Source organism: Ornithorhynchus anatinus, chromosome 8, assembly GCF_004115215.2.
Source record: "Ornithorhynchus anatinus isolate Pmale09 chromosome 8, mOrnAna1.pri.v4, whole genome shotgun sequence".
Lineage (NCBI taxonomy): Eukaryota > Metazoa > Chordata > Mammalia > Monotremata > Ornithorhynchidae > Ornithorhynchus > Ornithorhynchus anatinus.
In genome coordinates, this window is record NC_041735.1 from 61,398,935 (window position 1) to 61,687,292 (window position 288,358).

General features: G+C 41.4%; 1 protein-coding gene and 1 non-coding gene across 7 annotated transcripts; one reads left to right on the plus strand and one right to left on the minus strand.

The window, feature by feature from the left end:
- Positions 1–33,887: 33,887 nt before the first annotated feature.
- On the minus strand, positions 33,888–204,299 carry HDAC9 (histone deacetylase 9). 6 transcript variants are annotated; one of them, XM_039912868.1, is made up of 14 exons: positions 204,021–204,299; positions 195,819–195,881; positions 120,423–120,664; positions 114,113–114,263; positions 112,949–113,075; positions 110,231–110,352; positions 82,412–82,543; positions 78,523–78,638; positions 63,836–63,913; positions 63,065–63,187; positions 57,303–57,513; positions 56,491–56,708; positions 36,265–36,534; positions 33,888–35,384 (listed from the first exon to the last, which is right to left on the minus strand). In XM_039912868.1, the coding sequence occupies exons 1-14, from the start codon at positions 204,061–204,063 to the stop codon at positions 35,367–35,369; spliced, it is 1,914 nt and encodes a 637-aa protein (XP_039768802.1). In that variant the 5' UTR covers positions 204,064–204,299; the 3' UTR covers positions 33,888–35,366. The 6 variants fall into 6 exon arrangements, with proteins under 6 accessions (XP_039768802.1, XP_016083871.1, XP_028926755.2 ...); XM_016228385.3 differs by having other exon boundaries at positions 33,888–36,534; XM_029070922.2 differs by having other exon boundaries at positions 33,888–36,534; positions 112,955–113,075; positions 204,021–204,297.
- Positions 164,965–165,102, plus strand: LOC114813938. The gene has a single exon (XR_003761682.1). It is a non-coding gene; the product is annotated as a small nucleolar RNA SNORA7 (small nucleolar RNA).
- Positions 204,300–288,358: the final 84,059 nt, after the last annotated feature.

The following is a 288,358-nucleotide window of genomic DNA, read 5'->3' on the forward strand; positions in this document are numbered from 1 at the left end:
TCACTCTTTCAGTGACACAGCCCTTTGATACTATGGAGCCATTTGGGCTAAGAGCTCTAAGGTCAGAAAGGCACGTAAAGATTGGTGATTAGAGAAATACTATATCAGCAAAGTGTGGCGAGCTATTAAAAGAAACTGTAGCTTTTATGATTGTGTGACTGAAGCTCCTCAGGGCTATTTGTATTAGATATTGAGTTAAGCATAACTTATTTAGCCCCGGCATTCCAGAAAACATTTTGATGTCAGCTACTGCAGGAAAGTAAACACAAAGCGAAGGAGGAAACAGTGCTGATCTCAAACAGATAAAAATGGTGTAATTTAATTTTCTGAACCCAGGCATTTTAGAGCATTAAGAATGAGGAATTTTATAAAGACCCTTTCAACTTAAAAAAAAAGTTTGTTTAGTCCCTTTTGGAGGGAAAAAAAAAACAAGGCATGCATTATCGACATGTTAAATGTCTACTAGATTCCGACAACAGCCGACTTTTGATATATTTAGGGAAATATGGCTTGTCAGGGATTTAATCGGCATTTCTGGTGCCATTCTAGGTTGTTGTTATCCTACTTGTACATACACACACACAAATATACACTCATATAGACATTTCATTTCAGTGCATCTTCTACACTGAACGAAGTTCTGACCGGTCTGTACCAGTCACAAAACTGATGCCATGCCCTGATCCGTGAGGAGAACACGAGATGATTGCACCCAACAAAAAAATTATTCTTTTGAGATCCCAACCTGGAACATCACAGTATTAACTATAAAATTCCTAGGCAGCTCCTGGACCTGAGGAACAAAAGGAAAAATTGCACAAAACAAATCATGTTCTTTTATGAGCACCAAAGACGTGCTACTTACACTCAATGGGCTCACACCTATATGCCCAGTGCTTCTGCTCCCTCTATTGCCGTTCCTGCTTGTCTGAAGGTTCAAAGGGCAAAGAGATCTTCCCTTATTAAGATGAAGAAAATCCATCTATGTCCAAAAGATTAAACAGTGCAGGTGGTATTCATACAGAGGGCCCCTTTGGAGGAGTAATTATTCAGAGCCACCGGAGTCTGAAGTGGAAAATAAACAGCTCAAAACTGCCCCCTGACACATGGGAAGCCCTAACAGATGGGGAAAGAAGAAGAATTGTCTTCATGCACAAGGCGGTTTGGGTGGGAAAAAAAAAGAAACACTTACGTGGAATCAAAAAGATTGCCATCTCTTTAGTTGGAGGAAGTTCTGACGAATGTACCATGGAAATTGCCCCCCATTGATGCAGATATTAAGGTGGCTCTTGCCACACTAAAAATGTCAGTGGATTCTGGGATTATCCCCAACAGGTGCTGCTAATGGCATTAATGGGATCTGGGCACACCTGGTCCAACCTTGCTTGTGAGAAGGTTTCCAAGGTTTCCTTGGGAAATTTTTTCTCAGTCTGTACTGAGGAATAGTCAAACCTACCCCACGGGCTTGGAAAAATTGCAAATCCTGTAAATTCCTTCTGAATGCCATCTTTAGTTTCAATTTTCTCTCTAAATTTTAGAAAAGAAAATAGATCTCATAGGCTTTAGTGTTTAGTGTTAAAATTACTTACACTGTAAACTCATTTGTCACAGAGAACCTGTCTACCAACTCTCTTGTATGGTAAACTCCCAAGAGCTTAATACATTGCTCTGCACATAGTTTAAGTGCTCAATAAATATGACTGATTTAAAAAGAAAATTGACACCATATCTTGAGAATTCATTTTTCTCTGTCAGATAAACAGTTAGAAATTTGGGGCATTTTTATAGAGTCAGAAGCAGCGTGCTCTAGTGGAAAATGCACTGGCCTGGGAGTCAGGAGGAACTGGGTTCTAATTCGGGATCTGCCACTTAATAATAACAATAATAAGAATAATGTAATTTGTCAAGTGTTTACTATGTGTCAGGCACTGTACTAAACCCTGGGGTGTATGCAAGTTAATCAGGTGGGACACAGTCCCTGTCTCTTGGGGGCCACACAGACTCAATCCCCATTTGACAGATGAGGTAACTAAGGCACATAAAAGTTAAGTGAGTTGCCCAAGGTCACACAGCACAAAAGTGACAGAGCTGGAATTAGAACCCATCCCTTCTGACTCCCAGGTCCATGCTCTCTTCACTATGCCTTGCTGCCTCTCTCCTATGTGATCTTAGGCAAATCCATTCATTTCTCTGTGCCTCAGTTGCTTCTTCTGTAAAATGGGGATTAAGACTGTGAACCCCATGTGAGACAGGGACTGTGTCCAATCTGATGAGTTTATACCTACCCCAAAGCTTAGTATAGGGCCTGGCACACAGTTAGAGCTTAATAAATACTATAAAAAATATAACGAAAGGAATCTTGAGTGATTGCTTAGCCCACCCCCTGCCTCTGTACGGGCAACAACTTGACTATTAGAGCAACTCATGAAGACTTACAGAGAAAAATATTTCCTTACAACCTCCCTTAGTAGCTTATTTCAGCATTTTATCACCTGGTTAGTCACTAAGGATCAACTGAAATCTCTTCTAACTTGATTGAATTCCATTTCTTCTGATTCAGTTCCGTGTTGTCATAGAAACAACTAGTCAGTGCCGTTCTCATAAATTCCCTTCACATACTTGATGGTTATTAGATAGCTACCACATTACCTTCCCTTCTCAAGTTAAAAGCCCAACTCTCTTTAAACCTTTTCTTAACCTGCTACGTGACATTGGGCAAGTCACTTGTTTTTCTGCCCCTCAGTTTCCTTCTGCTTTCCTTCCCCCCTATTAATTGTAGCCCTTGTTAAGCACTTACTATGTGCCAACCACTTAGCAGTGGGACAGATACAAGATCATCAGACTCATGAGTCCCTGCCCCACAATAAGCACTAAATAGAAGGGAGGACAGATATTTAATCTCCATTTCACAGATGAAGAAACTGAGGCTCACTAGAAGCAGTAAGAGTATTGAGTTTACTGTACTGTGTGTGCAAAGGACTGTACTAAGCACTGGGAGAGAATACATAGGTAGGAACTAGACAGGGTTCCTGACTCTCAGGAGGCTCACTATCATTTATTCAATAATATTTATTGAGCTCTTACTATGTGCAGAGCACTGGACTAAGCGCTTGGAATGTACAAATCAGTAAGAGATAGAGACAGTCCCTGCCCTTTGGCGGGCTTACAGTCTAATTGGGGGAGACAGGCAGACAAGAACAGTGGCAATAAATAGAATCCAGGGGAAGAACATCTCATTAAAACAATAGCAAATAAATAGAATCAGGGTGATGTACATCTCATTAACAAAATAAATAGGGTAACGAAGATATATACAGTTGAGCGGACAAGTACAGTGCTGAGGGGATGGGACGGGAGAGGGGGGAGGAGCGGAGGGAAAGGGGGGAGAAGAGGGTTTAGCTGCGGAGCCAAACAGTTATTTTTATTGAGCACTTATTCTGTGCAGAGCACTGTACTAGGTGGTTGGGAGAGAGAAGCAGTGTGGCTCTGTGGAAAGAGCCAGGGCTTGGGAGTGAGAGGTCTTGGGTTTGAATTCTGGCTCCACCACCTGTGAGCTGTGTGACTTTGGGCAAGTCACTTAAGTTCTCTGTGCCTCAGTTACCTCATCTGTAAAATGGGGATTAAGACTGTGAGCCCCGCGTGGGACAAGCTGATTACCTTGTATCCCCCATAGCACTTAGAACAGTGCTTGGCACATAGTAAGAGCTTAACAAATACTATCATTATTATTATTATTACAATATAACAGCATAGGTAGACACATTCCCTGCCTACATTAAGCTTACAGTTTAAAGAGGGAGTCAGCTATTAATATAAATAAATAAATAAATTGCGATACATGCTTAAATGCTGTGGGGCTGAGGGTGGGTTCAATAAAGGGAGCAAATTCAAGTGCAAGGATGATGCAGAAAGGAATGGGAGAAGAGGAAATGGGGACTTAGCTGGGGAGGCCCCTTGGAGGAGATGTGCTTTTATTAAGGCTTTGAAGTTGGAGAAATCCCCTCTCAGGGTTGCACCTGGAGAGTTTCCAGTACTCTATCAGTCACGACTATGGCAGGGAGGGTCAAGCAGAGGCATGCCCATTCCATTCCTAGCTTGGGCAGTGTCTGGTGAGTGGAAAGCATTCTGCTACAAGTCAATACTCGCTTGTGCTGTGCAGCAGCTGCATGTGACAGACTGCTGTGCGGAAGGAGGAGGTGGTAAACCATTTTAAATAGTTTCATACTATTGAATGATTGAACTGTATTTTTACCAAGCAAACTCTATGGTTACGCTTCAAGAGAGATTGCAGATGGAGGCGGGCCGTTCTGGGAGAGATCTGTCTGTGGCGTCACTATGGGTCGGACCCGACTCGACAGCATAAGACAACACCAACAAGAAGTTGGAGAGAGTGATCATCTTTTGGATATGAAAGGGGAGGGAGTTCCAGCCAGGAGGCAGGATGTGGATGAGGGGTTGGTGGTGAGATCGTAAGATCGAGTTAATGTGAGTAGGTTGGCATTAGAGGAGTAAAGGGCACGAGCTGGGTTGTCATAAACTATTGGCCCCTCTAGACTGTAAAGTCCTTGTGGGCAGGAAATATGTCTGTTTATTGTTATACTGTAGCAACCCAAACACTTAATACAGTGCTTTACACACGGTAAGCACTCAATAAATACGACCGAATGAATGAAATGAGTAGGAAATCACAGTGGAAGATTAAAAGTGGGGGGAAGGGACTCAAAACAGATACAATAGGAATGATGAAACAATGAAGCATAGCTAAATACACAAAATAAAAACAAAATTAGAAGCAAGCTGTGTCTAGAGGGGAAGGATTTCAGGTTCGTTATGGATCAGAGTCCAACTTATATCCCTAGCCACCAGGACCTCTCCAGCAGCCGCTAGTCTTCCCCAGGTTTTGTGGAGGCCTCATGCTGCGGATGCTGTGCTCTTTCTCATGGGGGTGGTGGAAGGCAAAGCTCAGCCTGAGAAAAACTCTGCCCTCCAGGAAACCGGACCATAATGAAATGAAATCCCGAAACGCTACCCCCACCGTTATTCAAATAAGATTTAAAAAAAAAACAAAAACAAGAGGAAATGGAACAAATATACCGCATTTCATTTCATTAATTCTTTTAAATAGCAAAGAGCTCTACTTTGAAGAGATAGGGTGCCTTTGAAGATAAGATTCCACCTCATTTGCATAAACTGGAAGGAGCTCTTTTAATGCAGCTTTCATTATCTCCTTTGCCCTGCTCCAAGTGACTGATGTCAAGATCAAGGGAGCCAATCACTATAGATACACTCCAGGACCCAACCAAGAAATAAATCAACCTCTCCCTCTCTACCCAGTTGCTGTTCAAGGTAGATATGTAACCAGATGACTGGGTTTGTAAATCTCTGTCCTGCTGGAAGAGGCCAAGTTTTCTCCACCTCCATCCACCTCAGAGGATCCCCTTTCTCTTTAAGCCGATGGGAAAGCCCAGAGTCGCTTATCAAATAGGTTAATGAAAGGTGGAGATAAACCAGTTCTTGACCATTTCTTCCCCCAGAACACTGCGGGAGGGGGAGGAAGGGGAGCCCCCACCCCCAATCGGCCTTTTATCTCATTAAAGTTAAAGAGAGGGAATTAATCCTGAAGAAAAGTAGATAACAGTTCCTTGGGTGTTGGGCCACTGTGGGATGGACAGGACTATCTCTCAGGCCCTTTGGCTTTCATCTGTTACCTGACAATTGACCTTTCCCCAACCCTGCTCCTTCACCTCCCGAGTTGTCTTGGCCAAAGGATACCTAGATTTATAGTCATTTTCCCTGGTGATTCCACTCCTTGCTTTTGGTTCCTCAAGTCCTAGTGGGTGTGGGGCAATTAAAAATGTCATCGTTTGGTCTCCATTTCACAAGCTTGACTTAGTGCTGTTTTCACTTGCAAAATACAAAAGTGAAAACTATAATTTATTACAGTACCAGCAATTCAAGATGTTTTACTTGGATCCACTGCTTGCCGTTGGTTACCAACATTCCAGGCTGTTTTGCTTTCGTTGGCTACTAGTTTATTACCCTCAATTTCATTCTCTAAATCTGTGTTTAAAAACAATTTAACAACACTTTGATTTCGTTTGGAAGAACAGTGGCTTGTTCCTTTCTCTAATGCATAGCAAATTTTGTAATGCGGTTTTTAAACTCCTCCATGATCTTGAAACACAATGGTCTTATTTTATAATCGCTTTGTTTTTCATCTGACGTTCAGATTAGGAGCCGGGTTGCTCCGGACTGAGTGGTCACGGTATTTCCATCACGGAGATCCAGGTTTAGAGTGGGCTTTGGATTCAGAACCCTTGATGGACCGGAAAAACTGGGGTAGAGTTTTGACTCTGCTGCTCGGCTGCTGGAGGCTCCATCAAAGTGTGCTGGTTCTGGGTTCACAAAGACTTGTTTCTCTGACCCCTGGGGAAGTACCACAAAGAGAAGTGAGAAGAAATAAAAAGAGACGTTCTACTTCTCGTGACCCAAACATATACTTTGGAATGTCAAACACATCCCTGCCATAATTGACTCAGATTCCTGTCTCTAAAACTAAATAATAAAAATTAATAATAATGGATTTGTTAAGCGCTTACCGTGAATATCTTGATAATGGAAGCTGCGCTAATGCTCATATTTATGGATATCTGTCCAAGAGTAACATTTTAGTGATAAGCGATTCCAGGTTCAATCATATACTCAAGACAAAAGACACATGGGGTAAATGAGCATGTGAAGAACTTGGAAGTTTCTTCCAGGTTCGGTCACGTGTAGGCAGGAATGGAGGAGGAGGTTGAAATGGCATTATGGTCTGGTCTGAAGGCACATGGGCAGTTGAGTTCTCAGCAAACTGAGGAAATCCTGAACCTGGGCTTTATCCACTAGGCCCCGCTCCTTCTTAAGATGGTTGTGGGCGGAGAAATGTGTCTATAAACTCTGTTATATTGTACTCTCCCAAGCGCTTAGTACAGTGCTCTGCCCACAGTAGGTACTCAAGAAATACCACTGACTGAAAATAATTATTGTAATATGCTGTACTAAGCGCAGGGATGGATACAAGCAAATCAGTTTGGACACAGTCCCTGTCCCATGTGGGCCTCACAGTCTCAATCTCCATTTTGCAAATGAGGTAACTGAGGCACAGAGAAATGAAGTGATTTGTCCAAGGTCACACAGCAGACAAGTGGTGAAGCTGGGGCCTCCTGACTCCCAGACCCGAGCTCTATCCACTAGGGCCTTGTGGCTTCCCAGCCTAGGGGGGCTCAGGACATCTCCTTGTGGCAAGAGCATGGGCTTGGGAGTCAGAGGATGTGGGTTCTAATCCCGGCTCCGCCACTTGTCTGCTGTGTGACCTTGGGCAAGTCACTTAACTTCTCTGTGCCTCAGTTACCTCATCTGTAAAATGGGGATTAAGACTGTGAGCCCAATATGGGACAACCTGATTACCTTGTATCTACCAGCACTTAGAACAGTGCATGGCAGGTAGTAACAGCTTATCAAATGCCATAATTATTATCTCTCCCGAGGCCAGACTCTATGTGAAGTTCAGTTTGCCAAGTTCAGTTTAAAATTTTAAATATCGATTCCTTTTTATGTGTTAATCTTCCTCTTTGATTGGCAGGTCCTTGAAGAGCACAGTTGGACTAATTATTATTGTAGTATTTATTAAAGGTTTACTCTGTGCAAATCACTGCACTGAGTGCTGGAGTAGATAGAGGATAAGCAGTACACTCGTGGCTCACAGTCTAAGAAGCAGGGAGAACAGGGATTTTACCCCCATTTGACAGATGAGGTGATTGAGGCACAGAGAACATAGGTGACATTAAATGCTGCATTTGTCAAGCACTTACTAGGTGCCAGACACTGTACTAAATTCTGGGTTGGGTACAAGCAAATTGGGTTGAACACAGTCTCTGTCCCACAGAGCAGCTCACAGTCTTTATTCTCATTTACAGATGAGGTAACTGAGGCACAGAGAAGTGAAGTGACTTGCCCAAGGTCACACAGCAGACAAGATGGGGAGCCAGGATTAGAACCGAGGTCCTTCTGACTCCCAGGCCTGTGCTCTAGCCACAGGGCCATGCTGCTTCTCAATTCTTTCTGTCTAATGCCTCATATGTGTCATACTGGGCTTGCAAATTAGTGCATGTCCAATAAATAATGCATAGGTTTCTAAAATATTTAGTTTCATTTCTGTCATTTTCATTTTGAATGAAATGGATATAGTATAAACTCTAGCATGGGTCGGTGCTCCAAAGAATATGATACATAGATGAAGAGTTATTCGTTGCTCGAGTTCCCCCAAACTAACTTGCTTTCATGAAGGCAAGTGATTCTAAACTACCTAGAACATAAAAATCACTTCATCAATTTAAGCATAAAGGTGACTGTGAAGGGATGACTCTTGTTGAGTATCTCCTGTTTTCACAAATTATGGTAGGTTTTAATCATCTGAGTATTTCTAATCCCTGCTGTTCTCCAGTGGTTTGGCACACAGTTTCTGAATAACTCTCCTATCATCTGTATTGACTACTATTTACCAAGGGACTTAGACATGTAAAATATTATTCCATTTTTCTGGTGGGGAAAATGAGGCTCAGAGAAGTTAAGTGACTTGCCCAGTGTCATAAAGGGGGCAAGTGGCAGAGAAAAGATTAAAACTCAGGACTCCTGACATCCAGGCCTTCGCTCTTTCCATTAGGGATTAGGCTTTAATGCTTCCCCCTGTATTAGACATAATTGATTAAGAAGGATCTTGAAGAGGAATTAGAGTTCTGGGCAACTCATTACTAACCTCAGTAATGCTGCTAATCTCCCTATTTCAGCCCGCCCAATTTTGATGTAATGTTTTTTATCCCACAGTGGAAAATCCTTACCATTATACCAGAAGTCTGCCCAGCTAGCGAAAATGACCACCTAATTGAGAATCACATTTGGAAGAGCACCCGATCTAATGAATTGTCATCCATCCCCTAGGCAGGAAATGACTAACATAGAAATATTCAACTGCTGGTGATAAATAAATTTGGAAATCACCAAAAATAATTTAGGTTAAACAGAAGTTGGAGGTCAGTCAGTCAGTATTCACTTTGGAGGTGGTCTAATTTTTTTCCCCTTTACCTACAAGCCAAATACCACTAAGCCAAAAACCACCAACCAGCAGTTTCACTGTAACAAGATATTAATAGCCCATGGAAAAATCAACATATAATTTTCTATCATGCTTCTCACTACAGTCTCTGCATTTTTCAGTTCTGAAGGGAGTATTAGACCGGTAAAGACGATACCCAGTGAATTACAAACTCACTGGACATTTTTAAATCGGAGAAACAGTGTGGCCTAGTGGAAAGAGCACAGGCTTGGGAATCAGAGAACCTGCGTTCTAATCCCGGCTCCACCACTTATCTGCTGTATGACCTTGGGCGAGTCACTTAACTCCTCTGTACCTCAGTTTCATCTTCTACAAAATGGAGATTAAATCCTATCCCCTCCTACACAGACTATGAGCCCCTTGTGAACAAGGATTGTATCTGACCTAATTATCGTGTATCTATGCTAGTCTTTACCACAGTGCATGGTACATAGTAAGTGCTTACCAAGGACCACGTTGCTAACGTATTTAAAAGGACTGAAATTTCTTCTCTGTATTAACAGAGGAATTCATCATCTCTTCCTAGATTACAGAGAGTTGCTGTCTTTTGTTAGAAAAGAAAATCCAACTCAAGTAGATGTAAGAAACAAGTTTGAGAGGCCCCAGAAAGATCTTGAGATTTTGCCCCAACTCCCAAACTTTGGTTCCCTAAGAGCAGACTAACTTTGCTTTTTCTCTTTCTAGTCCCTCTCACCCACACAGTTCCTTATGCCTGGAACTCATGTCTCCCTTCTCAGCCGCCATATCCTTACTCTCCAATCTTCAAAGCCCTTTTGAAATCACATCTCCTCCAGGAGGCCTTCCTGATTAATCTCTCTGCATGACTTAGTAGAAAAAGCACGGGCTTTTCCATTTATCATCTGTGTAACTTTGGGCCAGTCACTTAACTTCTCTGTGCCTGAGTTACCTCATCCATAAAATGAGAATTAAGACCTAGAGCCCCACATGGGACAACATGATTAACTTGTATCTCTACTCCAGTGCTTAGAACAGTACTTGGCACATAGTACATGTTTAACAAATACCATTATTATAATCTCCCCACCTATGTCCTTCCATAGACCCACTTCAGCATGGCCATATCACCTTTTTTTAAATGGTATTTGTTAAACCCTTACTCCGTGTGAGGCACTATACTAAGCACTGGCTAGTTACAAGATAATCGGGTTGGACACAGTTCCTGTCCCAAATGGGGCTCACAATCTTAACCCCCATTTTACAGATGAAGGAACTGAGGAACAGAGAAGTTAGGTGACTTGCCCGAGGTCACACAGCAGACAGGTGGAGGAGCCAGGATTAGAACCCAGGCATTCTGACTCCCATACAGCAGACATTAAAATAGACTAGGAATAAGGGAAATAAGAGTATAAGAACATTTATATAAGTTTCAGAATATTTACATACTGTCTTCTAGTGTCTAACTCTTATGGGCATTCTCCCGAGCACTTCTCATCCCAACTCTGAAAATTGCTTTTTTTGTGACTTTGGGCAAGTCACTTGCTTCTTTGCATCGGTTTCCTCATCCATAAAATGGGAACTACCTGCCTGTCTTCCCTTCTCCTGAGATTGGAAGCCCAATGCAAGACTAACACTTTGTCTAATCTGATTATTTTGTCTCGATCCCCGCACTTACCGCAAAGGCTAGCACAACATGAATACTTAATACCACAATTATGACAACGTAGGAAGAAGTAAGTTGGATGGGGATTGCATGGATGCTCCCCAGTTTCAAATAAAGTGACAGGAGGCCCCGAGAGAGTTCTAAGTGAGGAGGAGGAAATGCAGACGCAGACTCCCCCCTAGCAGGATAGAAGTCCAAAAAGGGAGTGTTCATTAAGCACATGATTTACAGGTTAAATAGTTACATTCATAACTTCAGTCTCAGGGGTGATCTGTGGGGAATCACAGTCAAAGTTCAAAGATACAGCCCTGGGTCAGCGAGAAATGAAAATGCCCCTATTATCCTCCCTTTGGTATAGTCCCCCTACCACAACATCTCTGGGCACTAGTGGGCCTTAAAGGGCAATCTTTCATTTTAACATCAATAAACCAGTTGCCATCTGAGCCTCTTGCCACCAGCAAACATTCTACCTTGCCTAGGTCTCGTTCTGAAGTTAAATCTTGTACTGGGGATCAAGCAGCAGTAAGAACCTCTGCAGTGTGGCCACGGCCAGGAGACTGGAAGGACTGACTGTCAAAGAGATTTAGAAATAAGCAACAGAATCCCTGTGCGAGCCAAACCAGCAGTGCTGTGTCAAAAGCTGGGAATTCTATTCCAAAGTTGCTGTCTCCACTTCAAGTTGCCTTCTTTCCCCAGCATTTCCGGTTAGTACTATCAAATGCCACGATTGGCAGTCAGTATATCTTTATTTAAGGTGACAAACCACAGTACTGCCCAACGAATCAGTCTGTCGTCCACACCAGGGAATTGGTCTCCAATTTTTTCCACATACCCAAGTGCTTCGTGTTATTCTCTTCTAAACTTGGAAGACTTAGCTTACTCCTTTTCCCCAGACAGTTATAGTTGGCCAGGGCATCAAAAGGTTTCTTTTAGCGAACTTCAGCCGCAGAACAAATATACCTCCTCCTAAACCAAAGACGCCCTTTTCAAAGCACAGACCCATTTGGCAGCCGATGTCTCTCATACCATTTCACCCAGGGCAAACCGGGAATCCTTCATCCTGAACACCACTGACATTTGCTACCTAAGTGCACAAGTTTTAGTAAAATAGTAGGCTTCAGGAAGAGGATTACTAATCCATTTCCTAGTCTTTCAAAGAAGTCTTTCAATTTTTTTTTTTGTATTTGTTTGTGCCTCCTTCTTCCCTTCACCTTTCCTTGAACATTCCAGTTCTGGTGACCTTTCACATCCTCTTTAGCAATTCTAATTGACCTCTGTGACATGGTTTATCAGTTGCACTCTATTAGTAAAACTGGGAGAAATTGTGATATTCTGGAAATAGTAGCTATTTGAGGCTACCCAAATGACCCTGTCTTTTGCTTCTGTACCTTTTAAAAGTCCTACTTTCTACAGGGTGTCAGAGGTATCCAGAGTGGAAACGGGCAAAGAGCATGGATTTCTCGTCAATAAGATTCTTTCTTATTGTATACCACGGCACGCGTGTCTCTAAGAATGGCCCTCGTTTTTCCCAGTTTCTTTGCACCCAACTGGTCCGGGTAGCTTGTCCTTCCCTCCAGCAAGTGACCTTTGCCATCTCCCCATTTATAGACAAATTGAGAGACACTGTCAATCATTTTCCCCGGACTGGTGCAGATTTGAGCCTTCAGTGGATCTGGGCAAACCTGAAAAACGTTATTCAAGATGGATGGTTATTTGCCCTATCACTGTGTGTTGAAGAATCAAAAGGGAGTGGAGATGTTGAAGAGGATTTTGGGAGCTAGTGGTAATCTACCAGGCATTGAAACTGAATCAGTAATCTAAGTAAGGAACAGGAAATCATGGGGAACAAATTAGGTATGAATTTCAGGGAGTGACGTTCCAGAGTAAAAAATTAAAACATATCTTGGAATTACATGTGAACTATCCCACTATGGTCAGACAATAGACTTACATGTGGATATAAGTATTTTATTTTAGGGAAAACAAATTGATTTGGGAAAAAAAACCCCTTTAGCTCTTCTTAAAGCTGTGTGAATTTTTTACCTTGATGTAGGCAAGGCGCAAAGACTTTTAAATACACTTGGCTTCAACATAATACAAAATTTCAGGAAGTACCTTCAGAGAGACCATGATTAGGAAATTATTATCATTATTATCAAATGTCATGGAGTCATTCCCAATTCATAGTGACTCTATGGATATATTTTTTTTCCAGAATGTCCTATCTTTCTCCATAATCCATAACCTTGCTACCGGTTCTTCCATTATCGATATTATGACTGGGTTCAGCTAGCTGTGTTATTAAATACATTTCTTGAGTGCACGAGTATAGCAGGAGCAAATTTTCCTTCACATGAGATTTTGCAAGAGTACAGCCCTTATGTTATAGGAGAATTGGGTGTACATTGCCAAGGGTTGCTCAGTAAGCCCTTGTAAGAGCTGGGAAAATACTGTTTAGATGATGAATAACAGTTTTCCCTAAGGCCTCCTGACTTCTATCTCCCATTCTGTCTCCTCATCTTCTTTCCATTCAAAGGATAGTTTTAGATGTTGTCTTTAAAATACTTTCTGTCTCCTTCCACTTACACAAGATAAACTCAAGGGATTTGGCAGTGGAGTAAACTGAATAAAATGAACGATGCCTAAGGAAGAGAACACCCAATACACTCCTTATAGGTCTAGTATCACACATTTTATATGGGCCAATTGGAGTTTTTTTAATTTTAGTTCATTTGGGAGAAATGGGACAATTACATTACAAGGCTTATGCTGGGAATGTCAAAATGTAATAGAATAATTACTCATTTACTGAGCACTTACTGTGTGCAGAGCACGGTACTAAACAGTTAGGAGAGTACAATGTAACAACAAATAAGACACATTCCCTGCCAACAATGAGCTTAAAATCTAGAGAACACCCAAGCCAGGCTCTGTGCAATATGGTGGTTAGAATATATTAGCCAATGCAGGCAGGTCACTGTCACGTGAGACATTTTCTTTTTACAGATAAAGGTTTATGGACTTCAGTCTCCCAAAAAGCTCTCATTTCTCGCCTCCCACATTCTTTGTTGGCATTACATTTACTTGTTCCTACAGAACACATCCTTGTGGACCTCCCAAAGATTTCTGCACTATTGCTAGAAGTAGACAAAAATGGTGATAGCCGTTTGATAGGTTAGAAGGTTCCCCTTTTCCTTTCAAGCTCATGTAGGGAAGTCTTGGGAAACTTTTCAAAGCCACTGCCCTTCTTTAACTCCCTCTTTCCTCTTCTCTTCTGGGTTAAGAAGAATAGGGAGGAGTAGGCACAATGCACCAGCACCGAAAATCTAAAAGAGAATGAAGAAATCTCTCCCAGGTTAAAGGGATACTTCATGCCTGAGCCTTGCTCCCAAGTTTGTGTGCTATCCAGCATCCATGACTTTATTTCTCAAGTTGGGAATTCTGGGAAAGCTTTAGATTCAAACTGGAGCACATGACCTAGGAATATTTTATTGCTTTATTTTTATGGTATTAATTAAGCACTTGCTATGCGCTGACTGCTGTGGTAGAAAGAAGAGAATTGAGATGGACACTGCTCTTATGGTCTCTGCCTTGATTCCTGGGTTAGGCCAAATGTCTCATAAGCCAAGATAATGCCTACATTGAGAACCTCCCAGCCCCTGGGGAGCAGAGTAGAAAGAGCAAGGGTCTGGGAGGCAGAGGACCTGGGTTCTAATCCCCAAATCATTCATAAATTCAATCATATTTATTGAGCACTTACTGTGTGCAGAGCACTGTACTAAACTCTTGGGAAAGTACAATACAACAATAAACAGTGACATTAACTGCCCGCAGCAGGCTCACAGTCTGGAGTGTTCACTGCCAGTTGCCAGCTCAGTGAGCTTGGATTAGTCACTTTTTTGTGCCTCATTTTCCTCATTTGAAAAAGAGGATATATCTGTTCTCCCTTCTATTTAGACAGTGAGCCTCATTTGGAAAAGGGACTAAGTGGGAGAGAGAACAGATAACATATCCCCATTTTTACAAATGAGGAAATTGAGGCAAAAAGAAATTAAATGATTTGCCCAAGATCACAGACAAAAGATAAACAGAGAAATTGGGATTACAGATTACAATCTAGGTTTTCTGACTCAGAGGTTTGTGCTCTTTTCACTAGACCACACTGCTCCTGTCTGACGTGTAGCTAAGTAGATATATCATGCCATACCATAACAGAAACCTGGCTGCTTAATCCATCAATTAGAGATTTGTAATTAAAAACTCATATTCAAGTTCTGGCTCTGATGGTGATTGATAGTTAAGCATTTGATGAGAAGCAGCGTGGCTTAGTGGAAAGAGTTCGGGCTTGGGAGTCAGAGGACGTGGGTTCTAATCCCGGATCCACCACTTGTCTGCTGTGTGACCTCGGGCAAGTCACTTAACTTCTCTGCACCTCAGTTACCTCATCTGTAAAATGGGGATTGAGACTGTGAGCCTCACATGGGACAACCTGATTACCCTATATCTACCCCAGATCTTAGAACAGTGCTTGGCACATAGTAGGCACTTAAATACCATAATAATAATAATTTAAATCTTTGCGTGTTTCCTTTCTTTTATTATCAGGAGGGGAATTTCAAAGTAGTTACATCAATTTACATGCTCTGCAATTTATGAAATAACTCATACATATAGACTTCTTCTTCCTCCTGTGTGTAAATTAATTCAGTGTCCATCTTCCCCTCCAGAGTGTAAACCTCTTGAGGTCAGTAATCATGACTATAACTTCCTGACCTCACCTAAGGTGTTAATTTAATGCTCAATAAACAGTACTGATTGATAGCACAAGATTTAGAGTTGTAAAGTGTGGCTACACGAAAAATCCCATAATGACCAAGTACTATAATCTAGCATGAAATTAAAGGTATTTAGAAAGTTTTCCAGAACTGTGAAATTTGCACCCAAGTAGGCAATATTGAAAATTCAACTTAAAGGCTATGCATTTTAGTTTCCATTTTACAGATGTGGAAACTGAGACACAGAGACGTTAAGTGGCTTGTACAAGGTCACAGTGCAGGTAGCAGCATTGTCTAGTGAAAAGAACATGGGCCTGGGATTTAGAGGACCTGGGTTTCTGCTGTGTGGCCTTGGGCTAATCACTTAACTTCTCTGTGCCTCAGTTTCCTCAACTGTGAAATGGGGATTCTATTCTCCCTCCTACTTAGTCTCTGAGCCCATGTGGGATGGAGACTTTGTCCAGCCTGATTATCTTGTATCTACTCCAGAGCTTAGAATCATTTTTGAAACATAGTAAGGCACTCCACCTTTACTATAACACTTCTACTGGCTTTGTTTCCTTTTATTTCCCTGGACTCTCAAGATACATTCCTCCTTGGATATATATGAAGGAATCTTTTCAAAGTATTGATGCTGCATGTATTAGAAAGTTTCTCTGAGTCTCTTTCTATACAGCCTGGAAGAAGTTGTATAAAATTGGGTCCTCTGACTCCCTGCCTCTTTGACTGAAACCTGGGAACCTTAAAAAGCAAAGCATTTTCCACAGACGGGAATGATGGGCTTGATCACTTAATCAATCAACGGCATTTATTGAGTACTTACTATGTGCAGAACACAATGCTAAACAGTTGGGAGAGTATAGTAAGTGCTCAATAAATACAAATGATTGATTGATTACAATATAACGGAATTAGCAGCCAGGTTCCTTGCCCCTAACTAGAAGTATCTTGCAAATGTTGTGATGCCTTCTAGGGAAAGGGGGACTGATGGTGGGTATTTAGAGCAACAATTACTGAAGCTGCTCTAAATATCAATTTATGTTGCTCGGTGTATGTGGTGGGAGACTTTAGAATGCAACAAAGAAACAAAGTAAATGATAATCATTGAGCATTAACGATGAGAAAATAACCATATAAATCAAGAAATTCAAAAGAGTACTACAGAAAAGTCTGCTTAACAGAGAAGTAGCATAGCTTAGTAGAAATATCACAGGACTGGGAGTCAGGGGACCTGGATTCTAATCCTGGCTCGGTCTCTTGTCTGCTGTGTCAACTTGGGCAAGTCACTTCACTTCTCTGTGCCTCAGTTACCCCATCTGAAAAGTGAAGATTAAATCCTCCTCCCTCTGATTTAGACCAAGAGCCTTGTGTGGGACAGGGACTGTGTTCAATCTAATTACCTTGTATCTACCCCAGCATTCATTCATTCATTCAATAGTATTTATTGAGCACTTACTATGTGCAGAGCACTGTACTAAGCGCTTGGAATGTACAATTTGGCAACAGAATTTAGACCAGTGCCCACCACAGAGTAAGTGCTTAACAAGTACAAAAACAAACAAAGAAGCAAACAGAAACTCTGCTGATAAAGGAATAATATTCTGGGATATAATTCATTAAAAAAGAAGAGAAAATGTGGCTGCAAGATCCAAGAAGGAAGGGAACATGAAGGGAACAACTATATTGAGTTTCTTAGTACAATGCCTGCACAAGTAAGTGCTCAATAAATAACATTGATCAATTAATTGATTGATTGATCTCCCTTGGCATTTCCTGACCCTGGAAAGTTTAGTTTTCTGAACTTAAATTTTCATTCATACAAGCTTTGGTCTTTACTACTTAACACATTTTTTTAAATATAGGTTGAAGCTGAGTAAAGATATGGAAGATTCAAAAATTTAAATGGAATGAAAATATTCTCAACTGAATATCTTTAATTTCTGAAGAGAAGCAGCATGGCTTAGTGGAGAAACCATGGTTCTGGGAGTCAGAAGGTCATGGGTTCTAATCAATCCTCACTCTGTCATTTGACTGCTGTATCATCTTGGGCAAGTCCCTTTGCTTCTCTGTGCCTCAGTTACCTCATCTGTAAAGTGGTCATTAAGAACTGTGAACTCAATGTGGGACAGGGGCTGGATCCAAACCTATTTGCTTGTATTCCCCCAAGTCCTTAGTACAGTGCCTGGCATATAGTAGGTGCTTAACAAATACCATTATTATTTATTATTATTTTAAATATTTCTCTTTTGTACTCCCACACACAAATGTTTTGAGGAAAAAATGCTATTGTCTTCTTATTTCAATTGATTTTTCATCTACCCACTCTGTTATATTGTAGTCAGCCCATTAGTCAATCATATCTATTAAGCTTATGGTGTGCAGAACACTGGACTAAGCACTTGGGAGAGTATAATATGACAGTATAACAGGCACCTTCCCTGCTCTCAGTGAGCTTACCACCTAGAGGGGGAGACAGATATTAACGTAAATAAATAAATTACAGCTATAATAAATAAATTACAGATGTGTATTCTCCCAAGCTCTTAGTACAGTGCTTGGCACAAGGTAAAAACACAATTAAAACAAGTGATTGATTGATTGAGTTAATTTAAAGAGCATATGGACATCGTTCATTCTGAAAGCTTAATGATTTTTACTTGCCTTTTGTAAGACTCTAGACTGTAAGCTCATTATGGGCAGGGAACATTTCCGCTAACTAATCGTGTTGTATTCTCTCAAGTGCTTAGAAGCAGCGTGGCTCAGTGGAAAGAGCCTGGGCTTGGGAGTCAGAGATCATGGGTTCAAATCCTGGCTCTGCCACTTGTCAGCTGTGTGACTGTGGGCAAGTCACTTCACTTCTCTGTGCCTCAGTTACCTCATCTGTAAAATGGGGATGAAGACTGTGAGCCTCACGTGGGACAACCTGATTATCCTGTATCTACCCCAGTGCTTAGAACAGTGCTCTGCACATAGTAAGCGCTTAACAAATACCAACATTATTATTATTATTATTATAGTGCTCTGCACATAGCAAGTGCTCTGTAAATATGATTGAGTGAAGAGCAGGAGAGGGATCATGCTTTTACCAATATATGATTGGTAATAATGAATGTTTCAGTATCTATTTTGGCAAATAAATTCAGCTCTGGGGTCAGACAAAACATATGGCATTCTAAAATGGAGAGGGATTTTGAGTCATTATTTATTGCTTGAAGACCTTTTGTAAAGGAACATTTAAAATATGGATAGACTGCCAGCATCTTCTTTTGGGGCTGATCATAGAAAATAATACCGAGGCTTAATTTTAAACATTACAAAGGTAATTATGCAAAATTCACGGAGGGAGAAATTAGGGGAAATCAATGAAATCTGAGCACAAAGGAACTATAGAGCAAACTCGTGAAAATATTTGCTTACCATATTTGTCTCCCTCAGAGATATATTACAACTGTGAGTCCCATGTAGGCCCTGGACTGTGTCTGATCTGAGTGTACTGAGTCTATTCCACTATTGGCTTGGCCCAGTGAATAGCACAGAATAAGCACATAATACATACTATTTTATTATTATATGCTCAGCCAGGTTCCACAGATGATTCAGAAGGGTAAAAGCAGATAAGGAATTATTTTGGTTATACACACAGTGTAGCCAGGTACCCCGCCCATTCACAAGTTCCTTTATAAGCACATTTTCTCTAAAGTTTGATGGTTTCGGTGTTGGCGGTTTGCTGTAGCCATGATGACTTTATTTCAGCACAATCCAGCTAACCTTTCTAGAGGTTGTGGTAAGCCACAGAGAGGGTGGAGATCTGTTTGTCATCCATAAATTATCTTCAAAGCAAAGATTCAATCACATTCTATTAGACAACAGAAAAGTTGTAGGAACTCTGGGAAAGAAAGCAGCAAGAAAAAGAAACCACATAAAACAATGCAGAAGAAACAGTCCCAGAAGAAACCAATTAAAAAATAAATTACAAATGAAAATACATGAAAACTTAGTGCAGAACCATCTAAAGCTAGAGCACTAACATGCTGGACCTCTACCTTTAGGACCTCGTTTTTCTGCTCCAAATTTAACATGGAATCGTCAAAACTCTGGACATTTTGCTCTCAATCAATAAAGACACGACAAATACTACTGTATTTTGTGGTTGTTCTCTGCTGAAAGAATTGACTGGCCAAGACAGATCAGCTGTGTTAACTGGTTTTACAGCACTCGATCAGCTTCAATATGGATGAAAGGACAGAGCTCCTTAACTTCTCAGTGCCTCAGTTGCCCCATCTGTAAAATGGGGATTAAATACTACTCTCCTTCCTACTTAGACTGTGAACCCCACATGGGACAGGAACTGTGTCAGTCTGATTCATTTGAATCTACCCCCGCAGCACTTAGTGTTTGGCAAATAGTAAGCCCGCAATGAGTACCATAATCATTATTATTATTATTCAAACAATCTCTTCTAAAGCAAACACCATGAAACGGAAAGAGTAGAACTCAAAGCTACTACAGAGTATTTCTCAGGGTTGCCCAGAAAATACCTTACATTTAGCATATTCTTTGTGGAGGCATGTCAATTTGAAAATAGTATGTTAACCAGAATGTAACCTAAATCACTCCTTAACTACACCCTGAAGTAGTTACTTTTGCCCAACAGAGGTCTCAGCAATACAAGTGGCAAACTTCAGATCACATAGATTTAGGAAATTGTTTTGCTCGTTTCATGAAGTGGCATTTTAAAAAAGGTACCATTTAGAAGCAGTGTGGCTCAGTGGAAAGAGCATGGGCTTAGGAGTCAGAGGTCATGGGTTCGAATCCCTGCTATGCCACTTGTCAGCTGTGTGACTGTGGGCAAGTCACTTCACTTTCTGTGCCTCAGTTTCCTCATCTGTAAAACAGGGATTAAGACTGTGAGCCTCACATGGGACAACCTGATGACCCTGTATCTCCCCCAGCACTAAGAACAGTGATCTGCACATAGTAAGTGCTTAACAAATACCAACATTATTATTGTTATTATTATTATTAGAAGGATTGCTTATTTATTTATTTATTTATTTATTTATTTATTTATTTATTTATTTATTTATTTATTTATTTATTTGTTTGTTTGTTTGTTTGTTTGTTTGTTTATTGTTAAGAATTACTGATGTTCTATAGACTGCTCCCTACAGATTTTCCTAAAACTTTCAAAAGATGCCAAGGCATTTTGGAGTCTGTAAGCTCCTTTTGGGCAGGGATCATATCTACTATTTTATTCGTGGCAGTCTCCCAAGCCCTTAGTACAGTTCTCTGCATGTAGTAAGCATTCAACAAATACCATGGATTCACTGATTAATAGTAGCAGTATTTACTGGAGCAATGTGGCTCAGTGGAAAGAGCATGGGCTAGGGAGTGGGTCATGGGTTCTAATCCCAACTCCGCCACTTGTCAGCTGTTTGCTTTGGGCAAGTCAGTTAACTTCTCTGGGCCTCAATTACTTCATCTGTAAAATGGGGATTAAGACTGTGAGCCCCACATGGGACAACCTGATTACTTTGTATCCTCCTCAGCGCTTAGAACAGTGCTTTGCTCATAGTAAGTGCTTAACAGATAGAGTCATTATTATTATTATTATTACTCAGTGCTCATTTGTTGCTGTACTGACTGGGAAGTACATGCTCCCTGCCACGAGGAGCATATAGGGTAACAACAAACACTGGGAAGCAGTGTGGCCTAGTGGAAGGAAGACAGGCCTGGAACCAGAGGACCTGGGTTCTAATTCCGCTCTGCCATTTGACCTTGGGCAAATCATTTAATTTCACTGTGCCTCAGTTCCCCCACCTGCAAAATGGGGATTGAATACCCGCTCTTCCCCCTACTATGAGTCTCATGTGGGACCTAATCATCTTACAATAATAATGATGGCATTTGTTAAGTGCTTACTATGTGCCAAGCACTTTTCTAGGCACCGATGTTCATTCAAATCATTGGATCATATTTACTGAGTACTTACTGTGAGCTATAGTATATCTACCCCAGTGCTTAATACCATGCTTGGCATATCGGAAGCGCTTGACAAATACCACAATTATCAGAATCAAATTCATTTGCTTTTCCAAATCATAAATTTTAATCTTCTCAGGATTTTGGTAGTTTCCTTAGCATGCAACATGGAAGATTACCAAACCAAAGTCAGCTATGAATCCAATATGCTGAATGACAAAAACAATTCAAAGGTGGCATAACTCTTCAAATGCTTACTGCAAAGGATAGGACTTATTCTCTGAAGCAGTAAAAAAATTTCCTCCCAAATTTCAATTGATACTTTCAAAAGAAAATCACACAGGTAAATCACTTAGTCCTAAACAGTTTTATTATTCTAGAGATATCTTTAAACTCAGGAATATATTTCTGTTTCTCATTTAGAATCTGCTGAAAGGACTGATGAATTAATGAATTTTCTTCCAGATTCAATAGTGAAAAATAATCTCTCCTTCCTTTTTATTACTTTCATTCTTTCACATTATGGAAAGGTACTTAAATTATGGTCGCTGATATATTTTTATTAATAAACATGTCTCTCATATATCACCTCAAGGATAGAGTTTAAAACATCAACCTACTCATTATTGAATTGTTTGAAAAATCTCTGGCTGCAATCTACAAATATGGATTTGTATTTATACTCTGTTCAAAAATCCTTTCACACCTTCACATATTCATTCATTCATTCATTCAATCTTATTTATTGAGTGCTTACTGTGTGCAGAGCACTTTACTAAGCATTTGGAAAGTACAATTCGGCAACAAATTGAGACAATCCCTACCTAACAATGGGCTCACAGTTTAGATGACCATGTAGGCTTTCATACACAAACATGTGTAGGAGATTTATCATAGGGATTCAAATGCAAATGTGTATATTTCCAAAGTAATTAAAAACACAAAATCAACACGAGTTGTAAGAGAACGTATTAATGCACCAAAACCCCAAAGACAAAGGTATGTAAATGAGCATATGTTCTATAAACATACACGCATATACAGCATTCACATCACATATCCCCACAGTGAAAGGTTAGGATGGAAAGCCCCAAAGGCTAGGAAAAAAAAAAGAAGAAAAAAACAAGATCTTCAAAGGTATAGAATGCTTCAGGTTGAAGGCATTATTGTTCACCAGAGATAACTCCTTCCATACTATATTAAACCTGCAGTTTAGATGTTTTATTGTATTGAGTCTGGTTTCTCTTATAAATCCTGCAGAATGTAAAAACTTTGGTTTGGTTTCAGGGGGTCCTCTCCACCAACTTTAGGATTTTTGCACAAATAGAAGCAGCCATTTTGCAACTGAGGTAAACGAAGGTTTCATTCCATTTCAAAACCCTCTCCAATTCAGGTCAGTTAAAACAAAAGTTGAACATAATGGAAACATTTTAGGCTTATGGGAATTTAAAACAAATTATAATCATTTTCATTGTTTTCACTCTTCTTTTCTCAAGAAATATGCTTTATAGCATGTAATGAGGCAACTCCAGCAACTTGTCCTTTTGAGTTCTTCCACCTTCGGAATTAATTGGATGCTTATTAAAGGCAAGCACTGAGCTGAGCACTGTGACGGCCCAAAAGAAGCAAAAGACACACTCCCTTTTATGCAGGGCTTATTTTGTTGTTGAAAGGAAGATGCCTCCTCAAGGAGAAAAAACTTGAAATTGTCCTGCCCATCTATGCCCTAAATACTTCTTGTCTAGAAAGAAAATGGGTTAAAGTTCCATATATTGTACCTCTTTCCACAAATCCTGGGGCACTAAAAGCAACAGCCAGAAGCTGAAATCTCAAAAAGTGGTGCTTACCAGTGAAGATCACTGTTCTAAGTGCTTTGGAAAATACAGTACAATAGCACCAGTAAGCATAGTATCTGCCTTTAAGGGGCTTACTATAGTCTATTACAATCTAGCCTCTCTATTATTAACCCTAAACACTAATTCTGTGGAAAAGTAGGGCCCAAACACACAAAATGTTCTCAATAAAGTGACTGATTAGTAATGCTATAACTACTAATAACAACAATGATGATGATTTTGATGATGATGGTAACAATTATAATAATAACAAAATGGTATTTGTTAAATGTTTACTATGTTCCAGGTGACTGTATTAAGTACTGGGACAGATTGAAGATAATTATCTTGGGCACAGTCCCCGCCCAACATGGGCCTCACAGTCTTAATCCCTATTTTACAGATGAGGTCACCGAGGCACAGACAAGTGACTTGCTTAAGGTCACACAGCAGATAAGTGGTGGAGCTGGGATTAGAACCCACGTCCTCTGACTCCCTGGTCTGTGCTCTTTCTACTAATCCATGCTGCCAAATTTACCATATGACAAGACTGTATTAAGAGCTGATGTAGATACAAGATAATCTGGTCAGACACAGTCTCTGATCCATATGGGGAAGGAAGAATAAGTATTGAATCCCCATTTTCCATATGAGGAAACAGAAGCACAGAGAAGTTAAGTGATTCGCCCAGGTCACACAGCAGGTAAGGAGTAGAGCCAGAATTATAATGCAGGTCTTCTGAATCTCAGGCCCATGCTCTGTCCATTGAGTTACACTGTTTCCTGATAGTTTAAAACCTGACAAAGCACAACTACTTTAAACTGTAGAGAAAGAGAGTCTGACATTTGAATAGTCAAGATACTTACCTCCATATCATTCTAGGAACACACACACACACACACACACACACACACACACACACTCCCACGGGTAAATGCATACCATGATCTGCCAAGCCCATGTGCACATATGTAAACATTAAGCAGTAAATACAAACCATCAGTTGGGTTTCTGGTAAGAAGGGTTTTGCATCTGGTGTGTGTGACCTTATACAAATAACTCTGACCCAAGTTCGCTTTGCCAAGTCAGCTGGAAACTCGGGAGAAAGTGCTCACTGGAAATTAGGTGGGTCATCTGGTCCAGGCTTTCTTTGGCAATAAGTCCAGTCCCAAATGTTCTTGGCTACATATACACTATTAACAGGTACTTTAAAGGGAATGCTGTTTTTTTAAGTTGCTGAGAAAACTACAAGGTATCTAGGAGCCCATTCCACTTCAAGTTTTTAAAAAAATAGATTCCCAGAATTCTCCATCCAACTTACCCACAAAGCTAAAACTCTGAAGAGCGGCTACTTCAGAAGACAGCTACAGATGTTAACGAGAGTCCTTCTCTTAAAACACTTAACAGAATAGTCATAATTCCCATCTTGAGCACCTAAGAAATATTTAGTTTCCTCATCTATTCTTCTGGGGTGATTTATCAAACACACCTATTCAAGAGGAAGGCAGACAAAATTTATGACAATTTCAAGTAACTTTTTTTGTTGTCTCATAACAAGGGATAAATCTGGAATAATTAACCGACTTTGATCTTGAGTCGTCTCCTCACAAAGCTTATTTCTGATCGAAAGCAGTCGTGGTCTATTTTCCCTATACTAAACCCAACAAGCCAAAGTTCTTCTCCATAACCCTAATATTTCCTTTGCAGCTCACCGAGGCCAAAATGTCATCGCTTTTGTAAAACAAAAATCAAAGCCAAATGGTAAAAATGCAAAGTTTTGGTTAAACAAACAGTCCGTATTTCAGTGGTTTTATCTGCAGCTTGCAGAGCAACTCAACAAAGCCAAGATATTGTCCATCTCTTTGACAGACAAAGAGCCTCAGAGGTCCAGAATGACATGCCCGAGGCTGACACGTGATTGGAGTAATTAAATTAAATAGCAGGAAACATGTTTTCCATATGCCATTGCCTGGCCACACACAAACTGTAACAGTAAATCTTTTATACTATATTGGTTCAAGGAAATGGATACCCATTTGAAAATATGCTGGTACCCACAAAATACAAAAAAAATGATAAAAGTGAGGATAGCAGCAGTGGGTACTGCTCATCTATGTTCACTTCGGTCAAACATGTAACTTCATCAATTAAGCTAAGGGGCTCACCCTAACTATCAAGACAATTTTGGAAGAAACGAAAGCACCAAAAAAGTTCTCTGAAAGTCTAAACTGAAAGCTATTTTCAGATTCCTTTAGAAAAAACCAATATCCTTACCAAAGATAATCAAAATTTTGGGTGTTCACTGAACCAAGTCAAAACCTATTTGTTTTCCAATGTTTATCTAACATGGATTAAAAAAAAAACAGTTGAAGCCCAAAGGAACAATTGGAATGGCTAAATTTTTTTGATTTCCAGTGTTGTTCATTTTCCTTTATCTTTAGCAGGTGTGAATTCATCAAAACTTTTCTTTCAAGGTAATTTGTATCAATGGCATCTCCACAATGTTAATTTTTTCAGAAAGATAAACATCGGGGTTGAATCTTATGTGGCCATCATGGTTTCACTTAGTCCTGGAAATTGGGATCCTATTTGGAATCTAGCATTTCAACAACCCCCAAGTGGGACAGGGACTGAGAACCTTATGTCTCCCCCAGTAGCAAGTGCATAACAAATACCATTAAAAATAAAAATCCCCTCGCCCCCATTATCCCCCCAAAAACACACACGCACAAAAACTGGCTTTTTCATTTTGGAGGGTGCTAGGTTAAATAATGATGCATTTATTCAGCACTTAACTCTGTGGCAAGCACAAAGATGGGTAAAAAATTAAATCAGAATAATTTTTATATTTACAGGGGCATGAGGGTATTTTTTATTATCGTTTCACACAACAGGCCAGGATTGAAAAGCACCAATCAAATGGTAATGGTCACTTTGGTCAAGGGTTCAAATTCATTCATTCGTTCAATCGCATCTATTGACTGCTTACTGTGTGTAAAGCACACCCTGAGGGATTCAGGAGACAATTAAGTGAGGAAATGGATATACTTGTATTTCAAAGTTACAAAAGGGGTTTAAAAATGTAAGAATGAAAGGAATATTAAAAAAAGGTGAAACAAATTGGCCATACCAAACATTTCTGTTATAATAGATCGTGATTGATCGAAGAGACACAGGAATGTATGCAGGAGTTTATTTGGCAGCTGGAGCTTCTTGGGAGTCTATCCATCAGTGATTGCACATATTTTTCTTCCCTCTTTAGCTCTGAGTCCACAGACTTATGATTCTGATTCGGCACGGCTTTGTGGTTGGACACTCTTCTAAGCAGCAAGGTTGAATAAGGGAATGATACAGTGAAATTAGTGTCCTTCCAGCTGCAACAATATATTTTCTAGGCTTCAGTGTTTTTCAGAAGGAACAGTATCTCTCATCTATTCAAGTCGAACCTTGTCTCTCCACATCCAAACAAAAAGTGGATTCAAAATCAACACAGCAGGGAGATCCTAGGAGAATTCCCCCACTATTACTTCTGAATTCTCGTGACCCCGAATATTAAATGACTCCTGGATGACAACTCATCTTCATGGGCCATGAACTGTGTCCAACCTGATTTGCTTGTATCTACTCCAGTGCTTATGAGAGTGCCTAGCACAGAGTAAGTGTTTAAAAAATAGCATAATAAATGAGCATAAAAAATGTGTTTGTGGTGATCACTGAAATGAGCGAGAACCAATCATTAAACATTACAAAGTAAGATTTGATGAATAATTAGAAACTCTTTATTCATTCAGGCATATTTATTGAGTGCTTAGTGTGTGCAGAGCCCTGTATTAAGTGCTTGGGATAGTACAATACAACAGTAAGCAGGCATATTCCCTGCCTACAATGAGTTTATCTTTTTCAGAAGTATATCACTTATATCACTAGGTCATGCTGCTTCCCAGCATGACCTAGTAGAAAAAAAACACAGGCCTGGAAGTCATAGGACCAAGGTTCTAATTCTCACTCCACCACTTATCTGCTGTGCAATCTTGGGCAAGCCACTCGCCTTCTCTGTGCTTCAGTTTCTTTATCTACAAAATGGAGATTCAATACCCATTCTTCTTCCTATTTACTCTGTGGGCCTAATGTATATGACTTGATTATGCTGTATCTATTCCTGTATTTACTACAGTGCTTGGCACACAGTAAGTGCTTAACAAATACCATAATTTGTGAGAAGCAGCGTGGCTCAGTGGAAAGAGCCTGGGCTTTGGAGTAAGAGGTCATGAGTTCGACTCCTGGCTCTGCTACTTGTCAGCTGTGTGACTGTGGGCAAGTCACTTCACTTCTCTGTGCCTCAGTTACCTCATCTGTAAAATGGGGATTAACTCTGAGCCTCACGTGGGACAACCTGATTACCCTGTATCTACCCCAGCGCTTAGAACAGTGCTCTGTACATAGTAAGCGCTTAACAAATACCAACATTATTATTATAATTTCTATCATTATAATTAGTAGTAGCATTAGTAACAAACTAGAACCATTTGTATTATATATATATGTATCTCAAGTAATGTCAAATCATTTCAGATTCATAGTGACTTTATGGACATATTTTCTCCAGAACACCCTATCTTCTGCCATAATCCATAATCTTGCTAAATGTTCTTAGTCTAGATAGATGCTCTGTGTAACTATTCAGTAACTGAAGTTGCTGAATTGTACATTCCAAGCGCTTAGTACAGTGCTCTGCACATAGTAAGCACTCAATAAATACTATTGAATGAATGAAGTGAAGTCATTTCTACTGCCTTTCACATTGCAGCTGTGACTGTACAACATATTAGGGACAACCTACTAGGAGTTAACATATTGACATTTGGACTAAAGATGCATAGTTAAAATGGTTTGGAAAAGCAAATTTTGGCTAGAAGTAAGGAGATGAATATAAGGACTTCTATAGTCAGTGCAATCACTTTTGGCATTTAACTCCAGAAGTGGTGTCAGAATAATGATCTAAATATTTGGTGTGATAGATTATTTACTGATAAATTTAGATAAAAATAACAAAGAAATCAATCAATGATAAATATTGAGTGCTTCCTATGTGCAGAGCTGTGTACTAAACATTTGGGAGAGCACAGTATGACAGACTTAATAGACATATTCCTTGCCTATAGTGAGTTTACAGTTTAGAGTGGGAGGAGGCCAGTGCCTATGAAAACGATGATGATATTTGTTAAACGCTTACTAGGTGTCAAGTACTGCTCTAAATGCTGGGGTAGACACAAGGTAATCTGGTTGGACTCATTTCCTGTAGCACACGGAGCTCATGGTCTTAATCTCCATTTTACAGATGAGGGAACTGAGGCCCAGAGAAGTGAAATGACTTGACCAAGGTCATCAAATCTGCAAATGACTAAATTGGGTGTTGTGCCTAAGACTCTGGTCTATGGGAATAAAATACAAAATGGCAGACAGATTGGGAAAAATGGAGCTTCAAAATCAGGATGAGATTCAGTAGGGACAAGTGCCAGATCATGCATTTGAGGATCACAAAAATATCCACATAAATTCCAGATGGGGAAAGATGAATTAGGTACAAGGTCTGTAGCCCGGGCATTATAATTAAATAGAGGTGAGTCAGTAATGCACCGTCATCATTGAAAAACCCTGCATGTATAGAAATGCATCAACACAAATAAGACATGCAAGAGTCCAGAGGAAATCCTTCTGTTATATTATGTGCTGGCCAAAATCATACCAGCAGCATGGCTCAGTGGAAAGAGCATGGGCTTTGGAGTCAGGGCTCATGAGTTCGAATCCCAGCTCTGCCACTTGTCAGCTGTGTGACTGTGGGCAAGTCACTTAACTTCTCTGTGCCTCAGTTCCCTCATCTGTAAAATGGGGATTAAGACTGTGAGCCCCACGTGGGACAACCTGATTCCCCTATGTCTACCCCAGTGCTTAGAACAGTGCTCAGCACATAGTAAGCTCTTAACAAATACCAACATTATTATTATTATTATACCAGTGTGATGTGCTCAGTTTTGGTCACTATCATGTAAAGAGGATAGAGAGCAATTGAACAGAGTCCATAGAAAAAAAAGGAAAAATGAGTAAGAGGTGGAAAATAGGTCTTCTGAGAATAGGTTAAAGGCATTGGTGTTGCTTAGCCTTTGTAATAGAAGAATAAGGAGTAATTTTATATAGCCCTTGAAGTATATGAAGGGTTTCCTATAAGAGGAAATAGATTTAAATTAAAGCGGGGAAAGATTTTATTGGATAAGGAAGACCTTGATGATCAGATAGACAGTTAGAATAAACCATTTAGAATGGTGGCTAGGGAAATGCCATCCTCAGTGATGTGTTTAGGGAAACTACCTGGTCTAGTCAGTCACTTGTATTCATTGTGCACTTACTGTGTGCAGAGCACTGTACTAAGATCTTGGGAGAGTACAACATAACAATAAACAGACACATTCTACCTAGACTACGGAACCATTTTCCTGTGTAGGAACAGGAGCTGGAGAACCCAGTCTCTTGAGATCCCATCCAGCATTGGGAGTCCCTGCTTTTACTGATCTTGAGTTACAAAGAAAACAATGAAAGCATCTTAAGGACATTTTTCTTAGATGAATTAGTTTCTTGAGGTACAGAAACCAATAAATCAGCCCAATGAAAATGAAATACTGCAACTAAGAACGAGGACTACCATAGTACACACACCTTTGAACAGTCACCTTTACTGTCAGACCCCATCCTCTAAATGAATGAGACGAAAGACACAATTGAGAACATTACACAAAATATCTTCTCACTAGAGGCTCCCTACAGAGCATCTTCTTCAGAATAAACTGAAGAGAAAAAAAGAGCAGCATGAAGCAAGGAGAACCATTTCAGCTAATCAGACAGACATGCCTTTCTTAAAGGTCTGACAGAAATGAGTTCAGCAGATCAACTCAGGACATCAAAGGGTATTAAAATGATGGTCAGAATGTCTTTATTATGGCTCAGCTCCATTGTTCTATACAATGGTATCACTGCTTGATCAGAAGACAGAAATCAAGGTCAAGTGTAATAGAATAAGGTGAAAATGTTTATCCTTATCAATCATTCAATGGTATTTATTGAGTGCTAACTGCCCCAAGAACAACATACTAAGCCTTTGAGAAAGTCTAATAGCCCTAAACTGCAAGCCAGTGAAGATTCAGCAAGGATCAACAATGCAAAATAGGTCCAAAAATAAGAAGGAGAAAATGTCGGGGAGGTTTCGATGGCTGAATTTGATGAAAATCCAAGACAAGTCATCTTTGCAGATTTGGGAGATTTGTGGAATGGGATTTATATAAATGAATTAAAGATGCTGGGGAAATAATAACTTTAAATTGGCACAAGGTCGTGAGAGAAACATTAAGACAGTGAGTTGTGAGACTGAAAATGGGTGTATTTCATTTCGAGAGATAGGTGGAAACTACTAGTTAAAAAAGACCAATAGAAAGTGACAGACAAGGAGGAAATCAGAAAAAACAACCAACAGGGGCAGAAGGAAAAGTGGTTAGAGAGTAGACAGAGGACAATTTGCACAAAGATACCATTGTTAAGAGTAACAATGAACTCTTTCTTGAAGAGATCAAAAACAACGTGTAAAAATCAACTTTGCCCAACCTAGGCCCAATGAGTGAAAAAATTAAGACAAAATCAGACAATGAAGGCAGAACCAAGGGTATTTTCTACCATGTACAAGAAGGAGAATTACTGAGGTATATCAAAGCAAGTAAAGGCCAATATTTACACACTCTCATGCTAGGTTAAAAAAAATAAACTGCCAAAATTCAAATCTCTAGACATCTGGTAAATGATTATTGGGTGTCCTCCAGACTGTTACATGATGTAAACTAAAGATTTCTAAAGTAATTATAGTAATGACTATGGTATTTGTTAAGCGCTTGATATGTGCCAAGCACTGTTCTAAGCACTGGGTTAGATACAAGGTAATCAGGTTGTCCCCTGGGGGCTCACAGTCTTAATCCCCATTTTGCAGATGATGGAACTGAATTACGGAGAAGTTAAGTGGCTTGCCCAAGGTCACACAGCAGACAAGTGGCAGAGCCGGGATTAGAACCCATGACCCCTGACTTCAAAGCCTGTGCTCTTTCCACTAAGCCATGCTGCTTCTAGATCACAATGGCTCAACTGGAGACTGTACAGTACTAAATATAACAAACTGCTTCTGGAGGAATGTGGAAAAGAGAGAACAACTCTGATGAAGAAGGTCCAGATTTAGGATTCTCGGGGCAAAGGAGCTGTGTCTGCTCAACAGTCTGGTGGAAACCATCAGTGTCCCAGATTGTGAAGAAGCAATTTGGATTCTGGGTTTAAGCATCGAAGGAATATGAGAAATCCAGCCTTGCTGAAAAAACACTACTCATCAGCAATGATCCTGCTTTTAAAACTAGAAAACTAGTCTGTCTCTCCAGCGATATCAAAGGATGGATTTCATACCTATAATATAAATGTGTGGAACTACTCCAGTGACAGTCTGCATGTTTGGAACTGTGATATTATTATCAAAATAGGTTTTAATTGCCGTTGAAAGAGTCTATGCTGAAAGCGATTTTTTCTGTGTTGGTAAAATCCCCACGTATGTGTTCAATGAAGTGTTTCCCCTACATGACCTCAGTAATATGAAATCTAATTTCCACTTCAAAAGCAAATAAATCCGAGTTGAACACACAGATTTCCTTTTAGCGATAAGAAGAAATGCCTTATTGGCTTGAAGAAAAGGTGCCTTCTATACTAGAAAAAACAGCAATGGCTTTGCTTCTGCTCCAAGCTTTTTTCTGTCACTGCCTTAAACACTTGATCGGTATCTTTTCTATGAAGCTGGACATGAGGGGACTGATTTTTCTAACCAAATCTGCAATGTAAGTGGTGTGCTATTGTCATAAAGGAGAGCCTCCTAATAAATGGCAGAAGGTTTCATCCATTGGTAAGAGGCAGAGAGCAAGCTTTTCATGCTAAAGTATTATCCTTCCACAGTCAGTGTTGGGAGCAAAGCACCCCATCTGCAGAGATTATTATTTTTATTACTATTTTTTAGTGGTATTCGTTAAGGCCTCACTATGTGCTAGGCACTGTATACTAAGTGATGAGATAAATATGGTAGACATAGGATCATCAGAGCCACACGGGGCTCAGAGTTTTAATCCCCATTTTGCAGATGAGGTAACTGAGGCACAAATAAGTTAAGTGACTAGCCCAAGGTCATATTTGTCTGCAGACAGGCCATGCTCCTTCTCAAGATTGTTGTGGGTGGGGAACACATCTATCAACTCTGTTATATTGCACTTTCCCAAGTGCTTAGTACAGTGTTCTACCCACAGGTAAGCACTCAAGAAATACCATTGATTAATTGATACTAATAATAATTATGATATCTGTTAAGTGATTACTATGTGCCAGGCACTGTTCTAGGGCTGGAGTGGTTACAAACAAATCAGTTTGGACACATTACCTGTCCCATGTGGGGCTCACAGTCTCAATCCCCATTTTACAGATGAGGTAACTGAGGCACAGGGGAAGTGAAATGACTTGCCCAAGGTCACACAGCACACAAGTGGAGTCAGGATTAGAACTCATGACCCTCTGACTTCCAGGCCCATGCTGTATCCACTATACGATGCTGCTGCTCACTGATTGACTGAATTGACTGACTGAAACCATGGCCACTAAGCGACTTCTCTGAATTTGGTCACAACTGCCAGTGGTTTCTTCCCTCTAACCGCGGCCTGGATAAAGAGAAGCAGTGAAATAGCACTGCTCTAAGCAGTGGCAGCAAAAGCAGGAGAACTGAACCGTTCTGGAGGAGATGGGCTTTTAGTAGGACTTTGAAGATGGAGAGAATGTCGACTGTATAGGGAAAGGGAGGGCATGAGTAAGGGCTGGATGGTGGCACAGACCAGAGTGAGGGATGGTGAGGAGGTGATTAACCCCACTGTACTGTGCAAAGAGACCACCTTGCCCAGTTCAGTAGCCCTGCCAGGGAAGTCATATTGAAGGAGCTCACGCTACACTCCCGCCATTACAGATGAGGAAATTTGTTAAGCGCTTCCTATGTGCCAGGCACTGTACTAAGCACTAGGGTGTATACAAGCCAATTGGGTTGGACACAGTTCCTGTCCCATGTGGGGCTCACAGTCTCAATCACCCATTTTCCAGATGAGGTAACTGAGGCATAGAGAAGTGAAGCGACTTGCCTACAGTCGCACAGCAGACAAGTGGTGGAGCCAGGATTAGAACTCATGACCTACTGACTCCCAGGTCCATGCTCTATCCACCTCATCACGCTGCTCTTCTACTGGGCCGAGTCAAGCAGACACTGATTTATACTGAGGAGAACAGGGCAGTGAATCTGCTCCTAATGTCCCTAATTGATTACTGTACAAAATATCACACCAATATTTAGGGACAGTAGTTGGTGGGAAAGTTTTGACTAATGATATCAAGTTTACACAAAGCCAAATATATGAAAGGGGTTCCTTTAAAAAAAAAACTTTATTTGAGAAAGGAATAGACTTATAACAGAAGGCAAAAAAGGGAACATACAAACAGAATATATTTACAACACAAAACAAGATACCACCACTTAGGATGGAAATTATAATAAATACAGTAGATGTTTTTCATTAAATGTAAGAGACAATTACCGGTTAGAAATATGATTGAAGTCCAGTATTTCTTTGCACTGGTCCAAGTATCTTCTTGATTAAATTCAGAGACTACCGAATGCGAACAAAATTAAAGTCTACTGACTGTACTGATGAAGCTTTTCCAAATGACGTTATAAAAAATATTTTTTTGTGGTTTGTGGTTACACACCTTTGAAGTCATATTATACAAAAGTCTGCTTGCCAATAGCGCCCTCCCCAAATGAAATGTATTTTTAAAGATGCACTATCCCTTTTTCTGAGAATAAACGGAAGCTTCGAAGAAAACATATACAGGACGGAACAACATGCACTCATCTGTTGATGCTTCACAATTTTGAATGCAAGACTTCTCTCCCTGCAGGAAAAACAGGCAAGTCTTCCTCTTAGTATAATTACCCAAACTGTTTCAGTAATGACATGTAAATAACACTTTCAGAAGGCCTCTTTTACATAGATAAGACAAAGGGCTCAATTTTCTAGCTTCTGTTTTGTTTAAATTTGAATGAAGCCTTTTTTTTTTTAAGAAAAAGGATAATGTATCTTTATCAGTTGCCACATTTTAAATATTTTTAAATGTCTGAGCAAAATGTAAACAACACATGCTAACAACATACATTAGAACAACACTTACATTTGGCAAAGCAGCTATCTTTTTTTGAAACAGGATACTGCACCTTAAAATACCTTGGATTTAGAAATATAAATATTTCAATAGAAAGAACTGACAAGAGTTCCTGGTCAGTTTGGGATTATCCACATTAAAGGGGGCTTAATACAATGAACCTTTAACTAGCTTAACAAAAGTAAACCTATAAAACAAGGTAAACATATCAAGAGAGAAAATGAAGGAAATATTTCGCTGAAAAGCTTCCTCAACCATTTCCCTACTTGCATTATTTTCTTAGACAATAAATCGATTCATAGAGTGCCCTTTAAAAACAGAGTAAAACACTCTCCTCCGTTTTTTTTCCTACATTCCTCAGGACATGAATCACTTGGACTTCCTGTTTCCATAAAGCATTTCCTGTGCAGTCTTATAGAATCACTTTTCTTTCAGAGAACAGCAGGAACCTGATACAGAATGGACTTAAGTAAACAGCATCTTCCCCTGCAACTCAGACTCATTCAGGTTTTAGAGTCTCAGAGACCGCTATCCTGATGAAGATGCCCAATGTACAAGTGCATTTCTCTTAGTCCTGAATTTCCTCATTTTAGAACACTTTCACAATTCTGCATTTCCATTTGCCATGGTGGCATGATGCATTCCTTAGCAGGGTGGAAATGATGAAACCAGAGTCATCATGATCATAGAACTTTTTCTTCCTAAAATAAATACATGAGTGAATATCAGTTAAGAACGATACTGTCCTGTTTTACAGCAGTAACAGATATAGCGTAATATCTGATTGGAACAGAATGCTGCATATCATTCCTTGCCAATATCTGCATCTGCTTCATTTGATCTTGTCTCTACTACAGACAACATCATCAAATAACACCTAATAAAAATAATCTCAGCAGTGCAGTGAGAGAGACAGTGCACTTTGGAAAATAGTGCCTGGCCTTGGATTGACTTTTTACACCCACCTGAATTCCCAACGGCGATCAATTATAATCTACCCCAAATCTCGGACCACTGGTATTCATCCAGTACCTTTCTACTAAATGAAAACAACAACAACAAAAAAAGGGAAAAAAGGACTTCCTTTAACAGTGTTCAAGACTGCAGTATGATACACTATATACAGAGAGGTGAAAATCAAAGTCAGGACGTGTCAGAAAAATCAAAAATTGATAGAGAGGGTTTCACTGATCGGACCTGGAATCTACACGTCCAGCGATCCCGGATCTGAACAGACGAGTGAACGCCAACGGTAAATTCCTTTTTTCCAGAAGTAACTGATGTGACTGAGTCCAGGGCTAAGATAGTTTATATCGTGAACCCGAGATTTCTAGAACCCGATTTTAGTGCAACAGGTGGGGATTTTCCCATCAGTGGCCTTTCAGATGAGCCCGGCTAGGTTTAGAACGTGCCTCCGGAAAACCACCCGCCTCAGGGAGATTCCGAGCCCGTGGGAAACGAAATGACCTAAACCCACAAACTGATAGGGAGCGAGAGTCTCTTCCCCGGGTCTAGAGATGCTTCGGATGCTCAGATGATGACTTTGATTACAAATCCTGGTGCTAAATCTTTTCCTATTACCTGTGGCATAAAAGCAGCCTGCTCCCCAGATTCCGTTTGCTGGGCCTGAGCATCGTCGGCACTGTCTAGCGGTTCCTCCTTGACTTTCACGGTCCCTGCTGGGTATCCGAGTCTCTCGTCCGCATCGGCTCCGATGCCTTCGTTCCTAATGCTGTGGTCACTAGAGGGAGCTCGGTCTTCCAGCATAGGATGATCTCCATGCAGCTCTTCTTCGGCTTCCTCTAGATGACTGCCCGGTTGTTTGAGTTGCTCGATAGACTTCGAAAGGATCTGGAAGACAAAGAGCAGACGGTTGGCACTGGATCCTCACAGGCTAACCCGCAAGCGTGAGACGCAAATGCAACCTGTCAAGGGACTCCATCCCCAATGGAGCTTCCTTCTGGTACTCTTGCTAGATTGTTACATAAGCGCCGGCACCAAAGACACATCGTTTCGTTGCACGGCTACTAACGGGGCTTCAAACAGAACCCCTCCTGCTCCTTAAAAGACCTTCTCTTTGGAAAAACTGGAGAAACAGAGTGAGAAGAGTGAGGTTGAGGTTCCAGGGGCTAACGAGACCTGCACAAATATTGGCTTTATTGAACAATTTTAATGTAAACAAGCCCCGTCGCGAAATAGGAAAAGGGTAATGAAATGCTTCCTTACATGTTCCCCCTCGCTTCTCATTTTGTGCCAAGAACTGCAAGAATCCCGAAACCTGGGGGAAGGCTGCTAGAGTATCTGCAAAGGCTGGAAGCCCAAAGGTTAACAAGCACTTCCTGCTTATCTAATTTAGCCTGAACTATGTGACTATGTTAAAGAATAAACATCTCCCCCAACTGCCTTGGAAAGCATGGAAAGAGACACTTTTGTTCAATTCAGAACATTTTAGGCAGTTTTTAAGTCCCTATTTTATGTGTGAATTTACCTAACCACTTGGAGAAACTTCTTTTAAGGCATAATCAAAATGCCTAAATCTTTAGAAGATTATTTAGTCCTTCAAATAGCAGCTTGCATTCTACAAAGTAACATATCTTCATTTTCCAAAGCACTTACGCTTAGAGGATCATAAAAATAATTACTGAGAATTGAAAAGGTGACTCCTTTATAGATAACAGGAAAATAATGGGTTTCTCTAATGTATTCAGCCACTAAAAATATCTCATCGACTACGCCGATATTGTGCTCTCAGACGATTTTGCCATATTAAGAAACCTCTTTCCAGTGTGCAACATAAATATGTTATATAGACTGGTTGTCAGCCTTAACTGTTCCAGAAGGCATGAGGGAAATGTTGTGTTTCCTGGTGTTACAAGGGGAATACCTGAGGCTCGAATCCCCGCTGTAATCTGCCTTCCTGGCAGACAGTCACCTTGGCTGCATTTCTGACTAGGTGGTGAGGGGAGACAGGAGTCAACCTACTCTGCATTGGCCCAGGCCAGGCCTGTGTTCCTGATTTGGAACCTTGGCACACTCTTAAATCCTGGCCCAGTTTCACTAAACTGTTTCAGATAATAATAGAGGTACATGTTAAGCCCTTACTATGTGGCAAGCACTGTTCTAAGCGCCAGGGTAGACACAAGTAGATCAGGTTGGACACAGTCTCAGTCCCACATGGGACTCGCACTCTTAATCCCCGTTTTACAGATGAGGTAACTGAAGGCCAGTGAAGTGACTTGCCCAAGGTCACACAGCAGATATGTGGCAGAGACAGGATTAGAACCCAGGTCCTTCTAACTCCCAGGCCCATGCTCTATCCACTAAGCAACTCTGCTTCTCTCCATCTAGGGTCTTCTGAAACTGATTTCAACCAAAGCCCCCAAGGTGACCTGCTGGCCTCCACTGCTGGAGCCTCTGTGGAGGCTGGAGGTCTACTGCAATAATAGCAACAACAGCAACAATATTATTATTATTTCAATAATAATATTGAAAATCACAATTAACAATTGTGGTATTTGTTAAGCCCTTACTATGTGCTGAGCACTGTTCGAAACTAATCAGATTGGACACAGTCCCTGTCCCACATGGGACTCACAGTCTTAATCCCCATTTTGCAGATGAGGTAACTGAGGCACAGAGTAGTGAAGTGACTTGTCCAAGGTCACAGAGCAGACGTGTGGCAGAGCCGGGATCACAACCCACATTCTGTGACTCCCAGGCCCGTGCTCTCTTCACTAGACCCTGCTGCTTTGCTAATAATAATGATAATACTACTAGAGAGTTAAGCTTTTACTCCAGGCTAAGCACTCTGCTAAGTGCTGGAATAGATACAATCAGTTAGGTACAGCTTCTGTCACACATGGGACTAAGAAAGAGGGATAACAGGTATTGAACCCCCCATTTTTTAGATGAGGAAACTGAAGCACAGATTATTATTACTGTGGTATTTTTAAGTGTTTATGATGGGTCAAGCTCTGTTCTAAGCATTGGGTAGATGCAGATTCATTAGGTTGGACACACTCCCTGTCCCACATGGGGCTCACCATCTAAGAAGAGGGGAGAACAGGTATTGAATCCCCATTTTACAATCGAGGAAATCGAAGCATAGAGAAGTTAACTGACTTATCCAAGGTCACACAGGAAGCGACAGAGCTGAGATTAAAACCCAGGTCGTCTGCCTGGTTCATTTTCTTTCCACTAGGCCATGCTGCTTCTGGGCACAAAGAAGTAAATGCCTCGCCCAAGGTCACACAGCAGGAAAGTGGTGGGGTGACCCAAGCCAACCTGACGCTCTGGATCTCTGGGCCCTGGACCTCACCGGCAGCAATAATCTAAAGTGGCTGGCATGGACTGTGCCCAGTGCATAAACAGGGAAGGCCGTCACACTGGGATCACTTCAGTATCACTGTAATGCAGCCCTATCACCCCGTCATATTACCTTCAAGTGGAAAGCCCCAGTCTAACCAAAGTCTACTCAGTAGTTTCACATTCACTCTAAACAAAATCAGGCTTTTTTTTTATGATAACACCATTCATACTTGTAGTCTCAAAGGTTTTCAGGTCTGCAAGAATACTCACTAGTCTGAAAATAGCATAACCCTGGATTCTGGCCTAATAGCCCTTTTTTGATCATTCTCACAGCTCCTCAGGAGTCTCCTAGCCCCAAGACACAAGCTCCTGCTTTCAGTATTCTCCATCACACATGCATCTCCATGGAAACCAAGAAAAACAGAGAGTGCCTGATTTCTTCTTGCCCCTTCTTGTAGAGGGATGGCACACACGACCTTGGTTTACTATACAAATTCTGCTGTGATGTGGGAGAAGACCACATACTTGCACAGATGGGTTCAGGAGACCAGAAACCTTCCTTGACATAGGAGGGTGGGGAGGGAAATGACGGGGAGAAATTCTTAGCAGCCAGAGATGATGGTCTCAGTGTATTATCCCTGTGAGGAAGAATATTCCAAGTGTGTTCATGTAAACACTACCCACTGCCAAGCAGACAAGTTGCATTATTTGCACCATGGGATGCCATTTCATATTTTACCCCAAAGAGAACCCTTGGGAAAGTCTTGCCCTTCATTCCTATAGGGCTTTGGAGTCTATCCCATGAGTTTCACCTTGTCTGGAAGATCCCACAACTACTTCATGGTGGAAAAAAAAATTAACAGAGGAGCCTCCTGAAATCACATATGATGTTCAATAATTCAACATCGCACCATTTCAAAAATATCCCTGAGCACCTTCATTATTATATGGAACCTTTAGGCTCACGGATGTACACCAAAATACCTTCCTGCTCGGAAACTTCATAACAGGAACACCGGTAAGGTAGGGAAAAACACTGCTAGGGCTGGGATTTTATTTTTGTCTTGGGTGCGTGCTGGAGTGCTTAGTACCTTAAGCTATACTCAATTTGTGCATAATAGCAATAATTATCATTATAATTATTATTGTGATATTTGCTAAATACTACTATGTGCCAAGCACTATGCACAATAAATCAGAACAGACACAGTTCCTGTCCCACACGGGGCTCAAACACTAAGAGGGATGAAGAATACAAACTTGATCTTCATTTTACAGAAGAAGAAACTGAGAGAGAGAGAAGATAAGTGAGCCACCAAAAGCCATAGAGTAGGGAGGATAATCTAATTTTTAGGCATTTAGTACACTGCCAAGCACTTAGTACAGTGCCATGCACACAATTCTCGCTCAAAAATACCATTGATTGATTCATTTTTACAGGCCCCACAGAATCTTGGGAAATCCTGGTATGAACACATGGGTTGAGAGGAAAGAGAGGGAGAGATAGGGAGAAGGAAATGGAGAGAGAGAAAGGGAGTGGGAGAGAGAGGTGGAGGGTGGAGAGGGAGAGAGAGACAACCGAGGTCTTCGATTCCCAGGCCCGTGCTCTTTCCAGTAGCCCACGCTGCTTCTCTAGGCTTCTGTGTGTCAAATTGTTTACAATTTGTCAGGGATGCAGTTCATCGCCTAGAACGTTTGGCTGCTCCAACCAATAGCTCAGCACACCAAGTAAATAAAACAGAGATATCCTCCCTTAATAGAATGACAGAAAACTCAGAACATGAACACAGTGCATTTTGTGGGCATTGAGACCAAAGTACGAAGTATTTTCTAAAATGTGATGAACTGTTAATGTGTTTCTGAGAAAGTTACAAAACAGCACTACCCAGAAATCTTGCTACTTTAAATTCAGCCTTCCCTGACACATCAACTAACTCCACTTGATCATCTGAAATAGTCATCACCAAAATTAATGTGGCGACACCACCAACCCATTCCACTTAAGTCCTTGGGCAATATCTGTGCTTCTAGTTTACCAAAAGGGATATAAACTCAAGACCCAAAAGGATAATACCCCAGTCATGATGCGGAAAAATTGACCCATCTATGCCAAGAAGTCTAACAGACTGTCTTGCTCCAATTCCAGAATCTTTGAATTGTCTGCCAAATAATCTTTCCTGATCCCATTTGAAGTATATCTCATGGGCAAAAATGACCGTGAATACTCAGATTTTATAAACTAAGAGGAGAAACCAATGAACCACTTTCCATTATCGTCTTCCGAAGACTCGATTCATTGTTTGAGGCAAGTTATTTTCCCACAAATTCAGAAGAGAGAGGAGACAGTACTGATTAGTGGGAACAGCTTGAACAATCACAGAAAAGAGTCAACACACCCTTGTTCTCCTGCGATGGGGAGGCTTTGCTAAATAACCAGAGAAACAGCGTGGGTTAGTGGAGAGAGCATGGACTGAGAATTAGAGGACCTGGGTCCTCCACTTGTCTTCTGGAAAGTTACTTAACTTCTCTGGGCCTCAGTTTCCTCATCTGAAAAAAGAGAATCCAATACTCCAATCATATTGATTACTTACTGTATGCAGAGCACTGTACTGAACACTTGGGATAATACAATGCAACAGAGTTGATAAATACATTCCCTGCCTATGACGAGCTTACAGTCTTGTTCTCCCCCCACCTAGACTGTAACCCCCCTTTGGGGCAAGGACTACGTCTGACCCAACTAACTTGTATCTACCTCAGTGTTTAGTACAGTGCTTGATACACAGTAAGTGCTTAAGCGATAATATAATTATTACCACAATTATTATACCCTAAGAAAGTGTCTCGATAATTTTGCATAAAGGAAAAGTCTGTGTCAGGAAGAGCAATTAGTTCTCACCCACACCTAAATTACTAAACATCTTCATTGCCATTTTCACCTTAAATAGAAAACTCTTCAACTATCAATCCATCAGTGGCATTTATTGAGTGCTTACTGTGTACATATTACTGTAACTAAGCGCTTGGGAGAGTACTGAATGTGCTTTGGTTTGAGGTAGAGAATGTATAGTGCCTCATTATTTTCAAGATTACAATGGTGGAATTTTGTCTTAAATCATACGATTCATCTAACTTTTACTTCCTGCTCCACTGCCAAGACAGGAGTGGAGAGGATTCTATTTGTTCACAGTGGGGTAAACTAGCCTCTCTCTCTTTTTGCTTAACATCTGGAGGTGATCCCTTAGAACAAGTCTGGCCGTCGGCTTGCAGGCTAGAAAACACAAGCTTCAACATCTGTGTGACAGATAAATGTGTAAAACTCTTCAAGGCCGTGATGCTGGCCCATATGTAACACATACCGTCCTCCAGTTGTTTGACGTCAGGTGTGCTATCTGGTGGGGAATCCCGCTGTGATTAAAGGAAGGTCTGAAACATCATTAGGAAGCATCTTTTTTTTCCTTAATGCTCTCCTTTTATCTGTGTACTCCCTCATCCAGCTGTAGACTCTTTTTTCTTCCTGCTATCCCTCTGCTATGGCAATGAATGTCAATTATACTCCAAGCAACCCATATCACGCTCAGGAACGTGCCATGGTAAATCACTCATCTATCTTATCTACCCATCTAGACAGCTACCTGTGTATCTATCAATCTATGTATCTATTTATAATTACGGTATTTGTTAAGTGCTTACTATGTGCCAGTCACTATACTATGCACTGGGGTGGTTACAAGTTAATAGATGTGGACACAGTCCCTGATCCACGTGAGGCTCACAGTCTCAATCCCCATTTTACAGATGAGGTAACTGAGTCATAGAGAAGTGACCTGCTCAAGATCACAGAACAGACAAGTGGAGGAGCTTGGATTAGAACTCATGACCTTCTGACTTCCAGGTCTGTGCTCTATCCACTGCGCCATGCTGCTTCTCAATCTATTACCTCTCTATCTATAATAATAATAATGATGGTATTTGTTAAGGGCTTACTATGTCCCAAGCACTGTATGTATCCATCTATCTAGCCATCTATCTACCCATTCATTCATGCATTCAATCGTATTTATTGAGCACTTACTGTATCCATCTATGCATCTATCCATCTATCTATCCATCTGTGCATCTATCTATCTACTGATCCAGATAGATAGATAAAGAATAAGTGATTGTAGACAGATGGAAAGATATATAGTCATGTTTCGGGTTTAAGACATCGCTGACGGTGAAATTCACCTTCGGGTGTGTGGGGAGCTGAAAAAATCAATTTGGTACCCACAGGCATATTTGCACACCATCAATCAATCACTGTATTTTTTGAGAGCTTAATGTGTGCAGAACATTGTACTAAGCACTTGGGAACACACAGAGTTGGTAGATGCGATCCTGATCAAAACACTGTCCCTCGTTGCATAGACAAGTTTATATTTGCAGCACTATTTTCCCTTTTGTCTTCTGGTCACTCATTCCTGATGAAGATTCTGTTGTTTCCCTAGCAGTTCTCCAAACCACTCTACCCTCGGCAAATGACTCCCAGTTTTCCGCTGGGATGCAGAATTTTCTGAGGCTTTGTTTTACAGTGTCCTTAAAACGTTTCCTCTGCCTTCCTTACTTTCAGTTTCCCAATTACAGCTCTCTATAAAGCAGTCGTTTGGGTGTCTCCCTACCACTTCATCACTTCTCATGTCCCACCCAACACAGTTTCATTTAGGTAAGCATAGAGCTTCGATGCTAGGATACTGACCACATTCCAGATTTTCTTTACTCGTGAACTTATTCTTAGGTCACCTTCAAAAGAATGATAAGCAGCAGCATCGCGTAATGGATAGAGCCCGGGGCCTTCGAGTCAGAAGGTCTTGGGTTTTAATCCCGACTCTGCCACTTGTCTGCTGTGTGTCCTTGGGCAAGTCATTTCACTTCTCCATACCCATCTGTGAGACTGTGAGCCCCATATAGGACAGGGACTGTGCCCAACCCAATTTGCTTGTATTCACCCTAGGGCCTGACATATAGTAAGGGCTTAACGAATGCCACAGTTATTATCTTTAGGTTTACGACTATGAGCTCCATGTGGGACAGGGACGTTATACAACCTGATAAGCTTGTATCTACCCCAGTGCTTAATACAGCACCTGGCACATACACAGTAAGTACTTTCCAAATACCATAAAAAAGAGTTCCTAATCAGACCTTGCTGAGGTTTGACAGGATGGCAAGTGTCATGTGGGTTTATTTCTTCTACAAAGGTTAGCAACATGACAAAAATTACACAGTGTAATCCAATAACCTTCCAAATCAACTTCTCAGTCTTTTGATGCAATTTGGAGTGCAAATGGCCAGTCCCCCAAAAGTACATTTTCCTTAGGTTGACAACTCCCCTTTAATTCTCTACCTTCTTTCTTACACTCTAAAAAGGGCCTCCCTGCTCCAACCAACATTGCTAGGGGGAGAGTAGCGGGTACAAAACTTCCTGATCCCATTAGGATCGGAATCCATTCCAGACCAACGTGGATCACTTTCCAAACCTTCCAAGGAATCGGGGGCCCCAAACATTTGCACGTGTTGACTGGTTAAACCTGAAAATTGAACTTTAACCCACCTGAACATTTTCTTGCTACTTCTCATGTTAAAGGCAGATTTTGCCTTGAGATGGCATTAGCCCATATTTTTCTTGTACGCACATAAAAAAATCCTGCTCTTGGAAAACAAAGCCCTTCCCTTAAGCTCCAAGGAAACTAGATTTAAAAATAATGATAAAATTCTGTTTCACTTCACAAACAGATTAGGTACATACCAACTGTTCTTAAAAACAACATGCTGAGTTTGGAGAGGGTTCAAATTAAGAGGTCTGCTTAAAGAAGAGACCTAGCTTCAAGCCAAGTTTTCCAGACCACTACATTTCTCTCGATTTTAGGAAATTTATCAGTAACCATTTAGAGGTCCTGATTCATTAGTGGTAGAAGGAAGAGAAGGAAGGGAAGGAGGACGGAGAAGGGATCGGAGCAGATGGATAGAAAGGAAACAAACACTTAGACATTAAAGCAATTTGGGCCTGTTCACATAAGTGGAAGTCATTACTCAGCTCCACTGCAGAGCAACTCACTATTACTCACATTTCAAAGGTTTATCCATTCCTTTTCTAAAATTTCCTTTTCTAAAACTTTCACCTTTTCGAAGAAACTTCCCCAACAATGAAAAACCAGTGAGTTTCAGGTGTTGAGTCTGTGTTGGCAAAATAGCCTGTTTAATTAAATAAGGCAACATGTTTCAGGGAGGAGTTGTCAGGATGACAACATGGAAATTTAATTCTTCTACTACAATTATGTTATCACTATCATAATTATAACTAGAGTCTGCAATCTTTGGCTTCCACAATTTTGAAAAGGTATAGAAGCACAGTGGAGAAGGTCTACAGAAGAATGAAAAATGCTACTAATGGTCTGGAAAAATAGTTACTATAAGGAAATCAACATTCTTCTTCATTCATTCAATGTATTTATTGAGCACTTATTGTGTGCAGAACACTGTACTAAGCATTTGGGAGAGTATTGTAAACTATAAATAGTCACGGTCCCTGCCCACAATGAGCTCACAGTCTAGAATAGGGGAGACAGACATCAACACACATAAATAAAATGACAGATATGTACATAAGTGCTGTGGGGCTGGGAAGAGGGAAGAGCAAAGGGAGCAAGTCAGGGCAACACAGAAGGGAGTGAGAGATGAGGAAAAGTGGGGCTTAGTCAGGGAAGTCCTCTTGGAGGAGATGGGCCTTCAATACGCTTTGAAGGTGGGGTAGAGTGTCCCCCAAACACTGTACTAAGTAATAATTCTTCTTCGTATTATTATGGTACTTGTTAAGTGCTTACTATGTAATTACTTAATACACTGTATTAAGTAATAATAATTATTATTATGGAATTTAAGTGCTTATTATGTGCCAGGCACTGTACTAAGCCCTGGGGTGGATACAAGAAATTGGGTTGGAAACAGTTCTTGTCCCACATGGGGCTCACAGTCTCAATCCCCATTTTATAATTGAGATAACTGAGGCACCAAAAAATGAAGTGACTGGCCCAAGATCACATGGCATACAAGTGGCGGAGCCAGAATTACAACCCATGTCCTTCCGACTTCCAGGCCCATGCTCTCTATCTACTACACCATGCCAGCACAGATACAAGACAATAATAATAATAATGATGGCATTTGCTGAGCACTTACTATGTGCAAAGCACTGTTCTAAGTGGTGGGGGAATACAAGGTGATCAGACTGTCCCACATGGGGCTCACAATGTTAATCCCATTTTACAGATGAGGCAACTGAGGCACAGAGAAGTGAAGTGACTTGCCCAAGATGACACAGCAGATGAGTGGTGGAGCCGGGATTAGAACCCATGTCCTCTGATTCCCAAGCCGGGTCTCTTTCCACTAAACCATGCTGCTTCTCTTCTAGAATTAGGAAGCACACCAGCGAGAGAACTAATCCAGATCCTTCACTGGGCCACTCACCCACCCCTTTTGTATGCTTTGCAACTGAAATCCTATTTGGGAGAATGAAAGTCTCAATTAAACCCTAAAACCTTGATGAGGCCTTCCTTCTAAAATGAACATACTCTCCCCATTGTTGTGCAGGGATTGTCTCTATCTGTTGCCGAACTGTACTTTCCAAGTGCTTAGTACAGTGCTCTGCACGCAGTAAGTGCTCAATAAATACAATTGAATGAATGAATGAATTTATACTGAAATCGTTCTGAATATTTTACGGGGAAATCTCCAGTCCTAAAGTAGAGTCCGTGGGAGAGGAGGGGGGCAAGGATTGGAAACCAGAAGCATTTTAAGCCTTGGGCTGCCATTCCCAAATCTGAGAGGTCTCAAGGAGCCCAGAGCAGAGTTGCTAACCTGGAGAGTTCCCCATGGGCAGTGATATGGGAACTGCCCCTTTTCTCTGTGGATTGAACCCAGCCACATCCTGCTAGGCAAATTAGAAATAGGGAGTTGAGAAAGGCTAAGGGTGATTAAGTGACTTGGCCAAATATGACACCATCAATAATGGCCCTTAGATGTCCCAGTTTCTGAACATGTGAGCCTCTGTGTGCAGTGTTTTTTCCATCAATGTTGTCTGCTTCAACGTGGAATTGGTGAAACACAGAAAGAGCTTTTTTAAAAAAACTTAACAGTGATCCAGAATATTTCTAAGATTATATGAATACTACTCAACAGAGAAGATGAGAAGGAGTGTGTTCTAGTGGAAAGGACATGGGCCTGGGAATCAGGAGGACCCAGGTTCTGAAATCCGGCTCTGCCACTTGTCTGCTGTATGACCTAGGGCAAATCACTCCACTTATCTTTGCCTCAGTTACTTCATCTGTAAAATGGGGATTGAGACTGTGAGTTTATGTGGGACAGGGACTGTGTCCGACCCAATTTGACTGGATCTACCCAGCACTTAATACAGTGTCTGGGACATAGGAAGAACTGAATAACCACCACAGTTTGTATTGTCATTATCATTATGAAGATGGTTTACTTCTAATCTATGAGCCCATAGCTCTCAGCGACTGAAGTACTACCTAGTAATAAATTAAGGATTTAGGAAGAACTTCAACACTTCTAGGGTTTCCAGAAGCCCTTGCAGATCATTCCTTCAAACAGGGGGCAATCTACTACAATCCCTCAAGTGGACTGATAAATTAATCCACTTCTTGATGCTTTTAACTTTCTCCCAGGGCATTTTAGGTGTCAGGACACTTTGGCTCATCAGTCTAAAATCTATGTGGGAATGCAATTATCTGGTTAGATTCTCTTTCATCTGGTTAGATTCTCTTAACTCCCAAGACATCCTCATAGAGTTTTCAAACTTTCGAGGAGCAAGGAATGTGTGTCTTGCTTCTACTGTACTCTACCAAGCACTTAGTATATGGCTTCATGTTTAGGGGGATACTCAGTAGATACCACTGATGATGATGCCAATGATGATAAAGATTTTTTTATGGTGTTCGTTAAGTGCTTAGTATGTGTCAAATGTGTTTCTAAGTGTTGGGGTAGATATAAGTTAATTAGTTTAGACACAGTCCCTGACCCGCATGGGGCTCACAGCCTTAGTAGGAGGGAAAACAGGAGAACTGAGGAACAGAGAAGGTAAGTGACCTGCTCAAGGTCACATAGCAAGCAATTGGTAGAGCTGGGATTAGGACCCAGGTCCTCTGACTCTGGGACCCATCTCTTCCAACTAGGCCCAGTTGCTTCTTCACAGAAGAGCAGTGTACTGAGGATTTTGGGGTAAACAGATAAATATCTGTGGTTTTCATTTATAGTGACAAGGTCCCGAAAAACCATATCCACCAAAAAACATATCATTCATTCACTAGTATTTATTGAGCGCTTACTATGTGCAGAGCACTGTACTAAGCGCTTGGAATGAACAAGTCGGCAACAGAGACAGTCCCTGCCATTTGACGGGCTTACAGTCTAATCGCATTTAAACACAGGTACTGGGGATACCTATTATACAGAGCAATATCTTTGGGCCAAGTTGATGGATCTACAAGAAATTTTAGAAAAGAATAAAAAATATATGTCAAGGGTCTGGTAAAAGGTTGTCCAAATCTTACAAGCTTGTGCTTGCGAGGGTATTTCATAAGACTTTGGACAAAACTTTTCAAAGTGTCTTGATTGTGGTTGGTTGATGTTTAAATAGCAGATACAAATTGACTCACCATTTTACATAAAGTATATATAATGATTGTAAGCTTCCTGAGGGCAGGGATTGGGTCTCTTGAACTTTCCCCAGTGCCTAATATAATGCTCTATACAGAATATGCTCTCAGGAAATGCTAATAATTGACCAATTGATTAAAAGCTAGGAATAGATGGGTAACCTCCCTGAAGGTGGATAAAACAAATTCTCTGGATCCCTTCTAAATCTACTGTTTGATTGTATGTGTGTGGAGGATGAAGCAGGGAGGTACTGGGGAAACTCACGAGACAGGGACAGAAAATAGGGTCAAGAGTTTCATCATGGTTCAGAGCAGTTTACATTTTTTAAATGGTATTTTTTAAGCACTTATTTTATGCCAAGCGCTGAACTAAGTACTGGGTAGATATAAGATAAGCAGATTGGACACAGTCCCGGTCCCACATGGGACTCACATTCTCAGTAGGAGGGGGTATCATTTTATCCCCACTGTGACTTGTTCAAGGTCACACAGCAGACAAGTTGTGGAATTGGGATTAGAACCCAGGTCCTCTGGCTCCCAGGCCTTGCTCTTTCCATTAGACCACCCCGCTTCCCTCATGGGCTCAAGATTTATTTGGCTACACTAAACATTCTTTAGGAAGATTTAATTATGGCATTCCTTCAAATAAAGCTTTGTCAAGGTTGGGAAATGAGCAAATTATTTTGCTCTTTCTATCCCTTTGAAGTGCAGGGAATTACCATCAGCCAAACCACTTACATGTTTGAGCTCCCTAGATATTTTCCTTTCCCTTGTTTTCTTACCTTGTAGGCATGCCCAACTATTGTCCTTTTGTTCAAATAATAGACACGGACGCTCTAAGTGGATTAACAGTCTGGAGTGAAAACTGAACACCAGACTCCCTTTCCTGGGCTCTGGTTCTAAAAGTTGCATTGGAGAGTTCACTTACAATACAAATTATTCCTCAGCAATTGCCCTCCTTGGCCTTCCCAATATAACACTGATCAGATTTTATGCCTATGTAATAGCAAACAGATGCTTCTAGATGAATTGACTGTAGACTGATTCTACCAGGTAGGTGGTTCTACTCTCCCTAACGCTTAGTACAGTGCTCTGCACAGAGTGAGCGGTCAAATACTTCTGATTGACTTGCTGATTGACTGACCCTAACTATTTGCATTTGTCTTTGTTTACATCGAGGGAACCATTATGTAGAAATGATACTTATCAAGTTTCAGCATCAATGCTTCCTCCAGATTCATCAGCCCTGAAACAGGAGTTTTGTTGTTTTGGAATTCAGAGACACTTTTTGGTATCTACTGTAATTAGAGTTTTCAGGTGACCTGCCATACATTTGTGGGGCAGTAAGAAATTCTTCAATGGAGATTCCAGAGCTAGTAGGGAAACAAACTGTCAATTAGACCAAAGTGAACTGAATCCAACAGCAGCAAAATTTATCATGTAAAATGAAAGCCCAACTCAGGCTAGGACCAGTTGTTTTCAAATGCAGAAATGAGGCATTTTCCATTGATCACTGAGGTGACTTGTCTGAATTTGAATTTGAGCAGGTATGTCAGGCTGATAGAATCTACGAAGATCCTGGAAAAAAATCATTGGCTTTCCCCTGGTATGTAAAAAAAAAAAAAATGGATGACACCTCTCTGAAGAATTCAGAGGTGAATCTTAATGTTCTGTTGGTGTTCTGCCGGGTGCTCCCAAAATACCACTGAGCGCATCTTTTTGTTTGTGAAGAGTTCCCGTGATTTTTCCAGACCTATCTCTCTTCATGCCAAAGATGTAGCATGGCATGGGGGATAGGTCATAGGCCTAGGAGTCAAAAGGTCATGGGTTCTAATCCCAGCTTCACCACTTATCTGCTGTGTGAACCTGGGGAAGTCACTTCACTTCTCTGTGCCTCGGATACCTAGGCTGTAAAAAGGACTGAGACTGTGAGCCCCACATGGGACATGGGCTGTGTCCAACTTGATTTGCTTGTATCCATCCCAGTACTTAGTACAGGGCCTGGCACATAGTAAGTGCTTAGTAAATACCATCATTATTAATATTATTATTTAATTTCTTCTTCAATTAAGAAGAATTAATATTACTACTACTTATTATTATCTGAGGATGTCTTCAAAACAGAGAAAAAGAAAGGTGACTCTTGATTGAACACCAGTCTCTTCTGGTTTCTGCTGCTTGTGGGAATGGAATAGAAAGTTAATGACAGCATTTTCTACTCCCAGAAAGTATAGAGAATGGTAAAATGACATCTATGCAAGACTCTCTGCCTTCTCCCAGAACAGTTGACTGGAGTTTTTCTCTCGTTTTGCTGTCTCTACACTTTGGGACTGACCCCTAGACAAAGGGAAAGAGCAACTGCATTTTACAAACAAAACGACCAATCTATACTCTACTCCTAGTGGGTATAAAAGGGATATGTGATAAGTAGAAAAGGAAAAGGAACAAGATAAACCATATCTGCGTGTCAAGGGTCAAGGAAGTGTGCAGAAAGACAGCCTTCCTGACTGCCTAAACTTAAGAGTTTCACAATATAGGGGCAAAACTAGATATGTCTATTGCTCTTCCCATATTCCAATACCAGCGGCAACTGTCATGCTGGCAGAGTTTCTGGAAGAATCAGGAATGTGGATCCTTAATGTCAATTATCTTCTTTTGAAGTTTCCCAAGTGCACTAGGTCCTTAGTAACTGCAAAGAAAGAGTAAGGTGAGGGCACCCTCATCCCTAAAGTGTAGCTGGATTAAGGACATGTAGAAATGCAGGAATGGGGAAGAAGAGACTAGAGTGGAGAGGGAAAAGTAGGCACAGAGAGGATAAGAAGCAGTGTGGTATAGTGGATAGAGCGCAGGCCTGGGAGTCAGAAGGTACTGAGTTCTAATGCAGGCTCTGCCACTTGTCTTCTGTGTAACCTTGGCCAAGCCACTTCACTTCTCTGAACCTCAGTTACTTTATCTGTAACATGGGGATTGAGACAGTGAGCCCCATGTGGGACAGGGACTATGTCCAACCTGATTTGTTTGTGCCCACCCCAGTGCTCAGTATGGTGGCTGGCACAAAGTAAGCATTAATAAATGCCATAATTTATTATTATAAGAAGTAGACATGCATGGTTTAATGAGAAGCAGAATGGCCCAGTGAAAACAAAACAGGTCTGGGAATCAGAGGACCTGGTTCTAACCCCAGCTCTGCCAGTTGTCTGCTGTGTGACCTTGGGCAAGTCACTTAATCTTTCCTTGTCTCAACTTCCTCACCTGTAAATCCCACTTCTTCTTGCCTAGACCATGAACCCCATATAGGGCAGGGACAGGGTCCAATCTAATTATTTTGTATCCACCCCAATGCTTAGAATATTGCTGGGCATACAGTAAGCATTTAAATACTATTATCATTATTATTAATGTCTGGGAAGGGACTTGAGTGAGAATGAATATCTGCGAGGAATGGGACAGGAAAAAGTTCTTTGTATACTCTGGGGAGAAAGTCAGAACATTTGTATTTATGTTTATTGGATCTTTATTGCGTGTGATATTTGAAGACAGAGATTACATCTTGGAAGCTTGGAACTAACTGCCCCATGTTTGGCTTAACATAAAACTCCACAACGTTATCAGATGGAATCCTTGGTGGGTTCCAGGTAGGGATGGTCGGAGGGGTGTTGAGGAGACTATTTGGAGCACTGACTCTCTGATATTGGCATTACTCCATGATTAAGAAATGCTCAATGATGGGGACTAAGGGAAGCCCTCCTGGAGATTGTTATCTGGGTTGGGGTTTAGGTGATGTGTGCAATTATGCAAATACAGTTGGAAGGAAAAGCTCTATTGCCCTGGGACATCTTGAGATTCAGCAGAGATACAGTTGGGTCTAAACCTCCAATCTCAAACCCTACTTTGCCCATTCTAGGTTCTTGACTCTACTGGGCATGAGCATTGTCCTGGAAGGTGAAAAGGGACTAAGGGTGGTTTCTGCCCTGGGCCCAAACCCTGAGGCCTACTACACACATTGACAACAGATTTGCATTTTACTGTGAGCTTGATCTTACAATTTGCAAGAAGGGGTGAATGGCTCACTCGTGAATCTTGAACTCTTTTGCTGCTTTGTTTGGCTGTGGTTCAGAATTCAATTCCAGGTTCTGACCTTGAATTTGAAAGTTCCTAAAGGAATACGATCCACATATCTGGGAGAGGGCCTCCATTTAAGTTCATTTTGGTTTCACATCTGATTATTTTCGCGCTCACAGAGAAAGTCCAAAATCGACAGGAAACTAAAGGCAGAGTAGGAGAATGCTCAAGAAGAGACCCATGTGCTAATCTTGTTGCTTAAGCCTTAGGGATTCCCATATTGCTGGTTTCAGGGTAACCTGGAGTTAAAGACAAGAGAGAATGTTCTTCTATGCCTTGGACGTTTTGCATGAAAAAGCAGGAAATGTGTTAAAGTGACAAATAATAAACCCCAGGCTTCCCTCCAGTCTGAAATTTTGCAAATATGCAATTCCATTTAATAAGAGGAGAGAGAAGGACAGACATTAGTTATCCCAGAGAAGCAATAAGCAATCTCTAGTCTTATATGCTCCCACAAACTCTTTCCGATAAAGATCTTTCCTTGGGTTTGGAGGGAATCTTAGAAGCCTCTTAGGGCCTGCTTGTTCCCTGTATGTACCTTTCAGCTTTGGAGAGAGAAAGACACAATCACATGAACAGACCGACCCAGAAAAACAGTGTGAGTGAAAGACTGAAAGAGAGAGAGAGAAAGAGCAAGTACGCACATACACACTTCAAATAATTTCCAAACATACTAAACATCCAGGCTTAAAAGAGGCACCACATGCGATTCCCTTATCGAACATTCTTGCAATAATCAATCAATTGCATTGAAGGCTTATTTTGTGCAGAGTACTGTACTAAGCACTTGGGAGAGTACAATATAAACAGAGTGGTAGCCCCCTTCCCTGCCCACAAGAAGCTAAAGGTCTAGAGGAGGTGACAGACAATACAAACACATAAATTACAGATCTGTACATTAGTGCTATAGTGAAATAGCGAAACACTATCTTAGACTTTAATCACTCAAAAAAAATATGAAAATTAAAAAAAAATTATCTTAATAGTGAACTGAATGCCATTTTGTGATTTATGTCTGCTCAAAAATTCTTATATAAGTTACATTGCAATTTTAAATTTATATTCAATCCATCATATTTATCTTGACAAGAGGGCTGTTAGAAAAATTAAAAATCAACAGAAACTATTTTTGCTGTGGAATTTTAAAAACTGGCCCAAATCGGAGGTTCTGAATTCCTGGATAATGAATGAGAGGTAAATAGACTGATAAAGAACAGGTGCAGACCCAGGTGACTTAACAAGGACCTCCACTACAACTGCAAATGGAAACAAGTGGTCAAAATTCCACGATAAATTTAGAAAATTTTCTCTAAAGCATATATGGGTGCTTTGGCACTCAAGGTATCTGTAATTCCTCAGATATTGCTTAATAGCAATATTATCATAACTTAAAATATATCCTTTCATATACCATGGCCAAAATAGCAAGGTTTAGCATTACATTTAGACAATTGCATGAGATTCTCCTCTCTACCAACCACACTTTCCTAAAAACAAACTCAAATTAACAAGAATGAAAATGGGAAAAAGATGATGACAAAGTATTTGGAAATGCCTTTAAAAATGCCAGTGTTCTCATTTGTACTTGTCCTGCCTAAGAATATAAAATCAAGTGTGGCATATGTTATGTTAGGAACTGTGACACAAAAATTCACGGTAATTAATCTCTTAAAAATGATGAGATTTAAAATAGCAACTTTGTGGGATATTTTAGCACATTACAATTTAAATGCATCGAAGAACTCTCGGTAATAAATCCTGGGTCCAGGACTCATGACAGAAACAGTTCATGAAGAGGGTATTTTTTAGCAACGCTTTATCCTTAGTGCCTATAAATCTTCCTACTTATCAGATGTATAAATCAGCATGGTTACTATCCCAGGGGAAACTATGAAAGTTAGCTGTTTGCATTTTTAAAGTTCTATTGGAACACGTTGGAATAGGCTGAAGCTCAACCTTCTACCTGATGAAAATGTTCTCTTTTCTTTTGAACAATGGAGGGCAGGTGGAATTTTTCCCAACCTGGAGCCTCCACTACGTGCATATTCCATTTTGATTAAACATATGGAATGCATCCTGCAAGGGAAGCCAACTGGAGTCCTGGTTGAGTAATCTAAACACCCAAGCTGAGAGGGGTTAACATGCACGGATCAGTGCTCAACTTTGAAGTTTTCTGGTCTTCATTTTTCCTAATTAAGACAAGGTTTAATAACCAAACCACTGTACAAACTATGTATTTAGAGTATGAGTTTGTTTCTAATTTGGCTGAGAATTCTGAACAGATTCCAAGGAATCAGCACCACATGGAAGAAGTTCAACGATAAGGTCATCTCTTCAAGGCATCTTCATTTCTCCCTAGACACTGGAGTTTGCATCCACCTTTTTGGTGATGTTCAAGTCTGATGCAAACAAGGAAGGATGCTCTGAAGTGAACAGATAAAAGGGACCTGAAACAGGGTCACAAATTCATGACGGATAATGTTCATAGTGAGACAAAAGTTTGATCTACAGTACCAAGAAACCATTAGTGGAACATGTAAAGGAAACATATTTCACTGATGAAATTCATTCTGATCTGACTCTAGGATGGACTGCATCAACCCCAACACAGTTCCAGAAGACAAACTGAAATTCCATTTTTAACGACAACATAAACTTGAAAAAAATTATGCTGCCAGTTTCAACCTGTAAACAGAAAGGATTATAAGGTCCTGGACTTAGTCTTCCAGGCGGCAAGTTTTATAAAAAGTCATATATCTGACAGACCACTTCTTTCTCCACCTTCAAAGACATTCTAAAAGCCCATTTCCTAAGCTAAGCACTTAGAAGAGTGCTTCCCATAAACTAAGTCCTTAATGTCATAAAAAAGATAATAACAATAATAATAATAATATATTATGGATAGGGAGCATATCTGCTAATTCTGCTGTGTTGTACTCTCCCAAGCACTCAGTACAGTGTTCTGCAAAAAGTAAGCACTCATCTACCACTGATTGATGGATTGACTTGATAAGCACTATGTACCAGGTCTTGTACTAGCACTGGGGTAGAAATAAGATAATCAGCTCAAACATGGGGTTCGCAGTCTAAGAAGAAGGGATAATGTACTGAAATATACATTTGTACATGTACTGAAAGCACATTTTGCAGATAGGGAACTGAGGACCTGTCATACAGCGACATGTGGCTGAGCCAGGATTAAAACCCCGGTTCTCTGACTCCCATGCACAGGCTCTTTCCATTCGGCCACACTGCTCTTTTAGAAGGCCTTCCCCTATTAATTTCTTTAGGCAGTTGTCCTTTTAGACTATAAGCTTGTTATGGGCAGGGAATGTCACCATTTACTGCGGTAATGTACTCTCCCAAGCTCTTATTAAGCTCAATAAGCACTCAGTAAGTGCTCAATAAATATGACAATGAATGAATTTCTAATCTGCCCCAAACCCACTTCAGCACTTGCACACTATATGAATTCTAAGACAGTCAGCACCCTTGCAGCCTTACATAATTCCTTCTACCCCTAATTTACTTTGACGTCTGTCGTCGCCACAAGATTTTAAGCTCTGTGTACAAAGGAAGATTCATAGTTTCCACGTTCTTTGCACAAAATAGAGCGGGTCTTCACGCTGACCTAGAGAGATGGGATGTGGTTTGGGAAACTCACTTTGTTCATGTGGATCTGCTGCTGGTACTGCTTCTGCTTCTCCAAGAACTGTTGGTGTTGTTGCTGAATGACCAGCTGCGCCAACGTGCTCTGAGGCAAAGGGGCAGACTGGGTTCGGTTTAACGGCCTGTGGCGGGGCAACTTGTGAGCTGTGCGAATGCCGGGTGAGACCCTCTCCTTCGTTGCCAGGGGAGACTGAGGATGGAGGGGAACACCACCTGGAAGACAACAGCGTGTCACTCAGTAAACCAGAACTGGTGGATCGGACAGGAAAGACAGAAGACGGGTGGGGCAATGGCTGGTTTAGGAGAGAGTGGCTATGTGTGGGTCAACACGCCTCACACAGACCACCATTAGCGACAGGGATCAGAATTTGATGTGTTTGTAAACTGTAGTTCAGAGGAAAGAATATGATCACTCTTGCCCAAAAAAGCCAGTCAACAAAATGCTCCAACTACTCTAGACTGTAAGCTCATTGTGCGCAGTGAATGTGTCCGTTGATTGTTGATATTGGACTCTCCCAAGTACTTAGTACAGTGCTTTGCACAAAGTAAGCACTCAAGAAATATGATTTAATGAATAAACACTGTAAATCTCTACTCATGTGTCCTCTAGACTGGAAGCTCCTTATGGGCAGGAAAGGCATCTGCTAGTTTTGTTGTACTGTTCTCGTCCAAGCAGTTAGTATAGTGCTCCACGCATAGCAAGAGCTCAATAAATAGGATCGATTGATCGATCGACTGTCACAGGAGCTGGTCATCACCGAGTTGGACAGACAAAACCCAAACACTACCACGCCGTTGCTCGGTTACCTGACACAAGAAGCTTTTGCTGCCTCATTTGCTCTTTAAGCAACAAGTGCTGCAGGAGAGCCTGGTGGCTGCTATTGGGTTTTCCCTCCAAAGCAGCATGGGAGTGGCCAGTGGAAGCTGAGGTCCCTCCACCATACTGCCCCGGAAGGGTCACTCCTTGCCTCAATGTCTGGGACTCGCTCTTCTGTTTCTCTTTGAGTGTAGAGGAGGCCTGTTTCAAGAAATAACAGAGATGCTTAATCCCCCTTCATCCACCTGGTTCAGTTGATGTAAGCAGAATAAGATAATAATAATACTAATAATTATGGTATTTGTAAAGTGCTTACTATGTTCTGAGCACTATTCTTAGCACTGGGGTAGATACAGGGCAATCAGATTGTCCCATGTGGGGCTCACATTTTTTAATCCCCATTTTACAGATGAGGTAACTGAAGCACAGAGAAGTTAAGTGACTTGCCCAAGGTCACACAGCAGACAAGTGGCAGAGTCAGGATTAGAACCCACGACTTCTGACTCCCAGTCCCGTGCTCTTTCCACTAAGCCACGCTGCTTCTAAGATCAGTTTGGGATGTTGTCATTTTCCAAAACAGTACGTGTAGCTTAATGTAAAGAGCAAGGGTCTGGCAGTCAGAGAATCTGGGTTCTAATACTGGCTCTGCGAAGTATGGCAAGCAACAACATCTTTGTGCCTCAGTTTCTCTCATCTGTAAAAATTGGGATTCAATACCTTTTCTCTCTCCAATTTAGACTGAATCCTGTGTGCGATATTGATTGTGTCCAACCTGATTATCTTTTATGTACCCCAGGGCTTGGGGTAAAGAGCTTGGCCCAAAGTAAGTACTTAAATACCTGAATTTTAATTATTAACTAAACCTATCTCTGTTGAGGGAAAACAGACAAGAGCATGTTCCTTAAACTTAACTGAATGAAAGGATTAGAGCCACTTAGAAAAATTCCATTCTAGGTGTCAGGGTATTGAGTTCAAAGTCAAAAGGTTATTTTTTGAATATGCTTTGTACACTTTGGAAGAATGACAGCTACTGACCAAAGAAATGATAACGCTCAACTCTGATGGCGATTTAGAACTTTTAAACTCTTTGAAAAATTTTTAAAAATGTTTTCAATATCTGGACTTAATTTTAAAACTAATTAAATACATTATTCCAGAGAGGCAAAAAAGCAGGAAGCGTGTGAACACAGCACTTATTTGTGCTCAGCCTGAGCCCACTATGTTGCTCAAGAGTTAGAATTTTCACAGATGACAGCTCATTGAAATCTCTGATTTTTCAAATAGTAGGTTGATTAATCAAAATCCATTTCTAAATTTTTTGTTTGTTTTTTTTACATCTTAGGTGTGGTTTGATAGCATGATTAGGACATGCCAGATACAGTGATAACATGTGGTAAAACTGAATTAAAAAAAAGATATTAGTCTAATTTTCATTGAGACTACGGCTCCAGATTCTGAATATTGATTGGTTTCCAGGTTTCTTGTTCAGTGAATTTGCCTTTCACTGAAATTATAAATCTAATAAAATATTGTAGTGAAGTTTAAAAACCAAAGGAAGATATTAGTAACAGTTGAGCATTTTATTAAGCATTTTCAAAAATGTGGGTCAAATTATGTCAACATATAAACATAGCGAATAATGCAACACTTTGTATTTGAATAGTACCATTATTACCCATTGCTCACATCATTTCACATATCATAGTTAAAATCTGTGAGAGAGCAAAGTGCTGAAATATGGTTACCATTTTACAGAGTTAGGGATAAATGGGAATTAAAATGAATTAGCCACTTAGGGATTCCACACCCTGGCCCCTTGAAACCCTGTACAAAATTCTGAGGAATCAGCTCTGTCCTCCACACAGGGTGAATGATTTTGAGGTACAATTCCCGCCACTCCACAGAGCTGAACGATTGCGAAGAGCAAGTCCCTCCCCTCCGCAAAAGTGAGTAGTGAATGCAGCAGACTTGTTTTCAGTGTAGAGATCTGTTAGGGACTCAGATCTATTGGACTTGGGATAGTGGAAATAAGGAAAATGGGCCAATTTATGTGAAACTATTAGTTTCTGTGAGTGTTTCCCATTCCCTATCCTCACCTCTCCAGGGCTGAAAATTCTGTGTGAGCAGAGACTATATCAATTACATTTCTTTTGCATATTCCTAATTGCCAGGTAAAATGCTAAGTACAAAGTAAATACTCAGCATGTAGGTAGTATTAAAAGTACTAATAATTCTTATTATAAGTATAATAATAATAGTGAAATGTTTGATTTATGGCATACTCCATCATAGCACTGCTCAGTGGAAAGAATCTGGGCTTGAGGGTCAGAGGTCATGGATTCGAATTCCAGCTCTGCTGCTTACCAATTGTGTGACTTTGGGCAAGTCCCTTAACTTCTCTGTGCCTCAGTTACCTCATCTGCAAATTGGGGATTAAGAACTGTGAGCCCCACATGGGACAACCTGTTCACCTTGCAACCCCCCAGCGCTTAGAACAGTGCTTTGCACATAGCAAGCATTTAACAAATACCACCATTATTATTATCAGCCTCCTTCCTGATAGGATGATATGAATGTCACGTACATCCCTGCTAAAGATTTCAAAATTCACATGTATTTGATTCCTCTCCCCAGAGTGAAGGAAGATCTAGTCAAACTACACTACAAACTACACTACTCCACTGATTATAATAACTTGCATTGTCTTTTAAAAATGAAGTGTCCTATGTTTTTCTTTATTATTTTTAAGAAGGTTTGTTCATTGGTAAAACAAAATACATCCCAAATATGCCAGTGACCACAATAAAGGTTTGTGTGGAGTGCCTTAAAGAATCAAAATTCTTTCATAATACATGTCACAAGGAGTTTGTACAAAATGTATGAATATGTCAGTCATCAAGAAAGGCATTTTAAAAGAAAGGAATGATTAATCATAAATGGTATATTTTGGAAAATTCCCCACTATTACTTAGGCTCAGTTTCATTCTCTAATTCTCTTAACAAGAAACATTTGCTTACAAATGTTTGATGCAAGGTTTCCAGGGAACTTATTTAGGGCTTTCAATTTTTTTTTGCTTTTCAACTTTTTTTTGTTTTACTGTTACTTAGAAACTCATGTATTGTAGTTCTGTAGTTTTTTGTAGGCAGAGAATGTGCCAATTTATTCTGTACTTCCCAGGAGACCAAGTACACTACCCCTAACAAAATGGATGCTCAATAAATGTTATTACTACTACTACGGACCAGTTTTACTTTAGAAGAATATGAGGTGTTCAGCTATAATGTAGTTTGTGTAAATATTTCCCCATGGTGAAACTAGGATGAGGTACAAGACAGAATGTAAAGCTGTAACACCCGAAACAATATTATGTTCAAACTCTGAAAATCAAAGTACAAAAATATTTCTTTTCTAAATTTTATCAGCTACTTTAAAGTACTATCTGCTAATCACCTGGGTCATACTTTTTGTTTTCAGTTCTTAAATCTACCTCACTCCTGAATGAATTCAAATACACCCTATTTTATATATTAACTTTTAAAAGGCATTTAAAATGTTACATGTAAGTTCCTAGTGGCAGACTTGTCCTAATAATATTAATAATAATTGTGGTATTCATAAAGCACTCACTCTGTGCCAAGCACTGAACTGAGCCCTGGGGTAGATACAAGATAATAGGGTCCCAAAGAGGGTTCACAGACTAAGTAGGAGGGAGAACGGGCATTGGATCCCCACTTTTCATACAAAGGAAGTGAGAGGAAGAGAAATTAAGTGACTCGCCTAAGGTTACACAGCAGGCCAGCAGAAGAGCAGGGATCAGAATCCAGGTCCTATGACTCCTAAACCTATGCTCATTCCACTTGGCCCCACTGCCTCACAACTGCTTCTTGTCTTTGGGTTCAAAGTTGACCCTCCCAGCAGCAGTAAGACTGTTTGCATGAATGTGAGTGTCATGGTTGAGCACAACTCAGTTTAACACTGCCCAAATGTTCAGAGGGGAAAGATGTGTAACTGTAGTATTTGTTAAGTGTTTCTTATGTGTCAACCATTGTTCTAAGCACTAGGGTAGATACAAGATAATTGTTGGACATAGTCCCTTTTCCACATGGGGCTCACAGTCTAACTAGAAAGGAGAACAGACTAATTGAACCCCCGTTTTATACATGAGGAAACTGAGACATAGAGAAATACATAGCAGTGTGGCCTAGTGGAAACAGCACAGGTGTGGAAGTCAGAGGATGAGAGTTCTTATCCCAGCACTGCCACATGTCTGCTGTGGGACCTTGGGCAAATCACTTAACTTCTCGTTGTCTCAATTCCCTCATCTGTAACAAATGGGGATTAAATGCGTCCAACTTAAACGTGTCCAACCTGATTAGGTTGTATCTACTCCAGTGCTTAGAATGGTGCTTGGCACGTAGTAAGCACTTACTAAGTACCATAATTTTTATTAAGTGACTTGCTCAAGGTCACGCAGCAGGCAATTGACACAGAAGGGATTAGAACACAGGAACTGTGACTCCCAGGTCCGTGTTCCTTTCATTACATCTTGCGTCTCCTCAGATATCAACACCAGTGCTGTGATACTTCCAACCTGAACCAGTCTCTGTGGTCTACGTGACATCATACTTTCTGGGTGATGAATTCTCAACACTGTGCAGTGTTCCATTCAGAGAGGATATGGACTAAAAAACTTGGGTGGAAAAAGTTAAAGACACACTGTTCCATACCAGGAAAGAAAATAGGAATGGGAGATCTCTGATTTCTCCAAGTCCCCTTTTCTGGGTCATGCAAATTTAAGAGAAATTTCTTACCACCCTCCTTTTAAACTGGATCCCATTCTGTTTGACAATATTTTGGAAATTGGAAGTGTGAGTCTCTCTCAACAATAGCATACAGTCAGATTCAAAATAAGTCCAAACCACTGATGTGGTCTGCCTGGAAAATATTTTAATACTGTATCCAGTTGCAAAAATTTATAGCCTCTGTCTGCTTCTTAATGGGATTACCTGTCTTCAACCTGTTGGCTGGTGAATGTAAGGGCAATTTGCTCCTTTCACTTTTGTCACAATTCAGTAAGAGTGGATTCAAATAGTTCAGACCAGACATTGCAGGTAAAGAGTTTTTCAAGAAATTCACAACCTCCTTCCCTGGGACTTACAAGCAGATGTATGCTTGAGAAGTGTGGTTTGCTTATGTTACACTTACCCTGAGTAGATTTGGGTTTAAACCAGATTTGACGTCTTAAAAATTAGCTTCTGGAAATATTCTGGATCCCATGCAGAAGAGACCATTTTCGCCAGAATGAGGAAAGACTGTTTTTCATCCCATGGGACTTTTCTAAAGCCTTGGGATTATGAAATTGAGTTCAGAACTGAATCACTTTAGAAGCAGGATGACCTAGCAGATAGAGCATGGGTCTGGGAGTCAGAAGGACCTGGGTTCCAGTTTTGCTCCACTACCTGTCTGCCATGAGACCTGGGGCAAGTCAAAACTTCTCCGGGCCTCAGTTACCTCATCTGTAAAATGGGGGTTATGACTGTGAACCCCATGTGGGATACGGATTGTGTTCAACCTGACTAACTTGTATCTACCCTGGTACCTGGCACACAGTAAAAGTTTAACAAATACTGTTTAAAAAAACAAAACCAAAATCAACCCTCAACATGGAGAATAACTTATTCGCAGCTTCCACATGTATATATCCCCCCAGATAATGTCCCCTATAGAAATACCCACTGCTAGATGACTTACATTGAGCTGGGAGGGGACTGCAGGAAGTCCCAAAGTAATATTAGGCAAAGAAGGGGAGGTGTATAGGCTCAGCAGGTTCATGGATTCTTCATGAATCAGAATACGCTGTTGTGAAATCATTGGCTGTAATAGAATTTTTCATATGTTAAAAAAATCAACAGTAAATGGGGACCCTTCTATATCCTTGCTGTGCAAACATACTAAAATTCATTTAGAGTTCCTATCTTGAAGTCTCACAACTTTGGGAAACCAAGATTAATGCCTTTTTTTGGTTCTGAAAATTCTGCCTAGAAAGACCTCAGCGTGGCTCAGTGGAAAGAGTACGGGCTTTGGAGTCAGGGCTCATGAGTTCAAATCCCAGCTCTGCCACTTGTCGGCTGTGTGACTGTGGGCAAGTCACTTAACTTCTCTGTGCCTCAGTTCCCTCATCTGTAAAATGGGGATTAAGACTGTGAGCCCCACGTGGGACAACCTGATTCCCCTGTGTCTACCCCAGCGCTTAGAACAGTGCTCGGCACATAGTAAGCGCTTAACAAATACCAACATTATTAAAGACCTCAATCTTCTATAGCTTTGGGATCATGGAGTTCAATCTAGATGCACATTGAACCCAAATTCCAAAAGGCTCCTAAACTTGGAATGTGTTCCCCGGCACCCCCACCAAGCTGCAACAGTAACCATTCTCGAGAGCTAAACCACGATTTATAGAGAGAAGTAACACAAAAACATGATCAGAGTAATGAATGCAACTAAAGTAACTGTGTACATCACCTTATTCTCAAAAATGGAATAATCAACTTGTGGAGGCAGTCCTTTAGCTTCTCTCTCTCTCTCTCTTTCTCTCTCTCTCTGGTTAGAGATACAAATAAACATATCTATATACTGTCCTTTGTATTAGAAGATACCAATAACAACTTCACCTATGAGTAGCATTTGTGGCGGAAGGCCAATGAAGGCCCTACAGACTCGGAAACATTATACACATAAAAAGGCTGTCCCCCATTATGTTGTCATGCTTTTTCTTTTACCTTCCAGACTTTCATCTCAGTTTCACTGCTTCGATTGCAGTTCAATTTCTGCTTTCGGGATAGTAACCCCTAACACTATTGTATTAGCTCAGCTTTTTTAGGCTCCTCAGAGTTTTGTTCACTAAGCGGTGTGGCCTAGGGAAAAAAAAGCATGAACCTGGGAGTCGGAGGATGTGGATTCTAATTCCAACTCTGCAACTCACCTGCTGTGAGACACTGGGCAATTCACTGTGCTGCTGGTTTCCTCTACTGTAAAATGGGGATTCAATATCTGTTCTCCTTCCTACTTAGACGATGAGCCTCAGGAGGGACAGGGATCGGGTCTGATGAAATGAGCTTGCATCTACCTCAGTGCATGGCACATACTATCTGCTTAACAAAAATTATTATTAATAATAATAATACTATGGGATTAGCTTTAAAGGAAGGGTGAAGCTAATTCTAACAGAACTGAAAATCATTTTCAAACACTAGAAACCATACCAATCTTAACTCACTTCATAAGCATTTATAAATTGAGTACTTAGTACAGTGCTCTGCACACAGTAATCGCTCAATAAATACCATCAGCTGATTGATAAAACAGACTGGACTTTCACTGTGTCATTTTTAAATATCGCTCAGATGGAAACCAAAGAAACTGACATAAAGTTCACAACTCCCTCTACCACTATAGCTGCTTTCGAAAGCAATGCCGTGAATGTTACTGTTTCTCGGGGCTTGTTGCAACAAGAATCTTTTTGAAACCACCAGTTGAAGTTGTGTTTTTCCACATGCGGCCTAGTATGGTTCCTTGAATTACATTTTCTGTTTAACTCTTGCTTCCCTCTTAGAAATTTTACACAATAAGAGTTACAAAGGTCTTATTAGACATAGGAACTCTGGCAGGATATGGTCCCCAAGGGAACAACATCTCTGAAAAAGAATACCCCATGTAACAGTAAGACACAGTGACTGCTTTCTTCCCAAACAAAAAGCATATGGGACTCCAATAATAGACCACCTCCAAGAGGGATACTGCACACACGGGCTTTGGCTAAAGTAAATATAATAACTTGTCAAGCATGTTGTGGGGAGCTGTAGATTTTCTCCTGAACAAACCTGGGATATCAATTAACTGGGAAAAAATCTCTTGTGCTAATACGACGCAACTTCAGACTGTCACCCAAGAGTGATGCGGCACAAAAACACAGGATGTTATTCCAAAACATAACCTTGCCCATACAGTTTGTTTGGAGATGAGACCCATCCTAGAGACAATAACAGCAGAAGACTTGATATGTAATTTTCTCTTGGTACCTTGGGAACCTTAAAGGATATTGGGGTTAAAAAAAAAAATGAGGGCAGCTTTCTGGAACACAATGTCTAAAAATAAAATAATCCAGTTTTACTCACATTCTACATAATTATTAATTTTTTTTGGTCCCAGCAGCTCTATGGTGAATTGGTGTTCTTTTACCACTTGCATTCGTTCATTAGATCATATTTATTGAGCACTTACTGTTTGCAAAGCACTGTACTAAGCATTTGGGAGAGTACAATAATGATTATGGTATTTGTTAAGTGCTTACTATGTGCCTAGCACAGTTCTAAGCAGTGGAGTAGATTCAAGGTAATCAGGTTGTCCCACGTGAGGCTCACAGGCTTAATCCTCATTTTACAGATGAGGTAACAGAGAAGTTAAGTGGCTTGCCCAAGGTCACACAGCAGACGAGCGGCAGAGTGGGGATTAGAACCCACATCCTCTGGCTCCCAAGCCCAGACTCTTTCCAATGAGCCACTCTGCTTCTCTACAACAACTAACACATTCCCTGCCCACAAACTGTGGGTGGCTTGAGCACGCTAAAGCAATTTAAAGTATAATCACAAGACCCTTTTGAGGGGATTACCATTTTGAGGGAACATCTATCTGCCTTTCTTCAGTGACAGTGAAATGTGGGCGTGGAAACAAAGCCCACCATAACCAACTACCCTTGTCCTGTAATTCATTCATATTCACATCATTCTGGGTGCTGCAACTATTACAACTCTTTTTAACGACACAAAAAGACCTCAGAATTATACATTTCAGATAAAAACCTGGTATTGGCCAAGGACAGTTCCTGCTATAATGCTAATTTCCTAGCTCCAACCCGGGAAATCGTCAGCTGGTTTGGTGGTAGATGGGGCTAGGGCATCACATGAGAAGCAGTGTGATTACAAAAAGCAGAGTGGCTTAGTTGATAGAGCACAGGCCTGGGAGTCAGAAGGTCATGGGTTCTAATCCTGGCTCCACCACTAGTCTGCTGTGTGACCTTGAGCAAGACACTTTGCTTTATCATCTGTAAGATGGGGATTGAGACTGTGAGCCCCACAAGGGACAGGGACCGAGTCCAACCCGATTTGCTTGTATCCACCCCAGCGCTTAGTACAGTGCCTGACATGTAGTAAGTGCTTAAAAATACCACTATTATTATTATCATCATTATTATTAAAGCCACCCCTCTTAACTGATCCTTTTCTGTAAACTCATTGCAGGATGGGAATGTGTCTACCAAATCTGTTTTTTTTTTGTACTCTCCCAAGTGCTTAGTACAGGGCTCTGCACATAGTAAGCTCTCAATAAATATGCCTGATTGATGATTGATCTAGCATTCTTTTGTGGGTGACTAGAGAAGCAGCATGGCCTAGTGGTAAGAGCACGGGCTTGGGAATCAGAGGACGTGGGTTCTAATCCCAGCTCGCCACTTGTCTGCTGTGAGTTTGGGCAAGTCACCTAACTTCTCTGTGCCTCAGTTAATTCATCTGCAATGGGGATTAAGATTGTGAGCCCCAGTAGGACCACCTAATTACTTTGTATCTACCCCAGCGCTTAGAGCAGTGCTCGGTACATAGTAAGCGCTTAACAAATACTATAATTATTATAGTATCACATTAATCACCTCCTCCAGTAAAAAAAAAGGTATGGAAAGATGGTTCTGTGTATTCCTACACTGAAAAATCCTACCTCTTCTCACCATCACACAACCTGGCATCTGTTGCAGATCCCAATTTATATGAATTTACTTTCCATCCTCTCCCACATTTTAATCTATTCTCATACTCATTGTTCCTTCTCTTTCAAGTAGTCAAGAAGCCAGTTGGCATAGCTTTGGCTCTTGGATAGTGATTCATACTCATATTTTCATCTTGTTTGCCATTTCAGTATACATTTTAAGGTTTAAATATGATCTGTCATGGTTTTGGCCAGAGCTGCTTTGGGTATATTGAGATGCTTGTGATGGCCCAACTATGTAACACTGTGGTCTAAAGAAGAGTATCTCAAAAGTAAATAGCACAATCTCCACATGAGAAAGCTGTTAAGTGCTGTAAGTTTAGCTCCGGAAAGTGGCAAGAGATCAGTTTCAATTACAATCCTCAAAATAACTCTCTAAAAATATACCAAACACAAACTCATGCCTAATCCTTTCTCCTCAGGGTAAGATATTCACAAAGAATGACATTTGAAAGGTATGGACCAAACCTAGAGAATAACCTACTAGGGGAAAAGAAAACTCAGTAATAAACCTTATCTCCAGTACAGATTTGCTCTAGTAGAATTAACCCAGAAAGGGAAGCCAAGATGCCCTGGGCTTTGGTTTCTGTCTTCTTGTTTGGTCACGAGTAAGTGACACTACCACCTAGCCCTATTTTCCCCAAACGTGAAATGAGAATAACAGAAGCGGTGAGATATTTAATATTTAGCTACTGCTTTTGTGGCGCATAACCTGGCTTGCTACATGCCTGTGAAATACAGCTGACTTCACATAATAAGCCGGAGAGCTTTTCCTAAAGAAAATGAGAAACACTAGACAACGTATGGAAGCGGCTTGGCATAATGGAAGGAGCATGGACCTGGGAGTCAGAGGTCCTGGATTCTAATCCTGGCTCCGGCACTTATCTGCTGTTACTTAACTTGTTCCTGCTTCAATTATCTCATCTGTAAAATGGGAATTAAATACCTGTTCTCCCTCCTATTTACAGGGTGAGGTCCACATTGGGAAGGGACTATTTCTATCCTGAGAATATCTTGCACGCACCCTGGTGCTTAATAGCTTGGCATATAGTATGCGCTTAAGAAGTACAAAAATAAAAATGTATGATGATCTGAAACTTTTCAAGCTCACCACTTTCCAACTTCTTTGAGGGGGAAAAAAAGGTGGGGAGAGAAAGGGGCGTAATTGGTAAGAAGACTGAACTCCAGTTGGCAGGATTTACTAAACCATATTCCATTAAAGATATTTCTTACGGTACTGACTCATGTTATTCCTGGTAAATGATTCCTCTGTCATAGCAACCTCATTTCCCCCAGAGAAAAAAGTGTTTTATTTGCTGCCATCTAAACTGCGGCTTCCACCCACTCAGAAGTGAACATAACACTTACTGCAAATGTCACAACAACTATTATGAAACAATAGGAGAATGAGTCATGAAAGATTAAGGCAAAACAAGTGACATTTCGGGATGATTTGGGAACACTCAACTGTATTATTAGAAACTTTTGGCCTTTTGTGTCTGCTGAAAAATTGATTAGATAAATAGCAGCCGAGAGCCAGCGGCTAACGCTCGACTAGAAATAAACCAGCTGTTTGGCTACCGTTTAAATAACTATCAAAGAAAATCCTACCCAAATCAAATGTAGGGATGTTGATATCCATGGAAAAATGCTGGAACCCTCAGGACCACAGCATTCACAAGAAAGTAACCAGAGAGGTAAAGAAGCCTCTGACTGGATCTGGAATGGAAACACGGAGTTTCAGCTTCCAAACCAAGTCTTCTGCCAACGAATGGAGCCAGTAACTTCAACAGACGAGTGTGTGAAGAAATTGGGGGCAGGGGGAAATAGAGCCCTGAAGGCAGACTAATTTCATCCACTGAATCTGCTCCCCTCTCCCACTCCCAGGAGCCAACATTGATCTGCTTACAGACAGACTGTGGCCTCTATTCCTGAATCGGATCCTGACACGGATCCATTTTATGACTCAAACTAAAACGTCCTAAAAATCCATCTCTCTGTTTTGGGCTTCCTGGTGTCGTCTATGCAAAAGGCGGAGATTGTAGCTAAAGCACAGGCTCAAATTCTTAAGAAATGCAAATTTACCTGCCACTGCACCATTTCCACCCAGGCAGGGATACCATGCTAAGCCTAGACTGTGACCCCTTCTAGAATATGAGCCCCTTGTGGGCAGGGATTGTCTCTCTTTGTTGCTGAACTGTACTTTCCAAGCGCTTATTACAGTGCTCTGCACACAGTAAGTGCTCAATAAATGTGATGAAATGAATATTTCTAAATTGGTTTGAAAATAGGTGCATTTGCCTGGCACATGGATTTAGCCAATAATTAACTTGTGTGAATCTCCCTTTCTCTTAGATTCATTCATGCTTAATCAAATTAGTGAGGTCTCCCGTCACCAAGGGATCTGAGTAATGACATGTTCAGTGCTCACTGGACCATGAGGATACAAGCAACTGCCACGAGACAGCCACACTGACTTGTCAAGAACAAGCACCAGCTCTCCCCTGTGCCATCATTTTGACTTCATCCAATCCAGGATTCCAGCATGGTGTAGTGGATAGAGCACAGGCCTGGGAGTCGGAAGGACAAAGGTTCTAATCCCAGCTCTTCCAATAATAATAATGTTGGTATTTGTTAAGCACTTACTATGTGCCGAGCACTGTTCTAAGCGCTGGGGTAGACACAGGGGAATCAGGTTGTCCCACTTGGGGCTCACAGTCTTAATCCCCATTTTACAGATGAGGTAACTGAGGCACCGAGAAGTTAAGTGACTTGACCAAAGTCACACAGCTGACAAGTGGTAGAGCCGGGGTTCGAACCCATGACCTGTGACTCCAAAGCCCGTGCTCTTTCCAGTGAGCCACGCCACTTGTTGGCTATGTGACCTTGGGCAAGTTGCTTCACTTCTCTGGGCCTCAGTTACCTCATCTGTAAAATGGGGATTAAGGCTGTGAACCCCAGGTTTTAGAACTGTGCCTGGCACTTAGTAAGTGCTTAACAAATATCATCAGCATCATCACCCTGGTGGGAAAAAGAAAAGCACTCAAAACTCCCAGGGAGACTGGTAGCTGCTTTAGCGGGGGCTGTGGCTTTGGTTATGTTTGAACCCTGAGCCCTGAGGAGCCTGAAATTCTGCTTTTTTAACCACAGCACCTTTCTGATTTATTTTTTGCATTTGCCCTTGTTCTTTATCCTGTTTTACTGTTTTATGGTTTCATCACTCCTGTTTGTGAACCCCTTGAGGGCCGGGGACCCTGACTAATTTCCTCCTGTTTATTCTTTCCCCCAGCTTAGTACAGTGCTTTGCACACAGATAACACTTAAATCGTACCACAGTAGTACAGTGCATAAGACTGGAAGAATGAGGACACCTGAGATCTAATCCTTACTCTTTCACTTGCCTATTGTGTTGCCTTGAGCAAGTCACTTAAGTTCTGTTCCTCAGCTTTGTCGTCAGGTCAAAGGTGGCTGGGCAAGCAGACAACAGAAGCGGGGATGGAGAATATCTATTCTCTCAACCTTAGTCTATGAGCTAATGTCGGACAGGGATGGTTTCTGCTCTGACTGTATTATTATCTAGGCCAGCACTTTGCACAGTGTTTGGCAAATAGTACGTGTTCATCAAATGCCATTATAATTTATTTTTTGAGACACGTCCATTACATTTTACAATACTGCCATTCAATTTGGGTAGCTTTCATGAACTTCATACACAATTCTGGATGACTTTTTAATATCATTTAACATCGGACAGTAACTCCCCCGGCAGTAAAAGGATTACTTTTGCTACAACTGAAGCACTGAAAGGTGAATTTACAGTGAGGCAAAGAGCCTTGCTTGTATTCCATCAACCAGGTCTACACGATTGGAACGGCACTGAAGTGCCTTGCAAAGGGCCAGAAGGGGAAACCACATGTTAGCTATCAGGATTGCATTTCTTGTTATGGGCCAAGGAGAGGCTACTACCCAGTGCTTGGAGGTCCACCCACCTGGCCCTCTGGATCATAGTTCACACACACAATTAATTCATTATGAGGAAAGTCCCTCCTAGCAACTGAAGCAGTTGTTCCAGCCTTGGAGGTGAATGTCCTGTCACTGACCTGGAGAAATCCCTCCTCCAGTTCAAACTCTGTTAAACCACATTTCCTTCTGGCATTTTATTTTATTTATTTTTTTTTTGGTGTGTGTGCCTGGAGAGCGGGTGTTGGGGTAGAGAAGAAAGACAAATGGGTGTAAAAATACGTTCACTTATTCTCCAAAATTTCCACCACCTCAGAAGAAACTTTGGAAATAAAGGAAGGAGGATATAAAGCTGACTGGAATAATAAATATGGGCTTGCACATTTCCTTCCAGCACTGATTCACTCCCTATCATTGAAATGATGTTTTATTTACATGACCAAGGCTAGAAAAGATGGACTGGTTATTGAAGAAAGGAAACTTCTAATAATAAAATAAGACTTCTACATATAAATTAGTAAAATGCTGCATACTATACTGTATTAGCAAATTTTAAAAAAAACAACAATCCTCATCATCCCACCCAATTCCTCAGCTCGTCTCTCTCGTTCAACCCACATATTCAATTTGTCACCAAATCCTATTGGTTCTACTTTATAACCACTAAAATTCCCCCTTTCCTTTCCAAACTGCTACTATGCTTATCTAAGCTCTTATGCTATCACACCTTGACTATAGTTCCAGCCTTCTTGTTGACCTTCCCGCTTCCTGTCTCTCCCTACTCAAGACCATACTTCACTCTGCTGCCCAGATCATTTTTCTAAAAAAAAACACCATTCAGTGCATGTTTCTCCACTCCCCATGAACCTCCAGTAGTTGCCTACTCATACCTCTACATTAAAGAAAAACTCCTGACCATTGGCTTTAAAGCACTCAATCACCTCGTCCCCACCACCTCACCTCGCTGATTTTCTACTACCATCTAGCACACTCACTTCATTCCTACTCATTGTACCTCAATCTTGTCTATCTCACAGCTGACCCCTCACCCACATCCTCCCTTGGGCCTAAAACTCCCTTCCCCTGCATATTCGACAGACCATCACTCTCCCCTCCTTCAAAGCCTTATTAAAATCACATCTCCTCCAAGAGGCCTTCCCTAAATCCTCATTTCCCCTTCTTCCTTTTTCTAATACTTGGATTTGTATCCATATTCACTCCACCCTCAGTCCCACAGCACTTATATATGTCTTGTCTTATGGTGTTGAGTCATTTCCAACCCACAGTGACTCCATGGATGCATCACTCCCAGAACGCCCCACCGGAGTAATTGCTCTGGTAGTGAATGAACCCTTACTTCATTTTAATGTTTGTCTCCCTCTTTAGTCTGTAAGTTCCAGTGGGCAGGGATCTTGCCCACTCCCTCCCCCTGCAAATCTTCGCTACTGCCCCACAGAGACCTCCGCTCTCTCGATCCCATCCGTCTTTCCAATAGCATCTCTCCTCACCTTGCTGCCCTGTCCTCTCTTCCCACTCTCGACGATCAGGTCTCCGCTCTCAACTCCACCCTCTCTACTCATCTCGACTCTCTCGCCCCCCTTTCCCTCCGCCGCTCTCGCTCCACTAACCCACAGCCCCGGATCACCTCCTCCGTCCGCCTCCTACGCTCCTATGCTCGAGCTGCTGAGCGCTGCTGGCGAAAGTCCAAGCACCAAGCCGACCTCACACACTTCAAATTTATCCTTTCCTGCCTTAACTCTGCCCTCTCCTCCGCCAGGCAAAGCTTCTTCTCCTCCCTCATCGACACCCATGCCCGTCACCCCCGCCGATTGTTCCGGACCTTTAACTCTCTCCTTAGGCCCCCTGTTCCTCCCCCTCCCCCATCTCTCACCCCTAATGATCTGGCCACCTATTTCCTCACGAAAATCAACACGATCAGGTCTGAGCTCCCCAAAGTCACCCCTCTGCCTCTCCCCTCCCCCCCACTGACCCCCTCCCGTACTTTCCCATCCTTCCCTGCAGTATCCTCAGAGGAGATCTCCCTCCTCGCAAGTGCCACCCCCTCCGCCTGCGCCTCGGACTCCATTCCCTCTCACCTTCTTAAAACCATCGCCCCTGCCCTCCTACCTTCCTTAACTTCTATTTTTAACCACTCAATCTCCAAGGGCTCCTTCCCCTCTGCCTTCAAACATGCCCACGTCTCCCCCATCCTAAAAAAACCCGCTCTTGACCCCACTTCCCCCTCCAGTTATCGTCCTATCTCCCTACTACCCTTCCTTTCCAAAATCCTAGAACGACGAGTCGTCTACAGTCGATGCTTAGAATTCCTTAACTCCCATTCTCTCCTAGACCCCCTCCGATCTGGCTTCCGTCCCCTCCACTCTACCGAGACTGCTCTCTCTAAGGTCACCCATGACCTCCTTCTTGCCAAATCCAATGGCTCCTACTCCATTCTAATCCTCCTTGACCTCTCTGCTGCCTTTGACACTGTCGACCATCCCCTCCTTCTCCATACCTTATCTCACCTCGGCTTCACGGACTCCGTCCTCTCCCGGTTCTCCTCTTACCTCTCTGGCCGGTCATTCTCGGTCTCCTTCGCTGGAGCCTCCTCCCCCTCCCATCCTTTAACTGTTGGAGTTCCTCAAGGGTCAGTTCTTGGCCCTCTTCTGTTCTCCATTTACACTCACTCCCTCGGTGAACTCATTCGCTCTCACGGCTTCGACTACCATCTCTAGGGCAGATGACACGCAGATCTATATCTCTGCCCCTGTCCTCTCCCCCTCCCTTGAGGCTCGCATCTCCTCCCGCCTCCGGGTCGTCTCCACCTGGATGTCGGCCCGCCACCTAAAACTCAACATGAGCAAGACTGAGCTCCTCATCTTCCCTCCCAAACCCGGTCCTCTCCCAGACTTCTCTATCACCGTGGATGGCACGACCATCCTTCCCGTCTCTCGGGCCCGCGATCTCGGTGTCATCCTTGACTCGTCTCTCTCGTTCACCCCACACATCCTATCCGTTACCAAGACCTGCCGGTTTCACCTCTACAATATCGCCAAGATCCGCCCTTTCCTCTCCACCCAAACGGCTACCTTACTGTTACGGGCTCTCGTTATATCCTGGCTAGACTACTGTGTCGGCCTTCTCTCTGACCTCCCTTCCTCCTCTCTCGCCCCGCTCCAGTCTATTCTTCACTCCGCTGCCCGGCTCATCTTCCCGCAGAAATGATCTGGGCCTGTCACTCCCCTTCTTAAACAACTCCAGTGGTTGCCTATCAACCTCCGCTCCAAACAAAAAAATGTTGGTATTTGTTAAGCGCTTACTATGTGCCGAGCACTGTTCTAAGCGCTGGGGTAGACATAGGGGAATCAGGTTGTCCCACGTGGGGCTCACAGTCTTAATCCCCATTTTACAGATGAGGGAACTGAGGCACAGAGAAGTTAAGTGACTCACCCACAGTCACACAGCTGACAAGTGGCAGAGCTGGGATTCGAACTCATGAGCCCTGACTCCAAAGCCCATGCTCTTTCCACTGAGCCATGCTGCTTCTCAAAAACTCCTCACTCTAGGCTTCAAGGCTCTCCATCACCTTGCCCCTTCCTACCTCTCCTCCCTTCTCTCTTTCTACCACCCACCCCGCTTGCTCCGCTCCTCTGCTGCCCACCTCCTCACCGTCCCTCGGTCTCGCCTATCCCGCCGTCGACCCCTGGGTCACGTCCTCCCGCGGTCCCGGAACGCCCTCCCTCCTCACCTCCGCCAACCTGATTTTCTTTCCCTCTTCAAAACCTTACTTAAAACTCACCTCCTCCAAGAGGCCTTCCCAGACTGAGCTCCTCTTCTCCCTCTACTCCCTCTGCCATCCCCCCTTTACCTCTCCGCATCTAAACCCTCTTTTTCCCCTTTTCCCTCTGCTCCTCCACCTCTCCCTTCCCATCCCCACAGCACTGTACTCGTCCGCTCAACTGTATATATTTTCGTTACCCTATTTATTTTGTTAATGAATTGTACATCGCCTCGATTCTATTTAGTTGCCATTGTTTTTACGAGATGTTCTTCCCCTTGACTCTATTTATTGCCATTGTTCTTGTCTGTCCGTCTCCCCCGATTAGACCGTAAGCCCATCAAACGGCAGGGACTGTCTCTATCTGTTGCCGACTTGTTTATCCCAAGCGCTTAGTACAGTGCTCTGCACATAGTAAGCGCTCAATAAATACTATTGAATGAATGAATCAATGAACTCTGTTATTTCATACTCTCCCAAGTGCTTAGTACAGTACTCTGCACATTATAAGCGCTCAATACATACGAATGATTTATCGATGTGCACAATGTCAGAAAAAGCACATGAACTATAATGTGAGCTTTCTTCTATAAGGGGTTCATCAAGAAAGTAATCTTTGCACTATCAGAAAATTGAGTGTAAAGACATAGAAGAATTCTTAAAGCAGCACACACTACATTTCGGCCATTCTATATTTTACAGAAAAGTATTCATTTAAATTACAGGAATAAGCTGTAATTCTCAAATACTACTTTTATATAGTGGAGAGAAGATAAAATTGCTTTGGGACTTAGTACATTTTTTGTCTTCATATAATCCATGCTCAGATTATCACACTTACTCATGTACTTATACAATCAAGGTTATCCAATTTACGGAATTAAGGCATACATAATCAATGGTAAAAACAATTAAAAAGGAGAAAACATTCTACCCTTCCTGTTACTTGCTACATGTTTTCATTCTCCCTAATGCTTCCATGCACGCCATTCTTTCAGCTGCTGAGACATTCCTAGAAAACTTTCTCCCTCCATTCTGGTTACCTACCATTCTATCAAGACCAGTCAGGATCTGGTCCCTCGTGCTCTTCTATTCAGAAAAAATGACCTAACTCTAAGAAACAGAAGCTGAAGGAGCTGTATCATGTGGATACCTGAAGGATCTCTCACAGGACAGCTTTCAAGTCACTGCTGGGAGCCATGACACTGAGACGGAGAGCTGTTATCTTCTGGAAGTAATCCTGACTTCAAGTGGTCCCCCCGAGTGACTGGCAATCCTCCTTTCAGAGTGATCACTCTCTGGGCTTCTACAAAAGTTCTTTCCAACAACTGGAGTGCATGCTTCAAGTGGAAGAGAAGTAGTGTGGCCTAGTGGATAGACCATGGGCCTGAGAGCCAGAAGGACCCGGGTTCTAATCTCAGTTCTGCCACTTGTATGCTGTCTGACCTTGGGCCAGTAGCTTAAATTCTCAGCTTCAGTTACCTCATCTGTAAAAGGGGATTCAAATTTTGGGTCATGGCCTGTGTCCAACTTGATTAGCTTGTATCTACCTCAGTGCTTAGAACAGTGCCTGGCACATAGTCAGCACTTAACAAATACTGTTAAAAAATAAAAAAGTACTTTGCAAGAGTACATTGCTTTCCAGTGGTGCTCAAATTCTATTAATACTTACTGCTTACTATTTAATGAGTGTCTAATAGGTGCAGAATCCTGAAGTAAATACTGTGATATATTTATCTTAAAGAAGTTGTGATCTACAAATCAATAGCATTTATAGGGCATTTACTCTGCGCAGAATACTATATTAAACACATGGTAGAATATAATACAGTTAGTAGATGCAATTTTTGGACTCGAAGAGCAGACTGTTAGATTCTTGATGAGAAGGATAATGTCGACCAACTCTATGGTACTGTACTCTCTGAAGTGTTTTGTACAGTATTCTGTGCACAGTAAATACTCAATAAATATCATTGATTAATCGACTTAAAAGTGTTGTATTCATCTGGGGAAACATGTCATATTTCGTACCAGATTACTGTTCAATGATAAAATGAGAGAAATGGCTCTATAGTGTGTTGGAGCATGAATAACACCCTAAACTATGAGAGCCACATTCTAATCTACAAGCAGTATGCCTTCTTGCTCACAGGCTCATTATGGGCAAGGAAAGTGTCTGTTCATTGCTATTTCTAGACTGTGAGCCCATTGTTGGGTAGGGATTGTCTCGGTTGTGAATTGTAATTTCTAAGTGCTTAGTACAGTGCTCTGCACACAGTAAGCGCTCAATGAATTCAACTGAATGAATGAATACTGAACAGTGCTCTGCACACAGTAGGCGCTCAATAAAAACAATTCACTGACTGACGGTAAGGACTTCAGATGGCCAAAGGAGCAGGAAGAATCATGAATGCCCAATAGACCTAACTCAAATAGAAAAGTATTTATTGAGCGCCCACTGGAAGTGTACTAAGCAATTGGAAGTGTACTAATCTATGCTATTACTTTAAGCCAGAAATGGGCAAAAACAAAACCCTACAATGGATACAGCCTGACTCTACCTGGACTAGACTTCCCTCCCTCCCTCTCTCCCTCCTTTGAAGTGGTGGGTGTCGCTAGCAACCTCTCACTGTGATAAGACATTAAGAACTGGAGTGTGCTAGACTCCTTCTAGCACAGGTGGATGTACCTTTCAGCCAACCCCGCCTCCCCCCTTCCTCAGCTTGGCAGAGTGGGCTAGCCTACAGTCAGCCAAATAATGAAGTCAGCGGTCCACGAGCCAGAAAACTGCCCACTCCTGTTTGAGTTGGGGAGATTTCTTTTGTTTACTTTTTACACCTGATAGATGAGAAAACCACAAAGACAGAGGAAACTTGGCCCTCCTCCAGCAGAAATAATGAGCTATGGCTGTTTAGAAAATCTTGGTGAAAGGCTGAACTTCTCCAGAGGTTGAGGTTGAGTACATTTCTCTCCAATGGTAATTATGAATCCTAGCTCCTTGAGGACAAGAATTGTGTTTACCTAATCTGTTGTACTCTCCTAAGTGCTCAATGCAGTGATCTTCACACAGTAATTGCTCAGTAAACACCATTCATTGATTGATATTACACAAATATTGCAGCAATTTTCTAAAGGAAAACCTATTTGGTTTCCATACATTGAGGGCAAAAAGGTAACTTCAGAGACCCTAAGTAACATTATCTTGAACGGACTAAGACAGTACGTTGAAATATAGGCAACCCCCAGCAACAATAAAAATACTGTGTCGAATATACATTGTTTTTCAACAACATTGGCCTATGTAGGCCTGGTTAAAAATAATCTGATTGGTCCTTTGAGAATTTTTCATGGAATCGATTCAAACCACTAAAGAGTGGATACCACATCTAATGTAATGGCATAACCCACTCATCCTCACATTAAATAAACATTAATTGGTGAATGAATACTGGTGCCTTCTGATTCCTGCCAAGGACAGGTTTTCCTTCATGTTTTACTAAAAGCTGGGAGATTTTATTCCTCATGTAGCAAAATCTAATTTCCTTACAAAGAGGTGATCTGGCACGAAACAAGATGGCGCTCCGTAGTTTGGTCACTGGACTCTTGCCTTGAACTCTCATTTTCTGATCCCAAAAGGATAAGGATAGCATGTTCTTACCTCAGCGTGAGGAGTTGACGGCAAAACTGATGCTTCGTTTTCTGTTACATTTCCAGTAGGACCATTGCTTGGTGAACTGGGCCCAGATGCTGGAGAGCTGCTACTGACAGAGGATTCTGGGAAAAAGCAAAAGCAAAAAAAAAACCCCACAAAATCCACAAAGATAGAAGTTCATTGGAATGCAACACCAAAACGCTGACTCTAATTACGATTAGCAATATTCTGCTTAGGGTACAATCATTCCAAATTTTGGTAAGTAAGAGGGCCTTACAGTAATGGATTATTTACTACTGTAAAATATTTGGTCCTTGTACATGTCTCTTTTGTTACATTTCTGGTCGTTTTATGTCACTCTTTTTTGTTTCTTTGCCCAGTGAGGAAAAAAAAAGTCAAAAGAATTTTACTTTTCCTGAAGAACCCAAATTGTTTAGGCACTTAATTGCTGCCTGAGCAACTGATGAGTAAAAAGAAAAGGAAGCATGTGTTGCCCTGCTCAGTCCTGTTGCTAAAAGTGATAAAAATGATGGAGCAAGCAGACTTGCAAAGGTCATGATAACATGCCATCACTCCATGAGGCCTAGTGATAGTCCCTTACTGTCTGGACTAAACTTTGGAATGTTCTACTATTAGCCCTATGATTCTCTACACACTCCAGCCCCACAGCACCTATGTCCATATACTTCATTTATTTTAATGTCTATCTCCTCCAACAGACTATGCTCCTTCAGGGCAAGAATTATGTCTACCAACTCTACCAAACTGTACTCTCTCAAGTGCTTAGCATAGTGCTCTGGACACAGTCAGCGCTCAATAAATACTATTGTTTGATTGATGAATTAGCCTGAATGTGGATAACCAGTTAGAGATAATTCCCATTTAGTAATCTACCTCTTTGATGGCTACTTAGAGAGATTAGGTCACCAGTCGGTAATCTAGAAATCTTCCATTGCAGTTTGACAGGATTGTTATCTACAAAAACATAGGAAAATTGATCTTGGATCTATAGATTTTTGGCAATCTTAAGAAAAAAAATTATTGTCTTTCAAACGTCTTTCTTTCAATTTGTTGAAAAGTCTAGCCCCTGAAGTGAAACAAAAATAATTTTGTTAATAATTACCCACTGTCAACTGTCTTCCCTGATCTCAGTTCTGATGGGAGAGAGTATATTTTATTCAGCAAAATATTGCCTTATTGTTAACTAAGAATTACTGCTCAAAGCAACAACTAAAGCAACATTCAATCAATGGTATTTATTGAGTGCTTACTATGGACCGAGTACAATACTAAGTGCTTGGGAGAGTAGAATAGAACAAAACTAGCAGACATATTTCCTGCCCATAGCGAGCTTACAGTCTAGTAACACTGATTGTTACTGATCAGCAATGGCACCAAGTTTCATGTAAAAAAAAAGGATTGTTATGAATCTTAGGGTGTTAAAATGAAGAGCAATTCCACAAGGTGTCTGTAGCAAAGAAAAGCTCGTAACAGTATCAAAACCTAAAAAAAAACCCAGAATGTTTTGTTTATCTCTTCTCTGCTTTTGACCACATGCTGAATTTCTTTAGTTCATGGCCTCCATAATGAAAATGGGAATGATTCAAAAGAATCTTTAGCTGTGGAATTTGTCTTGTTATTTCTGCTGATCTTCAATACACAAAATTAAATCTACCTCACTTCTGGTTTATCTAGGTGGGCAGAAAACATTTGAAAATTTAATTCTTGTACCTGATTTTATTATAATACATTTGTGATTTTTCTAATATTAACATGAATGTATCATCTACATTGCATTGGATGCTTTATCAAAAATTAACTTTAAAAATAATCTTTAATAGAATGAAAACCAGGGAAAGTTTAAATGTTTAAGACATTTTAACCAAGGTGGATCGAATATGTTTTAAAGTAAATTCATCTCAAATTCTCTCTTTGGAGAACATGAATAATGAACTTGGTCTACAACACAGCAAATGCCAGCATGAGAAGGGGAGATGGAGGAGGAGAAGGAGAAAAAGAATGTAAGTATATAGTAAATGGAAGTTGTTGATTATGATGAATAACAAATCTAGTTTCATCACAGCCTATGAGCTGGTATTAAGGAATTATGTAGAAATACGATCCGCATTGGGGAAGGGTACTATATATTCCCTTAAAACCATCTTTCCAATTATAATTCCCTGATATTCAAATCAGAAAGACACCTATATCATTAACCAATTCTTTGTACAACATATGCAGTGTGCATAAACTTATTTATAGAGAAAGTCGACAAAAATACTCCCTCTAATTTCTTGTTAGATGCATTTTGAGAATAAGCATGGCCTAGTAGAAAGTACAAGGTCTGGGAGTCAAAGGACCTAGGTTCTAGTCCTGGTTTTGCCACTGGCAAATCACCTACCTCTCTGGACCTCAATTTCTCACCTGTAAAATGGGGACAAAATACTAGCTCTTCTTACCTCATAGATTTTGACTCCGTCTAGGCTGTGAGTTACTTGTGGGAAGAGAACATTTCTACCAACTCTGTTATATTGTTCTCTCCAAATGCTTAGAACAGAGCTCTGCACCCAGGAAATGTTCAACAAATACATTTGATTGATTGATTTGATCCATATGGGGCCAGGAATTATATTAGATCGAACTATTTTACATCTACCTCAGCACCTATCTCTGTGCTTTGGTATGTAATGAGAACTTAATACCATAATTACTACTATAAATTTATGTCTTCCCGATGCTTTTAAAACTTCATCTGTGTCTCTACTGCTCACGGATCTCTCAAACATTTTAGTCTAATCAAAGGAACAAGTCGATCTTTCCATCCTGACAGGCAAATGCATTTGAGGATAGTTGTCCATTGGTTCTGCACACACAAAACTTTGCATGCCCTTCTAAATATGCTATGCTCCTGTCTGCCTGCTGGATCCTTGAACTCCATACAGGGAAGGGAGTGCTTATTCTGGGCAGGGAATGCCTTTGTTGTTTTGTACTTTTCCAAGCACTTAGTACAGTGCGCTACACACGGTAAGCGCTCAATAAATACGGCTGACTGACTGGCTAAATGGCACCACAACAACCACTGGCATTATAATCAATTTTTCCATACAGATTTTCAATTTGGAAGTCTTGGGATGGAAGTTGGTCCGTTGTTCCTGATCAGTGGATCCCTAGGTGATCTCTCATTTCATAACAAGTTGAAGAGTCCAGGCGAGACAGTGCAAGACGTCAGCTTGAATTTCCCAACTTGTTCAGTCTGCTTCCATCCATACCGTGACGTAAATCCATAAGGAGACTGCCACTAGGGACTGGGGAAGGTGACAGATTGTTTCTCTTCACAGAAGGAGAAAACAGCCAGCTCATGTGGCCTGTCCCAATTATCCAGTAAACCCCAAAAACCATCTGCAGGCTCAGTAACTCTGCAGAATAACCAAAGTTTGAATACTCCATAGATGGTTTAAAATTCCCCGATGTATTTTTGTGCATTAATGGTGCATGTTGTGGGTAGGAGGCAGGGGAGGATTTTTAGAGTCTCCTCTGTTCATATATGATCAAATTTCATTAAAAAACGATAAACTCGTGGCTGGCATTCCCAAATTTCACTGCCCCTCTGTAGAGATTAAGGTAACCTTTGGGGCTTCCCAGTTACTACCTTGGTTTCCTGATTGACACATAGCTCAGCCATTCATTCATTTCCTGTTTAACTGTGATAGGGGAGCTAATGGTCTCAGGAACTACTGGAGATTTAACTCTTCAGCCCTTGGGCAAAATTCTTTTTTTCCCTTTTACCACTGAAGCCTGCCCAAAATCTCTTCAACATGCACTATGCATAAGTATATTTTAGTTTGTTTCATCTCTGCTCCAAATGGGCGATAGAAAATTACTCATCCTCAATTACCTGTCACCTCAAACACTCGTTTTTTGAATGAAGTGATGACATTTCCATCCTTTCGCCTGAGTAGGGGACTGCTTCTCCTTTCTGCCACTTTCTGTTTTAATCTGGAGCGCACCTTCAAGTTGGGCTCGGAGGCTGGGGATGGAGAAACACAAAAATAAGGATAAGCGAAAGGAATATATGAATAGGGTCACAATTTCCTATTCCCACTCTTCCTCTCAAGAGACACCATGACCTAGAAATACCAAAACAGAAGTAAAAGGTGGCTACTCAATTATATTCATTCATTCATTCATTCATTCAATCATATTTATTGAGCGCTTACTGTGTGCAGAGTACCATACTAAGCTCTTAGGAAGAACAATTCAGCAACAAATAGAGACAATCCCTGCCCGTAGCAGGCTCACGGTCTAGAAGGAGGGAGATAGGCATCAAAACAACTAAACACGCAACAGTAGAATCATTAAAAATAAAAAGAATTATAGACATCTATTTCATTAATAAAAATACACAGCATTATAATTATAAATATGTGCATGTAGAAATGCTGTGGGTTGGGAAGGTGGGTAGAAAAAAGGGAGTAAGTCGGGGCGATGGGGAGGGGGAGCAGAGGAAAAGGGGGAGTTAGTCTGGGAAGGCTTCATGGAGGAGGTGAGCTTTCAGTAGGGCTTTGAAGCAAGGGAAAGATTCATTCAAAATAAGTACAAATGAACACAGACATAGCTTTCCCCCTTCACCCTTCACCTCTCAGTTCAAGTATGCGACACCAGGTAGAAAAACAAAACCAACCAAACAAACAAAATTCCACTCGGGCTATCTAGGAGCAGACACCACGGCTAACAGGCAGTTGAGCACCTCAAGCACAGTGAGGTCATGGGAAGATTTATTGCACAGTATTAAATCCACTCTTAACTCTCTCATAGGTGAAACCTAATAACCCCCAAGTTGAGAACCCTGGGTCTTCTCAGACCCTTTGGCCTGATTCACGGGAAAAGGAAGACAACTCTATGGGGACAGATTTTGACGGCTTATAGGCACATAATTTATTGCAAAACTGAATGCTGGGAAGTTGTCATCCCATTATAGGCTGAAACCATTGGAAATAATCTTCGGAAAAATGCTTCTAAAACAACTGGAATTATGGCAGAAGGAATATTTCAATATACCAACCCAACGTAGCTCTGATTTAAGGCATTTTGAGATTAAATGTGATTACTGGAACAAATATCTTCTCATTTTCTTTTTTTCAGATGAATTTGGGCTTAAATAGAAGTGAAATGATCTTTCTGGCTCCTACTGCTGCATACCTGCCTAAATCTGAAAACTTGTACTCAATGAATGCTTCATTACAGCAATAATCGCCTGTGACTTGTGATGTTCCAGCTGGGATTGCAGAGAATTTGTTCCACTCCTGTAGCACAGAACGTGAACAAGCTACCACTGAAGATCTTCTGCCTGAAATAATTTTCCATTTCACATGGAGAAGCGACATGACCTAGTAGAAAGAGCATGGGCCTGGTAGTCAAATGACTTGAGTTCTATTCCTCACTCTGCCATTTGCCTGTAGTGTGAGCTTTGGTAAATCACAAATTCTCTGTGCCTCAGTTTCCTAATCTGTAAATTGGGAGGAAAAAAACCTGCTTTCCCTCCCACTCATATGTGAGCCTCATAAGGGGAAGAGGCTGTCAGACCTGATTACCTTATACCTACCTCAGTGGATATGAGGCATTTAAAAATGATTATTATTACTAACAGCTAATCCATTCCTCTCCTTAGCTCATTATAAAACTCACTTTTCACTCTTACATCAGGCATGACACTGGGCTTCTGTATGCAGAGGGGCATCACTCTGTGCATTCATATGACCTCTAAGGAATCTGTGTGTACTAGATGGCATAATAAAAATAATTGTGGTATTTGTTAAATGCATACTATGGGGTAAGTACTGTAATAGAAACAAGACAATAAGACCAGACAAAGTCCTTGTCCAAGATGGGGCTTATATTCTAAAGGTATTTAATTCCCATTTTACAGGTGAGGCTAACAACATCAATAATAATAATACTAATGGTATTTGTTAAGCATTTACTATGTGCCAAGCATTGTTCTAAGCTCTGGGGCAGATACAAGATAATCGGCTTGAACACAGTCGCTATCCCACACAGGGCTCACAGTCTTAAGCTCCGTTTAACAGATGAGGGAACAGAGGCCCAGAGAAGTGGAAGTGACTTTCTTAAGGTCACAAAGCAGACAGGTGGCAGAGCCAGAATGAGAACTCAGGTCCTTCTGATTCCCAGGCCCTTGCTTTATCCACTAGGCCATGGTACTGAAGCAAAGAAAAGTGGCTTGCCCAAGGTCACCTAGAAGACAAGAAGTGGAGCCAAAATTAGAACCCAGTCTTCCGGTTTGCAGGCCCATGCTCTTTCCACTAAGTATTCTGCTTCTCCTTGTTTAAGCCTGGTCATGTGGAAAGAATTTCAGCAAATACTGTGGGTCAATTATGTTTTTTCCAGAATAATGTAGAATTTAACTATTTAAAGGACAGATACTCAGGTTATACTCAAGTTAAGGTGTTCCTCTATTTTATTTTGGGGAAGGAGTATATTTTTCCCCTGCTTACCATCTTGCTAAGAGCCATAGGCATGCTTTTTTATCTATCTGTACCATACCAAACACAAGGTGAGCATTTCATTTCATATAACACATCCATACAAGACAGGATTACCAAGAGCTCAGGCCAACCTTCCACATGATAACTCTGTCTGTTATTGGAGCCTGTTTGTACTGGTTCTTAATGCCTCCTATGTGGTTAGCGATTTATGCTGCTTCTCAGGGTTCAGGCTCCATGATCTAGGCAATCAGATGAAGACTTTGCCTTTGTGTTCCTACTTTTGAGTGATTGGAGCAGTTATGACCTGTCACCAAGCCATCAAGACAGTAGGGGGCTCTGGAAGCCAGATATTACTATGTAATGGTCTGCAAACTTGCTGTGAACATTACCCATGTACCTCAACTCAGCGGTAGTTACAGTCATCAAGTAGCAGAATGAATCCCCTATTGCGCCGATTCAGTTTGCAGTAAGGGTTAATTCTATATTTAATCCTCAGTGTATCCAAATGGTGGAATATTACCATCCCAACTACTGAGTAATGTGATGTAAATCCTTAAGGCTCTGACATGAAAGCTCTTGAGTACTCACGGGGAGATGTTCCCCGTGTATATGAATGTGTTTCATGCCCAGTGGCATTGATTGCCTTTCTATTTTTACCACAGAGTCACTACACTCTGCATTTCAGTCAATCACAAAACAGAAGGCAACCTTTGCATGTACCTACAACTGAATTTATGTGCCTTTGGAGAAGATCACCTTGCACAGGAGATACCACTAAATTCAACTATTTCATTTAAATGTTAAATAAAAAACTATCCTCATTGAAACAAATGGTAGCTTACCTGAAAATGAGGGGTAAGACCAATCTGGTGAATATTTAAGTCTTGCTTTCCAAAAAAAAAAAAGGCAACCCAAAAATGATTGGGGAAAAAAAGAGGTTCAGACAAATTCTCTAGAATGCTCCTCAAGGCATAAAAACGCCAAATAACATGACTTCCATAGTCTTCCATAGTAGACATTTTATAGTCATGGCTCAGTGGAAAGAGCCCAGGCTTGGGAGTCAGGGATCATGGGTTCTAATCCCAGCTCCGCCATTTGACAGCTGTGTGACTTTGGGCAAATCACTTAACTTCTCTGTGTCTCAGTTACCTCAACTGTAAAATGTGATTAAGACTGTGTGCCCCATGTGGGACAACCTGATTATCCTGTATCCCATCACACTTAGAACAGTGCTTGGCACATAGTAAGCGCTTAACAAATGCCATTATTATTATTATTATACTGAGAAGCAACTGCTGAGATTTAAGGTATTAGCATAAAATATACAAAAGATCAATCATTGAAATCCCTGGATCAGGGCAAACTACCACCTCTATTATGGACTTGTCATTTGACCTAAATCAATTCAGTTTCTCATATGGGAAATGGCAGTAAACTGCTTGAAACAAAGTTTTTAATACATATTATTTTTTTGACTCCAGAAAAGTGTGTTTCTTCTTTACATCAGCTTACTAAAGAATACCTTTGTGGAAATACACAGCACTAACCATGCTTCTTCAGTCCCAACCAACTCTACAGAGCAGGAGAAGGCAATCACAGACAAGCAAAGGGGATAAAAAGTGTGTCTCCTTTCTGTGCCCACTTAAAAGTCTATCTTACTCCAAACTTGGAAAACTCTGTATTCTGGGTCAGCAGTGTATCATGGAGAATTTATTCTAAAATAACAGTGAGTTTCCAAAAAAGGACAAGAGGAAGATTTCACCAAGTGGCCCAGTGAAAAGGGTTTGTGATATGGAGTCAGGAACTTAGACTTTAAATCCTTTCTTGGCCATATGGCCATTTGGTTACAATGGACATGCCCATTACAGTTTCCACAGTTACCAAACAAGCAGGAGTCTTCTGATAAGAAATTAAAGCAATTGAAGAATTTTCGGAGCTTTGAAACCTCAAACCAAAAATTTTGATTGGATGCAGGAATCAGAGAGGGCACAATTAACAGGCATGGTGAGAATAACCTTTACCCATTATTTTTCTGATACATTCCTAAGATTCTAGAGATTCTCAACTAAGTATTCCTTGTGGGTGGGGAACATGTCTACCAACAATATTGCATTATGCTTGCCCAAGAGTTTAATGCAAAGCTCTGCACAGAGTAAACACTCAAATACCATTGACTCATAAATACATCAAAATACTACTTTAAAACATGTTTATATACTCTACCATCTCCTTTGCCATTTAGCATTTCCCTCCTTTCTTGAGGACATCTGCATCTGGAGGTCTCACTGGTTCCTCATCCTCAATATATCCAACAAATAATCTTCCCCCCAAAATCCTCTTCTTCTAGGTTGACACCATCACCAGTGGCCATATCTATCAGGCTATCTTGGTACTGTCGTTCTTGCTCAAACCCTTCCTCTTCCTAGCGGGACCCACTATTGCATCCCAGCTTCCAAGACTTTCTAAAATCATATCTCCAGGAGGGTTTCTTCGATTAATTTCTAATCTCAAAGCATCCTCCAAATACCATTTGATCACTTAACTGCCAACTAAGCACTTAAGTACTCACATTTTTTTTTTTAGCACTTATGCACATTTCTTGATACTTCACTGACTCATTCTTTATGTACTTTAAGAATCTATCTCCACCCCTAGACCGGTAAGCTACTGGAAGGCAGGAATCAAGGCTACCAATTTTACAGTATTCAGCGTGCCTTAGTGGAAAGAGCATGGGCTTTGAAGTTGGAGGACGTCGGTTCTAATCCCAGCTCCGCCACTCGTCTGTTGTTTGACCTTGGGAAAGCCACTTAACTTCTCTGTGCCTCAGTTACCTCATCTGTAAAATGGAGATTAAGACTGTGAACCCCTCGTGGGACAATCTGATTACCTTATATCTACCCAAGAGCTTCAAACAGTGCTCCGCAGTAGTAAGCGCTTAACAAATACCATAATTATTATTATTATTCACCCAAGTGCTTAAACTCTACTATTTCTCTATTGCCTGTTTTACCCTGAAGAATGTAAGCTCCTTGTGGACAATCATAATGACAGTACTTGTTAAGCACTTACTATGTGCCAAGCACTGTTCGAAGCATTGGGGTAGATACAAGGTAATCAGGTCGAACACAGACCCTGTCCCACATAAGGCTCACACTCTTCTCTCCATTTTACGGATAAGGGAACTGAGGCACAGAGATAGTGTCTACTAGTTCTATTGTATATACCTTTCCAGGCTTAGTACAGTGCTCTGTACACATTAAGCTCTCAATAATACTATCGATTGGTTAAAAACAATAGGCAATCAATATAAATGCTGCTTTGGGGGCACTGAAAGCCAAGACACTGAAGATAACACCCTTTATAATGATGATTATGGTAACGGATAAGCACTGACTATGTGCCAAGCACTGTTCTAAGTGCTGGGGTAAATAATTGCCTGTGATAGTTCAGAAAAGTGGTTCATCCGAGTTTATGTTCAGGGTTACTCTGTTCAAGATCAACACTAAATGTTACAGGAAGCTGAATCCCAAGAAATGAACACCAAAATCACAATAAGACCCCTGAAGTGCAGGTAGTGAACTTTGAGTACAGATCCAAGAGAAATCATCTTCCTTGTAGTGGCATTGCTTTCCAAAGGCACAAACAACATACGGGGCTAATCCTAAAGTTAATCAAGGTGACATGCTTGTTTTACAACTATAAGCTTTAGTTTCAAAAAGCAATGTTCATTCTTAAAACAGACACCAATTTCCCGTTCTCTTGGTTAGAGTTAACCATAAAAGGAATACTTACAAATATTACATAGATAAAGGAAAACATATAGAGATAAAGAATGCAGAAATGTTCTTGGCAATTCTGGACTTTTAAATAACCCCTCTGATCAAATCCAGAGTTTTTTTTTTTCCTTTTTACTTGATTATTTGGCAAAATAATCTTCCTTACTTCTGGGAGAGATTGTAACATAGACTTCAGGGTGCAAAACAGCAGCAGAGTGCCTTAAAGAACAGCAGCCTGACACTCCTATGCAGGAAGCTCTGAATAGGCTCAGGACTGTACCCTACCCTACCCTGCCTTTCCCATGAGTCCTTAACTGCAGCCTCGACTATGAAAGAGGAAAGAGAAGGGATGGGGAAAAAATGGAGATAGAGAAGAGAAGAAAGAGAGTAGAGGATGGGACAGAAGAGAAAGAAGAAAGAGGCCTCCAAGAGGCTTTCCCTGACTAAGCCCCCCTTTCCTCTTCTCTCACTCCCTCTGCTTCACCCTGACCTGCTCCCTCATCCACCTCCCCTCCGAGCTACACATCACTTATATATCTATTGGTAATTTATTTATATTAACATCTGTCTCCCCCTCTAGACTGTAAGCTCGTTGTGGAAAGGGAATGTGTCTGTTTATTGTTGTATAGTACTCTGTCCACCACTTAGCAGAGTGTGCCACACACAGAACACGCTAAATAAACACACAGTGCTCTTCAGGTTTTGGTCTTTGGGGAAAAAAAATCTTCAGAGAATTCCCACCCTCTAGACTGTAAGCTTGCTCTGGCTGGAGAATGTGTCTGTTATACATCTTCAAGCACTTAGTAGAGTGTTCTGAAAACAGTAAGCGCTCAATATGACTGATTGACTGAAAGCATGGACTACCATGGACTCCTTTTCACCTGGAGCAGAAAAGAGAGGGATTGCATTCAGTGGCTTTTAGTAATAACATTTGTACTATCTGCTAAATGCTTAGTCTTTCCAGAGCACCAAACTAAGCCTTGGGATTGACCCAGATAATCAAATCATAAACAGTCCCTGTCCCCCATGGGGAACACAGTCTAAACAGGAGGGAGACCAGATATTTAATCCCCATTTTACAGATGAAGAAACAGGAATATAGGGAAATCTGCCTCCACTTCTAGACTGTAAGCTAGTTGTGGCCAGGGAATGTGCCTGTTATATTGTTGTGTCGTAATAATAACTATAATAATTATGGTGCTTGTTAAGTGCTTACTCCGTGAAAGGCACCATTCTAAGTGCTGGGGTAGATACAAGATAATTGGATTGGACATACTCCCTGTCCTACTCACATTTATTTTTGTGGTGCAGAGCACTGTACCAAGTGCTGGGAAGGAATACTGAGGTAGGAATATACTTGGAGGTCACAGTATTAATTCCCATTTTACAGATGATGGAACTGAGGCACAGAGAAGTAAAGTGACTTGCCCAAGGTCAAACAGCAGACAAGTGGCAGGGCCAGGTTTATAACGCCTTCTGATTTCCAGGCCCATGCTCTATCCACTAGGCAATGCTACTCTACTCTCCCCAGCGCTTGATACAGTGCAGGGAACACATAAGTGCTCCATAAATAAAATTAATTGATTGATTTACCTAAGGTCACACAGCAGGCCAGGGGCAGAGCTGGGATTAGAACCCAGGTCCTCTATCTGCCTCAAGAGTTGCTCCCTCCCCCAAACTATCCAGAGTAATGGTATGTTTATTTGGGATCAGCCCAGGCCTGGCTGAATTCAAGAGCCAAAATTGCGGGGGAGGAGGGGCGGGTAGGGAGGGAATGGAGACCCTAAGAGATGGGTCACTTAAAAGGCATGACCCATTTTTGGCCCACCCTGATCCAAGAGCTCATAGGAAGATATTAATTAGTTAGACTGTGACAGATTCAAACTCCACTTTCTGGGCAGAGTGACTATTTTGGCAGTACTGCAATTTTTCACACTGACTAAAGAGTAAAATCTCTTTTAATAGAGAATTTTTAATAAGCAGACAATGTGATTTTGGACAGTAAGACTTCACATAATATTGAAATGATTACTATAATTCATTTCCAATGGTCCATATATTAATTTCTCTTTCCTTTGTGCTATTTTTAGCATAATTCTCACATGCATGGAGTTAACCACGGGGAAAGTGAATTATAGGGATACGCCTTAGTTATCCATCCAACCGAATACATGCAGTTTGACATCTTGGAGTAGTAGTATTCTATAAATCATAGGACCTATTAACGGCTTTGACTTGACTTTAATTTTTTTTATAGTGTCAAATTTAGAATGCAAACAACCAGTCCTATCTTTTATGATTGTATCAGAAAGTACAAGGATCATTTTTGAAACTGACTTGCTGAGGACAACACAGCACCAGTGAGATGAAGTAAACTAGTCTCATGGTGGAAGGTCTGGGAAATTGGAAGCAGAAAATGAAAAATGTATTCTTTTTCTGGGAGCATCATATATTCCCCTGCAACATCATACAGTAATAATAATAATATAATGATGGTATTTGTTAAGCTCTTACTATGTACTGAGCACTGTTCTAAGCACTGGGGTAGATATACGGTAATCAGTTTATCCCATGTGGTGCTCACAGTCTGAATCCCCATCTTACAGATGAGGTAACTGAGGCACTGGGAAGTCAAAAGACTTCCCAAAGTCACACAGGTGATCAGTGGCAGAGCTAGGATTAGAACCCACGACCTCTGCCTCCCATGCCCGTGCTCTTTCTACTCACATTTATTTTTGTGGTGCAGAGCACTGTACCAAGTGCTGGGAAGGAATACTGAGGTAGGAATTAGTCATGGTCCCTATCTCTTTCTGGAGTAAGAAAAAAACTGTTTCCCATTCAATCCCCTTTCAATCTATGGATTTTTTTTTTTTAAATCTGATCTTCCCCTTTGGCCTTTTCTCTGTTTTAATGATCAAGAAATGACAACTTCATGAAGGAACACAAAAATAATAAGAATTAAAAAAAACACAATAGAGTTTATTAAGTAGTTTCTATCTCTCTGTAGACCCCTCATCCATGTCCTACCTCTTCCTGGGAACACCCTCTTCCTTCATATCTGACAATGACTATCCCTGCCTTCAAAGCCTTATGGAAGGTACATCTCCTCCAAAAAGTCTTCCCTGATTATGGCCTCTTTTCCCCTACTCCCACTTCCTTCTGCATCATTTTGACTTGCTCCCTTTATTCATCCTCCCCTCCCAGCCCCACAGCACTCACGTACATATCTGTAATTCATTTATTTATATTAATGTCTGTCTCCCTCTCTAGCCTGAGAGCTCACTGAGGGCAAGGAATGTGTCTATTATCATATTGTAATCTCCCTAGAGTTTATAATAGAGCTGTGCCCAGTAAACACTCAATAAAAACACAAAACAGTGGGGTAGATATGTTAGTCAGATCAGACACAATGCCTATGTCTGGCTCCAAACACCAGAATTCCAGTCCCAGCTCTGTTATTGGCCTGCTGTGTACTTTAGCCAAGTCACCCAGTTTCTGTGCTTCGGTTTCTCCATCTAACCAATACCGATTACACTGGCTCCTCCCCTTAGCCTCAAAAGGTCCTTTTGAGACAAAGTGAGATAATTAATGTAAAGGTGCTTTGGAGGAACGGGTTAAACAGTTCAATTTTTTGTTATAGGATTTTGCCAGTATTTATTTTTGCTATGTTATGGTCCTTCCTCCTATAGGAAGATAGTTGCTTTCAGAATAATGGGGGCAAATTTCTCTAGAGAAATTTGGCTGAGGTTGAAAGACACAGATCCACATGCACTGGTGGCAAAAAAGCAGCCCGAGATTGCAATACAGACATTATTGCTCAAATGGTCCAATAAGGCACATATGGTCCACACCCAATTAATCAATCACTTACACTGAGCATCTGCTTGTGTAGAGCACTGTACTAAGCACTGGGGAGGGTACAATGCTTGCATGTATGATCCAATAGTCAAAGAGAAGGGAGACAAGACACTTTAAAGAAATTACATTTAACAGGAATAGATTATGTGATGTGTGTGCATGTGTGTGTATATATACGTATATGCATATGTACATATGTATTTTCTTAAGTGGTAGGGGCTTGGTGGATACCTAAGTGCTTTGGATATAAAGTCGGAGGATATAAATTGGGGAAATTGGAGATAAAGCAGGGAAAGGCTCCTGGGAGAGGTGAAGATGGTCTAGTGAAATGACAGTTTTCCATGACCCCAATAAACTAAGCACTGGGAGAATACAGTATAACAATAAACAGACATATTCCATGCCCATCAACAACTTATAGTCTAGAGGGCATGCTGCTTCTAGATTAGAACGTGGATGTCATAATTTTGGGAGCTATTCAAAGCCATTTCTCTCATTTTATCTTTGAACAGCATACTATTACTGGGCCACCTGAAAGAACATTAGCATTGAGTATGTGACCTCAGATCTTAAAAGCTTTGCCTATCTCCTTATATAGTGTGTTGGGGAGGGGGAGGGAGGAACGACTTTTCTTGTGGTAAGTCCTTTCCATTCCCAAAAAGGGGGAGAAATAAAAAGCAGGGGTCTTTTCAGTATGATTATATTTTTGCTTTAATATCTAATCAGGGAACAGAACAATTTTATTTTAGGCTATTAAATGTTTATACTCATTAGCCTTAGGCCAAATACTCCATGGTTTAGTTCAGCGCTGTGATAAAATAGATTTATTTTAAACCAGATCCCATTTCAAGTTAACATATCAAAGGAGAGCGGCAAAAAATTGGTGGGGGTTAACAAGTTATAGTCTTTATAAAGCATACTGAATTGCCAAATTAAAAAAAACATAGAATTTTTTCACTTCCTTTATTTTAACATTTTCCTTTCACACAGGAGGTCAAAGTTGGAAAACAAAGATATAACCATTTAGATACAAAATGGTTCAACTTCATGAAGGAATGGACCATATCCTCCTTTCAATATTAGCAACAGTTTGCATATCATAGACAGTCCAAACTTTTCAAGCCAGATTTTGTGTCTCTGGATTTTGGGACTTTTTTTTTTTAATTCTAGAAATCCAGACTATACAAAGTACCCAATAAGGTCCATTTCTCAAAAAGACAGATATTAATCTAATTAGGGAAAAAATTGTTTATTAACTACATAGTACAGCTCTGGAATAAAATCAGTTGTTTATATTCAGGTACGGTTCTTATGTGTAGGGATATAATTCCAGTCTTCTACAGCTTAATTAGCTAAATACACAAAATAACCTCCCGTCTGGTAGAATAATTTAACAGATATAATTGTGTCCCACTATAACTCAAAGAGACACCAAGGAAAACCACTGAAATGCTATTTCCTTTCCTTTGGAAGAGAATTATGAACAATTTCAGCATGCTTTGCATTTCTAACAGTTAAAGTCAACAGGGAGGTATCACTCATTTATATTTGTTTCCCAGGAGAAAATCAGTGGCAAAACATAAAGCTTACACTGTTATTCATGAACTACTCTATAATACGTCTTTGGCTTTAAGCAGAACATGTCATTTGGCAGCTAAAACCTCTAATTAGAGTTGTGGTTTTGAACAAGTTTTCACTACTGAATCGAAGTTTGGAAGGGCAGAGGCAAGTTCAATCTTCCCTAACCAAAATATTCTATTTCTTAGTGTTTAACAGAATCTAACACCCTCTCTTGATCTCCTTTGTCATCCTTTCTGTCTTTCTTGGTTTCACTCCTGTGAAGTATGTTTGGGTTCTTTCCCAAACTTGTAATTTACATTTAAGAATTAGGTCTGTTTCTCTGAGACCTCTTGTGAACCTCTTTTGGATGGTCTTCACGCAAAACAAGTTTGTTGAACTCAATTCAGTGAGGCTATTTTAGCTTCTGGGCTACCACAGGCACTTTTAAATTACTTGCTTCCAATGTAAAATGTGGAAGCTGCAGTATCAGGTAAGGTAGGCTGACACCTTATTAAGTTGGTTTAACCTTTGACTTATGAAACTGGATTTTAGACTGCTTCATAAAACAAAGTTTGTCATCATGGTTAGGCTAAACAGGACCAACAGACAACACTCCTCTCGAATCCCAACACAACCTGAAGCTGCTACAATCCATTACCCTTACTTAGAATGACTGTAACACAATGAGGTTTCTCTAGTAACATTACGCTTCTCAAAGGAACTGGATGCCAATAAACCATTTGACTCATTATGACTTGATTTTTTTGTCTTAATCGTATAAATCCAGCATTAGTTGTTAACATCAATTCATTTCAAAATTGTTCTTTAATTAAAAATGAATGCTTCTCTCATTTAAAACCTATTCTTACTAATTGCACCCTCTAATTTATCTATAATTTAGCTACAGTTGAAACATACACAAGGGCTTGCCTCTATTAGTCCATTTATAACATTTTACCATTCAGCACTGCATCGCCTGAAGCACACAAAAGCAATATTGATTTTTGTTTTCCTTTCCTTATAGTAATTATAAATATATCCCTTCATTATTACAGTCATAACTCTTGAAACAAGGAATTTCAAACAGATTGCTCTGCTACTACACAAGCCTACTATTGAAGGGTGTCAGATTTGGGCTTTTTAAAAAGTGAAATTACACTAGAAGCTCACCCTATTTTTTAGTAAAATGTCATTTCCTGGAAAAGGTATTTTCTTGGAAAATACAAGAAAAAAAATACACTCCCTGGAAAAAGACTCTCACTATAAAGTATTTTTTTTCTTAACAATGCTACTCTTCTGGGATCTATACCTTGCCTGTGGCTTTAAAAAAAACAGGTTGAGAGAAACAACATAAGCCCTTTTTAATCTTTTACTTTGAAACAATATTTTCTTCAGTAAGAGAAAAATTATCTCCTTCATTTTGAGCTCAACTAATCCTTCAAAATTTATTCTGAAACAAAAGCTTCTCTTTCTCTCCCCTGAACTGCCACTTCTTGCAGCATTTATGTTAAATGGGAAATGACCATTAAAAAAGACCACCTCTTTTCCATGAATCTTATCAAAATGAAGATGTGTGAGCAGGGAACATGTCTATCAACTTGACTGCAGAGGACTCTCCCAAGTACTCGGCACACAATAAGCTCAATAAATGTCACAGACTGATTGATCGATTGAGGAGCATTTTCTATTGGGTAGTTCACCAAATGGAGATACCTGGATTCTACTATAGCGGGCTTTGGTAGATTCTTAAAATCCATCATTAAAATATATTATGACTATGTTCATAAGTGCCATGAGGAAAATATCGAGACTTCAAGGGTACAGATGCCAGATACAAGTGTATAGGTGATACAGAAGGGAGAAGGGGTAGGGGAAATGAGGCCTTAATCAAGGAAGGCCTCTTGGAGGTGATGTGATTTTAAGATCATTGTGGGCAGGGAATGTGTTTGGTTATTGTTATACTGTACTCTCCTAAGTGCTTAGTACAGTGCTCTGCACACAGTGACTGAATGAATTAATTAAGGCTTTGAAGGCAGGGAGATTGGTGGTCTGTGGAATATGAAGGGGAGGGAGTTTCAGGCCAGAGAGAACGTGGGCAAGAGGTTGGGGGTGAGGCAGATAAGATCAGGCTAAACTAAGTTGTTACTAGAGGAGGGAAGTGTGCGGGCTGAGTTGTGGTATGAAATCAGTGAGGTAAAGCAGTAGCATGCAAGGTGACTCAGGGCTTTCAAGTCAACGGTAAGGAGTTTCTGTTTGAAGAGGAGGTGAATGGGCAACTATGGGAGGTTCGTGAGAAGTGGGGAGAGGTGGGCTGAAAAATAAACTGGGCAACAGACTGGAGAAAGGATTGGAGTGGGGAGAGACACGAGGCAGGGAGGTCATTGAGGAGGCTGATAAATATTTAACCTCAGAATTTTGTTTTCTTGCTCTGTAATATAGCTCCAATTCATCCCTGAATCTAAGGGTGGCCTTGGCAGGTAACCTGAAGGCTGCATGAGGCTGGGCAGAGCCATGGACCCAGAATAAAGCTCTCTGCTTGACCTGAAGGGCCTGGGAAGAAATATTGCATTTGTCCTGCTGCTGGCTCCAGGACTTGAGTCTCAAGTGTCCCATTCCCTTATTCCCTTCCTTCTAACAATAATAATAATAATTATAATTATGGTATTTGTTAAGTGATTACTATGTGCCAGGCACTGTACTAAGCTCTGGGGAGGAGCCAAGCAAATCAGCTTGGACACAGTCCCTGTCCCATGTGGGGCTCACAGTCTCAATCTCCATTTTCCAGTTAAGGTAACTGAGGTACAGCAAAGTGATGTGACTTGCACAAGGATACACAGCTGATAAGTGTGGGGGGGGGGAGGGGTGGTGGCTGGAAAGAACCCATGACCTTCTGACTCCCAAGCCCGTGCTCTATCCACTTTGCAATGCTGCTTCTCATCTTGCTGCTTCTCACTTTCTTCTTGATCCCTGAAGACTTCAGGACTAACTCAGTCCACTCAAGGTGGAGGGAGGCAGTATAGGAATTAGGATTTATCGAGTGCTCACTTGGCGCAGTGCTCTGAACTAAGCACTTGGAAGGTATAAAACAAAGAAGCAACACATTCCCTGCCCACAAGGAGCTGACACTCTAGTGGACTATCTAACATAGCATCATTAGCACTTCCCATCCCCCTTCCATGACCAAGTGGCTCTTTGCTCAACCCAGTAGTGCCATGCAGAAAGGGAGCAAGAGTTGCCTCTTGTGAAAACGCCAGTTCCTCATTCAGGGGAGCTTCTCTTAAGGTGACAGTGCAGTGGTCCACAGATCTATCTCTCCATAAGCTGGACTGGATGTTCTACGATTTAGGCAAGAATTCACATTTCTCGGTGTCATCCTAATATTCTGGACTGGATTCTCCTCCCAAGAGCCACTTGGTTTCTGCCCTGGCAAAACAGGTTGACACTGAACCCACTGTACTCCTGCCTACTGAGATAAGCCACGAAGACTCCTTAGACTGCACATAGTGAGTGCTCAATGAATACCATTCATTAATTGGGCTCAGCTTTTACTTTTCTGTCATTTACCGCCCACATTCAGTTGGTTGAGTCGCTGCCAGGATGAGGAAGTGGCATCAGTGTGAGTTATTCTCCACAGCGGGAAGGCCGTGGTTGCTGTTGGATTCTGAGCTGCAAGAAGCCAAAAACTGCTCCTCTAAGCCACAGTGAAGTATCCTTCTGGAACATATCACTGACTTGTACTTTATCTTGTTTGGTGGTTTTTATTGCTTCATCCTTCCTTATGCGTCTATCGTCTACCTCCTCTCCCCTCTCTTATTCTCAGGCTGTGAGCCCCCCGAGGGCCACAGACCACATCTTATTTTCACCTGTGAATTTCTTCCCCAACACTAAGCACAGTGCTCTGGGCAAAGTAAGCACTTAATTCAGACTGAGAGCTCCTTGTGGGCAGGGAATATTCAATAGTATTTATTGAGCGCATACTATGTGCAGAGAACTGTACTAAGCGCTTGGAATGTACAATTCGGCAACAGAGACAATCCCTGCCCATTAACGGGCTTACAGTCTAATCGGGGGAGACAGATATAAACAATAGCAATAAATAGAATCAAGGGGATGGACATCTCATTAACAAAATAAATAGGGTAATAAAAATATATACAAATGAGCAGATGAGCACAGTGCTGAGGGGAGGGAAGGGAGGCAGGAGGAGCAGAGGGAAGGAGGGGAAGGGGGTTTAGCTGAGGGGAGATGAAGGGGGGGGCAGAGAGGCAGCAGAGGGAAAAGGGGAAGCTCAGCCTGGGAAGGCCTCTTGGAGGAGGTGAGCTCTCAGTAGGGTTTTGAAGAGGGGAAGAGAGTTAGTTTGGCGGAGGTGAGGAGGGAGGGCGTTCCAGGACAGCGGGGGGACGTGGGCCAGAGGTCGACGGTGGGATAGGCGAGAACTGGGACGGTGAGGAGGTGGGAGGCAGAGGAGCGGATCACTGTTTATTGTTGCATTGTACTTTCCCAAGCACTTAGTACAGTTCTCTGCACAAAGTAGGCACTCAATAACTATGACTGAATGAATAAATAATTACTACTACCATTACTCTGTTGGCCAAGTTCTGCAGATTCTTACTCCACGTGATTTCACCGGATCACCCAATCTTCTCCACTCTTACTGCCAGCACCTTATTTCAACCCCTCATCAGTTTCATTACAATAACCCACCTGGAAGCTGATGAGGGTTTTCATTCAACAATTTTTCCATCAAAATAACTAGTATGCACTTCATATAATACAGGGAAAAATAATAAACCTCACAAATGAAAATTATGCCCTTGATTGTGCATGTGCAAGCCCAATTAAGACAATTATCAGTTAAATTCTTTCCCTCTTTTCAGCCTATCCTATGTAGAATATACCACTGCCTTAAAGTAGCACATCTCCCTGAAAATTTTAGCATGAAACAAAAACATTTAACCATTGGCTTGAAGTCCCTGTCAGCTGTCTCTCTTTCTGATCTGCTCTCTTCTCCCATTACTACATCGCTTGGACTCTTTGCTCCTCCCAACATTATCTGACAGTTCCTTTACCTGCATCCAACATGACTGGCCCATTGCTCTTGCCTTCCATTTTTTTTGTTTTGCATGGGGTTCCCTTGTATCTTTCTTCGAATCTGTCCTTTCTTTAACCTACCCACTGAAATTTTGGGCCATTCAATCAATCGTCCAATCAATCATGCTTACTGAACAACTACTGCATACAGAACACTCTACTAAGTACTGGGGAGAGCACAAAATAATGGAGTTGGTAGATAGATTGCCTACCCACAAGGAGTTTACAGGCTAGAGGGGGAGAAAGAAATTAGTGCTGTGTCATCCAATAGATTTTAAGCTCCTCAAGGGCAGTGACCCTATTCTTGGCTTTGCCATATGTTTCCAAACACTTAGTTTACAGGATTCTGCAGAGGTTTCCCGGGTCACCCCTGTAAAGTCAGGGACTTTCATAGAACTGTAAACTTCCTGGAAGAGATTTTGAAGGAGTCAATGAATCAATGAAAACAGCTGAGTAAGGCAGCACTCTCCCCTTACCGGGTTAGAAAATCTGGACTTTCCAGTTGATTAGCAGTAGTGTAAAGCACAGCATGATATGGGAATGTTTCAATCAACTCTGTGGTATTAATATTCTCCCAAACCCTTAGTACAGTGCTCTTTAAGCAGAAAGTACTCAATTTGATTGAATGGCATACAGTAAATATCTGCATGTAAATTAAAAAAAACTATTCCATTTGACCTTTAAAGTAAGGAAACATGATGACTTCCAGTTATTTGTGTTAGATTAAACCATTAGTTGCTGTTTTTCTCTAATAGTTCATTGGCTTGCAGAAATTTGGTTGCTCCTGCAATTCCTCTGCCTCAGGACAATGTTGCAATGAGTCCAACTTTTAAAACAACAAAACATACAAAACTGGTAAAATTTCAAAATATTTTGAAAAAGAGGTTGATGAATAAAATGAAAATTACCATCTTTAAATTGCTTAATTTGGCTCCATTTATTTCAGAAACAAAGGACAAAGAAAAAGGGAACACCACACATCTTTCTAGCCAGGGAAGAAATGACCAATTCAAAGAGCTTGAGTTGGTAGCTCAGAAATGGAAGAAACTTATAACAATAAGTTCTTTGCTATTAAATTTCTGGCAACTCGATTCATTTAATGACTATTATCGCTCAAAGTTACATTTTGTTGTTCTGGGCAAGCTCCAGCTACAATACAGCAACTACAGACTTGCCTATGCTTGGAAGGCTCAAATATCCTGTTACAGTGTCCATTTTAGAACATTTCATCCTTTTCCGTTAAAAGTTAACAGATAATCCTGGCCTAAACCTGCACAAGTTAACATCCGTGAACCTTTTAACATGTAACCCCCAAAATCTTGATTCTGCTACTCATCGTGTCTTAAATGGACTTACTCCCTCATATAATCAAGGGAACATTTTTCCCTTATGAGATGCATTTTAAAAAAATTTTTTTTGCATTACATGAATTGCCTAGTAGTTGTTCTTCTGGATGAAGGATGCATTTTACAGTCAAAATGATAGTTCAATTCCTGCTCAAAATTATCAAGATAAAATCTGTTTATGAGTTTATAGAATGAAATATTATGTGGTCTTTACTACATATTAATAAAAAAATGAATTTTATTCAATATATGTCAGTCCTAGTTAAGTTCATGGGTAGTGTTCTGCTACCCCTCCCTCTTACCCCTCCAATAATGTAGGTGGCTAAATATATTAAAAAGCCCTTGAGAAAACAAATTACAGCTAACAAACCAATGTGAGCAAAGGGAATTGGCATACGATTCTCATTTCTACTTTATAGTGCTGTGTTAAGGGAAAGGTTTAAATTTGATACCGTTCCTCAGCTTCTCCAGTAGATTTACTCAACTGAAATATCTGGGTTTTTTTTTCCCTATTCAACTGTTCATCAACAAAGGGAAAAGCTGGTATCCTGATTAAATTAAATCTCCAAGAGAAAAATGAAAGAAAATCTATTTACGCTCATTTCACAGATTGGCATTTCACCTTCTTTCCCTGCCCCAACACACTCTTTGGAATGGCCCCCAAATCAGGCAGCAGGAGAGAAGACCCACATAATCCTTCAATGGGACCATCAGTCTCAGGGCAATTGATAATAGGCTGCTGTAAATCTTAATAGCATTCCTTCCAAATCTCTTTTAAAAAGCTGCTGCTCTGATCTACTGTACTTCTGTGGAAGCGCTTAACCTAAGTGCTGATCCTTTCTACCTCTCAGTTTGATGGTAACAAGAAAAAAGCGACCTCTGAGAAATGAGTCATCACATGCTGAGATGGTGGAGATGCTAGCTAGCCCTAATGCTGGTTTAAAAATAGTTCCAGGATAATTAGCTGTTGGTAATAGCAACACCTGATTTAAACATAGAATTAGTGTTAAATACTGAGATGGCAGAAGATGCTACCTGGCAATGGAAATCAACTTTAGCTCTTAGTTGCTTGAAAGTATTTATATACTGAGAAAGCAGAAATCAGTCTTCCTGCTCTTTGGTTTTGGATACAAAACCCTTTAAGGTTTAAGGGAGATACCTGAAAATCATGCCAAAAAATAAATTGAATATAAAAAAAATAAAATCATAGATAGCTGCTATCGGTCACAGGTTCTAACCCCGGCTTGGCCACTTGTCTGCTCAGTGACCTTGGGCAGGTCACTTCACGGTGCCTCAGTTACCTCATCTGTAAAATGGAGATTGAGACTGTGAGCCTCACATGGGACAGGGGCTGTGTCCAACTTGATTCACTTTTATCCATCCCCTTGCTCAGTACACTGCCCGACACATAGTAAGCACTTAACAAATGACATTATTACTATTCTTATTTCCAACCAAATATGAGCATCAACTACAGCACAAATACCTCAGAGAAAATATCAGACAAGTTCCCAATTAACTGCTGAATTGCTATAAGGCAAAACTTTATGGTATTTCACCCGAACCTTAATGTGATTATATTCAACTAATTGTTGAAGTCCCTGTCATCAGAGAAAGGGTTTTAAGCTTTTGTTGAATCTCCCGAAATAGGTAGCATCCACAGTGGGTACTCAATAAATTCCACGGCAATTTAGGTATCTTCTACAGAATAATCTGCCTGGGGTTTCACTGGTGAGGAAGTTGTTTCAAGCACTTCAACAAAGAAAGGATCAAACACTTTGGAAGAACAATCCTAATCTCTCACTCTTTCTGTAATCACTGCCAATGAAATACCGGAGAAAGATGCTTTTCTGTCCCATTTATAATCTATCTGAAAATCTCCAAAATAATTAAATCCATGCTGACAAGTTTCAGTTTGAAAGACAAGGAAAGTTCAGTTTTTTAAATCGCTTCTTTTAAGTTCTCCACAACAACTCAATTTTAGCTTCCTTCTAGTTGTCCAACTATTACCCTGTAATAACTTCAGGAGTAAAGCATGAAATGCATATCAGAGAGATACCATTTCAGTCAATGGTTTTCACTGAACAATTACTGTGCACACAGCACTGTACTAAATGTTTACAATATAAATGAATCCTGGAACACTGTAGCTGAAAATAAAGGCTAAACTACACAACCCTTCTCAACCTTCCACTCCCCCAACTCACTTATAAAACAAAGTGGTCTTATATCTGGATTCTTGCAACTGCGAATCTTTCCCTTGTGATGTTGGCCATGAAAATATATATTTTTAATGAGGTTCAAGCAGGCCCATTAGCTCTAGCCCATGTTTATATGGCTCATTTATTTTAAGGAAAGAGGCAAACCCAGCAGCCGACTAACTTCGCTCAGAAGAATTATACAGAAATACCGTCGTCATCAGAGGAGAAAGCCGAGATCACTAGGTAAGATCTAAACAGACTAATGGAGCACAAGACCTCCTAAAAATTTTATCATCACTTTTTATGATGCATGTGCGCAGCTTACAGGAACAGAATCCAGCATTCTCGGTATTTGAGGCCAGAGTTCTGCCCAAGGCCTTAGTGCATTTTCTGTGAGGGAAATATGGCAGCTTTCAGTATAGGTCTTGAATGTCTGGAAGCCAGAAGAGTCTCTTCCTACGAGTCCCAACAATGTGACAAGGGGCTATATCAAAAGAGAGCAGACAAATGATTAACCTAGACAAATTTATCATATGGCATGGAGAGATTCAGCCAAGTGGTATGCCCTCTCCAACTTCAGAAGCTTTCAGGAAATACAGCCTCTTCCTGGAGACATTCCAAGTTAATTATCCTCTCCCTGGTTCATATCCACCCAGCTACCTCTGCAGCATTTCCGGACCTACAACCTCTCATGGGCTTTTTGAACAAATTGATTTAGGTACTTGATTATTTGTTAATTTATTCACCTCTCCAGCTTTCCTCCTTTTCATATTCTCCTTTCTTCCTATTTGTAAAGAAATTGGGTCTTGACCTGCCATTATCTGTAAACCTTTTGTGGATAGGGATTTAGTCTTAGACATTGCTTTGCTGTCCAGGTACAAGTACTTAGTAAAGGGCTTTTCACAAAGTAGTTGCTTAATACTACTGATTGGCTAAAGGCTCCAACTTTCCGAATTCTGGGCAAATTCTACTTCAGAGAAGTGGATGGAGCATGGGCCTGAGAGTCAGAAGGACCAGGGTTCTAATCCTGGTTCCATCACATGTCTGCTGGGAGACCTTGGGCAAGTCACTTCACTTCTCTGAACCTCAGTTACCTCATCTGTAAAATGGGTATTAAGACTGTGTGTTCCATGTGGGACAGGGACTGTGTCCAACCTGATTACCTTGTATAATAATAATACTAATTTTGGCATTTGTTAAGCGCTTACTATATGCCAAGCAGAGTTCTAAGCACTGGATAGATACAAGGTAATCAGGTTGTCCCACGTGGGGCTCACAGTGGGACATTTTCCAGTTGAGGTAACTGAGGCACAGAGAAGTTAAGTGACTTGTCCAAAGTCACACAGCTGATAAGTGGCGGAGTTGGGATTAGAACTCATGACCTCTGACTCCCAAGCCCATGCTCTTTCCAATGAGCCATGCTGCTTCTTGTATCTACCCTATCTCTTAGAACAGTGCTGGACACATAGTAAGCACTTAAGAAATACCATCATCATCTATTCCTTTCCTCTAAGTCACAATAGCAGATTGATACAAATATTTTTCAAGACGTGTTCCTTTCAAAGCAGATGTAAGCTCTCTGTGGGGAGGGAATATGTCTTTTATATTGTTGTGTTGTACTCTCCCAAGTGTTTAGTACAGTGCTCTGCATACAGAGTAAGCGCTCAGTAAATATGATTGAGTGAAAGCATCGTGGCCCAGTGGCAAGGGGCTGGGAATCAGAGGATCTGAATTTTAATCCCAGCTCCACCACCTAACTGCTTTGTGTCCTTGGCCAAGTCACTTAACTTCTCTGTGCCTCAGTTCCCTCATTTGCAAACCTGTTCTCCCTCCTACTTAGACTGTAGGTCCCATTGGGACCTGATCATCTTGCATCTATCCCAGGGCTTACTATCTGGCATATAATAAACTCTTAACAAATACAACAATTTCCATCATTATTACTTCAAATCAAGTTCCTGATGTACTTGTCTTCTTTGTACAGTAATACCCTCAACACCTCCGAATACCCCTTTGAAGAAATCGAAGATTCTTTCTGCTCCTGTCCTCAATTTTAAAGCTTCTTCTAGCACCAGATTCAGTCTGGCAGCATTTCCTTAAACACCCGTGGAAATAACAATCTCTAGCCCAGGGGAGAGGAAGGACGGGGTCACTCTTAGTGGCAAAGGTCAGGCTTCCGTAGGCAAAAATCCCTCCTCTAGCTGGGAGTACTCCTGAGTTATCATTGTCTGGCTTGGCCCCATGAGGCCAAAGGAGGCTCCACTCTGTCCCCACTGCCTCAGGACGCCCCGCGCTCTTCTGGTGATCGGTTTGGGGTCATTTGATTTGGTTGTCCTGGTTCCTGTTGCACTTCCCTTCAAATCGAACAAACGTTTAATGGGAACAGTGCTGACAGTCAGAGCCCAGAATTAAGGCCCCTTGTTAGAGTAATAATATAGGGCTTGAATCATCAGTCCTCCTGTGAGCTGTGACTATGCAAGTCAGTGTGAGCCTGATTGCCCGAACTGTTTGATTATGGAAGCATAATTAATTTGAGGGACGTATTTAAACACAAACACATTGACATTATTCTATGAATTCTTTAAATGAAACTGTTTTTCAAGATTTAAGCTGGGCTTGTCTTCAGAGGACCACTACATAAATGAAAGATCGGATGTATTAATTATAATAAACAACAGTGTTTTCAAACTGGACATGCAAGGTGAAAGCTTCTTCTTTAGCATGGAAGCTATATTTACTGTTTCACTCCAGTGTAATTTCTATACATATCAGGCAATTATAATTGTGTGTATTATTATATTTTTAAAGTTGGACAGTGACCTATTTTTAACTATTAAAATCCTTGCCTAAATATTTTAAATATTGTTTAGCAAAACATATGGAGTTAATTATATTATGCTTCTCTTATACAGACAATGGGAAGTGTATTAGGGAATATATGAAAGCCCCCACAGAGATATAAAAGTATTAACAGCTGTAGGAGAACTTTATTGTCACAATGTTTAAAAATGTTTGGCTTTTACAAAGCAATTGTATGACACGTCATAAATAGGGATCACCTTTTTATGTATTTATATAAAGATGAAAAAAAAAGAACATTTTAAAAAGAACCTAAATACAGAATCTGACACCCACTGGAGAGGTCAAAGACTGATTTTTTTTTCATTCTAAAATGTAGAAGGTCTAATATCCTGGCATAGAAAACACATCTTGTACAATAGTATTAGTAGAGAAGTGACTAAGAGATTATGACAGAATAGCCTAAGTGGGGCTTTTTACAGAATCCTCTTAAACAGTATAGCTACCAAACTGCATCCAAAGAAGATTGAATAATTCTACAAGAATAAATTAGCAGCCTGCTTTTCATTCTTTGTAAAGTCAGTCCTCTCTAAACTGTTCTCATGGAAACAGTATAGCACATAATATGAATTTTGAGACCCTCATCTTGAAGGATATAGATCAGCTCATCTTCCCAGATGCTTACTGGTTTCAAATGCTACTTCTCTTCAACGTCAGTAACCATTTTTCAGTCAGTTTTCAATCTCCCACTGGTGGGGGCACATTCAAGGCAGTTTGCACAGCAGGAGACTAGAATTTTTCTCTAGCTGGACCTGCATCACTCATCAGCAACCTCCTGACATAAAGGGCCGAATGTTTTCTTTCTTTCTGGTGTTCCCTTGCATTCTCAAATACCAGTCACTGCTCTGACACTGGCGGCCACACTCTCAGAATCACCATCAAGAGCCTCTACTCATGGGATAAGAGTAATTAAATGCAGATTTGTCTATGGCTATTAATAGGAATTGATCCCCACAGAGAACTTCCATCATTTACAAATATTAAAATATCCTATGGTACTCATGATATCGACAAGCTTTAGTTCTCATTTAAAATTCAGGAAGTTTCTTTTTTTTAGGATAAAACAAAAATCTAATCTTCATAAAAGCATAGTCTAGATTTCTAGATGATGTCTGCCTAAGAAAAAAGCCTAGTTATTTCTTTTCCTTAGTATACATTACACCATCTCATTTAAGAATTTCAAGTTCTTCAGTCCCCTCTACAATGCAATGGAGATACAAATATATTCAATAAAGCACTTAGTGTATAAGACCATTGGTTTACCAATACAGAGGATACTTAGAGAAGCAGCAAGAGGCTTGTCTCCTCGATATCAATCCTAATTATAGGGGTGTGTCAACATCCCTGGGTTTTCCTTCAAGGTGCCTAATTTTCAGCTCACTACGGGATTTTTGTCCACAGAAAACTCAATGCATAAGAGAGAGAAATCAATCACACTGCAAGTAGGTTAGATCATTGAGAAGATACTTCAGTACTGTTCTAAAATAAAGATTTCTATTCTTGCATAATTCAGCTTAAAATATTTTAAAGATCATACAATTGTAAAAAGAAATTCATAGCTATTCATTTGAAACTGTAGTTGTTACACTGATGAGCCATTTTGGAATGATGCATGATAAAATCATTTCTGAAATGTATTTTCCTCCACAGATGTAACACTCTAATGGCTGAAATGAATAAGTCAAAAATGATCAAGGTTCCCCCCCCCCCCCGCCCCCGGCCCCTTTGAGAAAGGTGAATTTTCTAAACCTTGTGACAAGGCATGTCATTAGAAGAGACTTCTCTCCCTTTTTTCTAGTGGAGAAGTCTGTGAATATCAGTGTTTAAAATGAAATGAATCCTCCTCAACCTCGCAGCTGCCTCCAATCCTGTCGACCACTCCCTTCTCCTGGAAACCTCACCTAACCTCCGCTTCACTGACACTGTCCTCTCCCGTTTCTCTTCCTATCTCTCTGGTGCTCATTCTTTGTCTCTTTCGCAGGTTCCTCCTAGGCCTCCCACCCCCTAATTGTGGGGGTCCCTCAAGGTTCAGTTCTGGGTCCTTTTCTATTCTCTATCTACACCCACTCCCCTGGAGAACTCATTGCTCACATGACTTCAACTACCACCTCTAGGCAGATGATACACATATTTACATCTCCAGTCCTGCTCTCTCTCCCTCTGTAGTCTCGCATTTCCTCCTGCCTTCAAGACACCTCTACTTGGCTTTCCTCACATCACCTCAAACTTGATGTCTAAAACAAAACATCTTCTCACTCAACACTATCCTCTCCCTGACTTTCCCATCACTGTAGTTGGCACCACCATCCTTCCTGTCTCGCAAGTCTGTAACCTTGGCATTATACTTGACTCTTCTCTCTCTTTCAACCTTTATATTCAATCCATCACTAAATCCTGTTGGTTCAACTCCACATAGCTAAAATCTGCCTTTTCCTTTCCATCCATGTTACCACAAAAGCTACCATGCTTATGCAATCACTTAGCCTAGCCTTTCTTGCTGACCTCCCTGCCTCCTGTATCTCTCCACTCCTGTCTATATTTCACTCTGCTGCCCAGATCATTTTTCTACAAAAATGTTCAGAACATGTTTCTCCCTCCTCAAGAAACTCCAGGGGTTGCCCAACCACCTCCACAAACAAAAACTCCCTCATCATTGGCTTTAATGCACTCAGTCACCTTTCCCCTTCCTACTTCACCTCGCTACTTTCCTACTACAACCCAGCCACACACTTGATTCCTCTAATGCTGTCCTTCTCACTGTACCTCTTCCTCATCTACTTTCCCACCGATCCCTCATCCACATCCTGCATCTGGCCTGGAATGCCCTCTCCCCCCACCTTCATATATAACAGACAGTGACTCTCCCCTCCTCAAAACCTTATTGAAGGCCCATCTCCTCCAATAGGCTTTCCCTGACTAAGCCCTCCTTTCATCTTCTCCCACTCCCTTCTGCATCACCCTGACTCACTCCCGTTATTCATCCCCGCTCCCAGCCCCACGGCACTTTTGTACATATCAGTAATTTATGTATTTTAATATCTAATTACCTCTCTAAACTGTAAGCTCATTGTGGGGAGGGAATTTGCCTATTTACGGCTATAGTGTACTCTCTCACATACTTGATAAAAGTGCTCTGCACCCAGTAAGTGCTCAATTAATGTGATTGATTGAAAGAAAGAATGCATGAAGGACTAGCAGCATTCACCGAGAGTTCATTTGGAGTGATGCACTGTATTAAATACTTTGAAAATACAGATTCAAGAAATGACACGTTCTCTGCCCACAGGGGGCTTAACCTCTACTGGAGAGACAAACATGAAGATATTTCCAAGTGTGTATATCTGTATAGTGATCTGTGTGTGAGCATATGGGTACATGTTACGGGAACATATCTAGAAATAGTGTGTGTGTTTATACGTACACACACACACACACACACACACACAAATCCTTGGCTCTGAACTCTTTGGGCATTTGGTATTCACCCATCCTCTGCCTCACAGAACTTATGAACATACTTGTAAATCATTTATTTATTTTAATGCCTGCCTCCCTCTCTGACTATAAGGTCACCATTGGCAGGAAACGTTTCTACCAACTCTGTTGTATTGTACTCTCCCAAGCGCTTAGTAAAGTGCCCTGAATACCACTGATTCAATGATGGATAGATATGTCCAAATTCAGATATGTTAATATAAGAAAAAGAGAGATGAAAATTGTATGAGTTTTAATGCAATGGGAATATTTATTAAATGAGTGTCCTTTGAAGGAAAAGAAAATGTTAATATGAGAGAGGTTAAATAGCACAGAATTTCAGTTGAACACTGCTTGTTCTACCAGTTTCTTAACATACGGCAAATTGTATTCTAGCTGTACCCTATTTTCCTATTCAGAGAAATGGAAATTAATATAGGACACTATGGGTTAAGGTGAATGATGAATAAACAGAATGCCTGCAAGGATTACTAATTAGCAAAGCTACTGTGCCTACGATATCTCCAGATCAGGGTAGCCTTAGTCAAGAGTGAAATGTGAATTTTGCCTTTTCCTACTGCAGTGTGGTCTGCATTCTCTCCCCCATCTCCCTACCCCCAACTCCAACCATCTACCCACAAATAGGTCCTGCATCTCCCTCCCCTCCTTGATGCTCTAGGGAGCATGTCCCGTCTAGCGGGTCAGTGGCACATATCAATGGAGTTAGAAGAAAAGTAGGACTACCATGGGGGAGATTGTGTGAAGAGAACTGAGAGCTGGAAGTTGTGGTGTTCCCATAATCACCAAGGGACCATACCTTGAATAAGGTTAACACTTGCCTTTTCCAAGAAGAAAAAATGACCTCTGGGTTATTGGGATTTATTATGATTTTTTTTCCCCTCAAAGATTCAAAGGACTGCCATTAAGCTGTTTTGAAAATTTATTTTTGCAGGTCTTCCAAAGCTCGACGTGTTCCTCACTGTTCAATTTAAGCCAGTCAGATGGAGCCAGAGGGGTGAAAAGAGCCTTAGAGGAAGCTGACTCACCGGTTTTTCGAAGAGGAAAGTCATCATTGGCATCCTGGGCCCCTGGTAAGGTGTATTTGTAGGATGGAGAGGTTCCACTCAGAGGTGGTGAGCTTTGATCCAGTGAGGTATGGTGGGCAGTCCTGTAACAGAGAGGGGTCACACATTAACACACCGGGCCGCACTGGGTTTTGACCAGCAGTAACCAACTACACATGGCGCACACATGTCTCAGCTGTGTTTATATTCTTACTTCTGTGAGTATGTACAAACCATAGGCTCAAGTAACTAGTTTCACTTTTGCAAAATGTTATGCAACAGCTTAGGATTCCCAAGAATGCCTGGTGTGTACTGAGTAAAAAGGTCACTTCGAAGAAAGAGTCAGCGTGGCTAAGGAGGAAAGCTGGTCACCAGACTCATGTTTTAATAGATGTCATTTAGGAGCGTATTCTGTGATGCTAATCCTCGGGCAGAATCAGGGCCACTCTATATATCTTTTTTAACTGAATGAAAATGAGCTGGCTTGGGAAAATTTGATGATAAGGTATGTCTCGGTGAAAAACAGTGTATTATTGAGAGTGAGTAGGAAAAAGGATTTTGCTAGAAAACAGTTATTTAAACAGAACTTTTCCAATCATCCATATGGCCCTTCTGGAAACAAAAGCAATTCTGCAATTAACTGTGGCAACAGAATTGAGCATTCTCTAACACCCAAGCAGCTAACCCTTAAAAAAAAAGTGTTTTCTTCAGCTATATATCCATAAGGTGGACACTTCCAGGAAAATGGCTTGATAACATGATCCTTACTGAACACCAATATTGAACAGCAGTGTCCTAAGCACTGCCTTGGTTTGGGATTAGGTTTCAAGGACTTGTTTCAAGGGATTGGCAATCCACAGAACATCACCCCCATGCAAGGCGGAAATCAGAGTGAGGACTTGTGTTCTAGGATATATATGAACAGAAAGGGGATGGGTCACCATCTTAGAGGGAAAGGGGAAGAATACAACCAATAGCTGCAGCAAAAGCAGTTACCTCCCACCGAACAACTTGCATAAACCATGGAAAGCTGGAGTTCCTCCTCTACCCCTACCGTCCGTGCCAATTTTTAGCACCCCAGGCACCCCCCGATCAATCAATCAATGGTATTTATTGAGCATTTATTGTGTGCAGACCATCATACAAAGTGCTTGGGAGAGGACAATTTGACAGAATTAGCAGACACTTTCCCTGCCCACAAGGAGGTTAGAGTTTATATGGAGAGACAGGCATTGATATGAACATTTTACGACACATGCACAGAAGTGCTTTGGGGCTGAGGAGGGAGTTAATACCAAATGCCTGAAGATACAGATCCAGGTGCAAAGACACAGTAGGGAGAGGGATTTGGGGAAAAAAGGTTTAATAGGGGAAGTCCCCTTGGAGGAGAAGATATTACCTCAAAAAGGCTTTGAGGGTGGGAAGAGTGGTGGTTTGGCATCTACGGAGGGGTAGGAAGTTCCAGGCCAGAGAGAGGACGTGGAAAAAGTGTTCACCAGCAGCACCCAAACCGAACCCACAAAAGAGGTTCTCTCAAAGCCTTCTGATCCACAGAGACCCATAGCAAAGCTGGTGGTTTGACAATGAGACTCTTGGTAGTGGGCGCCTTTGGTTGTATAATGGGTCCCTAAGCTATATTCACATTCTAACTTTTCATTCAAGAGTCAACAACGTTAGTTTAAGTGTCAGGCCTGACCCTAGTGCTCTGTGCATTTGATCAAAATCATAAAAACTTCACCCGAAATGTTCTCTCTATGCAGCTCACTTGCTGACTCATTCTTAATAGGTGACAACATAAATTCCCTACATTTGGGAGCTTTCACAGTCAAAAGATGGCTTAATCTAGCCAGTAAGAAGACTGAGTGACACATCAATATGAAGCACGTTACTTCCCAGAAACAATGAGTGGTGTGCATCATCTCAAATTCCTACATGAGATTATATTCCAAATCAAATTATATCTCTACTGTGGTGTAAATTTAAAATTCAAGACAATAAGCCTGTTTGGTCATTCACTTCCAAAGTCCAAGCAACACAAAAAAAGAGGAGAAATAAAGCTGAAAGGATCTATTATCCTTTCTCAGAGAAGTCTGAGCCCCACCCAGATTCTGTTTTTATCCTCAAAATCATTCACCACGAACAGCTCCCAAAAGAAAGGCGCTATTTGGTCAGTAAGAAACAATTTAACATTCAAAGTATTTGGTTGCTTTGCTCAGAAACATTTAACTGATTGTACACGCCACTGGGACAACAGCAGTTTAGCTCCAATTTTTAATCTGAGTCATGAGACGATGCATTTTCCACTTCAAAAATATCTAGTCCCTAAAGGCCTGCATGTCACTTCTATAAATAACACTGAAACTTTTAATATACTGGGATAGATTGAAATCAGCTCCCCGAACCGCCTTCCGCCGAAAAGAGACCTAAAGACTACCTGGTTAAGCAAGATGATGACTCTTCAGAAATGTGTGCTCGGTTTTACCCTATCTGAATATATACAACAGCAGAATGAATCAAAAAATTCTACTCCCCAGGACATGACACACCGATCTGCTCTTTGTCACTCTTTCCTTCAAAACCTATAGTCTTCACCTGCTTCATGATGACTTTAATTTTTAGTTTATTTGTAGAGTCCTTCCAAAGCCAAAAGTGATCAGATGAACCAAACAGAGAATGGACACAACCCAACAACGAACATACGTGTACCAGAGTTTGGGGTGGCGGCTCATGGAATGATTCTTTCCTTTAGTTGGAGAGTCTTTTGTTGCAGATTTACTCAACAGGAACTCTTGAAGCTTCTGCTTCACTTCTGTACTTGCTACTGCCCCTGAAACAAACACATATGCACACGTTTTGGTTGGTTCCACAGAATTTTTTTTCCTAATCTCCTAATCAAGAAAGCATTAGAAGAGATACAATAAAAATAGCAGTACAAATGTGGTCATAAACAGATTACAAATCACAAAGTTCCTCATCTAGATAATAGAATATGGAAAAAAACACCCAGGCTGCAAGTTTCCAGTCCTGAAAATCTTTTGTAGGTCCATTAGCAGATCCCCAGATACAGCTCAGTAAAACTGCAAAATAAATAACAGAAGTCAAGTATTTCAAATTCCCTCTCGTTTCTGAAATTTCAAAGCCTAAAACTTTGGAAACCTTGAGAAACAAATGGAGCATTAAAAATGAAAGATTGAGGAGAAAGATGCACATGTGGAAGGCTCTTAAGAGGTTCAGGCAGCTGGCTCTCAGCATGTCAGAGTGAAGAACTAAAATGCTGCGTTTCTTTCGACGCTAAAGGAACAAATGTGGGTGACAAGCCCTGGAGCAACCAACGGGAGGGTAAACTGACCTCATTCAGGGGAAATATTTGGATTTGTCTCCCTCTTGTGGATGTGCCCTTGAAACTTACTGCCATGGCCAAGGAAAAACCACATCCTCTGCAATCTTGTCCAAGCAGGGGACCGGGAGGGTGACAAGCAGAGAGAGACAGAGAGAAAGAGAGAGAGAGATAGAGAGAAAGAGAGAGAGAGAGTCCACAGGCAGCTGAGAAAACTTGTAACTAAGAGAGCAGAAGTCATTTTAATGAATATTAAATAGAGCAAACGTCAAGATCTTGGAAATGAACCATTTTACCAGTAGTGTTGAACTGCTTTTGTGGGATGCTCTGCAGCATGGAGAAAAGAAGGTTGCAGTCAATGAAGCTTTGCATTTAAAAGCCTACTTGCTACACATCTTCACTTATTTTTGTATTTAAAAACAAATAAATGTGACAAGCTTAATTCCACCTCTGATCAGCTTCCTTTCTGAGTGCCGACTGCCGGGGAAGGGAAAGAGGAATCCATCTTTTGCCCCAGTGCCTCTTACTTTCTCGGCCTCTTTCTTTGCCTCTGAGAGGAGGAAGCTGCTGTTCCCGGTGATGTCTCTCCACCTCTTGTTCTTGTCTCTGTTGCTCCAATTTCTGCTCCTTTTCTAGGAGTTCTTGCTGTTGTTTAATGGCAAGAAGTTCCTGTTGCAACTTGTGAGAAGAGAAAGATATGAGACGGGTGGTTTGCGCTGTACGTTTTCTTAGTCATTAGAGGCCCAAGGCATAGCGGGCTGAGGAAAATCTCAGTGTACTTCCTTCTTTCTTTATATGATCTTTCCACTGAGATAGAAGCAAACGGTCTTCACCAAGAGCAGTGCTAATTCTCATGCCCACCCACACTAGTTTTTGTTGTGGACGGGGAACATCTCTACCAACTCTGTTACATTATACTCTCCCAAGCACTTAGTACAGTGCTCTACACACAGTAAGTGCTCAACAAATACAAATGATTGATTAAAACCTAGTACAAATCCACCCTACTAGGCTCTGCCCTAACCTGATGAGATGAGGTCTACTTCCATTACGCCAAGACATGGGATGCAAACGCAAGACAATCAATCAAAGACGGAGCTGGATCAAAGAAAAATCTCACTTCCAAAATCTACTTCTGCATCTTCCACTGAACTATTCCATGAAGCAATGAGGATCAGTGGAATGAGTGAAGCTTGGACCTTGAATCATTTTGTGGGGATGAGGCAGATATCAAAATAATGTTACAATCCAGGATGCCAAGATTTACCACATGCCCCTTGCAGCCAAAGAACTACTATCTCAAGAACTTCTATACTTCATATGCATCCCATCAGAGAGCTTTCTCTCTGGTCAGCTTTCGCCAAAACAATACTAGGATACACACATAAAATCTACTGAGGCCCTCAAATGAAAGGCATAGTTAAGTAGAGAACATTCTATAAACACAGCTTTTTATTACATGTTATAGTTTTAAAATCTTTACTCTCTTATCTTCCATGGAGCCATGTGATGTTCCTGACAGAAATCTTATAGGAGTTCTTTCCCCTGGTATTTGAAGGATTACTACCTGTAGGGTTAATAGGAGCTAAGCCAGCAAGAGAAATCTCAGTAGTGTAGGCAATAATGCTGTGGAGAGGAATAATTTGCTAATTTTTGATGTTGGTAATAATACTGAGAATGAATGACTGTGGTATTAGTTAGGCTCTATGTACCACAGGCATTGTGCTAAATGCCAGAGTAGGAACAAGATAATCCTATAGGACACAGCCCCTGTCCCACATGGGGCTCTTTGTGTCTAACACTGCCCTGATTCTCCACTAATTATGCATGGGTTTGTCAAGTTGAGTTAAAGGGAAAAATCTTCCTTGTACATTACAAATCACATTCCAATTGGATCTTTAACAGAAATCCGGATTACATATTCCTGTGACTTTTTGTTTTTCATAAATCCCTAGACTTCTTCATATAAGTGAAGATTGGACAAGGTGAAAAATCGACTTGAAGTTCAGAGGGTCAGGACTAAGGAGTCTGGGAGGATGGCATAAAGAAAACAAATCTTCCTAATAGACTTTCCCTTGAAGAAGAATGGAGACACTAATATTATGGATCAGTGAACAATTCCAAATATTTCCTGTACCTCTTTAACCACTTACAGGCTCTCCCATTTCTCCCTTCTTCGCTTTTACAACTAATAAGATTATACACCCGCTTCACTTTCTTCTATATAGCCAAACCTCTCCCAACCACCCGTATTTGTCTTCACATGGGCAGTGTAAACTGAACTTCTACTTGCTCATCTCAACTATTGACTTTTCAGTGAAGTACTACAGAGCTTGAAAAAAATCAGTTTCTTAATTAGATGTAATGATACACCAGTCACAAAATGGTGGTGAGATAACCATGGAATAAATGAAATAAGCTAGATTGCAAACTCCGCCATTAGAGAAGCAGCGTGGCTCAGTGAAAAGAGACTGGGCTTGGGAGTCAGAGGTCATGGGTTCAAATTCCGACTCTGCCCCTTGTCAGCTGTGTGACTGTGGGCAAGTCACTTCACTTCTCTGGGCCTCAGTTCCTTCATCTGTAAAATTGGGATGAAGACTGTGAGCCTCACGTGGGACAACCTCATTCCCCTGTATCTATCCCAGCTCTTAGAACAGTGCTCTGCACGTAGTAAGCACTTAACTAATACCAACACTATTATTGTAACCTCCTTGATGGCAAGGATTATGTCTCTGTACTCTATGGTTCTGCTCTCCCAAGTGCTTCTCAGAGTGTTGTGCACACTTTAGGAAATACCACTGATTGGGTATGGGATGGCTTCTCTAGGATTCCTTCATCAACATCGGTTAATGGGAATCATGAAGTAAGATTGTTGATTTAGGAATATTAAAAAAAATGAGTGTTTCCATAAAGCATCAAAGTTTTGTACTGCCTGAGTAGTTTCTCAACTTTCTCTTCTTAGGATTGACATGAGCACCTCGACAACCATCACATGGATGCAATGAACTCCAAAATAGAGATGTGATCTGTGACTCATGCCTTTTTGAGCAACCACACTTGAAATATGGTATTAGAGGCAGACATTGTAAAATTGACTAGAAGTTGTGACAATTTCAGAATTCTGTAGAACCCATTCCTCCACAGAATCAATTAAAAGTTCCCACTTTTGTTTCTAAAACACTCAGATGACTGACAACCCTAAAAGATTTAATAAGTGGGGAAGCAGAGTGGCTTAGTGGAAAGAACATGGACCTATTTGTCAGAGGACCTGAGTTCTAATTCCAACTCAGCCATCTATCAGCTGTATGACTTTGGTCAAGTCAACTTCTCTGTGCCTCAGTAAACTCACCTGTAAAATGGGGATTATGACAGTGAGCCCATGTGAGACATGGATTGGGTCCAACCTGATTAGCTTGTATCTAACTGAGTTTGGGCAAGTCAAGCAGTGTGGCTCAGTGGAAAGAGCAGAGGCTGGGGAGTGAGAGGACATGGGTTCAAATTCTGTCTCCACCACTTGTCAGCTGTGTGACTTCGGGCAAGTCACAACTTCTCTGTGCTTCAGTTACCTCAAATGTAAAATGGGCACTGAGACTGTGAGCCCCATGTGTAACAACCTGATCACCCTGTATCCTTCCCAGCGCTTAGAACATTGCTTTGCACATAGTAAGCGCTTAACAAATGCCATTATTTTTATTTTTTATTTTTCAGTTACCTCATCTGCAAAATGGGGATTGAGACTATGAACCTTAGGACAGGGACAGGGATGGTGTCCAACTTGATTTGCTTGTATACACCCCAGCGCTTAGTACAGTGCCTGGCACATAGTGGATGCTTCCAAATACCATTTAAAAAAAAGCAACTATGACCCTCCCTGGATGGATCAGATGACTGTCTCCACCCTGCAAAGAACTGAAAAGTGGACTTTCTTGGATAAAAGTCAAGTAAATGAATTCTCAGCTACTAGTCAGTTGAAGAACTGTGTCCCAAAGCAACCCTATAGTAATGATAATTTTGGTATTTGTTAAGTGCTTACTATGTGCCAAGCACTGTACTAAGTGCTCGAGTGGATATGATCAAATCGGGTTGGACACAGTCCCTGTCCCACATGGGGCTCATAATCTCGATCCCCATTTTACAGATGAGGAATTGAGGCACAGAGAAGTGAGGTGACTTCACCTAGGTCACACAGCAGACATATGGTGGAGCCAGGAATAGAACCCAGGACTTTCTGACTCCCAGGCCCGTGCTCTATCCACTATACTATGCTGCTCCTCTGGCATTCCATAGTGCTTCTCCCTCTTACATCAAAAGGTGTTCATGGAAATTCAAGAGTTTTCCTCTCCCAGCCTTGATAGTGTTCTGGGTGAAGCCCATACTTCCATATTAGGTGCACTTGTACTCTGTGGTATCAGACATGGTAAAGTAAAAAAAACCCAAATTTCTAAGATACAAAACGGCTTTGGAGATATAATTCCCTAAAATAGAATGTTTATTTTAGCACTCAAACATCTATCAAAATAATTTGGTCATTGATTGTTTCAACCTCTGTTAAACATTGATTCAAAAGTTTGGTCTTAAGGTTTTGTAGGTAGATGCCTCAGTAGGAGAGGATGGAAAACAAAGATCGGCCAAGGGCTTTCAATCTTTTAACAGACAGGACAAGCTTCGAACACTGAAAATTGAAGCATGGCCTTGAAAAAACACTAACTCCTTCTAGAAAGGAAGCTGATGGACATGGCAGGTTCCCTTAGCACCCTTCGGAAATCATTCCAAATGATTTCATCTTATCCAAAACCCAGCCCACAGTTAATCAGATTTAATACTGGACATAAACACCGCCACCACAGACCACACTTATACCAGTTCTTGGCAAAGTTCCCTGAGGTGATTTTCCCACTTTGCTGCGTCTTCCCCGGACCACTGCTTCAAAAGCCGTGTGCCCTGGCACCCTCCATTTACTCTAGAGCTCAGCCTGCTTGATGTGCTGGGCTTTACGTGAGCTATTTCTTCAGGAAAGTGTGATGGGTGCTTGTGTAAAAACCAAGAGGCTCCCAAGACATAGCCAGGGAAAGTCAAAAGAATGGACTAAGAGGGAAAAGTAGGAGGAAATAATAATAATAATAATGTTGGCATTTGTTAAGCGCTTACTATTTGCAGAGCACTGTTCTAAGCACTGGGGTAGATACAGGGTAATCAGGTTGTCCCACGTGAGGCTCACAGTTAATCCCCATTTTACAGATGAGGTAACTGAGGCACAGAGAAGTTAAGTGACTTGCCCACAGTCACAGAGCTGACAAGTGGCAGAGAGGCATTCAAACCCATGATTTATGACTCCCAAACCCGGGCTCTTTTCACTGAGCCACGCTGACTAGTGTCTGACTGACATAAGATTATAATGAATGAGGGAGAGTGGATATGAGATGGAGTGGCTGACACTGTGGATAGAGCACGGGCCTGGGAGCCAGAAGATCATGGGTTCTAATCCCAGCTCTGACACATGTCTGCTGGGTGACCTTGGGCAAGTCACTTAACTTTTCTGTGCCTCAGCTACCTCATCTGGAAAGTGGGGATTAAGACTGAGCACACCACATGGCATAACCTGATTGCTGTGTATCTACCCCAGTGCTTAGAACAGTGCTTGGGACATAGTAGGTGCTCAACAAATACCACAATTATTATTCTCTAGACTTCAGTTCACTCATCTGTAAAATGGGGATTGAGATTTCGAGCCGTCATGGGACAGGTACCGTGTCTAACCCAATTTGAGTACAGTGCCTGGTACATAGTAAGCGCTTAACAAATACCACACATTATTATTCCTACACAAAGTACGGACTCCATCTAATCAGTGTTATCTAAATTACCAGAAGGGAAATGAGCATTCTCCAAAACCAGTTCCAATAATACTAATATCCAAATTCTTAGTTCAGTGCTTAGCACATAGTAGCTGCTTAACACATGCCATAATTATTATGGTTAGTTATATCAAACAACCCATCTAGCAGCTATGACCTTATGACCACTGGGTGTTCTTATGGCAAAACTGACTTAGAAGAGGAACCGGCTGTTATTTTGCATTGCACACTTATCCTCCTGGCAAAGAGTCACTTGAAGTAGCATGGCCAAGTGGGAAAAGCACAGGACTGTGAATTAAGAGATCTGTGTTCTAATACTGGTTGCATCGCTTGACTGCTGTGGGACCTCGGGTAAGTCACTTAACTTCTCTGTGTCCCAGTTTTCTCATCTGTAAAATGGGGATGAAATATCTGTTCTCCATTAAAAGATGAAATGCATGTGGGGAGTGACTGGATCTAATCTAATAATAATAATAATGTTGGTATTTGTTAAGCACTTACTATGTGCAGAGCACTGTTCTAAGCGCTGGGGTAATCACAGGGGAATCAGGTTGTCCCACGTGGGGCTCACAGTCTTAATCCCCATTTTACAGATGAGGTAACTGAGGCACAGAGAAGTTAAGTGACTTGCCCACAGTCACACAGCTGACAAGTGGCAGAGCTGGGATTCGAACCCATGACCTCTGACTCCAAAGCCCATGCTCTTTCCACTGAGCCACACTGCTTCTCATGATTATCTGTGATCTACCCCAGTGTTCAGTACATAGTAAGTGCTTAACGAATACCACAATTATTACTGTTTGCTTAGGGAAGTATTTAGATCTGGGTTTCTATCACTTATCAGCTATTTCTCTTATACAACAGTTTCTCATGTCAAACCCCACACTTCAGTAACACTCAAACTTTTGAACAATGCATTACAGCCCACCTCTCTCTGGATTGAACCTGATGGTTGAAGAATATGCAGACAAAATGTTGTTACCTTTATATGTTCCTGAAGTTGGGCCTGATGTTGTCGAGTTAGATTCTCGTGCTGTTTCTGGAACTCCGCTATCAGAAGTTGCTTCTGAATTTGCTGCTGCTGCTGGATCAGAAGTAACTCCTGTTGCAGCTGTTTCTCTCTTATGACTGGGTCCACCATGGGCATCATCATTCTAAGGTCTGTCCGTAAGTCTAATGGCGTGATAGGCTCCAATCCCACAGGCACCTCTGACTTTACATCCACTGTGACATCATAAAAAAGACAAAAACAAACCAACAGGGGAAAAGAGGAAAATTAAGTCCATTTCTTTGTAAAACAACAGCTCTATCTTTTCAACCATGGGCTGAAAAGCAATGACAATCAATCGACAATGTCTGTTGAAACTCTACTATACACAAAGCACCATACTAAGTAGTTAGTAGATACAGTCCCTGCCTTCAGAGACCTTACAGTCTAGCTGAGGAGACAGTGGTAAGAGACCTCTGATTCTTTAGTTTTCATAAGGTCAGTTACAAAAGATGGCCTCAGTGTGCTCATCCAGTACATAGTCTGATTATATTTATGCTTCGCATATGAAAGGTCTTCTATCATTTTACCACGGCTGAATAGTTGGATAATACTGATGGGAGAAATGGCATAAAAAAATATGAAAATCATCAGACTTTGGTAATAAGTCTCGTTGGGCTCACTTATTTATCTTTGTAATTCAGAAAAAAAAAATGTTTCTACTTGAAAAAGGTTTAACAACAGAACATCATGATCAGATTTGATCCTGTGAAATGACAGCATCAATATGATGTAATTCCTAATGTTTATGAATTGTTTTTTCAGTAATGAAATCAAGAGATAATAGGAAAACAATTTATGTCTTTTATCCTGGATTTTGGCAAAAGGTGCTATAGTTGGATATCACCTTTGTGTTTTGATGCCAGATGCGGTACATACAAGCAGCATGGAAGCAGCAGGGAAGCAACGTGGCTCAGTGGAAAGAGCCTGGGCTTCGGTGTCAGAGGTCATGGGTTCGACTCCCAGCTCTGCCACTTGTCAGCTGTGTGACTGTGGGCAAGTCACTTAACTTTTCTGTGCCTCAGTTACCTCATCTGTAAAATGGGGATTAACTGTGAGCCTCACGTGGGACAACCTGATTACCCTGTATCTACCCCAACACTTAGAACAGAGCTCTGCACATAGTAAGCGCTTAACAAATACCAACATTATTATTATTATTATTACAAGGACAATTCTTCCCCGGAACATATTAACCTTTTTCCAGTGATGATGGAAAATTTCACCCTTAAAATCCATAACTCAAAATTTCCAGAAGCTCATGTACCTCTAAAAAATTGACACCCTTTTTTCTACAGAGCTGACAGCTCACCATGTTACCCCAACCAAGTTTAAAAATAGTCGATAGAAAGGGTTCAACTTCTACTCTGACACTGATAACTGTAGCAAGCTGATAAACTGCTCGAACCTGCAGACTCCAGAAGAGGTTCACCTGAAGCAGAAACACCAAGCATACTTGTAAGATATCTTTTGGTAAAGAAGATGTGACTAAGAGACATGACAAAAAGCACAAGACCCCAGAAGACCATTTTTCCTGATATTTTATCGTCAGTTACCTGGAAATAGCCAAATTCGAAACAGCTATTATAAACCTCAAAGGGTAATTTGACTTCTTAACCTGCTATCCTTACAGAGACGATTGTACCTAACCGCTTGCTTTTATTCTGAGGCTAATCACTAAATTGTGAAAAATCACCCTCAACTTACAAAAACTGCTCTTGATTATAAATAATTGCCCCAGACTGAAAGAAAGCGGCAGCCAAGATCTCAGCCTTTCATCCAATTTATTCAGCAGCAATCCACATTCCATTTGTCTAGACTAAATATAGCCGCGTTTATACAAGAAATCAATAGTGCTTGCAGAGAGCAGAGCACGGGCATGAATATTTCATCAAATTCGGAGAGGAATGGCAATCAGCAAACTGACAGATCTGATCAGACCAGTCTTGGCCCTCCAGATAAATCCCCGTTCCTTGGACAATGGGTTCTCTCTGGCAAGTCACTACTGAATCATAGGCATGCTTTCTATTTTTAACATTAATTGCATTGTAGGTGACAAAAAGCGTAAATGGCTCAAAGGGAAAGATGGATTTTCTTACATCTTTTATGATAGGATAAGAAGCCATGCCAGGAGCAATAACAGTAACTCAATTCAGGGAGCTGCATTTCAGCAAGTTTGATATTCGTTCAAATTCACTACCGATGAAGAATAACCGGCAAAAAAGGCATTGCCTATAGCATCCACGAAACCCATCCAGAAAAATAAACCTACTAAGAAACACCCACCACCATGTTCACACTAGGGGGAAATGAGATTTGGGAAACACTGTTCCTAATCTTATTTAGGTTGTAGGGTTGGGAGTGGTTCAAGTTGGCTCTTGAGAGATTATAGAATCCTCAAGGACAGAGATTAGGATCTCTAACTTGGGACCACTATGGTGTTCCCCGAGCACTTAGTACGATCCTCTTGCTAATTTTTCCCGGCAATCTATAACTGGTCTCATTAGTTTCACCAAACCAGGTAGGTCTTATTTCCCTCTGACCAAATACACACACTAGAGCAATCCCTCTCCCTCTGCATCAGAAACCATTCAGTTTCTTTGCCTGATGTGCCCCCTACTAACCCAGAAGCAGCAGCTTTGGGGCAGTGCAACAATGAAATAAAAATCCCAACATAACTTTTTAATCCAAAATTTAGAGATGCAGAATAGCCTAGTGGATAAGGCATAGGACTGGGAGCTGAGCTCCCCTTTTCCCTCTGCTCCCTCTGCTCCCCCTCTACCCTCCCCCCTTCACCTCTCCTCAGCTAAGCCCTCTTTTCCCCCCTTTCCCTCTCCTCTTCCCCCCTCCCTTTCCATCCCCTCAGCACTGTACTCGTCCGCACAACTGTATATATCTTCATTACCCTATTTATTTTGTTAATGAGATGTACATCACCTTGATTCTATTTATTTGCTATTGTTTCACTGACATGTTCATTCCCTTGATTCTATTTATTGCTATTGTTTTTGTCTGTCTGTCTCCCCTGATTAGACTTTAAGCCTGACAAAGGGCAGGGACTGCCTCTATCTGTTACCGATTTGTACATTCCAAGCGCTTAGTACAGTGCTCTGCACATAGTAAGCGCTCAATGAATACTATTGAATGAATGAATGAATAATACCAGCTCAGCCACTTGTTTGCAGTGGGACCTTGGGCAAGTCAATTTGCTTCCTTGTGCCTCTGTTTCATCAACTGCAAAATGCGGATTCAAGGGACCATGAGTCCCATGAGAGATAGCGACTATATCTGGCCTGATTAACTCGTGTCTACCCTAACATTTAGAACAACGCTTGACATACAGTAAGAATTTAACAAAGACCATAAAAAAAGAAAAAAAAAAGATGTCCCCCAAGATCCTAGTTATTGGGAATGAAGAATAAAACATGATAAAAACAGACAGGCAAAAAAAGAAAAAAAGATACTGTGGACTTCATGGACATAAACTTTCAAACTGCAAACTTTAAAACAGCAATTTCACAAAATGAATGCATTTGATTTGTGTTTCTAATGCCTTAGTCTAATAAAACATTAGTGTATTTGCCTGTGTGTTATTTCTCATTTAGATTATTTTTCCTACAGAAAACATTGTTTTCATCAGCAGTACTGACAGAGTTCCAACTGTGTTCAGACAACTGTAATGTTTGAGAAACATATATGAAAAAAATTTGAAGATCTGAACCCTGCCTCTAGGAAAGCCATACATTTATGGATATCTGTAATTAAAAAGTAAGTTTATATACAGATGAAATATAACCAGCCTAAGGCTGTGAACCCATCACTGGGCAGGAAATATATCTATCTGTTCCTGAAGTGTACATTCAAAGTGCTTAGTACAGTGCTCTGCACATAGTAAGTGCTCAATAAATACTATTGAATGAATGTATGAATGTCCATAGAACTTTCACAATGCACCTGAGCAAGTTTTTAAAACCAGGTGAGATCAACAGTCATGCAAAATTACCCCTTGTCAGATTCATGCACTTGATCTTTTAGTATGGTTTAATCCATGTCATGTCTTCTCTCAGAAAATCTCTCCCTACTGCTCCCGAGATTCCAATAAATGATATTTCCAGACCAGATACTTGATTCAACAAGTTCGTGAAGCAGCGTGGCCTAGCGGGAAAACCACGGGTCTGGGAATCAGAGGACCTGGGTTCTAATCCCAGCTCTGCCAATTGCTTGCTGCATGACCTAGGTCAAGTCACTTAAATTCTCTGTTCCTCAGATCTCCTGCTCTCCCTCCTACTTAAGACTGTGAGTTCCACGCGGGACGGGGTTGTGTCCCACCTAATTAACTTGCATCTATCCCAGTGCTTAGAGCAACGTATGACATACAGTAAGCACTTACCAAATACCACAAAAAAAGAAAAGAAGGAAAGTCACCCATCTGATCACAACTGCATAGAGACAGCATTGATATTATTACTAGGAATCACCGAGAAGGCCAAGGGTCCTCAAGGAGCTTTGATTCACTGTGAAGGAATTGTGAAGTGTCCTTCTTGTGCGATAAGCCAAAAGCTCAAAATTCCACTGATTTATTCCACTCAAATGGTCAGGAAAGAGGTACACAAATTGCAAACATGAAAGCAAGAAGGCACCCTCAACAGGGAGCCTGATGCTTACAAAGGCTACTGAGCTTCCACCAAGAACAGTGTGACTCCCTCTTGGAGATGAAAATCTGTGACTGGCGTTCATCCAGCAACCGTTTGGAGCAAAACACTTAGCTGAGCTTGCCAATGATCACATCTCACTGGGCTGCGCTTGAGACTTGCAGAACGACTACTGGGGGTCCAAGAGTGTCGTTGGAACAGAGGTCACTGTGAGCACATCGGGGACAACCCCACTAATGATAGTGTTCATGAGAGTATTTATTAAGTACTTACTATAATATGTTGGTATTTGTTAAGTGCTTACTATGTGCAGAGGTCTGTTCTAAGCGCTGGGATAGATACAGAGTAATCAGGTTGACCCACGTGAGGCTCACAGTTAATCTCCATTTTACAGATGAGATAACTGAGGCACAGAGAAGTTAAGTGACTTGCCCACAGTCACACAGCTGACAAGTGGCAGAGCTGGGATACGAACCCGTGACCTCTGACTCCCAAGCCCCAGCTCTTTCCACTGAGCCACGCTGCTTCTCTAGGCACGCTGCTTCTCTTATGTCAGTCACTGAGAGAGATACCAGTTATTAAGATCGGATACAATTTAGCCCCATTTTCCACGAGGTAATTGAGGCACAGATAAGTTCGGTGACTTGTCCCAGGTCATAAAGCAGGAAAATGGTAGAGCAGGGCCTAGAACTCGTGTTTCCTGATGACTCCCAGTATTGTGATTGTTGAACAAGGTCATGCTGTATCTCCCCAGCTTGGATGTTACCAAAGCACATAGAGAGGTTCTGAATGGCTTGGGACGCAGAGAGAATAATTCACTGCCCTTCACTGCTGCTGTATCTGCTTTGTACTGCTTCCAGAATGTCATCTTTGAAGATTTGGAGATGTATATCCCTTTCGCAGGAAGTGAGAAGTAGTGTGGCCTAGTGGAAAGAGCACAGGCCTGAGAGTCAGGGGTCCTGAGTTCTAATCCTGGCTCTGCCACTTGTCTGCTATGTGACCATAGGCACATTGCTTAACTTCTCTGTGCTTCAGTTACTTCATCTGTAAAATGGGGATTAAGACTGTGAGCTCCATGTGGGACACGGACTGTGTCCAACCTGACTAGTTTGTGTCTATCACAGTTCTTAATACTGTGCCTGGAACAGAGTAAGAGCTTAACAAATACCAATAATAACAAAAAAAGTTGTAAGGCCATGTGTCACCTTTTTAAGGCATTTGTTAAGAATTTATTGTGCCAAACACTGTTCGAAATACTGGGATAAATACAAGTTAAACAGGTCAGGCCTAATCTCTGTCCCACATCTTAGTAGGAAGGAGAACAGGTATTGAATCCCCAATTTGCAGGTGAGGAAACTGAGGCACAGAGAAATTAAGTGACTTGCTCAAAGTCTCACAGCATGCAAGTGGTGAAGCTGGGATTAGAAGCCAGGTCCTCTGACTCCCAGGCTTATATTCTTTCCACTAGCTACAAACTGCTTTCCTGCTGAACTGCTGGTATCTCATCATCTAGAAGAATTCAAGAATTACTCCGCTTACAAGGGAAGTTTAAATATAACTCTTTCCAAGGGAGCTCTGTCTTCAATCCTGACAGAGATAGCGGTTTCTCAAGTAGTTGCTAAAATTTTCAAATTATCTCTATGCCTTTTGGGAGACAGGGAACAACGCTCAAACAATCTACACACTGAGTAAATTGGGCTTTATTCATAATTTTGGAATGGAGTGAATGGCCAAACAAATAAGTCCTGGGGGAGAAAGAGGAAAATGTAATAGAATGGATTACCATAAAGTACAGTTTATTCTGGGGAATTCTGATCCTACAACTTCTTCAGACTGTAAAGTCTTTATGGGCAGCGATGCTGTCTATCAACTTCACTGTATTGTACTCACCTAAGCCCTACACACAGTAAGCACTTTATAAATCCCACTGAAACCTTTTCTTTCATTTTTAAAGACAAAACCAAATATTTACTTCCAAAAAGTAACCACAAATAAAGAGATTAGGTCTTCTATCGAAAAGGCATTAGTAGACGATGCAAGTCTTGCCCTCCGTGTCAACATGTGTCATAAACACTTATTATGGAAATCAATTTTTCCTTTTGTAATTATGCCTGGGGAGCATCTGCAAAAAGAAGCCTATAAAATAGATATGGGAAGGCAAAATCGAAAGTACTAGGCAGGAAAAGGAGTATAATATTTTGAATTTGATAAATACATTCCAGAAACCTGAACCTAAAATACAAAAATATACCTAAATTACTTTTATGGAATGAGATTATATTTGATAGCCATCTTTATGAAATTCAGAGAATTAATAAATCCAACAGTTGAGATTATTTTATACTGATATGCTGTGAAATATTGAAATTGATCAGCCTTACAAATATATGACCTTTGTTCTCTCAGAGTGATTTTATCCAGGTCCTATATTTCTTATATTTCTTTTAAGTGCTTACACAAATGTCACAAATGTAGAGTAAAATAAATGCCAACAGCAAACTGGGCTTTGATTTACCATCCTCTTATTTCCCAAGAGCCTTAAAAGGAAGTACAGACGACCACAAACATCTAAGATATCAATAGGCCTTGAAATACCAACATTTCAAGTTAAAACTAGCTAACCTTATTTTAACAAAGGTTTTTACTATTTTGATTTACTAAATTCAGACTCCCTTTCTGCAAATTTTTTTTGAATTAAGTAGTCATAACAAACCATAGTCCAAATACAGTATGCCACTTAAACTGTACTACCCACTTAGTCCTAAAATGCCAATGTGTTCGCTCGTACTTCACTTTAAAGTGCTAACTAAAAGTTTATACATATTTTTTCCAGCACTCAAGCAAAAATCAAACAAATTTCTGTTTACTCCCAACAAATACACATCATCAATACAATCATGAAATAAGGAGATGAGTCTCAATAGAAAAGTCATGATAAATCACGATAAGTTATTGGTGATATTTTAGACATGGAGTAACTGCATTTGTGGTGAATATTATATCTTTGAACGGCATTTGTTATGCACTTACTTTGTGCCAGGCACAATTCTAAGCCCTGGGGTGGATACAAGCAAATCAGGTTGAACACAGTCCCGGTCCCCCATGGTACTCTCAGCCTTCAATCCCTATTTTACAGATGAGGGAACTGAGGCACAGAGAAGTGAAGTGACTTGCCCAAGGTCACACAGCAGACAAGTGGCAGAGTCGGCACTAGAATCCATGATCTTCTGACTCCCAGACCCGTAATTAATCCGCTCCACCATACTTCTCTGCTCACACAGCCTCTTTATCATTTTAAAAAGTTTCATCTTTTCAAATCACACCTTACAGCAGGGAGAAGGAGAAAACTTTAACCTCTTAATCAATCATATTTACTGGGTGTTTACTGTGTGCAGAGCACTGTATTAAGCTCTTGGGAGAGTACAATACAACAGAGTTGGTAGACACGTTCCCTGTCCACAGTGATCCACTTCTCCTTTCTAAGTCTCCATCTAAATGGGATGGAATGATGACTCTTCAGCCCTTCAAAGGCAATGGTGCGTTCCATCAGTCGAGCAATAGAATTTATTGGGCACCTAGTGTGTGCAGAGCACGGTACTAAGTGCTAGGCAGCATACAGTAAAATTTGTTGACATGACCTCTACCCTCTAGGGACTGACAATCTGGTTGGGATACAGACAAATAAATTAGAGGTAGGAGGAAGTGACTGGGTATAAAGATGAATATATAAAGTGCTAAGGTGGGGTGGCATGAGTACCCATGTGCTTAGGTCAGTGGGAGCCGATGAGGAAGGGAGGCTGAGCAGTGGGGATGGGGAGATATATTAATCAGGAAGACCTCCAGGAGGAGATGTGGAAATCCTCTCATTTTCTAGATGGAGACCCTGAAAAAATGGGCGATGGCAAACAGATTCTTCTTGTCCCCCTCCACCTCAGCAGTATTGGTGAGTAGAAAAATACCATCATTTCTCTGAAACAAGACAATGCAAATTATTTTTGGCTTACAGGCAACTGGAACTTAACCCTCATCTGACTCTGTAAAGATTTCACTTTACACTGCCTTTTCTCAGCATGTATCCCCAGTGTACTATAGAGGCTACAAGGCCCTGATGTCTAAATGAGGAATCATCTCTTGCACATGATAGCAGATATCGATCGCCACACTGGGTTCCGCAGAGTGCATTTCATTCTGTAGCGACTGATCTCTTGCCAAACCACCAAAAAACTCTGGTGCTCCAAGAATAACCACCGCTGCTCTGCAGCCAGGAGAAAACCGAAACTTTTCAGCAGATCTTATCCATTTAATTTTAGAATAACACAACTTATATCATGGAAAACATACTGTTAACCGTAATGCTTAGCAAAGCGTGTCTTCCTAAATGCAGGAGATTTTTCCCTCTTCGGTCTTCGGAGGGCAAACCAATGGACCAGTATAATTGGTTGAGGTCTCAGAGGCTTGAGAACCCAGACAGGAAATTCATACGTTTGGATTTAAAAATAAAATTTAAAAAAATGTTATTTTGATAATGGAAACAATGATCTCTACAGTCTGCAGAATAAAAGGCACTATGGAAAAGCAGAAAGGATGCTATATAATTGATATGGGCAAAGCATTTTGGGCATTAAATGATTCAGACAAGATAGAGGACTGGGTACATAAGCAACTTGAGTTAACATATAATTCAACCTACTAGTTTTGTATAGTTCCGTTAAAAAAAAAAAGTCATCGTCCTTAACAAGAGTGTTGCACAGATCTACCACCATAACAGCATACATTAAAATGTACAAAATAATTTCCTAAAAACGATATATCACACTAGAGAATAAAGCTCTTGATATCGTGATTGGGTAGCTTAAGTATTTCTTATGAGACACTTAATGAACAAACGCTGAGTTTTAGAATGTAAACTTTCGATTAATTATCTACCCCAAACACCATCTTCTCTTTATTCATTCGATTTAGGTTTTCCAATAGCTGGCCCTCCTCCAATTCACAAATACTGTGTTTACACTGAAATAATCAGCATACAATTCCTTCAAACATCCTGTTGTCCCTGTCACACAAGACACTGTGCTAGATGGCCCATTGTTTATGGATTTCTAGACTGTGAGCTCCTTGTGGGCGGATATCATGTCTAACAACGCTAGTACGTTGTGCTCTTCAAAGCGCTCTGCACAAAATAAGAACTCACTGATCGACTGAAGTATTCTTAGGACAGAAGAGTTAAACAATGGGATCTTACTGTTTAAGCAATGATAATTTAGTATTCATTCATATTTATTGAGCACTATGTGCAGAGCACTGTATTAAGCACTTGGAATGTACAATTTGGCAACAGATAAAGACAATCCCTGCCCAACAACGGGCTCACAGTCTGAACGGGAGAGACAGACAACAAAACAAAACACCACGAAACTTGTACTACTTCCCACTCCATAACTTAATACAAATTTCAGTTATCCACCACTGTCTGTCAATTAATCAACAGTATTTATTGAAGGCTTACTGTGAGCAGAGCACGGGTCTTTACCCAACACTGAGAATGAAAAAAACAACAATTTATATCCATGGTTCCTAAACTTAAATAAATTACTCAATTATGTGAATAAATTTACTTTGACTGATCGTACTCCCATTGAAAGCATATAACCTTCATTAAGTCGGTGGTGTCATGTAATTTTTGAAGATCCTACTTTTAAGCAACTCTGTTCCCACGTTATTAGAATCTTCTTTTGCCGGTTGAGTTTCGTTGGGCAAAGCAACGTGGCATAGTGGAAAAATATGGGATTGGGAGTCAGAGGTCATGGGTTCAAATCCCTGCACCGCCACCTAGCTGTGTGACTTTGGGGAAGTCACCTCACTTCTCTGTGCCTCAGTTACCTCATCTGTAAAATGGGGATTAAGACTGTGAGCCCATATGGGACAACCTGATTACCTTGTATCTACCCCAGCGCTTACAATAGCTCTTACAGTAGTAAGCACTCAACAAATACCATCATTATTTTCAAGTGCTTAGTACAGTGCTTTGCACACAGTAAGTGCTCAATACATATGATTGAATAAATGAAGATACAACTTCTCTGTGCCACGGTGCCTCAACTGTGAAATGGGGATAAGATAACTATTTCCCTTCCCCCTTTGTTCATGAGCCCCATATGTGGCAGAGACTACTATACTACCCAGAGTACTTACTACAGTGCTCTGCCCAAAGTAAGAGATTAATAAATACCATTTATCAACTGATTGTCCCAACTGCTTATATTATATTTACCCCAATATTTTATGCGGTACTGGGTATATAGTAAGTAAGGGCTTAACAATTCTACCATTATCGTTACTGTTATGACAATAATAATAATAATGTTGGTATTTGTTAAGCGCTTACTATGTGCAGAGCACTGTTCTAAGCGCTGGGGTAAACATAAGGGAATCAGGTTATCCCACGTGGGGCTCACAGTCTTAATCCCCATTTTACAGATGAGGGAACTGAGGCACAGAGAAGTTAGGTGACTTGCCCACAGTCACACAGCTGACAAGTGGCAGAGCTGGGATTCGAACTCATGAGCCCTGACTCCAAAGCCCGTGCTCTTTCCACTGCGCCACGCTGCTTCTCAACTGACACTACTGACAGGGTCATCTCATATGAACAGGTGAAGCTGAGAAGAACGCTCTATAGCCAGCAATCCAGGCCACATTTGGGAGAATATGAAGAGAATCCTTTGGGATTACAGGGATAGGGATTGGAGGAAGGGGAAGCAGCGTGGCTCAGTGGAAAGAGCCTGGGGTTCAGAGTCAGAGGACATGAGTTCGACTTCCGGCTCTGCCACTTGTCAGCTGTGTGACTATGGGCAAGTCACTTAACTTCTCTGTGCCTCACTTACCTCATCTGTAAAATGGGGATTAACTATGAGCCTCACGTGGGATGACCTGATTACCCTGTATCTCCCCCAGCTCTTAGAACAGTGCTCTGCACATAGTAAGCGCTTAACAAATACCACCATTATTAGTATTATTAGTATTATAATCCATTTCCTTCCTGAAGAGTCTGTCGCTGTTTTCCTGAATGTCAGAACAAGCGGAGAGGGAGGAGGGCATATATGGGAACCACAGGGAATCAATTTTGAAAGCCACAGTGATGGTGGAAGAGGGAGGAAAGTTTAAAGAAGGGTGGTGAGGGGGGTCAGGATCAGGGCAGGAACAACAGAAGAAACTCATTTCTCGTGTGTAGTCAATCTCTGGTGGCATGAAACCACATACCTTTGCTTAACCAATGCATTCAGTGTAAAGAATAACTCCAGAAAAGTTCTTTTTCCTTACTTGGCTTCAAGTCACTACTGTTAGTCTGCATCCAACTGTTTTAGACATATGCTGGCTCAACCGACAACTGTAAACACAGCAGGCTGTCACCAATTTAGGCTTGATTAAGTCATCTTGTGAGTAAGCAGAATTATGATTTTACGCTACACTTAGTTCTCCTACAAGGTGTGTTTCCACTACTTATTTTGCATGGGGTACAATGGGAAAATCAGGGGATATTCTTACAATATCCTGCATCTGCGAAGATAGAGCATGAAGCAGTTTCAAAAGAAATTACTGTGCATCATGCACAGTGTCGGTCATGGTGAAAAGGAGAGAAGGGGATTCAAGAGCACAAGTTTTCTTCAAGAACATTAACTCTGGCATTTATATACCTAGTGTTCAGTTGGAGAACTTGATGCATTGCAGAAATCCATTCTCCCTTGGAAAAAAATTCCTTTTCTTAGGTTTCAATTATCAAAGAAGGTTTGAATAATTTTTCGATGATGCTTGAAAATGTTCCATTGTGCTGTTATGTTATGAGCAATGTTGTGTATTCTAATAACAAGGAAACACAATTGCCTAAAAGCAGTCGATCCAAAAATTACATGACACCACTGATTTGGTGAATTTACTGGGAGCACGATGGCAATTACTGAGTACTTACTGTGCGCAGGCCACTGTTCCAGTTACTTGCAAGAATACAATAGAAGAGTCGTGTATGATTTGGGAAAATCAATAAGAATTACGAAGTACAACAATTCTCACAGTGGCTGAGAAATTCATCCAGATATGTGGTTTTCTGAGAGCCTTTAAGTTGCAAAAGGAACTAGTGAGCTAGCAGCCATTTTTACTCAGTAAAGCTAAAAATCCCTCAAATCCAATAATTTAAAAACAAAATGCAAAGTCTTTTAACCTGTCAAAAACCCTGAGAGTACAGACAAATGAGTGCATTTTTTAAAGGCAGTGTATCATCTTTTAATTACTCATGAACACATTTCAAGCCACTTGAAGCAACGAAAATACACTGGAATCAGAAGAATTGACATTTTAAAAACATTTCTCACTGCCCCAAACTGCCCCAAAACTTTATCAAAACATACTCACATAATCTAAAATCTTTCATTTAAGGCAGAAAGCACTGTCCAGGTTAAGAGTTTCTCACAATCAGATTTAAAAGGTTACATTGTACCGTGTTATTCAAAGTGCACATTTGCTATTCTTTTATATGACTTTCCAGGACAGCTAGTTCTCTATTAACTTAGGGATATTCTAGAGGATTTTAACTTTTTCATATATTATATACTATACATATATATATATATTTATGGGTATATAAATATATATGATGATGTAATCCACCTCCATTCTTATAACTAGAACTGCATTTCCCAAACTTCTGAGTCCTATCCTCCTAATTTGTGGATCCAGTGATGTAGAGTAACAATGTACTTCATTAAAACCTTAACACAAACTAAGCTGATCATGACAGTTAGAGGCTAACCATATAATTTTGGACAAAAAAGAGTCAATTTGGAAAAGAAATCCCAAGTTAATATACCTTATTCTTCCCTCCGGTTACAGGGAAATGGGAAGGGGTTACAGATTCCCAGTTTCTGGATAGATGAACTACACATTGCGGATTTCCGCTGCTCAAAATTTTGCCTTTATTGGCCAACATGTAGCCTAGGGATGAAAATCCAAAAATTCAAAGGAAGTGAGAGCAGAAAGATTTGCCAGCAGAGTCATGATCTTGGCACACACATTTTTCTAAAATGGCTTAGGGAATACATAAAAGCTTTTCTATAAGTTGGTGTTCTTTCCCAATATTAAATCCTTTACACGTTTGTAGGCCCAGGCACTATTAAAGATACCAGTTCATTAGTATGATAAAACTAATGAGAATAATTGGGGTTCTTTAGATTAAAAAAAAGAGAAGGTTGTTTTAGAATTATCAATAAAACCTAAAAGTTTCCTCTGTGTCCCATACTAACCTGGGTAAGGAGGAGGCATGCCAGTCACATATTATCCCTTATGTGAATAATGTTACCGATTGAATGAGTTTCACCCCCAGCTCCCACCCTCATAGCAGAATCAAAAGAAATGACCTAATTTTGCTGCAGGAAATCATATGACAATAATAGATCCCATATCACCTGAATAGATTATGGATAGTATATCACGAGAACCAACTGAGATAATTCCATCTCGGGCCAGAATCGACCTATGATGTAAGTGCCAACTTAATGTTAACAGGGACAGTGTTGGGCTGCAGAACCGATATCTCTAATAATAGTGGTATTTGCTAAGTGCTTACTATGTGCTAAGCATCACACTAAGAGCTGGGTAGACACACGGTAATCAGGGCGGACACATTCCCAACCCCACATGAGGATCCCAGTTTAGACAGGAGGGAGATTAGGTATTAAATCTCCATTTTGCAGAGGGGGCCCAGAGAGGTTAAGTAACTTGCCCTAGGTCACAAGCATGCAAGAGGTGGAGCCAGGATTAGAATCCAGATGCCCAGATGTCTCTAGACTGCAAGCTCATTGTGGGCAGGGAATATGTCTGTTTACTGTTGTACTGTACTCTCCCAACCACTTAGTACGGAGTTCTGCACACAGTAAAATATAAATACGATTGAATGAATGCCCTGACTCTGAGGGCCACGCTCTTTCCACTCTCCCATTCGCCAAAATTTAAGACCAGTAGCCTTGTCTGTTTTCTAGGGTTCTACTTTAGACTGTACCATCTCCAGGAATTTTCCCCCTTCCCCTTCCATTCCCAAGTCTGCCTCCCATCCACCACACTTTCTTCGGGGACCTGAGAGTAATCCAGAGTCTCGGCCTGCTGGCAGCAGACTGAAGTAGGGGGAAATTGCACCGTCAAAAAGATGGACTACTAGTGCAGTTAGGGAGTATAAATGAGGATGCTGTCTCCTGAATTCTCTCTCCCCTTTCACCCAGTCAACAACCTAAAACCGTACACGCTGAATTGCAACCAACAGCACAGTACGTGGATCAAATCGTTCTAATTAGTCCGTCAGAGTTAGCACCATTAAGTCACAGATGATCTCAACTGCTAGAACTCAACATCCTAAACTTTCTGAGAAGAAACTGGCGGTTATTGAGATGGGCTACTGAAGAATACCGTGGGATAATTCCCTCGAAGAACAATAGGTTCATAGATCCCAAAAGTTCTGGATGTGGCTTAACTGAAAAGCCATGGACTTTCCTCAGTTTATGAATTATTTGTATGATCCCTTCTAGTCTATTAATTATTTTGTCCAAATGAACCAAACCCCAAAGCAGGGTATTAAAAACCACTACTCAGTTGTTCAAAGAAGCTAGTCATCACTAGACTACATGACTTCTAGAGTCCCCTTTTTCTCCTCAGCATAGCAGATTTTATTTCCAAAATGATTATTCATTTTCAACTTCTGATACAAACCTTAAGATACAATAGCATCTATAATATGCCCGTTTTAGCAAATGGGAGCGATTTTCGCCAAAACAGAAGCGAGATAAGAATGCATGCTCAAGAGCTCTACAACCATACAAAGCACTCTAGTGTTCTGAAACTGAATTCTGAGGAAAGTTCCCTAATTTCAGTAGTGAACCAAGTGTTAAATAGTGTAGCAGATGAAAAATTTAACAGCATGAAATGTGTGGGAAAACATTCAAAGACAGAAGTGTTATTGCATTAAATATTAAAATGAATGACAGTAAGTTGTACAACATTCCATTTGATTCTTTGTTAATGTTTTTTCATGTGTTACAACTGGCTGATGACAAGTACTGAAGTGGTGCTGAAATTGCTGAGGAGAAGGGGCAGACAGGGGCTTATTATAGGACTGAATTCAAACCAGAAAATAAAAAATACAGCATACTCTGTGGAGTTTCAAAGAAGCAAAAGGCATCCAAGAAATCAATCAATCAAACAATATAACTGCTTGAGCAACTACTGTGTACTTCAAGGAGCTTATATTCTTACACGGAAGGGAGTCACAAAAATAATTTACAGGTAGGAGGAAGATAGAAAATGTATAGTTAGAGATTCAGTATAGCACTGTATGAGTCGGTATGAGTAGTATGAGTTGGAAAGCATGGAAGTGCTTAGTTGGTAAAGAACGAATCTGCCAGAGAAATTGAACCTCTTTTTACAATAGTGACAGAACACACTGTCAAGAAAAAGAAGCAATAGAAGCAATGACATTTTTATATTTAAGCTACTGATCCTTTCATCCTTGTAGTTATTAATAAACTAGGTATCTGATGGCTGTATGGACGGCTTACCAGTTGCTCCTAAAGGTTAGTCACCAGTGGTTGTCTCAAACTCGAGGGATGCACTATAGGTTGGCCACAGAAACTGTCGTGGCCACCGATTCTACTCACTGTCTTTATGGAAGGAATCAAGGACAAGCTCATCGAAACTTCGGGCAGTTTTCCCAACTATTTGGAAGGAAAGGAATTCAAAATAGCAGGCAAATGGGGAAAAAGAGTCCTACAAAAAGGTGGGAAAATTCAATAATATGGTAACAAATGAAAATAGGACATTTGGGGACACTAAGATAAAACAACATGTGGGATGGGGAATAATGGCTAATCATAAAAAGAACTGTAGTTAAGCACAATCTGGAGTTGTTATTGTGGAGCTGTTACAAAAGCTATCACAGGGCCAAGGTGTATCAACAGAGGTTTGTATAGGAATTGGCAAATAAACCCTTCATTATTGGAAATTAAGGAGTTCTGTGATCAGTGATTTTTTTTTTTTTTTGCAAGAGAGGAGAAGGCTAAAGAGAAGGTTTAAAAATATCTTTTAATATACAAATGGATTTAATTGGGAGAGTGTTAATTATTTTTCTCCACGATCACCAAAGATCAAAAAAGAGGTAATGAGCTTTCACGGAGGCAGTTTCTACTGCACTCAGGGTGATTAAACATGGGAGTGGATTCTGAAGAGGCAGTCTCTCTCGGTAGAAATCCTTGAAAAACAAAGATTCAGCCATTCAACCATCTGTCCTGGATGGCACCTGTTTAGAGACAAGGGCCTGGAACAGATGGTGTCTTTAGAACCCATCCAGCTCTGTGATTCTGTGACTTTAAGAATCAATAAGATGATGTATTGGTGAGTCGAGTCAATTTTAATCTACTTTGCTCTTTCCACAAAGACCAAGCAGCTTGGCCTAACGTAAAGAGCACAGGACTAGGAGTTAAGACGACCTGGGTTCTAAGTTACTTACTTAGAGAAGGAGTGTGGCTCAGTGGAATGAGCCTGAGCTTGGGAGTCAGAGGTCACTGGTTCAAATTCCGGCTCTGCCACTTGTCAGCTGTGTGACTGTGGGCAAGTCACTTTTTTAACTTCTCTGTTCCTCAGTTACCTCATCTGTAAAATGGGGATGAAGACTGTGAGCCTCATGTGGGGCAATCTGATTACCCTGTATCTACCCCAGCGTTTAGAACAGTGCTTTGCACAGAGTAAGCGCTTAACAAATACCAACATTATTATTATTACTTAACTTCTCTGTGCCTCAGTTCCCTAATCTGCAAAATGGGGATTCAAAACCTGTTTGCCACCCTACTTAGATTCTGAGCTCCACCGTGGAATATGATTACCTTGTACCTACCCATTACATAGTACAGTGCTTGACACATAGAAGCAGCGTGGCTCAGTGGAAAGAGCCCGGGCTTGGGAGTCAGAGATTGTGGGTTCTAATCCCAGCTCTGCCACTTGCCAGCTGTGTGACTTTGGGCAAGTCACTTAACTTCTCTGTGCCTCAGTAACCTCATCTGTAAAATGGGGATTAAGACTGTGATCCCCACGTGGGACAACCTGATCACCTTGTATCCTTCCCAGTGCTTAAAACAGTGCTTGCACATAGCGCTTAACAAATACCACCATTATTATTATTATAATTACAAAAGAAGCACTTAAAGAATACTATAATTAATTATTATTATTTCTACCTAATATGCTCACTTCGCAAGGAAAAATTAAGTTCTCTCACGTCCTCTCAGTCAAACACAAAGCATTTGGTGCTTTTGTGGACTTGCAAAAGCCTTTTTTTTGGCTCTTTTACCCAAAAGACATTTGTATTTCAGGACAGCAAAGCGTGGTAACAAATACCTCAGTCACTACTGATTGGTCACATTTTTCACTGAAGAGTCATGGTCAGAGGAATGCTCACCTCCACCCAACCATGGCATTGAAAAGATAAACACAAACTCAATCCCAATCTTAAAATAAATAAGAGAGGCAACATGGCCTAGTGGATAGAGCATGGGCCTGGGAGTCAGCAGGACCTGGGTTCTAATCCAAGTGTATGACCTTGGGCAAGTCACTTCACTGTGCCTCAGTTAACTCACTTATAAAATGGGGATTAAGACTGTGAGCATGGTGTGGGACAGGGACTGTGTCCAACCCAGTTTGCTTGTATCCCCCCAGCACTTAGTACAGCACCTGGCATATAGTAAGTGCTTAACAAATACCATTATTACTATTATTATTATTAATTAATCTTAACCAACAATGAGACAGTCATTTGACTGCTACAGCAACATTTATGTTTAAAGGTGCTTAGTGGCTGCTTCATTAATATCGTGAACCTTTTCTCAAATTAATGTTCAAGCGAGGTTTTTAAAAAGATATAGGTCTTTAGTTTTGCTTAACTCTAATGTAACAGGAATGAAAAAGCCACATAGTAACAGGCATTTCACATGCTGATACTTTTTTATGGTATTTGTCAAGTGCTGGACTGTGTGTCAAGACCACTCGGAGAGATTTCAAGACCCACTGTCCTTTGGCAAAATAATTTCTTCCAAAATCATACCTCGAGACTTTAGATATATTAAAATCTTAGCAAATGCCAGGCAGTCAGAGAGAACACCCCAAAGCAATAATATCAATTAAAAAAAAAGATGAACAAGCCTCATTTGAATAAACAAGGTGTTTGAGGACAACTTGTACTTAATTTTCCTTCTTCTGGATGATTGTCTCAAGTGGCACTTGAAGAAAGGTCTGCAGACAATAACCCAGCTGGGAAATGTGGCAGAATCTTTCCAGGTCCAGCCCTAGATTGAGAAGCGTACACTGACTGTGAGAAGGAGGCTGGTTTAATTCTCTCTTTGCTTTCCCAGTCCACAGTGAGTGACAGTGTTCCAAAGCGCATTTAAAATCAGAATAAACTTCTGAGTAAATGTCTGTGGTTCCAATTTCCAACATGACCTTGAGCACCAGGGACTGAACAACAGTTTCTCAAGGGCAGAATTATCCACACAAGTCTGAAACTGCTGAGTAAAACGATTAATGTGTCCAAATACCTGTATTTTCTAGCACAGTAAGCTCCTAATTGGCTTACAGAGCTTTTTGAAGTCTAGAGTGGGTACTGCCATTAAAAATAAATAAATAAAAATGAAAACCACGGAGCGTTTCTTCTTAAAGGACACAATCACCATGATTTATGTTCCACAGCATCTTTAACACACCATTAAAATAGTCATTTACTCTCGAGAGTGACCACAGTGCCCTTTGAAAAGGCACCCTGAAAGAGAAAGATTCTTGAAATTTTTATTTTACAATAAAGCCTGCCTCAGGCAAATAAACACAGTTCAGAGTTAAAAGTGGCAAAAGTATCAGGTTTCAAGAGGAGCATATCAAGAAGGCCTATGAGAGTGGTTGCCCACCAGGAAAGCCCTGTCAGCACAAACTCTGAGCCTCAATCGACATCAAAATGCATTTTGGTGAAAGAAAGAACAAGTTTCACTCAAATGTTATTTCCACTCAAAAGTTCTCCCGCACATGTGAAAACACAGTTCAGAAATGAAAAAGTTAAAAGAAGAAGGTTGAAGTGGTTATGAACTGTATCGGGAAAATAATTCCCCTCCACATATTTTTAGAAACTCAAGTGCTGTAGTTTCAAACAGCCGCTTGCAGAGAAAAGCAGCTTCTGCTGAAGGATTGCTTCAAAAGGATTACCAAGAGTGTCGTTTCCAGTCGCGGCTGCAATGTAATGTTCTTGGTCACGTATGATTCTTCTGTGCCAATAGAAGACAGAAACATGCAAAACAACTTTAGCTGCCCCATGTACCATCTCCTCCTCCTCCACCATCCCTTTGTAATATGGTGGTAATTGCTTTTCTTGAGAAGACACATGGGCAATCTCAGGTTGTTTTGTATGTCCTTGTCTTCTAATGGCACGGAAGAATCACATGTGATCAAGAACATTGAGTTACTGGAAAACTTTCAAGTAATACTGGAAGGCCTAGGAGAGCAAAGAGGAAAATCAGTAATAACAATGATAGGCATATTGGTTAAGCGCTTACTATGTGCCAGCCACTGTACTAAGCGCTGGGGTGGATACTAGAAAATTGGGTTGGATTCATTCCCAGTCCCACATGGGGCTCATAGTCTCAAACCCCATTTTATAGATGAGGGAACTGAGGCACAGAGAAATAAGTGACTTGCCCAAGGTCACATAGCAGACAAGTGGTAGAGCCGGGATAGCCATGGCTATTCTGACGCTGTTGCGGCCTCACTCCTGTTCCCTTCATTGGCAGAGCCCCAGGGCTCAACAGTTTCGGCCCCAACATTCTGCAAAAATGTACATTCACTTTTCAGTTTCTTGAATGTTGTCATAACCAGAGAGAAGCTGAGTCAAAAAGGGAGCATCACCAATACCGTCCCCAACACTTACTACAGACCCAATTGTTGGAAAGACAATGTACCAGACTCTTTGGGGGTTATACAAATGAAGAAAGAATTAAGAATTAAAGACTCTTTCTAGGAGGAAGCTTGTGATCTAATGGAGGCCAGGGGAGACAGGACAACGGAAGGAGACAAATGTGCCGAGTGCAAGCGTATAAATATTAGAAATGCATGCCAGATGAAGGGGTTATTCTTTTTCCTCTCTCACTTAAAAGTACCTCCAGCTTCTCAGAGCATTCTCACTACCAAAAGGGAAGCTTATATTTATTCCATTCTGTTTGCAGCAGTCTGTCAGTTTTAAGTGGGAACTGTTTTTCTCTTGCTACCAGGGAGACACTGGTCCCAAGCCACCCATTAAATGGCATCGTAGCAGATGGACCCGCAGGAAGTAAGATGACTTGGGCAGCATTCCCAAACTTGTTGCTGCCTTAGCAAAGTCACAAAAGTGGGCAGAATATCTTCCTTCAAAAGCAAAAGAAAATTAATGCTGTATTTAGCTTATTTTCCAAACCTATTTGGAAGAATGTTTAAATTAGAAATAAATACATAATAGACACTAAGCAAACTATGACCAACAGCATTTTGAGAGTTACTTGTAAATTATTTTAAAAATACCTTTAAAATATTTATTATAAATTATTTATTCACATTAATACCCCTCTAGACAATAAGCTCATTACGGGCAGGGAACACTTCTCCTCATCCCATAGTGTACTCTCTCAGGTGCTTAGAACAGTGCTTTGCACACAGCAACTGCTCAGTAAGTATGACTGAATGAATAAAGTATAGACTGACTGATATTTTTTTATGAAGTAACACACGGTACTGAGGGTTGACCAAATTAGCAACAATCTATAAATCATGTTGTACCAGACCAAAAGCTCATTCTTGTTCATTTATGGAGCCTAGAAAGAGAGACTTAGATTCCCAGTGTCACACACAAATGATTTAGCAGAGTCCAGAGATAAACAGCTTCTTGAAGTAAATAACTGCACATAACTTTTACTGAATTGCTTAAAGCTCCCCATCCTCTGCTCCAGAAACCTCCACCTCCCTTACTATATCCAAGACAGAAACTCGGTAAGAAGCTCAACACCAATTCCAGGTGCTAGAATCACATCAAACCTTGAAAACCACACTTTAAATTCTGAGAATATGATTGGGCCAGCAACAAAACTGCAACATGAATACCATTTTTCAATCAATCAGTCAGTCAGTGGTATTTGAGCACTGTACTAAGAGGGAGAGTACAGTGCAACAGAGTTAACAGATGAGCCCACAATGAGCTTAAATCCAGCCTAGAGAGAGAGACAGACATCAATATAAATAAGTCATTTATAATACACAATTTGCACATTTCCCTCCGCTATAGATGATGATTCTTTTTAGTCAGGGCTTGGGTGAAACCCACATGTGTGCCTGACCAATGAGGCAGCTGTGCTTGGTGAATGGTGCTACAAATTGGGAATAATGATTTCTAGGTTCTCTAGTGAGTTAACAGATGCTTGGCATCTCATTTTCCTATCCCATAAACAGGGTGGAACAATAACAACAACAACAAACCACAATTTGTCCCAGACATAACTGCAAACATGTTTGGTTCTTATCACCAATGAGAACTTAAAAATAAGAGAAAAACAGTCTTAAAAGCCTCCCACAAGTAAGTGTATCAACGTTTAGAGATTTATCGAGGGAGGCTAACAGGAGACAAAGAAGCAGGGAAGAGCTCTATTTAAACTACTCCAAAGGAAAAAAAAAAAACATGGAAGGCTCCTCTGCATCCTAAAATAGAAGGGGCAGAAAGAATGAAAAAAACCATTAACTTGAATGAATATGATGGGTCTGCCCTACCATGCCCTATTCAAAATAATAAGAATTCTTCTGTGGGTTTCATTCTCACACATTAAGAAATCAAGTCCTAAAGCACTAAGCTTTGGACAGAAAGCCAACAATAAAGCATAACTTTCCTTAGTTTTATATTTTGCTCTTGAGGCCACTGACTGTCAGAGCTTTTCTCTCCAACTTCCTCTGCCCTTCATGGCAACGATTTGGTGAAAAAAACAGTTACGGTGTTTTGTTCCCTTTTCCAAGATCTCAAAAAACCTCCTTGCCACCAAATTCTGCTGACTCCAGTAAGAGTGGAGAGAACATGCTGTTTGTCAATTTGCCTGCTTTAGACACCAGTACAGCGTGTGACAATTATCCAGATCTGCATAAGTTATTACTGTCAGTAACTTCATGGGGATATTCCAAAAGCTGCTTCTTCCACTTGCACTTGTATTAATAAAGCAGCAGTCATATTTTCACTTGCGGTGGACTCCCCAGGAGATTTTTCCAGGTCCTCCTTTTATGCCATTCCACTCACTGGCACAAAAGGGCCCCTAACCAGAGCATACTTCCTTGTCTCTAACCCACATTCCCCTCTCGATAATCCAGGAAAGGCCATTATAAAGAAGAGTGGGCTTGGTCCATGCTGTAAGGTCACCCAAGGGTCAGAGGCCCAGACCATCTGTCCCCTGAGCCTAATGGATGAAGACGCATTGCCGGATCACCATGTCTCCCTGGGAAGGATGCTGAGAGGAAGAGATGGTGTGGGGAATGGGGTGGGGTGGCAGGTCTGAGGCCTTCATTCTTTCAATTGTATTTATTGAGCACTTACTGTGTGCAAAGCACTATACCGGGCATTTGGGATAGGACAATTAACAATAAACAGGCACATTCCCTGTCCACAACAAGCTTAGGGTCTAGAGGGGAGGACAGACATTAATATAAATAAATCATAGACCTAGGTCTGTGCGCTCTCTTCCCTGGGTAGCAGAAGAGCGACGAGTCCCCCAAATCAGGGAAAGGAATCAGAGAAAGAATGTAACATCAGTGAGGTCAGGGATCGGGGCAAATTCTTTAGAACTCTCCCAAACGCTTAGTCAAGTGCTCTCAACCATGTAGCTCTCAAGAAACAAGACTGATGGTGAAGCAGGATTCACAGATCTTCAAGAGACTGCAAGCCACAATTTATACATTATTTTCTGAATCCAAGATCTGCCCCAACAATTGAACAGACTAGATTTCACCTTATTATGGACAAAAGGATTTTAAAGAATTCCCCGAAAGATGGAAAACACAATAGCAGCAGTTTAAACCCCCTACCCCACTAGCTGGTCAAAATAGCATGGATTAGGGATATGTTTTAAGATTCTTTTTAACTGAATTACAGTTTTTAGTTGTTAAAGCATCTGTTGGAGGGCATTTGGTTTATACTGTATTGCCTTTGAGCATGAATAGCCAACACAAGTGATTTTTTTTTTTTTAACAGGGGTTATGAATTGCCAATGCACTGTTTCACGTCTGCCCTTAATAGCCTACAGACTGTGGTTTCTGAATTTGGTAATCCATTAATGGACGTTGATAAGATGTGAAACGTTTCTATTCTTACAATATGATGTGTTAAATGGGCAGCTTCTTCATTTTTGCTTTGTTTCACCCAGTTGATTTTTCTGTTGCCCCAGAAATTGCTTCAGGTCTGTGGAAACTCCAGAGGGCTAAACCAACCTGAGAATTAAGTCGTAAGTGAATCACTAGTCTATGACTTGGATAGATGCAATATGTCACTTCTTTTTTATGCTGCATATTTAAAGCCAATACATTTTCCCATGATGACTAAAATAACTGCAGAAATTCTGATAAAGGACACCTCCATAATTTGACATAGAGTTACCCACTGTGGGAGGAATCAAATAACATAGCTGGACTAATAATATATAAATCAGATGTGCTGATTTTAAGATGACTCATTCAATAGTATTTATTGAGCACTTACTATGTGCAGAGCACTGTACTACGCTCTTGGAATGTATAATTCGGCAACAGATAGAGACAATTCCTGCCCAGTGATGGGCTCAAAGGTGAGAAGACAGCCATACATGCAAGTGTGGCTTAATGAAGGCCTACATTTAACCTATAATGATGGTAGTTAATAATTTCTAACTATGTGCTAAGCCCTGGGATAGATACAAGATACCTGAAAATTTCATACAACTGGCAAGTGGGACTAGAATTTGGATTTCCTGACTCCCAGAGTCATGGTCTTTCCACTAGGCTAGAACTCTTAATTCCACATTAAAAAGCACACCTGGATATCTTCTTATCCATTCTCCTAACACTGGGTCACACTTAATGTTTTAATGTCCCCTTCCTTACATCTTACAATTACTGGCTCCCCTTCAAAGTCTTACTCAAGGCACATCTCCTCCAGGAGCCCTTTCCTAAGCCTTCCTTACCTCTTCTCCCACTCTCTTCTGTGTTGCCCTGACTTGCTCAATAAATAAATAAAACTATTTATAAATTCAATAAATAAATAAAATATAAATATAAATAAATTCAATAAATACTATTGAATGAATGAATGAATGAATGCTCCCTATTGGCCTGTAAGCTCACTGTGGGCAGATAATGTGTGTTTTATATTGTCCTCTCCCAAGCACTTAGTACAGTGCTCTGCACACAGTAAGTGCTCAATAAATACAATTGAATGAATGATGCTATGGAAGGAGGGCATTCCAAGGCCATGTCGCTTGTGAGCTCATCTTGCCATTTGATATTAATTATGACACAAAAAGAGTGTTGCAGGAACCACACAAGAAAGTGGATATAGTTTTGAAGCTAAATGCTAAGATGGCACCACACTGTCTTAATCACCTAACATTTTTCTACTTTGTTTACTTTTGCCCATTCTACTGTACCTTGTTTTTGACTCTCCTGCCTCCGCGCCATCTGATGGAGTCTTCTCCATATTTAAAGACCCCCTGGAAGTCCACTTCCTCTGATACGCCTTCTCCAATTAATTCCCAGAATCCCAAGTCATATAAACCCATCAGCCATCTATAGCAATTATCAACTTCCCATGAAAAGTTGGCACCTCTGAGCAAGCAAAATGAACACTTGCTTATTCTGTACTTCTCAAGTTAATACTGATAGTGGCAGTAATATCATTTAAGCTTACTGTTTTTATGGTATTTGTTTTCTTTTAGTCATATTTATCGAGTGCTTAGCCTGTGCAAAGCACTGTACTAAGCAGTTGGGAGAGTACAATACATCAATGTTAAGCATTTACTATGTGACAGGAACTGTACTAAGTGCTGGGGTAGATACAAACTAATGCAAATGGACACAGACCAGGTCCTCACATGGAGCTCACAGTCTTATTCCCCATTGTATGCAAGAGCTAATAGCCTCAGAGAAGTTAAGTGACTTATCTAAGGTCACCCTCCAAGCAAGTGGTGGAGCCAAGAGTAGAGGTCTCTGACTCCCAAGCCTGTGCTCTTTCCACTAGGCCACACTACTGCTTATGTGCTAAGCAGTGTCCTGAGCATTGGGAAGTAAACATTGGTGAGATTCAGATGGGGTGCTTGGCTTCAAGGGGCTCAAGTGCTTAGTATAGTAGTCTGCCACAGTAAGTGCCCGATTGTTCGATACCAATCTAAGAATGAAGGTGGAGCGGGCTGTTGGCATCAGAATGTAAGAAAAAATGAACAAAAGTATAAGAGACAAAGATGATAAAATCATGAAATGAGCAGAAAGATTTTCTCCCATTCCCTTCTGTGTTGCGCTGATGTGTTCCCTTTATTCCTCCCACCCACCCAGCCCCCCAGCACTTGTGTACATTTCCAGAATTTATTTAAAGTCTGTCTCCCTGTCTACACTGTTATATTGTACTCAAGTGCTTAGAACAGTGCTCTGCATACCTCAATTGTAAAAGGGCAATTCAAACCACGAGCTCAATTACCTTGAATCTGCCCCAGAGCTTAGTACAGGGCCTGGTGCGTAGTAAGTGCTTAACAAATGTCACAATTATTATTATTATTAGATTTCTTAATATAGATAATTCCCAGAGTTGGCAAAATCTGGGCCCAGTAAAGGCTCTGTTTAAATGCCAAGGAGCACCTGGCTGTTGAAAGAATTACTTCAGGAACTCAAGTGGCACTTCTAACATTTGACAAACGCAGCCGGCTTGCCACGCTGCCAAGGCAACACTTTGCTGGCGACTTGCAAAGTGGCAGGCCCTGCTCCATTCACATCAGCAAGTGACCAGATGCCAACGGAAAGCTGCTGCCAAAAGAACCTTAAATCCATCAGCATAACCAGCTGCCTGTCCAAGCACTTTTCCATGAAAATAAGGTGGTTGTTTGTTTTTCCCCTTGGAGGTCGAAAATATTTTCTGCTGATGTAGGCTAATTAAATGCGGCACTATAAATTTTCATTTTTAACGAGTCCAGATGAGATCTTTCAAAACGGCACAAAATGAAACTGTTGATATACTTCTTTTCTGGAAAACTAACTGACTGTGTACCTCCCCCACTCCCACAAGAAAACGATAGGGTGCAACTGGTGATTTCTAAGATGACTCATGTTCCTGTCTTAGCTCTGTGGGAACACCAGCCCCTGCCCTTGAGGAGTTACAATCTACTGGAATTCTCCTTTAAGCAATTTTGGGCAGGAGAATTTAGTTTTCTTCATAATTGCAAAGCAGTTCTAGACCCTGGTCTTCTGGAACTTTTCAAATAAATAAAAATAAAGTCGAAGATGGAATTGAAGGAAATCGATAGCTTTCGGCAAAAAGTTATGACATCACAGTAACAGAGAACTGGACTCTCAACTGCCAATACGATCTGGAAGTCTAGTTTCGGTGTAGCTCACACAAGTGCAACCACCGGAGTGTAAAAAATATTTTTATGCTGTGAAGCGTGAAGTGGTGATTCTGAGAGATTTTTATTTTTAAAAAGCCAACGAGAGAGAAAAATCCCAAAGCAGAAAAATTGATTTGGTGTTCTGAGCCAGGTTTGGACAGGTCATGTTTTCAAAACGTCGTGGGTGAGCAATGCACAGTCCACGATGAGGGAAGTTTTTGGTTGAGGCTTGGGCACTATTTTTAGAATTCCGTGTAACTTTTTATATCGCCATAATAGCATGGGAAATTCTCCCGGCTGCAAGTTGCCAGGCAAGTTTAAAGTTACAATAGTCTAACCCTGATTCAAAATGATCTGGGTGGCAGGATGGCCTAGTGAGATGCCAGCACCACCCGTGAATCAGGAGATCTGGGTTCTGTCTTGGCTCTGCAAGTTGCCTGCTGTGTGACTTTGGGCAAGTCACCTAAACACTCTGGGCCCCAGTTTCCTCATCTGTAAAACAGTTACGATCCCTACTCTTCTTCCCTAAGATTGTGAGTCCTTGAATGGGACAGAGACTGTGTCTGATCTGATTATCTTGGTACACAGTGAACACTCCCTAAATACCATCGCTATATTTAGCTTGACACCAGGTTTTATGAAAAATTATTTTTAGCATTACCGGCCCTGGGAAAAACTGGAATAAAACAGGTGTATAGCCAAGTAATGCTAACTTCTTTGTAGTGCTAGTATTTAGAGCCCCTCTTTTTCCAAAATGCTTTCTCTATTTAATCCCAGATATCTCAAGCTGTGTAAACCAACCAGGCATTTCTAGCATGGACATTTCATTTACATTCATCCTCGTTACATTTGTCTAGAGTTATCAATATGCACATTAAATGCAATGATTATTATGAAGCTCCAGATGAAAATATTATGCGTATTGCCCTTGTTAGAGTGTAGGTTCCTGACAGATATGAAAAGTCTCAGTTCTTCGTCTTATACTTCCCAAGTGCTTGGCACAATGCTTTACACCCAGAACCATTACTACTGCTATTCATTTGGCCGAATTTATCGAGCACTTACTGTGTGTAGAGCACTGTACTGACGTGATGGGCCTTTTGCATCCCTAGTTCACTGATCAATTCCACATCATCAGAAAAGCCAACCCCAGTGTAAGTTACCACACAAAATTCCCAAAACTACCCTTCAGATTTTGGCTCTCATCTGTCTTGCCATTTCTGTTTCCCGAAAAACCCAAGATCCCTTTTTCCAAAATGGCAATTCAATTCTAAATAGTGGGGTGGTTCATTCTAAAGTGAATGCATTTTTCTTCCCCTTGGGACAATCACTAATACATCCAGTTCTACCAGAATACAGGTCTTCATTTGACACTTTGACTAGAAGTGATTTTAAGGAATTAGGGAAATTTTACTGGCAATGAAAAGCTGGTCGGATACAGCATTTAGTACAGTTCAAGCATTCTATGCAGTGCTCTGCATGCAGTATGCATTCAGTAAATTGCTAAAGGAAGTCAGGGCGGTGGAAGAAGTGAGGTGTGCCCATAGTTGGCCACTCAGTACTGTGACATGAGTTTCCTTAATATGAGTATTTATACTAACTCGGCTCTGACATTTTAGGGAAACTGGCCTAATACTGCTATTTATCAATCAATGGTATTTACTGAGGAGTCACTGTATGCAAAATACTATAAAAAGCACTTTGGAGAGTACATGTGTGACCTTGGGCAAGTCCTTTATTCTCTGGGCCTCTGTTTCCTCATCTGAAAAGAGGGATTACGATTGTGAACCCTATGTGGGAGAGGACAATATAACAATATAACAAATTTATTATTTATCTATTTATATTAATGTCTGTCTCCCCCCTAGACTGTAAGCTCGCTGTGGACAGCAATGTGTCTGTTTGTTGTCATACTGTACTCTCTCAAGCACTTAGTACAGTGCTTTGCACATAGTAAACACTCCATAAATATGATTGAACAGACATTTCCTGCCCACAATGATGCCAATGATAAGGAGTTTCTGTTTGATGCAGAGACCTATTTAAGGTTCTTGAGTTGGGGAGATATAGGCTGATTGTTTTGTTAGAAAAATGAGCCAGGCAGCAGAGTGAAGTATGAACTGGAGTGGGGGGAGAGAGGAGGCAGGGAGGTCAGAGAAGGCAGGGAGGTCAGAGAGGAGGCTGATGCAATAGTCAAGATGGGATATGATAAGTGCTTAGAACAGCACATGAGCAGTTTGGAAGGAGAGGAAAGAGTGGATTTTAGCAATGTGATGAAGCTAGAATGGACAGAATTTGGTGACAGGTTGACTACGTGGGTTGAATGACACAGAAATATCAAGGACAACACCAAGGTTAAGGGCTTGTTAGGGAGGAAAGCAGCATTGTCTTTAGTGAGTCCTATCTCTCTAGGAGACTTTTCTCAAAGACAAAAAATAGAGCGAAACCAAAGGAGAATTCAATCAAGCAGGCCTGCTTGTAAAACAAACAAACACTGGGAAGCATTGGTGCTTTGAATGAAATTAACTGGTCTGTACAGAAAGTACCCACATAAATACAGCTTATTCTGCGAACGTGTAACAAGCTGAAGCATTGGGTTTTTATATTTTAGTGGGGTAAGGGGTGAAAGGCAGGAAGAAGAAGTGGTGAGAGAAGGAATCAGAGGCAAATGTGTCAGGAAAGAAAGCTGCCAATAAAGGGGCCAGATAGGGTGGGGAGAGACTGACCAAGCCTTTCAGGACACGTCTCCTGTCCTTTAGTTACTCATCTCCTCGGCTTTCCATGCATAATGAGAAGTATTCTGTGATCCTGTGGAGTCTCTGAAGGATTTGGAGGTACAACAAGCAATAGTGGTTTGATAAGATCCACGGAGGATAAAGCTGAGACTTATGGAAAGTGACTTGATAAATGGAGCGGAATCTTGAATATCAGCTCAAATAAGAAATGCATGTGAGAGGCTGAGGGAAAAGGGACCCAAGAGGGCCTTTAACTAAAAACAGTTGGCTCATTCTGATTCTAATCTCCATGGATAACTTTCACCAATTAAAATAATTTTTATTAAAGAAAATGTAACAACATTACGGCTTCTGTAATTCATAAAACATTATTCACCGAAGTCATTTACTAGGAGAAAGAGAACCCATCAGAGGAAACGTTGCATTAATTTATAAGATCACAATCTCCCTTTCAGACCACCAGCTAAATTATCTTGAAAAGGCGAGGCTAGACCCAGACCACTGAAGCAGCTTGATCTAGTGGATAGAGCCCGGGAGCCAGAGAACCTGGGTTCTAACCTTGGCTCCGCCACTTCTCTGCTGGGTGTACTTGGGTAAGTCTCTTCACTTCTCTGGGCCCCAGTTACAGTTATCTGTAAAATGGGGATTAAGACTGTGAGCCTTACGTGGGACAGGGAAAGTGTCGAACCCAATTACCTTGTATCTGCCCCAGTGCTTTGCAAAGTGCCTGACACATAGTAAGAGCCTAACAAATATCACAGTTAATATTATTATCAGTAGTAGAATTACCTAGTCCTTTACCTACATCTAGTGGATGCTGTATTTTTTAGTTCTCCTCCTTTTCTGCCTTTTTCTTCAGCTCGTTTCCCGGGGTTCCTCCTTCCCCTGTGTCTCTATTAATTTGTCCCTTTCCTCTTACGCCTTATGATCAGCTTTAAAGCCCTCAATCAGCTCGCCCCATCCTACTTCGCTTCACTGATCCCTTACTACAGCCCAGCCTGAACACTTCTCTCTTCTAGCACCAGCTTACTGTGCCTCCATCTCATCTATCTCATTACGACTCCTTTCCCATGTCCTCCTTCTGGCCTGGTACCATCATTATTATTATTATTATCTCCTCCAAGAGGCCTGCCCCGATTAAACCCTCTTTTCCCCGGCTTATTCTCCCTTCCGCGTCGTCTCTGTACTTGGAACTGTGAGCTTTGAGCATTTGATAGTCGCCCCAAACTCAACCCCACACCACTTATGTGTATAATCTTTACATTCTGTTGCCCCAATTGTACATTCCAAGTGCTTAGTACAGTGCTCTGCACACACTAAGCGCCCAATAAATATGACTGAACTGAATGAATGAATAAATATTATAAATCATTTATTCATATTAACATCTGTCTCCCCCTCTAGACTGTAAGCTCATTACTGGCAGGGAACATGTCTACTAATTCTGTTATACTAAACTCTCCCCAGAACTTAGTACAGCACTTGGCACATAGGAAGCACTCAATAAATACCACTGATTGATTGATTGATTGTGCCCCACTTCTTGCTCTCCCCCTCGTACTTTCTGATAGTTCTCCTCACCCTCCTAGTTACTATGCTTTTCCTCCTCTGCCTTCCTTCGAAATTCTTTGGCCCTCTTGGTGACCCTCTCCTCTTCTATTGCTTTCTTCCCTCCCTCTGCCTGTTGGTCTTACCCCACGATTTCTCGTTCCCTTTTCTACTGGGGCTGTTGGAAACTTCTGTCGGCCATTCACCTGATTCAGTCCTCCCTATTTCCCTACTTTCTGGGTTCAGGACAGATGCTAAGAGCCCTTCCAGATACTGAGCGAGACTTTAAATACCCAGGAGTAGAAGATGTAGGAACATGCAGCTTTTGCACTCACATGAGATCACAGAGTGGGTCCCGGGGGGCTTGCTGCCTCTCTGCTCTTGATCTACTCTTTTGCCCTCCCCAAGCCCTCTGCAAACACTTCCCAGCTATGTGACTCGGGGGCCATGTCCAAGGTAGCCTGGGGGTGGAGGTGTACAGATTTCTACATATATACAAATACATCTGTCATTTATTTATAATAATGTCCGTCTCCCCTTTCTAGACTGTAAGCTTGCTGTGGGCAGGGAATGTGTTGGTTTATTTGTTGTATTGTGTTCTCCCAAGAACTTAGTACAGTGCTTTGCACATACTAAGTGCTCAATAACTACAACTGAATGACTGCATGAAAATAAAAATGTCAAACTTGAGAAAAATCGGCTGAAATTGCATTGCCAGGTATAAAACCAGAGGGGTGGCCAACCCAGACAGAGGTCCCAGGGCAGTTTTGACTGATCCTGCCTCCCCAAAGCTGGGAACAGATGGTATTTATTGAGCGCCTTAGGCCCAGCCTTGGTTGCCCTTTCCCCAGGCTTTCAATCAATGCTATTTACTGAGCGCTTACTGTGAGCAGAGCCCACGGCAGACAAGCGTCAGAGCCAGGACTAGAACTCAGGGTCTGAGCCCTTGTTCTGTCCTCCACTAGTCCATGCTACTTCTCAGAATCTTCTAACCCAAAACAAGAGGAATAGTCTCCCAGCATCCCAACCCACCTCACCCCCCAGCCTCACTCCCATAAGCTTGCAGGGGAGAAGGGGAGAGGAGAGAGAGAAAGAGATTGAGATTGGACTGAGCCTTGGAACCAACAGCACCTTGTAGAAGCTTGGCCTAGTGGATAGAACCCGGGCCTGAGAGACACAAGGACTTGGGTTCTAAACCCAGCTCTGCCACTTGTCTGCTGTGTGACTTTGGGCCAGTCACTTCACTGTGCCTCGTTTACCTCATCTGTAAAAAGGGGATAAAGACTGTGAGCTCCATGTGGGACATGGCCTTCGTCCAACCTTATTATCTGGTATCTATCCCAGAGCTTAGTACAGTGCCTGGCCTTAAGTAAGCACTTAAGAAATACCACAATTATTATTATTAATACTAATGAAAACAACAACACAAAAGTCATTAACCTCTGACCTGTGCTAGCCAGCCTCTTGAAATAATTGAATTTGTCCTGAAAGGATTATAGTATAGTTGCTTCTCCTGCTGATTGAAGCACTTTGATCTGTATTCTAGTCAAACTTTCATAAAGAAATAATCGGTGAATTTCTTATTGACTGAACCCAACACCCCTAAAGACCAGCCTAGGACCTCTTGCCTTTGAATTACTTACTACCTCTCATGTCTGACTGACAGTGATCCCACTCCCAGCCAGCGGAATTTTATAGTAAAGATCCTGCTAAAATCTAGCTATCCTCTTCCTTTTACACTATGTAGGCCATTCCAAGCCATATGCCCTTTGTACTACAAATAGAATTTATCCATTTAATTGAAGGCTTCCCTGCTGCTGAATGTAGTCAGCTACTGCAGTAGGGGTGAAACTTCACAGTCAATTGGTACAATACTGAGCCCTTTAATTTTCTCTGACTCCATTACAGAAAATAGCCTTTTGATAGCCACGCTTTATTGACACAGCACAAGAAGGGCTCTGCCCTCCCAACAGCTGCACTGTATTATAACTACTAGATCAGGCCTTCCCTGGGACTGGATCACCTGTGTGTTAAAATTCCTCTGCCTCCTCCACAACTCACATCACACAAATCTGTGTACGTGTCTGTCCTGCAAATATTTTGATGGGAAAATGGAAGACTTTTCCTTAAATATGGTACAGGAGTGGATCTCAACCTTGGGTGGAGGTTGTTTTGACTTTTCAGATTAATAAGAGGCGACATCTATGAATAGTCGAGGAAATTTTTTCAGTTCTTCAGAACTTGTCATATCTTTCCTCTTTCTTCAGACCATCTCTCTCTTTTTATGGTATCTGATAAGCACTTAGTATATGTGTCAGGCACTGTCCAAGTGCTGGGGTAGATTCCAGATAATGTTCTGTGCCTCAGATACCTCATCTGTAAAATGAGGATTAAGACTTTAAGCCCCATGTGGGACAGGGAGTCTGTCCAACCTGATAACCTTGTAACTATCCCAGTGCTAAGAACAGAGCTTGGCTCATAATAAGTGCTTAACAAATATGACTATTATTATTACTATTATTATTATTAGCAGGAAGCACCAACTAAGATATGAATATCTATGGACAAATCACAATAAAAAAGATCTACAGAATGAATCACAATTAGTATAATCGATCCCTGCCCTCAAGAAGTTTCCAATCTAGCAAAGAAAAAAAAATAAACCAAAAACAAACCAAAAAAATCAACTGATAAAAAGATTAATCCTTTGCTTAAAACAATGCAGGTTTTACACCCCATTCCCTTATGGGGATAGAGCTGGACAATGACCAGGTCTCAAGGCTCTGGCTCCTAACAAAGTCAAAGAAACTCTTGTGACTAGAGAGTGGCTTTTCACCCCCTTCATCCAGCCCTGGAGAATGTTTATTCTATAGCCAGAGGCAGAAGCTGACCTCCTGACACAAAGAACACTGATTAGACTGTGACTGTTCCCTCCCCCACACCTCATATATATATTGGTGGTTTCTTGCTTTTTTTAATTATTGATTTTTCCTAGAGGGCCTGTTCTCCTCTAGTTTTTTGGGGGTGGGTTGTTTATTGTTTTATGGCATTTAAGTGCATACTATGTGCCAGACACTGTACTAAGTACCCAGATAGATACCAGATAATCAAGTAGGACACAGTCCATGTCCCACATGGGGCTCATGGACTAATCCCCATTTTACAGATGAGGTAACCCAGGCACAGAGAAGTGAGTGACTCGCCTAAGGTCACGTAGCAGACAAGTAGCAGAGCTGCGAATAGAATCCAGGAACTGCTGATTCATTCACTAGTATTTATTGAGCGCTTACTATGTGCAGAGCACTGTACTAAGCGCTTGGAATGTACAAATCGGCAACAGATAGAGACAGTCCCTGCCCAGGGACAGGCTTCCAGGCCCTTGCTCCATCCACTCGTCCGTACCGCTTCTACAGCTTTTACTGTGAGTCTCCTATGGGCCAGGGATTATGTCTGAATTAATAATAATAATAATAATGGTATTCGTTAAGCGCTTACTATGGGCCAAGCACTGTTCTATGCGCTGGGGTAGATACAAGATAATCAGGTTGTCCCATGTGGGGCTCACAGTATTAATCCCCATTTTACAGATGAGGCACAGAGAAGTTAAGTGACTTGCCCAAAGTCACATGACTGATAAGTGGTAGAGCCGGGATTAGAGCTTAATATAACGTTTTGCACAAAGTGTTAAAGACATTTTGGAAAAATAGGTGGATGGGGCATAGGGAGGATGGGTAGGAAAGTACCCTAGGCTGCCTCTTCTCCCATTCCGCCCCCTAACCCATCCAGGCCTGCCCTCGCCTCCGGCTATACAACCAATCGGAGGGGGATTGGGTGGCAGGAGTAGCGGTGTCTCCGAGGGGACTCGGCACGGCTCAAGCTTTTTAACAAATAAGTCGGTTAGAAGAGAGAGAAATATAGAGAGGATAGTGCGGTAAGGAAGAAAATGCACAAGAATTGAAGAGTGCAGGAGCTGGAAAGCTTCTTTCCCTAGCAAATTTGCCAAAGCAGAAAACTGAGCCGAATCATATCAAGAGGGCAACACTCAAATAAATTGGACTGACAATCAAGACTAACCTTATAATAATAATAATAATAATGTTGGTATTTGTTAAGCGCTTACTATGTCCCAAGCTCTGTTCTAAGCGCTGGGGTAAATACAGGGTAATCAGGTTGTCCCAAGTGAGGCTCACAGACTTAATCCCCATTTTACATATGAGGTAACTGAGGCACGGAGAAGTTAAGTGATTTGCCCAAAGTCACACAGCTGACAGGTGGCGGAGCAGGGATTAGAACCCATGACCTCTGACTCCCAAGCCCGTGCTCTTTCCACTGAGCCACGTTCATATTGACTGTACACACTGATTGATCATTTTTCAAGGCATCACAAACACTGGCTTGCTTTTTTTCCCTCCAGGGGATTTCTCTTCTCCCCATCTGTGCAGTGTCTGGAGTTTCCTTGGGCAACTGCTCCAAAGCCTGCTCACATCTCATCAGAGAAACAGCATGGCTCAGTGGAAAGAGCCCGGGCTTAGGAGTCAGAGGTCGTGGGTTCTAATCCCGGTTCCACCGCCTGTCAGCTGTGTGACTTTGGGCAAATCACTTAACTTTTCTGGCCCTCAGTTACCTCATCTGTAAAAATGGGGATTAAAAAAAAAGTGTGCCCCATGTGGGACAATCTGATTACCCTGTAACCACCCCAGCGCTTAGAACAGTGCTCTGCAGATAGTAAGTGCTTAACAAATACCATAATTATTATTATTATCAGAGAAGCAGCGTGGCTCAGTGGAAAGAGCCCGGGCTTGGGAGTCAGAGGTCATGGGTTCGAATCCCAGCTCTGTCACTTGTCAGCTGTGTGACTGTGGGCAAGTCACTTAACTTCTCTGTGATTCAGTTACTTCATCTGTAAAATGGGGATTAACTGTGAGCCTCACGTGGGACGACCTGATTACCCTATATCTTCCCAAGCACTCAGAACAGTGCTCTGCACGTAGTAAGTGCTTAACAAATACCACAACATTATTATTATTATTCTCGGTGCCTCAGTGACCTCATCTGTAAAATGAGGATAAAGACTGTGAGCCTCACGTGGGACAACCTGATTACCCTGTATCTACCCCAGCGCTTAGAACGGTGCTCGGCACATAGTAAGAGCTTAACAAATACCAACATTATCATTATTATTATCTTTCTTTTACTCCAATATAGCATCCTGATCTGAAAACCAAGCATGGAGGGAGGAGAGGAGGCCAGTAATAATTTTGGTATTTGTTAAGTGCTTACTATGTGCAGAGCATCTCTCTAAGCACTGGGGGAGATACAGGGTCATCAGGTTGTCCCACGAGAGGCTCACAGTCTTCATCCCATGCTGCTTAGAGAAGCAGCGTGGCTCAGTGGAAAGAGCACGGGCTTGGGAGTCAGAGGTCATGAGCTCGACTCCCGGCTCTGCCACTTGTCAGCTGTGTGACTGTGGGCAAGTCACTTAACTTCTCTGGGCCTCAGTTCCCTCATCTGTAAAATGGGGATTAACTGTGAGCCTCACGTGGGACAACCTGATTACCCTGTATCTACCCCAGCGCTTAGAACAGCGCTCGGCACATAGTAAGCGCTTAACAAATACCAACATTATTATTATTATCCCCAGTAGGGTTCCTTAAAGGCAATGTGACTAAATGGACCGTGACCTCCGGAAGAAAGGAAGAGCCAGAGACTGTCGTTCGGTGTGGGAATTGGAGTTTGGGTGGCCACTGGCCCATCCTGGGCCTGAGCAGCAGAAAGGGCTGGGGTGGGAGCAGGGGTAGGAGGTTACCGCCACCTCGTGGCCAAACTGAGTCGCCTCACCAGGATTCCCCTCGGGATCCGCTTCCCACAAACTTGGAATTGCACACCGGCCTCAGGATAATACAGCTGGGAATACTAGAAACTTCTCTCGGGGAGAAAAACAAAGCAAGCCTTGGTCCAGGGGTGGGTCCCTATCCAGAGAGTGAGCAGCAGCATGACCTGGTGGGGAAGAGCACAGGCCTGGAAGTCAGAGGACCTGGGTTCTAAAATCCTCACTCGGTCAATTAATAATAGTAATACTAATAATAACAATGATGGCATTTGTTAAGCGCTTACTATGTGCCAAGCACTGTTCTATGCGCCGGGGGGAATACAAGGTGATCAGGTGTCCCACGTGGGGCTCCCCCTTTAACAGATGAGGTAACTGAGGCACAGAGAAGTTAAGTGACTTACCCAAAGTCACCCAGCTGACAAGTGGCAGAGCTAGGATTAGAAGCCATGACCTCTGACTCCCAAGCCCGTGCTCTTTCCATTGAGCCACGCTGCTTATAATGTTGGTATTTGTTAAGTGCTTACTATGTGCCATAAGCGCTGGGGGAGAGACAAGGTAATCAGGTTGTCCCACAAAGGGCTCACAGTCTCCATCCCCATTATACAGATGAGGTAACTGTGGCCCAGAGAAGTGAAGTGACTTGCCCAAGATCACACAGCTGACAAGTGACGGAGCAGGAATTAGAACCCATGACCACTGACTCTCAAGCTCGGGCCCTTTCCACTGAGCCATGCTGCTTCTCCAATTGCTTGCCAATTGCTGGCCGATTGCTTGCTGTGTGACCTTGAACAAGTCAGTTAACTTACCTGTGCCTCAGCTTCCTCGCCTGTAAAATGGGGATTAAACCTTACTCCCTCCTACTTAGACTGTGAGCCCCATGTAGGACAGGGACTGTGTACAACCTGATAAACTTGTACTTACTCCAGGCACTCATTCATTCAATTGTATTTATCGAGCGCTCACTGTGTGCAAAGCACTGTACTAAGCGCTTTCCTTGGAACAGTGCTGCTTGACAAGTTAAAAGTGCTTAAGAAATATTATCACCATCAGCAGCATCATCACCCTGGGAAAAAAGAGACCCAAAGAAAAATGCCGTAGGAAGAAGTCATCTTCTGGGGCAAGTCTACAGCGGAAGCAGTGTGGCCTAGTGGAAAGAGCACAGGCCTGGGAATCAGAGGACCTGGATTCTAATCTCAGCCCTGCCACCTGTCCGCTGGGTAACTTTAGAAAAGTCACTTAACTACAGTTACCCATCTGTAAAATGGGGATTTTAAGACTGTGAGCCCCATGCGCGACATAGACTGTGTCCTACTTCATTATCTTCTATCTACCCCTTAGTACAGTGTCTGGCACATAGTAAGCGATTAAACAAATACCTAAAAAAGAAAAGGCAGCAAGAGCTGTGCAAAGCCCTGGTAAAAACTCCCTGGCCAGCAGCGTAGCTCAGTGGAAAGAGCACGGGCTTGGGAGTCAGAGGTCATGGGTTCGAATCCCGTCTCCACCACTTGTCAGCTGTGTGACTATAGGCAAGTCACTTAACTTCTCTGTGTCTCAGTTCCCTCATCTGTAAAATGGGGATTAAGACTGTGAGCCCCACGTGGGACAACCTGATGACCCTGCATCTACCCCCCGCGCTTAGAACAGGGCTCCGCACATAGTAAGCGCTTAACGAATACCAACATTATTATTTTCCAGACTGAACAGAATACTAATAAAATGCTGAGTTCCCTCATTTGTAAATTGGAGAATAAATATTGTTCCTGCTGACTCTGTTGTTTTGTCCTCTCCCGTGTACTTAGTATAGTGCTCTGCACTATATGATGATGATGAGTTCCTGGATCATCAACTATCCACAAAGAAGAGCTGAAGGATGCCTAGAGAAGCAACATGGTCTAGGGTATAGAGTACAAGCCTGGTGGTCAGTAGAATCTGGGTTCTAATCCTGGGTCTGCCACTTCTCTGCTCTGTGACCTTAGGCAAGTCAGTTTACTTCTCTGTGCCTCAGTTACCTCATCTGTAAAATGGGTATTAAGATGGTGAGCCCCTTGTGGGACATGGACTGTGCCCAAACTCATTAATTCATATTCCAGTGCTCGATATAGTGCCTGGCACATAGTAATCGCTCAACAATTGCAAAAACACCAAGAAAAAAGACTGTATTGTTTTGTTGGGATCTTTCTTATCGTATAGAGTGGACGACCGGACAGTCCAGCAAGACTCGGTGAACACTGCCTATGTGATTAGTATCAAGCATTCCATCCAGTGGGAGTTTAATCTGACTACAACTACTTAGATCTGCGTATGGGTGTGTCCACTGGGAATTCTCCCAAAGCTTGTCATATCTCAGGGTTCTAAGTGGAAGATATGAGCTAAGAAAAGAGCCCACCTCCACGGTAGTTGCCACGGCCCCTTCTGGCTGAAGATAAGGGTGGAAAATAGGTTACACAAAGTGTTAAGTTTTGGATTGATATTGGAGTTCAATAGTCCCGTTAGGCAACATTGTCGCAGCCCTGCTATATATGTTATAGGTAGCTGTCATGGTGGGTCCATTGAGCAATAATAATGTTGGTATTTGTTAAGCGCTTACTATGTGCAGAGCTGTGTTCTAAGCGCTGGGGTAGATACAGGGTAATCAGGTTGTCCCAAGTGAGGCTCACAGTTTATCCCCATTTTACAGATGAGGTAACTGAGGCACAGAGAAGTTAAGTGACTTGCCCAAAGTCACATAGCTGATAAGTGGCAGAGCCGGGAGTCGAACTCATGACCTCTGACTCCGAAGCCCAGGCTCTTTCCACTGAGCCACGCTGAGTACAACTAATAACAATAATAATAATAAAATTGATAATTATGGTACTTGTTAAGTGCTTACTATGTGCCAAGCACTGTTCTAATAATAATAATAATGTTGGTATTTGTTAAGCGCTTCCTATGTGCCGAGCACTGTTCTAAGCGCTGGGGTAGACACAGGGGGAATCAGGTTGTCCCACGTGGGGCTCACAGTCTTAATCCCCATTTTACAGATGAGGGAACTGAGGCACAGAGAAGTTAAGTGACTTGCCCAAAGTCACACAGCTGACAAGTGGCCGAGCCGGGATTTGAACCCATGACCTCTGACTCCAAAGCCCATGCTTTTTCCACTGAGCCACGCTGCTTCTCTAAGCACTGGGGTAGACACAAGGTAATCAGGTTGTCCCCCACGGGGCTCCCGGTCTCCATTCCCACGTACAGATGAGGTAACAGGCACAGGAAAATTAAGTGACTTGCCCAAGGTGACACAGCAGACGAGTGGTGGATTCAGCCTTCCTCGGTCTTACGAGGCCATACTCCTTCCACTAAGCCGATATGGTGAGACCCAGTGAGTACCTTCAAATTACTGACTTTTAAAATCTGGAAAAATCTAAAGGTATGGAAGAAAAGAAGGATGCTCAATAATCGTGGCATTTTAAGCACTTATCATGTGTCAAACAATCAAATCAATCATATTTACTGAGCATTTGATGTGAAGAGAATGGTACAAAGCTTCTAGGAGAGTCCTGATTAAATAGATACAATTTCTACCCTTAAGGAACTCACATTCTAGCACTGTGCTAGATATAATACAATCAGATCCTTCCCCAGGAAGCAGAATTAAAGAAAGTGGATATTCCCTCTAAGAATTTATTGATTCTCACTCTAGCCCCACCAGAATCTCATCTGAAGCCAATATTTCCCCCATCCGAGTGTGTTAACATCAAGCTGTAATTGAACAGATGAATTCAACCCTACAAATGATCGTCCTAGTTACCAAAATAAAAACACACCCCAAAATAGGAAGTTTCAAACAGGAACTTAATTCTTCGGCTCGCCCTGGCCTGTTCTTTCTAATTCAGTACATTTAAAAAGGCTTGTTTTTTCATAACTGGATTCTAGGTCATTATTTTTGCCCACAAAAAATAAAGGTTCATGTTTTTAAAATAATTACGATCGACTGAAATCAAATTATCAAATTTCAAAGTTCTTTTCCCCTCAAAAAACACCTTTTAATGTAAGTCCTTCAATGACGGTCTCATCTCATCTCACGGCTTTATTAGGAGAACATTCGAAGTCCCTCACTTTCTGTTTAATCAGAACTATAATTTCTTCAGGTTATTTTAAGACCCAGTTATCGCTAGAGCAGGAAATTCGATTTTATTCTAAGCTCCAGACACGTCGATGCGACAAAGATGAGTGCCAGAAGCATAGGTTAGATCCTACATCAAGTCCCTTGCTCGAAACTGAACAAGAGTTTCAAGATACCTTTATGGTTGCCTGGTCTCCAAAGGACTGTCCAAAATATTCCAGGCAGTACAGCTGATATTTTGGGCGAGTCTACTTTACAAATCTCTACTATACACCAGGAAAGTCTAAGCTAGAGATAGTGTGGCTTTTCATCTTTTTTTTAATTTGAACAAAAAAAAATGGAAAGAAGGCACGCAGATAGCTAAGGGGGTCAGAAGCATTTAATAAAAGACTGAACCGAAAGCTCAAACAACATAAACCAAGTTCATTTTAGTTTCCTGAATTTTTTTAGTTTATCAGAATAACGAGTCCTCCATAAGAAGGTTATGATGATCTTTAGCTACTTAACTGTACTGTAAATGGTGAGATTATTAGAGTGGGGAAGAACGGCAAAACAGGTAACCTCATCCTTGTGCACCATCTTTAATCGAAAGGCACGTGTAAACACAAAACTTCACAAAAGTGCACAGGGTAAAACAGGGTGGAGTAGAATGAAATTGAAAAGAAATGTATTTTTTTATACAGCAAGCCATAAGGTGATCATCAAGATGGTGGAAAACAACAACAAAAAAACCTCTCCAAATCCAAAATACTACTTTGCTAAAAATACTCTGAATTTGATGCATTCATTTTTTTCCACATCAATTATTACATAAAACGTTTAGACAGGCACTTTAACCTTGACAACATCTTTTATGCTAAAATACCCATATAAATCACAATAGGAAAACAGAGTCTATTGTAGAACTAAAATTGTAGCTTATGTCTTATCTTGAAAATTTTTTCCCCTAATTTAAAGCAACAGATATGGGGGAATGTATTCATTTTTAAGTTTTAGGGTAAAACAATAACATTTTAATTTAGAAGAAATAAATTTGTTGGAAGCACCATGTCTTAGTGGACAGAGCATGGGATTGGGAGTCAGGAGGTCCTGGGTTCTAATCCCTGCTCCATCATATGTCTGCTGTGTGACCATGGGAAAGTCACTTAACTTCTCTGGGCCTCAGTTACTTGATTTGTAAAATGGGGATTAAGAGTGTGGACCCCATGTTGGACAGGGACTGTGTTCAATTGGATTTTAGTCTTTTTAGACTGTCTTTTAGACTGTGAGCCTGTTGTTGGGCAGGGATTGTCTCTGTTGCCAAATTGTACATTCCAAGTACCAAAATTATTACAGTGCTCTGCACACATTAAGTGCTCAATAAATATGACTGAATGAATGAATTGGATTCATTTGTAACTACCCCAGCGCTCAGAACATTGCTCGGCCCATATTAAGTGCTTAACAAGTACCCTAATTATTATTACTTCATTGTGTTGATGAGAGAGTAGAGAGGCAAATAGTTTGTAGACAACCAGAGGATAAGAATTGCATCTTTTAATTCTATTTTACTCTCCCAGGGACTCAGAACTATGTTCTGCTCACAGCAGACACATTAAACTCTACAAGCTGGTGGAGAGTAAAGCTAGCTAATGAAAGAAAGAAGTTCTCACTCCCGTCTAGCCCGTAAACTCAATGTGGGCATGGAACGTGTCCGCTAACTCCACTGTATTGGACTTTCCCAAGTACTTAGTTCTGCCCTTGGTAAGCGCTCAGTTGATGATGATAACAGTTGGGGAAGTGATGTATTTTCCTTAGGAAGGTACGTATAAGGGGATGGACATGTATACTAGGTAAAGAGGATGAAGAGATTTTCTAGAACCCAACCTCTCTGGTATCTGAAAGTCTGACCTCCCGCTTCACTGCAGTGATGGGGAACAACAGGGAAAATGTCAGCTGGTCTATCACCTCATTGACGATTGTTTCAACTAAAGAACCGCTTAGGCCACTCAGGAAAGTGGACTGACAGAGCAGGAATCCTGAAAATAGTGGGCGAAGGTGGGTGGTGAAGATGGTGGTAGCTAACAAAATGGCGACCCTTCCCTGACTAAGTTCTCCTTTCCTTTTTTCCACTCCCTTCTGCAACACTTATGGCCTTATCTGTAATTTCTATTAATGTCTCTTTCCCCCTCTAGTCTGTAAGTTCATTATGGGTAGGAAATGTGTCTGATTACTGTTATATTGTACCTCCCCTAGCATTTTCTACACTGCTGTGGACACAATAAGTGCTCAATAAATGCAACTGAATAAACGAATACCCTGTCCATGGCTCTACTGCAGAGCTTGGCTACTATGCTGCAGCTACTTGGGGCATATTTGTGTTTTATGTGTGAGATTGTGTGCACAGGGAAATGTGTTGCAGCCTTGCCCTCCTCCTCTTTGCTCACGATAGGTCCATGCACCAGTGGGAATACGTCTGGTTGAGACAAGTGATTGGAATGAGACCGCACGATAATAACTGTGGTTTTTGTTAAGCTCCTAAAATGCCCCAAGGCACTGGCCTAACTGCTGAGATGGACACAAGCAAATCAGGTTGGACACAGTCCCTTTCCCACGTGGGGTTCACAGACTCAATCCCCATTCTACAGATGAGGGACCTGACGCACGGAGAAGTGATGTGATTTGCCCAAGTCCACGCAGCAGGCAAAGGTAGAGCTGAGATCAGAATCCATGACCTTCTGACTCTCAGGATCGTGCTCTATCCACTATGCCATACTGCTTCCCCCACCACAAGCCACCAGCACTATTCAATCGATTCCTTCCTGTGGATTCCCTGTCTGGAAGTCTTTATGACTGGACTGAGGCTCATCCATTGTGTGCGATGAGACAGTCCAGAGCAGGTGAGGGCTATTAGTTGTAGGCATATTTTGGAAGAGGTTAAGGGATGACCTCCCTTCTCAGGATCGTATCTGGAGAGTTTCCAGTACTCTACCAGCCTCAGCTATGGGAGGAAGAATCAAGCAGAGACATACACATTCCATTCCTAGCTTGTCCAGTGGCTAGCGAGTGAAAAGCAATCTGCTACAAGTCAGAACTCACCTGTGCTGGGCAGCAGCAGCATGGGAGAGAGTTGAGCATGGAGATTCAATTTTACTGCATGAAAGAAGGCAGTGCTAAACCATTTGGGTATCTCTACCAAGAAAACTCTACAGATACCATACCAGAACCATTGAAGATGAAGGTACAGCCTTCTGGGAGAGCTGTGTCCATGGAGTTGCTATGGTTTGGAGACAACTTGATAGCATAAAACAAAATAAGAAGGGATGACCCTCCAACACGCAGAACAAAACAGGGAAAGATATTTGTCTTTCTGGAGGCGTAAATGCTTCGACCCAAAGCACTCCTGTATGCCATTTCTATGGTCAAGAATATAGTCAAAGTTGATTCATCAGTGCTGGGCAGCGGCAGCAAGGGAGAGTCAAAGGTGGATGACCAAGTGATCAAAGTGTTGGTCAAATACAACAGCGGAGACTTAAGTTTTTACTGCACAGAAGAAGGCAATTGGAAACCAATTCTGTATCTTTGCCAAGAACACTATGGAAAGAGATCCACAGAGTCTCTAAGGAATGACTTGACAGCATCTAAGAAGATACTCAGTAACCACCAACCTGGGGAGGTGGAAGGGATCGGGGAGGTAGGGAGAGGGTGTGAGGGTGAAGAGGAGACTTCTATTAAAGAGCTAGGTAGAGTCACCATAGTGGAAGGAGTTGACAGTGGCAGCCTGAATGTGGCCCTCAGGCAGAGCTGGATTATTATTACTATCATTAACAATGGTATTTATCGAGCACTTACTACACGTCAAGCACTGGCTAAGCACTGGGACACAGACCAATCATGTCGGATGCAGTTCCTTTCTCAGGTGGGGCACCCATTTCTCAGCCAGAAGTCGGTCACATGACCATTCTACAGGTGGTCATTCCTCCTCATAGAAATTATTCAGAATTTCCAAGGCAATGCAATGGTACTTAAAAATTCCCACTACTTGACAGGTTCCAAAATGTGGATTCCTTTTAAAGTAGAGATGAATTTTGTGTAATGTTCTCAAAAGAGGTAATGGAGGAATAGATTTCAATTATTAATTCTTACAATAGATAATTACACTACTGATATGACATAATTAAAATATGCTTCACTTCCCAATGAGGAATGCTTTCAGCTGCCATCCGAACTGAACTTGGATTGCTGACTCAGTGACACGGTTCTGACCCTCCAGATAGGAAAGATCTGGGTCAGTGCAACCCTAGACCGGGTTGTGATGTCACTCAAACCATCTGTCTGAGTTTGTCTTGTACTCAGCAACAAGATAGGTGCTTGAAGTTTTCTATACGCGATGGGAGTGTGATGTGCTACCTCTGTATATATAGCATTATGGTTCTTTCCTAACGAATTTATCCAGCTCTTGAGGCAAAGACGACTACTGTTATTACTATTATTATTATGATATTTGTCAAGCACTAGGGTAGATACAAGATAATCAGGTCGGACACAGTCCCTGTCCCATATAGGGCTCATGGTCTAATACAAGGGAGAAGGATTTAATCTCTACTTTACGGATGAGGAGACTGAGACACAGAGAAATTAAGCGATTTGCCCACGGTCAAACAGTAGGCAAGTGGCAGAGCCAGAGTTAGAACCCAGATCCTCTGACTCCCAGGCCCGTCCTCTTTCCACTAGGACACACTGCTTCCCTACTAGTCTATTAAAGTGCCTAAGAAGCCCCAGTTGGAGCATATTCTGATCTGCTGCTGACTCTGGACAGAAGCTTCAGCAGATGGTGGTATTTTTTTTTCCCCACCCATCTACACGTCACACCTACGTTAATAATGCCAGTGGTGTTGTCTGGAAAGTGACTTTAGTGACACTAGTATTCTTAATTGACATCTCCCATCAGCCCCCAAATCTTGGAAGGCTTCCTAATAGCTGTAAATATTAAAGGCATAAAATAAAGAGCTGGAGAAGCCTGATGTTCTGGTCTTGGGAAACCAGTCAATACCACATCAAATATTTGCAAAATTACATGAAGCTGATAATTCACAAGTAGTGGCAGGTAGCATCAGAGTTGTGCAGAGCACAGAGATGAAATTATTCCCTAAATTATATGACGCTGGAATCTTTCCATGAAATAAAGCCTATTCCTCTAAAATTCAATACTATTTAAGGACCCACCTGAGTTTGCTGCTGAACCACCAAGATGATCTGATATGCTGTCTTGCCTTTAAAAAGAGTTCAATCGAGAGTGCCCTATCACTAATGGCAAATAGGGTGATTGTTTCCTCATTTGTACAGAGGAAAAATGAAGAGGAAAAATGTGAATGCTACTGATACCAGTCAACTTGTTTTGTTGCCTGTCTCCCCACTTCTAGACTGTGAGCCCGTTGTTGGGTAGGGATTGTCTCTATTTGTTGCTGAATTGTGCTTTCCAATTAAGTGCTCAATAAATATGATTGAATGAATGAATGAACATTGAGGTACTGCTGCATCTTTGTGTGGGAGCCACTTACGGTTTGCTTTTTGCAGAGCTTCTCAGACAGTATCCAGAGATTGGTCTCCTGAGGAGTCTCCCTAGTTAAAGCTCAGTACATTGCCTGGTACATGCTAAGTGTTTAATAAATACCGTCATTATCATTATTAATAATGATAAAGCCTGGGTGAAATCACCACCACAGCATTGTTTATTATATATTAATTCATACATGGTACCTATAGAAGATTTGAAGTCTCCACATCTGCTGCTGCCTGCAAAAAAAACCAAACCCCAAAAAACTACACACATATTTTATAGGTATTAGAGAAAGTTGATTCCAACAAGCTCTCTGGTTTTTACCATCATTATCAAATCTGTTAAAAATGGTATTTGTTAAGCATGATATGATAATGATGGTAAAAACCAGAGAGCTTGTTTGGTACACTTAATTACTACAATTATAGAAGAGAGGATCTGAGGGACACCAAAGAACTGTAGTTGCTAGTACCCATCCATTCTGATTATCTTGTATCTACCCTAATGATAATAATTAATAATAATAATTGTGGCATTTAAGCACTTACTATGTGCCAAGCACCGTGCTAAGTGCCGGGGTAGATATACTATCATCTGATCAGATGCACACTGAATGGAAGGAGAAGGAGAAGAAGAAGCTAAGAAGCCCTTTTGAGGCTGCTTCTCTTTGACTACATTATTCCAAGTGCTGTTTGAAATAAGCACTTAATTAATTCCCTCCCCTCCATCTACAATTTTTTCTCATGTTAGCCTCCTGCTCCTCCTCAGGCTAGTTCTGCTTATAATTATTAGGCACAAAAAAAACTATTTCTCCCCCCACCTCCTGCAAAAAAAAAAGGTTGGGACAGTTAAGAAGTAAACATGGTATATTTCAAAGATGTGGAAGTTAAAAGTTAGTATTGGGAAGTAAAAGCCCATCTTTTAAATGAATATGGGGAATTGCCTATAACCTTAAAACCATTTTAGGTCTCTTACACTCTTCTAGTTAAACCAAGGCAGGTTCTAGTCTTATATCCTCCAAATTCTAGACTATTAATCCTTTCCCCCCCACCCCCACCTGTAAGTTGTTGGGTTTTTTTCTGTTGTTGTTTTTTAATAGTATTTAAGCACTTACTATGTGCCAGGTGTTGTACTAAGTGCTGGGGTAGAGAAAAGCTAATCAGGTTGAACTCAGTCCACGTCACACATGGGGGTCACAGTTTCAATCCTCATTTTACACTTGAGGAAACTGAGGCACAGAAATTAACTGGCCCTAAATCACACAGCAGACAGATGGTAGAATTAGGAATTGAACCTAGGTCACTGTGACTCTCAGACCTGTGCTCTTTCCATTAGGCAACACTGTCTCTCATTGTGGGCAGGGACCATGCCTACCAACTCTGTTAGACTGTACTTTTGCAAGCACTTAATGCATTGCTCTGCACACAATAAGTGCTCAGTAAATACAATTGATTCGAGTCCAGTAGGAAATGACAGGAAAAATAGATATCAAATCACTTTGGCCACCATACCTAGAAGTGCTACAATTTCAAAAATATCTATTTGCGTTTCATAAAAGGAAATTACTTTAGTCATTTTTCAAAGCACGACCTGGAACTGACCTAAATCCTTTCAACAGTTGCTCTGTAGTGGCTTGGCTAAGGCCGCTTCACCAGTAGAGATCCAGTTACAGTGATTTATATTTGATACTGAGCACATTTTTTTAGTGGTTTTACCTCCATTCTGATCAGTGTCAAGCACTTAAAAAACAACTTCAGTTTAACTCTGCACATCGATTTTTATTTCTATTACAACCTCACAGATGTTGGCAACATGATTTACCTGAATGAAACCAGCGTGGCTAGTGGAAAGAGAATAGAACTGGAATTCAGGGGACCTGGATGTTCATTCCACCTCCACCAACTGACTTCTGTGCAACATTGGGAAATTACTTAACCACTCTGGGCTGCAGTTACTTTGCTTGTAAAATAGGGATTAGATACTTGTTCTCCCTCCTTTTTAGTGTGTGAGCTCTATTTGGGACAGGCACTTTAGTGCTTAGTATATTGCTTGGTGTATAGTGAACCCTTAACAAGTACCACAATTATCAGGTCGCATCTTTCCAACTTTAAATAATCAAGAAAAATGGCCACCGAAGTGAAGAAAGGGATAAAAACTATTTTAATATTTCCTCATACTTAGTCAATGCCATTGGAAAAAAGGAGAGTGAAGTAGTGATATATCAAATTGATGCAGAAGGCCAAATAATAATGATGGCGGCATTTGTTAAGCGTTGACTATGTGTGAAGCACTGTTCTAAGCCCTGGGGTTGATACAAGGTAACCAGATTGTCTCACATGGGGCTCACAGTCTTAATCCCCATTTTACAGATGAGGTAATTGAGGCACAGAGAAGTTAAGTGATTTGCCCAAGTCACACAGAATTAAGTGGTGGATCCGGGATTAGAATCCACAACCTCTGACTCCCAAGCTCGTGCTCTTTCCCCTAAGCCACGCTACTTTTCTCCTTTTCTCAGTGGTTTAACTATGTCCCACAATTCATGCAGATTTTAAGTGCTGGGGTAGATTAACTGAGTCTTTATGCGCTGCTATATTTTGTAAGCTGATTTACATTTCAAACATAAGAATAATCTTACATTGCAATGCCAAAAATATCCACTTGCATCATCTAAATCCTTGACTATCAATGTTTAATCTATTTTTTCAATTACCTCTCTGGATAGTCTACTTCATTACCCAAATGTCTTTTTTTTTTTTTATAAATGGAGTTTGTTAAGTGCTTATTATGTGCCCGGAACTGTACAACGCTATAGGCTCATAATCTTAAATTTCCATTTTAATGATGAGGTAACTGAGGCACAAAGAAGTGAAGTGACTTGCACAAGGTCACACAGCAGACAAGTGGCAGAGCTGGGAATAGAAGCCAGTTTCTCTGTCTCTCAAACCCATGGTCCTTCCACTAGACCACACTGCTTCTCATTTCCTTATGCTGTGTCCCAAATTTTTCTTCTCCAGTTTTAAGCCAATGTTTTATTTTTATTCCATATTCCAGAATGAAAAATTCCCTGTCTTCCTTTGTATTTTTACCACCTTTAAGTTCTTTATAAATCAAACCTGCTTGCTATTTAAGGACTCACCCTTCAACACCTTATGTATTTCTTCACATAGCACTCCCAATGTTTATCTCAGTACCCTTCCTCTTTTCCTAGATCCCATCTATAGTGAACAACCCAAAAGTCCAGGCAGCAGTATAGCAGGGGAAGAAACATTATTTCCCTTTTCAATTTACATTTCATCCCTAAAAATGAATAGTCAAAATAGCACCAGGTTTTCGTTATCGCACTATACTCAGAGTTCATATTTAGTTTTCTATTTCCTTTCGTCCCAGACCTCTCTTTGACTTTCGACTTTAAAGATAGCAGTCCCCGATTTGTATATGTGGTATTTATTTCCTCTCCCTGGTTGCGTGACTTTACATTCACTTGTTTGGAATCTCATCTTGATATTTCTAGCTCAGAGTCATAATCTCCCCATGTTAGTTTGCAATTTGAAGTTATGTATGTTAAATATGTCAAATATGTTTGCTGAGACTCCTGAGTTTGTTGTGCCCAACACATTTTCATCGCTACATTCTTTGGTGCAAAATTCATTTCTTGAGCTTAATGCAATTTGATGTGCAAAATAAGGGAAGGGAATCTGATCATTTTAGCATGATTTTTTAATATTTAAAATATTTGTGTTGAGAAGCAATATGGAAACATTTGGAAAGACCATGGAATGGCAAATGTTTATTTGTATTCATTATTTGTTATCCTATTCATTTTGTTAATGAGGTATATATCTCCATGATTCTATTTATCTTGATGATGTGGTCTTGTTTTGTTCTGTTTTGCTTAGCTGTCTGTCTCCCCCGTTTAGATTGTGAGCCCATTATTGGGAAGGAATTGTCTCTATCTGTTGCCAAATTGTACATTCCAAGTGCTTAGTACAGTGCTCGGCACATAGTAAGCGCTCAATGAATACTATTGAATGAATGAATGGATTTCTAGGTTGATGGAGAAAAGACTGCAAATGCTATCTTAACCACAAGAAGAATTCCTGATAAATGGACTGCAGGTATCAAGATATCAAATCTGGGCCACTCAGTAAAGGACTGTTCTGTTGCCTTCAACAAGTGGATTTTGATAGATTCATGGGAAAGAAGTGTACCTACACACACACATACACATACACACACACATACACACACACACGTATATATATATATATATATATATATATATATATATATATATATATATATAAAACGTCTATATATATATATGTATATTCACATAATGTTGTGGAATATGGGCTTTTCCCTTCCTCTACCAAGAATTCCCCATGGATCCATTTACCCCCTTCTCCTAGGACTTGGAGAAGATTGTTATTCCAAGAAAACGGTGCCTGACACTGTGGTTAGAGTAGTCAACGTTATGTGCATGCGACAAAGGGAGAGACTACCAGTTTCAGCCACACGGATTTAAAAATAAAAAAAAAATAAAAACTCAACATGAGAAGTGGCATCTTTGGTTCCAAAGGAAGGATTATACTTAGATATATGTGCATAAATATATGTATACAAATATGGCAATGAGACTTGGCACTTTCAAATTTATATACACACATGCACACACGAGAACACTTTTGAATAAAACATTGTATACAAAATGACACTGGGACCACAGCAATAACCATCTGGGGCTGAAAATTTTAAGATTTGCCCAAGTTTCTAAGACTCCTGGAAGCATCACTAATTCTTTCCAAGGTGTAGCACCATTAATGACTTTTAAGCTTTGTACGGACCAAGAATGAGAGTCTTGGAGGCAAAAGGGAACACAGTTCCAGGAGCTACAAACTTTAAACATGGCAACCTTTCAAGGGTCGGTCTTGTTGTGAGCACAATATGGCTGGGTCTGTGGATCCTCTGAATTCACACGTGTTTACACATGTGAATCTCACCATCGGTGGTTCTTGTCTGAAAATCTCTCCCAAGTCAGGAGATGTGAGTTCAAGTCCTTCCTTCCCCATTTGCCTGCTGGGTGACCTTGGGAAAGTTGCTTAACATTTCTATGCCTGTCTCCTCAATGTAAAATGGGGACACTCTACCTGTTCTTTCTCCCCCTTACACTGAGCCTTAGGAGGAATGGGAACTATCTTTTAGTGCTTCCTGGTTTAGGCACAGGGCTCAGCAACTAGCTTAGACAGGCAAAGAAGAAAAAAGTAGAAGAAAAAAGGACAAGCCTGGGGCATGGAGGGAGAATTTCCTTAGGAGTTGGGACAAAGAGAGGGAGAGAAACGATAGATGAAAAGAGGAAGGAACAGTAGACAAGGAGACAGAATAAGAAATATACAGCCTGAATAACTGATTAAAAAAACTCAATAATTCCCCTAATTCAAAGGATAAACTTTGGCACTTGAAGAATAAGAATGAAGCAAAAGCAGTGTTAAACGCCGCAAAGTGAAATTTAAATTAAATTTGACCCTATCCAGTGAGCTGCTTAATAGATCAGCACCTTTTCAGTTACAAGAGGGAAAATTTTTTTAAAAGACCTCATATTTTAAAATTGCAGGGCTTAATGATGGAGCAGTGCTTTTGCTTCTATGATGCTATCAAACCACATATTGTTTTGTAGCAGTTTACAATCTGGGTTTCAGAAATACCAGTTCCTATTTCAAAACCTCCATTCTCGTGACGGTGGCGTCTGCCAGTTTCCCAATACCTCGTCAGAGTGGTGCTCCTGCTGAGAGAGGACTCCACCATAGGAGAGGAGGCTCACGACTCCAATGCTAGCGAGGGAATAGACTGCCAGAGCTCTACTACGGTAAATCCCATTCTTTTTCAAAAATGATTAATGCAACATTAAGCTAAAACACGTGTGCCTTCCACAGTCGCAATCGGCTACTACCATTCCCGAAGTTCTGGCCTCAATACTGTGTTCCATTCTAAAGGCAAGTCACAATTTCTCTGTCTTATCTGATATCATTCAATTGTTAGGATGGCACAGATTGCACATTCTTTTTTATTGTACGTGGCAATCATTAGCTTCAATGTTTTCTATGACCTGCAGTGTTCCGATAAAGTTACCTATACTTTCCTCGTTACATACATTCTTAAACGCTGAAAATAATCTAGATTGACCAGTGTAACTCCTTGAGAGCAGATTAACACTGTTGTACTCTCCCAAACACTCAATAGTGTGCTTAATAAATACTACTGTCATGTTTTGAGGTATAAAATAAGAGAAACTTCAATAATAATAATATCCAAGCATCCTTCTATAAATGCTGGGGTGGATATAACATCTTCACATCAGACAATCTCTGTCTCACATGGGGCTCACAATCTAAAAAGGTAGAGGAAGGAGATATGTTTACCCAATTTTACAGATGAGGAAACTAAGGTCCAGAAAAGTGAAGTGACTTATCCACGGTTACCCCTAAGGCCCAGGTGAAAGTTCAGATCTCCTGACTCCCAGTGCTATGGTTTTATCACTAGGCAATTCAGGGAGGCAGGTTGATTTCAACCCAAAAGTACATCCGCCCTTTAGTCCCCCAAAATAACGCCGCAGATTGAGTATTGAAAGCTAATTGCCACATCTTTCCAGCTTTCAACCCCATTTTATCCGTGCGGTCTCCAATAATGGTATTTGTTAAGCACTTACTCTATGCCAAGCACTGTTCTAAGCACTGGGGGGATACAAGGTAATCACGTTGTCCCACGTGGCGCTCACAGTCTTAATCTCCATTTTACAGAAGAAATAACTGAGACACAGAGAAGTTAAGTGACTTGCCCAAAGTCACACAGCTGACAAGTGGAGGAGCCGGGATTAGGACCCATGACCTCTGACTCCCAGGCTGCTTCCAATCTTTGCCTTCAACAAACTGTATCGCCAACATCAACACTGTCAAAAATACAGACTTTTCAGAAAATTCTATAAAGCAGGACAACTAGTCTTGATGTCAGCAAAGGAGAACAGCGTTGTGTCCGTGTAGGGATTAGAATGGATCAATCCCACACTGACCTTCTCAGCTCGTTGGGTACCCACTGGTAAGTAGCATAAGAAGCAGTATGGCCCTCTCTAGAGAGTGAGCTCCTTGTGGGCAGGGAATGTGTCTGTTTGTAGTTGTATTGTACTCTCCCAAGCACTGAGTCCAGTGCTTTGCACACAGTAAGCACTCAATAAATACAACTGAATGAGTGGGTGAATAGGGGAAAAGAGCACAGGCCTAGGAGTTGGAAGACCTGGGTCCTGCTCCCAGCTCTGCCAACTGCTTTCTTCTTGGCCAAACCGCTTAACTTCTCTTTGCCTCAGTTTCCTCACCTGTAAAATGGGGATTAAACCTGTTCTTCCTCATACTTAGGTAGTGAGCCTCATTCAGGGCAGGGACTGTGTCTGGCCAAATTAACTTGTACCTACCACCACAATCAGAGCAGCGTTCGATACATAATACCATAAAAATAAAAAAGACAAATAGACTTTGGTAACCCAGATTGATGCTACTGATGCATGCATGTGCACACACACAGACACACACATACACAAATATATACAGTACTTTTATCTTTTGGATGAGGAAGGAGTCATTGCAAACCCCTTCCTGCTATAATTGGTTCATACTTCCATCCTGAGGCCTTGGTTTGCTAACTACTCGGGTAAGTAGTGGCCGAGGGATGCTCCTGTGTTACTCTCCTGTCTCTTATTATTTATTACTATTATGGTCTTTGTTAAGTGCTTACTATGTGCCAAGCACTGTTCTCAGCCCCGGAGTAGATACAAGTCATCAGGTTGACCCACATGGGGTTTACAGTCTTAATCCCCATTTTACAGATAAGGTAACTGAGGCACAGAGAAGTGAAGTGACGAGCCCAAGGTCACAAAGAAGACAGGTGGAGGAGCCAGGATTAAAACCCAAGTCCTTATCTTTCATATTCTTTTGAAAAGGACAAGCACATTATCCATCAATCAACCATTTTTACTGAGCACCTACTATGTAGAGACCACACATAGGGAAAGAGGCAGGGAAATGGGCAAGGATGATGATGCAGTAGTCAAGTCGGGATAGATAGACACCTGACAGGCTTGAATCATCTATCTCCATGAATACATCTGGTGTCACATCTGAGTATTTTCCCCCATCTTTGACTCTCTGCCTTCCCTAATGCATTTTTAAGACTACTTTTCTTTCTCAAGTCCTGTTATTGTTACATTATTTTTCTGCCTCATAGAATATATCTTCAATACTGGTGGAATTGTTAAGCATAGTCTGCTAGATAGAAAATGGGCCTGGGAGTCAGAAGGACCGTGGCTCAGTGGAAAGAGCACGGGCTTTGGAGTCAGGGCTCATGAGTTCGAATCCCAGCTCTGCCACTTGTCAGCTGTGTGACTGTGGGCAAGTCACTTAACTTCTCTGTGCCTCAGTTCCCTCATCTGTAAAATGGGGATTAAGACTGTGAGCCCCACGTGGGACAACCTGATTCCCCTGTGTCTACCCCAGCGCTTAGAACAGTGCTCAGCACATAGTAAGCGCTTAACAAATACCAACATTATTATTATTAAGGACATGGATTCTAATCCCAGCTCCGCCACTTGTCTGCTGGGTGATTTTAGGCAAGTCACTCCACTTCTCTGGGCCTCGGTGACCTCATCTGAAAAATGGGGATTAAGACAGTGAGCTTGATATGGGACAGGGACTGTGCCCAACCTATTTACTTGTATCCCCACAGTGCTTAGTACAGTGCCTGGCATAGTAAGCACTTAAATAGCACAATTATTATTAGTATTATCATTATTATGATGTGCCAAACCCTTTACTAAGTGCTGGGGGAGATACACGGCAATAAAGAAGGACACACTCCCTGTTCCTTAGGGTTTTTAGGTTTTTTTTTTTTTTTTTTTTTTACATCAAATGTAATATTTTTGCTCTCTTCATTCCCTGTGCACTGTTTAGGATACATGCTTATTCTGAAGATTAAGCAGTAACAAAAACTATGGACGAATGTCGGTCGAAAATCTTGCTTCTTTCCTTACCATCTAGACTGTAAGGTCTTTCTGTAGAGTACAAGCTCCTCGTGGGTAAGAAAAGCGTCTACCCACTCTATTGAACTGTACTTAGTACAGTGCCCTGTGTCGGGCAAGAACTCCATAAATAGCATTGAATGACTGAATGATTAACCTTAATCTATCCGAGGAATAGCCCATTTAAGAATGCTTGAGTAAACATACATTCCCTAAATAGCAGTCTCCCAAAAGCATATTTAAAATAGAAACTATTCTTAAGGACACTTCTATTCATTCATCATTATCCTAATCTAGAAAGATCACTATGGAAATAGGACAAGAGAATACTCACCTGGAAAGTATATGGCAGACCTGTAAAGCATTTCCATAACATCTATTTTCTTCATTTGGAAAACATATTCCAACAGTCTGATATTGGCATTATTCACCCAACATTTCTTATGTAGACATACTCCTTGGGAAATTAACCCGGGCATTATATTATTCACGCAAGAAGAAACTCAGAATATGGGTACTCTAAAAAAAACAAAAAAACAGAATACGCTCCTGCTGGAATAATTGATACAAGAGCCTTCACAGCAGCGATCATGCCTGCCCACTTTACCATACTGTACTCTCCATGAAGTAAGCACTCAGTAGGTTTTGGGGTATTTTTTATGGTCTTTGTTAAGTCCTCACTATGTTTCAGTGACTGTACTAAGCACTGGGGAAGAGATATGGAATCAGGTTAGACACAGTCCAGCGTGACTCAGTGGAAAAAGCCCGGGCTTGGGAGTCAGAGGTCATGGGTTCAAATCCCAGCCCTGCCACTTGTCAGCTGTGTGACTGTGGGTAAGTCACTTAACTTCTCTGTGTCTCAGTTACCTCACCTATAAAATGGGGATTAAGAGTGTGAGCCTCATGTGGGACAACCTCATGACCCTGTATCTACCCCAGCCCTTAGAACAGTACTCTGCACATAGTAAGCGCTTAACAAATACCAACATTATTATTATGTATCACATGGGGCTCACGGTCTTAATCGCCATCTTACAGATCATGTAATTGGGGCATGGAGAAGGGAAGTGACTTCCCCGAGGTCCCACAGCAGACAAGCGGCAGAGCTGGGATTGGAATCCAGGTCTTTCTGACTCCCAGGCCCTGCTCTATTCACTAGACACACTGCTTCAAGAGATACTGTGGACTGGTAACTTTTACATGTTTGCATATGTTTGCAATCATTTTTCCGATTCCAGTTCTCAGGCTTTTTAGCACACCGGTGTGCCTAATGGACTGTTTTTTGTATCTGAGGGAGAGTGTGACAGTCAGGAACTAGTTCCTGGTTGTCAGTCAAATCAAGTCAAACCTGAAGACTCAGGGTTTACAAGCCCTCTGGCAAACTGGGTCCACTCTTTTCCCTGCCCCAAAGGGCTTCAGGGAACCGGGAACAGATCCAGAACTTGGAAAAAGTCCTGGAACAGTGGGTCATAGTATGAAAGTTTTTCAGTCTTAAAGTGGTGGTCTGAGTTGTGGAGCTGGCAGCGACCTCCTCCCCACCCACCAGCTCTTGTTGTCTCTTGGTCTCCAGCATCCAATCAATCAGTGCTACCTAATTAACTTGTATCTAACTCCAGTGGTGAGAACAGTGCTTGGCACATAGTAAGAGCTTAACAAATACCATAAAAATTGTAATTTATTGAGCACTCACTGGGTGTAAAGCACTGTACTAAGCACTTGGAAGAGTACAATCCAGTTGGTAGACATGAACCCTGACTTCAAGGAGCTATCAGTTCACCGTCTCCCTCATTTTACTCTGCCAACAAACCCACGGCTTTGTAGTGAGAGTGTCACCCTCTACAAAATGGCACAATCTACTGGTTTCTTCCGTTACGGGTCGGCAGATCCGACTTAGTGAGGAAGGAAGGCACTCGTTGTGGACCAGGAATGTATCTGTATATTATCTTGTACTCTCCCAAGTGCTTAGTACAGTGCCATGCACACAGTAAGCACTTAACAAATACTACTGAGCGGATGATTGAGAGGGGAAGAAGATTGCAAAAAACACACACACACACACACCAAGAGGCCTGCAACAGGGGTTATATTCTGGTTTAATTTTTATGTTTTACTTTTACACCTACTGTCCCCATTCCTTATATACTCCTTGTTTATACAAAGCAGCAGCATGGCTCAGAGGAAAGAGCCCAGCTTGGGAGTCAGAGGTAGTGGGTTCTAATTCCAGCTCCGCTGTTTGTCAGCTGTGTGACTTTGGACAAGTCATTTAACTTCTCTGGGCCTCAGTTACCTCATCTGTAAAATGGGGATGAAGACTGTGAGCCCCACATGGGACAATCTGGTCACCTTGTATCCCCCCAGTGCTTAGAACAGTGCTCTGCACATAGTAAGCACTTAACAAATACAAACATTATTATAATTATTATTACTCTGTTCCATCCTGCCAGCTCACAACATCAGTATGTCCGCCACCACTGAAACACAGCTCGTACTATTCCCTTCCTCTCTTTCATTATGGCTATGATTAATTGTTTATTATATGCAAAATGCTGAGGTAGATAAAGGATTATCATATCAGAATCCCTGTCCCAAGTGTATTTTAAGAGAAAAAGGAGAAAATCCCCATTTTGCAGATGAGAAAAATGACACGCAGCATGGTTAAGCAACTTGCCCAAAGTCATGCAGCAGGCTCATGGCAGAGCGGGAGAACAGAACTGTCTTCTTTTGACTCCTAGCCTAGTGCTCTTTCCATTAGACCACACTGCCTACCAGAAACCATAACCTTTAAGCCTCAGCCAGTTTTCCAGCTCTTCCATGATGCCTTCGTAGTTTAATAATCCCACAGAACCAAAGCCTTTTAAGGCCTACAGATTGCAGTTTCCCCTCTTTGCTTGAATTATTAATATGATTGCTGCTTTTTTCTTGCTTGCCCTAGATATTTACGTTCCATAGCTCTGTCACTTGCAATTTGTCTACTTAGTATAAACTCCTGAAGGGCAGAGACCCTGTTTTTCTTATTCTTTGTGATTTCCCCCAGCACTTTGCTAACATTTGAGTATTCACTAAATACTATTGAAAAAATTGTAGCAACAGCTAAGGAGAGCTTGGCACCCCAAAAATGTCCCAAGGGAATTTGGGAATAAAACTGCATGTAAATTAGAATAAAGATATTCCTCCTTGATTCAAAAAAAGCAAGTCTTACTAGTTGGAACCGTAATGACAGCTCAGTTAAGCCCGTTATGGGCAGGGAATGTGTCTGCTAATTCTGTTGTACTCTCCCAAGTGCTTAGTACAGTGCTCTGCACACAGTAAGCACTCAATAAATACAATTGATTTTTGCCTTCTGGCTAAAGATTTAGCATCCAATTCAGGGTAAATCCAGGACCATGAGGACCTTATACAGTCTAACACCAATAGGGTCAGACTCTAGACTGAGCTCATGGTAGCTAGGAATGTTTCTGTTTGCTATTTTATTGTACTCTCCCAAGCGCTTAGTAGAGTGCTTTGCACACAGTAAGTGCTCAATCAATACGACTGAATGAATGGACCTTCTAGAGCACTTGTTGCTGTGTTCTTGGGACACGGATTCAAAATAGGAGGCAATATCTGAGAAGGAAGATCCAGTCGGTGGTATGTGAATACTTACTGTGTATGGAACACTGTACTAAGCACTTGGAAAAAAGTACAGAGGAGTTGGTAGACACGATCCCTGTCCTCGAGCAGACTGTAAGCTCTTAAGTACTTATGACTGTAAGCACCACAATTACTATTATTAGGTACAGAGAAATGGAATGACAATAATTCTGGTATTCATATAAATCAAGCACTGTGCTAGGTACAAGATAATCAGATCACAAACAGTCCCTGTCCCACACGGAATTCCCAGTCTAAGAAGAACAGGTATTGAATACCCATTTGACAGGGAAGAAACTGAAGCTCACACAAGTTAGACAACTTGCCCAAGGTCACACAGCAGACAAGTGGCAGAGCTGAGATTAGAATCCAGGTCCTGTGACTCCCAGGCCTGTGCTGTTTCCACTAGGCGATGCTTCTTACCTTGCAGTGTCCACCCCTTTGCTCTTGGCATTAAGACCAAATCTCCTCATCCTCTACTACCGACCTTCTCCCAGGGTCTTCTGTCATATCAACTCCTCCTTTTCCTCCTCTAGCCTATCCAAACGAGGGTTGCTGGTCAGGAAACACTACTTCATGAGAGGCAATTTTAAGAAATCTTTGGAGAAGATGATGCTGAAGGGAAGCTCTCTTCACAGCCTTCTATTCCCCAAAGTTTCTTTCAAAAACTGTTCAATACTGAGGTACTCTATTGCATGGATTCACCAGCCCAGGCCTTGTTGTGCCTTCGCCTATGTCCATATATGTCTGAAGCAGTGGTCTAGGGGAAAAAGCACAAATCTGGGTTCTAATCCAGACTCTGCCACTTGCCTGCTGTCTCCTTGGACAAGTCATTTAACTTCTTGTGCCTCAGCGTCCCCATATAGAAAATGGGGATCAATTCCTCTTCTTCTATGACTGTGAACACGCTACTAAACAGGGACTGTGTTTGTGTTTGACCTAATAACGATAATAATAATAACTGTGGCATTTGTTAAGTGCTTACTACGTGCCAGGCACCGAACTAAGCACTAGGATGGATAAGTGTTTCATTACCCTATATATTTGGCTAATGAGATGTACATCACCTTGATTCTATTTTATTTGCTATTGTTTTAATGAGATGTTCATCCCCTTGATTCTATTTATTGCTAATGTTCTTGTCTGTCTCCCCTGATTAGACTGTAAGCCTGTTAAAGGGCAGGGACTGTCTCTATCTGTTACTGATTTGTACATTCCAAGCGCCTTAGTCAAGTGCTCTGCACATACTAAGCGCTCAATAAATACTATTGAATCAATGAATGAACAAGGCAAATCGGGTTGGCCACTGTCCCCATCCCAGGTGGGACTCACGGTCTCGATCCCCATGTTACAGATAAAGTAACTGAGGCCCGGAGAAGTGAAGTGACCTGCCCAAAGTCACACAGCAGACAAGTGGTGAAACCAGGACTAGAATCCATGACCTTCTGACTCCCAAGCCCGTGCCCTATCCACTATGCCATGCTGCTCCCCCAATTATCTAGTATCTGATCCCCTAGACCTGATTACCTAGTATCTACCCTTGTGCTAGGTGTACAGTAAGTGATTAACTAATATTGTGTATCATTATTATCATAAAGAAATAGTTTAAGACATGGACCAATTCTTTTAGTCAGACTTGTTCAGCTTTTAAGACAGTCCCCGAACACAGATGGTAATGGACATGAACCTGATTTTTTTTTTTTTTTAAGACAAGCCATACGAGCGGATTTGTTTTCTGTTCTATGTCATTTTCATCACGCACCAGCATAAGGTACATCCCCAGACTCAACCTGCCTCAGTTGGAAGCTTTCATCAAAACACAGATAATCTTTCCAGTTAAGAGTTCACGTTTTCCACCACCAGCTTTCGGGAGTTTTTACTTAGACGATCGGTCTACACGAAAGGCTCGGCCCACCCCTTCAAAAATATCTTTCTTTCGTGATCAAGATACACAAATCCCAACCAAGGGGCACAAATTAAGAACTCATGGTTTCAGGTTACAAGGTAGCTGTTACTGATCTATAGTCACTGGCTATGGGACATGCAAATAACCAAAGGGGTTTTAATTCTCATCGGTTACATCAGGGCTATCAAAACTCCTTTGGTCAGAAAACGGTGAGGAAAAGATGGGAGAGGGGCTCACCAGCTCCTACGTTGCAGCTGAAGGCGGGGGGTGGGGGGAAAAGGCAGCCGATGGGGCTTCAACAGTTCAAACTCCGGTCGTTTCCACCCTTGTCTTACAACCTCTGACAGTTACATTCCACTTGGCACCATCGTTTCAATGTGGCATTTAATCTTTTCTCCAGATCCTGCAACCAATCACTTTGGGGAATTACTTCAAGAGGAAGAGTGACTTTGTGTAGGAGGGAGGGAAGAATAGAAAACATGTCAAAGAACAAGAATCATCCAGGCTGGAATGATTTTTGCATATCGATTTCACTCTGCTTGCCGATCTGACTGAATGCCAGGCATTTCTTCTGTGGTCCAGGGCTTGTCACCAGGCAGTTCAATAACACTGTTTTCACACAGAATGGAGCGCTCAGCAATGTCTGTCCAAAAAAACAGAACCTCTGGGCCGCCCCCCACCCCGCCGCCCGTTGTGATTCTCATCACCAACAGTGTGGGATGTGGGAGTGGTGAAGAGATGGTCTCTCCTCTCTTTCCTGAACACTAGACATTACTCCCTTAAGTCTCCCCATTCGGTCAGGGGGGGAAAGGTCAAAGGAATCTTGCATCTGCTCTGAGCCCCCATTTGAAACAATATCATTGCCCCTTAAGTAGGCAGTAAAGGTTGTTTTGGCAGCAGGAAGGAATCTGTGGTTTCACTTGAATGTTGCTCTTCTTTATTTAAACGGCTAGAAATAACCCAAAAATGACAGAATGCTCTTTCTATAAATAATCATTCCGGTGTAGAGTTATATTAGGCGGTAACTCAGATGGCATGATAACGCCTAACACGCTAATCTTAGACCCGCAATGCCATGCGATAGAAATAACCGGGCTAAGAATAACTGACCCAAAGCAGTCAGCCTGCTCGAGAGACCCACAGACAGGAGTGCTTGAGATTTTTATGTGTTTAACAATATCTTTCCCCAGAATGGCAGTGGATTATTTTCGCTATAAACAGGATTATCAATAGGGTACTGCAATGTAAGGGCTCACAAAGAGGACTCAAAAAATCCTCCGGGGAAGAGGTTGCCTAGAGAACGGGCATAAAAAAAAATTGGTTGCCAAAAGCCTAAATGCGTTTGGTTTCTGCACCGCTGATTAGCACTCTCTTTGCCAGCCCAGAGTTTTGACATCTATGAACCGATTATTTTTTATAAAAAGCCCCAATTCGCTCTAAAATAGCCATTTGTAGGTGCATTACACATTTACAAAAACAGTCACAGCAACGACGTTATTTCCCAAGGGCCTCCTCAGCAAGGTGCACTGGGCACTTGGGAAACATGACTAATTCCCTGCCCACAAGGAGCTTACATCCTAACATAAGAGAAAAAAAAACATTTAGCTCACTTTCGAGATAAATAATTAAGTGAATAAACAGGAATGCTAAGGAGGGTATGAATAAATTCATAAGAGCCGGAATAGAAATCATGGGATTTTTGTTTTTAAGAGGGGAGGGAGGAGAAGGTATAGGTTTTACAAAAATAATCCAGAATCGCAGATTCAATCAGTAGATAGATGACTACATTTTCTAAATGCCCAGTGTTCAGTTGATCTTCAAACCCCAGTCCAAAGCTTCCGGTGCCACTAGAAGATGGCGGGTACGAGCCCATGACAAGGAGGAGCCGGAGACCGAGACTTGGGGTACACTTGAATTAAATGTGGATTTTTAAAAAGCTGTGTTAAAAATGACAATTAAAGGAAATGTGTTCTTCCTTAAAAATTGCAGTAAATCTTCCATGCAGATAAAGGTGAGCTAGTTTGGAATGAGTGATAATGATTGTGGCAGGTGGTGGGGTAGATATAAGCTTAGTCAGATCTGCCAGTTCGAACTTGGTTGTTTCACGTAGAGGGGGTTGGGGAGGGGAAATCTCAGATTTCAGTGATGTCAATGCTAGTTTCAGCCCCCCTTAACAAGTCTGATTCAGAGTAATGCTCCTGGCCCAGGAACATTGCAGGCTGGCCCTTTTGGTGGTTGGATCAACCAAATATTTCTAATAGGATCCAAAGATTGGTCTCTAAATAAAGGAGAGTAGGACATACCCAAGTACTGAGCAGACATAGAAATTTCATGATCATTCAAACACACACAGCTTTTCATCCACTCTCAGAGACGCCTATGGCTGAGAAGCAAGTCTAGGAAATTTCAGGGTATGGATTTCATGTCTCCATTTTCTAGGAACTGCAGGGGTAGAGAGATGGAGAAAAAGAAAGAGACAGAGTAGGGTAGGCAGTGTAACCTAGTGGAAAAACAGCACACAGTTGCCAGTCAGGAGATATATTCTAGTCCCACCTATGCTGCTGACCTTTGGTCATGTTGGGCAAGTCACTTCACCTCACGCCTCAGTTTCCTCATCTGTTTTCCCTCTATAAGGTTCTGATCCCCGTGTTTGACGGGACTGTGCACAAACCAGTGAAACATCAAATTCAATGAAGGAAATAAACTTGAAAAAGGCTGGAGTGCAAGATTGAGACAGAAGGAGGTAGAGGAGAAGAGGCATTTAAATGGGGATGAGGAATTTCCTATATTTACGCAAACATTCCTTCCATCCATATAAGGCTGTGTCCGTGGCAGAGTGACAGTTGTCTGGCTTTATAATGAGACCACCTGGTTTTCAGCTGGGTCTGTACATGTATGGCAGACACCCAATAGATCCCAACACTATGGTTTCTGCCATCGAGTTCCATAATTGTATCCGAAGCTCCCTAGGAGGAAAATGCAAAGGTTCTGGGCCAAGTAAGGGGATTCAGAGTCCCTCTGGGGAAATGCTCTGGGTTCAGCCAGCTTCGAGAGAATTTTCTCAAGTGGCATATATGACATTATGACATGCACTATCTGGTCCGGTACCTGGGAAGATCGTCACTGGCCAGACCGCTGCCCTAGCAGGAATAGGGACTGAAGCGTGATCAACCACACACAACTCAGTGTATGCTAGAAGACGGCGATGCAGAAAAGTTGGAACGGGAAGCTTATAGTTAGCTGGTCACCTGATCAATTTCAAGTTTCAAATCAGAGCTAAATGCTTGGCTTTGCCTATTTCTCTCTCTCAGCTGAACTCCTCAGAGATGAGATGAGTAAACGATGCCAAAGGCAAAAAAGTTTCTCTGATTTGAGCTCAATTTGGTAAGACCATATTTTTTAATATTCCACTAACTTCCTAAACCATTATATGATATTCAGACTTCTACAGTGGCAACCTTCTTGATTCTTTTTCCTCTTTCTCCAATTCCCAGGGTCAGAATGCTTGAGAGGCTCTGAGGCCTCACCGAAAATGAAGACAGAGTACATTAAGGAGCCTTTCAACAGGAAAAGTAAGATGACTGCTACTGTTCTTACTCCTTCCCCCTTTATATATGAGTGACTAAATACGATTGAATGAACGAAATCCTGGAGAAGCATTCATTCATTCAATTGGATTTATTGAGCACTTACTGTGTGACTGTGGGCAAGTCACTTCACTTCTCTGTGCCTCAGTTCCCTCATCTGTAAAATGGGGATTAAGACTGTGAGCCCCACGTGGGACAACCTGAGTCCACCCCAGCGCTTAGAACAGTGCTCGGCATATAGTAAGCGCTTAACAAATACCAACATTATTATTATTATTATTGTTACTGTGTCAGAGCACCATACTAAGTGCTTGGGAGAGTATAATACAACGCTAAACAGAAACACTCCCTGCCCACAATGGGCTTACAGTCTAGAGGGCAGTGTGGCCTAGGGGAGAGAGCAAAGGCCTGGGAGTCAGAGGACTTGGGTTCAAATCCTGGCTCTGCACTTGTCTGCTATGCGACCTCGGCGAGTCACTTAACTTCTCTGTCCCTCGGTTCCCTCATCTGCAAAATGGGGATTCAATACCAGTTCTCCCTCCTACTTAGACAGGAAGTCCCACGTGGGGCCTGATTAACTTACATCTACTCCAGAACTTAGTACACTGCTTGGCACATAGTAAGCATTTAACAAAAATCACAATTTCTATTTCCACAAATTACTCTACCTTCAAAAACTTATAAACATCATGTCTTCTCCAAGAAGCCTTCCCTGACTAAGCCCTCATTTCCTTCCTCCCTCTCCCTTTGGCATTGCCCTACATGCCTGGATATGTATTTGATATTCATCCTACCCTCTGTTCCACAGCACCTATGTACATGTCTGTGTTTCAATGTCTATCTCTCTCTCTAAACTGTAGTTCCAGGTGGGCAGGGAATGTGTCTACCAACTCTCTTGTACTGTACTCTTCTATGCATTTAGTACAGTGCTCGGCAGACAGTAAGTGCTCAATACATACCACTAACTGAAAACCCATTATTAGCTCAGTACAGTGCTCTGCGCACAGTAAGCACTCAATAAATACGACTGAATGAAGTACCAGTTGTGTCTGGCCTATTATAACCATCTTCTAGCCCCATCAAGTCCAGAGAATCCCAAATGAAATCAATCCACAGAGGACCCCTCTCTCCAACAAATGAATGTACTAGCAGAGAGGCCTCTGACAGGGCACGGCATCTCCTATGCCACACTTAGAGACAATCCTGAAGACATAAACGTGCAGCACAAGAAATATTCCTTGTCTGCACTTCCTTAGGCCATCATTTTGGCGCTCTATTATGCCAAAAATGTTCTAGGAGCAAGTCGCCCTAACATTCACAAATTATCTATTAGTATTGCTAAGACCCACTCAAAGAGATACTGTGAAAAACTTGTCAACCTGCCACTGGGCCTGTCAAATACAGACACAGCCACAAAGAACATCTGCTTTGTAACATCGGTGATAAGGACAATTGATCCGAATATTGACCGCCATGGAATCCGATGTGAAAATGTTGATAAGAGGTTCAGATAATTGCCGAGAGGTTTAGGGTCCTCACTACTGAACAAATCCCAATTCTCTTTTGGCCTGATAATTGTGACCGTATAGATGCCCAGAAATCCCCTGGTGGCTGTTTGGAAGAGGTTCTGGGTTTCACAAACAGAAAAAGAAAGGATGTAGTAAGAGGACCACAACAAAACCACACTCAAAACACTTTCTGGGGCCTCCGCAACCCCAATCTCTCAAAAAACCTTCGACGCTCTTCAGTCTTCCTGTTATCTTCAAACCTGTTTCCAACCTAAGCTTCCTAAAACAGTCTCATTCTCCTCCTTTCAAGATCTCCTGATGTTGAGAAAGAGACATTTAACGGGGGGATTTATTCAATACAAGGTGCTAAGCATGGTGCTAAACACTAAGGTAGCAGCATGTCCTAGGGGAAAGAGCACAGGCCTGGGAGTCAGAGGACTTGGGTTCTAATCCCAGTTCCACCACATACCTGCTGGGTGATCTTGGGCAGGTCACTTAACTTCTCTGTGCTTTAGTTCCCTAATCTGCAAAATGAGGATTCAATACCTGTTTTCCCTCTTATTTAGACTGCAAGCCCCACGTGGGATCTGATTATCATGCATCTACTCGAACACTTAGGACAGTGCTTGGCACACACTAGGTACTTAAATACCACAATTATTATTATTGATAACAAATATTAAAGGAAGTTTTAAAGAAATCAGATTGGATACTTACTGGCAACCTCCATCCTTTGGGCCAATAACTTTAAAACAATGCTCTGCAGTACTCAAGCTTGATTTGGGAACCATCTCAGGCCTGGGAGTCAGAAGGATCTGGGTTCTAATCCTGCCCCTGCCACATGTTTGCTGTGTGTCCCTGGGTAAGTCACTTAACTTCTCTGAGCCTCAGTTACCTCATCGGTAAAATGGGGATTAAGCATGTGGAGCCCCATGGGGTATAGGGACTGAGTCCAAACTGATTTGCTTTTATCTAACCCTGCATTTAGAACAGTGCTTGGCACATAGTAAGCCTTATTATGATGAAACAGCCTGAAAGTTTCAAAATTTATCTGCCTTCTGTCAACTCATGGGTTAGCTCATGCCCACCCAGGCAACTCAAATGTGACAGCATGCCAAAACAGGCCCTTCCTGGCAGAAAAAGTGTAGTCTGAGGGTCAGTTAGCATTTGCTTCTGGAGGGTGGAGATGTGCATTCCTATCCCCAGAGAACTTGTGGGTTGAAATGATTATGCCCACAACAGAAAGGGGATAGGTAGCATGTCCTAGGCATTGGATTTTAGATGATATAATAAATGGCAGCCTAATAAAGACAAAGTGATACTGGGTAGAAAATAACACATTACACCTCTGTGAACATCAAGTCCCCTTAACGTTGAATACAACTGTGTTTGTGTTCACACAGACCATTTGCTGGGTTCTTAAGACACAGGATGGTTGCTTGAGTGTTAAAACTATTCCAGCCCTGAATTTGAACTCTTTAAAAAAATCGCACAAAAAAATCCCACCTTCTACCAGTTCTATTATATTCTAAGGTTAGGTCTATTTCTGTCTCCTTCTGAGGGAGTTTCATTGAATTAGCCTACTCAATGCTGAGCTGACAGAACACAATAATGACTCTGCCACTAGGGTGACCTGAAGAACATAGAATAGTAATGTTCTTCTGCCTTGCTGGATGGGCCTATTCATAATTAGCTTTTTGATTGCTGCCTATCAAGTCTTCCCACTGCTTCTAAACCCATAAGAGAAAGAAAGTCTAAGAGAGAGTGAGGCAAAACAATAATTAAGGGAGAATATCAGAAGTGATGTGTGACATGACTGAAGCACTTTAAATGTGCACGTTTTCGGAAATTCCTCTGTAGCAGCTTTTTGTGGAGATGTGAAATGCCACCTACTGGATTGGGTTCCTTCCTCTGGGCCCATATGATTGAGAGATAGAAATATCGCCAGTTCCAAATCACTGATTTTTCTCAAGTCGTGTGATGTCACTACTCTACTGGGAACCAGGGATATGTCATTTTCATTTGTGTCCTAGTATTCATTCATTCATTCAATAGTATTTATTGAGCGCTTACTATGTGCAGAGCACTGTACTAAGCGCTTGGGATGAACAAGTCGGCAACAGATAGAAACAGTCCCTGCCGTTTGACGGGCTTACGGTCTAATCCGAGGAGACGGACAGACAAGAACAATGGCAATAAATAGAGTCAAGGGGAAGAACATCTCGTAAAAACAATGGCAACTAAATAGAATCGAGGCGATGTACAATTCATTAACAAAATAAATAGGGTAACGAAAAATATATACAGTTGAGCGGATGAGTACAGTGCTGTGGGGATGGGAAGGGAGAGGTGGAGGAGCAGAGGGAAAAGGGGAAAAAGAGGGTTAAGCTGCGGAGAGGTAAAGGGGGGATGGCAGAGGGAGTAGAGGGAGAAGAGGAGCTCAGTCTGGGAACGCCTCTTGGAGGAGGTGAGTTTTAAGTAGGGTTTTGAAGAGGGAAAGAGAATCAGTTTGGCGGAGGTGAGGAGGGAGGGCGTTCCAGGACCGCGGGAGGACGTGACCCGGGGGTCGACGGCGGGATAGGCGAGACCGAGGGACGGTGAGGAGGTGGGCGGCGGAGGAGCGGAGCGTGCGGGGTGGGTGGTAGAAAGAGAGAAGGGAGGAGAGGTAGGAAGGGGCAAGGTGATGGAGAGCCTTGAATCCTAGAGTGAGGAGTTTTTGTTTGGAGCGGAGGTTGATAGGCAACCACTGGAGTTGTTTAAGAAGGGGAGTGACATGCCCAGATCGTTTCTGCAGGAAGATGAGCCGGGCAGCTTAGTGAAGAATAGACTGGAGCGGGGCGAGAGAGGAGGAAGGGAGGTCAGAGAGAAGGCTGACACAGTAGTCTAGCCGAGATATAACGAGAGCCCGTAACAGTAAGGTAGCCGTTCGGGTGGAGAGGAAAGGGCAGATCTTGGCGATATTGTAGAGGTGAAACCGGCAGGTCTTGGTAACGGATAGGATGTGTGGGGTGAACGAGAGAGACGAGTCAAGGATGACACCGAGATTGTGGGCCTGAGAGACGGGAAGGATGGTCGTGCCATCCACGGTGATAGAGAAGTCTGGGAGAGGACCGGGTACATCATTGCTCTTTCACACTGCCCTCTGCTTCACTGCCCTCTTCCACTTCCTCCTCAAAGAGAAAGATTCCCAATTCCTCTCTCGACCCTTTGTGGCTAGAATTCTGTAGATTTCCCAGATTTCTCCCAGGACACCACTGCCTTCCTGTTCAGTGACCAGCCTGGTCCACGGAGGAAGCATCGGCCATTCGTTCATTCATTCATATTGTGTTTACTGTGTGCAGAGCACTGTACATTCAATTGTACACTCATGTATTTCTTCTGACAATTCATTCTGACATATTCGCCCCACTCTCCAGTGGACCCTTCTTCCCCAACTACGCATCTTACATATCGGCTCTCCTCACCCACTTATTTCTTTCCTCCTCCCATGCTCCCTTCTAAGTCCATTCTCAACTCCTCCCATTTCTTTCCTGGCCTAGGACTCCTTTCTTGGCTGAATCTAACAGATCATCACTGTCCTCTTTTCAAAGAAAAAACAAATGTTTATTCGATTATTTTTTTCACTTGCATTCACTGAGCATTTACTTTACGCAGAGCACTGTACCATGCACTTGAGTACAATATAACGGAGTAGGTAGATGTGTTACCTGCCCACATTCTGATCATTCTATTTACAATTATCTCTCTGCCATCCTCATTTGACAGTAAGCTACTTGTGGAAGGGAACATTCCACTTTTTTCTGCCGTATCTTCTCAAGAGCTTAGTACGGTGAATGTAGGTGCTCAATAAACATCTATCATCCAACCACTAACAACCTTGGTAAGAGACATGGAAAGAAGAGTCAAAAAGGAGTAGTTTTGGAAAAGTAGGCCCTGGGAGTAGAAATCAGATGGCCTAGTCCACCAGTGCCTCCCCTTTTCGAGTTTTCAGATATTTTATTTTTAATTTCCATTTAAAAAGAATTACTAAAACACTTCTTATCAAGTCTGTGTTAGAAAGAAACGATTGAGCAATCACTTTCTTCCAGGTGTGTGTCTCATCCCATCCCCGCACTCCATATACTCCAAGAGAATATGGTGCCCAGAGGTGGCATTACAAAAGAAAAAAAAATGGAGCACAACAAAAAGATTCATTCATTCAACTGTATTTGAGTGCTTACTGTGTGCAGAGGACTGTACTAACCACTTGGAAAGTACAATTTGGCAACAGATAGAGACAATCCTTGCCCAACAACGGGCTCACAGTCTACAATTGTCAGGCTGATGCCATTTTTTGACTTCTCCTCCAAGAGGCCTTCTCTAAGCTCTCTGAAAGTTATTTATATCAGTGACTGTCTCCCCCTCTAGACTGTAAGCTCACTGTGACCAGGGATCACATCTATCAACTGTCATATTATAATATTGTATTCTCCCAAGTACTTAGTACAGTGCTCTGCACCCAATAAGTGCTCAATAAATATGATTGATTGATTCTGTACAAATCTGTGCAATTTGGCCTGACCTTACAGCATTTATTTAGAGTACCATGACAGTCCTAACTGATTAAGTATCATTCTGTTCCTTTCCCAGGTCCATGTGAACTTTGGCTTAGGCTATGAGCCATGTTTACCGACAAGAGTTATGGAAATGGGGGCAGGGAAAGGAAGGGGGTGCAGCCTCAATGCTGGAAATGAGAACCAGATATATGTCCAAAACCATATTGGATCAGGACAAGTGATGGGGCAGCTGAAACATAGACTGTTCAATCTATTAGGGGCCCTGCAGGAAGCAGTTGGGAGACTGAGAAGGCCAAGAGAGGATTTGAGAAAGGAGGGGAGACCAGCAGTGACATATCTTCAGGGAGCGAGGGAGGATTACATGGGCTGAGTCTCGTCCAGGGTAACCAATGTGGCATCTTTCATCCTGACAATCTCCAATCCATGATAAAAGCACATAATCTGATGAGGAAGCAATCCCTTATTGATATAAAAATCCATGGGGAATTGGTGGACTATTGTGTATAATCCATCAAGTCTAAATTTGGGCTCAGGAGCTCTTAGGTCCCTTCCCAATTTTCTGCATAATTTATGTAACCCTTTGCTTCCCTCCAGGGCTTAATGTGTCCAGACAAGATATATTCTGATTTATAGCCAGCATGGGCAATTCTCAGTAGGTGGCAACCTTAGCAATTATGGGAAAGGTGAGTTGAAAAAACTCTGTGGCCTTGAAATTACACAAAATCTACAGTATCAAAAAGGACATTTTTTTTCCCCTTGTAACTATCAAGACAAAAACAGTAGCCTACCAAAATCAAAGTTATTGTATCCTCAAGATTTTTCTCTCCTCAACACCACATAGCGTTTCTACAAGCTATAACTTTTCACATAAAGAAAAAGGCATCATGTTTTAGAGGTATATCAGTTAAGTCTCACAGAGTTGATTAGTGCTCTTTCCTTTCTGGATCAACAATAAGGCCCATGAGGTCACTCAAACTGTTTATAAAAACAAAATAATCCCAGGTACACAGGTTGAATGGCCCACTGCAAAATTTAGATATAGATAGGCTCACAAGTGATCAATCATTTTTAGGATGTCCTGCAAGGAGGACAGGCCCATGTTCACTATTGCTACTGACGAGTCAGAAAAACGGTCTGGATGGATCACTAGTCTGACATCTATTCAATCGCCCATAGGCAATAAAAAGCAAAATAAAAACCAAAAACCCTTGATAATTCATAATTAAGAAATCTAAAAATACCAATCCATTTCTTTGGGAGAAATTTATATTGTGCATAAACTGCTTAGATTGTGAGCCCCATTTGGGACAGGGACTCTGTCCAACCTGATCAACCCCAGCACAGTGCTTGACACATAGTAAGTCTTTTAAAAAAAAAAACAAAAAAAAAAGACAAAACAAAAACAAATTCAAATCTTTCATGAACGTCTATGCTTCAAGAAAGGGGAATGGAAGTACATTCTCAAAGAAAATGGTATGTTATCTTCCAAGTCAAAAACTCAGCTGGGGTGGGTTTCCTTTTCAAAAGAGACAAGACTGCATATTGAGCTCTCACTGTGATTAAAGAATAGCATGATTTGTACCTAGTAGCTGGTGTTGAAGTCAGAAAAACCTAAAGAGTGAAAATGCAATTCATGGTCTCAACCAAATCCCCTCTGAAATACAGATATGCTTAGATACATTAAAAACCATCAGTGAGTACACCTGACAATTTTCATTAAAAAAATAAATATTTATTGAGCACTTACTATATGCAGTACTATATACTGTACTCAAAAGTAATGTAATGAAGCACGCTAGAACCAAAGCCCATTCAGGACCTTTAGCACCACCCACACTCGCTCTTCTTAGACATTCATCTTTCATTCAGTCATTCGATAGTATTTATTGAGTGCTTACTATGTGCAGAGCACTGTACAAAGTGCTTGGAATGTACAATTCGGCAAGAGATAGAGACAAACCCTGCCCAATGATGGGCTCACAGTCTAAAATGACCTGCACCCACCATGGGGCTCAAACCCACTACCCTGAGATTAAGAGTTTCATGCTATACCTACTGAGCTAGCCAGGCATTTAACCTTTAATAATTATCTTTAATAATAATACTCACTGTGGCATTTGTTAAGTACTTACTACCTGTTCATTACTCGTCTAAGCATTAGGGTAGATATAAGAATCAGATTGGACAGAATTCCTGTCCCACATTACACTCACAGTCTAAGTAGGAGGGAGAACAGGTATTGAATCCCCATTTTAGAAATGAGGAAACTGAGGCATAGAGACATTAGGTGGCAGGGCTAGAATCAGACCCCAGGTCCTCTGATTCCCAGGCCCACGTTCTTTCCACAAGGCCCCAATGCTTCTGCTATAGGAATTAAGGAACCCATCGGAAGAAAGTTGTACTGTTTTCAAATGAATGGGCAGGTTCAGGGAAGCAGATCAGAAAATACAGTCCTTTTTTATGGCTGGCATTATTTAAAAAACTAATATTACAACAGTCTCGAACATCTCCTATCCAACTGGAGTGCCTCTTTATCTGAAGTGCAGAAACCCATCTATTCCTTCTTCCCATAATTATCTTCCTGTGACAAAGAAAACTGGTTCAAAAAAAAGGTTAGTCTTGTCTGAAAGGCATTTCCAATTAATTATAACCTCTCTCTCCATCTACATCAAGAACATGGAATTGTACAAACAAATTATAACATGGTCCCATGAATATATCTGACAAGTAAACGTAATTTATAAAATTCAATTTGCCAAGGTTTTTTTTTTTTTAAAAGCCTTCTGCCAGCTTAGGACCAAGGATCAACAGATGGGCAAGGAACATAAATATCAACACTGATAAAGTAACCTGTGGAATATTTCTCTTCTAGAACAACCATGCCAAGGACGTTCTACTGTATCAATAGCAAAGGGCAGTTTGGGATAAAAGATGAAGCTCTTTGGGACTCCTATAAAAGGCACGGTCAGGGTAACGGCACCTAAAACCTTGAAAAAGTAGAACGAGCATGCTGGGAGAGGAAAATGCAAAAAGCAGTTTCATCACTTTCCATGTAAATAATCACATTGGACAATAAAGCCCGTGGGCCAAGCACCAACAGCATTAATCTAGGAAAGGCTAGTTGGACTGCTAGGCTTTCTGATCACGATATATCAGAAAAGCTTCCAGACCTTTCACTCGCGTCCATTAATAAGTACTACTATCAGAGAAGCACCCAAACCCCAATCTTCCATCTATCATTATCAGTTACTGGTTATTCTCTAAATCATACCTGCACCTGCTTTGAAAAAATACATTCAACTTACATTTTTGGTGAGTCATCCCAGCTGACTGACAACGTCAAGTATATTAAAAGTAAATTAAAATCATGGCTGATGAAGAACAACAAATAGTTTTACTTCAGAGCCATCCGGAAAGAAGAGCTTTAGGGAAGGGGGGAGAAAAAAACCCCTAGCTACAACTCATCCAGCACGTTTAGAAAGGTAAAACTATAAATAGATCTGTTCTTGTGCGTACCCAGCACATAGCAGAGGAACAGAAACGGCAGGGCTAAGACGCGCACCCAAGTCTCCGAAGGGAGATTTAACCCTACCTGATTACTGTCCTAGCGTGATTACACTCAGCCCAGATCTCATCATTTTTCTAGTCTCATGGCAAGACAGTTTCTCCCAACCTCCTGCGGGGGGGTAAAAACAAAAACAACCCAACAGACTTTGATCTAGCATGATCTAATTCTCATTCAGAAGCAATATTTGTGTTTGCCTGAAAAGATTGTACACTTATGATGGAAGGCTTTTAAGTTGAAAGAGAGGCTCCCCCCCACCCAAAAAAAATCAAAATAATAAATAAAGCCCTCAGACACTGAAAGGAAGCAACAATACAAAGCAGAAACATTTGTTTTGGGGGTTTTCTTTTGAGGGGGAGGGCCATTTCTTGGATGCAATTTCCAAAAAAAAAAAAAAGAGGTCCCAAGCTGTTCTTTCTGTGAAGAGATCGTTACCTGGGCTGATCATACTGTGCATCCTCTTTGGAGCCAGGAGCTGCTCCCGTCCGGACACCCCATCTGAGGAAAAACACGATTCGCTCTCGTAAATCGTCTGCAGCATATCCCCACCGGTCCGTACGTCAGCTACACGAAAGATGCATCGCCGCACAGGACCGGCCCGGCCCACCCCAAAAGGCCACCCTCCTCCCCAAGGGGGGCTGGAGAAGACACCATCAACTTCCATCATTATTCCCCTATACACCGGGACTTGGAAAAAAACACACAATTAGGGAGGGAGGGGGAAAAAAATCACCAAACACACACACACACAAACAGCTTTGTACTTTGAACGCAGCTCCAACTTGCAAAAAAAGGCAGAAAGGGCAGAGCGGACACTGGAGTTGGAAAACCACAGTTCCGGAAGCGAAGAGCAGGTGGAAAGGGGATGGGAGAGAAAGAGGCTGCGGGTTGGAGGAGGTGGTGTTGGCTTTTCTTCCTTGCCCCAGATAGTGAAAGCGATAATAATAATGCCGTCCTGAGCGTCAGTCCCCCTAGGATAAAACCCCAGTGACCCGGCCTCTCCTTTCCATTACCTTCAGCCTCGACAAGTGGTTTCTCTGCTGGTGCCTCGTCCTCCTCCCTCGTAGCCTCTCTCTCTCCCCCCTCCTTTCAGTCTCAGCTAAAGTTGGCTAAAGCCACTGCTAATCCATTTGCATATGAATCAACAACACGGTGGCCCGCAGGCAACAGAAATAGAACAATGGGCGGCTTGAGCCCAAAATAGGTCAAGCATGGCGATTGGAGCCTGCGTTAATGCATTTCAAAATACCAAGGCAAGCACAGCTGTCCAGTCTCTGTCTCTCCAAACCGCAATTCTCCACCACGGCGAGGCCTCCAAACCCAGTAACCCCTTCCCTCCCCTCACCAGGAGGTGCAGGCCTGCAGGCGGGCAGACATGCAGGCAGGCAGACACGCATGCAGGCATGTGGAGTTGGCAGCTTCATAAGAGGGCACCAGGAGAGAGGAGGGGTAGAAAGGGAGACGAGGCTCGGAACGCACATCCGTCTGATTTCATCTTATTTCTGTAGTATGTGGTGTTGTCAAGAAAACCAAGTGAGAAGGGCTCTGTTGGTTCTAAAATAATACTGGAAGCTTTTGCTCATAATGTGGTTTCTGCCTCACCCACGCACAGCAATCCCGGTGTTCTATTTCTGTGGCCCGTTTCTCTGGCTACCCTGCAGTTGGCTGGAGCATTAGAAGCTTTTCTGCCTTCTAGTTTCAGGACTGACGTTACGTTTAACAGAGGTGGCTTCTGGAAGCACGCGGGTCCGAGAATGGGTCCGAGAATAAGCCTTGACGTTCGCACTTTTTAATAGTGATTGGTCCCTCCTAATCCATACTGCTGTCAGCACCGTTTCTCTATCGTTTGTATCGAATGGCCTTAGGTATGGCCTTCTAAATGAAAAAAAAAGAAAAAAAATCTGGAGTAGGCTTGCAGCTGGTGTTTTAACCTCAAAGTCAAAATGTGAGATCATCTCTCTCAGGGATGCAGAACTACAGTTAAACAGCACAACTGGTTTGAGTCAGTCACAAACACACACACCTACCCATCACTAAGAAGCAAGTGTCTGCTGGTGCTTTAGGGACCAGAAAGTAAGTGGTTTCCCCCACGAAAAAAAGACTTCTTAAAAGGATCATCTTTATTTAATCGAGTGCCTTCTACATACACACGCAACTGTACGCGGGGACACACAATCGAAGGAGAAGCATTAGTTCTCGCCCCGAGGAGTTTAAAAAACAAAACAGTTTTCAATATTTCCAAGGAAATGCCAATTTTTCCATATCCGCTCTTTTCACACAAACCGCCCCCCCCAGCTCGCTCTCCTGTTACGCTCTCTCGTCTGCCTGCGTCCCATTCCGTTCTCCCCGCCTGGCACCCCCTCTCCCAATTCTGGCAGACCCACAACTCTCTACATTCAATGTTCCCCTAAATTCCCATCTCCTCCCATAAGCCTTCCTTATTAATTAGCAGCTGTTGGACATGATCCCGGCCCACAAGGAGCATATTGTGCTCAGCCGAGACAGTAGCACTTGTTGGCTTATTTGTACTGTAATCATGTTTATTCATTCGTGCATTGTTATTGTTTGTAGATGACTAGTATTGGTAAATGTTTTTATTTCTCTATAAGCTACTCGTGGGCAGGAAATAGCAGCAGAGGAGCTTGGCCTAGTGGATAGAGCAGAGGCCTAGGTCTCAAAAGGACATGGGTTCTAATCCTGACTCTGCCACTTGTCTGCTGTGTGATCTTGCTTCTCTTCCCCATCACCGCTACTCCCTCCCTCTGTTCTACCCCCTTTCCCGCCCCACAGCGCTTGTGTACATTTGTACATATTTAATAATGTGTATATATCTTTAATTCTATCTATTTTAATGCTATTGATGCCTACTTGTTTTGTTGTCTGTCTCCCCCTCTAGAGTGTGAGCCCATTGTTGGGTGGGGATTGTCTCTATCTGTTGCCAAATTGTACTTTTCAAGCGCTTAGTATAGTGCTCTGCACATAGTAAGCACTCAATAAATACGATTGAAGTCACTTCACTTTTCTGGGCCTCAGTTACTTCATCTGTAAAATAGGGATAAAGACTGTGAGCCCCATGTGGAACAGGGGCTATGTCCAGCCTGATCAAGTATAGCGCTTGGCACATAGTAAGTGCTTAAATATCACTCAAAAACAAAAAAAGGCCATATCACTTTGGATCTGTACTTTCTAATTGCATAGTCCAGTACACTGCATCCAGGGGGTGCTCAATTAATGCTACTACAACTATCATTTGATCAAACGCTTCCCTGAGCCTAAAGACCCCTCAGAGTTAGAAAACTCTCAAGAAAGCCTTCACCTTAGTATGCCACTGTTTAGTTCCAGTTGGAGAAAATATTTTAGTGTCCAGTTTCTTGAGAGTAAAATTATTCTACTTTCTTACTATCTTAAGCAAGGAACAGTATCTCTCTGTGGTGCATACCCTCTGGGATCTTAAGCTCCATCTGATTTTGGAATTCTTATATTCAGAGTTCCAAATGCAAAATCCAGGATATGCAGGTAAGGTAGATTTGCTGTTCATGGAAATACTCGTGTTCTGTATTTCCCATATCCCTAAATCTATTTTAATATCTGTCTCCCCCTATAGACTGGTGAGCAGGGAACATATCTACCAATTCTGTTACAGAGCCTGGGCCTGGGAGTCAGAAGGTCATGGGTTCTATTCCTGGCTCCACCACTTGTGTGCTGTGTGATCTTGGGCAAGTCCCTTGACTTCTCTGTGCCTCAGTTACCTCATCTGTAAAATGGGGATTGAGACTGTGAACCCCAGGTGGGGCAGGAACAGTGTCCAACCCAATTGCTTATATCCACCCAGCGCTTAGTACAGTACCTGGCACATAGGAAGCACTTAATACAATAATTATAAATTAAGACAATGCTCTGCAAAACAATAAGTTCTAAACAAATACCATTGTTTGGGAGCTCAAATCTTGAGATGACTATATAACAATGAAATTATGATGCTCATTCACACTCATGATCATTTTTCAACTACAAGAGATTGACTACGGATAGCACCCCATACTCTGCAACAGACACATAAGTAATTGTTTCTCAGAAACGTGTTTGAGGGGATAGTAATAAAGATGATGACCAGTGGATTTTGTTCAGAGAGCATAGTGCTGTCTATTTTGTACTTTTTTTTTGCAATTATCACTATTATCATTAATATGTAGTGTCAAAAGGAATACATATTTTGGTTCAGCTATTTCACATGGTTTATTAAGCAGCATGGCTCAGTGCAAAGAGCCCGCGCTTGGAAGTCAGAGGTCATGGATTTGAATCCTGGCTCTGCCACTTGTCAGCTGTGTGACTGTGGGCAAGTCACTTAATTTCTCTGTGCCTCAGTTCCCTCATCTGTAAAACGGGGATTAAGATTGTGAGCCTCACGTGGAACAACCTGATTACCCTGTACCCTGATTAGAGAAGCAGCGTGGCTCAGTTGAAAGAGCACAGGCTTTGGAGTCAGAGGTCATGGGTTTGAATCCCGGCTTGGCCACTTGTCAGCTGTGTGACTGTGGGCAAGTCACTTCACTTCTCTGTGCCTCAGTTACCTCATCTGTAAAATGGGGATGAAGACTGTGAGCCCCACGTGGGACAACCTGATTCCCCTGTGTCTACCCCAGCACTTAGAACAGTGCTCTGCACATAGTAAGCGCTTAACAAATACCAACATTATCTCCCCCAGCGCTTAGAACAGTGCTCTGCACATAGTAAGCGCTTAACAAATACCAACATTATTATTATTCCATCCCTCCATTCTTCCTTCAGCCAATTCCCATATAAGTGAGATTTTGATCCTCTCTGCCTGCAACTCAGTTATGGAAATGGAAATTCAGTTTAGAGTGAAAAGAAGCTTACTGGATGGAACGAAGGCATTGTCATTTCCCTGCAAGGACCCAATCATCAGACAGTCACCACCATGCATTTTGTCTACAAAAGGTTCTATCTTTAAAGGAACACAAAACACTTTATAGATTTTGCCCAATTCTTTCCACAACTCCCCCGTCGTCATTCACTTAGCACTTACCGTGTGCAGAGCACTGTACTAAATGCTTGGGAGAGTACAGTTCAATAGAGTCGGTAAATGAGAAGCAGCGTGGCTCAGTGGAATGAGCACGGGCTTGGGAGTCAGAGGTCACCGGTTCGAATCCCAGCTCTGCCACCTGTCAGCTGTGTGACTGTGGGCAGGTCACTTAGCTTCTCATCTGTAAAATGGGGACTAAGACTGTGAGCCTCAGGTGGGACAACCTGATTACCCTGTATCTATCCCAGCGCTTAGAACAGGGCTCTGCACATACTAAGCGCTTAACAAATACCAACATTATTAGATGTGTTCCCCGCTCACAATCTAGAGGCACAGTGGGTGGTTAACGGTTGTGTCCCTAGTTGTGCTTATGCGCACGTCACTCACGGCACCCGAGTCTTCTTACTTGGTTTGCCTGCAGGAGTCCTAATATAGTTTAGGCACATCCACACAGAACTCCTCATCTTCCCACCCAAAATGACTTTCCCATCACTGTAGACAGCACCAACATCCTGCCTATCTCACAAGCCTTGGTCTTGTCCTCCACTCATGTCTCATTCAACCCACACAGTCACCAAAACCTATCTTTGCAGCCTTCACAACACTGCTAAAAGATAAAATAAAATGAAAAATAAAATAAAATCTACCCTTCCCCTCCATCCAAACTGCTACCACATCAAAGTACGTATCCTATCCCGCGTTGATCACTGCATCAGCCTCCTTGCTGACCTCCCCATTCAAGTTCATCCTTTACTCTGCTGCCTGGATTGTTTTTCTACAAAACCATTCCCTCTATGTTTCCCCTCTCTTCAGGAACCTGCCGTGGTTGCCCATCAGGGAAGCAGCGTGGCTCAGTGGAAAGAGCCCGGGCCTAAGAGTCAGAGGTCATGGGCTCTAATCCCGGTTCTTCCATTTGTCAGCTGTGTGACTTGGGGCAAATCACTTAACTTCTCGGGGCCTCAGTTCCCTCATCTGTAAAATGGGGATGAAGACCGTGAGCCCCACGTGGGACAACCTGATAACCTTGTATCTACCCCAGGGCTTAGAACAGTGCTCGGCCCATAGGAAGCGCTTAACAAATACCAACATTATTATTATCCACCTTCTGATCAGAAAGAAACTCCTTACCATCAGCTTTAAAGCACTCAATCAGCTTGCCCCCTCCTACCTTACTCCCCTGATCTCTTACTACAAGTCAGCCCACACAACTGGATCCCCTAATACCGACATATTCACTCTACCTCCATCTCACCACCCACATCCTGCCTCTGGCCCGGAATGCCCTCCCTCTTCATATCCAACAGATGATCACTCGCCCCACCTTAAACATCTTATTCAAAGCACATCTCCTCCAAGAGGCCTTCCCTGACTATACCCTCATTTCCTCTTTGCCTACTCCCTTCTGCATCACCCTTTTGCTTAGATTTGCACCTTTTATTCACCTCTCCCTCAACCCGACAGCACTTACGTACATATCTGTTTATTCATATAGTCTGCCTAGAGAATTACAATCTCTCTAGACTACAAGCTTGTTGTGGGCAGGGAACATGTCTACCAACTCTGTTAGAGAAGCCGTGTGGCCTAGTGGCAAGGGCCCGGGCTTGGGAGTCAGAGGGCATGGGTTCTAATCCTGGCTCTGCCACTTGTCTGTTGTGTGACCTTGGGCAAGGTCACTGAGGCACAGAGCAGTTACCTCATCTTTAAAATGGGGATTAAGAACTGTGAGCCCCATGTGGGACAAGCCGATTTCCTTGTATCTACCCCAGTGTTTAGCACATACTAAGCATCTATAATTATTATTACCCTCCCAACCGCTAAGAAAAGTGCTTGGCACACAGTAAAAATTCTATAAATGATTAATTGGCCTTTAAGGAGGGCTCTCCTTCCCCGTCTCACAAGTTTGCTTCTGGAAGGGGGTAGCTGGTGAGAGCCAGTGGCCAACTGTCCACCCTGCCACCATAGCAAAAAAAAAAAAAAAAGACATGGTTCTTTCTGAGAAAATGCCCTAGGGAGGACAAGAACCCAAAGAGAAATCATTAAGAGGCACACATTTGGCCAATACTGGTTGCAGTTGCACATTAAAAGAAAAGTCAGTGGGTACTTCTATGAGTCATGGTCTCTGCACCCACACCTGCAAAAAACAGGCTGCAATCACTTGAGAATATGAACTTGGAGAATGGAGACCAGTGGTTATTGCTTATCTAAGATTAAGATCATGCTCACCATGGAATAACAACTATTTATGTTCTGAGCTCTCTGCTCTCCAGAAAACTTAATCAACTCCCTTTTTCCAGCTATCAATTATCCACTTTGCAAAGTGCAGTGAGTTGGGAGAATTGGAAGGAGGAGAACTATTATCCCATGACTGGGGAACTAGAACTGCCAAGTTCAGTGTTTTTAACATTGAAGAGGGATAATGAGTGACTCTTTTAATGGATTACCCGGTAATTCAGTGGGAAGCTGAAATTAGAATTCAAGAACCCAAACACCTAGTACTATGTTTAATCCACTGAGCTATATTTAAGAGAGAAACCTATACTGATAATATCTATGCGTTGAAAGCATTTTTCACAAAAGGATTCCAAAATGCTTAGCCACCTTGCTATAAAACATTATTTCATTAACCACCCAAATTGTGTCTCCTCCAGCAAGAGAACAATAGAGAATGAGCTGGATAGATGACTCGGAGCAGATATTAGGTACAAGGGAAATGTTTTCATGAACTTAAGCCTTATTTTACATTTATTTTCCCTCTCCTTCCATGACAATAGAACTCACTCTTTTGATCAGAACCAATACTTTCACTAGGTGGACTTATTTTGTTAAAAGCCAGTATAAAATTCTACCTGCAAAACTATTTTCAACCTAAGGTTCAACAAAAAACAATAACACAGCTTAAATAAAATGGGGTGACAGCTCCCAACATTTCAGAGCCCATCAACACAGAATATATTTGCCAAAAACTTCTAGATGAAGGTCAAAGAAAAGTTAGAATGACTCAAGGATTCTCATCCAGAGAAAAAGCACAAGTCCCATTCAAAAGGGCTTTGGCCAGTGAAATTCCATTTGTCTCTCAAGGCAGTCCTGGGCTTGCTATTTCCTTCCCTGTTCTCATCCATTGGTACATTTTTCTCCAAATCCCTAGGCAGGAGAGGCAAATACAATCAGGGAGATTTACAATGGCAACTTGTATTTATTGAGTGCTTACTGCATGCAGAGGACTGTATTAAGCACCAGGGAGAGTACAATATAACAATCACATTCCCTACCCACAGGGAGCTTTCATTCTAGAGGAATGGTTGGGTGGGTTTTGGATAGTCACCACCAGTATTCAAGAATAAGACAGCCCTTTTCTGCTGCCTCTACACTCTGTCCCCTCTACACAGAGAGAGAGAGGAACAGATCAATAGAAGCTTGAATGCATGAGGATGTTTAGAGCACTGAACTACAGTGAAATAAATACAATTCCAGCTTGGGGCCCATGAGAATCTAGTGAGGAGCACGAGTGTCTGACACAGCAAAAATCACAGTTTTGAGCATCTAGAATTGCACTTACACCACACAATTACTGAGCCCCATCAAGCCAAACTTACTCAGGCTGGTCCTTTCAGAGACACTTGGATCCAGCAACACCATCTGCTTCCCAAATTGCAGTGCTGAAACCCTCCTCCCTTGTCTTCACTCCCCTATCCCACAGCCCCTTTTCTGAAAACAACTCACTTTGGGACAAAACCACCTAAACAAACCAAATAACTTTAAGATTCCATCATCTGCCCCATAAAAACCAAACCAAACAGACAGGACACCAACATATATTAAGTTTCTTTTAGACTGCCATTCATTATGGGAGCTTTGATTTCTTTTAAATCCTGAATTCACTCACTCACTTTTATCCCAGACTAATTTAAGCAGATTTCTTAAAGAACAACCACTTCCAAACCTAACTAAACACCCCCACCCCAGCTTCCCTTCCTCTGGCTTTAGTATTGGGCTGATTAACTGATTGCTTGCAGCTGGGTAAGGTTACATGGCCTCAACAGGTGCAGGGTTTCAGAGGGAGCACCTGTGTCAGGAGCTGTAGGAGGAGGCTTCCATTCTACATCCCCCAAAGTCAGCAAACTGAAACCTCCTCTGTTTCCCTGGGGATTTAAACAGGTCTCGCCACGATCAACACCTACTGTCTCAGCTCTTGGACCAAATAGGTTGTGTTAGCCAATCGGTTATGTCTCCCATCACGAAGGTGATTAAAAACCTTCCTACAGTTCTCTCGTACACAGTGGAAAGTTCTGAAGTCATCCAAGCCAGTAGGTGAAAATGGATCAGTGAGAAAACTTTAGAGCACCACCTATTATTTATAGATGTGTCCTAGAAACCGGGCTGATTTTGGTGGCTTTGTGAAGCAATATTTTTCAAAGACACAATTAAATGGTCAAAAAAAGTGAATCCAGCTTCATTTTATTGCTATTTCACAACTGAGCCGGAGGGGTGTATTATTAGAGCACAATAAAAACATAAAAACAATTCTACTTTGTACTTGACTACAGAAACTACACAGATGACACTGCATTCAAGGCAAAGAATTGGAAAGCACTGAGGAAGCCGGGCAAAAATGTTGCCAAGATGTGAAAATGATAGTAGGCAGGGAGAATATAATTGATGCTTTTGCATGCTGGGCCACTCTGCTCTAGGCCCTGTGGGTCTTCTTCTTTCCTGCCCTTGGCACTTTGGTATCTGCTGCCAAGCCCCAAGTTTGAGGCGGAGTGCCTTCACAATATGGTCCCCAAGCCTGGAGAACAAAAGTGAGAGCACTGTTTTGTCAAAAGAGGAGATTCATTCATTCATTCTATTTATTGAGCGCTTACTGTGTGCAGAGCACACTGTGTGCAGAGTGCTTGGGGAGTACAATTCAGATGATGTTATTCTACTGAATTAGCCTGGTGGCAGGTTCACTGTACCACCTTCCTTAAAGGGATCATCAGGGTCTGTGTGGGAAAAGTATCTTTCAACAATTCCCCTTGAGACTTCTAATCAACGGATCTCAAAGTAGTTTTTTCTGTTTTTCAAGAAATTAGTGTGAAATTCTGATGTTTCTAAGATAAAGGCAATGGGAAGTTGAGGGATTTACTAACTCCATTGAGGTCAAGGAGGAAGAACGGTAGAATCAATCAATATCTCTATTTATTGATCACTTATTGTATGCAGGGCACTGTACTAAACACTTGGGAGAGTACGATATAACAATACAACAGAGTCGGAAGACACATTCTCTGCCCACAGTGAGCTTACAGTTAGAGAGGGAGGCAGACAATATTATAAATAAATAAATTATGGATATGTACATAAATACTATGAGATTGAGGGTGGAGTGAATAAAGGGAGCAAATCGGACAGACGGTGAAGAGAGTAGGAGAAGAAGAAATGAATGCTGACAGGAAAGGCCTCTCGGGGGGGATGCACCTTCAATAATGCTTTGAAGGTGGGGAGATTAAGTGTCTGTCGGTTATGAGGAGGGAAGGCATTCCAGGACAGAGGCAGGACACAGGCAACAAGTCAGTGGCGAGATAGATGAGATCGAGGTGCAGTGAGTAGGTTGGTATTAAAGGAATGAAGTATGAGGGCTGGGTTGTTGGATTAGAGCAGTGAGGTGAGGTAGGAAGAGGCAAGGTAGCGGAAAAGAATATTTAATGAGATGGCAACAAGTTCTCGTGGGACAACCAGGCAATGGCACTGTATTGGCCCTTTGGCTGAAAATTGGTTGTGTAATGAAGATTATTGCATATATTCTATAATAGGCATCAGCCCTAATTGCTCGTTACATCCACTGTCCTAGCAGGAACACAGTGGCAGGTTCAAGGGAGTGTGAGACGTGCTTCACAAGCTACTTGCTCTCTATTGGATTCCTCTGCATGAGTTCCCAGACCTGAAATCTCAGGACTGATGGGTGAATCCATAATCATCACTCTTGTAATCATCATCATTATACCCCATAGTATAGCATCATATCGGGAACAAAGCATATGTCTCTAGTTGTTGGGAGTTTTTTTTTTTTGCTGGTTCTTGGAGAAATGAGAAGCAGTGTGGCCTAGTATTAAGAGAATGGTTCTGGGAATCAGAGCATCTGGGTTTTAAATTTAATTATTTGTAAAATGGGGATTGAATACCTTTTCTCCCTCCTGATTAGGGATAGGACTATGCCCAACCTGATTGTCTTGTGTTTACCTCAGTACTTTGTACAGTACTCAGCAAATATTGAGCACTTAACGAATACTACTATTATGATCCGCCTCCCAGGCTCACACCTGGAGAGTTTCTAACTTGGCCAGTGGCTAGCCAGAGGAAGGTAATCTGATACAAGTCAAAACTCTCCTGCACTGGGCAGCAGTGGCATGGGAGAAAGTTGAGGGCAGACACTCAGGTTTACTGTGCAGAAGAAGGCAATGGTAAACCATGTCCATAGTTTTACTAAGAAAACTCTATGGATACACTACCAGAGGGATTATAGATGGAGGTGGGGCGATCTGGGAGAGTTGTGTCCACGGAGTCGCTATGGTTCGGAAATGACTCAATAGCATGAGGCAAGACTAATATGGTGATTATTACTTGCAACTGTCTCAAAATGTTTGTCTAATTACTAAGCATCATGAAGAGGAATAATGTTAGAATTTTCACCTCTTATAATAATGGAATTTTTAAAGTGCTTAATATGTGCCAAGCACTGTTCTAAACATTGGGCTAGATGGAACATAAGCAGATCAGACACAGTCCCTGTCACACTTGTGGGGCTCTCAAGTGAGGAAAATGAGGCAAACAGAAGTTATTGTTTTTAAAATGGTATTTAAGTGCTTACTATGTGCTAAGCACTGAACTAAGCATGGGGGTAGGTACAGGATAATCAGGTTGGACACAATACATGTCTGTGTGGGTCTCATAGTCTTAGTCACCATTTTACAAATAAGGTAACTGAGGTCCAAGGTCAGACAGGAGACAAATTACGAAGCTGGGATTAGAATTTAAATGCTTTGTTCTTTCCACTAGGCAACAGTGCTTCCCCAAAACTTGCCCAAGTTCGCATAGAAGTGAAGTGGGAGAGCTGGGATTAGAAACCAGGTCTTCCCCTCCTCCTAATCATCATCATCATCAGATCATCAAACAACTGGAACTTCAAAGTTGAGAGACTCCAAACGTGGGTTTTCCATATTTAATGGTGAAAGTAAATTGTTACTGAGAGATAATTTCTGAATTTTGAGCAATTCTTTTCAACCAATAAATGAACAAATGCAATTTACTCAAATTCTACTGAGTGTTGAGCATGGTTGAAAACAGAAGTCCTTATCCCACCCAAACCATGTCTTTCCTATCAATGTAGACAATTCCCTTATCCCACAAGCCAGTAACCTTGGCGTCGACCGACTCAGGTCTCTAATTAAACCCACGTTTTTGAATAATTCACCAAATCCTGTCGGTTCTACCTTCACATTGCTAAAATCTGCTTTTTCCTCTCCATCTAAACTGCTGCTCTGCTGATCCAAGCACTTTTCATATCCCACCTCCTCACTGCATCAGCCTGACCTCCCTGCCTCCTGTCTCGCCCCACTCCAGCCCTTACTTCACTCTGCTGCATGGAAAAATGATTGTTCAGACTACATCTTCCCACTCCTCAAGATCTTCCAGGGATTGTCCATCCGTATCAACAGAATCTGCTTATCATCAGCTTTAAAGCACTCAATCAGCTCAGTCCCTCCTACTTATTTTCATGATTTCCTACTACAGACCAGCCCACATGCTTCAGCACCAACCTATCTACTAACTGTATGTCGATCTCATCTCTCTCGCCACTGCCCCCTCGCCCATGTCCTGCCCCTAGCCTGAAACACCCTCCCTTTTCATATGCGACAGTCACTCTCCCCACCTTCAAAGCCTTATTAAAATCACATTCCCTCCAATAGGCCTTCCCTGGGTGAAACTCTAATTTCCCCTACTCCCCCTCCCTTCTGCATTACTTATGGACTTGGATCTATATCCATTCATTCAATAGTATTTACTGAGTGCTTACTATGTGCAGAGCACTGTACTAAGCGCTTGGAATGTACAAATTAGCAACAGATAGAGACAGTCCCTGCCCATTGACAGGCTTACAGTTTAGGAACTCAATATTCACCCCACCCTCAGTCCCACAGTACTTATGTACATATCCTTGATTTATTTTTTTACTGTCTGTCTTCCCCTCCAAAATGAATGTTCATTTTTGGGCAGGAAAGTTGTCTACCAACTCTATTGTGTTAGTAAAATGTTTGGCACACACTTGAGCACTCAGTGAATACCACTGATTGATTGGTTTTTAAAATCTATCGTACCCTCCCGAGCACTTATTACAATGTTCCATGCACTGTAAGCTGTCAGTAAATACAGTGATTGATTAAGCACTTACTATGGTCAAAGAAGTGTTCTAAGCACTGGAACAGATAAAAGATTAATGTTTGGACACAGCCCTTGTCCCACACAGAATTTATTTTATCTAAATAAATAACTATTTTCTTTTTTGGAAAACATGTCACCCTCAGCACCGGATCTTAATTTGGATTTGATTCATGTGCCAAATGGAGATTCCCTATTTATTAAAGACATTCATGGAATTCCAATTCTGGGCACTTCGTATACAAATCATGAACTGTAAACCATCTGGACAGACATTCCTCCCATTTAAATCAAAAGGAAGAAATTAAAGTATACACTGGAAGACTAAGAGAAAAAAGCAGATAGCAAAACCAGGTAGAAGGTCTCAGGTACACGGGAGTGAGAACATGAGCTGGAAAGATAAACATTTCACACAGGAGGACCCATTTATTGATTTGGCAGACACAGCACAAATAGAGAATTTGTGAAAATAAGTAGATTCATTGTTGCATATGCAAACCAGTTTGATTCAGGGATGCCCATGAGTGAAATCAGCCTTAGTATATGTGCCTACTTCGAAGGATCCCAGCCCCAAAATGTAATTTAAACCCTGCAAATTAATAGTGAGTTAGGTGAATGAACTGGCTTTGCATTTCAGCAGTTTCATGGAAACTCAGTGGCCATTGCAATGGTAGTGACGATTTAATGGTCAAGTTTAAATGTATCTTCCTCATGAATTGCATTTTCCTGAGTTAATGCTTTTTTATGATCTGTCATGGGCAATCATCTATTTAAAAATCAATAGGTCAACATTAGTTACTTCATCTGAGCCATCCATGACAGATAGAACAAGCCTTTCTACATAATGAAGTGGGCTGCAGAATTTTTATTGTGGCTGGACCCAGAGGGAATCCTACTTTGTAGCCACTTAATAAAACAATGGGAAACCTGAAAACAAGTGGCTACTTTTTTAACCACATATCATATTTATCCTACCCTTTCTCTCTTCTGCATCACCCTTGCCCTGTGATCTGTACCCTTTAAGCATTTGATATTCACACCACCCTCTGCCCCAAAGCACCTATATGCTTATTCATAATATAGCTTAATATCTATGTCCCCTTCTAAATGGCAATTTCTTCACAGTCAGAGAACATGTTAATGAACTCTGGTTCTCTGTACTCTCCCAAGCCCTTAGTATTACACACAACACACAGTGTACCCACTCAATAGATATCAATGATTGATTAACTGTCTGGGTACTGCCTTGATGTCAACAATAACTTCTGAACTCATCCCAGCTGCCTTAACTCTGTCATTTAATAGGGCTCCATGGGACTACTGTCAGATATTTGAAATCCCTAGAACTATTTGTTTTTATAACTTAAGTATTAAAAGCAGCCTGGCCTAGTGGATAGAGTATGGGCCTGGGAGTCAGGAGGCACGGGCTTTAATCCCAACTCCTCCCCTTGTCTGCTGTGTGACCTTGGACAAGTTACTTCACTTCTCTGGGCTTCAGTTGCCTCATCTGTAAAATGGGGGTTGAGACTGTGAGCCCCATGTGGGACAGGGGCTGTGTCCAACCCGATTTGCTTGTAGCCACCCCAGAGCTTAGTACAGTGCCTGGAAGTGTGGCTTAGTGGAAAGAGCCTGGGCTTGGGAGTCAGAGGTCGAGGCTTCTAATTCCAGCTCTGCCACTTGTCTGCTGTGTGACCTTGGGCAAGGCACTTAACTTCTCTGTGTCTCAGTTACCTCATCTGTAAAATGGGGAGTGAGTCTCACATGGGACAACCCAATTACTTTGTAACTACCCCAGCACTTAGAACAGTGCTTGGCACATAGAAAGCACTTAAGAAATACCATTATTATTATTAATCATTATTAGTTAGTAATCACTTAACAAATGCCATAAAAATTTGTTATGGCAAATTTGAAATTCACATATCTGTCCTAGAGTTACAAATAAAACAAGAAGAAAACCTTGCTTGCCTGACTGGCCTTGAAGTTTAAGTATGAATAGGGAATTTATGTAACTATCTAAGCGACAATTTCTTAACCAAGAATGGCTCCAATATTCAGTGAAAATATAGTTTCAATAATATAACTACTTCTGACATTATTCATATTAATGTCTGTCTCCCCCTCTAGACTGTAAACTCATTATGATGGGCAGGGAATGTGTCTGCCAACTCTGTTATATTGTACTGTCCCAATCACTTACTACAGTGCTCTGCACACAGTGAACGCACAATAAATATGACTGTCTCCCTCATTAGAATGTAAGCTCACTGTGGGCAGGAAATCTGTCTTTTCATGCACTTGCACATTTCCAAGTTCTTAGGTGTATCATACCCAGTGGACACTCAAAAAGTACTTCAACTACTACCTTCCTTATCTTGCATCTACTCCAGTGCTTAGAACAGTGTGTGGCACAAAACACTTAACAAGAACCACAATTATTGCAGCGTGGCTCAGTGGAAAGAGCCCGGGCTTGGGAGTCAGAGGTCATGGGTTCTAACCCCGACTCTGCCACTTGCCAGCTCTGTGACTTTGGGCAAGTCACTTAACTTCTCTGTGCCTCAATTATCTCATCTGTAAAATGGGGGTTAAAACTGTGAGCCCCACGTGGGACAATCTGATCACCCTGTATCCCCCCAGCACTTAGAACAGCTTAAGGGAAGCAGCGTGGCGCAGTGGAAAGAGCATGGGCTTTGGAGTCAGAGCTCATGAGTTCGAATCCCAGCTCTGCCACTTGTCAGCTGTGTGACTGTGGGCAAGTCACTTCACTTCTCTGTGCCTCAGTTCCCTCATCTGTAAAATGGGGATTAAGACTGTGAGCCCCACGTGGGACAACCTGATTCCCCTGTGTTTACCCCAGCGCTTAGAACAGTGCTCTGCACATAGTAAGCGCTTAACAAATACCAACATTATTAACAGCGCTTTGCACATAGTAAGTGCTTAACAAATACCACCATTATTATTACCTCTCCAGCCAGCCTGGTTCTTTACTCCTGCATTGGCAGTGAGCAGGGTAGGGCATGACTGACCAGGTGGGGCACTGGGAAAATTCCTTCTGATCTGTGCTGGCGTGAGCTGACGAGAGTTAAGTGCTTAGTACATAATAAGCACTCAATACATAGGATTGAATGAGTGAATAATGGGGACCATAGCAGACTGAGTGTCTGATGAAGGTTCTGAGGAGCCTCTGGAATCAGTTTGGAGACCAGCTGGTGGAAACAAAGGTCTTTCAGTCCCCTGACACATCTTCCCTTTCCTTCTTCCTGACCATCCCTTCCCCTGGTTTCAGTCCCCAGTAAGAATATGGGGGCCTTTCAAGCCATTGTTGGTCATCTTCTGCTACAGCAGCTATAGAGGACCAAGGGATTTCTCTAACCATTTGTATTTTTCACTTGTGGATCTTTTCCCCAACACTTAGTAGAATCAAACAATCAATCCATAGTACTTATTGAATGTTTCCTGTGTGCAGAGCACTGAGTTAAGCACTTGGAAGAGTACAATGTAACAGAGTTGGAAGACTTCTTCCCCGCACACAAGAAGCGTGGGTAAAGTTGGAAAAGAAAATGAATCAGTGGCATACTACCTGCCTACAGAGAGATTGCACTTTAATGGTGGAGATGGAGACAAAAACATATTTACAACCAGAGTTGTTAGAATGAATAATGGAGAACATACATATGTTTAGACTGTAAGCCCGTCAAACGGCAGGGACTGTCTCTATCTGTTGCCGACTTGTTCATCCCAAGCACTTAGTACAGTGCTCTGCACATAGTAAGCTCTCAATAAATACTATTGAATTGAATGAATGTACATGTATGAATGTTGAGAATGGATATAAATAAGCTCAAAAGTTCTGGAGTTGGTAAAAAAGATGATTTGGCTCAGGGCCCAGGTGCTGGGAGATTAATCAGGTTATTCAGGAAGGTTTGTTGGAGAAGGTGGAGAAGGAATGCTTAAATTTTCAACCCAAAGTGAGTTCTGAATAATAATTAGCTGCAATGAGAGATTTCAGACATCTATTAGAGAGAAATGTGGGAGGGAAAGGCCATAGATCAGATAATCTTCTGAGTATTTGGAACAATTTCCAAGCCCAACATTTAGTGAAACAGGAAAGAGTGAATACTCGTGCTGATTTTATCAAGAAGGGGATTAATTGAGGATTTACAGTTAGAGAGAAATGTAGGTGATCTTAAGATCTGAAGAAATAGAGCAAAATAAATAAGCCATAGATTTGATAGTGGCTTTTTTTTTTTTACAGGAAAACGTGAAGTAGTAGGTATGAGTCTCAGAAGAGAGAAACTAAAAGAAATAGAGTCCTTATAAATCACTGCTGATGGCAAAATAAAAAGTTCTTTGGCAACAAGGGTGAACTCTCAAAGAATGGCAAAATAAGAACAAGATTAAAAGCAATTATTGGCTGCACTTGGAGTTCTAAAGAGCTCTAAAGTGAGTGAAAATATATGCACTCAGTTCTGTTATAAGGGGTGTTTTCACTACTCATTTTAGCTAGAATGTTGCTAGGGAATTAGGAAACACTTGCTGGAAAGTAAAAACCTCTTTGGATATGGTGTTGACTCTAAATGCATTATTTGTGGGATTCACTTTTTCAGCTATTTTTGTTTCCAATTTCCTCAGCTTGCTTTCTTTCCATCACATTCTCATTTCCCAAATCACTCGTCACCTGATTGAATTGATCACTTTTTTGTTCCAAACTTTCCCCTAGATGCTTCAAACGATCACCTCTTTATTAAGAAATAGGTTCTGGCCACCAAGAATGCTTAGGGATTCTGGTCACCCCTTTACTTACCTATGATCATTAGACCAACACTTTAATAAATATGTAATGTGGTTACTTACATTATAGCATTTAATAACGTTGGTATTTGTTAAGCGCTTACTCTGTGCAGAGCACTGTTCTAAGTGCTGGGGTAGACACAGGGGAATCAGGTTGTCCCACGTGGGGCTCACAGTCTTCATCCCCATTTTACAGATGAGGGAACTGAGGCACAGAGAAGTGAAGTGACTTGCCCACAGTCACACAGCTGACAAGTGGCAGAGCTGGGATTCGAACTCATGACCTCTGACTCCAAAGCCCGTGCTCTTTCCACTGAGCCACGCTGCTTCTCATTTGAGTAATGTTCTGTGCATTTGAGTAATGTTCTGTGATAGTGCCATAATGGCATGGTAAAAAGGTTCTTCAGTGAAATCTACTGAATCTAGAAATCATGAACGGGGGAGGGGGGTTGTGTTCTCCTCTTGGGTGGGGTCTGATTCATTTAGAACATCTTCCTACCATCTGACACAAGATAGATGAAGGGGATGTAGATATTTCTCCAAGATCCTCACCCCCGCATCCCATGATCCTTAGAAAACTGCATCCAGGCTCCTGAAGGAGGCTGTGGAAGGGTTGGGGGAATTATCCCAGTGAGTGCTCTCCACACCCACACCCACAAACTCTGTTCCGGGTCCTCAAGGAGGTGTCGTGTCTACTACCATAATTCCCAGCCTCCTCAAATCCCATCCCCCTGGAGGGCAGAGAGAGGTTCAGTGTGGTTCTGGAGATGTCTTGCTGTCTCTGCCACAGCTTCTTCAGAAGACAGAAAGGAGTTGGGGTGGGGGTAAGGGGAGGACACCAAGCCATGGTGAGACGGTAGGAGCAGGGATCACAGAATATCCATCCTCTCTTTTCCTCAGCTCCACTCCCCGGTCACTAGGCTGACAATTACATAGTTTAAACAACTTAGACGCTGGAGGACATGCTGTGATAAGGAGACCCATCATCTAGTCATCTTGAAGGCCTTAGTTTGATAAAAGGACTGTACCCTGGAAATAACGCTAACTATTCTAGACTGTGAGCCTGTTGTTGGGTAAGGATTGTTTCTGTTCCCAAATTGTACTTTCCAAGTGCTTAGTACAGTGCTCTGCACACAGTAAGTGCTCAATAAATTCATTTGAAGGAATCAATGAATCTGTGGAACCATTGTCTCCAATCAGCAAAAGTCAGTTCTGCTGTAGCCCATATTTCCATTATGCGTTTTGGCCATTATGTTGTTAGAGAACTGGGAAATGTTGAAATGATGTGGGTCTGTTTGGATAGAGCATACTGTGTTGTCAGAATCAATCTGTCATTTTATTGAGCACTTACTGTATGCAAAGCACTATACTAAATGCTTGGGAGACTACAATATGACAGAGTTAGTAGACTTGTTCCCGACCCACGACGAGCTTACCATCTAGTCAGAAGAAATGGTTTAGCCCACACATATGTGTATGAGCAGAGTATCAGGCACAATGAATACTACAACACAAGTATTTCTTAACAAGGATTTTGCAGGAATGCAACCCCAATTTTTGGTATATAAATGGAAGAGGAAATGAGTGATTAGGTCCTACAAAGGAAGTTTCTCTTGCCATAAGCATGACTAAAAATGGAATGCCTTATTTACACATGAAAAATTTTGTTTTCAAAAAGAAGCTGATTATTCTAACTGAAATATTTGGATTGAGACTTAGCTAGCTAAGCATCCCAATTTAACTTTTGCTTACCTCCAGCTAAATCTGACCTTTTACAAGATTTTCCTTCTCATTTTCTGACAACTTACAAAATGAAAAACCATACCTATTCCCGAGGAGAATTCTGTTTCCAAATATATTTAGTTTCACTGAGGGTTTTGGCTAGAACAATATTAAGGAACAGAGTAACATTCATCCAAAAATGCTAACATTTTTGGATATAGAAGGTTACAGTGTTGGGAGAAATGATTTGTGGATGTGTGGAGCTATATGGAATGGGTGAGTATTACTTCATGAGTTTTCCTTAACATGGGGTTTTGGAAGAATTTAACTACTGCATCATAAGAGAATTCTGTTAGACCGTAAGCTTCTTGGGGGCAGGGAGAGTGTCTGCCAACTGTATTGTACTCTCCCAAACACGTAGTACAGTGCTCTGCAATCAATAGATCAAACAAAGCACAAAACAAGTGCTCAATAAATACCACTGATTGAATCAGACTCCTTGCTGACCTCCCTGTCTATCCATATGTCAGTCCTTACTTAACTCTGCTGCCTGGATTATTTTTCTAAAAAAATGTTCAGTGTAAATCTTTCCGCTCCTCAAGAACCTACAGACTTTGCCTGTCCACCTCCACAGCTCATGGGCAGAAAATGGGACAACCAACTCTGTTGTATTGTGCTCTTTCAAGTGTTTAGTACGGTGTTCTGCATACACTAAGCTCTCAAAAAATACCACTGATGATGATGATGACATCAAATAGAAACACTTTACCACTGGCTTATCACTGGATAAGCAGCTCTGCCACTTGTCAGCTGTGTGACTATGGGCAAGTCACTTGACTTCTCTGTGCCTCAGTTACCTCATCTGTAAAATGGGGATTAAGACTGTGAGCCCCACGTGGGACATCCTGATTCCCCTGTGTCTACCCCAGTGCTTAGAACAGTGCTCGGCACATAGTAAGTGCTTAACAAATACCAACTTTTTTTTTTAATAGAAAGAGCATGGAATTGAGAGGAAGAGGCCCTGGGTTCTAATTCTTGCTCCACCAAATTACCTGTTGTGGGATCTTTCACTTAACTTTTCTGTGCCTCAGTTCCCTCATCTGCAGGATTCAATGCCTGTTCCCCTCCTCCTTAGTCTGTGATCCCCGTGTGGGACCTGATTATCCTGTATCTATCTCAGCACTTATTAGAGTGCTTGGCATCTAATAAGTGCTTAACAATTACCACTATTAAATAAACCACTCAGTCAGCTCACCCCCTCCTATCTTACCTCACTAGTTTTCTACTACAACCCCGTAGGCCCAGTTCATACATTCATTCATTCATTCATTCATTCAATAATATTTTTTGAGCACTTACTATGTGCAGAGCACTGTACTGAGCGCTTGAAATGTACAAATCAGTAACAGATAGAGACAGTCCCTGCTCTTTCACGGTCTTACAGTTCACTTCTCCAACTTAATCACTATACCTCAATCTACTTCACTCTTTCTCATCTTGCCCACATCCTCTTTCTGCCCTAGAGCTACCTTCTCCTTATTATCTGACTGAGCATCGCTCTCCCAATTTTCAAAGCCTTAAAAAATCACATCTCTTCCAAAGGCCTGTACTCTTTAAATATTAGATATTCACACCACCTTATTCAATCCCATGACATTTATGTATGCATCCATAATCTATTTTATGTCAGTCTGCCCCTCTAGACTGAAAGCTCCAGGTGGATAGGAAACATGTCTACCAACTCTTTTGTATTGTATTCAGAAGCAGCGTGGCTCAGTGGAAAGAGCTTGGGATTGGGAGTCAGAAGTCATGGGTTTGAATTCAGGCTCCGCCACTTGCCAGCTGTGTGACTTTGGGCCAGTCACTTAACTTCTCTGTACCTCAGTTACCTCATCTGCAAAATGGGGATTAACTGTGAGTCTCACGTGGGACAACCTGATTACCCTGTATCTACCCCAGCACTTAGAACAGTGCTGTGCACATAGTAAGCGCTTAACAAATACCAACATTATTATTATTATTATTCTCCCAAGCACTTAATACAGTGCTCTGCTCTTAGTAAATGCTCAACAAATATCATTGATTGATTGATAGGGTGCATTCCAATAGAGCAATGAAAAGAACATTTTTAGAAAAAGGGAATATTGAACCGATGGGTTATTGAAAAAAATACGTTTCTCTTCCATTCATCTTTAATGTTCTCACTGTGTCTCACCCACAGTTCTCCTACAAATGGCCCATTGCTCATATGTCTGCTCCTGCATACAGCTCTTCACCCCTTAAAATCCATCAAATCTTAACCCTTCCACTTTTAAAACCCACCCAAACAATCACCTCACCCAAGATGTATTCCTGACTAATCCCTGCCTTTCTGGTAATATGTTCCTTAGCATTCATGCCTATATTTTTCAGGGTCTTTAAATATTTATTTAACGGCCTGCCATCAATTATGCACTGATGCATTTTGAACTTTGGTTGCTCAAAAACACAGAGTTGATGGCAGATAAAACAGTTTAGATATTCAGGGCAATTTGCTCGTACTGGTTGTGTTAGCAGTATATACCTTGCCTGAGGGTTTGATGACCATTCAGGTTAAAGTGAAACTAAAAAAAACAAATCTCTTTTCAGCCTGCATCTCCAACCCGACTTTGCTTTTGCAATTAGCTGTTTTAAAAATAAGCTAATTCATTTTGGGACATGGTATATAATTATGCAGCTGCTCGGATTGGAAGAGAATTTTGACTGGTTGGTGCGGTTGCAGAATTAGGAAAATAATGCAGTTCAAGACAAAGAAGGACAAAAAATCCCAAAGTAATGGCGTTGGGTCAGAATAACAGTCCATCCAGGGCAGGGTTTTATTGACAATTTAGATCCCAAAGGATGCGTGAGGACAGGCATATTCACAAAGAGGGTGGAAACCATGAATTATTTTAGGGATTGGTAAAAGTATTATAGAAGTGCCAATTTTTCCTTTCTCAGAATGGAATGTTTATGCCAGTATGTATAAAAAAAACTCAATATGTTATAAATATTAAGTCTCACAACACTTCCATCAAGAAGGTGAATTCACAAGTATGAACTATAAAAAGCCATAATATGCTAGATAAATATAAAATATATGCTATATAAATATAAAAGCTATAAATGCCCTTTATCAAGATGCAGGAGTTTCAAAAAAGGGAATTCATTGAGTTGTAGCATGGCCTAGTGGATAGAGCAGGGGCCTGAGAGTCAGAAGGACCTGGATTCTAATCCCAACTCCTCCACTTATCAGCTCTGTGACCTTAGGTAAGTTACTTAACTTCTCTGTGCTTTCATTGCGTCATCTGTAAAATGGAGATTAAGACTGTGAGTCCCATTTGGAACATGGACTGTGTCCAACCTGATTAGCTAGTATATCCTCCAGCACCTAGTATAGTGTCTGGCACATATTAAGTGCTTAACAGATATCATAAAAAAAAATATAAAATTACAGATTTCATTCATCCTCATTCATGGTTTCCAGGATTTTGTGAGGATGGGATGGGCGATTGAAAGGACACAAATAAATAAGCATGTGGTTCTCAAATTAGAGACCTGGCCCTCAAAGTAACGATAATTATGATACTATTTTACAGGTTCACTACATGCCAAACACTTAGGTATATAGCCATTTATATGCATATCTATAATTTATTTACATTAATTGATTAATTAATGTATATTAATTTCTATCTCCCTCTCTAGACTGTAAACTCATTGGAGGCAGGGAATGTGTCTTTGATATTGTTGCTTGTACTCTCCGAAGGTGTTAATATCATGCCCTGCATGCAGTATGAGAAGCAGCATGGCTTAGTGGATAAAGGACAGGCCTGGGAGTCAGAAGGTCACGGGTTCTAATCCCGGCTCAGCCACTTGTCTGCTGTGTGACCTTGGGCAAGTCACTTTGCTTCTCTGGGCCTCAGTTACCTCATCTGTAAAATGGAGATTGAGATTGTCAGCCCCACATGGGACAGGGGCTGGGTCCAACCCGATTTGCTTGTATCTACCCCAGCGCTTGTACAGTGTCTGGCACATAGTTAAGCACTTAACAATACCATCATCATCATCATCATCAGTAAGCACTACAAATATGACTGATTGATGATGGAGAAGAAATGGGATAACCAGCTTAGACACCATTCTTGACCCACATGGGTCTCATGGAGGCAGAGGTAATAAGACCCCATATTACAGATGAGAAAACTGAGGCACAAAGTTAAGTGACTTGCCTAAAGTCACACGGCAGGCAAGTGGCAGAGCCAAGATGAGAACTCAGTTACTCTGACCCCCAGGCTGTTGTATTTTCACTAGACCACGCTGCTCTCAGATTGATTAGTTATTTGTAAACCACGGCCCCCTGAGATTAGTCTAAGGCTAAATTCCCTGAAAGAATCATTCCAAAGGCATATACTATGAGAAGGGATTTGGGGAACTCAAATTTAGGCAGTAAATTGGCAAGTTGCACATAGCCCACTGTACTAAACACTCCCCGCCCCACTATTCCAAATGAGATAAATTTTCATTTCCATTTTTAAGGTCAACAAAAGTCTTATTCTACATGCGGGCATCCCAGATACCCAGATTGAACACTGCACATATGAATGATATTTTAGTTGTTGCCTAAACAAAGAAGAAACATAAAGAGGTTTGGAAATGTTAATTTGGGGTTTTTCAGAAAGGGGCAGTAAAGCACAATCCAAGGAAAGTATAACTACAATATTGGCAGGTTATAATCTGGCCACGTCCTTCCCCAGATCTTCAGAGGGTAACCAGCCTGCTAAACTGGTCTCTCTCCACCTTTTAGAATAATAATAAAAATAGCAATAATAAAATGATAATATTAAAGTGCTCTATGCCAAGCATTAACCTAAGGGTTTGGGTAGATGCAAGTTAATCATAGTGGCCACTGTACCTGCACACCTTAGAACTCACAGTCTATGGAGGTAAGAAAATTGGTATTTAATTCCCATTCAAGATGTAGAAACAGACCCAGAGAAATGAAATGAATTACCCAAGGTCATATTGCAGTCAAGTGGCAAAGTAGGGGTTAGAACCAAGGTCTTTTTGACTTCCAGGCCTGTATTCCTAGTAGGTCAGGCGGCCTAAGAAGCTAGTTAGCCAAATGTCAACCTCTCTAACTCAATTTAACTACATTAATGCAGCTACATTGCTCATCAATTGAGCACATAATTTACCAAAAATGACTCCTAATTATGTCCTCAATTGATAAGTAAAAATAGGGCATCTCTTACTTCTTCAAATATACAACCTTGTAATCTGCCCTTGCTCTTAGCAACTAGTAAATCCCTAAATAATAGTAAGCACATACTAAGACTAAATAGATTTCATTATAATTATTATTGTTATTAGCCACTGTTTTTCAGGAACCGAGCAGCATGGCCTATAAGAAGAACAACAGATCGGGGAGTCAGAGGACCTGGGCTGTAATTCTGGCTCTGCCATTTGCCTGCTGTGTGATCTTGGACAAGTCACTTAACTTCTCTGATAAATGCTTGCTCTCCCTCTCCCCTAGACTGTGAACCCCCTTTGGGACAGGGGTTCTGGTTCTGTCCATACTGTATTTCCTCAGTACTTAGTACAGTGCTTGGAAAATAGAGTAAGAGCTTAACTAATACCTCCTATGCCAAATTTGGTACAGAATTCCAATGTTTTATTTAAGATGCAGTACTGTACATTCACAGACTTCCTGTGTATCAATCAATTAACCAATGGCATTTATTGAACACTTACTGTGTACAGAACACTTTACTAAGTGCATGGGAGAGAGAATATTACGGAGTCAGTGGACACATTCCCTATCCACAACAAGCTTACAGTCTAGTCAGTGTATATGCTGAGATCAGAAAAGTGTCTTAGCTGTAGTTTCAGATGGAAGGAAAGAGAGAAGAATTTATTTAGCTGAGGAGGTATGCAATTGGTTAAAGAACTGTTAATAATTGCTTCAGTAAGATCAGGTCTTTGGGGAGGGAGTGAAAAGGACAGGCAGAAGTTAGGAAGGAGGTGGTACTTTACCTCTCAGTGCAGAAAACCTGCTGATATGGGTCTGAATGGCTGGAAAGTGGATTTAGTTACTCTGTTTTTTGCCTGTATTAATTACAATTCTCCTGAGAGATAATTTTGTGCCATTTTAAATGTCTGCGATGACTGATTCTTTCCTGCCCTCTTTAATCACAAAATATCACCAGTTGCCCTCCTTTCACAAAATGCCACGTAGATTGTAGCAATTTTTTGTGCTGCTCCATGATTATCTCATTTCTGGGATTTTGAAAATGATATAATCAAACACTAACAGAAGAAATAATTAAAAATCCATACTACTTGCAACACTGCAGCAATTTTTCAAACTTCCTATTAAGAGCTGCACATAATTAAAGAAGATTCAACTGGCTGAAAGACTGTTGTAAGATATTTTTATTTTGTTAGTCATACCAAAAACAACAGCCTCTCCCAGGGTAAAATCTATCAATCAATAGTATTTATTGGGCACTTACTGCAAGCAGAATTTCTAGGATTCTGAAAATGACAAAATCAAACAGTAGAAGAAATAATTAAAAATCCATACTACTTGCAACGCTGCAGCAATTTTTCAAACTTCCTACCGGAGTTGCACATAATTAAAGAAGATTCATCTGGTTGAAAGTCTAAGTTGTAAGATATTTTTGTTTCATTAGTCATACCAAAAAGAACAGCCTCTCCCATGGTAAAATCTATCAATCAATGGTATTTATTGAACACTTACTGTGTGTAGAGCACTGTACTAAGTGCTTGTAATCCTAATATCATTGATTGATTGAATGAATGGAAAAATACTATCAGGATTAGCAGATGCCTTCTCTGTCTAGAAGGGGAGACAGACTTTAAAATAAGTTATGGAAATTATGGCTAAGTACATAGTGTTTTGGAGCTGAGCATGGGTTAGAACCAAGTGTTTATAAGGTACAGATCCAAGTGGAGAGGTGATCCTGAAGGGAAAGGGAATAGGGCTTTGTCAAAATGGGCCAAAAGTATCATCGTCAATCAATCAATTAATCCATATTCATTGAGCACTTACTGTGTGCAGAACACTGCAAAAAGCACTTGGGAGAGCCCAGTATAATAGAGTTAGTAGACACAGTCACTGCCTGCAATGTGTTTACAGACTAAAGGACTGTAAATGACTAATCATCCTCACTATCATTTAAACATCTACTATGAGCACTGTCTTAAATACTTGGGGGCTAACAATAAAAACAAATTAGTCTCTGCTCTAAATATCTATGTCTCCCAGTTTCCTTTCCTCTCCCAGGGAACTATTTCTATATATCTGTGAGGGAGATTTTTTTTTTTTAAGTAGAGCTGCCCCTTCACTGCATTTTCTATTTGCTGACAATTTGGGAATCACGTCCACTCATGAAATGCAGTGTTGCACCATTAGCCCATTAAGAATGTTCTCATATTCTTTCTCTCCTGTTCTTTTCTTTCCTTTGCTGGATGTGCTACATTCAGCTCCTAGCAGAGAGAGTTTTGGTTACTCTGAACTTCACAGAGTCAACCTATGACATCCAAAAATGAAGCTGTTTGAGAAAAATGAAATATGTCAACAAAGTTTAGAAATTATTTTTTATATCTGTGTGATCTGGAACTTGCTGCCAGTATCTGTTTAAAGAGAAGAGCTCTCTGTGATAAATCAAAATGTCATAAAGTAACACATTGTTCTTTCAGTATATAGCCTGAGGTGAAACTGCAGAACAATTATGTATAAACTCACAAGATCATCTAGCCTCCTATATATAGCCTGTATCTTGCTTAGCCTGTCCATCCTAATGAAGTCAAAATAAAGAAAAATCTTCCACTGCTGGGGCAACAAGACAGATCTCCATCGAAGGAGAATAAGATTAGCAGTTCATGTCTGTGCCTGCTTCAGTGTAGAGAGGAGCAATCCTCAGAGTTTGTAAAGGAAAACAGGGCCTTAGAAGCGTTCCTAAGAATTAGAAATACACGTGAGGAATGGGGATCTGTAAAAGAGTACTGGTCCCGGACCTGGCTCTCTCCTTTGGGGAACAGAGATTTGATGATGATGATGGTATCTGTTTAGGGCTTAATTCATTCAATTGTATTTGAGTGCTTACTGTTTGCAGAACATTGTATTAAGCGTTTTGGAGAGTACCATACAACAATAAACAGATAAGTTCCTTACCCACAAAAAGCTTACAGCCTTTAGTATGTGTCAAGGACTATTCTAAGTGCTAGGATGCATACAAGCTAATCAAGTTGGGCACAGACCCTGTCCTGCTTGGGGCTCACCGTATTCATCCCCATTTTCCAGATGAGGTAACTGAGGCACAGAGAAATTAAGGGACTTGCAAAAGGTCACACAGCAGACAAATGACAGAGTTGGGATTAGAACCCAGGTCCTTCTGACTCCCAGGCCCATGCTCTATCCACTAGACCATGTTGAGTCCTGAGCTGTCTCTAGGGCACACTCAATCCCCATTAATCAACATTGGAACACCATCAGCCTCCTGGGACTCTTCCAGTTCAGGATGGCCAGGTACGCCCCATCAATCACTCAACCAAATTTACTGAACACTTACTGTGTGCAGACCACTGTACTGAGCACTGGGGAGAGTACACTCTAACAGAGTTGGTAGACACATTCCCTGACCACCATGAGCTTAAGGTCTAATGGATGAGCCGTGGCAGGAAGAGAGCACTAATAAATCAAAACAATAATTGCTTTGTCAAGTATCTACAGGAATCTTTCATCACCATCATCAATGGTATTTATTGAGCACTTTACTGTGTGCAGAGCACCCAACTAAGGAGCACTATCCTAAGCACATGGGAGAGTACAGTATAACAGAGTAGGTAGTCACAGTCCGACCCCACATTGACCTTACAGTCTGAGGGACTTTCATGGGTTGTCATCTCATGTTTAATCAGTCGATAGCACTGAGTAACTACTTTGAGCGCAGACTGTACTAAGTCCTTGGGGCCTACAATGGAAATAGACATATTCCCTGCCATCAGACAGCTTACATTCCCCTGAGGCAGGCAAACACAAAAATAATTAATTCACAAAAGTAATTTTACAGTGAAAACTCCACATCTGAGTGGAGACCAGGGTGATCCAGTGGCGGGTCAGATTTCGCAACCAATGGGCTCTGAACCCTGTTAACCAAACCAGAAGCCTCCTCTCTCTGTCTAGCTTCAAACTCAATGTACTTCTGCTGATCGTGATTCACCAGAAACATTCACACCTGCTGGGAAAATGAACCATGGACTTATTTTAAGAAACTAAAAACCTTCTAGAAATAAGGCACTGGGCCTAAAAAAAATGGAACCGCTTCTTGGCAAGAACTTATCATTGTGAAGGAAGGTGAGGGTTTGCCCCTCCTGGCAGGGAAGCAATAGCCCACAGTGAAGACAGTAGAAAGGTGGGCCAAACCAGCACAGACTTGGAGGGAGAATTGGCCTTAGGGAAGGGGAACCACCCAAAAATGGCATTTTCCTGAACCCTGTCCCTACCTGTCAGGCAGCAAATTTGCTATAAGTGGGGATTCATTCATTCGATTGTATTCATTGAGCACTTACTGTGTGCACAGGACTGTACTGGGACTTTCCCCGCTGCCTCAAAACAACCCTGGGTCAGCTGCCATTTTGGATCTTCTGGATCAGTCAGGCGGGAGGAGTGACACTCTTAAAAGGCCACTGCTCCTTGAGCTGCCACGAGCTCATTCTGGAGTCCTGGAAGTCTTTAGATCTCAAATCTATGTGTCAAGGAGTTGAAACTCCTGTTGAAATTCCCGTGGGGAAAATAGTTGTCTTTTAACCCACTCCTAAGCCCCTGCCACTGTCAAAATACTAGCTGAACAAGATTACCAAACCCCATGCTCTGGATGGGGCTAGAGTGTAAACTCCTCGAGATTAGGGATCTTGTCTGTCAACTCTATTCTCTTGTATTCTCCCAAGCACTTACCTCAGTGCTCCGCACACAGCAAATGTTCAGTAGATATCATAGACTGGTATCTGAATTCATGCAGAGCAGTGATTTCTGTGGTCTTAATGTCTATCATCCACTGCTATATCTATCACCCACAGCTACTACATGCCAGGGGTGAAAATTCTTGGGAACTTCAAGAACTGTGGCCTACGTAATGAAATAATAGGGTGAATAGTTAGTTCCATACTTATCATGCCTCACGCTGGCAAACAATCTTTACATGAAATGTGGGGGATAAGTAAATGCCACCTAAAATTAGTTTATCCAATTTTACTAACATAAACCTTCTAAAATAGTAATCCAAGTTCCTCACTCCTTCCGGATACTTGGTGGCTTTCCCAATTTTCTCCCCAAAATAGCAGCTGCTAATCATTTACTAGTTCCTTCTTATCCATCTTCTTTCTTTTCCACTTCCCCCTTCACTCCTCTCAATCACATCACCTAAATTCAACTCTGCTGCCTTTAACCCAGCATTCATAACTGTGTCCACCTGGAATGCTCTTCTTCCTCAGCTTCCTCAAATTATATTCTCCTCCCCTTCCAAACTCCCCTAAATGGTTTCCTGATCCAGGAGGTACTCCTTGATTAAACACATCTAATTCTGAAACTAAGATTCTCAATACGCTTACGTATTTATCTGTTTATTGCCAATTTATATATGCAATTATGTTTATTTATGCAAACATGGCATACAGACTAGCCTACAGGAAAGAATATGCGCTTCAGAAGATCTGGACTAATATCCCAGTTCCACTGCTGGATTGCTCTATCGATCACTGTTATTAATCAATTAATTAATTCATTCAATCAATCGTATTTATTGAGCACTTACTGTGTGCAGAGCATTCTACTAAGCACTTTGGAAAGTACAATACAGTAGATTTGGTAGAAACACCCCTCCCACAAGGACATTAGGCAATTCATTTAGCCACTCAGGACTCAGTTTCCTCTTCTGAAAATTGAGGATAGGTTAAGTTGTGTCTCATTTAGGGTAGTGATCATGTCACATTACCGATGTGCTGGTAAACCCCCTGCACATACTAAATGCTTAATAAATGCCATAATTGCCATTCTCACCAACAGTTAACTACTGTTTATCATTTTTATGTTTTTGCCATTATATTTTAAGTTAACCTGACCCAGTTCTTGGCTCAACAGACACACGGTAAATTCAGTTAATGATGATGCTTAAGGTGATAGATGTTTGAATGTATAATTCTACTTTTAAAAATGTTAGGTTTGGATGGTCAAATCAGTTTCCATACACTATTGAAGTAGTTGGAAAACTTGAAATGAAAACCAGGAGTTTACAGCCTACATCAGAAGTTATTGTAAAAAGCTATGAAAGCAGAAATAAAATTGAAATAAAGGCTTAGTTTTGAATAGACATCTCCAGGCAAATGGCTACGTTATGCCAGCACATATTACAAATCATTAAAACTCCTCAGCTCTTCCAAATGAAAAAAATGAATTAAATAGTACTGTGTTTCATTCTTTTTAAAATCACTGCATTTTTCATTCCATGAAACCCAAAGGGAATTGCCTCAGGCTTCCCTCAGCTGATAAGTTACAAAAATAGAATCTAGATATATAGAATAGGAATGGCTTTCTATTGACTAGGGAGAAAGCCCCACTTCAATCAAGAGAGTGTATTTCCTTTATAAGTTTATGAACATAAAACCCTGAACAGTACAGCGGTGAAACTGTCGTCCACAACATCTGAAGGTTTTGTTTTCTCACCTGGTGGTAGGAGCTGACAATGTAATTGCTAATGAAGTGACAGACACATTCTAAACTTGCCACTATAAATAGTCCGTTATAAAAAGCAGGTGCATGTCTATTTCTGCTTTTAAAGCTTATCTCACCACCCAAGGCCTAATTTTCTGAAATACAAACAATACAGAAATGAGGTACCCAGACAGCTGATTATCACAGTTAATAGGAAAATTCGTATCTGTGGTTTATAGCATATAGATTTCAGGTTAGAATCCAATAAAATATGTAAGGCAGGAAAGAATCACTAGTCGAAGCAGCTGACCTAGCTAACCAGAATCCTTTTTCTTTTTTCAAAATAATGACCATTAATCAATTCACTTGTCCATTCTTCAGAATTATCGACTGTAAAGAAAGTGTGGCCTAGTAGAAAACACTTGAAACTGGGAATCAGCAGACAGAAGGTCTAATCCTGGCTCCACATTTTGTCTTCTGTATGACCTTGGGCATGTCAGCTAACTTGTTTGTGCCTAATTCCCTCATTGAAAAAGGGGAATTAATTACCTATTCTCCTCCTCTTTAGACTGTGAGCTCCGTGGGACAGGGTCTGTGTCTAACCTGCTTATATCTCCCCCACTGCTCAGTACAGGGCTTAGGACCATAGACTGTAAGCTTTTTGTCAGCAGAGAACGTCTACCGACTCGGTTATACTGTACACTCCCTAGGGCTTAGTAGAGTGCTCCGCACACAATAAACACTCAGTAAATATGATTGATTAATTGCCTTATAGTAGTCAATTAACAAATACCATTAATATTAGATTTTACATTTTCTCAGCTACTACATTCTATCCCGTGCTGCATTCAGCACTCCAGTCTCCAAAGATCTGATTTCATGCAACACCTTCCCACCATCCAGACATATGGTACCTAGTTGAAAGAACTCAAGCCTGGGAGTTAGGAGGCCTGGGTTCTTATCCTGGCTCTGCTACTTGCCTGCTGGGTGACTTTGGGCAAGTCATTCAACTTCTCTGGGCCTCAGTTTCCTTATCTGCAGCAAAAGATAAGCAGCGTGGCCTAGCGATTAGAGCACAGGCCTGGCTTCTATTCCCAGTTCTGCCACTTGTCTGCTCTGTGACTTTGGGCAAGTCAATTGACTTCCCTGGTTCTCAGTTAAACTCATTTATAAAATGGGGATTAAGACGGTGAACCCCATGTGGGACAGGGACTGTGTCCAACCTGATTGGAACAGTGCTCTGCACACAGTAAGCACTCAATAAATGCGATTGAATGAGTGAATAAATGACTAGTTTGTATCTACCCCAGCACTTAGAAAGGTTCCTGGCACATATTAAGTGCTTAACAAAGACCTTAAAAAAATTATAAAAAAAGTAAAACGCCAATAGGCTACCTGTTCTCCCTCCTACTTAGACTGTGACCTCCATGTGGGACAGGGATCATGTCTGATCCGATTACCTTGTACTTGTCTTAATGCTTATTACATTGCTTGGCACATAATAAGCACTGAACAAATACAACAGTTTATTTTAATACTAATATGTTAGAATCATTTCCTCCTCCCAGGAGAGGTGAAGAAGGTCCCTGTGGGTGGGAATGTGTTATATTGTACTCTCCCAAGTACTTAATACAGTGCTTTGCACACAGTAAGCACTCAATAAATACGATTAAATGAATGAATGAAAGTGGCCTGCTTTGTATGTCTTTTTGCATTCTCCACCCTTTTTTTTTTACCTATCACTTCAGAATAATCAAGAGCTTGCTGTTTATTTTTTACACTACTGATTTTAGCTCTAAGAGAAGCAGCGTGGTCTAGCGGGGAGAGCACAGGCCTGGGAATCGAAAGGAGCTGGTTTCTAATCCTGGTTCTGCCACTTGTCTGCTGTGTTACTTTGGGCACATCACTTGAATTCTCTGTGTCTCAGTTCCCTCATCTGTAAAATGGGGGTTAAGGCTGTGAGCCCCATGTGAGACAGGGACTATGTCTAATCTAATTATCTTGTATCTACCCCAGTGTTTCCAACAGTGCCTGGCACACAGTAAGCACTTAACAAATATCACAAGTATTATTATTTTTATTAGACATGACAATTTCAGCAAAAATCTGCTCTCTAAAGTCATGCTAAGTCTCTCAGGGCCAGACTGGGGTTTAAAATAAAGACATTTACTGTTTACATGTATTATTTAAACTACTTGATAGGCAATACATCATATTATGAATTTGCTCGCTCAACTTCATGGCTAGAGAGTTAATAAGGCACTCTAAAAATCAACCTAATGAGAATGTTCCTATCATTCATTAAGCTCAGGAGAAGTGTCAATCTAACTGCAAAATGTTGATGGGGGTTGGGGGCGGGGAGGGGAAATTACACAGCAGGTAAAAGTAGAAGGAAGGTTTTGCTTGACTTCATTTTGTTTGACTTTGTTACTGAGTTTCCACAGCTTTTAGAAGGCCTCCTCACAAAACAGCACTACCAATTTAATTTTCTATTTCTGGCTTGTTGAGCTCTTCTGGAGCAAGCATTGTTTATTTTGCAGTCTGGTGTAACACTTTGAGTTGCGAGTGTTAGTCACAGTATCCCATTAGGGTGTTCTGTTAATTGTTCCATTCAATCGACCTTCCAGGAAATCACAGCAGGTTTACCCCTCAAACATTTTCCATTCCTGTTCTGGGAAATCTCTTATTGACACTACATAGGGACATTTGAAACCATCAGATACTGAAAGCTGTGACTGGGTAAACAATGAAGCTCTGATGTGTTTTAATTGTCCTGAAATCAAGTGTGACTGTTGTTATAAGCTTTAAATCATGTTTTATATTCAATAAAAAGCAAAAGACACAAATAGGCTGTGAGTGGCATTGTGAATCATCATGCCTCTAGTATTATAAATGAACAAGTACTTATTTTCCAAGTTCAGCCTGGATGTAAAATTATTGAACTGATGTGCATGATGTGTCCCTGGAAACTGAAAATTCCGGAAGATGATTCTAGAAACAGAAGATGTTGAAGATTCAGCAGGTCAAATGCTTGCAGTTCTTCAAGTGGGAGGAGCCAAAAGTCAGGCCGTATGACATCTGAGAAGGCACTGCTTGAATAATGCAGTTAACTTCTATAACTTCTAACTCTGTTGTACTTCCCAAGTTTGTGGCTTAATGGAAAGGGCTTGACCAGGGAGTCAAGGACCTGAGTTCTAATCTTGACACTGCTATTTGCCTGCTGTATAACCTTAGAAAAGTTATTTAACTTTTCTAGGCCTAGTTCCCTTACCTAAACAATGGATATTCAGTACCTGTTCCCATCCTACTTAGACTGTGAGCTCCACGTAGGACAAGGACTGTGTCCAACCTGATTCCCTTGTATCTTCCCCAGCATTTAGTAAAAGTGTTTGTCACAGAATAAATGCTTGACAAATATCACAATTATTATTGCCACAGTAAATCTCAAATACTATTAACTGGTTGAGCTCTCTTACAGCTCCATTTGCTTAGTCACGATTGCAAGAATTGGTGTAATGGCACACATACCCCAACCTCATGGCTGCTTATCTTTAAGGGATTTGCCAAATAGGAGGATCTCTATCCATAAAGGTGCAGTTGCTTCATGAAACCATTTCTCCACTCCTCAAAAACTTCCAATAGCTTCCAATTTTCCTCTGCATCATGCAAAAACTCCTCACAATTGACTCCAAGCTCTCCACCAACTCTTCCCCTCTCCCATATCTGCTCTCTTGGTTCACTATTTCCCAGCTCACACCATTCATTTTTTTCCCTAGTTCTCCTTCAAACTGTGCCGCAGTCTCAGTTTTCCAACTTCACCTCTTTGCTCATGCTGTTCTCCAGGTCTAGAACTCCCTTCTCCATCAAATCTGCCTGATCGCTCCAAGTTCAAAATCCTCCTAAAATCCCACCTCCTTCAGGAAGTCTGCACCAAACATCCTAATGCCTTAAATGTTGGTATTTGTTAAGCGCTTACTATGTGCAGAACACTGGTCTAAGAGCTGGGGTAGATACAGGGTAATCAGGTTGTCCCATGTGAGGCTCACAGTCTTAATCCTCATTTTACAGATGAGGTAACTGAGGCCCAGAGAAGTTAAGTGACTTGCCCACAATCACACAGGTGACAAGTGGCAGAGCCAGGATTCAAACCCATGACTTCTGACTCCCAAGCCCGAGCTCTTTCCACTGAGCCATGCTGCTTCCCTCACCTTAACCTAACAACTGCACATAACACTTAATTTTTAAAATTTTCTCAATATTCTCTGCATCAATGTCCATTTGAATGTTTATTTATGCTGATATTTCATTCTGATATACCTGTAGTTCTTCCCATTTTGCCATTCATTCATTCAATCGGATTTATTGAGCACTTACTGTGTGCAGAGCACTGTACTAAGCGCTTGGAGAGAACAATTCAGCAACAGAGATAATCCCTTCCCACAACAGGCTCACAGTCTAGAAGTGGGGAGCAGACATTAAAACAAGTAGACAGGCATCACTATAAATAAACAGAATTATGGATATACACACATCATTAATAAAAATAAATCGAATTATAATTACAAATATGTACTTGTATACACAGGTGCTATGGGGTGGGGGGGGTGAAGTAAGGGGGCGAGTCAAGGTGATGGGGGAGTAGAAGAAAAGGGGGTCTTGGTCTGGGAAGGCCTCCTGGAGGAGGTGAACTTTCAGAAGGGAAAGCTTCATCTTAGGCACACGTTCTGTAAATCATTTTTGTCTCTGATTTAGGTTGTTTCCCTCTTTAGACTGTGAGTTCCTTCAGGGTGAGGAATGTTCACCTTCCTTCTGCTACTCAGCAAGCACTCAACAAACTCATTCACTTGTATTTATTGAACTCTTATTGTGTGCAGAGCACTGTACTAAGCGTCTATGCCACTGGTAGATTGATGGAGTGCCCCGCCCCCCGCCAATTCTCCATCTCTTGTCCCCATGACCTTGGCATCTATTTCATTGACAAAATTAAGACCATTAAGCCCGAAACCCCTACAATTTCCCCTGCACCTCTCCAGTCCCGCCTTTCTCCTGCATCCTCATTGACTCTCCTATCCTACCCATCGATATCTCAAGAGACCTTCCATCGCCTTTCAAAATCTATCCCCATCCTGTCACCCTTTATTAAATAAGTATCGTCTCCAATTTTCCTTCCCCGACTGCCATCCACAATCAATCAATACTATTTATTGAGTGCTTACCGTGCGCAGACCCCCGTACTAAGCAGTTGGAAGAGTACAATACAATGAAGTTGACAGACATGTTCTCTGCCCACAAAGAGCTCAGGGTTCAGAGGGAGAGACAGAGTTTAATGTAGTAAAAAAATAAATTAGGGATCACTACATCGGTACAATGAAGTTGACAGACATGTTCTCTGCCCACAGAGAGCTCAGGGTTCAGAGGGAGAGACAGAGTTTAATGTAGTAAAAAAAATAAATTAGGGATCACTACGTCTTCAACCATTCATTCTCCGATGGCACCTTCCCCTCTGTTTCCAAACATGTCCATGATTCCCTAATCTGGAAAAAATAACCTCTTTCCCTGCCCATGTTGTATTCTCCAATTATCGCTCCATCTCCCTCCTAACATTACTGTTCACCTTGATTGATTAAGAAAACCAGGTTCACGCTGACCAGGTTTTCCACTTTGCTAGATAGCTCTCCAGGCCTTACCTGTATCCCCTGGTGACAGCACTAATCAGTCTGATGCAATCAAACACAACCTAGTCTCAGAACTATGGGTATAATTAGGGTGGCAATAATGTTGTTCAGTGGGAGGCAGGAATGACCAAATTTAGAAACAGCATCAACATCAAAAGTATTTCTAAAGTTCAGCCAAAACACTGCACCATTCCGAGTGCTGGAGAAAAGTTGTAAAAACAGCCCCGTCCTTGCCCTCCAATGGCTAGTCTTATCACCAATTTGGGGAGCTCGTGAAACACAGAGACATGCAAACAAAGCCGCCCTCGGTGGTTTGCGGAATTAGGGAAGACTTGGAAGATGTCATTGTCTATAAATACCTCCATAGTGATGCCCTAAATGAAAGGAGGTAATGAGTGGGTCTGCAACAATTTTGGAACATAGACTAATTGTTTGAAGTTTAGAGGGAAAAGTTAGACTAAACATTTTTTAAGAGTAACCAAAAATGGATACAAGTAAATGGACAAATGGAAGCTGTGGTTAAAGTACTCTCCTAGCGCGCTGATTGAATTAGGCAGAATGCTAACGAGGGAAAAGAATGAATCTGGCCTACAACAGGGATCGCTTCTCTAGCCTAATGTTCTAAGGTATTCATATTGAAAATATTCATCTAGTGCATTCCATCTCCCCAAATCCTCACGTGCACGGATCCTTTAAACATTTGGTTGTTTTTTTCAAGTAAACACTACTTATCAGTTCCCTTTAATTCATTAAATTGTTCCAATCTCCCTAGACTGTAAGCTCGTTGTAGGGAACGCATCTATCGACTCTGTTTGGTTGTATTATCCCTAGCTCTTACTACTGCACTCTGCACACAGGTAGCGCTCAATATACGTGATGGATCAATTTTGGAAAAAAAAGCAATCAAGCTATGTTAAAAGGCAAAAAGCAACATTACGGCACTCCTCAGAGTGAGGATATTATTATTATGTTCCTTAATATCCAATATTAATAACATTAAGTGCTAACATATGCAAAGCACTGTGCTAAGCCTGGAGTAGGTGCAGAATAATTTGATCAGAGAGAGTCCTTGTCTCACATGAGGGTTGTAATTTTTAAGAGGTAGAGAGAGCAGAAGAGTAGAAATGATTGATTTCTATCAGAAGGAGAAGAAAAGGTACTATATAATGATGATGATGATGATGATAATGTTAATAATGATTATCGTATTTGTAAAGCACTTTCTATGTGCTACACACTGCACTAAGCAGTGGGGCAGATACAACATAATCAGGTCAGACACTATCTCTGTCTCACATGGGACTCAATCTAGGAAGGAGAACAGGTATTTTACATATTAAGAAACTAACGCACAGAGAAGTTCAGTGACTTTCCCAAAGTCTCACAGCAGGGAACTGGCTGTGAAATGGGAAATGGAAATGTACTCCTGTCAATTAATTAATTAGTCTTCGAGGACCTCTATGCTGATTATTTCTAGGCTACCTTCTCCATCCATAAGATGGGGATATTATCACTCTCCCAAACCCAAATGGATGCTGCAAACATTAGCTTGGGATATTTTTTTTACTCTGAGTTCTTTGAATTATTGAGATAATCGTCCTCTATAAATTCAAGGCTATATTGGAATGTTTATAATTTCAGGTTATAGTCACCCCCTTCCCAGGAGTGTCATCCATCATTCTGGTTCTCAACCCCATCGTCCCATATTTAAAATGTTGAGGGTCATTGTTCTTGGAATAGAAAAGGGGAAGGTGAGGAAAACACATTCATTTTGATGCTTCCCTTTCCCTCCACTTGATTGTAGTCTACTTGTGGACAGGAGATTGTCTTCAATTTACATGACCCTTTTTGTTTCTCTTCCCAGAGCTTAGTGTGGTGCTTTGCACAAAGTAGGAGCTCAACCAATATTACTATTAAAAAATAAAGAGAATTAAACTCACTACACAGACAAATAAATGCATTCTCTGGACAAACGCTTTACACATGAGCCTCTCAATCCACTTCCCTGCATGATGTCACCTGTAGCTGAATAGAGGACTTGGGTAAAAGTCTGAATTTCAGGCTAATTTCAGAGCAGTCATTCAAATAAGATTAAAAAAAATATCCAACCCATCTTGCGTTTGGTTTTACATCACAATTTTGGCTTCCAGAAATTAATTACTCCTGCCAGCAAAGAATGTATTCTTTTTTCAAATCTCATAGCAGGTGCTCTTTTAGAGGAGCAGGCTGATAGGTTGGCAGGTCAGACATTAGTGCCAGAAATTGCTAAATGTCACTCAGCCGGATGCTGATTAAAGAAGATAGAGCTGCCCATGGACCTGCACTTACCTCTTCTACTCACTGAGCTGCTGGCTGATTTTCGTTGTTCCTGGGGTCCCCCAAAGGGACAGGGGTCCCCTCCCACCTTGTTCCCTGGGGCAGGGGGGCAATGCCAGTGACTACTGTCCAAATATCCCACCAGCATAGGGCTCTTTGAATGCTTCTTCTAAGGAAGCCAAAAAGTTTCTCCTACGTTGCCTCCACCATCTCAGTGAAATAGGTAAGGAGTGAGCACGTTGGAACCCATTTTAGAGATAGAGAAACTAAGACCCTAGTTGACACTGGAGAGGCTGAGGCAGGAGTAGATCCAGGTATTGGCATATCCAGTTCATTACTCTTTCCTTGGCTTCCCTTTCTGATACCTTCCAAGTCATTTTTCAACTTTTTAAAGCCCCAAGGAATAGATTTATTTAAACCAAATAAGTGAATGCCGGAAGGCAGCATTTAAACGATGTTTATTTGTAAAGAGTCAAACAATCTGAGCAAGTGAGGTCAGCTTCATGGCAGGCTGAGGTTAATTTTGTAAACCTTATTGTAGCTAAAGAATGATTACCCATCTTCTCCCACCCTCAACAGAGACTAAGATAGAAATTAAATCTAGGGGTGCTGTTAGCACAATCTTTAATTCTATATTTTATTGGAATAATTTGAAGATCCCAGAGCCCACAGACACAATATTTCTATTCCTATACTCTTTATTAGGCACAACTCGCTTCTCTTTTGGAAGTTTTTTTTGTTTATTTATTTTCTCCTTTTGGATCATCACCTTTTTTTTAAAAAAAAGGTATTTGTTAAGAACTTACTATATTCCAGGCATGGTACATAGCAGTGGGGGAGGTGCAAGTTAATTAGGTTGGACACGGTCTATGTCCTACCTGGGGCTCTTAATCCTCATTTTACAGATGAGGCAACTGGGGCCCAGAGAAATGAAGTGACTCGCCCCAGGTCACACAGCAGCCAAGTGTCAGAGCTGGGTTTAGAACCCAGGTCCTTCTGCTTCCCAGGCCTGTCCCCTATCCACTAGGCCATGCTGGCTGTGGGATTCTGTCACTGACTGATGTTTTAAACTGGCACCCATTTATGACAAAGGAAAGTTTTAAAACAAGGGAAACACTTTCTAAAGATGCTTTATAGCTTTCAGTAATCTGATTAGAAGGGAAATGGAGAGCGGAGCATTGCCAGTCGAGTATGTTTCAATAATTTATGGTGGAAATCCATCTTCTGAGTTTAGAAGCCTGACTTGTGGCCCAATTACACTGTAAGTGAGTGCACTTGAACAATTAGATGTTGGCCAAATCCCCATCTCTGTCCAATCTCCCTGTGATTTTCTGCTCTTGAACTCCATCATTTGAAAATATTTACATAAAAATGCTCACATTCCCACTGAGGTAACATTGAGCACTAAAAGGGAAATGCCTTACACTGGACATATTTTTTCTGAAGAAGAGAAGAGAGGAGAGGGTGAGAGGGCAGTAAAACGCCAACCCACATCCATTTTGGTCTTCCTCTAGGCTGTAAGCTCCTTGCGGGCCGAGAACAAATTTACCAATGCTGTTGTATTATTCCCTCCCAAGCACTTAGTAAGAGTTCAATAGAAACCACTGATTGATTCTTCCACTTTAGAGGAAGGATATGCAGTTTTGGGAAAAATAATGTCATTTGAAATCAATTTTTTATTGTTCTGGTACAGAGGCAGGGGGAACGATAACTGCAGCCAATCGAATTCTAATTCAAGTTTTACAGAATTTATATTAAACTAAAGAATGCAGATCTTGAAGACCACCTGGAACTTGATGTGGAAAAAAAAGGCATTCACTTATTTATTTTTTTATTTTGGTCAGTTGAATCTGCAGTCCGGGGAGATCAAGTTTGTAATTCCTCAGACATGGAAGGTTAAAGCACAGGAAAAGACGTGACCATTTTCTGTATGGATTCTCACATCGCTGATTCAGTTTTACCACTCAAACATTATACTTTGCATTGAGCAAATAAGCACCCAGCTTAAAAAGGCAAACAACTGCCCTCAAAATAACAGCAATTATAACCTGTCTTCTCTGAGACAGCCGATTAGAAATCAGTTCAGAAGAAACCAAACTGTGATGATGTCATCATCTCCAAATTCAGGCGAGAGAAGGTTTTTTCTGGGGGTATTTTTCTCGATGGGAACCAGAAGTCTAGAAATAGGTCTGTTCTGGTTTGCCTTTTAAACCAAAGAGAAATCAACATTTCCTTTTTTTTTTTCTGTACTGTCAGAGCGTGGAAAGCTGAAGAGTCTTATTTCAGGACTGATCACGGTAGATTTAGTAACCGTCTGTAATAATATTCCTGGTGTGAAGCAACAACAAAACTTGAGCCCCTGAGCCCTAGGAGATCAATCAATCATATTTATTGAGCATTTACTGTGTGCAGGAAACTATAATAAGTGCTTGGGATAGGTCAGCTCTAGGTCAACCCCTCCCCTGGTACAAAGTGGCACAGTGATGTTGGCAGCGTGATTACTCATTTCCTCTCATCCTGGTGGAACATGAGTCAGAACCACTGAAGTCTGCCAGGAACACACTTCTAGAGTAGATGTGATACCTTCTAGAACCAAGACCAATCTCCAAACACCCACCTCCCCTTCCTGGCATGGCTTCCTCATCCTTACTTAATTTATGTCTATCTGAATCACAAATATCAGGGCTGCTGGCGATCCCAGGTCAATTAATTAATTCATTTATTCAATCTTATTTATGGAGTGCTTACTGTGTGCCAAGCATCGTTATAAACTCTTGGGAGAGTACAGCAATCGAGAGACACGTTCCCTGTCCACAACAAGCTGATATTCTAGAGCGGGAGACATATGTTAATATTAATAAATAAATGATGTATATAAGAGCTTTGGGACTGGGAAGGAGGTACTGAATGAAGGGAACAAGTCAGCGCAATGTGTAAAGGAGTGGGAATAAAGGAAAGGAGGGCTTTGTCAGGGAAGGCTTCTTGGAGGTCTCCTCTTCTTTCTCTTCTGTCTCATCTTCTCCTCTCTCTCTTCTCTTCTCTCTTTCCTCTTTTTCCCCATCCCTTCTCTTTCCTCTTCAATAATAACAATAATAATAACAACAAAAACGAGAAGAATTGTGGTGTTTGTTAAGTACTAAGTCCTAAATACTGGGAGAGATACAGAACCTGCAGATGGGGACAGTCCCCCTCCCTGCTGGGGCTCAAAGTCTAAGTAGGAGAGGAACAGGTATTTAATCCACATTTTACGAATGAGGAAACAGAGGCACAGTGAAGTTAAGAGACTTGCCCAAAGTTAAACAGCAGGCAAGTGGAGGAGAATAAGGCCTCTAGAGCAAGGAACTTCATAATAAGATTGAGTCTGGATAAAATGTGGTACATATACGGGATTCCAGGAAACATTACGATGTTTCCCAAAGCAAATCCATATGCAGTTGCCTTTATTTCCATTATGCCTGTCAAACCACACCACTACAGTCCCTACTTGGGGTGCCAAGCAGAGATCAGGATTCTAAAACCAACGTGTCGGTGTGAAGACTTTCAGTAAGTGGTTGAAGGAACTATGCTTGCCAAGAAAACTACCTGCCACAAGCTGTCAGCTCTTTTGGAAAAGCAGAAGACTGAATCCTCCTGCAGCTGAAGCTGTTTATCAGAACACTGAAAGACAAATGGTGGTTCGTGTCAAGGATATGTGACACTGAACATGTGGTGTCGAACTGGAATAAGAGGTTCAGACAGTCCAGAGTACTTACTGTGTGCAGAGCACTGTACTAAGTGCTTGGGAGAGCACGATATAGTAATATAACAGTCAAAAGCCCTGACCACAATGAGTTTACAGTCCAGAGGGGGAGACAGACATTAATAGAAATATATAAATTACAAATATGTATAAAAGTGCTGTGGGGCTGGGAGGGGGATGAATAAAGGAAGTAAGTCAGAGCAACAAGCAAGGGAGTGGAAGAGGAGGAAAATAGGGCTTAGTCAGGGAAGACCTCTTGGAGGAGATGTGCCCTTAATAAGGCTAGGCTTTGAAGTAAGGGAAAGTAATCGTCTTTCGAATATCAGGAAGGAGGCCATTCCAGGCCAGAGGCAAGACGTGGGTGAGAGGTCGGTGGTGAGATAGATGAGATATTGTGTATTGTGGAAAGACCACGGGACTGGGAGTCAGGAGACCTGAGTTCTAATCCTAGCCCTGTCATTTGCCTGCCATGTCATTCGATCAGTGGTATGTGCTGAACGCTCTCCTAATGCTTGAAGAAGTACAGTACGCATTTGGATGACTCACCTCCTAAGCACTTGGGTACGCCCCCAGGAGGATTTATCTATTTAACTTTAATTTCTTTTGCTTCCTCCTAGCTGTACTTTATTATAGTGTTTGTCGTCCCCCCCAGCTATTGATTCTACCATACTCATGATATTCTATCAGAGTCATGATATTCTATCAGAGAAGCAGCGTGGCTCAGGGGTAAGAGGCCGGGCTAGGGAGTCAGAGGTCATGGGTTTGAATCCCACCTCCACCACTTGTCAGCTGTGTGACTGTGGGCAAGTCACTTAACTTCTCTGGGACTCAGTGACCTCATTTGTAAAATGGGGATAAAGACTGTGAGTCTCACGTGGGACAACCTGATGACCCTGTATCTCCCCCAGCGCTTAGAACAGTGTTCTGCACATAGTAACTGCTGAACAAATACCAACATTATTATTATTATTATACTCCCCTAAGCACTTAGTAATGCTGCACACACTGCAAGTGTTCATTTAAGACTACTGACTGACTAATTGATTGTCCGCGACCAAGCAGAATAGGTTGCTCATTTCTTTCACCACTAGTGTGTGTAGGCAAAAGAAATGGTGTGAGGAAGAGCGCTGACTGTGTCTCAAAAGTAGTAGCAGCAAAAAAGAAACTTCTATCATGAACCAGATTTTTGGCAAAGGCTTTAGGAAATGTTTCTGTGAATCGGAGACAACACCATTTAAAAATAAAGTGCTAGACGCTATTCCTTGATTGGGGATTTTTTTCTTTTACATTTCAATAAATTTGATGGGAATCACCCTAAATCTATCTTTAGATTTTTTTCATTTAACCCACTGGATTTTCAGCTTTAGGTCACACTAGGACTAGTAAGAAAGCCTTCTATGAATATTCCTTAGGCCCAGAATAGGCAAGACTTTTGAAAGAGGAAATGAAATCCCTAAGAAGGGATGCGGGAGTTTAACTCTTCTCTCACTTCCAAACATGTTTATCCCTGTTATCTTCATTCACTGGGGTCTCTTTTTCTATGGAAAAAAAAATGTACTTGCTTAAAAACTCAAAGCAACAAATGTTTCAGCAGTGTGAAGTAGAAAGGACTCCAGTACTCAACTAACACTAGTTAAGACACGTAAGGCCTTATCAGTCAGTCAAAAGTACTTATTGAGCACTTACTATGTGCAGAGTACTGCTCTAAGTGCTTGAGAGAGTACGCTATAACACTGTAGTAGACATATTCTAAATGACTGGTATTTACGAAGCGCTGACTGTGTGCAGAGCACTGTACTAAATCCTCGGGAGAATACAACATTCAATAGTATTTATTGAGCGCTTACTATGTGCAGAGCACTGTACTAAGCACTTGGAATGTACAAATCGGCAACAGATAGATACAGTCCCTGCCCATTGACGGGCTTACAGTATAATCATAATGTTGGTATTTGTGAAGCGCTTACTATGTGCAGAGCAGTGGTCTAAGCGCTGGGGTAGATACAGGGTAATCAGATTGCCCCATGTGAGGCTCACGGTCTTAATCCCCATTTTACAGATGAGGGAACTGAGGCACAGAGAAGTTGAGTAACTTGCCCACACTCACACAGCTGACAAGTGGCAGAGGCGGGAGTCAAACCCATGATCTCTGACTCCCAAGCCCGGGCTCTTTCCACTGAGCCACACTGCTTCTCTGACAGAGTTGGAAGACATGATCTCTACTGTCAATCTAGTGGGAGGTGCTTACATAGCCTATCGGGGACACACTATTACCTCTGCAGAGAAAATGAAATCTAGGATTTCAACTTATCTCAGTCAACCTGATAGTTGGAAAACAAGCCAGGATTCCAAACAGTGTCAGTGGAGATTGTACCTATGAGTCTGAAAGTTTAGGAACTCATTAAAAGGTAGATTTTGGACCCTTGAGAGCAAACATTTGTGTGAGTTATCTTGACGGACCAGATTTCAGTTGCCTGAGGAAGCCATGTTCTCGCTAAATAAGTGTCTTTCTTCCTGAGCATGATATTCTTTCCTTTGATCAAATTCTGCTGCCTAAAGTCCAGTGATTCCCAAAGACTTCAGCCTATAGACCAGAGTCAAATTTACTCGACGCATTGATGTTTGTTTTTACAATATTAAATAAACGACTTCTCCAAACTAGCTTACCACATTTCAGGCTTATCATTAAAATAACTGGGCCCATTTTGGAATATTGATGTCACCTATCTGTCTAAATGAATGTCCAGGCATCTAATTTTTACAAAGCTAATAAAGCAGAATGTTTGATGTAGCTAAAATGCAATTTCCAAACAATAACATCCTTTACTAACTGGAAACAGCCCAGGCACTAGGTACTGGGGAATTTAGAGACATGGTGATAACATTCAAAGAACATACTGACAATGATGAATTGAAATTAGACTTAAATCTTTATTAGATATTATTAAGGAAAGTCTCTGACAGTGGAAAAAAATAGTTTCATCCCCTTTGCCTGTCTGAAATAGAGATGTGATCTTCAACATTATTAGAAGTGTAATCTAATCAATCATTTGAGTAGAAAAAAAAACATTTCAATAACTGAAGTCAATTCAGTGTGCAGACTGAAATGGCAGTGATAATCAAATTGCAGATCAACCCATTCATTAAGAGTCTCTACTTCAACAAAACCTCCCAACAAAACACAATTTAGTACTAAGCTGCAAAGTTAAGGTAACTCAAGTGTAATTGGATTTAGATTACTACTTTAAAGAAAGTTGTGGTTTGACACTAATAATGAATATTACTTTCCAAGATTAGTAAAAGCTGATTACTGTTGATTAAGTCTGTTGGCGGCGACATGATTAGTGTCTTATGAAAATACAATATTTTTCTGCATCTTCACGTTTCTCTGCAATGGTTTTTCTCAAGTCACTGATGCAGGGTTTGTTACAGCAATATCTACCAGGCATTTTATAGGACTTTTTCAGGTATATAAGGTGATCAGGGACACCCTTGAATAATCTGAGAAACTCCTTGAAGCTCACTCGTTTAAATGTCAGGGGCATGATCAGGTGGAAGAGCTGAAGATTCTGCTTCGTGGTATTCTCTCAACCATCCTAACCTTCAAAATTTTCAAACATAACAATTTTGAATGAAGATGTTCAGATGTGTGCCTTCTGGTTGACAAGCATTGTTATCAACTATCCTAGGAAAATTTTGATTTTTTTCCAAAAGATTTTTGGAAGATGAGGGTGAAGAAACGTTTACTGTTCCACATCTTGTTTTAATGGCAGACCACTAAAATATGAGTTGGTATTTATTAGGATGAGCAAAAAGGGTTGGCAGAAATCATGCTCCTTATATAGACTTGAATAATAATAATAATGTTGGTATTTGTTAAGCACGTACTATGTTCAGAGCACTGTTCTAAGCGCTGGGGTAGATACAGGGTAATCAGGTTGTCCCACATGGGGCTCACAGTCTTAATCTCCATTTTACAGATGAGGGAACTGAGGCACAGAGAAGTTAAGTGACTTGCCCACAGTCACACAGCTGACAAGTGGCAGAGCCGGGATTAGAAACCAAATATCTAATAGTATAGATATAGTACCTGACACATTTCCACTATGTCAGAGGTGCCATCTATAGAAGGGAGATGAATGCCATTGTGCAAGGTGTTTGTTTCTAGATGTGGGATCCAGGTTTCCTTCATCCCAGTTCTGTGACAAGAAATGAAAGACTTCCCCCAGAACTGAAAAGATGACCAAATCTCCACGATGTATTAGATGTATTCAATGTCCCATATATTCTCTTCCGAATCCTGCCCACAAATCTCTCTCAAACTTCCCTTTCGTTTCATCCTCTACTTTCAAAATGAAAAGTTAGCATCTGATATCCTGGAAGCCTCACTTTAACTCTTGATACTCTTTGTTCTGCTCCAGGTTTTCATTCTGAGTTGAATAATTCAAATGGATAATTGAGGTTGATCAAGCGAGCTAAACTAATTGGAGAAAGTGGAGGCATCTCCTTATTCTTCCCAAAATAATATGAATAATAATTATGGTATTTGTTAAGGGTTTAAGATAAGCAGGTTGTCCCACTTGGGGCTCACAATCTTAGTCCTCATTTTACAGACGAGGTAACTAAGGCACAGAGAAGTTAAGTGGCTTGCCCAACATCACAAAGCAGACAAGCGGCAGAGTTGGGATCAGAACCCACATTCTCTGACTCCCAAGCCTGTGCTTTCCACTGAGCCATGCTGCTTCCCAAAATCTTCTAGGAACATAATGGGTGCTTTAAGAACTTGTGACAAAGGGATGGAGAGAGTCACAGCTGAATTCCCAATTGCAAAGAGGCACCCATCCCTTTGACATCTCACTGTGACAGCAGAACTAATGCCAGGGGACACTGCTGTATCCTCCAGAAAGGGAGAATTGGGCTAAAAGGATAGTTTCCTAAAAAGATATTTCAAAATCCAAAACAATTCTGGACATCCCTCTTGATGACTCTTAAGACTGTGAACCCCCGGGGAATAAATAACAGAGAAGTAGTATGGCCTAATGGGTAGAACATGGGCCTGGGAGTCAGAGGTCCTTTATTCTAACTCTGGCTCTGCCACTTGCCTGTTGTGTGACCTAGAGTAAGTCACTTAACTCTTCCATGCTTCAGTTTCCTCTAACATAAAGTGGGGATTTAACATCTGATCTTTCTCCTCCTTAGATTGTGAGCTCCATGTGGGACAGGGACGGTGTCCCCGATAAACCTGTATCTATCCCAGTGCTTAGGACAATGCTGGAAACATAATAAGCACCTAACAAATACCATTAAAAAGTCAAATACACACATGTGCATTCCCTCCCAGTGTTTAGTAATAATAATAATGGACTTTTTAAGCACTTACTATGTGCTGAGCCCTGTTCTAAGCTCTGGGGTACATACAAGGTAATCAGGTTGTCCCACGTGGAGCTCATAGTCTTATTCCCCATTTTACAGATGAGGTAACTGAGGCACAGAGAAGTTAAGTGGCTTGCCCACAGTCACACAGGCGACAGGTGGTGGAGCCGAGATTAGAACCCATGTCTTTGGACTCCCAAACCCGTCCTCTGTCCACTGAGCCACAAGCACTGAATAAATACTATTACTACTAGGGATTGACCCTTGAGATTCAGGGGCAACTCACTGCTGTTGATAGAGATGCAGTGGGCATCCAAGACAAAGTTAGTGACCTTTCACTCCTCTTCAGAGAACACAAATTCCTGTAGCACTAATGGGTTCTTCCTTCCTAGGCTAGGAGAGTAGTTGTAGAGTAAAGCAGCAGTGAGGCATATGTAAGAAGAGGAAGTACTGATGAAGGGGCCATGGGAGCCTAGAGTGGTAGTTGGGAGCCCCTTTCTAAATGTGACAGGTCTTGGAATAAGCTCAGATTTTCCCTCTAGAACCCCCAGTGGTTGCCCATCCACTTCCGCATCAGACTCTCCTTAAAACTTTAAAATCTTTAAAACCCTTAACACCTTACCTTGCTGATCGTTCCTCTAATGCCAACCTTCTCACTCTACTTTGATCTTATCTTTGTCACCGCTGACCCTTTGCCCTCATGCTCCCTCTGGCATAGAACGCCCTCCCACTTTATATGCAACAGACCATCACTCTCCCCTCCTTCAAAGTCTTATTAAAATCAAATCTCTTCCAAGAGACGTTCCTGCATTAAACTCTCTTTTCCCCCACTATCTCTCCCTTCTGCATCATCTGTATACTTGAAAGCAGCACGGCATAGAGCGGGAAAAAAAAGTAGATGTAGCTTTTTTTAATGACTTGAATGACAGTTTCCAGGAAAAATCAGGCGATCTTAGAAATACAATGACTCTAGTGATCACCAGAGTCCCACTGGATGTGTTCCCAATTGTATTTCCCTACTTTTCCCAAGCACTTTCTTCTCTGCATCACCCACCCTAATGGACCCAAACTATCAACTAAAATGGATATTTCAAAATGCAATCAGGCAACGTGGATTCTGGCTAGCTAGAAGGTGAACGTGATCCTGGGGTGTCTGGGCCAAATAGCAGTAATTGTAATAGCAGTAGTAGAAAAAATAGCAGGAGTAATAGGCTCATTGTGGGCAGGGAATGTGTCTGTTATATTGGACTCTTGCAAGTGCTTAGTGTCTTGCTCTGCGTTCAATAAGTGTTCAATAGCAGTAGTAGGAGGAGTAATAATATGTATTGGCTCAGTGCTCTAAACTAGGCACTTGGAAAATACAAAATAAGTCCAGTGCAGACTACAGATATCAGGGTTTGAGGTGGTTGAAAGACACCCTCAGTAACCCTCACAGCAGTAAAATCCTGTGAAGCTTTTCAAAGAAGAACCAAATGCAAGCATAATTCATTCGAGACAATGCTGGGAAGAATTTCAAAAGATCTCAGATGTAGCTCCTGGCTTTCTCTTCCATTGAAGATTCGAGATTACTGATTGATATGCTTCATCAGATCACCGTTAATAGTTTTGAAGTAGAATCGTAGATTATTTCCCATCAGCAGAAATAGTCTAATCTGCTACAATTATACACCTCAACTATTTAAAACACTCATTCTTATATGAGCTATATCTGTTTTCTTAAACCATTAAATTCATTTAGTAGAAATAAAAATTCTACTCCATTATTTTTTGGAGTATTTTTCTTAAAATTATCTGGTCATATAAGTGCACAGATGTATACATGTGCACAGACACACACGCACACCCAGAGATTTGTCAGTTAATGTAACTGGCACTAGCTCTAAGTCTTTCCGTCTGTGATGACTGTTGCATTTGGATGGCATCTTGTTGAGTTCCGTTGACTGAGGCTTAGTGCAGGTTTAACTGGGAAATTCCCAGAACAAGTGTTATTCTATGCCGAAGACGTTTGGTGAAATCTTCATGAAATTTTAAACAAGAGCAACTCAACTAGGTGACATGGCGAATCCACTCAAAATATGAAATCCCTACATATGTGGTTTTCGTCCAACTCTGGCGTATGGATGGGACTTTGTGATTTCTCATTATTTCCAAGCAATAGTCTTTGAATCTCATGAAACTGGTTTACATTACGAAAATGTGAAAATGAATATTTTAAGAAATATCATACACATTTTTTTCCAAGCACGACTCATTGCACTGAACAGAGAAACAAATATTTACATATCATGCCGGGCACAGATCCTAGTTGCTATACCAAACCTCCAGAATATTTTCCTTCATTTCAAAGGTTGGAAGTACCACATTACCAATACACAATCCGAACACTAAAAAACTGGAAAAAAGATCCAAGGTTGAAGAAAAGGTCAGAGGAAGTCTTGAACTATTGAGTTGACTCATTGAGAATGGAAACACGTTCGATATTGGCAACCAGATTGTCAACACTGATAAATGAACTCAGACAGGAAATTGGTCCTACTATCGATCAATGTTATTTATTGGATACTTCCTTTGGGCAGAGCACCAGATTAAGCACTTGGAAGGGTGCAATACAATAGAACTGATAGACATTTCTCTGCCCACAAGGAGTTCATAGTCTAGAGAAGGGGATGGACATTAAAATTAATTAGGAATATGTATCTGCATGCTGTAAAGCCAAAGATGGTATGAATGTCAGATGCTTAAAGTGTACAGATCCAAGTACATAGCAATGCAGAAGGTAGAAAAAAATCTGTAATAATAATAATAATGACGGTGCTTGTGAAAAGCTTACTATATGTCAAGCATTGTTCTAAGCGCTGGGGTAGATTCGTGGGTTCTAATCCCAGCTCCGCCACTTGTCATCTGTGTGACCTTGGGCAAGTCACTTCACTTCTCTATGCCTCAGTTTCCTCATCTGTAAAAGGGATGAGAAGCAGCGTGGCTCAGTGGAAAGAGCATGGGCTTTGGAGTCAGAGGTCATGAGTTCAAAGCCCAGCTCTGCCACTTGTCAGCTGTGTGACTGTGGGCAAGTCACTTCACTTCTCTGTGCCTCAGTTACCTCATCTGTAAAATGGGGATCAAGACTGTGAGCCCCACATGGGACATCCTGATTCCCCTGTGTCTACCCCAGCGCTTAGAACAGTGCTCGGCACATAATAAGCGCTTAACAAATACCAACATTATTATTATTATTATTACTGTGAGCCCCACGTGGGACAACCTAATCACCTTGTATCCTCCCCAGCGCTTACAACAGTGCTTCACACATAGTAAGCACTTAACAAATGCCATCATTACTATTATTATTACAAGCTAATCAGGTTGTCCCCCGTGGGGCTCACAGTCTTCATCCCCATTTGACAGATGAGGTAACTGAGGCCCAGAGAAGTTAAGTGACTTGCCCAAAGTCACACTGCAGATAAGTGGCGGAGCTGGGATTAGAACCCATGACTTCTGACTCCCAAGCCCAGGCTCTTGCCACTAAACCATGCTGCTTCTCCTGTACTGTACTGGTGGGTGATATTTTCTCATTAGTTTATTTGTTATTTTTAATTATTCTAAGTGTGGGACCTGCCGCATTAGGGCAAGAGTTTTTTGAGCTGGAATCCTAACTTTCTCATTTCAGATCTCTGCCAAAGACCGAATGTTCCCAGTCAGTCAATCTGTCAATCACTCATATTTTTTGTGAGCTTACTGTGTTCCAAGCACTGTGTTGAATACTTGGAAGAGCACAAAATAACAGAGTTGGTAGGCATGTTCCCTACCCTCAAGGATTTACAGTCTAGAGGAAAAGCACACAGTCTTCTCCTATAGCAGACTCAGGCTTTAAAGTCATTCACTCATTCATTCATCCAATCGTATCGATTGAGCTCTTACTGTGTGCAAAGCACTGTACTAAGCACTTGGGAGACTATAATATAACAATAAATGGACACATTTCCTGCCCATAATGAGTTTACAGTCTAGAGTCAGATTTCTTAGGTGCCATAGTTTCTCTCTCAGTAGTATTAAGTGACATGTAACCTCATGGCTCTGCGGAACTGGTGCGGCTTTCAATAAGATCAACTGGAAGAATATAGCACAGTGTTGCTCTCTGAGTCAGGGCTAGAAAGACTTCAATTGATGGCTTCCAGGCCTGTGAGTTCTTTGAAACTTTTCCTTCCCAGATCTGGCCCCCTACTAAAACATCTTGCTTCTTGTGTCCACCCCTTTCCAAAATGAAAATCCTTTGAGAACCACCTTGAAATGTTGATTAGACACAAACCTGATCCTCTAAAATCTAATTTCTCAACATTCAGCTTACTTTTGGGAAAGTGTAACCTCAGGAACAGGGTTCCCTTCCTGGAGTTTAAAAAGGAAAAAAAAAAGCAATGAAAAAGCATATTTAAAAACTGTCAAAAAAGTGTAAATTGGAAGGGGTCAGCACAGCTATAAAAACCTGCAACTTTCCCCGATGAGCACTGTCAATAAAAATGACACAAGTCTGCCCTGGATGGGTTTCAGAACTAGGCCCACATATTTGTCATTGACAGGAACCCAAACCCATATATTGTGTACACTAGTATTAAGTCCTTCTTCACTCAAGCAAGTGTATTGATTTAGCACTCACTGTGTGTGGGGCACTGTGCTAAGTGCTTGGGAGAGGACAATACAACAACAAACAGACACATTCTCTGCCCACTGCAAACTCAGAGGTTAGTTGAAGGTCTTAAATACATATATAAGGTTGCTATTTGGGCTAAAACTTGATATCCTGAGGCACTGAATGATATCCACATGCCTGCCCCACAGCACTTTTGTATGTAGCTATAAATTATAGGTTATCAATTACTCACTTATATTTATATCTATCTCCCCCTCTGACTGTAAGCTCATTGTGGGCAGGACACAGGTCTATCTCCTCTGCTGTACTCTCCCAAGCGCTTAGCACACAGTAAACTCTCAATAGACACCATCGATGATGCTGATGACTGAAAAATAAACTAAGGCACAGCAGGCAAATAATAATGGTATTTGTTAGGTGCCTACTTTGTGCCAAGCATGGTTCTAAGTGCTGGGGTAGATTTACAAGGTCATCAGTTTAGACACAATCCCTGTCCCACTTGGCGGCTTACAGTCTTAATCCCCATTTTATAGATGAGGTAATTGAGGCACAGAGAAGTCAAGTGACTTGCCCAAGGTCACACAGAAGACAAATAGCAGAACTGGGATTAGAAACCATGATCTTCTGACTCCCAGGCCTCTGCTCTAATCACTACGCCACGCTGCTTCTCTACCAATCCGTCTTCCTCTCCCATGTCAGTCCATCCCACACCCTTCACTTCTCTATAACCAACCTACTCACTTCCTCAATCTCATCTCTCTCACCATCGACTCCTTGCTCACTTTCTACCTCTCCCTTTGTATTTGACAGACCACCACTCTCTCCATCTTCAAAGCCTTAGTAAAATTACAACCCCGGCAGGAAGTCTTCCCTGACTTAATCACTCATCTCTCCAAGGAATTCTGCCTCTGTTCTGCATCACTTATTCATTCATTCATTCATTCATTCATTCATTCATTCGTATTTATTGAGCACTTACTGTGTTCAGAGCACTGTAATAAGCGCTTGGAAAGTACAATTTGGCAACAAATAGGGGCAATCCCTACCCAACAATGGGCTCACAGTCTAGGAGGGAGGAGACAGATCACAAAACAAAAGCACTTCCTCACATGGGACAGGAATTGTGTCCAACCCGATTTGCTTGTATTTACCCCAGTGCTTAATACAGTCCCTGGAACATAGTAAGATACTATTATTATTATTACTACAACTTAAGTCCACTATGACACCCCATCCCCTCAGCACTTGTGTACATATTCTTATACTCTGTAGCTTCCCTGTGATTTATTTTAATATCTGCCTCCCCAGCTAGACTGTAAGCCTGTTGAGGGTAAATGTCATATCTACCTGCTCTACTGTACTCACTTAGTACTTGAGAAGCAGCACGGTCTACTTAAGTAAAATATACAATGGCCTGGGAGCCAGGGCACCTAAGTTCTAATCTCAGCTCTGCCACTTGCCTGCAGTGTAACTTTAGGCAAGTCCCTTAACTTCTCTGTTCCTCGGCTTCCTCATCAGCAAAATGGGGATTCATTACTTGCTCTTACTCCTATTTTGATTGTGAGCCCTCTGTGGGCCAGAGACAGTGTCCAACTTGAATGACTTGCACCTACCCAAGTTTTTAATATTCATTCAATTCATTCATTCAATCAATCGTATCTATTGAGAATTTACTGTCTGCAGAGCACTGTGGTAAGTGCTTGGGAAAGTAAAAATACAACAATAAATAATGACATCCCCTTCTCACAATAAGCGGGCAATCAATAATGCTTGGCACACAGTAATTGTTTGACAAAAACCACAATCATTAATAGTAATAGCAGTATGATTATTATTAATAATAATTGATTATCACAGATACCATATCTGACATCTAGAGAAATTTTTGAATAGTCAGCCAATAGTATTTTGGAGCTGCCTACTCTGTGAAGGGCACTGTAATAAACATTTGGGGGAGCAATATAGAGGACCTAATCTCTACTTCCCCACTTTTCAAACTTTACTGCCAGAGACCCCGTTGTTTCAAAGCCAAGCTGGCCCTGTCTAGATGGGCTTGTCGGCTACACATTGGCTCATTCACCACACTCTCATAAAGAAGAAGCAGTATGGTCTAGTAAAAAAAACATGGGCCTGGCATCAGGGGACCTGGCTTCTAATTCCAGCTCCAACATTTGCCTGCTGTGTGACCTTGGTCACTTCCCTTAACCTCTCTGGTCCTCAGTTTCCTCATTTGTAAATGGGGATTATCTGTTCTCCCTCCCCCTTAGACTCTGTCAGACCCATGTGGGACAGGAACTGTTTCTTTTTTGCTTTTCTACCCGTTCTTAGTACATTGCTTAGCACATAGTTCGTGTTTAGCAAATACCACAATCATTATTATTAATTTTTTTTAAAAAAAACCTCATTCTCAGCAGTGTCATTTTCAAAGCCAAAGAACGTCTCTAAGATGACATATCTCAGAGGATTCTGATTCAGTGCCAGAATCCTGGAAAAATTTCTTTTCTCTACCTGTTAGCCAGAAATGGGACCAGATGTTCTCTATCTGGCAAGCAGTCCCTTGGAGAGGCAAATAGGAATAATAACAGTGATTAGAATTGTGGTATTTGCTAAGCACAAGCTATACACTAAACAATGTACTAAATGTTGGGGTAGATACAAGATGATCAGGTCAGACACAGTCCCCATCCCAGGTGGGGCTCACAAGCTAAGGGAGGAGAAAGAAAGCTGAAAATAAATCCCACGCTCTACCCAGAAATATCATACTTCCTTCACCAATTTCCAATCCTTTCTGTTGTAATAGTAATAAGTCTGTAAACGGTTCTAGATAAATAAAAGTGAACAATGCAATAGGAATGTCCCTGCTCACAAAGAAAAAAGTAGCACCAACATCTTGGATCATTTGGAGCTCAAGTCTCCTCTGTGCTCTTGTTTCTTCATCCTCCTCACCATTAACCTCTCGCATAAAGTAGCCGGTCCTAACGAAAGGCTCTTTCAGCCTCAATTCCAAATGAAACCGGGGCTAACATCAGCTTTAATTAAATCAACTCAGCCAACCCCATACAGGATTTCAGCGTTAAATGGAGGTTGATAGGACTTTAATTAGGATATAAAGTTTGTAGTCCCAGTGGTTTTGATCCTCAGGAAACCTCTCTCAGTCTCTCCATTATCCCCCAACCACAGATTGTAGTTGGTCGTTCTATCTATTTTAGATGTATTAATGTCTTTAAGCACATGCATCAATAAATGAGCTAAAATGGGCTAGAATTTCAGGATCGGGGTTGCAATCATTTCCACCCCATCAAGTCTATCAATTCTCTTTCTACTTCCTCCCTCAACAAATAAATAAGGTCAACGGCCCGTGTTTCTTTCGTTATCTGCCTACTGCCAACACGTGGCAGGTCTCACCACAAACGGTTGCATTACAACAAAGCCCCATTTAGCAAATACAAAGTTTGTTTTAAAAAGTATAATCCATTTAAGTTCCAGTTTCAGGACAACTACCTTCAGCATCTGGATTTTTCACCCTTTCACAACGTAGAGGAGTTAAAGGTAATGTTTATTATTAAATGTGAGTTACCGTAGCCTCTCTCGCATTTCTAGTACTACTCAATATCTGAACAGATGTAATTCTTAAAGCTCTTTCTCTCTTGAAATTAGTGTGAAACTGAAACAGTCACAGAGATTTTTAGCATTCTTGTATCCTGTTTTCTTATTCGAAGCTGAAGATTTCCTTCTCCCAGACAACCTGTAGTCTAGCAGGCAAGATGAGAATATTCCACTTGTTACTCCATGTGCTCAGTTGTTCCATCAGCAACTTTGATTTCTAACATGGTGATCAGTCAGAATGCTTTCCGTTTCCTCCTTTCTCCCTCCTACATTTATAATTTCCTTAAATAGGTTTTTCTCCTCATCTTAGCGTAAAGTCGAAATTGAAATCAATCAATCGATGGTATTTATCGACTGCTTACTAGGTGGCAGAGCACATGGAGTGCAACAGAGTAGGTAGACCAGGAGGTCTGATTAATTAATTAATTAATTCATTCATTCATTCAATAGTATTTATTGAGCGCTTACTATGTGCAGAGCACTGTACTAAGCTCTTGGAATGTACAATTCGGCAACAGATAGAGACAGTTCCCTATCCAATGACAGGCTCACAGTCTAATCTGGGGAGACAGAGAGCAAAGCAAAACAGAACAAAACAAAAGCAAGACAACATTATCATGATAAATAGAATCAAGCGGATGTACACCTCATTAACAGAATAAATAAGGTAATAAATAATATATACAAATGAGGACAGTGCTGAGGGGAGGGGAAGAGGAAGGAGGAGGAGAAGAGGGTGGGGTGGGGAGGGAAGGGAAGGAGGAGCAGAGGGGAAGAGGGCTCAACGGAAGGGAGGTGAAGGGGGAAGGGGGAGGAGCAGAGGGTGGAGGGGGAGCAGAGGGAAAAGGGGGAGAGCTCAGTCTGGGAAGGCCTCCTGGAGGAGGTGAGCTCTCAGTAGGGCTTTGAGGAGGGGAAGAGATCACAGATCACCAAGAGCTTAAAGACGAGAGGGGAAGACAGACATTACAAAGAATTACAGATGGATATGTACATAAGAAACACCATGGCCTGGTGGATAGAGCATAGGCTTGGGAGTCAGGACTAATTTAGTCTAATCTCTGCTCTGCCACCTGTCTGCTCTGTGACCTTGGGCAAGTCACTTAATGTCTCTGGGCTTCAGTTTCCTCAACTGTAAAATGGGGAGTACGATTGTAAGGCCTATGTGTGATGGGGACTGTATCCAACCCAATTAGCTTGTATCTACCTCAGCGCTTAGAACAGTGCTGGACACAAAGTAAGCATTTAACAGTGGAAAGAGCCCGGGCTTGGGAGTCAGAGGTCATGGGTTTGAATACCGGCTCCGTCGCTTGTCAGCTGTGTGACTTTGGGCAAGTCACTTAACTTCCCTGTGTCTCAGTGACCTCATCTGTAAAAGGGGGATTAAAACTGTGAGCCCCACGTGGGACAACCTGATCACCTTGTATCCCCCAGTGCTTAGAACAGTGTTTTGCACATAGTAAGTGCTTAACAAATACCACCATTATTAAATACCACCATCATCATCATTATTATTATTATCTGTGAGGGATGAGAAGCGGGAGGGAGAGATGTGGGCAAGGGTTTGGCGACAAAAGAGATGAGCTCAAGGTAGAGTGAGTAGTTTTGCATTAGAGGAAGTATGAAGTCTTTGTTGTAGAAGTAGATCGTTGAGATAAAGTTAGAGGGGAAGACCCGATTGAGTGCTTTCAAGCCAACAGTAAGGAGCTTCTGATTGAATTTTTGTTTGAGTTTCTGTTATATATCAAATTATTTCATGTGAAGGGTTACCAACTACACCCACACCATGTTCTTTGGGATCAATAAGTATTATCAAACTTGCACTCCTCATATTTTCCCTTGGTATTTTAAAACAAAACAGCCACAAGAGAGAAACATGATAGTCACTAATAAATGAGTTATTAATTTTTATTATTTCACCATAACATGACTTTTTTGCATTGTTCAAATACTTTGTACCTGTGGGTGGGATAATTCATCTATGAATGCATTATCAATTGGTATCATTCGATCACTCAGTGATAAAATAAGAAAATGAATTTTCTTCCCCATCTTCCCCATCAGTCCTAAATGCAATTATATGCATTGTCTCACAGATTTCTAAAGCAAATCTCTGAAGTCAGTGCAAAGGAGCACGAACCCCATATGCAGAAGAAGAAACTGGGGTGAAGAGTATAAACCTTTCCATATGCACTGGGGATGAGACCAACCTAGAATGCCCCGGGTTTGAACAAATATCAATTTCATTGGCTGACAATGGACTCTTGCCTGTAGAACGAAGGATAAGCCTCAGTTTGAGATTTCAGGATCGACAACCCGTGCCGAGCAATCAATTATTTGTGGCTTGCCCAATGCCGGATGCACTTGCTTGTCCCTAAAAGGCATATTCCCACAGGGGCATGGACTGCAATGACCAAATTGGGACAATGGGATGTCACAGGCATGTGTCCATGGAAACCAGTTAAAGGCAAAACTGTAAGCTTCCCTGCTAGACTGTCAGCACCATGAGGCTGGGGCTTGTGTCTACCAATGCTACTGTGCTCTCCCAAGCGCTTAGTCAAGGACTCTGCACAGAGTGAGCACTCACCAGACACAAAAAGGAGCATGGCCTAGTGGACTGAATATGGACCTGGAAGTCAGGGGGATCTGGGTTCTAATCCAGGCTCCGCCACTTGTCTATGTGACCTTGAGCAAGTCACTTAACTTCTATGTGCATAATTTTCAAGAGAAGCAGCGTGGCTCAGTGGAAAGAGCACGGGCTTGGGAGTCAGAGGTCATGAGTTCGAATCCCGGCTCTGCCACTTGTCCGCTGTGTGACTGTGGACAAGTCACTTAACTTCTCTTTGCCTCAGCTACCTCACCTGTAAAATGGGGATTAACTGTGAGCTTCACGTGGGACAACCTGATTACCCTGTATGTACCCCAGTGCTTAGAACAGTGTTCTGCACATAGTAAGTGCTTAACAAATACCAACATTATTCGCGATTAGACTGTAAGCCCCTCCCGATTAGACTGTAAGCCCGTCAAACGGCAGGGACTGTCTCTACCTGTTGCCGACTTGTTCATTCCAAGCGCTTAGTACAATGCTCCGCACATAGTAAGCACTCAATAAATACTATTGAATAATACTTCATCTATAAAATGGGGATTCAGACTCTTGAGTCCATGTGGGACTGGACTGTGTCCAATCTGATTACCGTGTATCTATCCCAGTGCTTAGAACAGTGTGTGGCACATAGTAAGAACTTAAAAATACTGTAAAAAGATTAATTGCTTTTCTATGGTATTTGTTAAGTGCTAACTATGTGCCTGGCACTGTAGCAAGCAATGGGGTAGATACAAGATAATCAGGTTGAATATAGTCATTCATTCATCCATTCAGACATATTTATTGAGTGCTTACTGTGTGCAGATCACTGTACTAAGCACTTGGGACAGTACAATATAACAATATACAGTGAAATTCCCTGACCACAACGAGGTCACAGTCTAGAGTAGGGGAGACAGACATCAATACAAGTAAATAAAATTATAGATATAATAATAATACTAATGATGGTATTTGTTACATGCTTACTATGTGTCAAGCACTGTTCTAAGCGCTGGGAGAGATACAATGTAATTTGATTGTTCCACGTGGGGTTCACAGTTTTAATCCCCACTTTACAGATGAGGGAATTGAGGACTAGAGAAGTTAAGTGACTTGCCCAAAGTCACACAGCCGATAAGTGGTGGAGTCGGGATTAGAACCCATGACCTCTGACTTCCAAGCCCTGGCTCTTTCCACTAAACCACACTGCTTCTCTAATGTATATATGCATATAATAAGTGATTTGGGGTTGAGGGGGGCGGGGGAGCCAAGGGAAAAATAAAAGTGCAGGTATGTACCTGGGTGCTGTGGGATTGGGAGGGGAATAAAAGGAGCAAGTCAGAGTGATGCAGAAGGGTGTGGGAGATGAGGAAAAGTGGGGCTTAGTCTGGGAAGGCCTCTTGGAGGAGATGTATCTTCATTAAGGCTTTGAAGCAAGGGAGAGTCATTGTCTGTCGGATTAGAGGAGGAAGAGGGTTCCAGGCCAGCGGCTGGACATGGGCTAGGGGTCGCTGGCGAGGCAGGCGAGATGGAGGCACAGTGAGAAGGTTAGCACTAAAGGAGTCAAGTGAACAGGCTGGGTTGTAGAAGGAGAGCAACAGGGTGAAGAAGGAGCAGCCAAGGTGATGGACTGCTTTAAAGCAAATGGAGAGGAGTTTTTGTTGGATACAGAGGTGGATGGGCAACCACTGGAGTTTTTTGTGGAGCTGGATGATGCGGACAGAATGCTTTCTGTAGAAAAATGATCCGAGCAGCAGAGTGAAGTATGGACTGGAGTGAGGAGAGACAGGAGTTGGGGAGTTCATCAGGGAGGCTGATGAAGGAATTCAGATGAGGGATTGCATTCATTTGGTAGCAATATGGATGGAGAGGGTGTCCTCCATGATCTCCTGAGATTCAGAGCTGTGAACTCCCCACTGGACCCACAGCAGGGCTGACCATCTTATAAACCAAGGTTGTCCTCACTGGCAACTGCAATAAAGGAGCTGTCTCTTCAAAGGACCTCTTTCATAAGAAAACCAGACAATGATTTGAGTGGAAGGCAGTCAGGTCAAAAAGCAAATTCTCTTCCACATCCTCTTTCCTCAAACACTGACTACTGCCCTTCCACTGATCCAGGTTTAACCTCAAAATGGTCTCACAAAATGAGAGCTCATGGTTAGAAGTCCCGTGGAAAGTCCCACTACCTTGTTAGTACAATCACTCATCCTATCCCAACTGGATTACTGCATCAGCCTCCTTTATGATCTCTCAACCTCCTGTCTCTCCCCACTTCAGTCCATACTTCACTCTGCTGTCCGGATTAACTTCTACAGAAACCTTCTGGGCATGTCACTCCCCTCCTCTAAAATCTCCACTGGCTGCCTATCTATCTCCATATCAAACAAAGACTCCTCACTATTGGCTTCAAAGCTCTCCATCTCCTTGTCCCTTCTTACCTCACCTCTCTTCTCTCCTTCTACATCCCAGTCCTCATACTCTGCTCCTCTGGTGCTAACCTTCTCACTCTGCCTTGTTCTCACCTGCCCCACTACTGACCCCAGGCCCACGTCCCTGTTCTGGCCTGGAACAGATTTGACCTCAAATCCGCCAATCACACTTCCCCCCTTCAAAGCCCTACTGAAGGCTCACTTCCTCCAAGAGGCCCTCCCAGACTAAGCCCTCTTTTTCCTCAGCTCCCCACCCCCTCCATGTCTCCCCAACTCTCTCCCTCTCTCTGCCCCACAGCACTTGGGTATTTATGTATGTACCTATAATTCTGTTTATTTATATTGATGCCTGTTTATTTGTTTTTATGTCTGTCTCCCCGACTTCTAGACTGTAAGCCTGGTGTGGGCAGGGATTGTCTCCCTTTATTGCTGAATTGTACTTCCCAAGCACTTAGTACAGTGTTCTGCACACAGTAAATGCTCAGTAAATAGAATTGAATGAATTAAGTCCCAAGATTTATCTCTGAACCAAGTTACGAAGTCCAGAGCTGGCTCCTGAATGTCTCCTGTTTAAGATGCTCTGCTAGCTATTAATTCAGAACCAGTAAATAGTTCTTACAATGATATGTTTAAATTATGTGTATGTAAGACACCATCTTCAGCAACAGGGCTAGGGAACACAAAATATATTTGAGGGTCAAATATATTTCTAGACAGATACCGTATTATAACATCTTTAAAACCTCTAAGGGAATGTATTTTGGGGGGGTTGGGAAAATCAGCAAAGTTAACTATGACAAGCAGATTAAAAAAAAATACAGAACTGCAATTCAGCAATTTGTCCAAACTAAAAAAAAAAATTGACTTATGACTCTGTGGGAAGCAGTTTCCCATGATACCCTAAGGTTGAAACTGTGGGCCAGGGATCTTGATTTTTAATTCTGCAGGCCATTTACTGGGTGGCCTGCTTCACAAGAATAATTTGTGGAAAGGGCATTTGGCTTGTCCTCTGAGCATTTGTGTTCCAAAGTGCAGACATGTTCTGGGCAGCCCTAAAAACTGGAAATTAGATCCAGGTCCTGGCCACCCTTTTTCAGGTCTTCCATCATGTGCCAGGGTGTTTCGTGCAGTCCACTCAAATTTTACTGAAGCATTCCCGCTTTTCTATTTGAACAGCGTATTTGTATTTTATTCATGCATTTAAAATGGAACAAAGAGAGTCACACGTCTGTGTTGTAAAAAGAAAAACTCATAAAAGAGCTTTAAGAAAAGGGATCCCCATATTCAGGGTGTTTATTTCTTTGAGTTCAAAGCTGAAGTACTATATTGTGTCCCCGGGTGTAGGAAAGTTAGGAGTTGCTAGTGCAGGTCTGTCCCTGGGCTAAAAGGCTAGGGCTTGAAATAGAGTCAGTCAGTCAGCCAATCATATTTATTGAGTGCTTACTGTGCTTACTATGTGCAGAGCACTGAGAGAGTACAATATAGCAGTTGGAAGATGTCCCTGCCCATAGAGAGTTTATATTGTAGAGGAGGAAATTAACCAGTATGATGGAAATTCAGCAATTCCTACCTTCAATTAATGGCCAGAAAGTAAGGAGAGCATATGTAACTGGGAGAAATCAACAGGCTAGATTAATTGAGAAGCACTGTCATGGTTGGATTGGATGAGCTGGACAAGTTACTGAGACTCTAAAGAGGGTTCTCTTTCTTCTACTCAGTGCTACCCACACTCCTTCCTCCTTCTCCTCCATCCTTCTCTCCAGTTCTCTTCTCCCCCGCTCCACCATCTTTGGAAAGTTAAAAATTGAATTTCTAAACACCAGTGAAAGAAAAAGTTAGGTTGGTTCACTTAGATAAGGAAACATAAAAGCTATCTGAGAATCCATAGAAAATAGCTTCTATTTTAAAATAGAAAAAGGAAACCCTCTTTTAATCTTCCTGCTCCCTGTCTCCACCACTTGCTTAAAGAGTGACCTTAGACAAGCCACTTTATTTTTCAAGGGGGAACTCAGTCTCCTCACCTGCTAAATGGAGGAAAAAAAAAGTCTGTTCTTCCTCCCTCCTCTCCTTAGACTGAAATTCTAATGGGACAGAAACTGTATCTGATTATCTTCTGTCCATCCAGTGCTTAGCAAAAATGCTTGGTAAATAGTAAGTTCTTAATAAATATATGCAATCATCATTATTCTTACTGCTTCTCTCTTCTCTAAGCTTAAGATTGAACATGACACCATTTCCATTTCTTTAAGGTGCCAGGTAAGAAATATAACATTTGAATTTAATGCAGATGCAAAATTGAATATAGGATTTGAAAAAACAAATCCCTACCTTGTGGAACCCTGATTGATTTGGACCTATTCTAGTAGTCGACTTGTTCATTCCAAGCGCTTAGTACAGTGCTGTGCACATAGTAAGCGCTCAATAAATACTATTGAATGAATTAGCAGTATTAGTGATATTAGCACCAGTAATAATAATAATATTGATAATTAAAGTATTTGTTAAGTGCTTATTATGTGCCCCACACTATACTAAGCACTGGGTTGGCACTAGCGAATCGGATTGGACAAAGTCCCCATCCCACATGGGGTTTACGGCTTTAATCCCCATTTTACAGATGAGGTGACTGAGGCACAGAGAATAATAATAATAATAGTGGCATTTGTTAAGCACTTACTATGTGCCAGGCACTGTACTAAGCACTGGGGTAGATACAAGGTAAGTCCCTGTACCACATAGGGTTCAAAGTCTTAATCCTCATTTTACAAATGAGGCACAGAGAAGTGAAATGACTTGCTCAAGGTCACACAGCGGGCAAATGGCAATGCCAGGATTAGTATTAATAGCAGAAGCAGCATTTATTGCATGGCCACTTGGTGCAGTGAACTGGTTTAGACACTTGTCCTCCACCCTGAGTGATGACCTACGAGACTGAAATACCCGATGTTACCCTTCCAGAACTTCCTTCCGGGGAGTGACGTAGCCACTGAGGAAAGCAGAGCCCATTTCTTTAAAGTCATCAATTAGTTATTAAACAAAAAGTGTATTAAGATGCTGTCGTGACTGAAACGATTGGTCGTAAGCTCAGCAGTATGGTAATGCAGGCTGAGCAGGAAACATAATTGTACTTGGGATCAAAGACTTGAGCTCCTACTGGGAAGCAAGTGCATTCACTGCCAATATTTCATCATTCTGAGCCACTTTCCCTCCCCTACTTAATATGAAAGCAATAAAAACAAAACAAAAAAAGCCCTGAAACTATTATTGTTAAAGCCAAAAACTAATTAGTCATTGCTTCCCAAAGTGTTATGTGAAAAGTCTCTAGAAATAATGGGCTGCATTCTAAATTTTATTGGTTTGCTGAGTCTAGTGTTCTCTGGTATTTCCTGTTTCCTTTGCTAGGGAAGATTGAGTAAACTTTACAAGTCATCTTGAATAACACACAAACCTTTCAATAAAGGCAATCATTTGTGGATTCATAAAGTATACAACTAGACTTGAAATAAGGGCGAGGGAGGGTAAACAAAAGCAATTCTAGGATCATGCATGGGTGAGTATATGTGTTTGTGTGTGCATGCTCACAAACAATTTTCAAGATTAGAAACCTGAGGTCACCAGTAATTTTCAAAAGTTCTGAGAGTTTGAATATAAATTCGCTTTTGCATACAGCATGGTTAGTTTGCTGATATAGGAATGGTGAATAAAATGGATCCATGAGGGTGTTAAACAAAATCTCTGAGTTCTATATTTCTAAAAACTAAACTGTTTAGTATGTGCAATTCACATTTGGAGATCGCTGGCTGAAATCTGCTTTCATAAGCCCGGTGCCGGCAGGGATTGTCTCTCTTTATTGCTGAACTGTACTTTTCAAATGCTTAGTCTAGGGTACTGCACACAGTAAGCGCTCAATAAATACAATGGAATGAATGGGACTAAATGCCACCTCCATTTTAGCGCTGAAAAGGAGTTGATTTCCATTTTGCTCCACGATATCCAAACTACCCATTCCAATAAGCAAGCAGCTCATGGTTCTCAAACAGGTTGGGATCCGATCTAGAATACAAATTGTTAACATCTATTCTGGAATTTCAGGAAGACACTCTCTTCCTGTCTGACTTGGAAATGTCTCTTGGAGGGAGAAAGGAGGGTGGCAAAGACTGAGGAATGGAAGGTAGCCTTGCTGGTTGCCCACCAGGCTACCACTGCTACTGCGGTTTCCTCCCTACCTCTTCCTGGTGATGGCCAGATTGGTGGGACAGTCAGAGATCTCCACCATCGGCCACGGTGACCATTTTGGAGTCAGTGGAGCCACCAGAAGTCATCTAAAATTCCTTCATGATGCTGAGCGTTCCTCCCCATATTTTCTGTGGCTCCCATCACCCAACCCACACTCCACTATCTCTCCCCTTGATGTCTTCTGCACCCCCTCACCTAATCTTCCTCAACCATCCCCCCTCTGACCCCCGCCTCTGCTTTCCCCTTCCCTCTGTCTCTAGGTCTTTGCATTTTTCATACCAGTGTGATGACATTTTCTTACTAATAGAAATAGGACCTTATTTTCAAATATTTTCACTTTTGCAACTCATCCCCCAGAAGTCGTATTATTACGACATATTACGGTGCTGTTCTGCCACTTCGTTTTTTTTAAGTGAATTGCTTGTAGGCAATACTTCCAGTATCACTGCATGTGAATGGGTAAACTAGTGAAGTAGATAAGTGAAAGGGCATGTTTTCCAAAATCCTGTGGACAAGGCCTAGTCACGCCATTTTCAAAGAGTATATTTCCCATATGCCTTACCAATTAAAAAAAAAAGCTATCCCATTTAACATCAGAGAGTACTAAATGAGGATGCTTTGAAGTGTACTGCCCAATGCAATACAAGCAAATAAGCATTTTAATAGTAAATTTTATTGGCGAGGCATTTGCGGACACCGTTGACCCAAATAAGTTTCAAGATGGATTTTCCAACCAACTAGATAAATCTAATGAATGGCTTAAACTATGTATCTCATTGATAGTTCTGTTAGTGAAACATCATGGTGTTAAGACATATCCACTTTTCAGAGAGGCTCAGCAAAATTTTTCTGTTTTCATAGTTTTCAAAACCTTTTCAGCATATGATTTCAGCATTGAATGAATAACGAAAAGTAAGGGAAATCATGAAATATGTGTTGACTCATTCATTTTTTGAAACCATTCAAGGCTGTTAGGTTTTAAAAGTTCATAAAACATATCAGTGTATTTTTGGAAATTACAACCAAGATACCTGTTCTGAATAAACCGCAGAATTCTGAGGTAATTGGATTGTAAAAACAAGCATGAGGATTAATAAAACTGCTGAACCAATTTAATCCAGCTATAATTTTGGAAAAGAACTTTTCAGCTACCCATAAGGCAGCTTTTGATGGAATGCTGATGTATTTGCAGCTATTAATTTTCTTAAAAACCTTTCACCATGATGCATTTGGAACATGTATGGTATAATAGACTGAATCTATTTCAGTTCTCCAACTCAGGGCTGCAGAGAAGAACTAAACTTTATCAATTTAGGATGGAGAAGTCAATTTAGAAAACAAAGACAATTTATACACACCCCTGTCTCCACCACCACCCGAATGTCATTTCTCAATCTTCATTTTTGTGTGTCATTATGGGCACAGATAGTGTCTGCTACTTCTTCTGTAGTGTACTCTCCCAAGTGCTTAATACACAGTAAGGACTCAATAAATACCACTGATTGATTGACTGATTGATTGATTCCCCATCCATATTATTTTGATATATGGTTTGGGACAAATATAATTGTTCTGCTTCTTCTCTTTCCCCTATCTCCTGTTACCAAAGGGACTCCTGCCTTTCATATCAGATCAGATTCCTACCCTCATTCCCTTTTCTTCCATGATTCTGTCACAGAATGTCTGTGCCTCATTCTTGTCTACTTTAACATTCTTATTTTCAGCAGACAGGTTGATGGAAACTCTGACAAATAGTATGGAAGCCTATTAGCATAGATTAGTCTAGAATACTTCTTCCTCTTTCTCTACTAACTCTACTCCATTGTTTTCTCTCCCAAGCATCTAGTACAGTGTTAGGCACACGGTCTTCTCTTCAGCAGTAATGAATGACTTATGCAGAACACAGTCCTGAGCCCTACATCCAGATTTTGCTAAGACAGATCCAAAGAAGTAGAGCAGTTCTGAGGGCCAACCGTGACTTGGTAAATGATCTGGGGTGGGTATCTTCCCTAAAGGTTCCACTTATTTTCATGTTCAACTGAAAAATGCAACACTGCCACCTTTTCAGTCCCTTTCTTCAATTATTTTCTTCTCAAATCCTCTGGTGTCAGTCATCCAAAACTGAAAGTGGGCAGTTTAGAGGAGGAGGAGAAGGAGAAGGAGGAACAGATTCAAGGAAGAGTTTGCTCTGGGAAGACTGGAGGAACTTGGGGTACCTCTACTGAGTCAGATCTGGAGAATGAAACCTATGCAAACTTAGACCTCAGCTTGTGAGCCATTGGAATGGGAGGAAGCAATAATTTAAAACCTGTCATTTGGAAGAGTTCATTTACCTCACATGGAGGAGTACTTTACTTCCATTAAAGATTATGTGCTTACCTCAGCAAAGGTTTTTTAAAAAAACCTTACCATTTCCTCATTTTAATGCAAAGTTTATGGAAAAAATGTTTATATGACTTATTTTGGAGCTAATCTGCTATATTCCTAATAGGCCCCTTGCAAACCAACGTCTGGGTATGAACTGTGAAATATTTTCCACTCAGCCCCTTCACTGAAACCATGATGATGTAGCCCCTGGTTAAAACACGGCCTAAACAGAAAGGTCAAATGACAGCATCGCTGTTTTTCTCTTCCCATAGATGTTTCCACGGAAGATTCATGACTTTGAAAAAATCCAAAAACAAATAAATAAGTCAATCTTGTTAATTGAAATGGCACAAACAAATCAAGGCAGCAAGCAAAATTCAATTGAACTGTTGTGTCCCTTCATTACCCAACTATCTACTCCTCACTGTAGTAACAGAGTAGATAATGGATTTATCTGTTATTAACACAATTGTCATTGGATGGCTCCTGAAGTTCACTTTGAACGCAGCATCGGTTTTATGTGCATTTAAAAATAAAAGGTTAAACCGGAAGGATATTGAGAGATGAACTACAAGTTGTATACTGAACAATCCAAATAACAAGAGCAGAATATACAATTCCCTTCTTGGGTTCTAAACTATGAAGTGTCATTCAAACAAAAACAAAAAAGAAAAGATGACTATACTTTAGTTTGCCCATTAAAGGGAGAAGGCTCTTAAAATGTTAGCTCCAGTGTTCACAAAATGCAGCCCCAAAGGGATCGGTGATTTTTGAAAATAGAATAACTGCAGGAAATGCACCTATTCTTGGGGTTGAAATACAGGCTTCATGTCAACAGTCTGGAAAAATAAATAAATCTTCCTGGGTAATCAGATAGTTTGCCTGTTCCCAGGGCAGGAAAACTACATTTAAAAAGTGATGTTTCTTCCTGACTTGACTCTTTAGTCTAGCAAATGATCTCATCTGGATCTGGGGAGAAAGTGTGCATCTTCTGCTCCCTCTGACATCCGACAGCCAAGCTTTTCATTTCTGAAGCTCAGCGCTGCCGATTGGACCGGGTCTTGTCTGCGGGTAGACATCTGCAGGTGCCGGGCCTGCAGGAAGCACCAGAAAGGCATGGCAAAACCATTCCGTGGCCCAAGCGTTCGGAAACAACCTGCAGGAACCTTTCATAGAGCAGTGCAGTCATGGCAAATGCTTGTAATTTTTAATGAACCTTCCTAAAGACTACATCCTAGCAGCTATTTTTGCAAAGAAGCCAGAAGGCATGTATAAAAGTGAAATATTTTGAAGAGAATGCAGAAAGGCAAAAGATGTATAAAATGAGGTCATTCTCCTTGAAGAATTCCTTGCATGGACTTCATCAGCCATAGCCGATGGGCAAGTCGACTTAATTTCTCTGTGCCTCAGTTACCTCATCTGAAAAATGGGGGTTAAGACTGTGAGACCCATGTGGGACATGGACTGTGTCCAACCTGATTACTTAATATCTACTCCAGTGCTTAGAACAGTGCCTGGTGCCTAATAAGTGCTTAGCAATTACCACTAAAACAATAGCTGTGGTGATTACTTCAGATTCCCCAAACAATTAGGACAGGCCTCCGTTCACGTGTCAGTGCAGATGTCTTCTGGGAAGTGTAATTTCGCACGCTGCTCTGTTTTTGGGTTTTTTTTTATGGTATTTGTTAAGTGCTTACTCTCTGGCATGTACAGTCCTAAGAGCTGAGTAGGTATAAACTAATCAGATTGGGCAAAATCCATATCCCACCTGGGGCTCACAATCTTAATCCCCATTTTACAGATGAGTTAACTGAGGTCCAGAGAATTTACGTGGCTTGCCCAAGGTCACAGAGCGGACAAGTATAAGTACAGGGATTAGAATGCAGGTCATTTGACTTCCAGGCCCGAGCTTTTTTCACTAGGCCACACTTCTTTCTCACTTGGACCTCCCTGATTCCCCACACTATTTCTTGGTACAAAGGCTCTCTTTGACTCTGAATTCCTTCTGCCTGATTTGATTGATTTTTATCTACCTTAATCAGACATCAATGGTATTTACTGAGCACTTAACTATATGCAGAGCACTCACCTAAGCACTTGGGAGAGTAGAATACAAGAGAATTAACAGACATTGCCCATAATGAGCTTAAAGTTTAGAAGGGGAGACAGACATTAATATGAGTAAAGCTTAATTCAGTGTTTGGCACATAGTAGACCCCTAAATCCTGCCATAGTTATCAGCTATATCTTCTTTTGAGACTAATGCTGCCTCCTTTCTAGAAAAGTGCTCCCTGCTCTTCAACATAGGCTCCCCCCAGAATTTTGAGGACACAGACGGGTAGGGATTGTACTTTTCATTCATTCAATAGTACTTTTTGAGCGCTTACTATGTGCAGAGCACTGTACTAAGCGCTTGGAATGTACAAATCGGTAACAGATAGAGACAGTCCCTGCCCCTTGATGCGCTTACAGTCTAATCAGGGGAGATGGACAGACTAGAACAATAGCAATAAATAGAATCAAGGGGAATAAATAGAATCAAGGGGAATAAATAGAATCAAAGGGGGGGATAGAATCAAGATCGTACCCATATTTCATCATCATTAAGCTGACCTAGAGTAGATTTTGTGGTCGGGAAGCACAAGGAAGAAAGTAGAGTTCCCTTGGGGGCTCTCTTCATGCTCAAAACATTCTCTGAATCTCTCCAGCCTGCTCACTCCCCACAGAATTTTTATTCTGTGAGGAATCTACCCTTTCCTGTAGTCAACCACTCCCTTCATGAGGTGGTTAAACTCTCTTTAGAAGCAGCATGGCTCAGTGGAAAGACCGAGGAGTCAGAGGTCATGGGTTCAAATTCTGGCTCTGCCGCTTGTCAGCTGTGTGACTTTGGGCAAGTCACTTAACTTCTCTGGGCCTCAGTTACCTCATCTGTAATATGGGCATGAAGACTGTGAGCCCCACATGGGACAACCTGATCACCTTGTATCCTCTCCAGTGCTTAGAACAGTGTTTTGCACATAGTAAGCACTTAACAAATGCCATCATTATCATTATTATTATTATCTTATCTACCCTATTAATACAGCAAGGATGTTCACTAGTTTGCCATTAGAAACTCTTCTACCCAGTGGTGCTTTTTCCTGATTGGAAACACTATTGGAGATCAATAAATATTTAACACTGAAGCAGTCCACTGGAACATAGTAGATCTACAGTATATGCAGCTGGGTAAAATTGACTGCGTGGCATTTTCAGAAAGCACAAGGTAGCAAATTGTTTTGTGATAATAAAACGGGGAAAAGAGAAAGATTTTCCACTGAATTTGAGATGGTTTCTAGGGTAGGATTCAAAGATATAAGACTAAATATGACCTGCTTAGCTCAGTTTTCCCCAGTCATTTTCTTAAATATTTTTAAAAACCCATTTACTTGCAATTTCCTCCTTCCCTCATCAAACTTCCCTTTGAATTTAAGTGTTTTGTGTGAAATGGTAGTCTTGAAAGTTTAGAAGAGATTGAAATATCTTAACATCTACTTCATATCATCTTTAAGAGAAGTCCACGATTCAAACATAAATCAACACAAGTTTCAGGAATCATAATGCTACCTTGCCCTACCTCTGAATTTGTTTGGAGTAAAGTAAATATTAGCTTGAATACCATGTGCTCTTATATTACACATTAGAATGTCTGCTATATGGAGAGTTTTCTGTTTAGTTTATTTATTCTTCTACAATTTCTGTAATTGCACTCCACTTGATTTTTCCTCGTGCTATATCCAAGGTTGATGGAATTAGGCTAGTGGAACTATTTGGGGTGGGGGAAGGAGGAGGGTGAAGAGTCTATTGTAACTAATAGATTCATAAGGTATTTTTATTCTGATCATCTTGAAATACCCCCTAATCACTGTGAGTCTCCTAGCACAATTTTTGAAATTGTCAATTACCATTCTACTTGTTGAAAAAGAAACACAATCCTGTCATCTTCAGTGTCCTCCCAAATGACATTTCAAGTCGTGCCTGTGGTAATCAATGTCACATTTATTGAGTGATTTCTCTGTGCAGAGTATTCATTCATTCAATTCAATAGTATTTATTGAGCGCTTACTATGTGCAGAGCACTGTACTAAGCGCTTGGGATGAACAAGTCGGCAACAGATAGAGACAGTCCCTGCCGTTTGACGGGCTTACAGTCTAATCGGGGGAGACGGACAGACAAGAACAAGTACAGAGTAATGTACTAAGCACTTGGGATGGCACAATATCACGAAGTTGGGACAGCGGTTCCCTGTCCTCAGCGAGCTTAGGGTCCAGAGGAAATTGAACTTCCAAGGTGAAAACAACAGAGAGAGTTTATTTTACACAAAATCTAATTGCTTAGAAGTAACATCCTACTTTACCAATCTCTGTGGGTCTATTTCCTGCTATTGTTTCTGAAATTAAAAGGATCTTTATCCAGAATGCTGAACCATGGAACTATTTCTCATGTAGGCCTGTTAGTCTCATAAAAGTTGATAATTGTGTCAATGCTACCTAAATTCACAGGTGACCAAAAATAATCTTAACTGAATTTACCCACCCTGATGCCCAGCTAAATACTTTTTTGAACTTTAAGTTTGATTAAAATTATGATGATGGAGGTGATAATAATAATAACAATGATAATCTCAAATAATTCTGCATGCAATGTGGAAACTTACAATTTCTTTAGTTTTTCTGTGTGGTCTAAAAAATGGTCAGAGATTTGAAGTATGCAGTATTCATTACAGAGTAATAGCCTGATTATATAATGATATATTAATATAGTTAATAAAACTGAGAGATAATTATATTAATGAGACTTGAAGCATGAAATGAAATTGATTAAATGAGAAATGGCATTCAATGTGAAAGGATGACTATAGATAAACCAACAGATTAACAAATGTCACTAATGTTCTCCTAATATTTAGCAGCTCTCTCAAGCAGTTCAAATGATGAAGATTCTCTTGAATTAATAATGTTCCCTTTAAAAAGTTTTCAAATTTGGTATGTGATATTCCTTAAAGCACTTTCAATTTAAACCTCACAAGGTATCCTAACACTACTTATTTTGGCCTTATCAAAAAATGGCAGGGAAGAAAATTAGATTTCAGAATTTGACAAAAGACATTTATCTACTGATATTGTCTGTCTCCCCCTTTAGACTGTCAGCTTGTTGTGGGCAGGAAATGTTTCTACCCACTCTGTTATACTGCACATTTCCAAGGGCTTAGTACAGTATTCTGCACACAAGATGTTCTCAGTAAATACAATTGACTGATTGACACTGTGAATGTGGAGGAAAGTAATTTCCACTAGTTTGGAAAGACACAAAAAGGATATTTTAATTCATTTTGATATTTTCCAAAATAGAAAACAAGCCCAAATACCATTGTGATGGAGATAGAGCTCAATCAATCAATCATTTATCGAGTGCTTTCTGTGTGCAGAACACTGTACTGTGAGTGGGAGAGTACATTGTGACAGAGTGGATAGAAATGTTCCCTGTCCACAAAGAGCTTACAGTCTAGAATTTTCCATTACAGAATATGTTGATTTTAGGCCACATTTGTGTTTAAAAGAAATTGCAAAGTACTGGAGATATAAAAGACAACTTCAAAGGCAGGGTAGGTTCCAAACCAGAATCAAACAACTGGCTCCAGTGCCTCTCATTCAACTTCCAGCTGAAATCATTGAGGCAGAATTATACTGCCATTTAAATGTAACACAACGATTCAATAAACAAAAAGCCAACTGAACAAACATTTCCCTTTTCCTTAAAAATAATTTGGGGAATAATAGAGAAAAAAAACAATGTTCATTCTGAATTGGGCAGATTGTTTGCACACTGAAACTTGTACTTCTGAAGAGCAGTGGGTACCACTAAGTTTTTTTTTTTGGTGAAAAAGGCACCACCATGGCTAATTATTTTTTCTATGCTCCTGTCCATAGGCATTACACTTTTCACTGTTCTATGAAAAAAACATGCAGTTAATGAGATCCATAAAGATTCCTTAATCAGCTTATATTGTGAAAGAGTATTAAAGTCTCCACTTTCACAACAGGCACATGAAATATAGAGTTTTATGATATATTACTAACACAGGAACTCACTTCCCCCTCCCCTTGAACCACCTGCAAATTTTAATAGTCATGTATGCCAGGGTACCAGAAACCCATAAAAGTTTAACCTGCCAATTAACAACTAGGTAAAGTTCCAGCCTTGTACCATATTCAGCTTGCTTCCAAGACATGATCCACAAACATAGAATATGTTTCCTTAAAGACTTCAGTTGTGCTTTGGTTTTAATCCCTTGTAAAGGTTAGAGAAGTCATCTAGAATCACAAACATTCATGTAGGCACTCACACACACACAAACACACACACACACACATCCATATATATGTGCCCACAGGCACACAAAAAGCACACAAAAAGGCACACAAAAAGCATAAAAGGAGAAACAGTCTCTAAATTTTTGCAAGTATTGATCAGCTAAACCGTGCTACATGTAGTAGAAACCTTTGAGGAGTAATAAATATCAGTCGAGGGCCCAGGAGGTTTGTTATTCTGACAATTCACTATATAAGAATGTCTGCCCATCACACACACAGTAGACTGATACATGTTAGATCAATCAATTAATCAGTGGTATTAATTGAGCATTTACTCTGTGCAGGGCACTACACTATGTGTTTGGGAGAGAACAATACACTAAAGCTAGTAGAAATAATTCTTTCTCTTAAGGACCTTACAAGACCGGCTAAAAGTCTGACATCTTTCCTCTGGAATTTGTCTTTTCCATTTCCTTCTTCAGCTTTTAATTCCTGACCCCTCCTTCCCCTATTCTTCTATGTCAGTTCTGTGCAAACTGCGGAAGGAAAACATATATTCTAACAGGCGTGTACAAGTATTTCCAAAATTACTAAGAGCCATTATAGAAGGATGCAGATAAAATCGTATTGGAAATTGTGAGAATTATTTCAAATTCCTTAGAGCAGGTGTATAGGTCCAACCAGAAAAACAAGTCCTTCTAATGCAGAATATTCTGCCTGCAGTCTTGATAGACATTTATTTCTCTTTAACACACTATACAGATCCTAGACTAGTTGAACACTAAAAAATAAGATGGTAGCAACATAACTGTTCTGGGTTGAGTGGAGAATGGATGTTTCAAGGGGAAAAAAAGAAAAACAATGCTGCATTTCAGGAGCAGTAAAGAATGTGCTACCTCGAGGCTCAAACCTTTTGAAAGACTCACAGTCCAGGAGTTCAAATGCCATCTAAAGGTAAAAAATAGATAATTGATTGCTTTGCTACACAAACATTCCCAGCCCAGCTTACCTTAAAACCTCAAACCGTGCCCAGGGAACTCAGAATAAGATGAGCTACAAGGGATCTGTCTAGAAATCACACTGGGTCAGGAGCTTAGGGAAGTGTGAAGTAGGATTCTATTACATCTCTTAAGGCTTTGTTTGGTTATTGTGAATAGCTTCCAACAGAATATAAAGCCTCTGGGGGGCAGGTGTCACTTATTTTACTTCTATTGAATGCTCTAATATTGTACCCAGCTATTTTACCCAGTCCACTGTGACTAGGTGTTCAGTAAATACCCAAAATTATGATAATAATGTTATACTTTTACAAAGACTTTCAATTTACAAAAAAACACTCGTAACCTCATTCTCAAACTCAAGGGAGAGGGTTAACCATAAGACATTACATAGCTAATAAGAAGACCATAAAGGAAGGAAGGAAAATAATTTACTATACTATTTAATAGCCAAATCTTTAGGCTGCCCAACAAGACATTTCATTATTTCATGCTTGGGATTTCAGCCATCACCTTGCCCACTCCTATCTCACCTCTCTAACTCTCGTACTAACCCAACCCACACACTTCACTCCTCTAATACCAACCTACTCACTGTACTTGATTCTCACCTATCTTGCTGCCTCCCTCTGGCCCACATTCTGCCTCTGGACTGGAATGCCCTCCCTCTTCATCTCCAACAGGCAATTAATCTCCCCTCCTTCAAAGCCTTATTGCAGGCCCAATTTCTCCAAGAGGCCTTCCCTGACAAAGCTCTCATTTCCTTTCATTCCGCTCCCTACTGCACCACCCTGATTCGTTCCCTTATTTCGCTCCCCCTCCCCCCAACTCTCAGCCCTACAAGAGTTAGGGTCATGTCCATGTCCCTCTCTAGGCTGCAACCTAGTTCTGGTCTGGAAATGTGACTGTTGTATTCTTATACTGTGCTATGCCAAGCACTTAGTAAAATGCTCTGCACACTGTTAGTGCTCAATAAATATGACTTATTGATGGATTCATCAGCAGGGTTAAATTAATATCTGGCCTATTACCAGTGAGTCAGTCCTGGTCTTCCCTCAACTATCCTGTTGTGACTTGGAAAAATATCTCTTATCTCTGGATTCTGCATTTCAGGGAATGGGCTGGTTTTGTGGACGGTTGCCGCACCAGAATCAGATTATGTATAAATGATCCAGTGGAAAGACTACAGAACAGGTTAACAGGAAACCTAGGTCCTAATTGCAGTTTTTCCACTAGCCTAAAAATTCTATTGATAATGGTGGTATTTGTTGAATGTTTACTGTGCATCAAGCACTCTATCAAGTCCTGGGGTAGATACACTATAAATAGGTTGGACTCAGTACCTCAGTAGGCTCACTGTCTACCCTTCCTTTCCAAAATCCTAGAACGAGTCGTCTACAATCGATGCTTAGAATTCCTTAACTCCCATTCTCTCCTAGACCCCCTCCAATCTGGCTTCCGTCCCCTCCACTCTACCGAGACTGCTCTCTCTAAGGTCACCCGTGACCTCCTTCTTGCCAAATCCAATGGCTCCTACTCCATTCTAATCCTCCTTGACCTCTCTGCTGCCTTTGACACTGTCGACCATCCCCTCCTCCTCCATACCTTATCTCACCTTGGCTTCTCGGACTCTGTCCTCTCCTGGTTCTCCTCTTACCTCTCTGGCCGGTCATTCTCGGTCTCCTTCGCCGGAGCCTCCTCCCCCTCCCATCCTTTAACTGTTGGAGTTCCTCAAGGGTCAGTTCTTGGCCCTCTTCTGTTCTCCATTTACACTCACTCCCTCGGTGAACTCATTCGCTCTCACGGCTTTGACTACCATCTCTACGCAGATGACACGCAGATCTACATCTCCGCCCCTGTCCTCTCCCCCTCCCTTCAGGCTCGCATCTCCTCCTGCCTCCGGGACGTCTCCACCTGGATGTCGGCCCACCACCTAAAACTCAACATGAGCGAGACTGAGCTCCTCATCTTCCCTCCCAAACCCGGTCCTCTCCCAGACTTCTCTATCACCGTGGATGGCACGACCATCCTTCCTGTCTCTCAGGCCCGCAATCTCGGTGTCATCCTTGACTCGTCTCTCTCGTTCACCCCACACATCCTATCCGTTACCAAGACCTGCCGGTTTCACCTCTACGATATCGCCAAGATCCGCCCTTTCCTCTCCACCCAAACGGCTACCTTACTGTTACGGGCTCTCGTTATATCCCGGCTAGACTACCGTGTCAGCCTTCTCTCTGACCTCCCTTCCTCCTCTCTCGCCCCGCTCCGGTCTATTCTTCATTCCGCTGCCCGGCTCATCTTCCTGCAGAAACGATCTGGGCATGTCACTCCCCTTCTTAAACAACTCCAGTGGTTGCCTATCGACTTCCGCTCCAAACAAAAACTCCTCACTCTAGGCTTCGAGGCTCTCCATCACCTTGCCCCTTCCTACCTCTCCTCCCTTCTCTCTTTCTACCGCCCACCCCGCACGCTCCGCTCCTCCGCCGCCCACCTCCTCACCGTCCCTCGGTCTCGCCTATCCCGCCGTCGACCCCCGGGTCACGTCCTCCCGCGGTCCCGGAATGCCCTCCCTCCTCACCTCCGCCAAACTGATTCTCTTTCCCTCTTCAAAACCCTACTTAAAACTCACCTCCTCCAAGAGGCGTTCCCAGACTGAGCTCCTCTTCCCCCTCTACTCCCTCTGCCATCCCCCCTTTACCTCTCCGCAGCTAAAGCCTCATTTTCCCCTTTTCCCTCTGCTCCTCCATCTCTCCCTTCCCATCCCCACAGCACTGTACTCGTCCGCTCAACTGTATATATTTTCGTTACCCTATTTATTTTGTTAATGAATTGTACATCGCCTTGATTCTATTTCGTTGCCATTGTTTTTCGAGATGTTCTTCCCCTCGACTCTATTTATTGCCATTGTTCTCGTCTGTCCGTCTCCCCCGATTAGACTGTAAGCCCGTCAAACGGCAGGGACTGTCTCTATCTGTTGCCTACTTGTTCATCCCAAGCACTTAGTACAGTGCTCTGCACATAGCAAGCGCTCAATAAATACTATTGAATGAATGAATGACTAGAAGGGAGAACAAGTATTTAATCACCTTGGTACAGATGAGGAAAAAGAGGCCCAGAGAAATTAAATGACTTGCCTAAGGCAGTAGTGGGGCTTAGATTAGACCCTGCTGCGTGATCTTGGGCAAGTCATTCAACTTGTCTGCACCTCCATTTTCTGATTTGTAAAATGGGGACTAAATGTCTGTTCTTCCTCCATCTTCGACTGTATGCCTCACTAGGGACAGGGACTGTATCTAATTTGATTGTTTGCATTCAATACCATGCTTGGCACGTGGTCCGTGTTAAATGTGGCCTAGTGGATTGAGCACGAGCCTGAGAGTCAGAAAGACCTGGGTTCTATTCTCAGCTCCGCCACTTGCCTACTACGTGACCATGGGCAAAGTCACTTAACTTCTCTGTGCCTCAGTTCCCTCATCTATAAAATGGGTATTAAGACTGCGAGCCCTATGTGGGACAGGGATTATCATGTATTTACCCCAGTGCTTAAAAGAGTGCCAGGCACATAGTAAGCACTTAACAAATACCATTATTATTATTATTATATTATAACAATAATAAACAAATATCTCCATTGCCAGGAAATGGTCATTTTCAGACCCTAAATTCCCTTCAACATATGGTCATACCACACATCTACCTGAAACTGCTTTACCTTCATCAGGCATTGCACCCCAGGTTTTTTCATTTTTCTCAGTCCTGGGCTATGACAGGTCCCCAAAATCTGTCCTGAATGACTCTCCTTCCCGCCCCTGTATTCCAACGGGCAGAGTTCTCAAGAAAATATATGCAGTGCGGTCATCCGGGGCCAATATTCTTCACCCACAGTATACATCTGGATGTTATTTGGATTCAGTGCATACTGGGTTTAAGAGGCCCTAACTTCAAGCACGTAAATGTGAGAAATCAAAAAGTTTTTGTTGATCTGTTTCTGGAGATCATGATGCTATGAACTGCAATTGTATTCAAAACCAACATGAAATAAACATAGTATTTTAAACGGTTGATGCATTCAAAACAGAATGTGCTTTCAAAAAAACAACATTTTGGCTATCTTTCCATTATAGAGTTGTCCTTCATATTTGAAGAGGAAAGTGATGAAGGAGATTCTCTTCATCCTCTTTCCACACTCTTATATAAGGGGTTTTGGTTGCTGGCTGTAGACTTTATTTGTTGGGGTTTGGAGTTATTTGTGGCAATAACTGTGACTCACCTTTGCTTAAAGAAATCCAAGCACCATGGGCCTTAACCTCCCCAGTGCCTGAGTCATTCCCTGGAAGTCATTTGGGCATAGAAGGGCACAGTTGCCATGGTGCCGTACAAGCCAGTCCTTAGTTACTGGAAAGTATGACTGTTCTTCCCACGGCTGAGTTTTTACCTCAGAGAATGGATGAAGCCCAAAGGTGGATCTGTTTTTCAGTATGGTAATTTACAGAACAAGTCAGCACATCGCAAGGATGATCCAGAACTGAATCAAATTGCAATGACCATCTAGGATGAGCTGGCCAAAATGATGACGTTAGTAAAAACGAGCGACAAGAAGTGGGTGAAGTCCACCAAAATCCTCAAGGTATTAAGTGAAGAATCAGCATGGCGTAGGGGCTAGAGCACGGGCCTGGGAGTCAGAAGGTCATGAGCCTTAATCCCAGCTCCACCGCTTGTCTGCTGTGTGATCTTGGGCAAGTCACTTTTCTTCTCTGAGCCTCAGTTACCTCCTCAGTAAAATGGGGATTGAGACTGTGAGTCCCACATGGGACAGGAATTGTGTCCAACCTGATTTGCTTGCATCCACCATTGCATGGCTTTGTCGATAGAGCACAGGCCTGGGAGTCAGAAGGACATGAGTTCTAATCCTGGCTCCACCAAGTCGGCTTTGTGACTGGAAGCAAGTTATTAACTTCTCTGTGCCTCAGTTACCTCATCTGTAAAATGGGGATAAGAGTGTGAGCCCCATGTGGACAGGGACTGTGTCCAACCTGATTAATTTGTATTTGCCCCAGCAGTTAGAATAGTGCTTGGCACATAGTAAGGACTTACCAAGCACCATAATTATATCTATGCTGTAAGCTCATTGTGGGCAGGGAATGTGTCTGTTGTTGTACTGTACTCTCCCAAGTGCTTAGTACAATGCTCTGCACAGGGTCGGTGCTCAATAAATATGACTGAATTGAATTAATGAATGCCTGGCACGTAGTAAGGATTTAATACCACAAGTATTGTTATTATTGCGATTATTAGTATGATTCTTGGCACATAATGAGCATTTAACCAATACCACAATTCTTACTAGCATGATTATTATTTCTCATTGTCATTATTATTAACTCTAGAAAGACTGTATAACCTATTGTTACAACAACCATGGGGACTACCAGTGTAATTTTCATCTATAAAATATGTTTCCAGAGGCAATTTTGGGAATATTAGACTGGCAAACCTCACTTCTCTACATGGAAAATTAATAGAATAAATGATTAAGTTTAAGATCAGCACTTGCTTAGAAGCCTACAATTTACTGGGAGGTGGGGGTGAAAAAGAATTATTTCTTAAATGGGAAATCTTATTTCACTAACCCATTGGAGTTTTTGGAAAGAATCAGCTAGTAGGTGGAGAAAGAAGAACCAGTAAACAAAATATGTTTTAGAGTTTTTCAAAAGACCTTGGACTAGTTTCCACTCCAATAACTTTAAAAAAAACAACAACTGAATGCTCATGATATTGGAGGGAGAACTGACTAAATTATAGGAAACAAAAAGGAGGAATTCACTATCTTGTTTTGGTTTGGAGATGAAAATACTGAGGTTTTTAGAGATCAGTAATGCTAGGTCAGTTTTAGTTACCATTTTCAGAAATGATCTGGAAGAGGGAATGTGCAGTGAAATCTCAGTCTGAAGATGACATTCAGCTCTTCTGGGTAGTAAAATGACACCAAAGAGTAGATAAATCGGAGGAAACTTGTGGAACCCTGGGGTCCCCCTGAGATCATTCTGAGAACTGCAATTTCCAGTTCCCACAAAGTCATGTCCTGGCCACCCCAACCCCCACAACTCAAGACCAATCACCCTAGAGGGTATCCTCATATGAATTCCCCAAGCCCAGGAAGGCTGGCGAGGAGACAGATATGGGTTTCTGCCCTCCCACCATGAACTGGTTCAAACCTTGGTCCAGTATAGCATTTCACTGACCTTATTTGGGAAAATCAGTAGGAGGTGTATTTTGTGAATGCTAAATTCACTCTGCTGAGGTCACTGGAATTTTTCACTTCTTAAAAGGGGTGCCAAACAAAAAGAAGGCAGTACAACCTAACTTGTCCATTTCCTTTCTAAAATGCATTAAACAATACTATCTCATCCATTTTCCATTAGTCTGGCATTTCTCTGTATCATCGGTTAAAACGATACAATAAAGAGAATGTAAATGTAACACAACCTACCATGCCCAGATCAGAAAAAAGGTCAGTTTATTCTGAGAAAAAATGAAAAGGTCAGGAAGCTGTGAAGCAATACTGGAAGAAAATGATCGACCATAAACTAGTTCCTGACAGTTTCTCACCTCAAGTGTTTCCCTTTGATCTCTTCTCTGAAATTTGAATGACGATATGGGTTAGGTTGACCAGCACTCATGATGCCAATAGGGATAGAGAAACGTTAAAGAGACCAAAAGCACTAGGAAAATAGACCTATGAGTTAGATGAGATATAAGCCACAGGCCTGAGAAGGAAATGATACCTGAGAGAGAGGAAAATGTGAGTAACAAAACGAAGTGGTAGGTAATAACAAGATTTCCATTTGAATTTCCCATTCAGACCACTCTAGGTATGGCTTCACTCCCTCGGATCACTTGGAGAGGATTTTTCTGTGGTTTCGAAGAGTTACATCTCTTTTTTTTACAAGTCACCTCCGATAAGGGAACTCAGACAAACAAAGATTCTAATCTTGGCTCTGACTCGTGCCTGCTGTGTGACTATGCCGGTCACTTCATTTCTCTGAGCCGATTCACTCATCTGTAAGATGGGGATTAAATATCTATTTTCCCTTAGACTGTGAATACAGTGTATTCCAGGGACCATCCGTTTTGATTATCCTTCATCTACCCCAGTGTTTAGTACAATGTTTAGCACATAGTGAACACTTTGCAAACACCACAAGCATTATTATTATTAAGCTACCCCACCAGATATGTTTTATGATTCAAACTTTCCAGCCTGGCCAATGGAAAAGACCGCCCCTAACAAACCATCTTCACACCCAATTGACATGATTCCTCTGGGGAAGCAGAGGAAAGGGATAGACATTAATTAATTATGGTATATATTAAGTGTTTACTATGTGTACAAGCACTGTACTAAGATGAAAGTCAATCAGAACACAGTCCCCATCCCACAGTCTAAGAGCAAGTATTGAATCCCCAATTTACATTTGAGGAAACTGAGGCAGAGAAAAGTTAAGTGACTTGCCCAAGGTCATAAAGCAAGCAAGTGGCAGAGTTAGAATTAGAACTCAGGTCCTTTAAGTGCCAGGCCTGTGCTCTTTCCATGAGGCCACACTATCGACATGTGGGCATAAAGGAAGGCTTGTATCATCATCAGTGGCATTTATTGAGTGCTTTCTATGTGCAGAGCACTGTGCTAAGGCTTAGGAGAATCCAATACAACAGAGTTAGCAGACACATTTCCTGCATGCCTTTATGTGGCAGAAGAAGTAGCTTGTCCCCCAAGCCACTTTCCTCTTTGTCCTGGACCAACATAGTCATTCTCCCTCAATATTCGCCAAACCACCACTCTCTCCACCTCCTAAGCAAATACTCTAATGTCACACCTCCTCCTGGGCGCCTTCCCTGATTAAGTCATCTTATCCTGGGCTCGATCTCCTTCCTGCCTTATCTAGGCACTTCAATCTGTGGCCTTTGGACACTTGATATTTGGCCCACCCCCAACCTCATAGCACTTAAGTACCTATCTTTAAATTATACGTTATAAATTACTTATTAATTTGCATTTAATAATAATAACAAGAATAATGTTGGTATTTGTTAAGCGCTTACTATGTGCAGAGCACTGTTCTAAGCGCTGGGGTAGACACAGGGGAATCAGGTTGTCCCACGTGGGGCTCACAGTCTTAATCCCCATTTTACAGATGAGGGAATTGAGGCCCAGAGAAGTTAAGTGACTTGCCCACAGTCACACAGCTGACAAGTGGCAGAGCTGGGATTCGAACTCATGAGCCCTGACTCCAAAGCCCATGCTCTTTCCACTGCGCCACGCTGCTTCTCCATTTATGCCTGCCTCCCCCTCTAAACTGTAAACTTGTTATGGTCAGGGAATTTTTCTGCCAACTCTGTAATATTGTACTTCCCCAAGTGCTTAGAATAGTGTTCTATAACATAGTAAGGGCTCAATAAATAAGATCGATTGATCACTCAGACACATCAGCTGCGAGGCATATAATTCCAGATCTGTAAGTAGCATGGCTGACTTTGGGGCAAAACATGAGGGCAGAGATACAAATTACCTCATGCTCCTGCATCTGTTCAACTGGTCTCCCATCAGCTCAAGCCAGAGAAGAGAATATGGGAGGCCAAGGCGGAATGCAGTGTTGTTTATAACCCGTCCCCACATAAGTCACTGAAGTGACGCGGATAGGGAAAGTGGGTCTCTTTATTGTTAGATTGTACTCTACCCAGCGCTTAGTACAGTGCTCTGCACACAGTAAGTGCTCAGTAAACACGACTGACTGACCATACCCTCTTGAAAGGAAAGAGAAGTACCTGGCACTGTCTGAATACTGCACTATCCCGAGAAAGAGCACTCACATGCTGAGTTCAGGGAAGGAGAAGTTTAATGGGAAAGATAAAAGGAGAGATGGACTGAAAAGCTTGCAGAAGGGAAGACACAAACAGTTTGCATAACTATCTTAGTGTCTTGTTGCCATTATGTAAATTCATCCATTTGCTTGTTAAAAGAGGCACTTTAGGCAACAAAACAATAAATCAAATCTGAGCCCTATTATGCTTTTAACAATGAATACCATTTGTTCCTGGTACTTTAAAAACCTATATTTAGCTGAAAAATTCCATATGCGGTAGCTTCCCCTTCTGCCTTTGTTTGATCCGGGGTTTCTGGCTACAGTGTTATACTATTCTGGAAAGGAAGGAAAAATGCCCACTATTCAGGGTAATCCATGTTCTCAGTTTCCTTGACTTTGGAAAACCGGGTTCTCTGGTCTTCCCACACTGCCTGACTCAGTGCCGCCTGAGGAAAGCCTGGAGAATTTAGCTCAGCCACACACCGCTGACCTAAGAAGTCATTTTTCAGCTTCATAAACAGGTCTAGAGGAAAGGAAATTATTTTTTATTAACCAGGTTCTAAAGACCAAAAGCTGTTTGCCACACTCCATTGAGCCAAGTGGCCAAAGGAAAAGAAATGCTATGCCAATAAGCCTACCAGTAGGGTCCTTTATTAAAATCTAAAAGGTAGACTTTTTCAACACAATCAAATCGCCATAAACTATTTCAGGTATTTTATGGTAAATGAAACTGTTATTACACTGCTTCCTCCTGTGACACCACCCTTAGGAGCAAAGGATTTTGTAGGCTCCCAAACTATACTACGGGAAGGTGCTTTGGTGATCCTCTAGTTAGGTTAAGTTGCATTTTTCATTATAAACCTGTTTCCAGGGGTTTATTACTCCATCATAAAAATCTGCTTGGGGCTGAAATGTGGTATATAAAGCTCTAACTCAGCAGCAAATTCTCTCTCTCTTTTTTCAATTTATATCGCATTTCACCAACACACTTCAGCAATGCTCCGGTGACACGTGAATCTAGAGGAATATAATGGCATAGGCTGATTGGCCATCTTGTGGAAGTTACCAGCCAAATCGTTTATTTAAGTGACCCTTTGCTTGGCAAGCCAACAGCAATAAAGGTACATTTACTTTTAACGACGCTACTGAACGAAGCGATGGGTTAGTGAAGCTAGCAATATTTAGAAGAATATACACAGAAATACACCCAAAGCAGTTTCTGATCTCTGAGTTCCCCAAACTTCCAATATCCTTCTACGATTCTAAGCTCCTTGCAGGCAGGGGTCCTGTCTATCAACTCTATTTTACTCTACTCTCCCAAGCACTCGATACAATGAACTGCCATATAATAAGTGCCTAATAAATATCACTGATGGATCGATTATGGATAAAACGGAAAAGCGCTAGTCATGCTTTGCAAACAGTAAGTGCTCAATGAATACGATTGAATGAACAGGATTCCCGCAGAACATTAAGCTGGATTTCTGAACCGGTGCAGAGTTTGAAGCTTGCAACATGGTTAAGTCAATCTGCTCTGTTTAGGGAATCATTTCCCTCCAAGCTGAGGCAGTTCAGGTAACCAATGGACGGTCCCAAGTGAACCTCCTTTTCTAATCTTCACTCCATGTTTTCCGATCCTATTGTGACTTCTGAACAGTCCTGGCTCTAGCCTCAGTCAGTAGTATTTATTGATCACTTACTGTGTACACTGTACTAAGTGCTTGAGAGAGTATGATCTAATAATGAAGATAATAATGACGGTATTTGTTAAGCACTTTGTTTGTACCAGCCATTATATAAGCTCTGGGTTGGATACAAGCTAATCGAGTTCAACACAGTCCCTGTCCCGTGTGTCGCTCACAGACTCAACCCTCAATTTACAGATGAGGTAACTGAGATTCAGAGATGTGAAGTGATTTTCCCAAGGCCACACAGCAGACAAGTGGTAGAGTACTTCTGACTCCCATGCTCTATCCACTAGGCCATGCTGCTTTTCTGCTTATATCTGATCTATCCTTGTGCTTAGTACAGTGGTTAGTACAAAGAAAGTGATGAGTACCACTATTATTATTATTTATTATTATTACTGTTATTACTATTGTATCAATAAGCAGACTAGGCACAATTCTGGGCATGCCATTTGCAGTTTCCCCCCATCCAGGAACACATATCTCCAGGCTTGCCCCAGACTCTTGGACTTGGGCCACGGTATTTCCTGAGTAACCTTCTCCTAAAGTGGCCATATTGGTTGGAACATTAGGGAGGCCTGAACGCCCCCAAATCACTCAGAGAGGTAGTGATTTAACACATAAAACAAGAAAAACACCCAGAAAATTAGGTGCCATTTGGAGGATTTGGATCAGTGGCATCTTAAGTGATCTTTCTAGTTGATAATAATATTAATGATGGTAGTTAAGTGCTTACTATATACCAAGCACTGTTCTGAGCCCTGGGGTAGATACAAGATAATCAGATTGCCCCACATGGTGCTCACAGACTTAATCCCCATTTTACAGATGAGGCACGAAGAAGTGAAGTGAATTGCTCAAAGTCACACAGCTGATAAGTGGCGGAGCCAGCATTAGAACCCACAACCTCTGACTCCCAAGCCCGGGCTCTTTCCACTAAGCCATACTGCTTTTCTTGATGATGATACAACCCTTTTTATGGCATTTGGTAGGTGCTCACTATGTGCCAAGCACTGTATTAAGCACTAGAGTAGATACAAGATCATCAGGTTGAATACAGTCCATATTCCACATGGGGAATCACAGCTTTAATCCTCATTCTAGAGCTGAGGTAACTGAGATACAGAGAGGTTAAGTGACTATCCTAAGATCACACAGCAGACACATAGAGGAGGCAAATGAGTATGTATTATCTATATTACCAAGAGGGTTTTGCAGTTATAGTTAAATAGGGATCGACTGCGAGCCTCATGCGGGTTCAATTTAAATGTCGTATCTACCTCGGTGCTTAGAACAGTATTAGTAAGTAAGTGCTTAACAAATACCATTAAAAATAGGGATACATCACCAGATAGTCCCTTACCAAGCCCTGGGAACCCAGGTGGGTTTCTACTCCAGAACATTTGCTGAACACCTGGCACTACAGACAACCAGTTTTACCAGTATACCTGTACCTTCTCACTCTAGGCTTCAAGGCTTTCCATCACTTTGCCCCCTCCTACCTCTCCTCCCTTCTCTCTTTCCACTGCCCACCCCGCACGCTCTGCTCCTCTGCCGCCCACCTTCTCACCGTCCCCCGTTCTCGCCTATCCCACTGTCGACCCCTGGGCCATGTCCTCCCGTGGTCCTAGAACGCCCTCCCTCCTCACCTCTGCCAAACTGATTCTCTTCCTCTCTTCAAAAATCTACTTAAAGCTCACCTCTTCCAAGAGGCCTTCCCAGACTAAGCTTCCCCTTTTCCCTCTGCTCCCTCTCCTCCCCCTCTACCCCCCACCTTCATCTCCCCTCAGCTAAGCCCTCTTTTCCCCCGTTTCTCTCTGCTCCTCCCCCTTCCCTCCCCCTCCCCTCAGCACTGTGCTCATCCACTTAACTGTATATATTTTCATTACCCTATTTATTTTGTTAATGAGATGTTCATCCCCTTGATTCTATTTATTGCCATTGTTCTTGTCTGTTCATCTCCCCCGATTAGACTGTAAGCCCGTCAAAGGGCAAGGACTGTCTCTATGTGTTACCAATTTGTACATTCCAAGCGCTTAGTACAGTGCTCTGCACATAGTAAGCACTCAATAAATACTATTGAATGAATGAATGAACCCAAGTCCTCTGACCCACAGGCCCAGGTATTTTCCACTGCCTCTCCCAGGTTCTAAACCTGGCTCTCTCACTTGGCAGCTGTGTGACCTTGGCAAATAATTTAATCTACCTATGCTTCACTTCCCTCATCTGTAAAATGGAGATTCAAAGCCTGTACTCCCTTTTACTTTGATTGTGAAGCCCCTGTGGACCAAAGCTGTGTCTTGCTTAGTAACACTGTTTGGCACAGTATACGCTTAACAAATGTTGTTAGTACCCTGATTACTGTTACTCATTAGCCCAAAAGGAGGCAGATAAACCATGGAAAGAAGGGTGAAAGGTAATAATTCAAGGCATAGGCAATATTCCTCTAAACACTCAGCCAATTCCCCCTGAAATACCATTCAGAGGGTGGGCTGCAAGTAAGTATTCATTCTAGTAGATTAAAATTCATTGGGGCAAGTTTGCCACTTCCTGAAATTGAAACTGTATAACCCTGGTCCTGGGATGATGAAAATTCCCTGTCGAATCCAAAGGTAATTCCCTGTCCAATCCAAAGGTTTGTCCCACCCAAGAATCCAGATACATAGGAAGGTTTTAAGGGCTTTGAGTTGCAATGTGTTAGGCCCTTTTCCTTGGTCTTTCTTTCTACAGGCTCACAGTTCTATCCTCCAGAGAGAAATCACCAAAGATCACCACCATTTGTCTGCTGTGTGACTGGCCAAATCACTTAGAGAAGTAGCGTGGCTCAATGGAAAGAGCCTGGGCTTGGGAGTCAGAGATCATGGGTTCTAATCCCGACTCTGCCACTTGTCAGCTATGTGACTGTGGGCAAGACACTTAACTTCTCTGTGCCTCAGTTCCCTCATCTGTAAAATGGGGATTAACTGTAAGCCTCATGTGGGACAACCTGATGACCCTGTATCTACTCCAGCGCTTAGAACAGTGCTCTGCACATAGTAAGCGCTTAACAAATACCAACATTATTACTTAACTTCTCTCTGTCTCAGTTACCTCGCCTGCAGAATGGGGATTAAAACTCTGAGCCCCATGTGGAAAATGGACTATGTCCAACCTGATTAGCTTTTATCTATCCCAGTCTTAGTACAAGGCCTGGCACACAGTAAGTGCCTAAAAAATACCATTAAAAAAAAAAAACTTACAAAGTCAATATATCAAAGCTCTATTCTGCACTAAGAAACTTTCCATCCACAAATGAAGATGGGGTAAAAAGGACAATGAGGCAACTGCCATCCCAATTTCCCAGAGCTTCTCCTTCTACTGTTATGCCCTGAAGCAGTGATAGTCACTTTCTTACCACCTTAAATCAGCCCAGGTGACGTCAAGTTACCTCATCTGTAAAATGGGGATTCAGACTGTAAGCCCACCCTTCCCCCCCCATGGGACAACCTGGTCACCTTGTATCCTCCCCAGTGTGCTTAGAACAGTGCTTCACATATAGTAAGGGCTTAACAAATGCCATCATAATTATTCAAGAAAATAAATTAACCCAGTCATGGCAAGGACCTTTAGCGCAACTTACAAGTACTTACTATTAAGGAATGCCGGAATAAACTTTTAGCACCAATAGAATACATTATGATAATATAGATAAAACGGAAAGATTTAAAGCTATAGATTTCATTGCCAAATATTCTCCTCTCACTTAAAAAAATAGTATTTGGGAGTTGAAATTTCAGATCAGGGAGACTAATCCATGGTGGAAACTTGAAGTTGCCAACACGTAGGATGTATCCTTAGTAGAATCATAATTTAGCCAGAGTTAAATACTTAGGGTAAATATCCTACATTAGAGAACATTCCAACTAAAGTTGTCTTTTTGATTTGCTCATTGATTTCTATTTTTAGAACTCTTTTAAAAGAAAAAAGAGTAATAATAATAACTGTGGGATTCGTTTAGCACTTACCGTGTGCCAGGCACTGGTCTAAGCTCTGGGGTAGATACAGTATAATCAGGATGGACACTCTGTCTGTCAGGGCTCACAATCATAATCCCCATTTTACAGATGAGGGGACTGAGGCACAGAGAAGTTAAGTGACTTGCCTAAAGTTAAAGAGCACACAAGGGGCAGAGTCGGAATTAGAACTCAGGTTCTTCTGACTTTCAGGCCCTTGCTCTCTCCATTAGGCCACCGTGCTGTTCTATTTCTCTATTTCAGGTACATTTATATATAACTTCTTGATGAAATTGACTACCCTTCTCTTCATTATTTGTTTCGGTTATGCTGAAATGCAGTCTAAATCTAAAGGGATTAAAATATGATTGAAGAAATCCACTTTTCTGTTGATAGTGTTAAAAACCTTGAATATCATAAAGTTGGAAATGGGAAAACTGGCTCCCCCTGAAATGTTGTCATACTATATAAAATGTTAATTTGCATTCCTTAAAACTGGTCTTTGTATATGCCATGTGGCTCCGTTACAACTGAATTTCCTAACTTTGGTGTATCTAATCAATCTTAATGTTCCATTACAACTTGATTCAATTGGCTTTTTAAATAAAACCACAAACAAGAAAAAAAATCCAGTCATTGACAGAACGTTAATTGGAAAGAGCTATTTGATACACAAGAGAAATGGGTTCAGATACATACAAGATCGTTCTTGTTCAACTTTAGTTGTTTGGTGTGCAATCTGAAAAGTACTGTTCATACAGAATTTTTATTCCTGCCACCAACTGGCCATTCATTCATTCAATCATATTAGTTGAGCGCTTACTGTGTGCAAAGAACTAGATTGAGCATTTGGGAGAGTACAGTAAACAATAAACAGACATATTCCCTGTCCACAATGAGTTTAAAGCCTAGAGGGGGAGACAGATATTAATATAAATAAATCAATTACAGATATTACAGGTCCTGAGAATTGTCCCCAAACTGGGCATTCTGCCCAAAGAGTCTAAAGTGTAATGTGCAGTAGAATTATCTTTCTCCTTTGCATATAACCCTTCGATATATTCCTACAACACAAATGGAAACCATTCTTTTTTTGCATTGCCTTTTTAAGAACTATCTCAAGGAATACAGATTTTTACCTACAAACGGCAATGAAATCTCCAAACATTTCTAATTTTGTAAGATATTATTGAGACAAAACCTAGAACCACCCCCTTTTCCATACCTTTCCCTTCCACCCTCTGACAACCTGTCCCCACCCTCAAATTCTTCACTCGGGCCACATAGAATTCTAAGGGTACCCTCTTCCTAAATAGTTTAAGGCCCCTTGCGAAAAGTTAAGTGGAGATTATTTAAAGATTTAAGTACACAGAAACCCGACACACTCATTTTTAATGGGAAGGCAGACTGCTGTTTATTTGGCTTTTGAAATCTAGCCTAAATTAGGCCTCCTGGAATCAGAAAAAGTCTAGCTTTAAATTAACAGACTGTCTTCTACTGTCCAAGGCCTCATTTGAACTTCTCTGAAACATGGCTAGAAATGAAATAAAAATAACCCAAATTAAAAGCGGAGCTCGTCCCTAAATGCATTCCGCTTGCTATCGCCTTGTTGCTCTTGTATTACTTTCTAGCGAGCTTCAGGAAATCCGCGTTGATAGCAGTTCCTCTTCATCAACAGAGGAAAGCAAGAATGAGCTTTCCAAACATCATGGCTAATGAGCAGTGCCCTGAAGAAATGTGCTCTGAGATGCATGAATGCAAGAGGGGATCTTAACAAAGAGTCTTCAGTGGAATATCAGACCTATGGAAAGTCTTCTAAGATTGAAAATGATAATACAGACTTGACATGGCCCATCAGCTAGCTAATGGTTCCAAGCCATTTGGTCTCATAGACCACTAAACACTCCTTTAGAGTGCCCAGACTAGAAAGGTTACAACGGTCCGGTCCGCGCGCGAGAGTCTGCTAACGGACTTCTCACCTGCCTTTTCCCTCTCCCCTCAGGCTGATTTGGGTTCTTTTTGCTTCTCATAATAATAATAATGATAATTATGGTATTGTTAAGAGCTTACTATGTGCCAAGAACTAGACGGAGACTTCTCATCTGCTTTTTCCCTCTCCCCTCAGGCTGATTCAGGTTCTCTTTGCTTCTCATAATAATGTTGGTACTTGTTAAGTGCTTACTATGTGCCGAGCACTGTTCTAAGCGCCGGGGTAGACACAGGGGAATCAGGTTGTCCCACGTGGGGCTCACAGTCTTAATCCCCATTTTACAGATGAGGTCACCGAGGCACAGAGAAGTTAAGTGACTTGCCCAAAGTCACACAGCTGACAAGTGGCCTAGCCGGGACTAGAACCCATGACCTCTGACTCCAAAGCCTGTGCTCTTT

Coding starts and splice junctions, on each gene's coding strand:
- HDAC9 (XM_016228385.3), bottom strand. CDS start 204,063: ATGGTGTTGCTGGATCCAAGTGTCTCTGAAAGGACCAGCCTGA. Junction 82,544..110,230: donor CTTTCCTCTTCGAAAAACCG/GTGAGTCAGCTT, acceptor CTCCATCCCCAG/CCTCCGAGCCCAACTTGAAG. Junction 57,514..63,064: donor CAGTCCCCTCCCAGCTCAAT/GTAAGTCATCTA, acceptor TTCTTGAAACAG/GCCTCCTCTACACTCAAAGA.